This window comes from Pleurodeles waltl, chromosome 1_2, assembly GCF_031143425.1.
Source record: "Pleurodeles waltl isolate 20211129_DDA chromosome 1_2, aPleWal1.hap1.20221129, whole genome shotgun sequence".
In the NCBI taxonomy this organism is placed as follows: Eukaryota; Metazoa; Chordata; class Amphibia; order Caudata; family Salamandridae; genus Pleurodeles; species Pleurodeles waltl.
This window is the reverse complement of record NC_090437.1, coordinates 1024368309-1024656666: the sequence shown is the minus strand read 5'-3', so window position 1 is coordinate 1024656666 and position 288358 is coordinate 1024368309. Positions and strand designations below refer to the sequence as shown.

The 288358-nt window shown below is 45.0% G+C and overlaps 1 protein-coding gene across 1 annotated transcript; it reads left to right on the top strand.

Annotated features, from left to right (window-relative positions):
* The first annotated feature begins 120698 nt into the window (after positions 1-120698).
* Positions 120699-277090, top strand: KLB (klotho beta). The gene is made up of 5 exons (XM_069202051.1): positions 120699-122457; positions 201638-202151; positions 205069-205337; positions 210597-211740; positions 270863-277090. The coding sequence occupies exons 1-5, from the start codon at positions 121771-121773 to the stop codon at positions 271243-271245; spliced, it is 2997 nt and encodes a 998-aa protein (XP_069058152.1). The 5' UTR covers positions 120699-121770; the 3' UTR covers positions 271246-277090.
* The last annotated feature ends 11268 nt before the right edge of the window (positions 277091-288358 follow it).

Below are 288358 nucleotides of genomic sequence, written 5' to 3'. Positions count from 1 at the left end.
AAGAGTATATGGTCTGGGAGTTTGTTAAACACGAACTCCACAGTTCCATAATGGCTACACTGAAATATGGGACGTTTGGTATCACACTTCTCAGCACAAAAAACCCACTGATGCCAGTGTGGAATTTATTGTAAAATGGATCCAGAGGGCATCTTAGAGATGCCCCCTGAATACCAGTCTGACTCCTAGTGCTAGGCTGACCAGTTTCTGCCAGCCTGCCACAACCAGACGAGTTTCTGGCCACATGAGGAGAGTGCCTTTGTCACTCTGTGGCCAGGAACAAAGCCTGTACTGGGTGGAGGTGCTTCAACCCGTCCCCTGCAGGAACTGTACCTCCTGGCAGTGAACCTCAAAGGATCATGCCTTTTGTTACAGCACCCCAGGGCATCCCAGCTAGTGGAGATGCCTGCCCTTCCGGCCATTGCCCCCACTTTTGGCGGCAAGGCTGGAGGAAATAATGAGAAAAACAAGGAGGAGTCACCGACCAGTCAGGACAGTCCCTAAGGTGTCCTGAGCTGAGGTGACCCCCTGCCTTTAGAAATCCTCCATCTTGAGTTTGGAGGATTCCCCCAATAGGATTAGGAATGTGCCCCCCTGCCCACAGGGAGGAGGCACAAAGAGGGTGTAGCCACCCTCCAGGACAGTAGCCATTTGCTACTGCCCTCCTGACCTAAACACCCCCCTAAATCTAGTATTTAGGGGTGACCCAGAACCCAGGAAATCAGATTCCTGCAACCTACACAAAGAAGGACTGCTGACCTGAAAGCCCTGCAGAGAGACGACAACTGATTTGGCCCCAGCCCTACCGGCCTGTCTCCAGAATCAAAGAACCTGCACAGCGACTCATCCGACAGGGACAATCGACCTCTGAAGCCTCGGAGGACTGCCCTGAACTGAAGGACTAAGAAACACCCGAGAACAGCGGCACTGTTCAAAAACAGCAACAACTTCGCAACTTTTTTGCAACTTTCAAAGACCTCACTCTTCCCGCCGGAAGCGTGAGACTTCCCACTCTGCACCCAACGCCCCCGGCTTGAGCTCCAGAGAACTAACACCACAGAGAGGACTCCCAGGCGACTGCAACTCCGTGATCAACCCGAGACGACCCCCATCTGCACTCCTACAGCGACGCATGCCGAGAGGATCCAGAGGCTCCCCCTGACTGCGACTGCCTGGAACAAAGAACCCGACACCTGGACCAAGCACTGCATCCGCAGCCGCCAGGATCAAAAGGAACCGAACTCCAGTGCAAGAGTGACCATCAAGCGACCCTCTGCCTAGCCCAGTCGGTGGCTGGCCCGAGAAACCCCCCTGTGCCCTGCCTGCACCGCTAGATTGACCCCCGGGTCCCTCGATTGACTTCCATTGAAAACCCGACGCCTGATAAGCTCACTGAACCTGGCTGCCCCTGTGCTGCTGAGGGTGCGTTTTGTGTCCCTCCCAGTGCTCTACAAAACCCCCCTGGTCTGCCCTCCAAAGACGCAGGTACTTACCCTGCTGGCAGACTGGAACCGGAGCACCCCTGTTCTCCATAGGCGCCTATGTGTTTTAAGCCCTCCTTTGACCTCTGTGCCTGACCGGCCCTGTGTTGCTGGTGCAGTGACTTTGGGGTTGCCTTCAACCCCCAACGGTGGGTGGCCTATGCCCAGGAAACTGAACTTGTAAGTGCCTTACTTACCTGAAAAACAAACCACTACTTACCTCCCCCAAGAACTGTTGATTTTTGCAGTGTCCACTTTTAAAATAGCTTATTGCCATTTTAACTAAAACTGTGTATGTTACTGCTCTAATTCAAAGTTCCTTACTTACCTGTGTGGAGTACCTTGCATTTTATGTATTTACTTCAAATCTTGAATCTTGTGGTTCTAAAATAAAGAAAATATATTTTTCTATATAAAAACTATTGGCCTGGAGTTAAGTCTTTGAGTGTGTGTTCCTCATTTATTGCCTGTGTGTGTACAACAAATGCTTAACACCACCCTCTGATAAGCCTACTGCTCGACCACACTACCACAAAATAGAGCATTCGAATTATCTAATTTTGCCACTATCAACCTCTAAGGGGAACCCTTGGACTCTGTGCACACTATCTCTCACTTTGAGATAGTATATACAGAGCCAACTTCCTACAAGGTGCATCTTCCTGGCTCAACAGATGCCATATCAATGTCACTCCCTGATATCTGTCCCAGCTGCGAAGAAACCTCCCTTAATTTTACCTATCTTACAAATCTTTGCCCCCAGTGTGGTCACCAACATTACATGGAAAATGATGGTACATCAGTTATGAAAGGAAGGAAAGGAGGTGGGGGGGGGGTTGAAGGGCACCCCACATGACATCTAATTTTGGCTCCTTGGGCATTAGTTTCCAGGTTCAAGAAAGTCCAAAACCACTTCCATCCATAGACCTGCTAGTAGTGTTTGCCGCATATCCTGGTGTTCTTCAGCAAGCAATGGGGCTCTCTCAGCTAACACATCCTTTTCAATCTCTTTTTTTCACCTACAACAAGTTGGTCCATTGGGGGATTGCCAATGCATAGCAATGTCTCTGTGGAATTTTTTACCAGCTTTCCTATCCTATTTTCTGATGTACACACCCAACAAGCGTTTTTCTGCTGTGAACAGCACCCTCCTATCCAATGTGCATTCTAGGTCTCTGGTGATCTGGACCCAAAATGAAGCCAGTACTGAGCAGTTCCACACCATGTGAATGAATACTATATCCACTCTATAGCAGCGAGGGCAACTCATGGTGTCAGTGTATAACATATTTGGGGGATGGGGGTTGAAAAATAGATGGAGTTTGTGGAGTTTTGATCCAAGCGGAGAGCAGAGTTCCAGCAAAACCTTTTCACACGCGGCTCGCCAAGATAAGGTTGGCGAGTTTGAGCGAGAATTTGCTCTCAGCAAGATTTCTAAATGCGAGCAGTTGGGACAAGTCGTGACTGTTCAATTTGAGAAAGCTGCCGCTCGAGTAGAAAATCAGTAAGAATAACACAATGTGTCCAAATTCCACCCACTCGCAGAGTTTTTATGCAACTTTGGAGTTCCACAGAGTGACACTCCCCGAGTTCCTCACAAGCCTCCATTATATTTAGTCTGTGAGGTGCGAGGTACATCTTGTGCAAGTAATTAAACTGTATATTTGTAGTGGGTGTTCCTTGAAACTGTGTGAACGTGTTCTAGTGCCCGTTTCTACATTTCCTACTTGTATTTGATAATTTCAGATATTTTGGCCTCATTATCACTAAATGAAAGTCCAAACACTAGTTTAGGCAGGGCACTAGTCAACAAATGATCCCAATTAGGGTTGATTGCGATGCTGGGGAACTCTTTTGGGGATTGAGAAACCTAGACCCTATTAAATAAATAAAGACTCAGTTGGCTCAACAAAAGGGTCAATGATCTGGTTTAATTCCAAATTAACAACACACTAGAATGTATTAAAGTAATGACTGACAAAGAATTAAGTGTGCACTTATATAGAGTATGGCGTGAGCTTCTAACATGTCTGTTTCATTCAAATGTCAGAGCTCAAAATACAACAAATAATTTCTTCTCAAAGGGATGAAAAACCATGCTTCAATTTTGTAGAATGTGTTCTAAAAGAAGCATTGGCAAAGCCACAAGGCCTTGTCTCCGTGAGAACTATTGGCTTTGCCAAAGCCTTTTAGTCACTCTGCACAGCAGCATGGCTGTTGTTCAGCATTGCTAAAAGTTAGTGTCATGGCGTAGAGCAGAGTGGCATAGAGGAGAGTGACAGAGTGGAACGGCATAGAGTGGAACAGTGTAGGTTAGAGTGGAGTGTCATGCAGTAGAGTAGCATTCAGTAGCGAGGCGTAGAGTAGAGCAGCATAGAGTAGAGTTACATAGTGTGGAGTAGAGTGGAATGGCAGAGTGGAATAGAGTAGAGTGGTGCGGCATAGAGTGAAGTGGCATAGAGTGGAGCAGATTGACATGGTGAAGGGTGCATTAGGGTGGCATAGAGTGATGTAGAAAGGAATGGAGTAGCGTAGAGTGTCCTGGCTTACAGTGGACAGGCTTAGAGTAGAGCAGCATGAAGAAGAGTGGCATAGAGTGACGTAGAGTGGCATTGTGCTGAGTGGAGTGGTGTACAGTGGCATAGATTGAAGTGGAGTGTCATGGATTAGATTGGTATAGAGTGGTGTAGTGAAGGTGTAAAAGTAGAGTGGCATAAAATGGAGTGACATGGAGTGGAGTAGAGTGGCGTAGAGTGCATGGAGTGGTGTAGAGTAGAATGACATGGCGTGGCGTAGAGTAGAAAGGTGTAGAGTGGAGTGGTGTAGAGGGGCACAGAGTAGAATAGCATAGAGTAGTGTAGAGTGCTAGAGTGGCACTGTGTGGAGTGACGTGGAGTGGCATGGCGCAGAGTGGCGTGGAATAGAGTGGTGTGAAGTAGAGTGGCAAGGACTGGCGTAGAGTAGAGTGGCAGGGTGGTGTTGAGTGATAGAGTAGAGTGGTGTAGAATGGAGTGACGTAGAGTAAAGTGGTGTAGAGCAGAGTAGAATGGTGTAATGTGGAGCAGTGTAGGGTGCTGCAGAGTAGCATTGTGTGTAGTTGAGTGGCTTGGAATGGCGTAGAGTGGCATAGATTAGAAATGCATAGAGTGGTGTGGAGTGGAGTAGAATGGAATAGAGTAGCGTAGAGTGCAGTGGCATAGAATAGAGTGGTATGGAGTAGAGTGGTAAGGAATAGAGTGGCGTAGAGTGGAGAATAAAGTGGAGTGGAATGAAGAAGAGTGGCATGGAGTGTAGTGGTGTAGAGTGGAGTGGAGTAGCATAGAGTGGAGTAGAGTAGAGTGGAGTGGCACAGAATATAGTGGAGTGGTGGAAAGTGGGGTAGAGTGAAGTTGCATTGAGTAGTACATTTGCTAGTGTAAATGAATAAAGCTTCTATAAAGACAGCAGATAGGGTGAAAGCAACTTAAATAAGTAGCCGTATGTCTGTGTAAAAAGTAGGAAAGCACTTTGCACAGCCAGGATTAATACTGAAATACCTATTGTTGGAAATTGCCTTTTTTGCAGGGTTATCCCCAAACTTTTTGCCTTCTTCCTCCTATTTTGTTTGGGTCTGTTTTTGCTGGTTTATTGTCGCTGCGCATTTTACCACTGCTAATCAGTGCTAAAGTGCAAGTGCTCCCTATAAAGTGTACAGTTGATTGGTTTATCCATGATTGGCATATTTGATTTACTGGTAAGTCCCGAGTAAAGTGCACTAGAGGTGCCCAGGGCATGTAAACCAAATGCTACTAGTGGGCCTGCAGCACTGGTCGTGCCACCCACATTAGTAGCCCTGTAAACACGGCTCAGACTTGCCACTGCAGTGTCCGTGTGTGCAGTTTTAAACTGCCAATTCGACTTGGCAAGTGTACCCACTTGCCAGGCCTAAACCTTCCCTTCTACTACATGTCGGGCACCCCTAAGGTATGCCCTAGGTAGCCCCAGGGGCGGGGTGCAGTGTATGGTTAAGGTAGGACATATGCTATTGTTTTTTTTATGTGTCCTAACAGTGAAATACTGCCAAATTCGGTTTTCACTGTTCAAGGCCTATCTCTCTCATAGGTTAACATGGGGGCTACCTTTAAACATCCTTAAAGCGCAGATAAAAATGTGAAGTTTAGGGTCTCTGAACCCAATAATTTAAAAATACATCTTTTAGTGAAGTTGTTTTTTAAATTGTCTGTTTGAAAATGCCACTTTTAGAAAGTAGGCATTTTCTTGCTTATACCATTCTGTGACTCAGCCTGTTTGTGGATTGTCTGTCTGGATCAGTTTGACAGTTAGGCTGTTTTGCACCACTCTAGACAGTGACACAAAAGGGGCGGGGTGTAGCCTGCATATCCTGATGAGCCATCTGAGCTAGGAAGGAGGAAGGAGTGGTTGTTCACACCTAAAAGGACTGTGCCTGCCCTCCCACAATGCAGTCTCCGCCCCCCTTGTGGGTGTCTGGGACCTGGCCTGGCCAAGGAAGGATCTAGCAAACACTTGAGACTTTGCTTTGAAGTTTGCCAACTTCAAAGGCAAAACTGGGTATAAGAAGAAGACCCAAAACCCCAGACTTCTAGAATCTTTCTGGAATGAAGAGGAACCTCTGCCCAGGAGAAGAGCTGAAGAGTGGAAGGAGGAGTACTGTCCCTTTGCTGTGTTGCTTTGCTGGACTGGCCTGCAGTTGTTGCTTCTGCCTGAAAAGAGTGCTAAGGGTGAACTTTGCTGTGTGTCCGGCTTGAGAAAATTCTCCAAGGGCTTGGAGTAGAGCTTGCCTCCTGTTGGAAGTCTCAGGGACACCAAAGACTTCAGTTTCCTCGACCTGCAGCACTGGGAACTGTGTGTTTTGTGCTGTTCAAGAGGAGAAACCACAGCGACGCCGCTGGCCTGCACCGTGACCTGCTGACGCCACACGGAGTCGCATTGCTCCGCTTCGCACCGTGACCTGTGGGCCCCGCACTCCGGCATTCCCTACTCACACCGCAGCCTGGGCATCAGACGACGATGCTCCTGCTGACACCGCTGCCTACACCGTGGCCTGTGGACACCGCTCGTGAGGTACACTCCTGTGTCGTCACCAGGCATCCTGCCTGCACCGTGGCCTGTGGACTTGAGGGTCACAAAGCACCGTCCCGTCCCGCACCGCTGGCTTGGGCCTACCGATGATAGCTTCGGCAATGATGACGCTGCTGCATGCACCGTGACCTGTGGACACCTCACGTTGCACCGCCCCGCTTCACCCCGACACCGCTGGATGCTGTCACCGAGCCGATGACTGCACCGTGACCTGTGGGCACCGCATGTCGCATCGTCCTGCTTCGCATCACAGCTCCGATGTCATCCACGCTGGCACACCTGACTTCATCAGCCTGGAGTTCGATCTGCAATGCATGTGACCTAAAGGGCCCAACGACTCCTGCACCAACTCCGGAACTAACACCGCGACCTCAGTGACGCCGCTCTCCAGAGCTCACCGTGAGGATCACGACGCCCTGCAAATCCAAGGTACTGTTTGCGGGTCTTCCCAACACTGTAGCTGGCCCGCAATGCCGCGGCTGGCCTGAACTGTTGGTTTTGTTGGTCACGACGCCGTGATTAGCTCCAGGTGGAGCTATCGACTTCAAGGAACTGTAGTTTTGAGTAAATCTTGCAGAATTCATATTTTTCTTATTGTATGTTGGATTTTTATTGTATTTGGTCTTGTTTTATATAGATAAATATTGGCTATTTTTCTAAAACTGGTGTGGTGTCCTTTTGTAGTGTTTGCACTTCTTACTGTGTGTTATGTGCTTCTGAGATAAGCCTGACTGCTCGTGCCATGCTACCAAGGGGGTGAGCAGGGGTTATCTGAGCTGGTATCTCCCTTATCCTGACTAGAGTGAGGGTCTCTACTTGGACAGGGTGCAAACCGACTGCCAACTAGAGACCCCATTTCTAACACTTATAAAATAAAAAAAATAGTGTGATGCAATTAGACGAGGAAAAACAAAGTAGAGGGAAAAACACATGTACTTAGTCCACCCTCCAGGATCGAGCTAATCCAAAAAATTGAGGTAAGCCTACTTGAGCTAAGCAATTGAAAGAACACAAATGTGAGTGACAACGAAAACAACTAATGGTGTGCTGTGGGTGGATTACAAGCCCACTAAATTGTAAACTATATGTCTTGTAGAACAGCGGATGTGCTGTGTAGGCAAGACCTAAAAAGAATAAAATTGGAAAAATTGAGGCGAGAATGTAAGAGATAGCACGAGGAAAAACAACAAGAGTGAAAGACTGAGAAGAGAAAGAAAGAATTGGGATGGAAATGTGAAGGACTGTATTTGAACATGACATAATCAGAGGGGAAAAGAAAGAGAAAAATAGAGGCAGAAATAAAGGCAGACCGAAACATATAACGAAAAGCGAGGAAAAGAATAGGAAAAAGGGGCAAAGAGAGGCAAAGACCAAGAGAAATGAAGATAAATGCAGAGAGGCTGGAAGATACTGAAAGAAACAGAGAGACAGAGACACAGAAACAGAGACACAGACACAGGCAAAGATGGAGACATAAATAAAGGGAAATATGGAGGCAGAAAGAGATTGAGAAGGCGAGATAAGGCTATGAGAGAAATAAAGTGAAAGAGACAAATAGAGACACAGAAGAAGATTGAAGCAGAGACAAACCACCGCATTTGAATGGAGGAGGAGAGTGGCTGAGAAGAGGAAAAAAGACTAAAAGAAGGAAACACAAGGAAAAAGAAACAAATAGAGGCAGAGAAGGATAGACAGAAATAGAAGAAAGAAGAAGACAGAAAGAAATAAAGATGCAAGAAGAGACAGACAGTGAGCGATAGAAATAGGGAAAGTGAGAGCGAAAGAGGCAAGTAAAGAGACAGAAAGTATGCGATGCCCACACGAAAGATGCTGGTGGACACAAGCCTGTGATGGAGTCACAATGAGTGAAGAGACCGGACTATTGTACTCTTTAATGCCAGTTTTTGCTAATGATCAGTTACTTTTCACATGTGCGGTGACCCTCTGACTTGTTGCCCCGTGGGCGCCCCTTCATGACACGCTGTTGTGCCGGACATGAAGAATAGATCGCAAGCATCAGGCCTCACCCCACCCACATAAATCATGTCTCTTGTTACAATACCTCTGGTGACCCGATCTCCATCGATCGCCCTGGCATCCCCTCTGCTTCTGGGCTGGATTGTGTGGCTCTCACTTCATTATCTACACAGATTGCAGGCAGGTATCTGGTGAACATTAGTGTGTTTCCCTCCTCTCTGCACTTTTTTCGATATTTTGAGTCCTTACTACACCACTCCCTTTAAACTCTGCGCGGACTGGCACCGCCTGCCATCTCGTACTCGTGAGAGATCCATGGCACTGCTCCACACTGCACTGCCTCTGCAGGGCCGGTGGTGGGGGCAGAGCTTACCTCGGCTGTGCCCAGCTGCCTGGGCATGCTCCATCATGTCTCAAAGCGTGTACGAGCCCCAGACTGAAATCCTGTCAGTTTTGCTCTCACTCAGTCTTTCATTTCGTTTTATTACATAATTACCAAGACAAAGTCTCACAGAAATAAAGTAAATATACATTTTAAAAAAACATAAAAATAAAGATGACTATTGCAGGCATCATTCCGTAGAGTTCTCTTTCTTTACGGCCTTTGAATAAAGTTTGGCCCTAGAACCATAATATCGTGTTCGGTATCACAAAATAAACCGTATAATAAAATACACCTGAACACGGAATGATAGTCTACAACAACTTTTTGAGCAGACTTCACAATGTAAACAATTTTAACAAGTAATCAGCCGTTGGTGATTTTTTTTTGCATCGTCTTTAAGTAATGTGCTATTACTGTTCCAACAGCAAAAGATTTAATTTTCAAAGAACGATTTCACACACCCTCCTTTTAAGATATTTGTCTCCTCTCTCCAAAATAGCAAACGGTACAAAAGGATATGCGCAACATCATATTTTAACCCTTAGTGCACATTTCACTCAATTATCCACATCAGTTCTTTGACTTTCCACGCTGGATTAATACCAATCAATACCAAGAGTGTCAGCTCATCATGGGTGGCTTGCATAATTGTGCCCTCGCTAACTGATCCTGGGTGGGCATGTTGGGCCACATAATGCAAGTATTTCTCAACAATGGGCAATTTCATGGTTGATGCAGCCAATGGAAACTGGAGAACGCGATCACCTGGTTTATGAACCTTGCTTGGTTTATATAAATATCTGCGGCAGCAGACTCCTAGGCGAGGACTTCCTCTTGCGTTTTTTTTGCTTTGCGATTGCCAAATATTGGTCAGCTCTGATGAGTCTAGAGAAGGTCAAGTTACTTTTTCAGTCCATTCCCTCAGAGGCGCACTCATTGAGGCCAGTTCATTGATGTACCTGGCATTGTAACTAGCCATGCCCAGAATCAAATTGTTAAAATAAAACACAAGATGTTTAGGAAGCTAAAAGTCTAATATGCGTTGAATGCAAAAATACCGAGCAGCATAGCAAATAATAAACACACTGACTAGAGCTTTTGCTCAAAGCGGCCAGTTGGAGCATGTAATGGTACATTGCATGAACATTTAAACGGCTTACATACATTTTTCCTCAGTGCAAATCTATGGAGCACAAGCATGTAACAGAAACTAGTTGCTTATCTAATGAGCAGGTTTCAGGATATTATTGAAAATGAGATACAACATATGAAGACACTGCTCACTTCATTAATTTCCCAAAATCACACTTATGGTTGCCACTATTAAAAGTGAGCTTATGCTTTACTACGTGATGCAGGAAATGTGTAAATGCTGGAGCAGCACAATTTAGACTCCATCCTTCACTCGTTATCACCTCTGACAAACTGAAAGCTTTATTAACATGCACACTAATGTTCATATTAGATGCCTAAATGCATTAATTATGCAGGTTTCACATTTATACTGTAAGTTGCATATGATAAAGTAACGTGTTTTTTTATTCATGTTTGCATTTATTATAAACATTTGTATGTGTGAATGTATAACCTTATATTCAAGTATGCATTAGTCATGCTAATTTTAAATTACTAAAGGCTTTAATTTTGAAATGCATTTTTGTTTGGTTAGTGTGTTCTTTCTTTTAAGGTGCGTTTCAAGGCTTCAGTAGCAAGAAAAGGAGTATAGTTCTATGTATTAGTTTTGCTGATAGTAAGGTCTGAGAAGAGAAATCTTGGCAAGACGTGAAGATTTAAGGAGCAGCTGAAGTCTTGTATTCAGCGCGTACCAGCAAAGTCAGATTGTTAGCAATCGGGAGACCTAAAAAGGGCCTTCTCTCTCTCTGGGTCTTGGGGGGTGCCCAAGCCAGAATGGTGTCAATCTTGGCTTGTAGGGGCACCACCTGGCCGTTCTGTACCTGGTGTTCCAAGTAGATCACACACCCTTACCCTATCTGGAACTTACTAGCCTTGATAGTGACGCCTGCTCTCTGCAGGGCCCTCAACACTTCCTGAAGGTGGTACAAGTGGTCCTCCCAGCTAGAGCTGAAGACAGCAATGTTATCTAGGTAGGCAGCGCTGAAGTTCTCCAACCTAGCCAGGACTTGGTTGGCCAGCCTCTGGGGTGTGACATGGGCGTTCCTCAACCCATAGGGTATAACACAGACCTGATTTTGCCCCCCTGGCATTGAGAATGCCAACCCCTCCTCGGCCCCTTCGGTCAAGGCAATCTGCCAGTACCTAGGCATTAGATCAAACGTGCTGAGGAACTTGGCATCTCTCAACCGGTCAATTAGCTCATCAGCTCAGAGGATGGGGTGCGTGTCAGTCTTGATGACCGCATTAAACCACTGGTAGTCAACACAGAGCCTCAGTTCAGGTGTGACACCAGGTTAAGCAGCCTTGGGGACCAGAACCACTGGGATGGACCAAGGACTTTTGGAGTGCTCAATCACCCCTAACTCAGGCCTCTTAGAGACTTCCTCTTTGATGCTGTTCCTCACTCTGTCAGTCAACCTGTAAGACTTGTGCTTAACAGGCAGGCTGTCCCCAGTGTCAATATCATGGGTACACCATTAGGTGACTCCAGGGATGAGTGAGAACATAGAGGCGAACTGCCCAGTAACTGCAAACAGTCCCTCTAATATTCTAAGGTCAGAGGCGGGGAGAGGTTCACACCCTCCACTGACCCATCCTGCTCTTTGGAAGACAGGTCGGGGAGAGGTTCGCTGTCCTCATCCACCCAATCATCCGTGACTAAGAGCATGATCAACTCAGACATCTCAAAGTGCACCCTGAGGTGGTTCAAGTATAAGGACCTCTAAGGGTTCCCAGGGGTCTGCATGTCGACCAGATAGGTGACATTACTCTTGTGCTCTTTCACCTCAAATGGCCCGACCACTGGTTTTCGAGAGCACGGGGCTCTACGGAGGCCATCACCCACACTTTCTGGCTAGGCTGAAACTCAACCAGGGTGGTATCCTGGTCATACCAAGATTTCATGTCCTCCTGGCTTGCTTATTGATTCTCCTGGGCGAGTTTCTGGAAATGGTCTTTTTGGTTCCTGAAGATCAGCATGTAACCGAATACATCCTGGGGTGGCTTCTTAGGAGCTTGCTCCCAGCCCTTCTTAACCAAACTGAGAGGCCCTCTCATAGGGTGCCCATACAGAAGCTCATAAGGGCTGAAGCCAACCCCCTTCTGCAGTATCTCCCTGTAGGCAAACTACAGGCATGGTAACAGGATGTCCCACTTATGCCTCATGGGTTCTGAGAGACCCATTATAATGCCCGTCAGGATACAGTTGAACCTTTCAACCAATCTATTGCTTTGGGGGTGGTAAGGCATGCTGAACTTGTTGTTAACAGCACATGCCTTTCATGTACAATGACATGAAATTGGTACCCTGGACAGAAACTACCTCCTTGGGGAAACCCACACTGGTGAAGATCCCCATAAGTGCCCTGCCTATAGTGAGTGCAGTCACTGTCCTCAGAAGAATAGCTTCCGGGCACCAGGTGGCAAGGTCCACCAAGTCCAGGATAAACCTGTTGCCAGTGGCTGTCTTGGGATCCAGAGGCCCTATAATGTCAATGCCCACCTGTTCAAAAGGGGTACTTACGACAGGAAATGGTTGAAGAGGAGTCTTGCATCTCTTTCCAGACTTGTCACTTGCCTTGCAGGTTTAACGGGTCCTGCAGAACGTATCTGAGGTTTTCCTCATTTGGGGACAATAAAAGTGGGTGACAAGCCTGCCAAAGGTCTTGTCCTGGCCCAAATGACCTGCCAGTGGCACATCATGAGCCAGACCGAGTAGGGAGGCCCTGAAACACTGGGGTACCATCAGCACACTGGCTGCCCCAAGCTCAGCAACCTTAGGCCCGCTATACAGAAAATCATTCTCCCAGTAAATCAGGTGAGATCCAGAGGCTTCACCAGCTGCCTGGGACCCAGCCTGTTTCTGAAGACCCTTAAGAATGGGGTACTCTTTCTGCACAGAACGTCTCCCTGGTTGGGCCTCCTTCCTGCTGCCAATGGATCAGCTCAGGTAGGTCCCCCAGTTCAGCCACTTGTTCCCTGTAGGTTCCAGGGCGTCCCCTCAAGTTCAGCCTCTTCCTGGACCGCGGGAATCTCAGTAGCAGGTTTCCCATGCCCCTTGCTCCTCCTCCTGGCAGGCACCCGGGCCACTGTTTCAGCTTCCATGTCCTTCTGATCACCCTCTCTGGTGGCCATGGACTGTGTGGCCATGCACGCCCACTCTGGCAATCCTAACATTTGCAAGTGTGACCGGCGCTCCACCGCCTTCCAGGAAATATGCTCCAGGTCGTTCCCTAGTGGACAGTCAACAGGCATGGATGGACTCACAGCCACCCTGAAGGAACTTGAGACCCCCCATTCAAAGGTAACCTGAGCTACCAAGCTGTTGTCTACTGCTACAACCTGGTGGACCACATTAGGGATTACCTGCTACTTAGACACCAGATGACAGCAAACGGTTGTCATGCTGGCTCCTGTGTCTCTCAGAGCCTCCACCTGCCTCCCATTGATGGTCACCCACTGCCTGTACTTCTTAGTGATGTCAGGCATGAGGGTTCTCTGGACCACCTCACCCTCACTGAGGGAGACTATGGTCAACTCAACTGGCTCCCCATCACTAACTGGGGCCAACTCCTCCCCAAGCACTGCACTGGTCACCCCTAATGACTGACCACCGGTGGGGGGCTGTGTCTGCTTGGGACACTTGGGACTCACTGAAAATCCCTTCCTGATTACAAGTGAAACACTTGAGGGGTCTCTTCCCTGCAAGCTTACCTGAAGGGAACCAACTTTTCTCTTCAACAGGGGGTTGGGAGTCCTTACCCTAGGAACTAGTCTGTGGTCCTTTAGAGAACTGCATACTTTTATCCTTGTCCCCCCCACTTCTTCTGCTGGGGACCCCGCTCACCCTTGACTGAGTCTCTGACATACTTCTTTTGGAACCTGGTGCTGAGTCAGTGGTCCACCTCCTTGGCAAGCTTCCTGGGGTCATTAAGCTTGCTGTCAATCAAGAGCTGGCGTAGCTCTGGAAAACAACTAAATAAGTGGTCCCATGCAATCAAACTGTACAGCCCCTGATAGCCTGTTACCTGGCTGCTCTTCATTCAACCATCCAGTGCTCTGCAGAAGTAATCAACATACTCCACCCAAGTTTGAGAACCAAGTTTAGTACTCTCCTTAAAAACTTTACCCTGTAACTTTCTGGGGTGAGAACATGTCTCCTGGTTTTGGGCTTCTTTCATGGTGGGGTACCTCATCTGATCTTCTTCTAAAGCCAACAAGGTGTCTCTCCCCTCTACTGAAAAGTACTTCCAAAGGCTTGCTCCCCAATCTCTCTCAGGGACCCTGTTCATTCTCAAAGCCACTTCATAACCCCTAAACCCCTGCTCTATGTCATCCCCCACAACAAATTCCTTCACCACATCCTTGGGTATGTGTACTTTTCCTTCAAAGTGCACTGTGGATCTGCTGCCACCATCTGTGCTGGACCTGCTCTAAGTCTAGCTCATTCAAGCTCAGCTCTTGAGCTAAAATCATCTTTTTCTCCTCCATGGCAAGTTTTTTCTTCTCAGCCTCCCTTTTGAGCCCAGCTAGTTCCAATTGAAACTTTCATGCTCCATCTTGAGCTTTTCAAGTTCCATTTGGTACTTCCTAGCTTCCCGCCTGTCCTGTAGCTCATCTGGGGACAGACCTCTTGAAGAAACACTGCTGCTAGCCCTGGAAGGTGCCTTCCTCTCAGGCAGATCCTGATTATCCACAGCATCACCCCAAACAATTTGTTTCTCTTTCTCCACAATAGCATTCTCCTCCTCTGTGTGCTCGTCAGCCTCCTTTGCTGCCAACCAGGAAAATGTCACCTTTTGCAGCTCCTCCTTCCTAGTGAGGCCTTTAATAGGACATTTGAGCTCCTTGCTGAACTATTTGAGCTGAGGTACCGAATAGGTCTCCAACCTCTCCTGCTCAAACATGAAATGTGCGGCTCCCATTGATGGCTCAGACTGAGAGTTGATTGTGAATCAAACTCAAAAGTTGCAAAGGAAGGAAAAACAAACCAGTATATTGCGTTGAAATGGTCAGCGATACAGAAGTAGTGTACAAGAATCACTGTATGTAAAGTACAAATAAGAGTGCTACCCTCACCGCTGATCCCCAATGTTAGAAATGTGGTCTCTAGTTGGCAGTGGTTTGCACCCTGTTCAAGTAGGGACCCTCTCTCTAGTCAGGGTAAGGGGGTCACACAGCTAAGATAACCCCTGCTCACGCCCTTGGTAGCTCGGCTTAAGCAGTCAGGCTCATCCCAGAGGCAATGTGTAAAGTATTTGTACATACACAAACATATTAACACCATAAATGTACTCTACATCAGTTTACAAAAAAAGACAATATTTATTGGACCAAAAATGACAAAAATCCAACATTCACAAGTAAAGATACCAAATTTTAAAGATTAAAAATGTAGTATAGCACTTAGAAACACAGTCGCTCTAACTGGAGCTATCACAATGTCTTGATGGAGTCGTCTCCAACAGTTCGGCGCCACCCCTGAGGGAGTGTAACCAGCCACGGAGTCAAGTAAACCCTGGTTACAGTACTGTGGAAAACAATGAGGAAACAAAGAAGTTGCAGGGAGTCAGGAGGTGAGGCATCTATGGAGCCGGTGCAGCGTCAGTGCCTTACTGCCATCAGGGAGGTGAGGCGTCAGTTCCTTACTGCTAGGAAGGGGAGGTGAGGTGTTGGTTCCTTATGGTTGCAAGAGAGGTAATGCAGAGTTGGCAGCGAGGCTTTGGTTTCTTTCAACAAGGCGGGGGTTGATAGATCTAGCCGGTCAAGACGTGAGGCATCGGCTTTGCGGTGTCGCAATCACACCATGGGGCCACAGGTGCAGAGACAGTACTGGAGTCGGGTGGCACAGGCGTCGGTGACATGGCACTCAGGATTCATGCTGTGGCTGGACTTTGGAGGCGCTGTGGCGGAGTTGGGCCTTTGGTGGAGGTCATTGCACTCAGCAGGGAACACAGTTCTGGTGCAGGCAGCGGCACGGAGTCAGAGAGGCACAAGTCTTGAAGTGGTTCTGGATGTTGATGAACAAGTTTCTTCCTTGTGCACCAGAACTCACTCCAAAGGGCCCAGGAACTGAATTTGGCACCACTTGGCAAATCAGGACTCTCAGCAAGAGAGCCCATGTGATGGCAGGTGAAGTCCTTGATGTCCCTGACTTCTTAATAGAAGGGAAGCTCAGTCCAAGCCCTTGGAGAACCTTTGGAAGCAGGATGTAGAAAGCCAAGTCCAGTCCTTTTACTCCCATGACAGAAGCAGCAAGCAGCAGACCAGCACAATAAAGCAACAGGCAGGGTGGCAGTCCCTCCTACAGCATCCAGGTCTTTTTGCTGGCAGAATTTCCTCAGTCCAAAAGGATTATAACTATGTGGAGTCAGAAGCCCAGTACTTATACCCATTTCTGTCTTTGAAGTGGGGAAACTTCAACAGGGAGTTTTGTAGTACACAAGACCCTGGCTTTCCCTTGTCTGGCCCCAGACACACTGGAGGGGGTTTGAGTCTGCTTTGTGTGAGGACAGGCATATCCCTATTCAAGGGCAAGTGTCAGCTCCGCTTATCACCCTAGCTCAGGAAGAGCCATCAGCCTGGTGATAGGCTATCAAGATATGCGGGGCACACGTCAGCTCCCTTTGTGTGACTGTCTAGAGTGAATGCATCAACAGTCCAACTGTCATCCTGACCTAGATGTTAATTCATAAGACAGACAGAGGCCCAGAATGGTCAAGCAAGAAAATGCCCACTTTCTAAAAGTGGCATTTTCAAACCTACAATTAAAAAAACAACTTCACTAAAAGATGTATTTTTAAATTGTGAGTTCAGAGATTCTAAACTCCATATCTCTATCTGCTCCCAATGGGAAATTACACTTAAAAGATATTTCAAGGCAATCCCCATGTTACCCTATAGGAGGGATAGGCCTTGCAATAGTGAAAATCAAATTTAGCAGTATTTCACTATCAGGACAGGTAAAACACACCAGTACATGTCCTACCTTTTAAATACACTGCACCCTACTCATGGGGCTGCCTTGGGCCTACTTTAGGAGTAAATTACATGTAGTAAAAGGGAAGGTGTGGGCCTGGCAAGTGGGCAAGTGGTTCCAATGATTTATTTTGCTACTCAGCTAAACTGATTTTGGGGAGGGTGCCTTTTTGCACAAGATCAAGCTGGAGCGGAACTGCCTGAGATAACGTTTTTATGGTAATCTGAATTTTGGCGTGTCCTAAATATTTGGGTATGGGTTTTGCTGCCAAAGCAGTTAAGGGACACAACAGAGTGACACTGTAGCCAGTAAATCTTCTTGTCTTTGGTTGATGTAGACATCTGCAATAAAACCTGTATCATATGTTTTACCATGGCTTGGTGTCTTCACTACTGATATGATTTCTATGGAATGCCTTCCATACATAATAGCCCCAGTCCACCTTTTACCAGTGGTATTCTCAGATTCGCTCTCAGTGTATGTTGTGATAGTTCAGCCAGTAATTTCATTTAAGATAAGACCAGTGGCGGTCTATGTTGGGCAGTACCCGCAAAATATGTTGCACCTGTTCATGGAAGATATATGAGCAGAACAATGGTTCCTTTGGCATCATTTGTGAAATACAGATTTTCAAGGTCAGAATCAACGGCATCTAGATGAGGAGCAAGAATCAAATAAAACAAAAAGTAAGGGCCCAAGAAGAGCAAACTCAAGACATTAAATTTATTGTTGCATTAAAAACAGTCCACAAAAAGGTGTTACATGTGGGGGAGGGGGAGCGGGGAACTGGTGACAAAGAGGTGCTCAGGTGTGTCAAACGTGAAGAAGTGAATAGGTGTTGATACAGCACTGAAAACAAGTGACAACTATGCCAACAATTTTTATCTAGGAATTACAGGAAAAATTGGTATTAGGTCCCATATAAGCCCATTAAGGGAGTCCAAAGACAGCCCAGTTGCAGTAGTTGTTGATGTTCCAACCCGGAGAACCGTTTAGAGCAGATCTTCATCAGGATGGTGTTAGCAGACAAATACGTAGTAGCAACCCTTGACGGGAATTGTTTATAAACGAGACAGAATCCTACAACACGGGGAATTGCTTTAAATGCATGTTGCAGATTGCGAGTACACAAATTTCAGCAAGAACAACTAGGAGACGCAGCGGGGATTATCACTGTCTGCGAAAGCAGGGCATGCATGACAGGGCCGTTCCCAAAGGTGAGGCAGCCGTGATACTTGAAGCATGCAAAACTCTGCTGAAGCTGAGCTCAGGAAGCAGGGGCCTGCACATTGGTTTTAGTTTCTATTTTTCCTTTGAAAACATGACGTTTACTGCAAATTAATCACGTAAGTGGTGGGAGTAGTTGGGTAGCGCTATGTTGAAGTCCCCAAACCGCATGTAGACCGATTGTTCCAGGTTCCAAAGTATTTTTGCACACCCTTTTGCTTGTAGATGAGTGTTCATGTGAAGCAGTGGAAAGCATCTTTAAAGGCCATATCTGCCATCTCTCTCACTGGACTCTTAAACCCTTGATTGTCCATAAGATAAAAGGACAAAGAACACCACAAACTGAATTTCATTTTGCTTTTTACAAGGCAACCACGTGGCTCTATGAAATGTGATACCATCTGGGCAGTCCTGGCTTTTCAACTAACAGCAGGTTAGATGCCAGCGCGTGTAGGTTTTCTTTTAACACTATTACCAACACTGGAGTCCTTCTGGAGAGTAGGAAGCATTTATCAAAGGTTATGTGCCATACTTATACATTGCTCCTATGGATATGGGAAAAGAAAAAATGTTTTTCTTATATACAACCCTTACCCACTCTGATAGTGGCATGCTTCATCATCAGGTTCACCTGGACTTCTAAAGGCCATGGTGGGTGCAAACATATTCCAGGGAGCCCTTTGAAGCCAATTAATGAGGGGGGGTCACTTTAAGAAAAAAAATCTTCATCCAAACCCATGATTTCCCTTTATTAGTAGGATGGATGGAAAATATTAAAATTATAATACATTTGGGGTTTTAAGACTTAATTGTCCTATGACTCTTAGTTCACCAACTGCACCAAGATGTTTAAGCCCTACACTATTGGCCTGTGTATGTCCTGGGCTTTCGTCAGGGTGGGTTGTATTTTTCGCCCCTCCTCCCCCGTACGTGTTTTACGTGATCTTATGCAGCATGCAAACATGCTAAGCATGCAAGGGCAGTTTAATACTTGCCACTCTGGGTTATATCGGCAAACACAAATTATATGGCGTAAAATACTGTGCCACCTTGTGGCTTCTCAAGACGTGACACATACACCTCCCCATCCTGTGTGCCAAATCACACGCTACATATTGTGAGCGCATACTGTCACTCATTGGTATCATTTCACTCCAAAACAGGCATCTCAAAGTGTGTTTAACGCAGACTTCGTGCGAGTCACACCTATATGGTACACCTCTTGTGTCTCCTCATACAGGTGTCAGAATGGAGACCAATAACGGCTCGGACTGAGGTGTCCACAATACACACAGACCGTCATTAATGGGTCTCCACGTCGGGGTTTGGGCTAAATCACATCCACAAATCCGTGACCATATTCTGTAATTAATGCACATCTCCACTCACCCAGTCTGTGGGAAACCCTGAGGGGAGTTGGCCCTGTAGTCAAGCTCAGAAGCTACAATTAAACATATTGTCAAGGCTTTAGATCTAGTAGTTAATAAATGAATGTAATAGTTAACATTGAATGAACACTCACTTCATCAACGGTCCCTACCCTTTAAGTCACCCACTTAGCTCCGCTCTCCCCTGCTTGTGACAATTTGATGCCTGAGGGCATGGGCTTTTTAACTCCAAGGCTCCGGCCAGTTCAGACTGGCCTCGAGAGCTGAAAAACAATTGGAGTTAGGCTCGGTAAACTCACTTCAGATGTGTTGTTGCAGATGCTGCATCGTTACGCACTTGAGTGTGATGTGCCCAAAGGGATGCTGTGCACTCATGGCGCTGCACGCCTGTGTGCTGACAAGTGGGGCCAGCGCGTAGGTTCCTGCGCATCTGACCATTAAATCATGGGAGTTGTAGTCTCCCTTGGCCCGCACTATACCGGAGGGACAGGGAATCATGGGAGATCAAGATTCTCTCTCGCTTTAACAGTATGTCGGTGTTACATATAACGCTGCCCATTTTGGAACGTAGACTTGTCCTGTCATTACCATTTAACAGTGCAGTGAGTAAATATTCAGACATTTTTTCTTAGTCAGTATGTGAACTATTGGAAAATGTCACCGATTGCAGAATGACTATGTGAACACACACGAAAAGTGAAAATAAAGGTGAAAAAATAAAGGTGAAACTAAACCTGCCCACATCTCCCGGCGGCCCAATATACTACTGGACTATACTGTAGTGTTAACGTGCTTTTTATTTTCAGACCTGACTCGGGGAGAACAACTCTTAAATACCCTGGAGTACTGGTGTCTCCCCACAACACCAAGGCAAAAGCGTCCCAAGTAGGGGAGACCATTGGGCAATATCCTTACCTAGTTAGAACTGTTAGAGTATACCCCTAAGCTGCATGTCTTAGTTCATTTTAGTTAGAATGGAACTAATGGAGGCTCAGCTGATTCCATGGAATTTCATCCTTCAGACCCTTTTTTATTTGTGGCCAATTTGTAGACTCATCTTTGCTCCTTCCCTAGGAGTCTAACCCAAGCGTTGAGCTTTGCAATAGCTGACCATCTCATACCTTTATCCCCTCGACTTCTTTCAAGAAAATGTGTTGTCAATCTTGTTTATGCTTTTTTGCACCTGATTGTGCTCCTGTGCTCACTTATATGGATTTTGATTTTCCTCGTCGTTATTCCAGTGTAGCAGAGGACACATGCACAGGTGATGATGTGTATTACAATGCTACTGTTGCAATTAGTATGTGCCCTCTGCTCCCACGGTCTGAGGAGGCCAAGATCTATTGTTTTGTTTTGTATGGTTAAAGGGCATACTGAACAACTGACAAAGGTAAAACATTCTGTGGCAGGAGGAAGGTCCCACAAAGCGGTTTGTCGTTCTGAAATTTCCTTCCATGTATTACTGTGCACCAATCTCTCCCTTACACGTCTGTTTCTCCTGAATGAAAAAAGTGGTTTGTTGAAAGACAATTGCTTGGAAGTGAGGTTGCCACAATGTTTATTCACAATCATTTTAATTATATTGGATGAAGAATTTTAAGTGCTCACAAAAATGAGGGAATTATTGTCCTGTTTGGTGTTGATCTCAAGGTGGCCATCTCCAGGGAGGTTTGTCCCCTCTTCTGTGCTTTAGCAGTGATCCTCTCTTGATATTCTTTCTCCTTCAACTTCTTGGTGAGTGTTATTGCTTTGTTTTTTGAAGCCTCAAATGACTGAACAGTTTCTTATAATCTTTAGAAACTGCCCCACCGGCAAGTTCTCTCTGAGAGCGCGGGGATGAGCCCTGTTAAAGTGCAGCATGCTGTTCCGATCCATAGGCTTAGTAAACAAAGTGCTGGTAAGCCTCCCATCTTTTGCCGTAATGCCTACATCAAGAAAAGAAACACAGGTTCTAGTTGTTGTCAAAGTGAAGCTTAGAAATGGGTACCATCCATTCAGCCAGACTTTAAATGGTTCAGTGGTGGTTTCATCTCTATGCCAGATGACAAGAATGGCGTTGATGTAGCCATATTCAGCCATCAAATGGGTTGTTAGTCCATATGTTCTCTTCTTTGAACCAGCTCATGTATAGGCAGGCTATACTCAACGCAAAGGTACTTCCTATAGAAATCCAATGGAACTGTAAAAAGATTTGATGTTCAAAAGTGAAGATATTCTCAGTCAATGCTAGTTCTGTAGGTTTCATTATCCTTTGGATTGGAGCATCCTATGACCACTCTTGAGGTAGGAGAAGGTTGGTAATCACCAGCAAGCTCATGCCTTGCGGGATAGTGGTATAGAGTGCCTATACACTGAGGCACAGTAGAGTTTCTGTTGCAGGATGATATTCTACTTCTTTCAGTAGATTTAGCAAATGCTTGGTGTCCTTAATGTAGGACTTTGTATGTGTTAATAGGGGTCATAAGAACCAGTCTGTATATTGTGACAATGACTCTAAAACTGAACTGATGCCTGATACTATAGGTCTCCCAGGGCGGGGGGCATTCTACCCTTGTGAATCTTAGGTTTGGTATAAAACGGAGGCATCCTGCGATTGGTAGTAATGACAAATTTGTGTTCTTTCTTAGTGATCCATTTGTTGTCAATGGCTTCATCCACTAACTCGTTAATAGTGTTCTGTAGGTGGCTGGTGGGATCAGTCTGAAAGACTACATAGTTCCTTTCATCTCATAAGAGGGGGAGGCATGCCTTTCTGTACTCTTCTTTACCTTGTATAACTATGGCCCCCCCTTTGTCCACAGGATTGATGATCAGTCGGTTCTTTTTGCTGAGTGTGTCTAAGGCCATTCTTTCCTTTGTTGTCAAATTTTGAAAAATGTCTCTCCTAGTATTTAATTCTTCAACCTCTTTTATCAACGCCTCTTTGAAAATCCATAATATGGGGTATCGTGGATGGTGGAGGATTGCATTTCGACATTTCGACTTTCTCAGAGTAGTGTGCCCATTGTCTGTCTCTATAATTGGATTGTTCTGAAAAAAACTTTCACTTGTATTTTTCTGAAGAACAGTTTGCATCTCATCAAAAATTTGTCAATGTGCATTGTGGGAAGAAAGCTGAGTCTTTTGTTGTGTACAGATAACTCATCTGGTGAAAGACTTTGGGCCTCATTATGAGTTCGGCGGATGGGATAACCCTACTACCAAACTTCCAACTGGGAGGTTGTCACCATAATGGCTACCTCCCCGCTGGGCAAATTACAGCATTCCCATTGGGCTGATGGGCAGAAATGAGCCAGTCCCTTGAACCTCGCCAGGCGACGAGGGACCACTCTTTCCGTAACAGTAGGTCTTCTAGAAAAATCCTCAGTTAATTTGTTACTAGAAGACCTGTGGGGGCTGCATTGCCTTGCAGATATTCCGTCATTATTCCGCATGAAGTAAGGTCTTCATTTGGTCTCTTTTCAGTTCTTGAAGTTTGTCCTAATTCTGTGACTGGGCTAGGTTCTGTGTGATGTTAGTAACTGGCAGAAATTAGGGGGGTGATAGAATAAGGGATGCCATCTCATCGGTGTATGCGAGTCCCAGTTGTTCTGTACTGTTTAATGATGGTCACCGAGTGTGTATCTGGATGTTAAGACAGGTTCGTCTCATAAAACACCCTACAGCTGTGCACTGTTCTAACTACATAAACAAAGGTCCAGAGGATTAGAAGAACCTTTCTAACCTGAAGGGTAAAGGGATACATCTCCCTGCACAAAATTATTTCTAACACTGGGGTATCCCTTGAGAGTAGGAAACATCGAAGGGGAAAGGTCACGTTCCACACTTATACACCACTCGTATGGAGGTGGGAAAAGGAAAAAATATTTTTTCTTATATATAACCCTTGCCCACTCTAATAGTGGCATGCGTGTTCATCAGGTTCACCCTGACTCCTAAAGGTCAGGATGGGCTCAACTATATTCCGAGAAGCTCTTTGAAGAAAATTAACATGGGGGTGTTCTTTAAACACTGACATTGTGGGCTCAAATGCGAGGGCAGGAGTTATAGTTACCGTAGGCCGAGAGTTATAGTTACTTGAAATAATTCTAAATATAACTGCTGCATTCCTCTGGTTTTGGAGAGTAAATTCGGACTCTAACTATAACATACCTGTATACTTTGTTTTTTAAGTGAATTTCTACGTTTTTAAAATTATATTTCCTAACCCTAACATCCCTGTAACCTTGGTTTTTTTCAGTTAATTTCTATGTTTTTTTTAATGTAATGTAATTTTCATTACTATACGTTATTCCAACCACTGCTGCGCATGGCCTTTAGCTATGCGTGGTAGGGGTTGATCACAGGGCCTGCCCTTTGGCCAGTCCCTGCAGCCAATTCCCACCGCCTTTGGCTGTCTGGGTGTGAGTGTGGGTGTGAGAGAGGCTATGTGGGTGTGAGAGTGTTGTATTGCGCTCCAATCAATGAAAGATACATTCACCTCCAAGAAGGATTTCAGATTGTTTTTCAATATGGAATCGCTGAGTAAGCACACTTGCTTTCCCTTCGCCAAACCCAGGAGTTAGGATCATTTGTCCTGTCCAGAAGCAGAGCATCAACTGGGGCACCTGCTACATTTATATTTGTAAGTCCTTCCTGTTTCCGTTTCATTTCTGTAAAATGAGCATCATGGCCAGAAGGGAAGTTCACCTGCTCATTTATCCAACAAGAGTCCACAGTTTGCTCAAAATGTCTATCTATCTGAAGCACTTCCTACTGGGTAGTTAGTAAGTGCTACCTCATGGGGTGAATTTCCAGTGTGGGGGAGGGAAGCTGCACAGCCCCCCACCCCTGGCCGATTTCAGCCCCAGGGACCCCATCCTTTTGGGCCCACTACAATTCCATGGAAGGGTCATACAGCCCCCCTTCCCGGGCTTCACTGGCCAATCTCTGCACCAGGGGCCTCCTCCCCTGGGTCCCAGCCATCTGTCCTTGATGCCCCGCAGGGCACCCAGTGTGCAATGGGATGGCAGGAGGAGCCTGAAAGCCCCCACATTCCCACTCGGCTCCCCTCCTCCTGTGGGAGCGGGCATAGCTGTCACAGACAGAGAGCTCCTAAACATGTAACTCCCTTTCTGTGAGAGCAATTGTTTCTTCTATTTGACAACTCTCACTTGCTGGAACTGGAGTGTTTGCTGTGACTTGGCAGGAGCTGTCAAAGCTCCCACCAGGTCAGAGCAAACAGCTATGTTCCAGGGGAGGGCACCCCAGGACATAACAGGAGCCGGCCCTGTGGGGTGGCTGTCCCAAGGGCCATTATCAGCTCCTCGAGGGGGCCCCTCCGACACTTGAAATTTGCCCTAGGGAGGTAGTGGCCCCTAGGAGTCCACCGCAATGGACTCCCTTCTTTATCTTTTTCAGGCCCAGGGAGGTGGCGTTCCCTGGGAGTGTGGGGGGTCATGTGGCCCCCCTTGATGTGAAGTAAATTGACCCAGGGAGGTGGCGGTCCTCGGGGCTGAAGAGGGCCACGTAGTTCCCACATGCCCCGTGTTAATCTATTCTTTTGCCCCTGGGAGGTGGCACTCCCCGTGGCTGCGGGGGGGCCACATGGGCCCCCCATGTTAATTTAATCTTAGCCCCGGGAGGTGGCGGTCCCCAGGGCTCTGAAGGATATCATACAGACCTCCTCCATACCAATTATTGTTTTGCCCTAGGGAGGTGGGGGTCCCCAGGGCTAATACAAACCCTAGGAGGGGGGCCGTGGGCCCACCTCCTCTTTTAATCCCCCAGTGTCCCTGGGACCTGGCCCACCCAGGGGAAAAAATAAAAAGGGGCGGAAGACCGCCCTTTTTTTTTAAATGTCAGTAAAATCCACAGATCTGGATCTATGGATTTTCCCAACATTTAAAAGAAAATGTTTAGCCCTGGGGGCTCCGTGAGGGACCCCTAGACCAAGGCTGGGGCTCAGGGTGACCCTATCCTGGCCCCCTTTTCTTAAACTTTTTTGTAGTACTTGGCTGAAGACACCCAAGATGGCTGCTAACACTTCCTTGTTGAGGTGTTGGCAGCCAATCAGATATCAGCAAGGGGACAGATGGATCCACAGAAGGTTCAAGTCCCAAGACAGCTTTATTTTTTAATCTCTAATTACTCCAAAACTACTAAATGGATTTACACCAAATCAAAAAAGCATGCTGTCTGGACCAAGAGCTAGGTTTCTGCCAAATTTGGTGTAATTCTTTTCAGTGATTCGGGCTGCAGTTGTGTTAAAAAATGTGAAAAATACCATTGACATAGAATGGGAAAAACGTATTTGGGACCCCCTTTTTTCCCAGTCCCTGCTTGACGGAAAACCCTAAAACTTTCAACACAGCAGCTGAACCAACTAAAGTATAAGTTATAAAAAAACTTGTCAAGATTCGTCAAACGACGCCAAGGTTATTGGCGAAACAAAAAATGCTCTGTCTATGGATTGCTAATGTTACAAATAGAGAGTTTAAGTTATTGCATGTGTATTGGAGGGTGAAGCACTGGTAGATTAGAAGGTATATTGGGTCGCTATATCATGTTGGAGATTATTTAATATTTTAGATGAACAATTTTTGATAAAATCCACAGTGTGTCATTTCTTAATATCAATATTTGATTAATGATAACATGGTCTGGAAGAAATAACAGAGATTTTCGAGGAGTATGTTACTGCATCTAGGTTATGATTACATATAAGTTTTGAAATACATTTTTGATTAAGCAAACAAATTGTGTATTAACACAATATATCCGATATCGGATATAACACATTGCTTAATATACAAGTTTGTAACATTTCAAAATGGCCGCCACCTTTACGTACGTTTGAGTGTGGTCTGGGAAGAAAACCACTGGACTATAAAAACGGCACAAGTAAACTCGACAATATTTTCACGGTTTGTCGCCAGATGGGATGTTGGCATAATGGACATCAGAAACTTTGATTTTAAGGTATGAGTCCGTGCAGGATAAAATATGAATAGGGAGTTTAATTTAATTTAACTGCCCGTTGTGGAGGGTGAGGCGACAGTATAGTTAAAGTGATATTGGGTCATAATATCATGTTTGGAGATTAAACTAGAATTTACTAATTTTGGTTAAATTATCGGTAGGTTAGTTTATAACATTGATATATAAGTAAACAAGCTCTGCATTTAAACAACATCGGCAATAACATACTATTTAGTATACCCTATTACTATACTTCAAAATAGCTGCTTTATTTATATCTGTTTGTCTGCGGTCCGGATAAGGGTTATTTATCACTTAGGGTTTAAAAAATGACAACACTAAATTAAATAAATGTAATAATACCTCTAGAGGTATGTTGCCAGATGAAATTTGCATGATCACATTGTGCCCATGTATTTGAGGAAATGTGGAATGCCAATCACGATATCAGATGATGTTTCGAATAGGAAAATGATAATGTATAGATTTTAAAGTATATGGTTGAATAAGTAAAGCCGTTGTGTTGTGTGACTACACAACGTTGGATGCAACATAATATTTAACACGTACCATTGCTATATTTTAAAATGGCTGCCATATTTACGTTTGCCCTGTTGCAGTCTAGACGGATGTTATCCCTCCCTTTCGATTATAAGAACAATGATAAATAAACACAGTAACATCTCCATGATTTGTTGCTAGATGAAATTCATATGATTAGTTTGCCCATATATTCGAGCAATTGTGGAATGTTAATCACAATATCATAAGATGTGTTTGAACAGGTAATTGAATTAAATCCCTAGACTGTCTTCGGTTCTAAGGATCCTTGCGATACATAATAACATAGCAAATGGGATATGATAGACAAAAATATATGTCCCCCTTTAGAGGTTGATAATAAATGTGGGTGCAAGAAAAGTACTTTCCATCATAAGGTGCATTGTTAGAAGATAATGGCGACACTAGAATATTGTAAATAGAAGGATTAATAAGATTTTAGATTTAAATGTCTTGTAAAATATATTTATATATGTATGTATTCACGTTATATATGTTTTTTGTATGGTTCCAGCCCTGAAGAAGTCCGTAAAGACGAAACACGTTGGCTATGGCTAGTTTGGTCATCACATGAATATATGTATGAACTATGAGCGTCATGAATAAAGATTTTTCCATGAAGATTTGACTGGTGGAATATTATAACATATGGCATCTCACAAGGATACGTGATATACAAGAAAATTCTCTCTCGTAAAATTGAATACATATGAGTGCTGAGTACTTCGTCAATTTTGTCTTACCAGGATTTTCCTGGTGTTTTGAGGATTAGGGGGTTAGTCCTCAAGACTCGTGCACCATGCATATTGATCAACTTTTCACGTAACTGAGTGTAAAGGTGCGGCAGTGATCGCCTCGGCCATCTTCTCATTTATATATATATATATATGTATATATATATATATAGTCTGTTACATACCTATTCACCTCGTTGTGCGATATAACTTGTGCCCTAAGGTAACTATAACTCGCGCACTTGCCATAGACAGGTTTTTTGTCAAATTTTTTACTACAAGTATTACATTGATATTATCAATGATGTTATCAAAGATGTCCTGAGTACTATAATTTGTGGGATAATTAGCAGTGCAGGGCAGGGCATGAGTTATAGTTACCTTAGGGCACGAGTTAGAGTTACTTGAGATAACTCTAACTATAACTATAACATGGTTTGGTACATTTAAAATGTGTGCCTAACTATGACGTCCCTTTAACCTTTGGTTTTTGAAGTGAATTTCTATGTTTTTAAAATTCTATTTCCTAACTATAATATCCCTGTAACCATTGTTTTTTTCAGTGAATTTCTAACTTTGTAGCTTAAATAATTTTCGTTACTCTGGGGGTCATTATGACCCCAGCGGCAGGTGATAATGTAGCTGTAGTCCCGCCAATAGGCTAGCGGTACATACCGCTGCATTATGACATTGATGGGTTGGCTGCTGCCAACTCCCCAATTTACCATTCGTACCGCCATGGCGGTAGCAGCCACCGGGCCGGAGATTACAATCTCCAGCCCGGCAGCTGCTATTGTACCGCCAGTGGCATTTTGAGCCTTCCTACCGCCATGGTTTTACGCCACGAAAACCATGGCGATAGGCTCTACCAGTGACAGGGAATTTCTTCCCTGTCACTGGTAGGAGGCTCACCCACCTCCCCAAACGCTCCCCAGATGCCCACTAAATCCTCCCTCCATCCATGCTCCCCTCCTTCCGATCCCCCATACACACACACACTCGCAGACACGCACCACGCATACACACACTCACTCACACTGACATACATGCATTCATTCATGCATGCATCCATTAATTCTCACACACATCCGTACACACATTCACACTGACACGCAGACACGCATTCACATGTCCATTTGTACACATATTCTCACACATGCACACACCAACACAAACAATACTACACACACAGTCACATTCACGCACACACTCACACATTCATGCACACTACTCCACACACAACAGCCCCCACCCCTCTCCCCTGTCAGAAGCCCAACTTACCTGCATCCAGGGAGTCTTCCGGCACCGAACGGGACGGTAGCAGCGCCCACCAGCAGAACACTGCCAGGCCGTATCATGTGCCACCTTACCACCATCCGCCAGTATGGCAACAGGCGGATTTCCGCCCTTATTGTGGCGGAAATCCGGCTGTGGTCATAATTTGGCAAATGGATGGTAGCCGCAGCGACGGTCTTTTGGCAGCCGTCGCTGTGGCGGTAGGCAGCTTATACCGCCATTGTCATAATTAGAGCCTATATGTTAATCCAAAAACCACCCTGCACAGCCTCCAGCCGTGCGTGTCAGCGGTTGCCCGCAGAGCCTGGCCTGTGACCAGGCCCTGCGGCTAACCCCTTTAACAACCCAACTCCCTGCTGCACACAGCCTTTTGTCTGTGAGTGGATTCATGAGGGTCTGAGTGGTCTGTGAGTGAGTCTGTGGGTTTGTGCATCCGTGTCTGACTGGGTCTGAGAGTGGGTGCGTCAGTGTCTGAGTGGATCTGTGAATGGGTGTATAAGTGTCTGAGTGGGTCTGACAGTGGCTGTGTCAGTGTCTGAGTGGGCCTGTGAATGAGTGCATAATTCTCTGAGAGGGTCTGTGAGTGGGTAAGTGAGTCTCTGAGTGGGTCTGTGAGTGTATGAGTGGGTCTGTGAGTGGGAGCATGAGGGTGTGAGTGGGTGTGTGAGTGGGTGCACGACTGGTTGAGTGCATATGTGGATGTGTTGAAGAGTGTGTGAGTGGGTGCATCAGTGTCTGAGAGTGGCTGTGTCAGTGTCTGAGTGGGTCTGTGAGTGAGTGCATAATTCTCTGAGAGGGTCTGTGAGTGGGTGCGTGAGTCTCTGGGTTGGCTTGTGAGTGTATGAGTGGGTCTGCAAGTGGAAGCATGAGGGTATGAGAGGTTATGTGAGTATTGAGTGACTGTGAGAGCATATGTTGATGTGTTGAAGAGTGTGTGAGTGGGTCTCTGAGTGGGTTCATCAGTGTATGAGTGGGTGTATAAGTGTATTTCTAGGTCTGTGAGAGGGTGAGTGACAGTCTGAATGTGTCTGTGAGTGATGTGCATTAGTGTGTGAGGGAGTGTGTGAATGTATATTTTTTCCTCTCTTGGCCGGAGTTGCGACTCTGTTGCAGCTTTACACAGACAGGCCACTTTGAACTCCACGATTGTGGCAAAAAAAGGATTTTAATCTTATTTAACCTAATAAGTGGTCCCTCAGACACCCTTTAGTAGCCTCCATGGGTTCAGAGTACCTCTACTCTGACCCCTTCTATTTTTCACAGCCTCTATTTCCATCCCCCAGGACCGTGCTCAGGTTCATAAAATGGCAACTGCAATGGTCTGAACAGGTTGCCAATCACAGTATTCCTTGTTACACATTGGTTAGGGATGCCCTGCATAGGGGCTGCAACAGATCCACATCCCTAAATATGCAAATTTGGATTTTCTATAATTTCTCAGAAATTACTGAACGAATTTACCCTAAACAACTTTCTGCCAAGTTTGGTGCTACTCCGTCCAGTGGTTTGGGTGCTATCGGTGTTCAAAATCCCCAACAGAATTAACATGGGCTCCTTTTTTGACCCTCCATTTTTCTCTGCCCCCACTTGACAGATCACCCCGAAACTTTCCAGACAGCATCAGACATGACTGTTGATTTTTTTGGGAAAATGTTGTAAAGATTTATCAAGCGGCGCAAAATATATAGGCAATTAAAAATCTGCTTTTTCTATAGAAACTAGGTCCTAACTATAACTACCTAGTTGTGACCACCACTAGGTAATATATATATCTACACACTACACACACAGACACACACACACACACATATTTACCTTAACTATACTTGCTATGCATGGTAAAGGCAAATGTGTGGCAAAAATGTGCGTGGTAAAAGCATTGTGTGGTAATGCCTGCGTTGCTTGTAAAGGCTGTATTCCATACATTACACACAGATCTCTGGAGCAGGTACTAATTTCAAAGAGATGGTTGCATAGGTGGTTGGGTGGTGAATATGTGAGTGCTGCCCCCACATCTCTCACTCAGGTGACATTTTAAGTGAATCAATTTTCTTTTATTCTCTTGCATGTCTCTTGCATTCACTCACAACTGGCAGTGATCTTTCTGTCATATTGTAAAAGTCCTGCTGTAATCACTCTGAGCCCAGACATCACTGCTGCTACTCCTATTATTTATATGGAATATGTAATGGGGAAACAATGTGTTTCTCAGAACCTGGGTAAATAATGAGTACAACTATACATGGTTATGTCAGAATTCTTTTAACACCGTCTCTCAAATATTTTCACAAAGAGGCTGAATACTAATGCCTTATTACACAGAAAAAACGTCTTCATCAATGAACAACACTGGGCTCATGCTTTGTTCATAAGATGTATATGATACATATAGAGGGGGTGATTACGAGTTTGGCGGATCCTGGACCGCCATGTTGGTGGCGATGGTTGTATCGCCGACAGCCCAGCAGTTAACACTCCCAAATTATGACCATGGCTGGGTTCCCAACAGAACACAGCCAAACTACTGCCAGTACCGCCAGTGCGGTCAGGCCGCCGCAGACAGTGGTAGGCACCTTCAGACCGGCGGGGACCATGTTTCCACCAGACACATTACGAGGCTGCACACTGCCAATGTTTCTGCCGTGGTCGCACCTCCACGAAAATCTTGGCGGAAACCAATGCTACAAAAGGAAACACTCACCTTTAGGAACACCTACCTGTCCGGGGCCGCAATAGAACCAGAAATGGAAGTCTTCCCACTGCTACAGCTCGCACAACAACTCTGGAACCAGCAACGGGGATGAAGACAAAAAACGTAAGTACACACACTGGCTGAACACTGGAGGGAAAGGCATCAATACCCACGCACACACAACATACACATCCGGGACGACTTGCGACGGCCACACACACATCACCACACACCCCTACGAACACACACACACTCCTACATACACACGTACACACCCATATCACACATCTGTACTACGCACACCATGGTTAACACACACATGCCGGAACACACACGAAACCACACACATAGCGTCGGCACTGTCTAACACAATTATTCACAACACCAGCGAGTAACCGGGACGGCTTGCGACGGCCACACACACATCACCACACACCCCTACGAACACACACACACTCCTACATACACACCCATATCACACATCTGTACTACGCACACCATGGTTAACACACACATGCCGGAACACACACGAAACCACACACATAGCGTCGGCACTGTCTAACACAATTATTCACAACACCAGCGAGTAACACAGCAACACCACAACTGCAACTACACAAACGCTAGGCAAAGCAATCTCATTGCACACTTCCACATGACAACACATACTTACACCAACACGTAACAACACCACACAACCAATTAACACAATCATACTGCCATACAACATAGCAGATGTCACACTACACACACACCACACACAATGCATATGACATAGCCATCACCACACACATGGCCGCACACACAACAACCACACAAGGGCACACAGCACCATTATTACACATCTCTACACAAACAAAACATAATTCACATACATACGTGCATGTAACAAACGCTAACATATCCTACACACAATACATAGCAATGACAGCGGGACAAATGGCAGAGGCACACACGCAACATGCAGGCCAGGCTAAACAGCTAGCACAACCCTCACACACAAACCAAAGCCCACAAGCACCAAACAGCCGTGTAGAAAGAAAGGCAGGACAAGTATTTTACCATCAAACCCAACACCAGGTTAGTACAAATGTATTGCTAACGATAAATAGTAAGATAAATATGGAACTATGTACAATAATGTGACCACTGACAAGTCCAAAGTGACTGCAAAATGACTTCCACAGATTAGGGGCATCATGGGGACACCTCAGGGATGGGGGAGGTTGGGCTTTGGGGGGATTCTTGGGCTTGGGCTTGGGAGGGGGATCCTTGGGCTTAGGTCTGGGCTTGGGTGGCGAGTCCTTGGGTTTGGGTCTGGGCTTGGGAGGGGGGTCCTTGGCCTTGGGCATGGGAGGGACAGACTTCTTGGCAGGGGGTTTGGGCATGGGCACTTCCGGGGGGCAGGGGAGGACTTGGAGGTAGAAGGGCTGGACTTGGGGAGGGACAAAGAGCGCTTGGGGGTTTCACGGGGTGGGAGAGGAGTAGGGAACAGGGAAAACTCTGAGAGGAAATGTTTCTTAGACACACAGGTGCAGTCATGGCAAAAGGGTTTGGGAGTGGAGGGAGAGGAGTGGTTGTGAGATGCATCTTGGTGGACATCTTGGGTGCAGTTGCGTGCATGGAATGCTTGTGGGTGCTGGGTGTCTGTTGGGTGGGTGAGTGCAGATGTTTAGGTGTCTTGGGAGAAGGTGCAGGGAGATGCCATTGTGGATGGGTGACTGTTGGGTTGGTGTATGCAGGTATGGTACATGTGCTACATGTGGGGGTGTCGGTGGAAGTGGTGGGTGCAGATGTGGTGACTGGGGTGGATGTCTGCGAGTCTGATATTGTGCTGACTGCGGGTAAGATAGGAATGGTGGCTGGATCCGTGAATGATGGTGTGGTGACTGCAGGTGTGTCTGGTGTAGTGTCTGTGAAGGAAGGGGTGGCGGGGGAGTCAGTGCAGGGAGTGGATGTTGGTATGTCTGCAGATGGGTGTTGCTTGTATGCATGCTGATGGTGGGTCTTGTGGTGCTTGTGCTTGTCTGAGCTACCCTTGTCTGTTGAGGTGGATGCATGCTTGTGTGTGTGTACATGTGCTTTGGATGGGTATGGGAAGGGGGGTTTGGGATTGGGTAGAGGTAGTTGCAGGGGGGATGAAAGGGTGGCTGCCATCAGAGCAGAGGCCAAAGCCTGAAAGGATCTCTGTAGGCCACCCATGGTACTGTGAATGCCCTCCAGGAATGCATTGCTCTGTTGGACTTGAGCTGCCAGTCCCTTGATGACATTCACAATGGTCGACTGACCCACAGTGATGGACCTCAGGAGGTTCCTCACTGAGGGCAGCAGGGCTGACTGGGGATGGGGCAGAGGTGGCTGCGGCAAAGGAGACGCCCACCCCCTAGTTGAGCAGGCATGGGCAACTGGGTGGGGAGCAACTGGGAGACCCACTACTATATAACGCAGCCTGAGGAGACTGAATTCAAATATTGAATCACATCAACACGCCATGAGTCAAGCAAACCCAAAACACTCATTATCTGCCACTACCTATTGCCCAAGTCAAGCTGTACTAGTCACAGGCCATCAGATGTACCCACAAAATTCCATCTTGTCATGATGTAGGCATTTACTCAGCATTGCAGAATAGGAATTGCTAGGGCTTTGTCATACATGCCATGTACACACTATGCTGACAAATTAGGGATCTCCTGAGGCACTTACCATCTCTAGTACCGTCCCATAGGTTTGAAGGCCACATCCCCCCAAGTATAGCTCCTAGGAATGCATGATCTGTGCAATAAGACTACATATTTTCTACATGTTGCAGTATTTAAATTTGGCTACCTACACATACCCTACAGTCAGCAGATCACTCATATATGCCTAATCAGCTATGAGGCCTATACTCCTGTCCCATGAAGGCCATTTCTGTGGTGGGACTGTATTGGCAGCCCCACAACCTTTCAATACCAGATACAGTACATGATGTACCTAGTCCCAGTGATAAAAGGAGTTGCATATACAGGTTGGCAAGACAGATGGGAGTGGCCTGACACCTCAATGCCACTAATGCAGATGGATGGAGCTGGCCATACACAATGCTTAGTGTGATCCAAACACTCACATCCATTGTATGGCTATGATGGAGTCAGACATGTGCATATGTCATCAGTGCATATCCACATTACCGACATGGATAGGAATGGAAATGTGAGATGTACAGCCACTGACAGTACAGCATGGCATCACATCTACTAAAGATACTCTGCCAGGTTGCCTAATAACCATTACCAATAGACGATGAACATGTTGCATAAACGTCAATGCCAACTTGCCTGCAGTGAGGCACCCAATCCCATTTAAGGCCAGCCAAGACCCCAGGATACAGTCAGTATTCACCCCCTTGTGGCTGCTGTGCTGTCCTGAAATGCCCATCCCCCTTAGGGTAGGCCACTGTCAAAATGCGGGCAATTAGGGGGGTCAAGATCTGACGTGCACCCCTCCCTCATTGGGAGGACATCCCCAGCTGGGCCTCTCAGGTTCTCCCACCACTTGTGACAATGGGTGCTCCGCTGAGCATGGACCCCCAGGGTCCGCACTTGCTTGGCAATGGCACGCCAGATCCCTTTTTTCTGATGGGCGTTTACCTGCATGGGTGACACAGGCAGAAGGAGAAAGTCATGTAGACTGGCACCATACCAACAGCAGTGGACTACAAACAGCAGACTCACCAATTGCCCACACATACCCATCATGGTTTGCAACTCAATGCACCCTGCATGCATGTACTCCCTGACCACCACACTTACGCCATTTACCCTCACACACACCCCTATCACACATGACTATGACATTGGGCTCACCTGCTCTTCTGGTGCCCCATACAGTTGTCCATACAGGGACGGGACCCCTTCCACCAGCTTCTCAAGCTCTTCTTGGATGAAGGCTGGGGCCCTATCACCTGAAGGACATGGCATGATGGCTCCCAGAGACAGTACACAGCAGCTCATGTCATGAAGGTCTTGCTTGCAAGAGTTTCAGGAGCCAAGTGAACAAGGCTGCAGAAAATGGCAGTCACTGCCACTGCGTACAGGACCGTCACAGCCGGTGGTGATCGCCATTGGCCACAGTTCGCCATAGGCAGCAATGTTAATCAATGAGAAGTTGCATGGCAGTTGTGACCGCCTACCGCCATGATGACATATACTGGCAGACTTAGGTCACTTCCAACTTTCCTGTGCAGCAGGACAGGCAGCTCCCATTTTATGCACATATCATGCCTTGCTGCACCAATATAAGTGCGCCATACACGTTTTTTTTACCAGAATGCAGAGCAGGCCAATGTTGTGCCATCACGCTTAGGCTGATACATGTCGCATGAATGAAACAGTGACGTCATATGGCCGGTTGTCAGATGACATGCATGTCCAGATACTCGAAGTCTCATTAGCGGTGTGACCATATAGATCTATAGCATGACTCAGTGCAGGACAGCTCAGTGTATCAGATATGGAACATTACACATGTGATGTGTGTCACAAACTATTGATCCAGGGCAGCAATGTGCAGCAAGGATGGTGACCATGCCGCTTCAGCATCCCCAATGTAGTGTGTGTCAGCAGTGTGAGGCATGTCTACAGTTTTAGGTGTGTGTGATGAGGACATGTTCACCTGACATGCGTGGAGTGCTTATTACTTTGTACATTCTCTCCTCTCTATCCTACATGCCCTGTCAGGAGGAGATTGAGACATGCACCAGTGTGCATCCGCTAGTCGACCTTGCAACCCTGGAAGACAGGCATAATATCCTGGCCTCTCATCTGAATCATCAGACCATCAAGAATCTTTGTACCTAGTGGAGCCAGATCTATTGCCTTCCATACGTAATCCCTATGCCATCCCTCCCCACAGTTCAGTCAGTGCTACTCTTTCTTGCCGCAGGCTCTTTTCAGAATACAGTGGGCTTGGCAACAGGGATGTCACAGCCCATGTTCACTCTTGTGTTGAAGGATGTAATGTGTGTTTTCTTGAAACACCTGGACAGCTACATCAGGTTCCTCCAATGTGCGGATTTGGCATGTGAAGGCAGACTTCTATGAGATGGGAAACATCCCTCATGTGATAGGGGCCATAGATGGCACCCATATAGCTTTGGTCCCTCTCAGTACCAATGAACAAGTATATAGAAACAGGAAAAACTACCACACCATCAATGTTCAGGTAGAGTGCATGGCAGACCTGTACATCTCCCAAGTGACAGCTAGGTTTCCAGGATCTGTGCATGACTCCTACATTCTGAGGAACAGCAATGTCCCCCACATGATGTCACGTCTATAGAGAGAGGGGGCTAGGCTCATTGGTATGTATGCATTTGGATGTGTGTTTGTGTTATGGCACCTGTCATCACATTCTTCCCTGTGTCTGTATCGGTATTGTAACAGGTCCCACCTCTGTGCACACAAGTGATTCTGGCTATCCTAACCTTCCCTGACTGTTGACACCAGTGAGGTACCCCACCATGGAAGGGGAACTCCGTTTCAATGAGGCCCACAGCAGGACAAGGCGTGTAACTGAAAGGACATTTGGCCTTCTGAAGGCCAGATTCAGATGCCTGGAAGTCTCTCGAGGTGGCCTCCTCTACACTGCCCAAAAGGCATACCAGATCATAGTTGCCTGCTGCATGCTCCACAATCTAGCCCTGAGACATCAAATACCATTACTAGCTTATGACGAGGAGGCAGCTGGACCAGTGGTTGGTGATGCAGACATGGAAAGTGATGAGGAGGCAGATGAAGATGGAGCAGCTGATTCTAGAACAGAGCTCATCAGTACTTCCAGTAACATACAAGTATGTTGTGTGTGTACTTGCAAGTGTTATATTTCCACATTGATTGATGTAAATGGTACTCCTGATTTGAATCATCAGTGGTGTTGTAATGTGTTCCCATCCCTATGTGTGTGTTGTGTGAGCTGACTGATTGCATGTAAGGTGTGAGTGAAAATGTCTCATCTCTAACATGAGTACTCTATGCAGGTTGGAAGTATGACATTTCCTATGGACAGGCTTGTATTGTGCTGTGTGTCCAGCATTCTCCTGTTCTCATGTCATTAAAGCAAGTAACTGTATACTGTGTATCTTTGTCTCTCCTACATATTGCTTAAGGTATTTGTGTTCATTGGTGTAGGAAAGTGCCACTGTTGGCATGGTTACCCCCATTTCTTGCCTAGTGTTGATGGCAACTTTGATTGAAAGTTTGCTGGGACCCTGCTAACCAGGCCCCAGCACTAGTGTTATTTCCCAAAAGCAGTACCTTTGTCTCCACAATTGGCACAGCCCTGGCACACAGTTAAGTCCCTTGTAAAAGATACCCATGGTACCAAGAACCCTGTGGCCAGGGAAGGTCTCTAAGGGCTGCAGCATGTATTATGCCCCCTAGGGAACCCCTCACTCAGCACACACCCACGGCCTTGCAGCTTGTGTGTGCTGGTGTGGAGAAAAAGACAAAGTTGGCATGGCACCCCCCCTCAGGGGGGTGGCATCGGTAAGTCACCCCTCTAGCAGGCCTTACAGCCCTAAGGCACGGTGCACTATACCACAGGTGAGGGCATAACTGCATGAGAAATATGCCCCTCCAGTGTCTAAGTCCATTCTGAAACATTGTAAGTGCAGTGTTGCCATATTGAGTATATGGTCTGGAAGTTTGTCATTACGAACTCCACAGCTCCATAATGGCTTCACTGAATATTGGGAAGTTTGGTATCAAATGTCTCAGCATAATAAACCCACACTGATGCCAGTGTAGGATGTATTGAAAAATGCATACAGAGGGCATGTAAGAGATGACCCCTGTATGTTAGCCAAACTGCTAGTGTAAGACTGACTGTTCTGTGCCAGTCTGCCACTTTCAGACAAGTTTCTGACCTCATGGGGTGAGTGCCTCTGTGCATTCTGTGGTCAGAAACAAAGCCTGTCCTGGGTGGCTGTGCTTCACACCTCCCCCCTGCAGGAACTGTGACACTTGGCTGTGAGACTCAAAGGCTCAGGCCTTGGGTTGCAGTGCCCTAGGGAACTCCAGCTAGTGGAGATGCCCACCCCCCGGACAAAGCCCCACTTTTGGCCGCAAGTGCGGCAGGATAATTAGAAAAAACAGGGCGGAGTGACCACTTCAGCTAGGGCCACCCCTAAGGTGTCCAGAGCTGAGGTGACCCCCCTCTCTGCAGAATCTTCCATCTTGGTTTGGAGGACAGGGACCAGTAGGGATAGGAATGTGCCCTCTGACCCCTAAAACATCCCTAAATCTAGGATTTAAGGGCCTCCCTGAACCCAGCTCACCAGATTCCTGGTGACCTACAAGAAGAGGAAAAACTGCTAAGCTGAAACCCCCAGCAGAGAAGAAGGAAGACGACAACTGCTTTGGCCCCAGCCCTACTGGCCTGTCTCCTGCTTCAAAGAACCTACAAAAAGACCAGCGACGCGTCCAGAAGGCCCAGCAACTTCTGCCAACTCTAGGGGACTGCCCTGCACCCAAAAGGACCAAGAACTCCTGAGGACTGCAGCTCTGTCTGAGGAAACCTACAACCAAAGACGCCCACCTCACTCCAGATGCGTGAGCCTTGACCCCTGTGCACCCGACACCCAGGGCCCGTGTCCAGGTGGTCCACCCAGCAAGGAAGGGTCCCCAGGTGATTGTGAGCAAGTGCCCCCCTTCCCCAATATCTAATTTTCTGAGTTTGATAGGTTTTCCTTGGTGGCCGTCCAGCACGGGCTTAAATACTGCTGTTATCTCCATTGCCACATTACGTCATTTTTTTATAGGAAAGTTGATGTCATGGAACGCACCTTTCACCGTCGGTTGTTTCACCTCTTCCTGATATCCTCCCTTGTACGTGGATGGTTGCCCACTGATTTAACCCTGCCGACTATTCTCCTCCATAACTTCATTTTCCTGGCAATGGATGTTTGCTGTACCTGTGCTCCAAACAGTTGTGGCTCTACCCTGACGATTTCATCGACCATGACCCTCAACTCATCGCCTGTGAAGTGTGGGTGCTTTTGACGGGAAATGTTGGTTGTGTTGTGGGTGGTGGTGGGTGTTGTGTGTGTAAAGGTGCAGTGTAGGGTGCTTGGTGGGGTGGGGGTGTTTGGGTATGTATGCTGGTTGGTTGTGTTGATTGTGTGCAGCAGTGATGTGTGTATGGTGTTGATCGTGCAGTGGTGTGGTGTGTGCTGAGTGTGAAGTGTATCTGTGCCTGTGGTGTATATGTGTGAAGTAATGAGTTTGTGGCCACTCGCAGTCTCTGTATGTGGTTTGTGTCGCAAAGGATTGTGGGTTGTGTGGGGGTGTGGTATATAGTGCAATGAGTAGGTGTGTCTGGTGTGTTTATGTGTGTCAGGTGTGGGGTATTCAAACTGTCCAATGTAGTGTTGTGTTCTGTCTGAGGTGAGTTTTTGAGTGCGGCGGTTCGGACCCCCAACGGTTTTCCGCTATGGAAGAACAGCTGTGGTAATTTGTGGGTCGTAATCTGGTGGGTGGAAGGTTGCGGACTGGCGGTGCTGGTGGTGGAACCGCCTGTTTCCTGCTCTCCAGTGTCCCAGTGGTGTAGGATTTGTGGCTGTTTTTTGGCAGTCTTCAGTATAGATTACTGCCACCATCACAGTCTTTTGGCGGCCGCCACCACAGCAGTCTTGTGAAAACACTGCCAAAGTGGTAATGAGACCTATAGTTTTGTATTGCTCAATGCAATAAATAATTCTTAGCTGTGAAAACAAATGAGTTAGGACAGGATGTTCTTGTGTAAATAAATGTGACAAATAAGGAGTGCTCAAGCAGTGTATGAAAAGTGTTTAGAAAGTCCGTTATCAGATATTAGTATAGTTTGGCTATGTTTCATTTGCTTCCATCCTATGTTTGCTGGTTTGCTGTCATTCAAGATCTCAAACTGGGTGCTGGTAAGACAAGCTGTATCTTCATAAAGCATCGACGTTTTGACCTCACTAGCACTTATGTGTAATTTCATACATCCAAAATGGGCCTTGCTCAGGACAAACCACAATATAGGTCATCCATGTAATTCCAATACAAACATGCCCCCAAGGCCGCAAAGTGTCTTAGAGAATTATTCCTTGAAACATAAGGTGCTATTTGAAGAATAGGCAGAAACCAGAGCAGCTTTCAGTGATTAAGCTAGAGAAATACCACCATGAGTTAGCTTAAGATCCGTGACAGTTTGGAATTTGAACACACAGGAAGTTTTATCTGGCTGATTAAGAGGGTTCCAGGTTGATTTAATTGGCAACAAATATGAATAAGGACGCTAACTGTTGATTGTCAATTGGGCTCATCTACTAACAGCCTGTTTTGTGACAATTCTTCAGCTAGCACCTTACGTTTTAAGAAAACTGATATTGTCCACATTTATCAGTGAACCTAGGATCTCAAAGTCTAAAGCCATGCTATACTTCCAGAGACCTTCAGCACCCATTGTGCAAAAGGGCAGGAAAAAGAGGCAGGTGCTTAAGAGGGCCATTTAAAGACAAAGGACCTGATTATAAGTGTAGTGGTCTTCAGACCGTCACATTACGGGGTTGGCAGGCTGCCCCGCCAACCAACCACCGTCTCCGCCGAGATTCTCGATCCCGATAGGCTGACGGTGGCAGAGGTCAAAATCAGCCAGGGCGGCGCTGGAGTTAACACTGCTGTGCTGGTCGGACTGTTCATGGTGGTTTCACTGCCTTGAAAAGTCTGGCAGAGAGCAGGTGCAGGGGGCCACAGGGGGGGATCCTACACTGCCACGTGCACTTGGCATGGGCAGTGCAGGGGTCCCCATGCCCAGCTCCCTCGCTATGCTCACTGTCTGCTGTGCAGACAGTGAGCGTTGCGAGGGTGCTGGTGCCCCGATTACGAGCAAGCGACACTGCTGCCACCACTTCCCCGCCCGTCAGCCCAGCGGTAAAGTCGTAATAGGGCTGGTGGGGAGGTCGTCTGTAAGACGGCAACCTCCCCACCGGAAGTTCGGCAGATGGGTCTACCCGTCCGTCGAACTTGTAATGAGACCCTCAGTGTACATTAATGTCATATATTACAAAATTATTTAAGCTATACTACTTTAAACTGTATATAATAATACATTTGTATATTTTTGTATGTTTTTGGATGAGATTATCAACCTTTTTGCAACATTTTTGTGCTTACCATAATAAGTTTATTAACACAATATTGTGGTAAACAATGTGTTTGACACAATTTTTTGTCAACAATATTTTATACCATAATATTATATCAGTAATCCTTATGATTATGCACTGGTCCAATGGGCTACTGTATACACCCAAAACGTGTTTTCTAAACATTCACGAAGGGGAAGGGGCCTCTTGTGGACCACTTACTGTTTGCAAATGTCTAACCCATACCTTTCAGTAGTCCATAACATATTACAGTTTTGCGACTAGATTTCGGTCCCATAACAATAATACATCCCATTGCAAACCCCTATTTTATAAGGGATGCCCTAAACATGCTGCTTCCAAATAGTGATTCCGTATGCACTCGCAAACCCAAATTATGATTCTAATTTCCTCTTGTGTAACTTTCAATTGTCTTTTGTCACCATCAACTTCTTCACATGCTTCCTTCTCACATGCTTCCTTCTCACCTGCCTCTTTCTTGCAACATGATTTTTTTACACACTCTGTCCCGCTCATTTTTTTCCATCTCTCGTCCCCTTTTCTCTTACCTAACTCTTCCTTTACTTCCTCCAGTCTGTTACTACTTTCTCCCTCCCCACCAACTCGGGCCACAGGATAGTTGTTTGCCACCCAAGGCAAAGGCACATCATTCTGTACCATACTCTCTAGAAAGTGTGCCACATTTGTTGCTTGTATTGTTAATACTGGCATTCCATGCTGGTGACAGTTTAAGCATCCACCTAGTATTCTTTTCCCCCCAAAATGCTCCACTCTTGCTCACAGATCATCCCAACCACCTCTCTTGGTCTCTTTTTCATCATTCACTATCCATTTGTAGAATCAGTACAGCAGAGCAGCAACAGCCCTCTGCTGTAATCTCACATAGGTATGACAAATTCAAAGTCCAAATCAATTGCACAAAAATCTGTGACATCGGTGCAGAACAGTCCCCTGAATGTTGCTCATAAATTTGGCGTATTCTGGAAAGTCAGTTTAGTGATTAAAACATATGGGACTGCCAGCCTAGTGGGGAGGAGCAACGCAGACTCAAGGGATGTGTGGGCCTTACAATGGTCAAGTTAAGAAGTATTCACGAACAAGCCCATGCAGCTCAGCTGCAACCAACATGACACACTACTGTGAATGCAACAGCATGTGAGCACCGAGAGGTCGCTACTGAACTAAACTGTTGAATGCCGAGAAAATCAGTCGGAGGTCTCAAGTTCTTCCACAGACTCTGTGTACATGCGTATCTCCAATGAATCTCATATACAAAGTATGGAAACAGCCCAGTCAATCTTTGGAACAATAAAACATCAGCAACTATAAGTAACATGGCAGCTTCAAAACAAGAGCAAAGACTATAAAAAATGTTCTAGTTTAGGAGGCAAGGATTATGCTTCTCACTCTTTACTGTGTAAAACAACAAGAGCCAATTACAACAATACAAAGGAAAAAACGACATGACCCATGATCCTCTAGTCTACCATTAATTTCATGGTCCAATCAGTATCAACTTCTTTCTATAAACACCATCATCTCCATTTTAACATCCTCTTTCTTTGCAAAAGAGCTGAAGTTATAAGGAACATCAAACTTTTGGTAATAAAACCATGTTCTACTGAAGACAAAAGTCTCTTCTTCCATCTGAACATAACAAAACCACTGCCATATCCCATGAAGAATGGTGCACCGTCACTTGAAGGCGAAACCATGAACCACGAACATCTCGTCTGCATCATAACCCTGCTGGGTATCAGATTATCTCAAGTACGTTTCTGATCGTTTCATGTGACAATAGAGATAAGCAATCATAGTAACATACAGGGCGGGATTTCAATATATAGTAATACAGAATAAATATTCAAGAATGTACTTATACCTTACGTAGATATATGGAGATCATCATCCAATCCGGGTGGGATAATTATTGACTTCGTGCCCTTAATAGAATTGAAAATTCTTATTGTGTAAGCTAGAATTTTTTTATTCTATGTAAGGTCCAGAGGCTCAGATTGCACTTGTTTAAAGCTGTGCTACCACCACTGACGCCACCACATCCGAAATAGGTTTATAGTAAAAAACCTTAAAAGTGTATTCCGATTACCAGTCTGCAGCTTTCAAAATATCCCCTAGGCGAAAGCCCAGGGTAAAAGATTTGGAGGCTATTGATCCTCTGACTGAATGTGCACCAAAAATGGAAATTTCAATACCCGCTTCAGCTAGCAACCAACGCATCCATCTGGCAAGCGCAGCTGCAGCTACAGGTCTATAAAGTTTCTGTAAAGCGATTAGTTCCTGACCACCCAGGTCAGTCCGAAATTCGCTGGTAGCTACCTCATAAGATTTTAGGCATTGCACCACACACAATTTTGCATTATTAGGAAATGCTGGTTAAGACACCATCCTGGTATTACCAAACAACAAACAAACAAACAAAAAAAATGTATAGAGCGTGCTACTCACCCGCAAGGGTCTCAAGGCGCTGGGGGGGGGGATGAAAAGGAGGGGGAGAGGGGCAGGGAGGGTCACTGTTCGATCAGCCATGTCTTGAGGCCCTTTCTGAAGAGCAGGAGGTCTTTGGTTTTGCGAAGGTTGGTGGGGAGGGAGTTCCAGGTTTTGGGGGCGAGGTAGGAGAAGGACTTGCCTCCTGTGGTGGTGCGTTGGATGTGGGGGACTGTGGCTAGGGCGAGGTCGGCTGATTGGAGGTTGTGTGTGGGAGTGTGGAAGTTCACTCTTTCGTTGAGGTAGGTTGGACCGGTGTTGTGGAGGGATTTGTGTGCGTGGATGAGGATCTTGAATGTGATTCTCTTGTCTATGGGGAGCCAGTGAAGGGATCTGAGGTGTGGTGAGATATGTTCGTGGCAGGGGAGGCCAAGGACGAGGCACGCAGCTGTGTTCTGGATTCTCTGGAGTTTGCGTTTGAGTTTGAGTGTGGTGCCGGCGTAGAGGGCGTTACCATAGTCAAGTCTGCTGCTGATGAGTGCATGGGTGACTGTCTTTCTGGTCTCTGGGGGAATCCATTTGAAGGATTTTTTTTAGAGTGCGGCGTGTGTAGAAGCAGGAGGAGGTTAGGGCATTGATTTGCTGTGTCATGGAGAGGGAGGGGTCTAGGATGATGCTGAGGTTGCGTGCGTGGTTTGCGGAGGTGGGTTCGGGGCCTAGGGCGGTGGGCCACAAGGAGTCATCCCATGTGGTTTTGTTGGGGCTGAAACCAGTCCTCCTGGAGATGATAAAGGAAACAATGTTCGGGGAGAAGACTTTGCCGGATACATCCAAGGCCAACACATCATATACTCTCTTACATAAGATCGGGCAAAGTAACATGGTTAGTTTGGCTGACAATTGTTTACAGGAAAAATATTTATTTTAAGGACAATTGCTAAGAAATTTTACGACAACATCTCACAAAGAGGAGTATTTGAGTAAAGGAGGATTGCACATGCAAATACCCCTCATTAACTTGCATAACATAGGATGTTCACCAACAGGTTTACCTTCTAAAGTCGGATGAAGAGAAGAAATGACAGATCGATAATTAATAATGGATCTATAGGCCAGACCTGAATCTGCCAGAGAAGAAAGGAAATGAATCACCAGACTGACATCTGTTCCATTGGGATCTGAATCCCGTTCGTTACACCAATGTACCCATCGTTTCCAAGCTAACACTTAGAGTTTGTGGGTACCTGAAGCCCAGACTTGATTGATGTAGGCTGAAGCCTGCTGAGAAATGCCTGGCACCTGTTATGTATTCCAGAAACCATCCATGTTACCAGTCTGAGCTATTCTGAAGGGATTAGCGGATGAGGTAGTTCTACTGGGTCCAGCAACAGGTTCCTGCGAGATGGGATCAGAAGAGGAATGTTGCAAGGCAAGACAATTCCAGAGCCAAGGGGGACCAAGGCTGAGCTCTCCAGAGTGGGTTCACAAGGATAACCTCTGCTTTCTGTCACTGGACTTGCGACAGTATGCTGGGGATCATGCGGAAAGTAGGGAAGGCATATCCCAGCTGTTCAGACCACTCCTGTAAGAAGGCATCCGTTGCTGTTGCCTTCAGGTCCGGACACCAACTGAAAAACTGAGGGATCTGATGACTGAGTTGAGAGGTGAATAGATCTATTGAGGCAGGGCCCCACTTGCGATAGAGGCTGAAGAATATCTTCGGATGAAGCCTCCAGTAGCTGTAATCACATAGATATCAGGAGTTCCAGTCTGCCACTGAATTGATCTCTCCTGGGAGATATTCCGCTACGAATGAAATGCGATTCTGGAGACAGAAGTGCCAAAAATCCTTGCCAATTTCCACCAACAGCGGAGATTTCATTCCCCCTAACTTGTTGACATATCGAACAACTGAGATGCTGTCCATCCTTGACAATGTACAACTGTCCGTTCAGTCTGGGGATAGACTCTTGATATCAAAGGAGCCCACTAGAATCTCCAGAATATTAATATGGAGCTGGAGTTCAGATTCCGACCAACTATCACCCATGGTAAGGGGCTCCCCAGCCCCACCTTTTAGCATCTGATTCCAGAATGATGTCCGGGGAACTGCCAAAAAATGCTTTGCCATTCCAGGCATCCATGAGCTTGACCCACCAAGTTATCTTTCTCCTGACTTCCTCTGAGAGGTGAACTTGGTCTGAGTATGAAAGATCTTTCTGTAGATGTTGGATTTTATGTCTATGCAAAGCCCTGTAATGAAGAGGGCTCGAAAATGGCCTGGATCAAAGAATCCACAATCTGAGACACATTTATTAGGAGGGGGTCAGAAGTTATTTCAGTAGGGTTATGACAAAGCCCAGGTCCTGCGGGATTTGCATCTTCCAAGAAAGGGGACGTGTCACCAACTGCGTGTCTTGTGCTAAAAGGATCAGGTTGTCAAGATAAATGATTAGTCCTACTCCTCTGGCTTACAGGTTTTCCACTATGTGCCTCATTACCTTGGTAAAGCGCCAAGGAGCTGATGATAGACCAAAGCAACAACCCAGCCAAACAAATTGGAGGAACCGTCATTGAGGAGGCAAAAAGGGGATTGTCAAATAAGTGTCTTTCAGGTCCAGCCAGACCAACATATTGCCCTTCTGAAGAATGTCCTGAAGGAGGTGTATACCCTCCATCTTGAAATGTCTGTACATGATCAAGGTACTGAAATCTCTTAGGTTCAAAACTAGTTGAGACCCGCCCTCTTTCTTGCCAACCAAGAAGATTTTGTTTAGAAAACCCATTGGGTGAGGAGAAGAAGGGCAAATGGTGTGTTTTTGTAAGAGCATCTGCATTTCTGTTGATACAAGCTCTTGAAGGGAAACAAATAGCTCTGGGGAGGACCTGGCTGATAGGGAGTGCAGTAGAACTCTAGTTTGCAACACTGGATGGATTTGAGTACCCAAGGGTGTTGAGTCAAGATTTGCCAGTTGTGAAGAAATAAATGTGTCCTGCCCCCCCAAAGTTATCTCGGACAGAGGTATAATTCTCATCTGTGTATTCAGGATCCTGGGATGTCCCTTATTGACCTTTGTGGTATCCTCTGTGGAATTGTGATTGGCTCCCACGCGGGAGTGTGGGGTAGAAGGTACTGTGTGATGGCTGTTCCTGCTAGTACCCCCAGCAGCAGAATGAGGAATCTCTTTGGGGACCTTGGGAATAACCTCAGCCTGATGAACGGCACCTGTATCGACTGGCCCTGCCAATAAGGTTACTGTGGAAGACTGTTTTTAATGAAAGCTGAGTGAAGTAATTTGGATGCAGGAAACCAGGAAACAGTAATCCGTATTTATTGAAGAATAATTCTCAACTCAGAAAAGGAAACTCCAGCCACTCCTGCTCTGCTCCTTCTCCAACTGTCCTGACCAACATTCTAAACAGTCCCATTGATGGAGCAGGGGCGGCCGGAAGAAACCAAGTAACATGTTACAAATAAACAAAGAGTAAAACAATGAACTACAATTACACAAGTAATATGATACATTTTAAATACATGAAAGTTATTTTTTCCTTACTTATTCTTAACACAATACCACACCACCTTCCTCTTCCAGAAAAGTAAAAATATATCCATCTACATTACTTGACTTTGACAATTCTATTGAGATTCCACACACGACCATCATCTAATATAACAGCACCACTGTAAACTTCAACAACCTTAAAAACTCTACTAAAGAGATTGCCCTCCTGTAATTTTCCCAGGTAACTTGACCTTTACAAAATCACCCACCTCAAAATGTAACTCTTTTACAGATTTCCTCAAATCATACACTTGTTTTCTTTTCTCCTGACACGACAAATGTTTGCTCCTTGCTGAATCTCTCCTACCTTCATAATTGAGTTGCTCCTTAGTATAAACTTTAACCCACGGAGGATACACCATAGTATGTGGTATACGTTTCTTGAACATGACAAAAGGGGATTGGCCAGTGCTAGTGTGTGGAGTGAACCTATATTCCTCCACCTTCTTCTTAATCATGAATTCCCAATCACACCCTAATTGATTTGCCAATTGAATGGTCTCCTTTAATGTCCTGTTGAAACGTTCCACCATCCCATTTGTCTCAGGATGGTACAAGGCACTCTTTCTATGCAAAATCCCTCTTTTACTCAAAAACTCACGCATAAGTTTAGATGTGAATTGAACCCCATTATCAGTCAAAATGGACCTGGGATTACCTTCTTTACTAAAAACATCTGTGAGAAATTCTACCACAGTCAAAGAGGACACTTCTGAAGAGATCATGATCTCTGGCCACCTAGAAAGCTCATCCATAAGAACTACAACAAATTTTGAATGTGATTTATAGTTCAATGGTCCTAAGATATCAATAGATACTGAGTCCCACACTTCGTTAGGAGCTTTCTTGAGTATCATAGGTTGAGTTCTAACTTTCAACGACTTATCTGCAACATTACACTCCACACAATCACGTACTTTTCTTTCAATATTTACGTCCATACCCGGCCACCAGTATACTCCTCTCAGTCTTTCTTTAGTTTTACAAATCCCATGATGACCACTATGGGCAAAATCCATGATGCGCTCACGCAAGTTACACGGAGGAATTAACCTTTCTCCTCTCAATACTATCCCATTCTGAATGGACAATTCATGCCAAATTTTACTATAATTCTCACTCATATTCTCATTTTTTTTTAAGGCCCGTCCATCCAAAAGTAAATCTCTGACACGGGAAAGATTTACATCATCCTTCATTCCTTGTAACCATTCATCCTCTGTAACACACCCGTCAGTGACAGCACATACCTTAACATCCTCGTCAACCCACCAGGAATCATCAGAGTCATAACCATCCCAATCAACATTCTTCATTCTAGATAAACAGTCCGCTGCTTTGTTTTCACACCCCGGAACATACCTCACCTCAAAATGGTAATCCTGTAATCCAACAATCCACTTACAAATTCGACCCGAAACATTATCCAACCCCTTTTTCTCAAAGATCTCACGTAGAGGTTTGTGATCAGTGCATACTTCAAACTTGACTTCCCACAGAAATTGTTTAAATTTTCTTACAGCCCAGAAAATTGCTAATGCCTCTTTTTCGATAGTCGAATATTTACACTCCGCACCACGTAAACTACGAGACGCAAATGCAATTGTATTAACTTTGTCCTCATTAAACTGTCTTAAAACACATCCTAATCCTTTCTCAGATGCATCCGTGGTAATTGAGCAAGGTAGACCTGGTTGAAAACTATTAAGAAATTGAGCTGAAGACAAACCCATCTTTAAATCTTCAAATTCCCTCTGACACTCAGAATCCCAGTTAAATTCAGATCGGTTCTTAAGTAAACTCCTAATAGCACAAGTTCTTTTAGCCAAATCAGGAATGAACTTAGCATAAAATTCCACCATACCCAAAAAGGACTGTACATCAGATTTACTTTCAGGTGCTGCTAGCTTTATAATGGTATGAACTAACTCCTCTTTAGGCTTTACTCCTTCCGCAGAAATTATGTGACCAAGATAGGAGATTTCTGTTCTAAAAAAACTTACACTTCTCTTTTTTTAAAGTTATCCCCTTGTCTCGGAAAATGTTAAGCACACTCCTGACAGATGTTCTATGCTGTTCAAAAGTATCTGAAAAAACAAGAACATCGTCCTGAAAAAATTTCACAAAAGGCAAATCACCTAATAACCCATTCATCAGTCTTTGAAAGACGGATGCCGCCGAACATAACCCAAAGGGCATCCTGTTGAATTTAAAAACACCAAAAGGAGTGATAAATGAAGTCAACAATTTAGATTCTTCGCACAGTGAAACCTGATGATAAGCTGAGCTGAGATCCAAAGTAGTGAAGAAACGGGCATTGCCCAAAGAACTTATCATTTCTGTAATGTTAGGTAAGGGAAATCTGTCTTCAACTATTTCTTTATTCAAATTTCGCAAGTCTATGCAAAGCCTAATATCTCCGTTGGCTTTAGAAGCAACTACAATTGGGGCAACCCATTCTGCAGCTTCCACCTTCTCAATAATATTTTCCAATTCTAGTCTCTGAAGTTCCACCTTAACTTTGTCTCTTAAACTAAAAGGTATGTTCCTAACCTTACATGCTATAGGAATAGCTTCTTTTTTCAACACAATGCGGTGCTTGTATCCTTTTACACACCCAATCTTACCGGAAAAAACTTCAGGAAATTCATTCATAAGATCATCACTACCAGAGCAGACCTTTTGAACCTGAACTTGTGGAACTGCATTAGGGTTCAATACAATATTAAGTAATTTCTGATGGGGCCAACCCAAAATGGTATTTCCTACTATGGGAACATAAATCTTCCCTTCAATGGTATTCCCTTTGAACATGATCTTAGCTTCAAAATATCCTCTCAACTCAATAGGTTTTCCCCCATAACTAAAAGGCAAAACATCTGGAGGTTGAAGAGTAATCTTGTTCTCAAAATGTTTTAAAAAGTCTGACTGTGAAATCAGAGTCAATTTTGCACCTGAATCCATCATCATGGAAACCTTGACCCCATTAACATCAACCACATCAATAGGATATTCACATCGTACCTTAGCAATACAGTTTACATCATTTACAACTTGTAAAATGAATGATCTTTCTTCATCATTATCATCACTGCCCCCATCACCAACTTCATTCAACTTCACCACCCCTTTATCTCCAGACTTACAACACCTAGCAAAGTGCCCTTTTTTACCACATTTTTTACATAACACCTTAAAGGCTGGGCAATCTTTGCTATTGGCTAAGTGTGATGATGAATTACATCTATAACATAACAGTTTAGTTTTCGACGGACCAGGGTGTTTTTTAGTTGGCAACCTTGTCTCAACAATCTGAACAGACTTTAACGTATTCTTGGATTTTCTTAAATCTTCCACGCAGAGTTCTGAATGTTCAATTTGTTTTGCGACCATTAAAACCTCTTCCAAATTTGGATCACCTTTGGACCACAAGGCCTCTCTTATCTTGTCGCTTCTGCACTCCAACATAAATTGGTCTCTAATACGTTCCTCTACAGTGTCACCAAACTTACACTGGGCCGCCAATTTGCGAAGATTTGTTACGAAATCTTCTACTGTCTCAGTTTCACCCTGTTTACATTTTCCAAAGTAAAATCTCTGTAATATAATTGACACTTTTGGTAAAAAGTGCCTATCTAATCTGAGTAATGTTGACTCAAACTCATTCAAGTTTGTGTCCCCTTCTCCACCATCTGACGAATTGATAACAGGTAAATTCTCCAAAATCTCCTGTCCTTCTGCCCCAAGACAGTGTTGAAGAACAGAAGTCTTCCGGTCTGCAGACAAATTGCTTCCACAAACACGAATGTATGTTAGAAAGACCTTCTTCCACTTACACCACGGTATAGATGGTTCACCAGGCAAAGGCAAAAAAAATGGAGGTGGTGCAATGTTCTGCATGCTTTCTTCTTCAAACAATAATATAATTTATTTTTTAAAAACTCCAATCCCTTCAAACATGTATGCCTCTTTACCAATAATTCTCCCAAAAAAAAAGAAAAATAGAACAAAAAGGAATATATATATTTTGTAGCAGAGCCAGGTAAAATAAAAAACCTTTCTTCAAAATGTTTAAAATGCTTAAATAAACAATTAAGCAAAAGAAACTGCAGATTGTATATAAAAATCAATCCTTAAAAAATATGCTCTTAGCTAAGCCTTGGCAAGCAGCCAAACAAAATACACACAGCAATCCTTTCTGTGCCGGAGAATCCTTGGCAAGCAGCCAAATAAAATGTGTCGGAGAAACTTTGGCAAGCAGCCAGTAGAGACACGAAGTGTTGCCTAGCAACCTTAGTGTCGAACTGAGAGGAAACGTTGGCAGACAGCCAAAGCAGTCCTTCCTTGCGCAAGTAATTGACACACACGGAGCCGAATAAAATCAATAATGTTCAGTGCTGGAGTTTCCATGTACCGGTGAAATAAAATCTGACACTGGAACATTGGCAGGCAGCCAAAACCAGTCTCTAATAGCTCTCTACTTACAATGGCAGCTGTTGTGGAATAAAATCTGACACGTGGTCCTCCAGACTGAAAGTCTTAACCCTCGTCGCCAAAATTGAAGTAATTTGGATGCAGGAAACCAGGAAACAGTAATCCGTATTTATTGAAGAATAATTCTCAACTCAGAAAAGGAAACTCCAGCCACTCCTGCTCTGCTCCTTCTCCAACTGTCCTGACCAACATTCTAAACAGTCCCATTGATGGAGCAGGGGCGGCCGGAAGAAACCAAGTAACATGTTACAAATAAACAAAGAGTAAAACAATGAACTACAATTACACAAGTAATATGATACATTTTAAATACATGAAAGTTATTTTTTCCTTACTTATTCTTAACACAATACCACACTGAGCTTTGTCCAGCATGTTATATGTTGCAGCAAACTTGACTAAGTCCTTCACAAAAGGGCCCCCAAAAAGTAGGCTTGAGCCACTGTTCCCACCTTCGAAGAGGCTAAGTCGTTCAGTTTGGGGTCTGTGCGCTAGAGAATGGACTACCATCTCTTTGTGGAGATGGCCATGTTAGGGTTTCCCAGTTGGCATATTGTGTTGCTCCCATTCCACTTGAATATCGGGATCTATTGGTTCACCTGACTTCTTAGCCAGAAAGGCCATCTCTAGTTTTGCCAGGGTCTGGAGATGTCCAGGAGTATATCCTGGCAGTTACACCAGGCCCAGTCTATGCCCCTCTTGGGGTCTTTTGTCAATTTCTTCATAAAATTTACCATAGTGTGGGGACCACTTTGGAGGTCCCTGTTACTTTACCTACCAGGTCAGGTCTAGGGCTTTCCACGTGTAGTCTGGCACAGACATCCTTGTCAAAGGCTTGTCTAATATTGTATTAGACATATTCTGCCACCTTTTGAAGAGTAGGGGCCAAACTGGATGCATATGGGTGGATAATTTCCCTCGGTTTGTATGTTAACACTTTAGAGACTTTGGAATGGCTGTAAGTTTGGCGTTCTGTGTGCCTTCTTTTACTGGGCCATAAAGCCTCACCCTGGTCACTATCCTGTACCCCCTGGAGTTAGAATCAAAGTCAGAAAGATTGGTGGGCTTAGGCAGTTCTTCAGGAATAGTGTACAGAGGTTGAGAAATGCTGTAACTATGCTTCTCTCCGATTGTCTTAGACAGTCTTTCAAACACTTTTGTGTGGGCCGTGAAAATATTGGGTGAGGGGCCCCCTAGGGCTTTAACTAAAGCTTTGTTCATAGATAATTGCACACTATTATCCAGTGCTTCAACCAGATCCTCCTCTAGGGAGATTTGTTCATTATTGCCATAATGTTCCAAGCCATCTTCATAGTGGTTTGACTAGACCATCACTCACTGAGTTTGGGGCTACTAAAAGCAGGCTAGGCTGCAATTGAGTTAGTAGAGGTCACTACTGATAAAAGGGGAGTGCCCACCCCAGCAGGCAAAGAGTTTTCTTAGTGCATGGAGGGAACCGCCTGCTCAGCACTCTAAGCAGAGCCTGTGGTGCATGTTACAACCCTGGGCACACTCCAGTGCACCAGGGCATAATGGGAGCAAGGGGGCTAAGCCCCAGGGCACAAACGTGTGGAAATTAAGTGAATTATTTCACTAGCGGGGAGAGCACGACTAGACGCTTATGAATATTTCAGCCGCCATGTTCAAAAGAAGCGCAGCGGCTTCATGGATGCTCACATTTGCCCAGTCCTAAGGGACTAGACATAGGACCACAGCAGTCTGGTCCAACGACAGTGTCTCACTCCCACTCCATAGACTGAGCCCATGGACAGGACTGCTGGGCTGGGAGCAGCAAAGAAAGAGGATGTTAAAATAGAGATGGTCTTTTTATAAGGGGGTTGGTACTGATTAGGCCATGTGATTAATGATGGACTAGAGGTTCATAGGTCATGTAGTTTTTTCCTGTGTATTGTTGTAATTGGCTGCTGTTGTTTTACACAGTAAAGAGAGAGAAGCATAATCTGACCCTCCGGTCCTGAGATGGAATTAGCAGCACAGTCTCTAATCAAAGAGGGTAACACAAAGGGGTGTGATTGGCCACGGAATAAGATGGCCACTAGAGGTTAAATGCTGGAGCAGCACCGGCGAATCCCCGCACACACTGTGGTCTCAAACACTTAGAGATGAAGCTTGGGCCGGACAATGATAAGGTCATCCCGACTGAGGACCTCGTTGGTGTGCTGCTCCACTACTGAGTCTCAGGCAGTCCTACAATGCACTGAGCCATGACCGGGTACTGACATGGCCAATATGGTGCTCCGTGGGAGTCACACTGAGGATAAACTGCCTGCCTGCTGATAGGCAGCGGCAGCACCCACTGCAGTGCTCCCACAGGTTGCCACAGGGACAGCAAGAACAACTATGGGAAGCCGCTCATAGGATCCTCAACAGTGGGAGCCTGTAGGTGGGAAAAAAAGCCCTGGGGAAACCAGCACCTGCCGAACTGCAGAGAGGGAACAAAGGCGCCTGTTCTGGCAGCTCAGGCCTGGAAAGAGGGTTGGTGGCCCCCTGGAATATTGACAAATACTGGCGCTTATTGCAGTGCTGCCCCAGCGAGATAAAGAGGCAGAGAGTGTGCAGTGAGCCTGGCCAGGGAGAGTGGCTGAGAAAGTCCCAGAAGGAAGAAGTAGCAGTGGGAGGCTGGGAGAGGGGAAGGAGACCTCAAAAGCACTGAGTGCCGGCGGACTGTACAAAAGGGAGGATACACCCTGACCTAACATAAGAACAGCACAGGACTTCCGTACAGGGATGGCCAACTGGGTCTGTGCGAACCATGGCATCTGCATGACACGGGAGGAGGAAGAATTTTTTTCTGGTTGTCCATGTATGACCTGCATGTATGCCTTGATAAAATGCTATGCTCAGCAGATTTGGCAGGGCAAATAGTACATATGGAGTGTCTGGGATGCACATAGTCTGATCATAATCTGCTGAAGATGTGGGCAGAAGGGGGCAGAAGTGTGTCACCAATCCACACCTGGCAGTTATCTTTGTCACACTTTGATGAACCCACATTCAGGGACCCACTGGCAGTTAGGATACAGGACTATTTTCAATACAATATTCATGCGTTTCAAGTGGTAATATAGGGCCACTGCCTTGGTCTTTCTGTTTGAGTGAAAAGGATGCTGACCGACGACATATTGTCAGTTGAGAACACGATTCATAAGTTGGAGGCCCTTGGGAGTTCAACAGGAAAAGACAGGTTGAGGGAAGAAAAGACACAGCATGAAAGTTATATAGAAAGGATGAGCAGATTTACAAAACGTGAATAGCTCCTCCCAGTACAAACAGAGGGTGGAAAATTGGGCCAACCCTTCTCGTGGCTCCTATCGTCAGTTGACAAAATGCACCCCGTCATGTATATAAGATGCCCAGAGGTTAGAATGATGCACACCCAACTGAACATACATGCAGTGTACATTCAGCACTATCAGTTCCTGTACACAGCACATGCTTAACCCCTGGAGGATGCAGTGGTGGCGTTCCTTGCCAGGGCGTCTGTAGGAAACTGGCCCTTGTTGCAGTTACCCCCCCACACTTTTTGCCCGATATTGCTGACTTGACTGAGAGTGTGCTGGGATCCTGCTAACCAGGCCCCAGCACCAGTGTTCTTTCCCTAAAAATGTACCATTGTTTCCACAATGGCACACCTCTGGTACACAGATAAGTCCCTTGTAAAAGGCACTAGTGGTACCAAGGTCCCTGTGACCAGGGAGAGTCCCTAAGGGCTGCAGCATGTGTTGTGCCACTCTAAGGGACCCCTCACCTAACACATGCACACTGCCGTTGCAGATTGTGTATGTTGGTGGGGAGAAAAAGGCAAAGTCGACAGGTCATCCCTCCCATGGTAGAGAAAACTACTATGAGAGCTACTCAAATAGCCATGAAGATACTATCATCTTCACATACCAACACTATGGATCAGGAACATCGATTTCTTCAAACCAACCTAAAGAAGGTTGGTTCAAATTATTGGAATTAAAGAAAAAAACTAAACGCACAGAACTACACGCAGATTACATCCTAGAATATCTTAGAGCCGGGATCGTTCCCGCAGGACTAAGAGTGAGAAATATCCCAGGCCTCTTTGTAGAGATTAGACAATTCCTAGAAAAATGGTCCTTGATCTCCAATCGTTGTTCCCGAGATTGGATGATCCTCATAATAGAGACGGCTAGAGAACTGATGGAAACCTTGATGAAAGAAATTCAGTCACTAGAAGAAGAATTGAAAACACATGACTCCGTACAGGAAGCGAAGAAACAGACAGAGACCATTGATCAAGAACTTGAATCCTTTAACCTATATTTAGTCAAGAGAAAGACAGATAAGCTTAGAAAGGATATTAGATGGTTCACTAAAGAACGAGCATACCCGTATTTATCGGATGGATATTATGCGAACCAACAACGAAATGCATTAGAACAAGACCAACAGTTTTGGACGACTAAGAAAATTGTTACCTTCTCTGATACCTCAGAATCTGAAGGAGAAGGAACTTCCAACCAATCCGAACAATACAATGTAAGGGTAGGCCCCAATGAAGGCCCGAGTCGCTCGAACCATTTTTTATCCAGAGGAGGGAGACCTCGAATGAGATACAGAAACTATCAGAGGGGCAGGTTTCAGAATGTGGACAATCTACCACATACCCTGCAAACCAGGAGACAACAATATGGGAGGGATTAAAGGCAGTACCAGTCTTCAATCTAAGTACTTCACCTATGGATACAGATACTGAGTCATTATTGAAGAAAGGGTTGTCATTTATCCCCACTACTCCCATTAACAAATTCGGTCTCCTCTCTGACCTACATGCCTTCTTTTGGAGAATCAGGCTTTCTAGGTATTTCGAAGGCAAAACAGACTTTAGGGAATCTAACCTATCTGGATTAAAACCCATCTCCACTTTCACTCCCCACCTTGATATGGTGGGACCTGAAGTCAAAATCTTTGAGAATATTGGGGGTCATTCTGACCCTGGCGGTCATGGACCGCCAGGGCCAACGACCGCGGGAGCACCGCCAACAGGCTGGCGGGGCTCCCATGGGCATTCTGACCGCGGCGGTACAGCCGCGGTCAGAAACGGGAAACCGGCGGTGTCCCGCCGGTTTTCCGCTGCCCAAGGGAATCCTCCATGGCGGTGCTGCAAGCAGCGCCACCATGGGGATTCCGACCCCCTTACCGCCAGCCTGGCTCTGGCGGTTTTGACCGCCAGAACCTGGCTGGCGGTAACGGGTGTCGTGGGGCCCCTGGGGGCCCCACCAAGATTTTCAGTGTCTGCCAAGCAGACACTGAAAATCGCGACGGGTGCAACTGCACCCGTCGCACCCCTTCCACTCCGCCGGCTCCATTCGGGAGCCGGCATCCTCATGGAAGGGGGTTTCTCGCTGGGCTGGCGGGCGGCCTTCTGGTGGTCGCCCGCCAGCCCAGCGGGAAACTCAGAATAACCGCGGCGGTCTTTTGACCGCGCAGCGGTATTCTGACGGTTCGCACTTGGCGGGCGGCTCCCGCCACCCGCCAAGCTCAGAATGACCCCCATAGTGTTGAACAAGATTCAATCTCTGTTGAAATTCGTTCCAAGACCATATTTTAATTTAAATCAAGGAGAACATCAAGCCCTACAAAGACTACAAAAAGATAAACATATTACAGTTAAACCGTGTGACAAAGGAGGGGGTATAGTATTGTTGGAAACTGAAACCTATAAATCTAAGATTCAAACTCTGCTAAACCAACCAGATTATTACCAAAAAACAGGAAACAATTGGTATGAACGAGTCAAGAGAGAGATAACTAGCATAAGTGCTGAAGCCTTAGAAAATGGAATCATTTGCCAACAAGAATTCCAATACCTTAATCCAGCTAAAACTAGGACCCCTGTGTTTTATGGGGTCCCGAAAATACATAAAAACAAGATAGACCCCCCCATGAGACCCATAGGGGGTCATTCTGACCCCGGCAGTCTTAGACCGCCGGGGCCAGGGTCGGCGGGAGCACCGCCGACAGACCGGCGGTGCCCCGCAGGGCATTCTGACCGCGGCGGTAAAGCCGCGGTCAGACCGGCAACACTGGCGGTCTCCCGCCAGTGTACCGCCGCCCCTTTGAATCCTCCAAGGCGGCGCAGCTCGCTGCGCCGCCGAGGGGATTCCGACCCCCCCTACCGCCATCCAGTTCCCGGCGGTCCGCCCGCTGGGAACCGGATGGCGGTAGGGGGGGTCGCGGGGCCCCTGGGGGCCCCTGCAGTGCCCATGCCACTGGCATGGGCACTGCAGGGGCCCCCGTAAGAGGGCCCCTACGAGTATTTCACTGTCTGCTTGGCAGACAGTGAAATACGCGACGGGTGCAACAGCACCCGTCGCACCTTCCCACTCCGCCGGCTCGATTACGAGCCGGCTTCATCGTGGGAAGGACGGTTTCCCCTGGGCTGGCGGGCGGCCTTTTGGAGGCCACCCGCCAGCCCAGGGGAAACCTCAAAATACCCACCGCGGTCTTCCGACCGTGGTACGGTATTTTGGCGGCTCCCGCCGGGCGCGCAGTGACCGCGCCCGGCGGGAGTCAGAATGACCCCCATAGTCTCCACCGTAGGGGCACTGACAGAACCTCTATCTAAATACGTTGACATTTTTTTGAACCCGCGAGTAGTCTCTCTTCCAGCATTTATCCAAGATACTAGCCACATTATTGCCAAACTAGAAGGCCTTCCGTTCAACTCGATCACACAACTATTAGTAACAATGGACATTGAAGCACTGTATACCAACATCCCGCAGAAAGAAGCGTGGTTAGCTGTTGCACGCCTCTTTGAAAAAGAAGGTAATACGGAACATTCTTCCTTCATTTTACAGTGTCTCAATATCGTCCTACAAGAAAACTTTTTTGAATTCGATGGCCAGACATATCAGCAGAAGAAAGGGGTCAGTATGGGAGCTGCCTGCGCTCCAAGTGTAGCCAACATTTATGTTGGCTCATTTGAAGAAACCCATATCTACAATGAGATGGCACCATTTTATGAAAACGTTCACTTCTGGTCACGTTTCATAGATTATATTTTTTTCATATGGACAGGAGAAGAAGATTCACTAACAGAATTTAGTCAGTGGATTAACGCATGTGATCCAAACCTCAAGTTTACCATTCACACCAGTAGAAATAAAGTTGAATTCTTGGACATTTGGATTGGCCATAATAACTCTCAACTTGAGATGTCATTGTTCACCAAACCAACAGCTAGGAATACTATATTACACTACGACAGTTTTCACCCCACCAGTCAGAAACAAGGGATACCCTTTAGCCAATTCCTACGGGTCCGTAGAAATTGCTCTAGCATGAGTGACTATGAACACCATGCTAACATTCTACAGCAGAAATTCCTTCTACGAGGATATCCCAGAAAAGTTATCAGAGACTCATACAAAAGAGCTAAATACTATAATAGAGTAAGTATATTTGAGAAACAAAATACAAAATCCACACCTTCCATACCTTGTGTAATTCAACATTCTAATCTCAATGAAAAAATCAGGAAAATAATTTTTACCAATTGGCACATTCTAAATAGTGACTCCAATCAAGCACTATTAGAGCGTCCTCTCCTGTCCTTTAGGAGAAACCAAAATATTTCGAACAAACTAGTCAGAGCTATTTTACCCAAAAATGAGACCTTCTGTCAGAAGTCGATATATGGCAACCGACCCATCACAGGCAACCACAAATGTGGTAATTGTAAAGCTTGCCCAAGAGCTATCGTGGGTAATGTATTTTCGTGGAAACGTACCAACTTCCAACTATCGGATATGACTAATTGTAAAACAGCCAACTGTATCTATCTTATCAGATGCCCTTGCCCTCTCCCATATGTAGGAGAAACTGGAAGAGAAGTTAAAATCAGAATATTGGAACATGTTTCCAATATTCGAAATGGCAAAGAAAGTGCTCCGTTGGTTACACACTGGATACAGCATGGACATAAAATCGAGGACCTCTCTTGGACTGTCCTAGAAAAGATTAAGAACTCTGGACAGATAGAGGATCATAAAATCCGGAAAAAGAGGGAAGTCTTCTGGATATTTACACTAGACAGCTGTGAAAAGGGATTGAACGAATATATTCCATGGGAAAATGCCATTATATAAGTCTACTCTTTAATTTTATTAGAGTATGACTTCAGTATAAATTATTTCCCACAATAAGATAGAGATTCTTTCCAGTAGTTACTCTGCTAGTTTCCATCTTCTATATTTTTCCACCTTGGAATATACTCCATAGAACCACTTGAGTTAACAAAGGTTTTTGAGTCTTGAATTACATCTCGAGAGCTAGTTGTCAATTGAACCCATAGCTGGTTTTATCTAAAGCCTACTCTACTGACAAACGAATTGCATATATGTATATGTAGGTCCTTGACAACATCCACTTTAAGATAGTATATCTGTCTATTAGAGGTATTGAATAGTATACATCTATTATCCTGTTTTTACCTTTCCGGCGTCCCCGGAATACCCCCAACATGGCGGCCGCACTATACTGCCCTATTTTTTCTACATCTTCGCGGCCCAGTAGCATTGGGAATTCTACCGCACGGCCGCATAAAAACGTCCATGATCAGCGGCAGCTGACTCTAGCCAGCAGACGCGGGAAGAGCGAACACCGAGATCGGTATTTATTTCACTTTGAGTCCGTAGTTTTCTTTTCGCTGTACTTGCGCTATATTCATCTTATCATTGCTACTAAGTACAGAGTGAGTTTCATACAGTAAACAGTTCAATTATTTCGGCCCTTCTTCTTTTTTTGTTATTCGCAATAGTTTAAATCATTCCATCCAGGCATCCATACTCCGGACTTACTTTGTTTGCCGGCGAGATCTTGAGGATCAATATATATAAACAACGGACTATATGGACCTAAATTCAGCAGTTGATACCAGCCAATGTTTAGGTGAATTTTAGCCCATATAAATAATAGCAACAATATATATTTATTACTTTGTCAACATATCATAATTATTTACCTATTTACTTATCTATTATGTGGCTCTTGTTATTTATTTAGTTCATCCTTCTGCACAATAGTGGGTAACATCATGTTATGCAGTGAAGCAGAAACGGCCGGTAAAACTATTGCCCTACAAAAACGTTAGACAAGACTCTTCAAGCAAGGTCTGTCTTTACCAAAATTGATCACCTTTATTATTCTACACGTACTAAGCTGCATGTACTCACCAAAAGGGAACTAAGGCATGCATACTAACCATCGGAGTCCTTAGTTGCACTTGGCATGTACCACAGCAATCAATGTTATATGTGTTACCACTATGCCTTTCAATTAATTGACTTCAGTTTTTAATTTTCCATATTTCATATTTTATTACTAACAATATTATTCAAAGTCCACTTTGATCCCTTGGGCACGTATTCTTGATAAGATAACATGTCACCTTCGGTAGAGATATATATATGTCAAATATAGATAGGTGACTGCTAGTCAACTAGCACGATGACTTATACAAATTGCTATACAATTTTTCTATTAGATTCTTTGACTACATCATCAAAAAGAACACTACAAACTTATAATCTATCTGGCCAGAAGATTTGGCTGCTAAGACTAGAGCATCACACAATAGTACCACTGGGAACGGCCCTGAGGAAGGTTGTCCACAATATCCTAAAATACCGAAACGCGCGTAGGCCTTCGGTCCCTACGGTACCATTTGGATAGAACTATGTCAGCATTGTTTCCTTTTTTGTGCATCAGACCATTAATGTGAATATATTAGAACCATTTATATTTTCATATTCGTATTATTCTAAATTGTTTTAGCTCTATTATGTTATTCGGATTAGGTTTTTGATATGTTGTTTCACCTGTAAATAAGATTCGTTTATGCATTTGTATAGCTCAGTGTGCTTGTGGTATGCTTGATTTAGTTGCTTCGTATGTCTTTCCTATTTCTTTGAGTTAATGAATATTCTTTTTGATTGTATCATTATTGAACAATAAAGTATTTGTATTTATAACAATAAGTTCATATTAATTATGCAATAGGACTACTTTATTCGTGATTGAGTACCTAAGTACAGTAGCCTGATATCATGAGCATGTAACTGGTCAGTAATACATTGTTAATATCATTCCAAACCATAGTGTTGGTATGTGAAGATGATAGTATCTTCATGGCTATTTGAGTAGCTCTCATAGTAGTTTTCTCTACATTGGTTATTTCCCTGCTTGAGCTACGCTTATTAGTTCAGGGAATCCCCTTATAATTATTGTCCCATCCCTCCCATGGTGCCATGCCCCACAAAACACTGCCTGTGGCATAGGTAGGTCACCCTCTAGCAGACCTTACAACCCTAAGGCAGGGTGCACTATACCACATGAGCAATATGCCTCTACAATGTCTAAGTCCATTCTCAGACATTGTAAGTGCAGTGTGGCAATATTAAGTATAAGTTCTGGGAGTTTGTCATTACGAACTCCACAGCTCCATAGTAGCTTCACTGAATACTGGGAAGATTGGTATCAAACTTTTCAGCACAATAAACCCACACTGATAACAGTGTTGGATTTATTCTAAAAAGCACACAGAGGGCATCTTAGAGATGCCCCTGTATTTTACCCAATCCTCTAGTGTAGGACAGTGACCAGGCTGGTCCGGAAAGATCACTCAGAACTCGCTTGTTCTATGTACAAGTGTTTTATTAAGTCGTTTGGTAACTGGTAAGAGTAAGTGTAGGTAAGTTTTTTTATCTTGTTTCCACATATGGTGGGTGGGATGGCTGTATCCTCTCGTGTTCCGTTCTTCTCTCTTTTCTCCCTTTTGTCTCCTTGTCTCACAGACATCCCCGGGAAGCACATGTGGAGAGAACAAAATACATAAGGTAAGTGGTCTGGGTTTCTCTTGGTGTAGTCTTACTATAACTCTCTTCCTGTCTCTTCTCCTTTCTTTTCTCTCAAAGTTCGGTATCTGTCCCTTCTCTGTTTTTCGTTTTGTCTAGGCGCGGTCCTCTCGTACTTCGTTTGGCCTTGGGCTATTGCTTCGGGCCTCTCTCCCTTCTGTTACCCTTAGTGATCGTGTGCGCGGTGCCTTTGATGTGACATACACTCAATATAGTGCATTCTTGTGATTAATGGTGGTTTTCTCGTTTTCTCCCTCCCCCTCCTCTCTTGGTGCCCGTGCCCTTCTCTCAACCCTCTCTCTCTCTCACTTTCTCACTCGTACTTCACAGGCCCGTGGTCCCACGCACCTGGAATAGCCACGCTTCTCCGGAAGCGCGGCGGGCTAGATCGTTCTGTCCTCCCGGTTGCCTGCCTTTGTTGGATTCGCCTGGCGCCTTCGGAAGTCTTCTCGCGTGGAAGACTGGATTCGCTGTCTCCGCTTCCTTCCTCCTGTGGCCGTTCGTCTTCCTCCTCCTGTGTTCGTTCGTCTTCCTCCTCCGGTGCTCGTTCGTCTTCCTCCTCCTGTGTTTGTTCGTCTTCTTCCTCCTTTGGTCGTTTGTCCACCGCTTCTAAACCTCCGACCCCTGCATGTTCTGTCTGTGGCAGTTTTAACCTCCCGGCGGCCCGCCGCCATCGATCGTCCCACCAATCACGGGGCGAGAGTTTGGCAAGGTCGAGGCCGCCAGAGGCAGAGTCAGCACAAGCCCGGGCCATGTGCGGCCGATCAGGATCCAGCCCGTCACATACACTCCCCCTAGAAAGCGGCCAGTCGGGACGCCCAGACGCCGGATACCGGGAGAGAAAATCCGCAGTCACCATTTGTTTCCCCGGGAGATGGTGAATCTGAAATGAAAAAGGCTGTAAGGAAAGGAACCAGCGGAGAACCCGGGAGTTAGTATCTTTACTGCGGGCGAGCCAGGTGAGAGGAGCGTGATCAGTAACCAGGGTGAAGGTTCTGCCAGACAAATAGTATCTGAGGGATTCGATGGCCCACTTAATTGCCAAACATTCTTTCTCTATAGCAGGATAATGTTTTTCCCATGGCAAAAGCTTCCGGCTGATATACAAGAGGGGGTGTAAGGTACCATCCACCTGTGGTTTGACAGTACCACCCCAGGCCCCACCGCAGAGGCGTCAGTCAGTAACACAAAGGGTTTTTGGAAGTCAGGGCAACACAACACAGACGCAGGAGTGAGAGCGGTCTTTAGACTGTCAAAACTGCGTAACTCAGATACTGACGGGGTACCAAGGGTATTGGGACACGCCTTTTGTAGCAAGTTAGTCAGGGGTTCTGCCATCGTGGAAAAATGGGGAATAAAGCGTCTATAGTAGCCAACTAAACCCAAGAAAGCCCTGATGGCTTTCTTCCTCTTCGGGAATGGCATGTGTAAAATGGCTTCCAGATTTTCAACTTGGGGACTAATCCGACCTCCCCCTACAATGTATCTAGGTATTTAATACTAGATAGCCCCAGTCAACATTTCTCTGGATTGGCGGTTAATTGAGCCTTCCTCAGGGCATGTAAAACATCATCTAGGTGCGCCATATGTTCCACCCATGTGTTGCTATATATAACAATGTCATCAAGATAGGCTGCCGCATACTGCCTGTATGGTCGTAGGATCTCATCCATGAGTCTTTGGAAGGTGACAGGGGCTCCATGGAGCCCAAAAGGAAGGACGGTGAAGTGGTACAATAATGAAGAGGTGGCAAAGGCTGTTTTTTCTTTATCCTCCCCTCTTAAAGGTATTTGCCAATAGCCCTTCGTGAGATCCAGCGTGGATAGGTATTCAGCTTGGCCTAATCTCTCAACCAGCTCGTCAATTCTAGGCATGGGATAAGCATCAAAGTAGGTCAGGTTATTGACTCGTCTATAGTCTACACAAAACCTGGTACTGCCGTCTGGTTTAGGAACTAATCCAACTGGCGAGCACCATGGACTCGTCGAGGGTCCTATGATACCGGTCTCTAACATGGCCTGGACTTCTTTTTCTATAATCTTTTGTTTGGCTTTGGGGATGCGGTATGGCCTCTGTCGGGAAACAGTGTTCACTTTGAGTCGAATGGGATGTGGGACTAACGTGGTTCTTCCTGGGTATTTGGAAAATACGTCCAGGTTCAGGTCTACCAAGTGATTTAACTGGCGAAGATGTAACCCGGTAAGAGCGGGGTTGATCCACGGTTTTGCCGGGTCAGGCAACTTCTGGTTTGGGAGAAAAGGATAAGGGATGTCTTCATTTACTTCGGAGTTAATATAGTTGATGGATTGCCCTCCAGAGGGGCCCAACCATTTTTTTAGAAGGTTGATATGGTATATCTGTTCCCTTCTGCTGCTTTGGGGTATGGCCAGCTTATAAGTGGTTGGGTTAATCTGGGCAATCACATCAAATGGACCCTGCCATTGAGCCAACAATTTGTTTTCAGTGCTAGGGAGTAAGACCAGTCCTTTATCCCCTACAGCTAACGACCTAACAGCGCTTCCTGTGTCATATATTTGCTTCTGCCTATTCTGTGCTTCCCTTAAAGCAGTGTGTGCTTCCTCATACCGTATGAAGATTTTCCCTTAAATCTCGGGTATACGTTAACAAATCTTTAATCTCTTCTTCCGTGTCTTCCCACTGTTCTGCTAACATGTCCAGCAATGTACGAGGTTGTCGGCCAAACAACATCTCAAAGGGGCTATGACCTAAAGAGGCCTGTACGTGAGTGCGGATAGTGTATAGAACCAAAGGGAGTTTCTTTTCCCAATCCTTTCCCGCCTCAGATATGCTTTTTCTTAGAAGAGATTTGATGGTTTTATTATATCTTTCCACTAGCCCATCTGTTTGGGGGTGATAGACTGAGGTACAGATTTGTTTTACCCCCAATAATCGACATACTTCAGTCATCAATCTGGACATGAAAGGAGTCCCTTGGTCAGTCAATATTTCTTTCGGGAAGCCCACCCTTGAAAAAAACTCTATCATGGCTTGGGAAATGGCTTTAGTATGCATACTAGGGAGGGCAATGGCTTCCGGGTATCGGGTGACATAATCCACCAATACTAAGACATATTGGGGGTCATTCTAACCCTGGCGGTAAAAACCGCCAGGGCGAACGACCGCGGTAGCACCGCCAACAGGCTGGCGGTGCACCGCTGGGCATTCTGACCACGGCGGTTCAGCCGCGGCCAGAAACGGAAAGTCGGCGGTGTCCCGCCGACTTTCCGCTGCCCTTGAGAATCCTCCATGGCGGCGGAGCGCGCTCCGCCGCCATGGGGATTCTGACACCCCCTACCGCCATCCTGTTCCTGGCGGTTCTCCCGCCGGGAACAGGATGGCGGTAGGGGGTGCCGCGGGGCCCCTGGGGGCCCCTGCAGTGCCCATGCCAATGGCATGGGCACTGCAGGGGCCCCCGTAAGAGGGCCCCAAAAAGAATTTCAGTGTCTGCCTAGCAGACACTGAAATTCGCGACGGGTGCAACTGCACCCGTCGCACCTTCCCACTCCGCCGGCTCAATTCTGAGCCGGCGTCCTCGTGGGAAGGGTGTTTCCCGCTGGGCTGGCGGGCGGACTTTCGGCGGTCGCCCGCCAGCCCAGTGGGAAACCCAGAATGACCGCCGCGGTCTTTTGACCGCGGTACGGTCTTCTGGCGGTTCCCGCTTGGCGGGCGGCTACCGCCGCCCGCCAAGCGCAGAATCACCCCCATTGTCTACCCCGAGTGGAAGGGGTGAGAGGACCAATGATATCCATCCCAACTCTGGAGAAGGGAATTTCGATGACCGGAAGGGGTTGGAGGGGTACAGGTTTTTGTGGGGAGGGGTTATAGAGTTGGCATTTGGGACACTCGGAACAATGTTTATGAATCTCTCCATAAACCCCAGGCCAGTAGAAACGTCTAAGCACTGCTTCCTCAGTTTTCTCCCTCCCTAAGTGTCCTTCCCCGTTATCCCCGTGGGCTAACTGTAACACCTGTGGGCGGTGACTTCTAGGCACAACTAATTGTAATTCATTTCCCTTTGTGGTGGTGGGTTTCTGGTACAGTAAATTATTACGTATCAAGAATCTGGGACCTACCCCTGGTACTGCCCCGGATACTGCCTGTTGCCAAGCGTGTTTCAATGAGGGATCCTCATTCTGATTCCGTCGGAAATCACCTGTGACTGTGTAAACCTTCCCGGTGACTTTAGGTTCGTCTAGGGGGAAGTGTGTACAGAGCATAAGAACGCCGTTGCTCCTTTTTTTGTCTCCTACTGAGAGTAGTCCGTACTGGTTTGTGTTCCTCTAGAACCGCCCCACTGGGTGCCTCCTTCCACCAGTCCCTCAATAGGTGCTCTTGCCCGGCTTTCTCTAGTAAAGAGGAGAAACCCTCATAATCTGTCCCTAGGATAATGTCCTCATCTAATTTTTCGAGTACCCCGACCTGTAGACTCTCAGTTTGGTCTCTCCACTTCAATCTTATAGTGGCAAGGGGGTAATATCTTTGATCACCATGGACACAGGCTATGAGGACTTGTGTTTCTGGATCTTCCTGACCTGGTAACACTAGATACCCCCTGATCACGCTCTGGCTACAACCTGAGTCAATTAGGGCTATTCACTCTATGTCATTGATGAGAATGGGGAGTATATATTTTGGTTTTTCCACTCCAGTCCAGAACACTTTCCCTCTTGTCAGCCCTATCTCCATAGGTTCTTCGGCGTCTTTCTTTTGTGGGCAATACCTGGCTATATGCCCCCACTCTGAGCAGTTATAGCACTGTGGTCCGGTGCCTGGGTGTCCGGGCGCCCCTGGGCCTGTGGCTTGGGTGCGGTCAGGGCCATGGATCCCTACTGGCCGATGAGTGACATTCCGAGGTATGACCTGTCGGACAGGAGGTGGTGGTGCTCGCCTTGCTATAGCACTGAAGTCCAGACCTCTATGATACGCACAGGCTAGGTCCACAGCCGTTTCATTAGTTAGACCGGGATGTTGCCGTACCCAGTTGCGGGTGGTATAGGCATCCAGGTATTGCTCTAAGACAATGACATCAAACATTTCCTCTCTGGACTTTTCCGAAGGATGCAACCATCGCCCAGCGGCGTATTGGACTCTGTAATATAAGGTGCGGGGGTTCTCCTGGTGTTGCCATTTCATTTGTCGAAATCTGGAGCGATAGCTTTCGCTGTCTAAACCCACTCGTTCTAAAATGGTTTTCTTAATTTCTCGGTACGGAAGGGTTCCGCTTTGGATTGATGGCTTGATACGTTGACTGCAGGTGACCCGTGAGAAGAGGGGCGATATACTGGCCCCATTTGTCCTCCGGCCAATTAGCTGTACTTGCTACCCTTTCAAAGTTTGTGAAAAATGAGTCAGGATCTTCCTGCTCCTGATAACGTTGCAACACACTACTCGGTACATTGGGGTGTACTTTGGTATGAGCTATGGTATCGGTTAGTTTTCCCAATGCTGTTTCATGCACCAACTGGTTGTTGGCCATAATTGTTGCTTGTCTCTTAAGTGCAGTTTGCAATGCCTCACGTTCTTCTTTTGCTTCTTTCATTTGTTGCTCCCATATCACTTGGAGATGCCTTTGTCCTTCAGCCAATTGGGCTATTACGTCGGCCATGGTCGCCTTCTCTTCCATAGTGGCGGCTGTCCTTTTCAAAATCCCACCACTGCCACCACTTGTGACCGGGCTGGTCCGGAAAAATCACTCAGAACTTGCTTGTTCTATGTACAAGTGTTTTATTAAGTCATTTGGTAACTGGTAAGAGTAAGTGTAGGTAAGTTTTTAATCTTGTTTCCACATACGGTGGATGGGATGGCTGTATCCTCTCGTGTTCCGTTCTTCTCTCTATTCTCCCTTTTGTCTCCTTGTCTCACAGGCATCCCCGGGAAGCACATGTGGAGAGAACAAAATACATAAGGTAAGTGGTCTGGGTTTCTCTTGGTGTAGTCTTACTATAACTCTCTTCCTGTCTCTTCTCCTTTCTTTTCTCTTAAAGTTCGGTATCTGTCCCTTCTCTGTTTTTCGTTTTGTCTAGGCGTGGTCCTCTCGTACTTCGTTTGGCCTTGGGCTATTGCTTCGGGCCTCTCTCCCTTCTGTTACCCTTAGTGATCGTGTGCGCGGTGCCTTTGATGTGACATACACTCAATATAGTGCATTCTTGTGATTAATGGTGGTTTTCTCGTTTTCTCCCTCCCCCTCCTCTCTTGGTGCCCGTGCCCTTCTCTCAACCCTCTCTCTCTCTCACTTTCTCACTCGTACTTCACAGGCCCGTGGTCCCACGCACCTGGAATAGCCACGCTTCTCCGGAAGCGCGGCGGGCTAGATCGTTCTGTCCTCCCGGTTGCCTGCCTTTGTTGGATTCGCCTGGCGCCTTCGGAAGTCTTCTCGCTTGGAAGACTGGATTTGCTGTCTCCGCTTCCTTCCTCCTGTGGCCGTTCGTCTTCCTCCTCCTGTGTTCGTTCGTCTTCCTCCTCCGGTGCTCGTTCGTCTTCCTCCTCCTGTGGTTGTTCGTCTTCTTCCTCCTTTGGTCGTTTGTCCACCGCTTCTAAACCTCCGACCCCTGCATGTTCTGTCTGTGGCAGTTTTAACCTCCCGGCGGCCCACGGCCATCGATCGTCCCACCAATCACGGGGCGAGAGTTTGGCAAGGTCGAGGCCGCCAGAGGCAGAGTCAGCACAAGCCCGGGCCATGTGCGGCCGATCAGGACCCAGCCCGTCACATACACTCCCCCTAGAAAGCGGCCAGTCGGGACGCCCAGACGCCGGATACCGGGAGAGAAAATCCGCAGTCACCATTTGTTTCCCCGGGAGATGGTGAATCTGAAATGAAAAAGGCTGTAAGGAAAGGAACCAGCGGAGAACCCGGGACTTAGTGTCTTTACTGCGGGCGAGCCAGGTGAGAGGAGCGTGATCAGTAACCAGGGTGAAGGTTCTGCCAGACAAATAGTATCTGAGGGATTCGATGGCCCACTTAATTGCCAAACATTCTTTCTCTATAGCAGGATAATGTTTTTCCCATGGCAAAAGCTTCCGGCTGATATACAAGAGGGGGTGTAAGGTACCATCCACCTGTGGTTTGACAGTACCACCCCAGGCCCCACCGCAGAGGCGTCAGTCAGTAACACAAAGGGTTTTTGGAAGTCAGGGCAACACAACACAGACGCAGGAGTGAGAGCGGTCTTTAGACTGTCAAAACTGCGTAACTCAGATACTGACGGGGTACCAAGGGTATTGGGACACGCCTTTTGTAGCAAGTTAGTCAGGGGTTCTGCCATCGTGGAAAAATGGGGAATAAAGCGTCTATAGTAGCCAACTAAACCCAAGAAAGCCCTGATGGCTTTCTTCCTCTTCGGGAATGGCATGTGTGAAATGGCTTCCAGATTTTCAACTTGGGGACTAATCCGACCTCCCCCTACAATGTATCTAGGTATTTAATACTAGATAGCCCCAGTCAACATTTCTCTGGATTGGCGGTTAATTGAGCCTTCCTCAGGGCATGTAAAACATCATCTAGGTGCGCCATATGTTCCACCCATGTGTTGCTATATATAACAATGTCATCAAGATAGGCTGCCGCATACTGCCTGTATGGTCGTAGGATCTCATCCATGAGTCTTTGGAAGGTGGCAGGGGCACCATGGAGCCCAAAAGGAAGGACGGTGAAGTGGTACAATAATGAAGAGGTGGCAAAGGCTGTTTTTTCTTTATCCTCCCTTCTTAAAGGTATTTGCCAATAGCCCTTCGTGAGATCCAGCGTGGATAGGTATTCAGCTTGGCCTAATCTCTCAACCAGCTCGTCAATTCTAGGCATGGGATAAGCATCAAAGTAGGATCCAGCCCGTCACAAGGACTGACTGGTCTGTGCCAGCCTGCCACTAACAGACACATTTCTGACCCCTGGGGTGAGGGCATTTGTGTTCTCTGGGGCCAGAAACAAAGCCTGCTCCGGGTGGAGGTGCTTCACACCTCCCCCCTGCAGGAACTGTAACACCTGGTGGTGAGCCTCAAAGGCTCAGGCCTGGGGTTACAGTGCCCCAGGGCACTCCAGCTAGTGGAGTTGCCCGCCCCCTGGACAAAGCCCCACTTCTGGCGGCAAGTTCAGCGGGAAACGTAGGAAAAACTAGGATAGTGACCACTTCAGCTAGGGCCACCCCTAAGGTGTCCAGAGCTGAGGTGACCCCCTCCCTGCAGAATCCTCCATCTTGGTTTGGAGGACAAGGAACAATAGGGTTAGGTTTGTGTCTCCCTCCCCAAAGGGAGTGGACACAGGAAGTGTGCAGCCACTCTCAGGGACAGTAGCTATTGGCTACAGCCCTCTGACCCCTGAAATTCCCCTAAATCCAGAATTTAAGGGCCTCCCTGAACCCAGCTCACCAGATTCCTGGCGACCTAATAAGAAAGAATAAGGACTGCTAAGCTGATCCCCCGCAGAGAAGGAGGAAGACGATAATTGCTTTGGCCACAGCCCTACCAGCCTGTCTCCTGCTTTAAAAAATCTGCACAAGACTAGTGAAACATCCAGCGGGACCAGCGACCTCTGCCAAGCTCCAGAGGACTGCCCTGCACCCAAAAGGATGAAGAACTCCTGTGGACGGTGGCCCTGTCCAAGAAGAAACAACAACCAAGGACTCCAGCCTCACTCCGAATACGTGAGTCCTGACCTCTCTGCACCTGACACCCACAGCCCATGTCCAGTTGGCCCAGCCAACGAGAGAGGATCCCCAGGAGATTCTGAGCAAGTGCCCACCTTTGGTTGACCTCTCCACGACGACATCCGCGAAGGGAATCCCAAGGACCCCCCTGACCGCAAAGGCTTTGGACAAAGACATCTGATGCCTAAAGACACACTGCACTCGCAGCCCCCAGGCGTTGGACAACCCGACCTCTGGTGCAGCTACGTTCAGCAGACAGCCCTCCTCCCTGTCCAGCCTGTGGTTTGCTCCAGTCAACCCTTCGGACTTCGCCTGCAACATCTGAATGACCCCTGGGTGCCCGATGCTCTGTTTGCACCATGCACCCAGCCACCACTGTGCCGATGAGGGTGTGTGTTTGGTGCCTCCAAGGCCCCTCCCCCCCGGTGCTCCTATAAACCCCCCAGGCCTGCCCTCCAAGGACGCAGGTATCTTACCTGTCAGCAGATCTGAAACCGAGTGCCCCCAGTCTCCATAGGATCCGATGTTAATCTTGCCTACACTTTGACCTCTGCACCCAGCCGGCCCGTGTTCCTGGTGGTGGGTGTTTGGGGTTAACTTGAACCCTGACCTGTGGACATCCTAACCTCTGGAGATTGGAACTTTAAGTCAAGTACTTACCTGTAAATCATATTAACTTTTTTTCCCCCAGGAACTGTTTCTGAAAAGTGCAGTGTCAACTTTTAAAACAGATAATTGCCAATATTTCAATAACTGTATAACTCATCGATTTCAAACAAAGTCTTATTGATATATGTGTGAAATACAAATCCATTGAAGTACTTACCTGCAACTTGAATCTTGTGGTTCTAGAAATAAACTAAGAAAATATATTTTTGCTGTATAAAAACCCTTGGTCTGGAGTTGTCATTGAGTGTGTGCTTCTTCTATTATCTGTGTGTGTACAACAAATGCTTTACACTACCCTCTTATAAGCTTAACTGCTCGACCACACTACCACAAAAGAGAGCATTAGTATTATCTACTTTAGCTTTTGTTAAGCCTCTGGGGAACCCCTGGACTCTGTGCACACTATGGGGGTTATTCTAACTTTGGAGGAGGTGTTAATCCGTCCCAAAAGTGACGGAAAAGTGACGGATTTACCACTAGCCGTATTACGAGTCCATTATATCCTATGGAACTCGTAATACGGCTGGTGGTATATCCGTCACTTTACCGTCACTTTTGGGACGGATTAACACTCCTCCAAAGTTAGAATAACCCCCTATATCTCATTTTTATATAGTTTATACAGAATCAGCTTCCTACAGCGTCCTTGCTGTATTTGACAGCAGATGACAGAGAGGCCTTGGATGGATCCAGCATCAAAACAAAGATTAGGGGTGCTCTGAAAAAGCTGGCCTATGGTAAAACTCCTGATACAGATGGGTTGCCAGTGGAGTTTTATCAGACCTATGCTGCAACACTGGTGTCCAAGCTTGCGGAAATGTATCCATGTTGGCGGTAATCCATTATACTCTGAAGTCTGTCAGAAAACAGCCACAAATCTGATACTGCCAGGACACAGGAGGGCGGGAAAGTGGTGGTTCCACCATCAGCACCACCAGGCCGACAAAATTCCACCCACCAGATTACAAACCACAAATCAGCACAGTGGTTCTTCGATGACAGAAAAACATTGGGGGTGTGAACCACCGCGGTCAGAATCCACTACTGTCAGAACGCAACACATTGGACAGTGTGAATACTCCACACCTGGCACACATACACACACCAGATACACCTACACACACCACTATATAACACACCCCCACACAACCCAAACTCCATTCACAGACACTGAGAGCAGGCAAATACACTAATATAGAACCTTTATACTATAGGCACATACACATCTCACTCAGCACACACCACAAAACTGCACAACCAACACAAAACACACATAATGAACACACACAAACACCATAAGCGTCCATCACTCACAACGCACCACCCACACCGCATCAGTCACCCTACACTGCACCCTTACTTACACAACACATCCCCCCTCAACACAACCACTACCATGTCCCCACAAAAGCACCCACAGTTCACAGACGACGAGTTGAGGGTCATGGTGGATGAAATCGTCAGGGTGGAGTCCCAACTGTTTGGAGCCCAGGTCCAGCAAATGTCGATTGCCAGGAAAATGGAGTTGTGGCAGAAAATAGTCAACAGGGTCAACTTAGTAGGCAACCATCCACACGCAAGAGAGGACATCAGGAAGAGGTGGAATGACCTACGGGGGAAGGTGCGTTCCATGGCATCACAACACCAGATCGTCGTGCACAAGACTGGCGGTGGGCCCCCAACTCCTCCCTCACAGTTCACATGTTGGGAGGAGAAGGTCTTGGACATTCTACATCATGTGGGCCTGGCTGGAATATCTGGCAGACTGGACTCTGGTAAGTACCCACAACTACCATGGCACACAAGTGCCATGTCCTGCATCTTGCCTTACCACCCAAGTACTCACCAATTCACTGTATGTCTCACTACAACTGCCACCTATTCACCTAATGCCCCTCTCCTGCATGCCACATGCCCACCCAGCCCAACTGCAAACACAGTCATTGTCAAAGGCACGGATAGCATTGGATAATACTATCACTACGACTCCCACAATGCACTAGCTCATCTCCGTTAACACCTGCAATGTGCACATCACATCACATCTCTTGCATGTCTGACTACTGTAGTAGCTATACTAACTAAATGGTATGACTGAGGACCACTACATGGTAATGACAGCAATGCAATGGCACAACACAATGACAAACAAGGCTAAACACAGCTACAGCTCTGTGACTAATCCAAATGGCCATAAATCCGGATCCACAACCCAAAAATGTTAATGAATGTAAGATGGCAGATACCATGGTCATTCATAATATGAACAGACAGGACACCTAACCTTGCTCTCTCACATACCCTCCTCCCACTGGGACACCATGCTGCATTGTCCAGCCATTTCGTGTCACATCCAGCAAGCTTCATTAGTCACTGAGTAACAGTGCAGAACAATCATGTAAACTATCAGGAAGTACCAGAACCTATCCACAGAGCAACATTTACCAAACTTGAATGACACCAACCAAAATGGAGTATGGTATACATGTCACAGATCACTAACTACCACCAATGGTTTGCTGTGCATCATCTGTCATTGTCATTGCTGGGAATCATGTTAAGCCACTGTATGCATCTGATAAAGAAGTATACAAACACACATTCAATATTTAACTCTGTGTTGACAGGTATCCCTGCCAGTGCCGCCATGGAGAGGACCAGCCTGCCTCAGGATGAAGGCTCCAGTGAGGACAACACACCTGGATGTCTGGACACTGACGACTTACCTCGCCCATCTGGGACACCTGGTCAGTCTACGACTCCCTGCCTCACCCTGCCCACATCAATCCCCCCCACCCTGTGGCATCAACATCACAGCCAACCCTTCGTCCCCAAACCTGTGTTCCAAGCATTGTTCAAACTATTGTGTGCCCCACAGTACAGGGACCTGAGCCACCCTCTCACACCCCAGACAATGAAGCATGAGAGTGGGCATGCATTGCCAGGGGCACAGGCACCTGGGGGGAGGGGGCATGAGGGGGAAGCTGTGGGCCAGAAGAGGGGCCCCCAAGGGACTCCATTGACCAGGAAACCATCTCTCAAGTCCTGGGAGCATACCAAAGTTCCCAGGACAGGATGGGCCAGATAATCACCATGTTGGGGAAAACCGAAGGCTGCAGAGGAAATACCACCAGGAGGTAATGCAGCAATGGCAGGCACACTATGCCACCATGGCCACCATTCCAGGGGTGCTGAGGGACATCAACACCACACTGCCTGCTTCGCCCACCCACCAGCAGGCCCCTTCCACAAGCAATCTAACATCTGAGCCGTCAGCATCAACGGCAGCTAATGGAATGGAGGCACTGCCAAGGGAACCCCAGGTTTCAGACACCCCTACCTCTGTAGCTGAAGAACCCCCCCGCAAATGTGGACGTCCACCCAGACATCTGGCTGGAGCAGATGCCAAGAACAAACCCTCTGCTAGGAAGTGCACCTCTCCTGATTCGTCTACCTTGTGTGCCACTGAGACAACTTGTTGACTGTTCAATATAATAACTCCATTTTCCAAAAGCAGAATGACCTGTGCAACCAAATGCTGTACCACCTACTCTGATGATTCCATCTAACATGACCTCACTCATCACCTGTTGGGTAATGCATGCACCTTTGTTTTGCCTCACAATTGCATTATGTGCACAATTAACACCATGGAACACAGCTATTGTGTACATGTCTTTATTAAAGCATCAACAAATGTCATAATTGCTATTTGTTTTCTGGTAATGCCCCCTAAATCCAACAGGCAGTGTAATCAACAGCAGAGGGAGGTATCCTCATCAGGGGACACAGTACAACAGATATGTCCCAGGACAGATGTCAGATAGTCAGTAATCCAGGGCCACACATGGGCGTAGTCAGTATTCTAACCTGCAAAAATACCATGACAGAGAGTACCATCAGGACGGACGGCATGATGCCACACAAACAACATATACAGCTCACAGATGTCATGCCCACCCCAGGATACTTCCTAAGCAGAGACGCCCAGATATTACCTATACATCATCAGTCACAGATTATAAATACTGTCTTTACCTGCCAAATGTTGTGTTCAATAACATTTTCAGCTATCATTTACCAATTGCTAATGACTATGAATGCCTCAAGCCATAGGTAGCGGAGGAGGCACTGAGTAAGATACCACAATCACTGGGTGGAATGACATGAGCACAGGAGTATGCAGCAAACATAGGTCAGCACTGGTCTGGCCATTTGAGATGTGAATGTAGGAAACTGCAGTGGGAACACTTGTTAGAGCTTTCTGTGCACCTTACATTCTATCAGTCCACTCCCACAACTCACACATTGGGATAAGACCACATTACACACCCACTGAGTATTCAAGTCAGGAGGACTATTGTCCCCAAGGATTGTGGACATACAAGACTTGCAAACCACACTCTGCATACCTGTATGTCACGGGAAGTACTGATTGATGAGCTGTCCTAGAGTCGGCTGCACCTTCCTCCTCTGCCTTCTCATCATTTTCCATTTCATCATTACCAGCCACTGGTCCAGCCACCTCAATCTCATCATCTAGCAATGGTATCTGATGTCTCAGGGCTAGATTGTGGAGCATGTACCAAGCAACTATTATCTGGCATACCTTTTGGAGCAAGTAGAGGAGGCAAGTAGAGGAGGGACCTCCAGGCACCTGAATCTGGCATTCAGGAGGATCAAACGTTCTTTCAGTTACACGCCTCGTCCTCCCGGGGGCCTCATTGAAACGGAGTTCACCTTCTGTGGCAAGGTTCCTCACTGGTATCAACAGCCAAGGAAGGTTAGCATAGCCAGAGTCACCTGTGTGCACAGATGTAGGACCAGTGAAATAACAGGTACAGCAACAGGGAAGATTGTGATGACAGGTGCCATAACAGTGATACACCATCATATGCATACATACAAAGAAGCCAGGCCCTCTCTGTGTGTAGTCATGCCATCATGTGTGGGACATTGCTGTTCCTCAAAATGAAGGAGTCATACACAGAGTCAGGAAACTTGGCAGTGACTTGTGAGATGTACAGGTCTGCCAGACACACCAGCTGAACATTTATGGAGTGGTAGTTCTTCCTGTTCCTATACACCTGTTCAGTGGCACTGGAAGGACCTGGGCTATATGGGTGCCATCAATGGCCTCTACCACATGAGGAATGTGTCCCATATCATAAAAGTCTGCCTTCACATAGGTCAAGTCGGCACATTGGGGGAACCTGTTGTAGGTGTCCAGGTGCTTTAACAAAGCACACAGTACATCCTTCTTCACCAGGCTGAACATGGGCTGAGACATCCCTGCTGTCAAGGCCACTGTATTCTGAAAGGATCCTGTGGCAAGAAAGTGTAGCACTGACAGGACTTGTACTGTGGTAGGGATGCAATAGGGATTTCGTATGGCTGGCAAAAGATCTGGATCCAACTGTGTCATAGATCCATGATGGTCTGGCGATTCAGATGATAGGTCTGGATGACATGTTGTCCTCCATGGTTGCAAGGTCAACTAGTGGACGGTACACTGGACGTTGTCCCATTCTCCTCATGGCAGGATATCTAGGTTGAGAGGAGAGAATGTGCATTCAGTAGGCTCCGGCCTTCACCCCAGAAGAGCTGGAAAAGCTTGTGGAGGAGGTCCACCCCAGTATGAACAGCTATATGGAGTGCCAGAGGAGCAGTTAAGTCCAATTCCATAGTCATGTGTGATAGGTGCTGCGTGTGATGGTGACTCGTGCAAGTGTACCAGTGAGGGAGTATATGCAGACAGAAAGTGAAGGCGTGTGAGGAGAGAGGGTGGGTATGTGTGGGCACTTGGCGATTCAGATGTGTATTGGCCACTGCTGTTGGTATGGTGCCAGTGTACATGACTTTCTCCTTCTGTCTGTGTCATCCATGCAGGTGAACGCCCATCAGAAAAAAGGGATCTGGCATTCCATCACCAAGCAAGTGTGGACCCTGGGTGTCCAAAGCTGGCGGAGCACCCATTGTCGCAAATGTTGGAAGGACCTGAGACACTGGGTCCAGAAGACCGCAGAGGCCCAGCTGGGGATGTCCTCCCAATGATGGAGGGGTGCCCGTTGGAGCCTGACCCCGCCTAATGGTCCACATTTTGGCAGTGACCTACCCTGAGGTGGATGGGTGTTTGAGGGCAGCACAGCAGCCACAAGGGGGTGAGTACTGACTGTATCCTGGGACTTGACTTTGGTTGTATAGTATTAGCTGCCTCACAGTAGCTTATGCGACAATGTAGTCAGTGCAACATGTATGTAGACTAGTGGTCATGGGTAATATCCACCCAGCCTGAGTATTAATTGTTGATGTGTTTTCATGCTTTGCTGTCAGTGGATGTACATCTCCGATATCAAGAAATCTCCATGTCTGCATGTGGAAATAGTCAAATGACAATGGCACATGTGTGACACCATCCTGACTTTTACATGGATGTGATCCTGTATTTTACCCTACCTATTACGTATTATCTGGTCCATTCATCTGCATTTGAGCACTAGTGGCTCTAAGGTGTCAGTCCACTCTCATCTGTATTGCACCTGTATTAGCAACTGACACTCATTTTTTCACAGGGACTATAGACATCAAGTATTGGTATTGACTCCATGTGTGGCAGCCATGACATTTCCACCACTGATATGGGCTGTATAGGACTTGATTTGTGGCTTGGTAGTTGTATCCCCATATGATGTTTATCTTCTATCAATGGGGTATGTGACGGTTGCAACAATAGGATAAATTGAATTGGGTGTTTGATTTGGTATGATTGCAGTCATCATGCATTTCAAAGTGCTAGACTTGTGGGGATGTGACCTTGGACCCAATGGGATAGTGCTAGAGGTGGTAAGTGCCTAGGCAGACCTCACCATTGACAATTTGTAATGTAAATGCCATGTATGCCAATGCCCTAGCAATTACATAGCTTACTTGCAGCCTACATCATGTCTCAATGGTTACTTAGGGGCACATCTTATGGAGTGGAACAATGACTGATACCCTTGGCCTAGCTGAAGTGGGTGAATTGGACAAGATTCGGTATTGTATGACTTATGAGATGTAGATGTGAAATATGTGTAGTTTCTTCTTTCATCAAGCAGCCCTATGAAGTTGTGGGATCTATTGCCAGTGCTATGGCAGTTGTGTTGGTCCATGTGTGCATAAAGCTTACGTGTCTTTTCCATCTGACATGTGTGTTGTCAGGACTTAGGCACAGGTATTCACATGTCAGGAATGCTGTGAGTGATAGTGCTATCATCATGTTGTGAAGTCCAACTAGTGATACTGCATGTCAGGTGGAATTGCATATGGACTATGATGTCATATGTGTGTTCCTGAAGTTCATCAGTTGTGACACTGTGTAATGTGTGCAATCCAGGCCACTGTCGATGCACTTAGTTGTGTGAATAGTGGTTGTATAAATGGGTGTGGTGTCTGCAGATCTTCCTCTGTGATTGGCTCTGACCTATCACATGCATGTGCCCCAGACTTGTATTCTACACATCAGATGTCACCTGTATGGATGTCCAACTTGTAGTGGCTACATTAGTTATCAGTTCACTATTGAAATCTCTGTACATGTCAGCCATGTTATGTGACAGGCATGTGCTGTGTGGTGTGTGAGTGGAGTAGTCTTCACTATCATGGAACTTGACAAATGTCATGGACTGATCAGGTGTAGTAACTGTACAGGCCTGGTGTGTTTTGTTCTGTCACATGCACTTCCAGTAGGTGCTAGGAGTATGTAGAGGTATGCTGATGATTCAGGTAGTCATTTGTACTTCAGCCAGGGCATGCTGTGCATGCAAACATGGCTTTGGTAGTGATGACTCCAGTCGTGTTGACTTACTTGGATTTAGATGTGGGTGTGAGGGTTGGCATACAGGGGTGGATAATAGTGACATGTTGTGACATGATGTAGAATATGTGTATTGGCACCAGATAGCCTAGCTAGGATGTGTATTTGTGTATTTCTACAGATGTGCATATCTAAATGTGTGTATGTGAAGTATATGTTGACCCTCTCTCTCCCTCTCACTCCTTCTCCCTCTCCCTCCCTCTCTCTATTTGTGTGCATCAGCAAGTGAAGGAGAATGGGCACAGGCGAGTAGGGATGCTGCAGGCCATGGGACCCAGGAGGCTGCTACCAGCGACTGCAAGGGATTCAGTGGCACAGAGGGCGAGGGGACTGCCACGGGGAGACTGGATCATCAACATCTTAATTGGAATCCTCCTCCAATAGACACTCCCTGGCGGTGACGGACCCTTCTGGGACCACCCCAGTACCATCTCTTACTAGCACTACCCTCCCTGTAGCTCCCCACCCAGTTGTCCGTGCCCACTCACCCAAAAAGGTGGGCATCTCCTTTGCCGCAGGCACCTTTGCCCCTGTCCCAGTCAGTCCTGCTGCCCTCAGTGGGTAGGATTGACCTCCTAAGGTCGATCTCTGTGGGTCAGTCAGCCATCTTGAATGCCATCCAGGGACTGGCAGCTCAAGTCCAAAAGAGCAATGCATTCCTGGAGGGCATTCACAGTGCAGTGGGTGGCCTACAGAGATCCTTTCAGACTCTGGCCTCCACATTGACGGCAGCCAGTCACCCTTTGTCTACCGTCCCCCCTCCACCTACCTCTTCTCAATCCCAAACCCCTCTCCCCAAACCCTGCCAAGGCACACGGACAGACAAGCATGCACCCACCTCAACATCCAATGCAACAGCTGACAAACACAAGCACCACAAGACCCACCATCGGCATGCACACAGACAACACCCTCCTGCAGACACACCAACATCCACTACCTGCACAGACTCCCCCACCACCCCCGCCTTCACCCACACCAGACCTTCCACCTCCAAGTCCTACCCTACCCCCCTGCTAGTACCCATGCCCCTCCCCTGCCAAGAAATCAACCCCTCCCAAGTGTTCCCAGCCCTCCCCTAAAGCTCACCCTAAGCCCCTCCACAAGCCCAAGCCCAAAGATCTGCCTCCCAAACCGAAACCCAAACCCCGCCACCAAATCCCTGAAGTGCCTGCCTGCCCCCTTGATGCCCCTACCCTGTGGAGGTCATATAGCAGTCAGGAGTCATGTAGGGGCACACAGATGTGCCATCTGTGCATTTTGCACGTGGCAAATTGGGTTGGCCTATGGCCTTTTATCCTGTACATAGTTGTTTTTATTATGACATATTTATATATTTAATATATCTGGGCCAACCAGTTGTTGGTTCAAGGTAATTTATTTTTCCTACCTTTCTTTCCACATGGCAGTTTTGGTCTTGCCTGCTTTGGTTTGTGTGTGAGTGACGTGTGTGTTGGCTGTGCTAGTTGATGTGTCTGAGCAGCATGTGTGGGTGTGGCCCTGGCATTTGTTCTACTGTGATGGCTGTGTATTATGTGTTGGACTTATTTATGTTTGGAACATGCATGTATGTTGATGTTTTGTGTATTGTTTGTGTCTACATGTGTAATGGTGGTGTTGTGTGCCCTTGTGTGGTTGTTGTGTGTGCGTGCATGTGTGTGATGATGGGTATGTCCGAACCACTGTGTGGTGTGTTTTCATGGTATGGTGTATTCTTTGTTGTATGGCTGTGTGATTGTGTGTATTGGTTGTCAGGTGTTGTTATGTTTGTTGTATGTATGTAGTGTCAGGTGGAGCTGTGTATTGTCTGTTTGAGGCGGCCCTTATGTAGTTGCAGTTGTGGGGTTGTTGTGTTATTGGATGGTGTTGTGTGTTATTGTGTTCGACTGTGCCTGTGCTATGTGTACGCGGGTTGATGTGTGTCTTCTACATGTGTGCTGGCCGTGGTGTGTGTAGTATGTGTGTGTATGAGGCTGTGTGTGAATGTACCGTTGGGTGTGAAGTTACGTGTGTGCCTTACCATTGCAACCCATCCGGGATGTGTCTGTTGTGTGTGCGTGGGTACTTTGGGTTTTCCCTACAGTGTCAGGTAGGTGTGTGTACTCACGGTTGTTGTCGTCTTTGCAGTCGCTGGTTTCATAGTCATTGTGAGAGCACGAGCAGTGGGAGTATGTGCAGTTCAGGTTCCATGGCAGTTCCAGTCAGGTACGTGTTCCAGAAGATGAGTGTCTCCTTTTATACAGTTGGATTCTGCCAGGGTTTGGGTTGGTGATGTGCAGCCTCATAATCTCTCCGGCAGGAACATGGTGCCCGCCGGCCTGAAGGTGCATACTGCCCTCCGTGGCAGCCTGACCGCACTGGCAGTGCCGGCGGTTGATTGGGTGTATTGTGTTGGGAAGACCACCATGGTCATAATTTGGCAGTCTTCTCCGCTGGCTTTTTGGCGGTACGACCGCTGCTGCCAACATGGAGGTCCTAGGTCCGCCAAAGTTGTGATGACCCCGTAGAGGCGTTGCAAACACTAAAGTCATTAAATAAACAACCAATAACTGATAGAGATGTGCAAAGTGAATCTGAAGTTTGCATTCACTGCCTTAATGCAACAGAGTCTTGTAACTTGAAGAGAAAATCTAAGTCCTTACCACTGTCATCTTAAGAGTTTTGGGGGTCCAGGCAAAACATATTTTGAGGGCCCCTGTATGGAACAAATTTGAATTTTATTACCCAGTTCAGGCAAACATGGTGCTAAACATTACCAAATTATGGCCCTCATTACAACCCTGGCGGTCTTGGACCACCAGGGTTGTTGTGGCGGATTTCACCACCAGCAGGCTGGCGGTGAAATCCCTAGTATTACGACCGCAGCAAAAGCGCTGTGGTCGCATCGGCGGGACCAGCGGTTTACCGCCACTTCAGTCCTGGCGGTTTACCGCCACTTCAGTCCCGGCGGTTTTAATCTGCCAGGGCAGCGATGCTTGCAGCGCTGCCCAGGGGATTACGAGTCCCCTTACCTCCAGCCTTTTCCTGGCGGTTTGAACCGCCAGGAAAAGGCTGGCGGTATGGGGAGTTGCGGGGCCCCTGGGGGCCCCTGCCCTGCCAATGCCACTGGCATGGGCAGTGCAGGGGCCCCCTGACACAGCCCATGCCGCTTTTCACTGTCTGCTATGCAGACAGTGAAAAGCACGACGGGTGCAATTGCACCCGTCGCACAGCCGCAACACCGCCGGCTCCATTAGGAGCCGGCTCCTGTGTTGCGGCCGTGATCCCCGTTGGTCCGGCGGGCGGAAACCAGGTTTCCGCCCGCCGGCCCAGCAGGGATCTCAAACTGACTGCGGTGGGAGTGCGGCTGCATTGGCGGCCGCCCGGCGGTCAGATCTTGGCGGGCGGCTTCAGCCTTAGTAAAAGAAATGATCCTTCAACCCAAACAGGCCATCAAAAATATAAACTGTGGGGGTCATTCTGACCACGGCGGGCGGCAGGAGCCGCCCGCCTGGAGGGAACCGCCGAATGACCGCACCGCGGTCAAAAGACCGCGGCGGCCATTCTGGCTTTCCCGCTGGGCCGGCGGGCGACCGCCAGAAGGCCGCCCGCCGGCCCAGCAGGAAACCCCCCTCAACAATGAAGCCGGCTCCGAATGGAGCCGGCGGAGTTGTAGGTGTGCGACGGGTGCAGTGGCACCCGTCGCGATTTTCAGTGTCTGCAAAGCCCTGTTAGGAGGCCCCTGCACTGCCCATGCCAGTGGCATGGGCAGTGCAGTGGCCCCCAGGGGCCCCACGACACCCGTTCCCGCCATCCTGTTCCTGGCGGTAAAAACCGCCAGGAACAGGATGGCGGGTAGGAGATCGGAATCCCCATGGCGGAGCTGCAAGCAGCGCCGCCATGGAGGATTCCCTGGGCCAGGGGTAAACCGGCGGGAAACCGCCGGTTGCCCTTTTCTGACCGCGGCTTTACCGTCGCGGTCAGAATGGCCCAGGAAGCACTGCCAGCCTGTTGGCGGTGCTTCCGCGGTCATTGGCCCTGGCGGTCGGTGACCGCCAGGGTCAGAATGACCCCCTGTATGTATCGGTGGCTAGATATTGCCACCAAGAACTTGAAGGAAATGCTGATCATTTAAGATGTTTTGGATTGACACTGTTTGGAAAGACATCGGAGGTGGAAATTAGAATCTGGGTATATTACTGCACTTAAAAACAAGGTACTATCAGGACTAATACTATGACGAAGAACTCTGTGTACACCTTGAGATAAACTAGAGGCTGGTACATGATTTATTAATGTCACCATGGTGCCTATGATTCAAGACAGATTTGCACACGTAATGAGGGTCCGAACAGCATCGGATGTGTGAGAGATTACTTATGTTTAACATCAGATTATGTGTAGACATTTATATTATTAGTATTATAAATTTACAATGCAGTCTATCTTTCCTCGGATGCTTTTTAATGTGATTTTAATCATAGTACATTAGATTTGTGTTATTCCATTTATGATAGCTACTTGAAATTCAAAGATTACTTAGATTTGTCAGCATACAGGTTTATAATATTCAACAGATTAATTTGGGCAACAGCTGAATAGACCCACTGGTAGAATAGAACAGACTCTAGGGATTTAGGGCATCTGATTATACACTGGAATAACCAAAAGTGACAAAAGCCCAGTAAGTGAATTCCTATTTGCACATAATTCGAAGTACAGATGCCACTTTGATGGGATAGAGAGTCCTATACTTTTAATTGATTGTAATTTAAGATATGTAAATGAAATTTCTCCTTTACCAACAAACACGTGGCAGACAATTGGATGTGACATTACCTATAATATATGTCCCTCTCAGAAATAATACCACATTATAATTAAGCATATAAGGTAGCACCTTAGTGTAAAAAGCTTATGGAACATTTATATGTGTAAATGTTGACAGAGAGAGGAATTAGGAAACAATAGTTCTTTAATTTGGTTCATGATACACTGACCTATTATACGTCCAGCTCTGTTTTGCAACGATTATTGACACCCAATCACAACATAAATGTCGTTTGGCTCGAGTTCATTGTGCATTGTGATAGACTTTGAAATAATATTGGAGGCTCTAGTTTACAATATGGGGCAATGTTTTGAATCCACAACTTTAGGACTATCGGAGCGAAGTTTATTTTCACTTGCACTAAGTTTGCACTTTGCACTTGTGTACTCTTTCTGTTTCTTTGGCGAAGTGTAATTACAGATTGGTCCGATTAAGATTTGTTTACGGACCAAAACACATTACCAGCTGCCTGTCACAACGAATTGAACTAAATAAATAACATTAGTACACAATAGATTCCCCCAAGTGCTGCTCCTAAAATTGCTGTGGCGTGGGGAGCCAGTTTTGTTAATATTACTTTTATTAAACGCATATTCCTCACACCATTTGTTTCTCCTCCACCTCCCTTTCTAAACTTCACATTCCTTCCCCTTCCATCCTCTTATCTCACACTTCTCATTATTGTGCCTCATCTCTCCCCATCTTCAGACACCCATCTCTCTCTCCCTCCCTCTCACCTCTTGATAGTTCAGCTCACACATGCACCCTACTGACTTCCTGATCGTCATCTCACTGTTGTCTCATACTTTTCTAATACGTTCCTTCTACATATTTTCCAGTCTTGCCTTTTTCTGAAACTCTTCTCTCTAAGGTCCTCCTATGTGTTCCCCACACTACTCTTGCCTCCCACTATCATGCTTTCGCAATGTCTTTTTCTTATTCGCACATGCACACACACAGCCTTCCATTGGTCAAATTGTCCTCTCTCTCATCTCAAAGAGACATACACAGCAAGGGTGGTTGTATTTCTCTGCTCTCTGTCACCATTGCATATTCTGAATCATCATTATAAGAAACTGGATTATTATTTGGGAATGGGCAGCTGCTCACCTCAAGGAGCAATGGGGCAACTTGTCAAGGCAAATCCTACAGTCATTAGAATAACCTGAGCATAACTGGCTCTGGGGGTAGCTCTTTTTCCACTTCATTTTGGTGCTGTTGGACTAGAGGAGCAAAGGCTGGTCCTCTCCAGTTGTCACTTGAAATGTACAGGTGAAACTGTAGGCTCCTTTGAAGTTAAGGTTCCTGGGACCACCCCAACTGGTCTTCATGCCAAGGGATGAAAGACATCTCGTCAGGACCAGGCAATTATCCCTGCTCTGGGAGACTTTTTCACACCTCATTAAGCTCAAGCACTTGGCTGGAAAGCCAATGTAAATTAGCTGACAGGAGCTTTAAATGAAGAAATGTTAACTTTCTAAAAGGTACTTTTGCTAGCTATGTATTAAAAGTTTGACATCACCATTGAATTGGACTTTTAATAAATTTAAAAATAGACTCTGAATGTCTTTTTTAGCTGGATCCTGTCGAGATTTACAGATTAAAATATATAGGCGGTCATTCCTACCTTGGCGGGAACCGCCAGAAGACCGTACCGCGGTCAAAAGACCCGGCGGTCATTCTGACTTTCCCGCTGGGCTGGCGGGCGACCGCCAAAAGGCCGCCCGCCCGCCCAGCGGGAAAGCACCAGCAACGAGGAAGCCGGCTCCGAATGGAGCCGGCGGAGTTGCTGGTGTGCGACGGGTGCAGTTGCACCCATCGCGATTTTCAGTGTCTGCCCAGCAGACACTGAAAATCAATGTGGGGCCCTGTTAGGGGGCCCCTGCAGTGCCCCGCGACACCCGTTCCCGCCAGCCAGGTTCTGGTGGTGAAAACCGCCAGAACCAGGCTGGCGGGAAGGGGGTCGGAATCCCCATGGCGGCGCTGCTTGCAGCGCCGCCGTGGAGGATTCACAGGGGCAGCGGGAAGCCGGCGGGAAACCGCCGGCTTCCCTTTTCTGACCGCGGCTTTACCGCTGCGGTCAGAATAGCCCCAGAAGCACCGCCAGCCTGTTGGTGGTGCTTCCTCCGTCCCCTACCCTGGTGGTCTCGGACCGCCAGGGTAGGAATGACCCCCATAATCTGCATTTTGACCTAGTCACTGGAGGAACATGTCAATTTGAATTTCATGCATGTTCCACTTGATAAATATCAGGCACCCTAATTTATGGGCAACAAGGTATACTTAGGTATGACATTATTATTTAAAAGCAAAACTTCCGGCCTGCCATTTGGGTTATTTTGACAGGTTTGACAGCAGGTTCTATGCTGCTGCATTCAGGTTACACATGGTAGGTCTGACACCATGGTTTAAAGGCTCCCTATGTGGATGGAATAAAAGGCACAGCAGTCCTCAGGTGGCATTGTAGTTTTCAGGACCTGGGTACATTTTCTATACCATACACTAGGGAAGTATAGGCAAGTTAAATATGCCAGTTAGGAGTAAATCAATTTATCCAAGTTTAAAGTGGGAGGGCAGTCACTGTTTAGCAGCGGTAAAGTGCATAGAATTCTAAATCTAGCAAAACAGACAGGGCAAAATTGGAGGGAAACCTGTAATGTTTGGTCACAATGAAGGCTGATATGGCTGTGCAAACATGTGGAAGTGAGACGTGAGTGTCAGAAGCTGATTCCCCACACCACAGGAATCCTGCAAACACCTGAAAGGTAAGGTAACTCCAGGCAAGAGCAGTACTCCTGGCAAAGGAAAGGTGAAGAAAACAAAACATGACATCCTCGGGATCCCTCAAGACGACTGCATTAGTCTTCCTTGCTGCAGATTCCTTCAGTGTTCACGGTGTACCTGATAGACATACAGTACATGTTTTAATACTGGTACTACTAAGCAATAGATCGATATATGTATAGGTTAGAATATAAATGAGTTGGAATGTTAAGTAAGCACTCTCACCTAATACCTCCCACTGTCCCCGTATTATCTATCAGCTGGAACCTTGCACATGCGAAGTGCTTCTAAGGGAAGTGAATGCAGAATGTAGATAAAAGACACAAACTAACTGGGACTTGTAGTGGAACATAGACCTGGGGCTTCCCATGCTGATGGCCTTTCCAGGGTCCTTCCACTTAGAAAATGAAGACTCTGTTGGGAAAGGTTAAACTCATCCTCTTTCGTTTGGGGGAAGGAGGAGGTTGTGTAAGGAAATGACTCCTTGGCATGGTTACCCCCTAACTTTTTGCCTTTGCTGATGCTAAGTTATGATTTGAAAGTGTGCTGGGACCCTGCTAACCAGTGTTTTTTCCCTAAACTGTACCTTTGTCTCCACAATTGGCACAACCCTGGCACTCAGGTAAGTCCCTTGTAACTGGTGCCCCTGGTACTAAGGGCCCTGGTGCCAGGGAAGGTCTCTAAGGGCTCCAGCATGTCTTATGCCACCCTGGGGACACCTCACTCAGCACATGCACACTGCTTCACAGCTTGTGTGTGCTAGAGGGGAGAAAAAGACTTAGTCGACATGGCACTCCCCTCAGAGTGCCATGCCAACCTCACACTGCCTGTGGCATAGGTAAGTCACCCCTCTAGCAGGCCTTACAGCCCTAAGGCAGGGTGCACTATACCACAGGTGAGGGCATATGTGCATGAGTACTATGCCCCTACAGTGTCTAAGCAAAATCCCAGACATTGTAAGTGCAGGGTAGCCATAAGGGTATATGGTCTGGGGGTTTGTCAAACACGAACTCCGCAGTTCCATAATGGCTACACTGAAAACTGGGAAGTTTGGTATCCAACTTCTCAGCACAATAAATGCTCACTGATGCCAGTGTGCAATTTATTGTAACATACACCCAGAGGGCATCTTAGAGATGCCCCTTGAATACCAACCCGACTTCTAGTGTAGGCTGACCAGTTTCTGCCAGCCTGCCACACACCAGACATGTTGCTGGCCACATGGGGAGAGTGCCTTTGTCACTCTGTGTCCAGAAACAAAGCCTGTACTGGGTGGAGGTGCTTCTCACCTCCCCTTGCAGTAACTGTAACACCTGGCGGTGAGCCTCAAAGGCTCACCCCTTTTGTTAAAGCGCCCCAGAGCATCCCAGCAAGTGGAGATGCCCGCCCCTCCGGCCACTGCCCCCACTTTTGGCTGCAAGGCTGGAGGAGATAATGAGAAAAACAAGGAGGAGTCACCCACCAGTCAGGACAGCCCCTAAGGTGTCCTGAGCTGAGGTGACCCCTGCCTTGAGAAATCCTCCATCTTGAGTTTGGAAGATTCCCCCAATAGGATTAGGGATGTACCCCACTCCCCACAGGGAGGAGGCACAAAGAGGGTGTAGCCATTGGCTACTGTCCTCCCTGACCTAAACACACCCCTAAATTCAGTATTTAGGGGCTCCCCAGATCCCAGGAAATCAGATTCCTGCAACCTGAAGCAACAAGAAGGACTGATGACCTACAAGCCTGCAGAGAAGGAGGAAGACGACAACTGCTTTGGCCCCAGCCCTACTGGCCTGTCTCCAACTTCGAAAACCTGCTCCAGCGACGCATCCGACAGGGACCAGTGACCTCTGAAGCCTCAGAGGACTGCCCTGGACTAAAGGACTAAAAAAAATCCTGTGAACAGTGGCCCTGTTCAAAACCCAGCTACTTCTTTGCAACAAAGAAGCAACTTCCAAAGAATTCACGTTTCCCACCGGAAGCGTGAGACTTCCCACTCTGCACCCGACGCCCCCAGCTCGAGATCCAGAGAACAAACACCTCAGGGAGGACTCCCCGGCGACTGCAAGCCCATGAGTAACCAGAGACGATCCCTTGACCTCCCACAGCGACGCCTGCAGAGAGAATCCAGAGGCTCCCCCTGACCGCGACTGCCTGTAACAAGGGACCCGAGCCTGGAACCAACACTGCACCTGCAGCCCCCAGGACCTGAAGGAACCGAACCTCAGCGCAGGAGTGACCCCAAGGCGACCCTCTGCCTTGCTTGCACCGCTAGAGTGATCCCCGGGTCCCTCCATTGATTCCTACCTGAAACCCGATGCCTGCTTTGCACACTGCATCCGGCCGCCCCTGTGCCGCTGAGGGTGTGTTTTGTGTGCCTTCTTGCCCCCCCCCCAGTGCTCTACAAAACCCCCCTGGTCTGCCCCCCGAGGACGCAGGTACTTACCTGCTGGCAGACAGGAACCGGAGCACCCCTGTTCCCCATAGGCGCCTAAGTGTTTTCGGCACCTCTTTGACCTCTGTACCTGACCGGCCCTGAGCTGCTGGTGTGGTAACTTTGGGGTTGTCTTGAACCCCCAACGGTTGGCTGCCCATGCCCCAGAACTGAGACTTGTAAGTGTTTTACTTACCTCCTAATCTAACCTTTACTTACCTCCCCCAGGAACTGTTGATTTTTGCAGTGTGTTCACTTTGAAAATATCTTATTGCCATTTTTCCAAAGACTGTATATGATATTGCTTTTATTCAAAGTTCCTAAAGTATCTAAGTGAAGTACCTTACATTTAAAGTGTTTAATGTAAATCTTGAACCTGTGGTTCTTAAAAATAAACTAAGAAAATATATTTTTCAATATAAAAACCTATTGGCCTGGAGTAAGTCTTTGAGTGTGTGTTCCTCATTTATTGCCTGTGTGTGTACAACAAATGCTTAACACTACCCTCTGATAAGCCTACTGCTCGACCACACTACCACAAAATAGGGCATTAGAGTTATCTACTTTTGCCACTATCTTACCTCTAAGGGGAACCCTTGGACTCTGTGCACACTATTTCTTACTTTAAAATAGTATATACAGATCCAGCATCCTACACTAACCAAGTATTTACTAAGACATTAAGAAAGTACTGATAATTACCTCATAAATAAAAAGGAAGGTTCAGAACTGACCTAGAAAATGCAGTGGAATTACATTATTCCCTACTACACATAGAAAAATTAAAATATATATCTATACAAATAGTAGTGTCACAAGGTTTGCGAAAATAGTATAAATAACAGTCTTTTCTTTTCCATTGCTTTATTGGAGGAACATAGTATAACAGTCTTTTCTGTCTTTTGCACAGAAAATAGTCACCAGCTGCATGATTCACAAAGTCATCGCACTGGGCGGTAAAGTAGAAATATACAACAATATGGGAGTTATTACAACTTTGGAGGAGGTGTTAATCCGTCCCAAATGTGACGGATATACCACCAGCCGTATTACGAGTTCCATAGGATATAATGGACTCGTAATACGGCTGGTGGTATATCCGTCACTTTACCGTCACTTTTGGGATGGATTAACACCTCCTCCAAAGTTGTAATAACCCCCTATGTAGTAACATGCATCATACCAACATAGAAGAACAGTCAGCTGTTGGTAAATCCTTCTGTACTCCCTTTGTCTTTGCAAGTTCCAAGGGAGAAGGAAGCCAAAACCAGAAGCACGTCAAAAGGCCAGCAACACATTAAGCAGAACTGAGAGAATGCAGAAGATTCACTACAGCAGCCACCAGGAAGCAACAGAAATGAGTCAGTTAGGAAAAACTAGGTAAGTTTCATTTATCCCCTTCGCTGCCGGGCCTTTTCCCCCTCCTGTGCCGAGCCTTTTTTTGGCTATTTGGGGCAGTTCGCGCTTAGACTCTCATAACTTTTTGTTCACATAAGCTACCCACGACAAATTTGTGTCCTTTTTTTCCAAAATCCTAGGGATTCTAGAGGTACCCAAACTTTGTGGGTTCCCCAGAAGGAGGCCAGGAAATTAGCCAAAATACAGTGAAAATTTCGTTTTTTTCAATAAAATGGGAAAAAGGGGCTGCAGAAGAAGGCTTGTGTTTTTTCCCCTGAAAATGGCATCAACAAAGGGTTTGCGATGCTACAATCACCAGCTTCCCAGCTTTCAGGAACAGGCAGACTTGAATCATAAAACCCAATTTTTCAACCCAATTTTGCATTTTACTGGCACATACCCCATTTTAACGATTTTTTGTGCTTTCAGCCTCCTTCTAGTCAGTGACAGAAATGGGTGTGAAACCAATGCTGGATCCCAGAAACCAAAACATTTCTGAAAAGTAGACAAAATTCTGAATTCAGCAAGGGCTAATTTGTGTAGATCCTACAAGGGTTTCCTACAGAAAATAACAACTGAAAAGAAAAATATTGAAATTGAGGTGAAAAAAACTGCAATTTTCCTCTACGTTTTACTCTGTAACTTTTTCATGCAATGTCAGATTTTTTAAAGCAATATACCGTTACATCTGCTGGACGATTCTGGTTGCGGGGATATATAGGACTTGTAGGTTCATCAAGAACTCTAGGTACCCAGAGCCAATAAATGAGCTGCACCCTGCAGTGGGTTTTCATTCTATACCGGGTATACAGCAATTCATTTGCTGAAATATAAAGAGTAAAAAATAGCTATCAAGAAAACCTTTGTATTTCCAAAATGGGCACAAGATAAGGTGTTGAGGAGCAGTTGTTATTTGCACATCTCTGAATTCTGGGGTGCCCATACTAGCATGTGTATTACAGGGCATTTCTCAAATAGACGTCTTTTTTACACACTCTCTTATATTTGGAGGGAAAAAATGTAGAGAAAGACAAGGGGCAATAACACTTGTTTTGCTATTCTATGTTCCCCCAAGTCTCCCGATAAAAATGGTACCTCACTTGTGTGGGTAGGCCTAGCGCCCGCAACAGGAAATGCCCCAAAACACAACGTGGACACATCCCATTTTTTCACAGAAAACAGAGGTGTTTTTTGCAAAGTGCCTACCTGTAGATTTTGGCCTCTAGCTCAGCCGGCACCTAGGGAAACCTACCAAACCTGAGCATTTTTTTAAACTAGAGACCTAGGGGAATCCAAGATGGGGTGACTTGTGGAGCTCTGACCAGGTTCTGTTACCCAGAATCCTTTGCAAACCTCAAAATTTGGCTAAAAAAACAACTTTTCCTCACATTTCGGTGACAGAAAGTTCTGGAATCTGAGAGGAGCCACAATTTTCCTTCCACCCAGCATTCCCCCAAGTCTCCCAATAAAAATGATACCTCACTTGTGTGGGTAGGCCTAGCGCCCGCGACAGGAAATGCCCCAAAACACAATGTGGACACATCCCATTTTTTCACAGAAAACTGAGGTGTTTTTTGCAAAGTGACTACCTGCAGATTTTGGCCTCTAGCTCAGCCGGCACCTAGGGAAACCTACCAAACCTGTGCATTTTTGAAAACTAGAGACCTAAGGAAATCCAAGATGGGGTGACTTGTGGGGCTCTGACCAGGTTCTGTTACCCAGAATCCTTTGCAAACATCAAAATTTGGCTAAAAAAACACATTTTCCTCAAATTTCGGTGACAGAAAGTTCTGGAATCTGAGAGGAGCCACAAATTTCCTCCCACCCAGCGTTCCCCCAAGTCTCCCGATAAAATTGATACCTCACTTGTGTGGGTAGGCCAAGCACCCGCGACAGGAAATGCCCCAAAACACAACGTGGACACAACCCATTTTTTCACAGAAAACAGAGGTGTTTTTTGCAAAGTGCCTACCTGTAGATTTTGGCCTCTAGCTCAGCCGGCACCTAGGGAAACCTACCAAACCTGTGCATTTTTTAAAACTAGAGACCTAGGGGAATCCAAGATGGGTTGACTTGTGGGGCTCTGACCAGGTTCTGTTACCCAGAATCCTTTGCAAACCTCAAACTTTGGCTAAAAAAACAAATTTTCCTCACGTTTCGGTGACAGAAAGTTCTGGAATCTGAGAGGAGCCACAAATTCCCTTCCACCCAGCAGTCCCCCAAGACTCCCGGTAAAAATGATACCTCACTTGTGTGGGTGGGCCAGGTGCCTGCAACCGAATAAGGTCAAAAACATGTAGAGATAGAGGGGATAGCACAGCGAGTTGATAAGGACATATTCTTCTTTTATACATCTTTAGGCTGACTCTGCTTTGGGGATCCACACAAGTGAGGTGTCATTTTACTTGGGAGACTGAGGGGAACGCTGGGGAGTAGGAATTTTGTGCTGGAGCGGTGATCGTACAAACGAAAGTCAGGAAAATATGCTTTTTTAAGCAAATTTTGAGGTTTGCAGAGGAGTCTGGGTAAGAAAATGTTGGGGGATCCACGCAAGCCACACCTCCCTGGACTCCTTGGGGTGTCTAGTTTTAAAAAATGTCTGGGTTTGGTAGGTTTCCCTAGATGAAGGCCGCACCCAGGACCAAAAACATAGGTGCCCCTTCCCCCCCAAACACAGGTAGTTTTGTAATATATCATTTTGATGTGTCCACATACGTCTGTGATGTGCCAAACATTAAAATTGTGAAAAGAAACGCACTTAGGTTATGTGAAAAAGACCCCTCACCCACCAATCAAGTTGGTGGCATGCTTCATCATCGGGGTCCCACCCGAGGCACCTAGCGTGTCACAGGTGTGCTGCGACGCCTGATTACAGCGGAGCAGGTTTTGTCATTTTTACCACACATACTGGTTGGATTTGGCACGAGTGATGGTTCAGTGGATCAAATTTTATTAACAAGAGATTTCACAAAAATGAAATGCACTGTTAATAACTGAAAGGCAAAAAACTGAACCAATGACTCACAGCTCGTGAGCTGTAAAGCCGCAACAAGGCACCAACCGCTTTACAGGCCATTCACACACCTTTCATACATGACACGCACAAGACCATTCACACCGCCAGCCACGGGCCCAGCACATTACAACACTCACATCGACAGACAGCGCCACTCAAGGGCCCATCACTTACATACGCCCACATGCCTGATGGCAGTGTGTGGACTGGTGTTTGGCTGGCAGTGTGTTGCAGTAGCCAACAGCAAGTCAATATGTACACTATGTACACCCTCTTCCAAGCCCCACTCCACACACAATGGCATCCTTTTTTTTTTTTTTTAAACAAAGAAACCCCTAACTAATTACAAATCATTACAAAACTACAAACACAAAAGCTCTAACTAAGTACATGACAAAAATGCTAACCATGAAACTGAACACATGAAAATACAAAACAGACATGAGTTTACACTCATGGTTGTTCCCAGTAATTCTTCTGGGTGTGGTAATTCTTAAAACAACCACCCACACACAGCCCAGGCTTTGAAGGTCAATCTGGGCAGTACATTCGAGTCTCCCTCCGGATACCTCTTCGAAAACACACTCTACATTTCTTAGCTGGAAAGTCTTTCTTGGGTGTGGGAGGAATGTGCTCAGCAAAGTGGAGATCTTTCAATCTAGCCACATCCTCCACCCCTGCTTCTCTAGGAACTCTGGCCTGTCCCACCACAATAAGGCTCTCTATCACTGACTCCTGAAATTTTACAAATGTCATCTTTGACCCTGGAGACCTATCCTTAAACACAATAAAAGCATTTAAAGTTGCTAAGTGGAAGAGGTGAATTGCTAACTTCTTATACCAAATGTAAGACTTACGAATAGCAGTATAAGGTTCCAACCTCTGATCAACTCTATCTACACCTCCGATGTGCTTATTATAATCTAAAATGCACACAGGTTTGCGCACTTCAGCAACCTGGCCCCAGTCACGAGGGAAGTACTCTCATCATGGATGGTACTTAGCATGTAGACATCCCTCCTGTCTGAAAACTTCAGAGCTAGCAGCTCATCATTCCGCAAGGCACTGCACTGTCCCCTCTCAGGTTTTTTACAGACAAGCTCCCTTGGATAGCCTTTCCGGTTACAACGAATTGTGCCACAAGCAACAGTGTCCACTCTAAACAATTCCTTGAACAACTGCACTCCAGTGTAAAAGTTATCTACATACAAATGGTGACCTTTGTTGAACAGTCGTCTACCAAGTTCCCACACAATTTTCTCAGTAACTCCAAAAGTGGGAGGACAGCCAGGGGGGTCAATACTGGAATCCCTACCGGTGTAGACACGGAAATTATACACATATCCTGTATTACTTTCAGACAGCATATACAATTTAATTCCACATCGTGCCCTCTTGCTAGGAATGTACTGCCTAAAAACCAAACGACCCTTGAAGAGGACCAAAGACCCGTCCACAGCTATTTCTTTGCCTGGAACATAGACCTCTGAAAACCGATCTACAAAATGATCAAGGACAGGCCTAATCTTAAAAAGATGGTCAGAATCAGGGTGATCTCGTGGCAAGGCTAGTGCATTGTCAATAAAATGCAGCATCCTAAGAAGAAGCAAATACCGATTACGACTCATTGATGCAGGAAATATAGCTGTTGCCATCAAGGGACTAGTAGACCAATAAGAAGCCAGTGACGGCTCCTTATCAACCCCATCAAAAGAGTCAAACCTAAAAACCTTTTCAGGCCCCCACATAAATAAACATATATTTTTTTTAAACTGGCGTTCTAGTGGTTTCTGACCCCCTTGAGGGCAGATCAGCCTAAAAATAATAGGCTGATCTGTCCCTAAAGGGGGCAGAAATGGCCTTGGTACATGTGCCCCCAAAGGGGGGGCCACCCTTGCCCGAGGGGTTGCCCCCCCTCCACTAACACACACACACACTATCCCTGGTGTCTAAGTGGCTTCTTCCCCCTTGGGGGCAGATCAGCCTAAAAATAATAGGCCGATCTGCTCCCAAGGGGGGCAGAAATGGCCACAATAAAGATGCCCCCAAAAGGGAGGGACCCTTGCTCAAGGGGCCGCTCCTAAATACAAGCATTTCAAAATAGTTGTAAAAAAAATAATCCCTGGTGTCTAGTGGATTCTGCCCCCCTTGGAGGCAAATCGGCCTAAAATAATAGGCCGATCTGCCCCCAAGGGGGGCAGAAATGGCCACAATACAAGATGCCCCCAAAAGGGAGCGACCCTTGCCCAAGGGGCTGCTCCCCGAGTCCAAAGTTTAGAAATATATTTAAAAAAAAAAATCCCTGGGGTCTAATCAGCCTAAAATAATAGGCCGATCTGCCCCCAAGGGGGAGAGAAATGGCCACAATATAAGATGCCCCCAAAAGGGAGCGACCCTTGCCCAAGGGGCCGCTCCCTGAGTCCAAAGTTTAGAAATATAAAAAATAAAAAAAAACACTGGTGTCTAGTGGATTCTGCCCCCCTTGGGGGCAGATTGGTCTAAAATAATAGGCCGATCTGCCCCCAAGGGGGACAGAAATGGCCACAATACAAGATGCCCCCAAAAGGGAGCGACCCTTGCCCAAGGGGCCGCTCCCCGAGTCCAAAGTTTAGAAATATAAAAAATAAAAATAAAAATCCCTGGTGTCTAGTGGATTCTGCCCCCCTTGGAGGCAGATCGGCCTAAAATAATAAGCCGATCTGCCCCCAAGGGGGGCAGAAATGGCCACAATACAAGATGCCCCCAAAAGGGAGCGACCCTTGCCCAAGGGGCCGCTCCCCGAGTCCAAACATTAGAAATATAAAAATAAAAAAAATCCCTGGCGTCTAGTGGGCATTCCTGCTGCCCGATCGCAATATGATCGGGCAGCAGGAATGCTCAAAGAGACACCGGGGGAAAAGAAAAGCCTTTCCTTTCCCCCGGTGCCTCTTTGGCCCAAACCCCTCACCCGCCGGAGGAGAAACTCACCTGTTTCTCCCTGAATAGCACTGGAAGCAAATGGCTTCCAGTGCGGCTGGCGCGGGGTAATGAGGTCAGCGGGCGATCACGCGCTGATGTCATTACAGGGGGAGTGAGGGGGGAAGGTCTTCCCCTTCCATCCCCGCCTTGGGGGGGTGGGGGAGAACCCCACGGAGGGAGCGCTAGCGCTCCCTCCGGGCTCCATGCCGAGGACGTAATGGTTACGTCCGATGCACATAAGGGGTTAAAACAACACTTACTGGCTCCCAGTGCAGCTTTTATGCTGCCACACCTGGCTCAGGAGTTTACTCATGGCTAAAGTGGACTTCTGGGAGTGGAGTTGATGCGGAGGAATGCGAAAACACTACACCACATCCCCTGTCTCCCCCTTTACTTCTGGGTTATTGGCCATGCCGTGGGCCCCGTGCAGGAAAGAGTGACAAAACCACACAGAAAAGGGTTATTTTCTACACTCATGTTTCGAGCTTACACTGGTGAAAACTGTTGGACCTGGCTTTTTGACAGGGTCATCCCCAAACTTTTTACCTCCTTCCTCCTATTTTTTCTGACCTGTTGTTGTTGGCTTTTGAACTCTGGGCACTTTACCACTGCTAACCAGTGCTACAGTGCATATGCTCTCTGTGTAAATTGTACTATTGATTGGTTTATCCATGATTGGCTATTTGATTTACTTGTAAGACCCTAGTAGAGTGCACTATTGTGCCTAGGGCCTGTAGATTAAATGCTACTAGTGGGCCTGCAACACTGGTTGTGCCACCCACTTAAGTAGCCACTTCACCTTGTCTCAGGCCTGCCATTGCAAGGCCTGTGTGTGCAGTTTCACTGCCACTTCGACTTGGCATTTAAAAGTACTTACCAAGCCTAAAACTCCCCTTTTTCTACATATAAGTCACCCCTAATGTGTGCCCTAGGTAAGCCCTAGAGCAGGGTGCTGTGTGGGTAAAAGGCAGGACATGTACCTGTGTATTTTATATGTCCTGGTAGTGTAAAACTCCTAAATTCGTTTTTACACTACTGTGAGGCCTGCTCCCTTCATAGGCTAACATTGAGGCTGCCCTCATACATTGTTGAAGTGGCAGCTGCTGATCTGAAAGGAGCAGGAAGGTCATATTTAGTATGGCCAGAATGGTAATACAAAATCCTGCTGACTGGTGAAGTCGGATGTAATATTACTATTCTAGAAATGGCACTTTTAAAAAGTGAGCATTTCTTTGCACTTAAATCTTTCTGTGCCTTACAATCCACGTCTGGCTAGGTTTAGTTGACAGCTCCTTGTGCATTCACTCAGACACACCCCAAACACAGGGTACTCAGCCTCACTTGCATACATTTGCATTTTTAATGGGTCTTCCTGGGCTGGGAGGGTGGAGGGCCTGCCCTCACATAAAGGACTGCCACACCCCCTACTGGGACCCGGGCAGACAGGATTTAACTGAAAGGGGACCTGGTGCACTTCTTAGCCACTCTTTGAAGTCACCCCCACTTCAAAGGCACAATTTAGTATAAAACAGGGCCTCTGCCCTACCTCATCAGACACTTGCTGGAGAAGAAACCTGAACCAGAACCTGCATCCAGCCAAGAAGAACTGCCTGGCTGCCTAAAGGACTCACCTGACTGTTTCTACAAAGGACTGCTGCCTTGCTGTTGCCCTGCTGCCTTGCTGAACTCTTGCCTTGCTGCTGAAGTGCTCTCCAAGGGCTTGGATAGAGCTTGCCTCCTGTTCCCTGAAGTCTCAGGACCAAAAAGACTTCTCTTTTTCATTTGGATGCCTTGTGCGCCGAAAAAATTGACGCACAGATTGCTCCGCGGTGAAACATTCACCGCACGCCGATCCAGAAAGATGTCGCTCGACGCGACGCCTGCGGTGCGACCAGGACTTCGACGCACGGCCTCACCTGGACAACGCCGCCCGACTCCAGAAAGGAAATCAACGCAACACCTGCAGTGGCGGAGAAGATTCCACGCACAGCCCACCGGAACGACGCGCAGCCGGAAAACAAGCCTAGGATTCCACGCACAGACCCCAGGACATCTGGTAATCCCGCGAACCACAGAAAGAGACTGTCCGTGCCAGAAAACAACGCACGACTTCCCCGCGTGAAAAATAATGATGCAAGTCCGTGTGTGCAGGGGAGAAATCGACGCACACACCATTTTTCCACGTATCTCTTCTTCTGCTGCCCTTTGAGGAGATTCTCCACTTTAAACCAGGTGCTTTGTGCTTGAAAGAGACTTTGTTTGCTTTTTAAAGACTTAAGACACTTTATATCACTTTTCAGTGATATCTCTACAATTTCACATTGCATCTTTATTAGTTTTGACCTGCAATTATCCAGATAAATATTATATATTTTTCTAAACACTGTGTGGTGTATTTTTGTGGTGCTATAATGGGTTATTGTATGATTTATTGCACAAATAATTTACACATTGCCTTCTAAGTTAAGCCTGACTGCTCAGTGCCAAGCTACCAGAGGGTGGGCACAGGATAATTTGGATTGTGTGTGACTTACCCTGACTAGAGTGAGGGTTCTTGCTTGGACAGAGGGTAACCTGACTGCCAACCAAAAACCCAATTTCTAACAAAAACCAAGCTGTCTCTCCCAGTTAGGCAAAATCAACACAGGTCCTACTGATGAAGTCTACAAAAGACAATTGTAAGCAATGATATAGACTTAAACCAATGCAGTGATGATTTCAAGATTAGAGTGGACATTCAGTTGTGAAAAGAAACAGAACAAATGTTTAGGCCAGTTAGAAACTGCTGGGCTTTGTGTTGCTTCTTTGGTTCCCTATGTATTGAACAAATGAATGAATAATTTCTACAGAACACAGCTTACCTTTGGGACATCTTACCACTACAACTTACACCTCCAACAGAGAGAACAGTAGGATTGGAAACTGAATTGAAAATTGTTTTGATCTTTTTCTTGAATATGTTGTGAGCAGTGATGCATCGGAAAGAAAGAGGAAGATAATTTGGTATTTGGGCACAAGATAAGGAAAAACTCTGCTGTCTTCTCTACTCTGTTTAAATCTATGAATGTTTATTAAATAAACAGAGGCTAATTGAACGGTGTTGAAAATGGGTTACTGGTTGAGGGGGGTGAAACCCTACTTAAGCAACAACCGCAATTGTTACACCGCAGCGCTCGCTGCGGCCGCGGGCTCAGGTTGCCGCGGCGCGGCACGTTAATTTTGCCGCGGCCGACGCCCGGGCCGCGGTAGACGCCGAGGCAGACACCCAGGTCGCGGGGGTCGCCGCGGCTCCGGCGAGGGCCATAAAGGCTCCAGGGAGCCGGTCTGGGGGTCACGGCGCTCGCCGCTCCCCCTTTTTCAAGTTCTGCCTTAAAGGCAGACGCGGCAGAGCCTAAAACCCCGAGGGGTTTCAGGCATGGCCGCACACAGCGCATTATGCGCTTAACATTTATTTTCTCTTGCATGTATTCACCTGCCCACCACCACTTACCGATGTTCCTAGGACAAACCGAACCCTTACACTGGGGGTTCTTTATACTTGCCTTTTTTCTCTTCCCAGCATGCTTACCACTTCCTCTCTACCCAGCATGCATTGTCTAACACACATACCTAATTCATTACTGTTTTCTTTTCCCCAATCCAAGATGGCGGTGTTCTACTTCCTGTTTCCTGTTTCCTGTCCAGGGGTATTTAAGGGGATTCCAACTGCCTGTTCATTGCGTTGCAACACTCCTTGGTGATAGTCACGCTCCTATTTGATATCCTTCTGCGAATCCTGTCTGTTCCTGATTTGCTTTGTTTTCCTGCCTTCCTGAACTGCGGTCCTAATACCCTGGTGTCCTCCTTTCGTTTCAGGGAGTTCCTGTGGAGGTTTTTTACCCTACTGGGGTTTTTCCTCTGGGACTCCTTCTGGAGGGCACGGACTGTAGTGGTTTGCTCATACCAAACAGCACCGTGGCTACCGGAAGGGGTCGCCCCTACCTCGGCCAGAGCAGAACCCGTCGGAACAAGGACCGTTCCCCTACGCCTCTCCGCTGCGAGGGTAAGACCGTTGAGAACCGCGACAGCAATTTCTGAAGCAAGCAAACCCCAAATTAACCTGTGCTTAACCCTCTGGTAGCTTGGCACAAGCAGTCAGGTTTAAATTAGATGGAATCAGTAAAGTATTTATGCAACACTTTAAACAGAAATAAAGTGACAACAGTGCACAAGAAAAATCCTGCACCAATTTAGACAAATAGAGCAAAATGTAATCATTAATTTGAAACCAAAATGACAAAAATCAAATCAGTAAAACCAGAGATGTGCAATTTTCAAGATTTAAGTGAAAATAGGGTCTAAAAGCACAAAGTGCCAACTGTGGGTATCTGGTTGTGCCAGACCTGGACAAAATCACAAGCTCAGGCTGACCACGAGGAGTGCAGCAGTCGTTCCAAGGAGACCGTGGGCTGCGATGTGAGGTCTTGCGTCTGAAATGCATTGTGCTGCAACAGTTCCAAAGGAGCTGCAAGGAGACACATCATGCTGCATCTGTTCTGCTTCAAATGACCACAGTTAAGGTTGCAGAGCACCTTCAGGCCCACTTCCAAGGGTCCAGGGCTGGGGTGGCACCACCTGTGGGGGCAACACTCAAAGCAGTCTGAGTCCAGGTGCTGAGTTCATGATGGAGTCTTTTCTGTCCCGGAGGCTCTGATCAACAGACCAGCCATTTAGTCCTTGAAGTCACTCTGGTGGTCCTTGTTTCAAGTTGAGAGTCTAGTCTGCTCACTTAGGTAGCAGGGCAGCAGTAGGGCAACAGAGTAGCAGTGCTCCTTGTAGAGAAGCAAAGCAGTCCTGAGTTTTCCACAGGTCCAGAGGTGTCCCGAAGAGTTGGGTCTGAGGGTCCAATATTAATAGCTGGTGCTCACTTTGAAGTAGGAGAAGGTTCTGGAGGTTTCCACCCCTACAGGTATTTGGAATTTTCTGCCTCCCTGCCCTGACTCTAGCTTCTCTCAGGTCACAAAAAAACAAGTGTCAAACCTTTTGTGAGTGTGCCCAGGAAGAGCCTTTGTGATGTGCAAGTGTGGTATATGACAGTTCCTCCCCCTCATCAAGTCAGAGATGGTCCATCTTGCCAATACCTATCTTCTCGGTGTCTCACTGTCTGGGAGCAATACACAAAGACCAACTGCCAGCTACACCTAGTCATATGACCCAGGATACTGGCAGCAGACCCCAAATGCTTGGGACAAGAAGATGCCAACTTTCTAAAAGTGTAATTTTCAGAAGTGTGACTTACAATCTGACTTTACCAATAATAAGGACTTTAAATTATAGATCTTTAGACACCATACTCGATATTCACATGTGCTCCTAATTGAAAGTTATCACTTATTAAATGTAATGAGTTAACCCGCTATTATCTTATGGGAGAGGCAGGCCTTGCAGTAGTGAAAAACTAGTTTAAGAGTTTCTCACTACCAGAGTATGTAAAACTTCAAAGTAGATGTCTGCCTTTTTAAATACACTGCACCATGCCCTCTGGGCTGCTTATGGCCTAACCTAGGGATGACTCATATGTATTAACAAAGGAGGTTTAGGTCTGGAAAAAGATTTATTTTGCCAGCTCGAAATGGCACTTTAAACTGCACACACAGGCTGCAATGACAGGCCTTAGACATGTTTAAAAGGCTACTTAAGTGGGTGGCACAATTGGTGCTGCAGGCCAACTACTAGCATCTAATTTACAGGCCCTGGGTACCTGTAGTACCATTTTGCTAGGGACTTACAAGAGAAATAAATATGCCAATCGGGTATAAGCCAATGTTATCATGTTGAAAGGAGAGAGCACACACACATTAGCACTGGTTAGCAGTAAAGTGCACAGAGTCCTAAGGCCAACAAAAAAAGGTTAGCAAAAATGGAGGACTAAGGTAAAACATTAGGGGGGAAGACCACCTTACGACTGACAGGTCTAACACAGGGGTACAAAAGGATAATTTCTGTCTCAAATAACCAGGTCCTTAGGGGCAGGACCTTGTGCTTATGGAATAGAAATTGGAAATAAAGTGTACACACACAGCAGGCCAGTGTTAGGAGGCGAGAAATTGTCTGTTAGATAACTCCTTTGTATTATATTTTCCCTCCCACTTTCTGTGGGTGATGACCTTAACCACCTTTCTTGTGCTCAACCCTGCTCACCACCCAAATACCTTTTGGACACTCCGGTGATGAGCCAGAGATCTGCTTCCTTCCCAAGCTCCCTAAGAAGAGTGAGCGTGGAATCAATCAGATGCCGACGTAACTCTGTAAAGCAATTTCTCAAGATGTCATCCTGCATAATCAAATTTTGCAGTCCATAATAATAATTTATCTTGTTGCTCTTCACCCAACCATCCATTGTCTTATCTGACAAGTCTACAAAAATTGTTAGGTCTTGAGAATGTCCTGAATGAGTCTGGCAGCTGCATTCTGGACTATTTGTAAATGTTTCAAAATGTAAAGAGGGGTACCCATATATACGGAGTTTGCATAATCTAATCTTGATGCGATAAGGGCCTGTAAAAAGTTTTATGCACACAAAAATGCCGACGCATGGGGCAAAACTGTTCTTGGGTTCCTTGTATTCTGGTTCAGGGAGGGCCTGGCCTGGCAATTTGGGCTGGACTGTTCCTACTGGAGCAGGGTTAAAACTGATTTGCATATGACTGGGCCCAAACTGCTACTGACAGTGGTTAGACAAATTGCAAGCATTGCTCCCATCACTATTTATGTGTTCGATATACACCCAAAGTGGCAATGGTATGCCCAGATGTGGATCTCATGTGCCACTGGAGCCATCCTATACCCGACTGATGAGCCCTAATCAGGGCGAAACCAGTCTTAGGTTGCTTGTGTTTCAGTTCAGGGAGTACCTAGCTTAGACGTTTGGCCTGGACTGTGCCTATTAGAGCAGGGTAAAAACGGATTTGCATACAGCTGGGTCTAATCTGAGGTGGCATGGTGAGCAAAAGAACAATGGCTTGGGATGGTAAGCAAGCGATTGTCAGTGGTTAGACACATTCCTCCATCATCTTGTATGTGTATGAAGAGAGGGCATGGCCTTATGCGCAGTACTACCTTTTGTCTGAGTTCGAGGGTGGATTTGTTTTATTAGTTTCACAGGGCCACTATTCAGGCGATCAGGTCCAGGACAGATATCCAAAAAACAAAATACCTCAGTTTTATGTCCATTCAGCTTGTGGTCATCCATCGTGTCACAGTTGCCATGCAGTTTTGAAAACTCATGTGTGTTGTTGGATATGGACACTGCGATCTGGGTATCTTCTGCACACGAAATGATGTTAAAATTAACAGATCTAACCCTAGCTGCCAAAGGAGACATATAGATGATACTAAAAATCGTGTTCAAAGAAGAGCCTTGAAATACTTAACAAAATGCTTTGAAGTATGCCACATAGTAAGGAGAACTTGTTACTACTGTCAGGCACGCATGTGCCCGCTCTTCAGAAATGTTACTATTTTTAGGTCAAGCGTAAGCGTACGACCTCTTGTATACTTTTAAGTACACTTCTGTGGGCTTCCAGCAATTTCATTTGTTTGTTTCAGTGTAATTTAAAACTCCTTGCTTGCTAAGTCATTGCTCTTTGTCCCTCCTTCTTCTGTATGGGAGCAGGGACCAACTACTGTATAATTACGCTTTGTCCTGTTTATCTGGTTTGTAAGGGACATTTTTTACTTTGTTTCCTGCTCCTGTCCAGGGAAGCTTCCCCTTTCATTTGCTAAGCATTCTTCCTCTGAGCAAAGCTGTAAACAGGGCTATAAATCAGGCTGTTATTTTGGTCACATTTGGTCTTTGTAGGCTATCTGCACCCTCTCTCGGCTGCCACGTACCTGCCCTTCCTTGGCTTGGATTTTCTTTACCAAGTGTGCCTGTCTGTGTGCTGAGAGAAAGGGCAGAGGATCACTTGTAATTGCTTATAGCCTAGGCACCCAGCTCTACCAGGGATCTGCAATCCTTAGAGACAGTACCCACTTCTGCTCCATACTGGGATCCCACTAACAGCTCCATCAGTGTACCTCAGTTCACACACTCCAAGCCCTCAGCTGTGCCAGTACCAAGAACCCCACACATGCTGTCTTGCACTCAGTACACTCTGCTGCTCCAGTACTGGGACCTCTGGCTCAGCTCCATCAGTGCACTGCAGTTCACACACTCCAAGTCCTCAGTCAGTACACTCTGCTGCTGCAGAACTGGGACCTCGGGCACAGCTCCATCAGTGCACCTCAGCTCACACACTTCAGACCCTCAGCCATGCCAGTGCCAGGAACCCCACTCACGCTGTCTGCCAGAGCACCTCAGTTCTTGCAGTCAGTACACTCTGCTGCTCCAGTACTGGGACCTCGGGCGCAGCACCATCAGTGTACCTCAGCTCACACACTCTAGGCCCTCAGCGGTGCCAGTGCCAGGAACCCCACACATGCTGTCTGCCAGAGAACCTCAGTTCTTGTAGTCAGTACACTCTGCCGCTTCAGTACTGGGACCTCGGGTGCAGCTCCATCTGTGCACGACAGTTCACACACTCCAGGCCCTCACCCATGCCAGGAACCCCACACACGCTCTCTGCCAAAGCACCTCAGTTCTTGCAGTCAGTACACTCTGCTGCTCCAGTACTGGTTCCTCGGGTGCAGCTCCATCCGTGCTCGGCCGTTCACACACTCCAGGCCCTGTGCTGCTCCAGTGCCAGGAACCCCACTCACGCTGTCTGCCAGAGCACCTCAGTTCTTGCAGTCAGTACACTCTGATGCTCCAGTACTGGGACCTCGAGCGCAGCTCCACCAGTGCATGACAGTTCACAGACTCCGGGCCCTCAGCCGTACCAGTGCCAGGATCCCCATAAATGCTGTCTGCCAGAGCACCTCTGTTCTTGCACTCAGTACACCCTGCTGCTCCAATACTAGGACCTCAGGCGCAGCTCCATGAGTGCACAGCAGTGCACTCTCCAAGCCTCAGCTGTGCCAGTGCCAGGAACCCCACTGTGAGAAAGTAGCCTCTTTCTAGCCTTGTTACCCCCACTTTTGGCCTGTTTGTGAGTGTATGTCAGGGTGTTTTCACTGTCTCACTGGGATCCTGCTAGCCAGGGCCCAGTGCTCATAGTGAAAACCCTATGTTTTCAGTATGTTTGTTATGTGTCACTGGGACCCTGCTAGTCAGGACCCCAGTGCTCATAAGTTTGTGACCTATAGGTATGTGTTCCCTGTGTGATGCCTAACTGTCTCACTGAAGCTCTGCTTATCAGAACCTCAGTGGTTATGCTCTCTCATTTCTTTCAAATTGTCACTAACAGGCTAGTGACCAATTTTACCAATTTACATTGGCTTACTGGAACACCCTTATAATTCCCTAGTATATGGTACTGAGGTACCCAGGGTATTGGGGTTCCAGGAGATCCCTATGGGCTGCAGCATTTCTTTTGCCACCCATAGGGAGCTCTGACAATTCTTACACAGGCCTGCCACTGCAGCCTGAGTGAAATAACGTCCACGTTATTTCACAGCCATTTTACACTGCACTTAAGTAACTTATAAGTCACCTATATGTCTAACCTTTACCTGGTAAAGGTTGGGTGCTAAGTTACTTAGTGTGAGGGCACCCTGGCACTAGCCAAGGTGCCCCCACATTGTTCAGGGCCAATTCCCCGGACTTTGTGAGTGCGGGGACACCATTACACGCGTGCACTACATATAGGTCACTACCTATATGTAGCTTCACAATGGTAACTCCGAATATGGCCATGTAATATGTCTATGATCATGGAATTGCCCCCTCTATACCATCCTGGCATAGTTGGCACAATCCCATTATCCCAGTGGTCTGTAGCACAGACCCTGGTGCTGCCAAACTGCCTTTCCCGGGGTTTCACTGCAGCTGCTGCCAACCCCTCAGACAGGCATCTGCCCTCCTGGGGTCCAGTCAGGCCTGGCCCAGGATGGCAGAACAAAGGACTTCCTCTGAGAGAGGGTGTTACACCCTCTCCCTTTGGAAAATGGTGTGAAGGCAGGGGAGGAGTAGCCTCCCCCAGCCTCTGGAAATGCTTTCATGGGCACATTTGGTGCCCATTTCTGCATAAGCCAGTCTACACCAGTTCAGGGACCCCTTAGCCCTGCTCTGGCGCGAAACTGGACAAAGGAAAGGGGAGTGACCCCTCCCCTGACCTGTACCTCCCCTGGGAGGTGCCCAGAGCTCCTCCAGTGTGCTCCAGACCTCTGCCCTCTTGGAAACAGAGGTGCTGCTGGCACACTGGACTGCTCTGAGTGGCCAGTGCCATCAGGTGACGCCAGAGACTCCTCCTGATAGGCTCCTTCAGGTGTTGCTAGCCTATCCTCTCTCCTAGGTAGCCAAACCCTCTTTTCTGGCTATTTAGGGTCTCTGTCTCTTGGGATTCCTTAGATAACGAATGCAAGAGCTCATCCGAGTTCCTCTGCATCTCTCTCTTCACCTTCTGCCAAGGAATCGACTGCTGACCGCGCTGGAAGCATGCAAAACTGCAACATAGTAGCAAAGACGACTACTGCAACTCTGTAACGCTGATCCTGCTGCCTTCTCGACTGTTTTCCTGGTGGTGCATGCTGTGGGGGTAGTCTGCCTCCTCTCTGCACTAGAAGCTCCGAAGAAATCTCCTGTGGGTCGACGGAATCGTCCCCCTGCAACCGCAGGCACCAAAGAACTGCATCACCGGTACCTTGGGTCTCCTCTCAGCACGACGAGCGAGGTCCCTTGATTCCAGCAACTCTGTCCAAGTGACTCCCACAGTCCAGTGACTCTTCAGTCCAAGTTTGGTGGAGGTAAGTCCTTGCCTCCCCACGCCAGACTGCATTGTTGGAAACCGCGACTTTTGCAGCTACTCCGGCCTCCGTGCACTTCCGGTGGAAATCCTTTGTGCACAGACCAGCCTGGGTCCACGGCACTCTAACCTGCATTGCACGACCTCCTAAGTTGTTCTCCGGCGACGTGGGACTCCTTTGTGCAACTTCGGGTGAGCACTGTTTCACGCATCCTCGTAGTGCCTGTTTCTGGCACTTCTCTGGGTGCTACCTGCTGCTGAGAGGGCTCTTTGTCTTGCTCGACATCCCCTCTGTCTCCTGACGCACTTTGCGATATCCTGGTCCTTCCTGGGCCACAGCAGCGTCCAAAAACCCTTACTGCACGATTTGCAGCTAGCAAGGCTTGTTGGCGGTCTTTCGGCGGAAAAACACTTCTGCAAAACTCTCCACGGCGTGAGGGGTCCGTCCTCCAAAGGGGAAGTCTCTAGCCCTTGTCGTTCTTGCAGAAACCTACGCTTCTACTGTCCAGTAGCAGCATCTTTGCACCCACAGCTGGCATTTCCTGGGCATTTGCCCATCTCCGACTTGCTTGTGACTTTTGGACTTGGTCCCCTTGTTCCACAGGTACCCTCGACTGGAAATCCATCGTTGTTGCATTGTTGGTTTGTGTCTTTCCTGCAGAATTCCCCTATCACGACTTCTATGTCCTTTGGGGAACTTTAGTGCACTTTGCACTCACTTTTCAGGGTCTTGGGGTGGGCTATTTTTCTAACCCTTACTATTTTCTAATAGTCCCAGCGACCCTCTACAAGGTCACATAGGTTTGGGGTCCATTCGTGGTTCGCATTCCATTTTTGGATTATATGGTTTGTGTTGCCCCTATCCCTATGTGTCTCCATTGCATCCTATTGTAACTATACATTGTTCGCACTGTTTTCTAATACTATTACTGCATATTTTGGTATTGTGTACATATATCTTGTGTATATTTGCTATCCTCATACTGAGGGTACTCACTGAGATACTTTTGGCATATTGTCATAAAAATAAAGTACCTTTATTTTTAGTATATCTGTGTATTGTGTTTTCTTATGATATTATGCATATGACACTAAGTGGTACTGTAGGAGCTTCACTCGTCTCCTAGTTCAGCCTAAGCTGCTCTGCTAAGCTACCATTATCTATCAGCCTATGCTGCTAGATACCCTATACACTAATAAGGGATAACTGGGCCCGGTGCAAGGTGCAAGTACCCCTAGGTACTCACTACAAGCCAGTCCAGCCTCCTACATTGGTTGTGCAGCGGTGGGATAAGTGCTTTGAGACTACTTACCCCTTTTGTCATTGTACTTTTCATAAGAGAAAAATATACAAAACAAGTTCAGTGTGTGTACACATAACTAAAAAGTTTTGCATTTCCTCTTTTCACTCTTTTCTAAAGTGCTGAAAAGTACTTCTAAACTTTCAAAAAGTTCTAAAAAGTTTTTTTTTAAAAATTTCTCTGTCTTTCTAAAAGCTCTGACAAACTTTTTTCTCTTTTTCTATCACTTTAACTCTCTCTAAAAATGTCTCGCACAGGCCAAAATGTTGATCTGTCCAAACTTGCATATGATCACCTTAGGCTGGAAAGGAGCAAGGAGTCTCTGCATAGAGAGAGGTTTGAGTGTAGGGAAGAATCCTTCCTTGGAATTGTTACTTAACATGCTTAGAGAACAAGATAAGGCTAAAAGTGCCCCATCTGTTGAAAAAGTAGCTAATGGTTCCCAATCTGATCTAGGGACTCCCCCAGGAAAAGATTCAGGAAAGAAACTTCTTAGCCTGCCCATTACTAGACAGTCTAGCATAGTTGGTACTGAGGTGGAGTCACATCATACAGATGGTGTGCTCTCACATTACACTGTCAGCCAAGCTGTTAGGGTGCCCTCTGTAAGGGACAGGTCTCCTTCTGTTCATTCTCATCATACTTCTGTGTCTAGGAATGTCCCTCCCACCCACCCTGATGACAGATTGTTAGAAAGGGAGCTCAATAGATTGAGAGTGGAACAAACCAGACTGAAGCTCAAGAAGCAACAGCTGGATTTGGATAGACAGTCCTTAGAAGTAGAGAAGGAGAGACAGAAACTGGGTTTAGAAACCCATGGTGGCAGCAGCAGTATTCCCAATAGTCATCCTGCAAAAGAGCATGATTCTAGGAATCTGCACAAGATAGTTCCCCCTTATAAGGAGGGGGATGACATTAACAAGTGGTTTGCTGCACTTGAGAGGGCCTGTGTTGTACAGGGTGTCCCTCAAAGGCAGTGGGCTGCTATCCTATGGCTATCATTTAGTGGAAAGGGTAGGGATAGGCTCCTTACTGTGAAAGAAAGTGATGCCAATAATTTTACAGTTCTTAAGAATGCACTCCTGGATGGTTATGGCTTAACCACTGAACAATACAGGATAAAGTTCAGAGAGACCAAAAAGGAGTCTTCACAAGACTGGGTTGATTTCATTGACCATTCAGTGAAGGCCTTGGAGGGGTGGTTACATGGCAGTAAAGTTACTGATTATGAAAGCCTGTATAACACAATCCTGAGAGAGCATATACTTAATAATTGTGTGTCTGATTTGTTGCACCAGTACCTGGTAGACTCTGATCTGACCTCTCCCCAAGAATTGGGAAAGAAGGCAGACAAATGGGTCAGAACAAGGGTGAACAGAAAAGTTCATACAGGGGGTGACAAAGATGGCAAGAAGAAAGATGGTGAAAAATCTCAAGATAAGCATGGGGATAAGGGTAAAACCAAAGATCCCACTTCAAATCTTAAACACTCTTCAGAGGGTGGGGATAAAACAAATTCTTCCTCTTCTTCTCAACCCACACACATTAAAAAGCCTTGGTGCTTTGTGTGTAAAAACAGAGGCCATAGGCCAGGGGATAAGTCCTGTCCAGGTAAACCCCCTGAGCCTACCACCACTAATACATCAAGCTCTAGTGCTCCTAGCAGTAGTGGTACTAGTGGTGGGACTGCTGGCAACAGTCAAGTTAAGGGTGTAGTTGGGTTCACTTATGGGTCCATAATAGAAACAGGGGTAGTCAGTCCCAAGACAGTTTCTGTCACACCTAGTGGCATTGGCCTTGCCACACTGGCTGCTTGTCCCCTTACAATGGATAAGTACAGGCAGACAGTTTCAATAAATGGTGTTGAGGCCTTGGCCTACAGGGACACAGGTGCCAGTATCACTTTGGTGACTGAAAACCTAGTGCATCCTGAACAACACATCATTGGACAACAGTATAAGATTATTGATGTCCATAACTCCACTAAGTTTCTTCCCTTAGCTATAATTCAGTTTAGTTGGGGTGGAGTTACTGGCCCTAAGCAGGTGGTGGTATCACCTAGCTTACCTGTAGACTGTCTCTTAGGTAATGACCTAGAGGCCTCAGGTTGGGCTGATGTAGAGTTTTATGCCCATGCAGCCATGCTGGGCCTCCCAGAGGAATTGTTCCCTCTCATTTCTACAGAAATGAAAAAGCAAAGGAGAGAAGGCCTGAAAACTCAGGATCCCTCTCCATCAACAGGTAAAAAGGGTATCACAGTATCCCATAACCACCCTGCCATTCAGGATACCATTCCTGTGGTGGGAGAAACCTCTCCTGGGGTGGCACCTGTTCCAAGGGAAGCATCAGCTGGCAAAGCTATACTCCCTGAGGTAGAAGTACCTCTCTGTGGGATAACTAACATTGGTGACAAAAAGAGCACCATTTTAGTTAACATGGAGCATCCCTCCAACCCTCCCAGAGAAACTTTAGTGCAGAAACTCTGCACTGCCTCACAACACTTAGGACAGCATCCCTGCCCTAGTGTGGAGCTCATAGGACAGCATCCCTGCCCTGCTCCAACCCAAGAGAAACAGCATCCCTGTCCTCTCTTCCAGCCATATGGACAACGTTTTTGCCCAGCTATGGCTTTTCTGAGACAGCATCCCTGTCTGGCATTTCCATCACTACAAATAGGTTCAGTGGACAATTCCCACTGCTCTAAACTAAAACTTACTGATAGAAACTCTGAAAATACATCTTCACATTGTTGCTTAGCTAAAAAACTTCAAACACGGTGGTTTACATCCCCACAGGGAAGTAACCATATAGTGGATGATAAAGGGAGTAACCAGTCTATTGCAGAGCTACTCTCTACTTATCACCACTTAGACAATAAAGTCTCAACTGGCCAAGGTTAGCCTTATTGTCCTTCGTTTGGGGGGGGGGGGTTGTGTGAGAAAGTAGCCTCTTTCTAGCCTTGTTACCCCCACTTTTGGCCTGTTTGTGAGTGTATGTCAGGGTGTTTTCACTGTCTCACTGGGATCCTGATAGCCAGGGCCCAGTGCTCATAGTGAAAACCCTATGTTTTCAGTATGTTTGTTATGTGTCACTGGGACCCTGCTAGTCAGGACCCCAGTGCTCATAAGTTTGTGACCTATAGGTATGTGTTCCCTGTGTGATGCCTAACTGTCTCACTGAGGCTCTGCTAATCAGAACCTCAGTGGTTATGCTCTCTCATTTCTTTCAAATTGTCACTAACAGGCTAGTGACCAATTTTACCAATTTACATTGGCTTACTGGAACACCCTTATAATTCCCTAGTATATGGTACTGAGGTACCCAGGGTATTGGGGTTCCAGGAGATCCCTATGGGCTGCAGCATTTCTTTTGCCACCCATAGGGAGCTCTGACAATTCTTACACAGGCCTGCCACTGCAGCCTGAGTGAAATAACGTCCACGTTATTTCACAGCCATTTTACACTGCACTTAAGTAACTTATAAGTCACCTATATGTCTAACCTTTACCTGGTAAAGGTTGGGTGCTAAGTTACTTAGTGTGAGGGCACCCTGGCACTAGCCAAGGTGTCCCCACATTGTTCAGGGCCGATTCCCCGGACTTTGTGAGTGCGGGGACACCATTACACGCGTGCACTACATATAGGTCACTACCTATATGTAGCTTCACAATGGTAACTCCGAATATGGCCATGTAATATGTCTATGATCATGGAATTGCCCCCTCTATACCATCCTGGCATAGTTGGCACAATCCCATGATCCCAGTGGTCTGTAGCACAGACCCTGGTACTGCCTAACTGCCTTTCCCGGGGTTTCACTGCAGCTGCTGCCAACCCCTCAGACAGGCATCTGCCCTCCTGGGGTCCAACCAGGCCTGGCCCAGGATGGCAGAACAAAGGACTTCCTCTGAGAGAGGGTGTTACACCCTCTCCCTTTGGAAAATGGTGTGAAGGCAGGGGAGGAGTAGCCTCCCCCAGCCTCTGGAAATGCTTTCATGGGCACATTTGGTGCCCATTTCTGCATAAGCCAGTCTACACCGGTTCAGGGACCCCTTAGCCCTGCTCTGGCGCGAAACTGGACAAAGGAAAGGGGAGTGACCACTCCCCTGACCTGTACCTCCCCTGGGAGGAGCCCAGAGCTCCTCCAGTGTGCTCCCGACCTCTGCCATCTTGGAAACAGAGGTTCTGCTGGCACACTGGACTGCTCTGAGTGGCCAGTGCCATCAGGTGACGTCAGAGACTCCTCCTGATAGGCTCCTTCAGGTGTTGCTAGCCTATCCTCTCTCCTAGGTAGCCAAACCCTCTTTTCTGGCTATTTAGGGTCTCTGTCTCTTGGGATTCCTTAGATAACGAATGCAAGAGCTCATCCAAGTTCCTCTGCATCTCTCTCTTCACCTTCTGCCAAGGAATCGACTGCTGACCGCGCTGGAAGCCTGCAAAACTGCAACATAGTAACAAAGACGACTACTGCAACTCTGTAACGCTGATCCTGCCGCCTTCTCGACTGTTTTCCTGGTGGTGCATGCTGTGGGGGTAGTCTGCCTCCTCTCTGCACTAGAAGCTCCGAAGAAATCTCCCGTGGGTCGACGGAATCGTCCCCCTGCAACCGCAGGCACCAAAGAACTGCATCACCGGTACCTTGGGTCTCCTCTCAGCATGACGAGCGAGGTCCCTTGATTCCAGCAACTCTGTCCAAGTGACTCCCACAGTCCAGTGACTCTTCAGTCCAAGTTTGGTGGAGGTAAGTCCTTGCCTCCCCACGCCAGACTGCATTGTTGGAAACTGCGACTTTTGCAGCTACTCCGGCCTCCGTGCACTTCCGGCGTAAATCCTTTGTGCACAGACCAGCCTGGGTCCACGGCACTCTAACCTGCATTGCACGACCTCCTAAGTTGTTCTCCGGCGACTCCTTTGTGCAACTTCGGGTGAGCACCGTTTCACGCATCCTTGTAGTGCCTGTTTCTGGCACTTCTCCAGGTGCTACCTGCTGCTGAGAGGGCTCCTTGTCTTGCTCAACATCCCCTCTGTCCCCTGACGCAATTTGCGACATCCTGGTCCCTCCTGGGCTACAGCAGCGTCCAAAAACCCTTACCGCATGATTTGCAGCTAGCAAGGCTTGTTGGCGGTCTTTCGGCGAGAAAACACTTCTGCACAACTCAGCACGGCGTGAGGGGTCCGTCCTCCAAAGGGGAAGTCTCTAGCCCTTGTCGTTCTTGCAGAAACCTACGCTTCTACTGTCCAGTAGCAGCATCTTTGCACCCACAGCTGGCATTTCCTGGGTATTTGCCCATCTCCGACTTGCTTGTGACTTTTGGACTTGGTCCCCTTGTTCCACAGGTACCCTCGACTGGAAATCCATCGTTGTTGCATTGTTGGTTTGTATCTTTCCTGCAGAATTCCCCTATCACGACTTCTATGTCCTTTGGGGAACTTTAGTGCACTTTGCACTCACTTTTCAGGGTCTTGGGGTGGGCTATTTTTCTAACCCTTACTATTTTCTAATAGTCCCAGCGACCCTCTACAAGGTCACATAGGTTTGGGGTCCATTCGTGGTTCGCATTCCACTTTTGGAGTATATGGTTTGTGTTGCCCCTATCCCTATGTGTCTCCATTGCATCCTATTGTAACTATACATTGTTTGCACTGTTTTCTAATACTATTACTGCATATTTTGGTATTGTGTACATATATCTTGTTTATATTTGCTATCCTCATACTGAGGGTACTCACTGAGATACTTTTGGCATATTGTCATAAAAATAAAGTACCTTTATTTTTAGTATATCTGTGTATTGTGTTTTCTTATGATATTGTGCATATGACACTAAGTGGTACTGTAGGAGCTTCACTCGTCTCCTAGTTCAGCCTAAGCTGCTCTACTAAGCTACCATTATCTATCAGCCTATGCTGCTAGACACCCTATACACTAATAAGGGATAACTGGGCCTGGTGCAAGGTGCAAGTACCCCTAGGTACTCACTACAAGCCAGTCCAGCCTCCTACACCCACACACACTGTCTGCCAGAGCACCTCAGTTCTTGCAGTCAGTACACTCTGCTGCTCCAGTACTGGGACTTTGGGCGCAGCTCCATCAGTGCATGACAGTTAACAGACTCCAGGCCCTCAGCCGTGCCAGTGCTAGGATCCCCATACATGCTGTCTGCCAGAGTACCTCTGTTCTTGCACTCAGTACACCCTGCTGCTTCAATACTAGGACCTCAGGCACAGCTCATGAGTGCACAGCAGTGCACACTCTCCAAGCCTCAGCTGTGCCAGTGCCAGGAACCCCAAACACACTGTCTGCCAGAGCACCTCAGTTCTTGCAGTCAGTACACTTTGCTGCTCCAGTAATGGGACCTCGGGTGCAGCTTCATCAGTGCTCGGCCATTCACACACTCCAGGCCCTCTGCTGCTCCAGTGCCAGGAACCCCACTCACGCTGTCTGCCAGAGCACCTCAGTTCTTGCAGTCAGTACACTCTGCTGCTCCAGTACTGGGACCTCGGGCGCAGCTCCATCAGTGCATGACAGTTCACAGACTCCAGGCCCTCAGCCGTGCCAGTGCCAGGATCCCCATACACACTGTCTGCCAGAGCACCTCAGTTCTTGCAGTCAGTACACTTTGCTGCTCCAGTACTGGGACCTGGGGCCAGCTCCATCAGTGCACGGCAGTTCACACACTCCAAGCCCTCCAGTGTGCCAGTACTAGGAACCCCACACACGTGCTAGAGCACTTCAGTTTTTGCAGTCAGTACACTCTGCTGCTCCAGTACTGGGATCTCAGGCGCAGCTCCATGAGTGCACTGAAGTTCATACACTTCAAGCCCTCAGCCGCACCAGTGCCTGGAAACTCACACATGCTGTCTGCCAGAACACCTCATTTCTTGCAGTCAGTACACTTTGCTGCTCCAGTACTGTGACCTCAGGCGCAGCTCCATCAGTGCACCTCAGCTCACATACTTCACGCACTCAGCCATGCCAGCGCCAGGAACCCTACACATGCTGTCTGCCAGAGAACCTCAGTTCTTGCAGTCAGTACAATCTGCTGCTCCAGTACTGGGACCTTGGGTGCAGCTCCATCGGTGTACAGCAGTTCACACACTCCAATTCCTCAGCCGCCCCAGTGCCCGGAACCCCACACACGCTGTCTGCCTGAGCACCTAATTTCTGCCTTTCTGTTATTCTAGCACGGGGACGGGACACAGCTCTGTCTATACTCACAATCCTATTCTGAAGTGCCCCAATATTGCTGTATTGGGGTTCACATACAACTCTGCTAATGCACTGCCTCCTGTTCTGCAGTGCCCCTTGCTGTTCCACACTCTACCTTCTGTTTGAGGATGTGGGGAGCCAATTAAATCTATTCTTAGATGCCATCTTTATTTTGGAGGGTCTGTTTCACCTATCTCTATCTTTACTCTGTTTACTCTCAATGTTTTCTTTCTCTCCCACTTATCTCTTTCCAGCTCTTAAAATCTACATGTTAACAGTTTTGCTCTTCCTTTAAACTGTTTAGTCCTACTCCTCTCTCTTTTGTTTATTTCCCTCTTCCTCTTGCTACCTCCTCTTTCAAACTCGCAAAAATGTAGTTGTTTCTTTCCTTGTTTCTCCTCTTTTTTCTTTATTGGCATTCATTATTTCACTATTTTCCTCTCTTTATTCTTTTTTTGTCTTTTTTATTTGCTCTTTTCTTTGACTCAGTATGCGTCCTTTAACTTTTTTTTTTTTAGCTCTTTCTTCCTTACTTTATCTGGTGTTTTTCTTGTCTTTATCTGTCAATTCACGTTTCACTATAAATCCCTCTTTTTCTCATCTGGAAGTGGAAGCCACAAGTTACTTGTTGGTAATGTGTTAGTACATACATACCCTGGTTCTTTCCCTGCTTGTTTCTCTCACCATCTCTATTTTTTCTAATGTTCATTTTTCTCTTTCTTTTCACACTTTTCATTATTTTGTCCTCTTTATCTTTCGTTCGCCAGCTTCCTTCCCTTCTTTTTTTCTCAAATGTTTACTCTATTTCTTCTCTTAGCTGTGATGTCATTTTCTCTTTCTTTTTCTTTGCGACCCCTTCTCTTTCTTCCTTTGTCTGTTGTATTCCTTTTGCTTTTCTTTTTCTGCCCCATCCGCTTTCTCTTCTGAGGCCTAGTTATCAATGGAGCAACAGGTGCTGTGGCACCAGGGACCTTACTCAACTCTAATAACTGCTGTCAACCATTTTCCTTTCTTACTCTAGGGCCCATTACACCGTTACTACGCCACTTGTCCTCTCCATCTTTACTCCTGACTCCCTCTTTCCTTTCACCCTTCAACCCATCCCAAATTATATTTAGGTTATGGTGTTTTGAGCATTACACGCTAACGCCAAAAAGTTTATTTCTGATTAAGGTTTATATGACAACTGTATATGTTTTAAGATAGAGGAAGAAGGTAAATGGAAATGCTTTAGTTAAATGCTGGGCCACTGGAATTATATGGCAGGAAAAGACGAAATTATGAGGCAGGGTTGACCAATTTATGTGGCAAGAAAAGTCCAGTTATGAATTTACAAAGCCAATTGCTCTAAATCAAGAAAATGCGAGACCCGTTGCATTCCAAATGCTTGTTAATTGCTGAAGGGGCGCCGTCGTTTAACACTGCTCCCGGTGTGGTAAAGGCCATAACGTAGCAGTAAATGTGTTTTTTCTGTTAAACGGACCTCCCTTCCTGTACATCACTCACCCATACGCGCTGCGCACACAAGGTTAACACGGCCGAGTTTGATTTTACAGGAAGTCACAGCCGCACGCGTTCACCGCCTTTTTCTAAAGGCTGACGTCATAGCCGTTGCCTTAACGAATTAACGCACGTCGGACATTACCCGTTGAGCCGTTACAGCCCTGCGCATGATTATCATATTTCTTCCGAATTTTTCGAGGATGCGCTCGAAACGCAGGTCAAAGTTTTTAAGTGTTCATCCGCATGTTCTGCTACATTTTTTCTTACCCCTCACAGAAGGAGATGGCGATACGAGTTTCAATGTGTATAGTAATTTAATAAAATTGTAATAAAAAGTACAGTTATAAACATCAGTCAGATAAACTACAACAATAAAACCATATTAATTAATCATATCAGTAGTAAACATAATAACCTCTTAATTTACTACTTGCCGTCACATAATATGTTGCTTCATAGCACAGCTAATAGAAATTAATCTTCATAAAATGTATTGTTATCTTGCGTAGCTAATTTCGGAAGTGCAATAACATCAACCTTCCACTGAGTGATACCTATTTACCCATAGGAATGACAATATTTTACAAATCTAAATTATATGAAACTAAAATGAGTCTACTAATTAACGAATTGGAGTGGATAGTGCGTATGAATAAACAGACGTATTACTAACGACACTCAGCGATGGGGTTAAAGTTACCAACGGTTCAGCCGGCCTCGCGGCGCGGCCTGCAGGTCACCCCCGGACCCCCACAGGCTGTCCGGGCACAACGCGCTCCGTGGTCATTAATATCGGCGCTGTCAGCGATCCCCGCACAGCGACGGCCCGGCGGGCGCTGCGCACAGCCTCGCGCAGGAGGCCACCCCGGGGCCAGGCCCATCCCGGGGCTCACAGGTCAGGCTAATCATTGACAGCCTTTTACAGCCTCCGCGCTGCTCGGCACTGCGCAGATAAGGCGGAGGAGCACCGGGGCTGTGGAGGGGCTGCCCTGGGCACAGAAGGAGCACTGGGACAGCAGAGGAGCACCGACGACAGCTCAGGAGCTGCAGTGGTGACGGGAAGAGCACTGTGACAGCAGAGGAGCTCTGGGACAGGAGAGAAGCTGCACTGGTGACAGAGAGAGCATTGGTGACAGAGAGCATTGGTGACAGAGAGCATTGGTGACAGCAGAGGAGCTGCACTAGACACAGGGAGAGCACTTGTGACCCAGAGCAGCACCGACGACAGCTGGGGAGCCCTGAGTACAAAAGAGCACTGGTGACACCAGAGGAGCACTGGGACAGGAGAGGAGCAGCCCTGGGCACAGGAGGGCACTGGTGACACCAGAGGAGCACTGGGACAGGACTAATACTGGGCACAGGGACAGCACTGGGCACCACTGGAAAAGCAGAAGACGAGCACTACTGGGCAGAAGGGAGTACTGGTGCCACCGGAGGAGTCGGAGCCCAGCCCAGCAATGGCACCATCAGAGGAGCACTGAACACAAGGGAGGGACAGTGTGACAGCAGCAGAGCACTAGTGACAGGAACGGAGCAGCACTGGGCACAGGGATAAATAGGTAACGCCAGAGGGGCACTACTGACAGGACAGGGGCACTGGCGACAGGAGAGGCGCAGCTCCCGTCTCAGGGTTAGGGACAGTGATGGCACCTGAGGAGCAGTAGGGGGGGCGCGGTGAAACGACAGCAGCATTGGGCAAAGGTGAGAAGTGACGACACAAGAGGAGCACTGGTCAGAGGAGCACTGGGGTCAGCAGAGGGGCACCGGGGGGGGGGGGGGGCGAAGTGGCCGCCAGAGTCACTGGACAGCAGGAGCTGATGGGAAGCAGGAATCTGGGAACCGTAGAGGAGCAGTGGGCGCAGGAGAGCAGCGCTATGGACGCATGAGTGGGACTGGCAAAGGTGGATAGGTGAGAAGAGCACAGCGGGGGGTACGCGAGGAAGACTGTCATAGGACAGCACTGACCACAGGAGCACGGGCACGGGTGAAGTGTGAGGGTAAGAGGAACACTGGCCACAAGAGACGAGCACAGTGGGTGTCTGAGGAGCACTGGCACTGGAGAGAAGCACGGTGGGTGACTGAGTAGCTTTGGCGCAGGGGAGAAGCACAGATGAACATTGGCACGGGAGAGGAACAGAGCACAGAGGGTACCTGAGGAGCACTGGCCCTGGAGAAGTGGGGAGGTGAGAGGAACATTGGCACACGAGAACATCACAGTGGGTGCCTGAGGAGCACTGGCACTGGAGAGAAGCACAGTGGGTGACTGAGTAGCATTGGCACAGGAGAGGAGCGCATTGGGTGCCTGTGGAGCATTGACGCAGGAGAGAAGCACTGAGGAACATTGGCACATGAGAACATCACAGTGGGTGCCCAAGGAGCACTGGCCCTGGAGAGGAGCACTGAGGAACATTGGCACATGAGAACATCACAGTGGGTGCCTAAGGAGCACTGGCCCAGGAGAGGAGCGCAGAGGAACATTGACAGAGGAGAGGAGCGCATTGGGTGGCTGTGGAATATTGACGCAGGAGAGGAGCACTGAGGAACATTGGCATAGGAGAACAGCACAGTGGGTGCCTGAGGAGCATTAGCACCGGATAGGACCACTGAGGAACACTGGCACATTAGAACATCACAGTGGGTGCCCAAGGAGCACTGGCCCAGGAGAGGAGCACTGAGTTGCATTGACGCAGGAGAGGAGCGCTGAGGAGCACTGACGCAGGAGAGGAGCGCTGAGGAACATTGACGCAGGAGAGGAGCGCATTGGGCGCCTGTGGAACATTGGCTCAGGAAAGGTGAATAAGTGAGAGGAGCGCCGGGAACAGGACCGTTTCCCCCAGCGAGAAAAGCCTCATAAATCCGGGGGCGGCATGAAAGTCCTGCAGGTGGCTCTCTTGGTCCTACTTCTTGTGGGGGCAGCCCAGGGGTCCCCGGGGAACGGGAGCGCCGCGTGGACCCGCAGCCCACACGTGAACCAGAGCCAGCTGTTCGCGCACGGCACCTTCCCGCCAGGCTTCATGTGGGGAGCCGGCAGCGCGGCCCTGCAGGTAGAGGACGGGGCCCCCTGGCGAGGATTCTCCATCTGGGACGGGTTCGTCCAGGAGGAGAGGGCCAGCGACAGCTACCACTTGTGGCACCGGGACCTGTGGGCTCTGGAGCAGTTGGGGGTCTCCTACTACCAGTTCTCACTGGCCTGGCCACGGCTTTTCCCGAACGGCACCGCCCTCTTCTTGAACCCCTCGGGGGTGCAGTACTATAACCGGCTGATCGATTCTCTGCTGCAGAAGGGGCTGCAGCCCGTCGTCACCCTCTACCACTGGGACCTGCCCCGGATCCTGCAAGAGCGCCTCGGGGGCTGGACGTCCGAGGCGCTACCCGGGCTCTTCCAGGAGTACGCCAGCTTCTGCTTCAGAGAGTTCGGGGACCGAGTCAAGTACTGGATCACAATGCACAACCCCTACATGATAGCCTGGCACGGGTACGGCACCGGGCTCCATGCCCCAGGAGAGAAGGGCGAGCCGGGCACCATGCTCAGAGTGGCGCACAACCTCATCAAGGTAAGCAGCGGCGCGCACCCTCGTGAGAAAAATGTCATGGTACTGGCCTTCAGGTGAATGTACACTGCAGTAGTGACACACAGCACCATGGCCTGGACGGCACGACACATGACCCCCGTGCCACATCAACGCATCATCCTATGTACAGAACTCTAGCGTGGCACGCAACATCATCAGAAAAATGTCAGTGTGCGCACCTCCAGCAGGTCAATGCACCTGAAGAATGTACACTGCAGTAGTGGAAAACACACAACACCAAGTTCAGGATGGCACGACCCACACACCAAGTTCAGGATGGCACGACACACCACATGAGCGCATCGACCTATGGCACAGAACACAGCACGTCCCACACATCATCCGAATAATGTAATTGTGCCCACCTTCAGCAGATGAATGCACACTGCAGTAGTGGCACACACAGTATCAAGTCAGAATAGCACGACACAAAACCGTATTTGTATATATAACCGCGTATCATATGAGCGCGTCGCCCTGTGGCACAGAACGCATAGCATGGCAGACAGCATCACAGATGACAATGGCAGGATGCATAACATAATCTTTGGAAATAACCTTTATGCCACGTGACCACACCTTGGCACGGCACAGAACTCCATCTGGGTAAAGCACGGCTTGGCACAGAACAACATATAGGTAAATGACCACAGTCACACGCCACAATATGACGCGGCACAGATCTCCATGTAAGGAAAGCGTGGCATGGCACCTAACATATTCTATGTAAATAGCACCATGCCACACGACAACATCATGCCATGGCATAGTACTCCATAAAGATAAAGTGTGGCATGGCACATAATTTATGTAAATGGCAGCATGGCACACGACAACATCACGGCATGGCACAGAACTCCAACTAGGTAAAGCGTAACATGGCACATAGCATTGTGTATGTAAATCGCACTATGCCACACGACAACTTCACGGCATGGCACAGCACTCCAACTAGTTAAACTCTGGCATAGCAGCTAACATGATCTATGTAAATAATACCATGCCACACGACAACATCACGGCATGGCACAGACCTCCAACTAGGTAAACGAGGGCATGGCACATAGCATATTCTATGTAAATAACACCATGCCTCACGACAACATCACGGAATGGCACAGAACTCCAACTAGGTAAACGAGGGCATGGCAGCTAACATGATCCATGTAAATAGCACCATGCCACACGACAACATCATGGCACAGAATTCCATCTAAGTGAATGATGGCAGGTTGCAAAGCATCGTGGCAGAGCGCACACCATTTTAGGTAATTAATGACAAGAAACACAACATACTTTTCATAAATTACACAAGCCGCACTCCCACATCGTAGCACGACACTCAGCATCACGTAGGTGAAGCACTGCAAGACACACACCAAGTAGGTAAACACTTCTATGCCCATCGGCCACAAGATAACGTGGCACAGAACATCACCCATGTGAATATTGACCTGCCTCACTGATTGTAGTATGGCGCATAAGTCACCAACGTACATCTTCACATGGCGCACACAGCCTAAACTAGACAAACAACCCAAACTCACACGACGACATCACTGCAGGTGCAATGTTCCTTCAAGAGGAATAATGCCACATAGCAGCGCCAAGGTACCGGCATGGCACCAAGGCACATCAGGGTAAAGCATCGCATGGCACACATGGGACAACGGCGCACTTTGTACACAGAATAAAACGCACCACGTACATAAGAGCTTGGCAGGTACTCTCATCTGGTAAACAGTGGCACAACACGCGTCATGTCTAAAGGCAGGGCCCATCCTTCCTCAATGTATATATTGGCATGGCACACCTTGATGTAATGGCATTCCACGACCTTCACCTCGGTATATAAGGCATGGCACGCATGATATACGAAGCACAGTCTTCATCAACATGAAGGAATGTATGTCACACAGGATATCAAATGGCATGGCCCTCGTGATATACAATGGAATGGTAAAATCTCTATCAAGAGAAATACATGTATGGCACACTTGAAATGCATTGTTATGGCACAGCCTTCATCAGGGTATCTAAGGCTTGGCACACGTCATATGTGACTTTTATCAAGGTATATCAAGGCATGCCTTTTTACAACTGATATACAGGGCCGTGTCACGCATAGCAATGTATTGGTATGCATCATGTATAACGGCATAACACAACATTTAACAGGGTATGTAAATGTACACCACATATAACATACAATGTCTTGGCACATGGGACATAAAATGTCATGGCACTTGGATCATCAAGGCATGAAATGGCATAAGGAACGTGTAATAATCGGATGGCACATCAAGCCACATAATGGCACTCACACGTGGTATGCACTGACACGGCCCAGCCTTCATCAAGGTTAATATGCATGGCACATAAAATATAAAATGACATGGCACAACCGTCATCGATGTATGCACATCCATGGCACACATGACAAACACTGGCGTGGCACACGTGATAGAAAATGGCATGGTACATCCTTCACCAATGTATATGACACATTGTGTAAAAGACTTGACGTATGTGATATAATGTATGGCACAATCTTCGATCATGATCAGCAAAAGCATGGCCTACACGATAAATATTGACATGGTACGGGTGACGTAAATCGCATGACTCATCTTTCAGCTTCATAAACAAATTCATGGCACGCGTGATAAACAATGACGTGGCAAAGCTGGTATAATGGCGTGCCTCGCCTTCTTCAAGGTATATAAACGCATATCCCACACGATAAACAGGGACATGTCACGGGGTGTACAGCCAAGTATGTAAACGCATATCACACACGATAAACGGGGACATGTCACGGGGTGTACAGCCAAGTATGTAAACGCATATCACACAAGATAAAAGGGGACATGTCACGGGGTGCACAGCCAGGTATATAAACGCATATCCCACACGATAAACGGGGACATGTCACGAGGTGCACAGCCAGGCATATAAACGCATATCCCACACGATAACACAGGGACATGTCACGGGGTGCACAGCCAGGTATATAAACGCATATCCCACACGATAAACGGGGACATGTCACGGGGTGTACTGCCAAGTATGTAAAGGCATATCACACACGATAAACGGGGACATGTCACGGGGTGCACAGCCAGGTATATAAACGCATATCCCACACGATAAACAGGGACATGTCACGGGGTGTTCAGCCAGGTATGTAAACACATATCACACACGACAAACAGTGATGTGGCACGGCGTGTACAGCCTTCGCCACGGTATATAAACGCATATCACACACGATGACGTGACATGGCACGGGTGACATAAAGCGGCCACTAAACATTGAACGGCAGGGCTCAGTTCCACTCGCCGCTGACTCCAAGCCACGGGAGCTCTCCCAGGGCAGTGCCAAGTCCTAGCCACGGTGACTGAACAAGTGCTCTGCCCACAGGGGGCAAGGGAAGGAGCTTCCACCGTTGTTATGGTGCTCGCTGCACGGTTCCCGCGGGACAAGGGCACCGCCGGCTTAGAACAATCAAAGTCCAAATCTTGAAAGGTATGTTAATCCCACACAAATCCCGCGAACAGCAGCTGCCGGGAAGCGCATACCTCGCTCAGCTATCCCGCCCTGCACGGTTCTAGGGCTCACATGAAGTAACGGGAGAGGGTTGGGGAGATCCTGCCAGAGTCACCGCTGGCACCGAGTAGGTCTGAAAGGTGTCAGTCCTGCAACACACTGTACGGTGAAAACTCACATCTTACTCCAAACATCATAGTCTGGGGTGAATCCAACAACACAGCTGCAAATACTGTACCATTGCAGGTACTCTCATCCATGTGCACCACTCTGCACCCAGGAGACACTTCGCTGTAACCCCAAGCCAGCAAAATGGCTGAGTGAGCTGAAGGTCGACGCTGTCACAAGGCAATTTATCCTAGGTCATGAGTTCGAACCCCAGGGAGGCAGAATCAGCTTACCCCCGTGACATTAATTAGGAAGCGATAACATTTGCTGTTTACAGTGCCTAGAATGGTCAAAACTTTGGTATTTAGCACTACTTTAAAAATAAGGTGCTATTAACATGCGTTATGGAAGAGCGCCGGGGCCTAACCCTCGCACTAGTTGTGCGCAGGCTGGCCGAGGCTTCCGCTCCCTCGCCTCGCGAGACGTGGGAGCGGAAACTCCTAATTTTGTAACGTTGGGGCAACGTACGGGCAGAACCGGTCTGGGCCGCCGCAAGCCAGTGGGGGGCCCCACGGAAGGCTCGGCCTTCTTTCCTGTTGGCGCGGCTGCCCGGACCTTCTGACACCGTCTTGACCCACCCACCCTCTCCTTAGATTAGGCGGAAGAAGAGAGACTAAAGTAACCTGAAGCAACAGAGGGGACCCCAAGGGTGGGGCCCCGGGATAACAACAGAGATAGGATCCTGAAGTCCTGGGCTCAACCTGCGGATGGACACACCAGATTGGGGGTAGGGAGCCCAGATTACTGGGGTGGTCACGGGGCTCATGCCCTGGGCCGCCCCGGTACACCCCTTGGCTGATTGGTGTTTGGAGAGGGGGCGGAACCCTGATCATGGGGGCAAGGAACAGAGGAAGCAGGGGTACCGCCCCCCCTAGGGATACAGGTGACAACCAGTCCCTGTGTGGTCCAAAGGAGGTTCAGGACAGGAAGGGATCCTGTCAAAAATTGTAGGGTTACAAAAATGAAAAATATATACGTATCTGTGTAGATTTAGGATGTGCAGTGAAAACGATTAATAGACTAATTTGCATAAGATGTTTGCATGATTGTAAAGTTGATTTAATGATATTATGATCTTAAACAAAAGTATTTAAATAAATACTTCTTCCAACGAATTAATTGTCTTGTCGGTGGTGTATGACCTGTGTTGGGGAAAGGGCCTGCTGGCGCCTTCCGAGTCCTATGGAGCATGGTATCCAGGGCTCCTGTCACCATCTTGCATTTTACTCCTTGGTGTCCCATTGTTGGCACATGTTTCGCACAGTGATCTTTGAACCTGAAAGCACCCGGTGCAGGTCCTTGGCTGTACAGCACAGGGTTGGGGAGGGCCACCGACTTGAACTAATATGAGCCTCTGGTAATCACTGGGTGTGCACGACACTAAACATATAATTGCATCGAACTGCTTGGCGATGTCACCACTGGACGGGAAAAATACAATTACCTGTACCAAGATCACTTTGTATGAGGCGGATGTATGTAGGTCTATTTCCCAGGTTTCGAAATAGAAACATCACCAAAAGCACTTTGCAGCTCTTCTCACTGTTAAGTTCTCAATGACACACGCATTAGACCACAGTGACATAACCTGTCCCAAAATGGATATTCTTCAGTTCTTCTGTAACTATGTCGTAACTATTCATTTCATATCACTTACAAAATCTCCAAATATGTACGTTTCTAATGACAATTCATTATACACCCATATTATCAAAAGTACTTGCATATCAAAATATTCTTTATATTTTCTCAAAACACATCCCGCCAATACACACCTACTTACACTGATATCATTCATCCCAAACACAAATTAAAAAAAAACATGAGAACATCACAACACCCAACATTTTAAATGTATGCAATGCCGCCTGTCGGTGGAAATATTTCTTTAAAACACCTTCATTAGGTCACTCACTGATGTCTTCAAATAGGAAGAGGACTATTGCTGATTTCGAGTAGGTAGATCTGTTAATAAAATGTATCTTGTGATCCATCTGTCAAGGACAGTACCGGAACTTCAGATACTTAAATGAATCCACTTGATTCTATGACTCTCCACCATTGCTTCCTAAAGAGCTCGAGCTTGGCTTTTATTCCTTAAAGGGGTTCCAAGATGTCAATAAAAAGACAAGTCATTGGTCGTGGGCTCCGTCCACTTTATCATTTCATGAAACATGTTGGTAATGTAGTTTCACCAATTTCACCGATCTGTGTTGGGATCACTTGTAATGGTGGACTTCCGTATAAAAGTCGTGAAGTATTCCCTTTAAAACCCCTCTGTGGCTCGTGCTGTATGATATAAAGAGCGTCCCAAATCTATGGGAGTTGGGCGCCCTCGATTTAGTACCATTTTACCTCCTTGCTCTCGCCTTATTTACTCCTCCAACTTAACCATCCGTGTAGCAGGAAGCTGTGGTAGGGTGACCAGAATTTTAAAGCCAAAAATCGGGACAATTAACAAAAACTATAAGAAGAACAACAATTTTACTTCAACCGAGCGCACAGAATGACAGCGCTGGCACTAAGAACATAAATAAACTGTAATTTTTAAAGCCAGTAAAATGCCTGCTAATTAAATTGCTTTCTGATAACACTTACTTACTGTCTCTTCTTTGGAAAACCAAAAAAAAAAACACTTTTTAACGTTTTCAGGCGACCCTCTCTAAAAAACGAGACATGAGCTAAATTTCCTGAAATCTGCAGGGACAACTGGCGAAAACCGGGACTGTCCCGACAAATTCGGGACCCCTAGTCACCCTAAGCTGTGGGTCTCCCAGCGACCCCACAGGTCCTTCAGCCTTGCTGGGCCTCGTCAGCAGGTGCAGCTTGAGTTCTGTAGCACAGTCATTGGCATACCCCAAAACTCCAGAGCATCAAAAAACACACTGAAGGCGATTTACACTTAGTTGCATTTTGACCCCACTGACACATTTGTCAAAGCACTGAATACTTCTAGAGGCGGGGGTGGGGAACAGGGGTTGGTGGGGTGGTGGTTGTAACACCTGAACCGTGAGCGCTGGACTCTTGTAGGGTTCCTCTGCATTAAACGCTTGATTATTATATAGTGGTATTAAAGATATATTCCTTAGCACACAAATACCCCTGGCTGCATGTCATTTTTTATAACTTGTGGTAACTCGCATTAACACCACTTGACCAGTGCAAAAATGAAATTTTGCACCGACTTACAGGACGAAACAGCATTTGCCCTGCCCCTCTGGATAATTGATTGACACTGGCGCAGTTGACATAGTCTGGCCCCATAGGGTCCAGTTGATAAAAAAGTCATAAATATTTACCTGCAGGGATGCACCCTCCTTTATCTGCAAATGTATGATTTTTACAATTCACAACCTTTTCAAGAAGTACACCTGGAAGGCTGCCCGAGTGGCAGGTTTCACTTCCCGCTTTCTTTTTACAACTGAGAACTGGCAGCTCCACCACAGGAATTATACAGGTGCAATTACACCCTCGAAATACTCTCACTTTTGTGCATAGCACCTTTTTTTCTTCGAGAGAGAAACTCCTTTTCTTACACCCTTTCTATGTTTACAATGTTTCCCTTCCATTCCCACCATGGAACGGGATCCTCTCCTGGTGGTGGAAACGGGCTGTAATCTAGGGCTGCGCGGTCTAGGGGCAGTTTTTCTATATATTTATACTTGATATCCGGTTTTGTATGGGAGAAAGAATGTTTTTAAAAATACATAGGGCCTCTTTTAGGAGGCCGCAGAGCAGCAAGTGGCAGGCTCGTAAATCAGGGAATGCATCAGATTCCTTCGGGTTCCTTGGGTGCATGGGAACACCCACAGCATCACCCATGGAACGCCCCTTTCATGCAGTGTTATACGTGGAAGCGTTCCGTATTTGCAAGGCCATGAACTCAAGGCGACTCTTCCTGACCTTGTAAATGCAGACTGGCACACTGAAAAAATGAGGTACCAGTGGCGTAGTGTGCCGCTAGGGCCTCGAAAATGAGGCCCAAATTATTTTTACTCTGAGAGTGCCATCCGAGTGAATTATCTCTGTGCACTGGTGCAGGTGTCACTTCTTACTATGTTAATGCTGTTACTCATCTTATTAAACTCTGTGCTCTGCACCCCAGCATAACACAAAGCACTGGTACAGGTGCAGACTTGGACAGTGAAAGATGGATCAGCTGCTTCAAGCTTGTGGTCCGTCTGTCTCTAAAAGGGAATCAGCCTGACTTTGAAGAGGGGGCCATGACCCCCCGGGTGGGAAGTGTTCATCAACTACAGATAAATGCCCTGTGATGCTTCACCCGCCCACGGGGAGTACCTAGGCGCTCTGCGGACTCCCTTGCTCCCTCTCAACAGTTGCTGTGGAGGGGCATAGCACCCACTCAGTGCCAGTACCTCCGTGGCACACTTTAATGCCAGCTTGTGCATCCCCGGGGCACTCGTGTAACCGGGCACCTGGTGTTCAAAGCAGCCACATTCAAGGGTAAATATATCTCTGCAGAAGGTGCACTATCCCATCAAGCTACCAAGCTGGATACTATAGAGGCCGGGCACTTGATACCAGCAGCCAATCAGCTGCGTCTTTTGTGTGTGACCCCTGGCTGTAAATATGTGGAAGGTATTAATGACTCTCCGGAAGAGCATTTTCTCTATTAAAAGAGACGTTAAAGGAAATTATTTTCATTTTAGATACTTGTTTCCACGACACAGCACCGTAAACTGTAAACTTCGTACTTGTATAGCACACTACTCACCCGTTAGGGTCTCAAGGCGCTGTACGCATACCGCTGTGGAACCCCTCCTGGCTTTTCGCTGTGAGGTGCCCACTCCTGGGCAATGTCCAAGGTGAAGCCAGGCATCCCAGCGCTGTTGGGGCCGTTGTGGAGATTAAGCAAGCTATTGCCCAGAGTTACAGAGTGGGACCCATGAATTAGATTAGGCACCGATGCGAGAATTATCAGGTCTGAGGAAATTAAGCCCAAGACCCGCCGAGGCGGGAATTGAACCCTGATCCCGGGCCAGATTTCTACATCAGGGTCTGCCGCTCTAACCATTGAGCCACACTTCTCCACTAGCAAGCACCTGATGTTCCCACTGTGTCACTCACGTCAATATTTATTCATGAACGAATTATCTGATAATGAACTGGTACTCAGAGGTAGGGTTTTAGCTCACCATTTATCAGCGCTGTTAATTTCCATCTCATGGCTGTGCTGCTCCACTCATCACTGTACATGTGCCTCTCCCCCACCACCCCTTGTGGGCCCGCCCTGCTTCTCTTCCGAAACCCTCCTGATGCTTGACCATAAACCCTCCAGTGCTTTATCGGTAGGTTGGCGCTGTATAAGTCACACCAATGTATGTACATGCATTGAATGAATGCAGGCTGCTGCTGCGCTGTGATTTACTGGAAACTGATTATGTATGCCTGTCGGCCCCTTTCAAGCAACTCTCTTCGGGGGCGATGTATAAAAGCACTCAAAAGAGTACGTAAAATAGTGCTTCTGAGGTACTCTTTTACCTACTCATACATGTCTTTTTAAGTAGCCACCACGACATCTAAAATGGCGAAAAAATGGGAATATGCATATAAAACTGGTACAAAGTAAAAGTGTCTTCGCACTTTTACTAAATAGTTGGACCTTTTGGGGCCTATTCACAAAGGCATTCCAGAGTAACTAAAAGAGTACCCCTGTAGCAAAAGTTCCCCCACTGACAAGAGCTCTTGTGATTTGGCCCCTCAATGTTTTTTGCTCAAGCCTTGCAGCTCTGCACCTACATGTTCAAAGGGCAGATGTATATACACTGCCGGGGCTGCTAATTTGCACCAATGGTTCAATTTACTCTCATATTAAATGGTGTGTGGGGGTGGGTTAGAAGACGTAAGGGTGGCTGTTTAGCACAATTTCAATTTCCTACTGCTGCCTACATTTCTATTTTACAGCAGCAAAAAATATCCGATTTTATCTACAAAAGCAAAATACTATTCAAACTTTTATTCTACAACCACAAAACATCACCGACCCCATAAATACACGCAATGGCAAAGCCAATAGGTTTGGTCTTGGCAAGATGACGTTATGGTTATTTTTTAAATTGCAATGCAAGAATGCACCACAAAATTAAAGAGAAAAAAACATACCTCCGCTTAAACATGGCAGCCATATGCCTCCCAACAAAATAAAAAAAAAGAACTATCTTGTTTTAATAGGAAGGTTCGAGTGCCTCCAGCAGGTAGGCATACTTAGAACAGGCATAGAAAACCTTTATAGTTCTAAAGCACATCACAGAAAATGATGATTCTTATTTTTACAAAGAAACACTACTATCGGCTTTGAGATATTGCAAACTGAAGACATAGTTTAAAGAAAGAAATAAAAAAGGACACAGGATGGTAAGAATTAACACATTAGCAAGGCAAAAAATACCGACTCACCTGACCCATCAGTGAAGCGCTCTTCTTTTTAGTCCAACAAAATGGCATCATTCAAGAAAGCCAGTGGCTAAAATGAGGAGACTCACTACCCCCACGCTGGGTGATGTGGTGGCCATAAAAATATGTGAATTACAGTTGACCAGACCTAGTGATAGAACTGAAAGCCCCTCTGTGTATTTATATGTGCATGTTTTTTATTAATTCATTGTATTTGATTCTTGGTGCTGGCTAGACAGCTATTGCTGTCCTTGGGGTTAAAATGGGCCTACTTATCCACCTATACATGACTGGATATTCTCTTAAATAGTGCCAATGTATAAATGAACAGTACACAGCAGGTTATGGATTCCAAGCCTGATTTACCTTTCCGGAGTTTGTCCTTGAGCTTCTGTATGTAAGTCTATCTGCCTGTTCCCACCACCCTACTATGAACTCCTACTCTATAGCGGTAATGTGAACAGGAATGAAGGGATGGGGTGGGTGGGTGAAATGGAAGGAGATTGCTTCAGGAATAATGGCACATCTCTCTAAATTCTGTCATTGTGGTCTGTTAACAGGGTGACCAGACGTCCTGGATTAACCTCAGAGGGTCCTGTTTTTCAGAGGACTGTCCCGGTGTCCCTACGCTTTCCATAATTTTAAATACATGTCCAGGTTTTTGGGACAAAGGTCAAGTTATCATGCAAAGAAGAATTTAGAGGCATAGTTTTATTAAATAATGTATCTGTTTCCAGAAGCGGCTCGCGGGTTGTGAAAGGGGCGGGGCAGTGCACAGGCGAGGAATGGGGGGGTAATAAACTTTAAAATAAATGAAATTAAAAAAAACCCACCACTTACCTTTTGCCCTGCGGCCAATCCTGATGCTGCTCAAAGCAGCGTCAGGATTGACTGGGAGCGCCCAGCCAGGGCACTCCCAGGCAGACTGGGACCCTGTGCAAGCTCTCTGCAGCCCGGCAACTGTTTCAGGCAGGGCAGGTTGACGTCGGCTGCATGGATGCTGCAGCAGAAGAGCAGATGGGCGACAAAGGGCAGAGGAGGGCTGGGGCTTAGGGTAGAGAATATAAATCTCTCTCTCTCCTATATATATAAGATATAAGGTTTTTGTCCTACTTTTATGTCTGACCTGCCTGGTTTTTGCTTCTTAAAATCTGGTCACCCTATCTGTTTATTACCTGAAACTTTAGCTTTGATCTTGTAATACCCTATGAGTGAAGAGGTGTCAGAAAACACAAGCCCAACAGTTCTAACCTGAAGTTTCTTAGAATATCCATCCATCTATCTGTCCGTCCCTCCGTCCATTCATCTTCTCCTTCCCTCACTTCTATTCTCCTGCCCATGAACCCTATTCCAGCCACTTGCCACCACTCCTGTCAGCTTTGCAAAGATGCTCACGTCCACCAGACAATCTGGTGACTTAGGGCCTGATTTAGATTTTGGCAGAGGGGTTACTCTGTCACAAACTTGGCGGATATCCCGTCCGCCATATTACAAGTTCCATAGGCTATAATGAGATTGTAACACAGCGGACAGAATATACCTCACGTAACCCCCTCCGCCAAACTCTAAATCAGGCCATCAGTTTGGAGACCACAAATTTCTCGGCATTCGCCACGCAAGTTCCAAAGGAGTGACAGATAACCTAAATTAACTACAGCTAAGCCCTAAAGTCAGCAGCCATGGTCCCCACCAGCACTAGCCACCAAACCATGTGGAAAGTGGCCTGCCTTTGGGCGCTGCAAGGCCATGTCATTGGCAGAATGCACATTACACACATGCTCATAATATAACAATGTATGAGGGAGTTCAGAAGTTTTATGAATGGGAACATCAGCAGTGGTCTCGACAATTGTGTCCAAACTGGATAAGAAGTACTTTTTTCTCAGCTTTATTCTAGACTAAAAACTTTGTGAGGTCGAAACATTTTAGGTAAGGTTTTGAGCAAATAGATTAGCAGAGGAGTTGTTAAGTTACAGGCTACGTCTCTACAAACAAACTATTCTGCACATCTGCAAGAACATTGATAAGTCAGCGAGTTCCGTGCTAACTTTCAGGGACTTACAAAACGGGAGAGCTCTGTACACCATTGGTAAAGGGAACATGGCGGGAATCAGATGGAGCCGATATGTTATGTACCTCAGGACGGCTGAGGCTGGTAAGGAAGCACTGTCCTGAACATGGGACTACCGGGTGTCTCTTTGTTTATGGAGAGAGCTGGTATGTGACGAGAATTGCCAGGGAAACCCAGATAGAACTGGCGCCTTCCGGTTACTATGGGGGTTATTCTAACTTTGGAGGAGGTGTTAATCCGTCCCAAAAGTGACGGAAAAGTGACGGATTTACCACCAGCTGTATTACGAGTCCATTATATCCTATGGAACTCGTAATACGGCTGGTGGTATATCCGTCACTTTACCGTCACTTTTGGGACGGATTAACACTCCTCCAAAGTTAGAATAACCCCCTATGTTCGTGGCTAACAATGGAACACAGTTAGCAGTCTTTGCTGTATTGCAAACGGAGCACTGGTGTTTTAGTCTTCATCAACGCATATATAACTGGGCCACGTCAAAGTAAAGATGACACACGTCATGCTTTTATTCATTTCCATTTGTTTAAAATAATTATTGTATTTTATTATTGGAATTATGATATTATTATTATTGACATTATTTTGTTACCGTTTACTTACAATTATTTATTTAAGTATTTTACTGCACATTCTAATCTAGATGGTACAACCATGGAGTGAGCTATGCAAATCTGTAAAAAGAATTTAATCTTCAAGTCGTTTTTTTTTAATTCAGAAGCGGTGTGTAACATAATATGCATACCCAATGACAAAACATGCTGATAGACAGAAATAACAATATTAACAGTATTAAAGTGAGGACGTGCCTAATCAGATAATCATCTGGATGGAGCATAGACAGGCATCTGCAATGACAGAAACGATCCATGTCCAATGCCAAGGACACTGTTACTTTGGTACATCTGATAACAGCATGATGCAAAAGGGCAAAGATGCCCAAGTACAATGCATGGAAACATGGAAGTTCTTTGTATTGATCGGGAGATAGCAGTCTTAAAGTGACTGAGTGCATGGTGCAAAGCTTTGTCTACCTAAGGAAAGAGTGCAAAAATACATGATAAGCGCCTGACCTCCAACAGCCTACATGGCAATCTTAAAGTGATGAAGTGCATCAAAGTCTATGGGCCTGATTACAACTTTGGCGGAGGGGGGTTAATCCATCCCAAATGTGACGGATATCCCACCCACCGTATTACGAGTTCCATAGGATATAATGGACTCGTAATACGACGGGCGGTATATCCGTCACAATTGGGACGGATTAACCCCCTCTGCCAAAGTTGTAATCAGGCCCTATATGCGATAACAAAAAATGCAATAGCAGAGTGGCGTGAATATTGAAAACACCATTTAAGCCCTACAGGAAGCTTAATCATCACCATGTTATAACAGCAATGCACGTATTAAAGCGACTGAAGTGTCAAAGAGAGTATCATTAGCAGCATAAGTGCAAAACATAAAAAGTCTCTGCATTTCATCGGAAGATAGCAGTCTTAAAGTGACTGAGTGCATCGTGCAAAGCTTTGTCCAGCTAAGGAAAGTGTGCAAAAACACATGACAAACAGCTGACCAGCAACCTAGCTGACAATCTTAAAGTGAGGAAGTGCATCGCGAAAAACGATGGCCCTCATTACAACCCTGGCGGTCAGTGGAGAAGTGGCGGTAATACCGCAAACAGGCTGGCGGTAAAAAAAATGAAATTACAAGCATGCCAAACTGCCACTTCTCCACTCCAATGGCCAGGGTGGTAACGACCACTGGGCTGGAGACATCGGTCTCCAGCCCGGCCGCCGTCACTACACCGCCGGCGGTATCATGACCCTGTTGTCGGCGGTGTTCTGATGATGTGGCGGTGGAGCAGCCTCCACTTCACTGCCGACCGCCAGTATGGCTGCTGGCGGCCCTCCATCCGGAAAAGGGCGGAGGGCTACCAGTAGTCATAATACACTCTGCGGAAAACCGCCTGTACTGGCACTGAAAAAAGACCTCCGAGGTCCAAATGAAGCCCTATATCCTGTAGCTTAATGACCATTGAATTGTGGCAACAATACAGACTAAGGGGACCAAAGAGTCCAGGGAAGTATAATTCGTACCAAAATATATATGAACAATTTGGAGAATAACAAAACTGCAAAAGAGCAAGATGTATGAAAATATCTCGAAGTCTTACAAAGTGACTCGTTATTGTCTTGTGAAAGGTGATCTAAGAGGAGGAGAGTCTGTTACTTTCCAGTGAGGTGTCCTTAGGTTTAAGAGTTGGGGCACTCATGCATACAACAGAGTCTGTTGAATATACAGTAATCATGCATTGTAGGCACTGTCCGCCAGGTATTGTATAAATCTGATCCATGTGATATCGGGGGTGGTAGGAAATGTAAAAACGCAACAAGGACTTCCATGCTTCAGAAAATTCAGACAACAAGGACTTTCATGTCATAGAAAGATCCACTATAAAGGACCTCCACGTCATAGGAAGGTTCACACAACAAGGACTTCCATGCTATAGAAAGATCCACTATAAAGGACCTCCATGTCATAGGAAAGTTCACACAACAAGGACTTCCATGCTATAGAAAGATCCATTATAAAGGACCTCCATGTCATATGAAGGTTCACACAACAAAGACTTCCATTCTATAGAAAGATCCACTATAAAGGACCTCCATGTCATAGGAAGGTTCACACAGCAAGGACTTCCGTGTCCAAGGAAGTCACAGAGCAAGGACTTCTATGACATAGAAAGATTTACTAACAAGGACTTCCATGCCATAGGAAGATTCACTAACAAGGACTTCCATGTCATAGGAAGTCACACAGCAAGGACTTTTATGACATAGGAAGATTCACTAACAAGGACTTCCATGCCATAGGAAGATTCACTAACATGGACTTGCGTGTCATAGGAACTCACACAGCAAGGACTTTTTATGACATAGGAAGTTTCGAAAGGCTTGTGTGGAAACCATCTTTAAATTCTGATTTTATTCCCAGCTGTCACTGGGGCATGGGAGTGAAGCATAGTAAACATCAAAAGAATGAACCTTATGGTGAAAAACCAAGAACAAAGTACTCTCCTCTTCACTAGTAGGTACACCTTTCAGTTCGAAAACTCGTGCACTTTTCTGATTGCAAAAATAGTTCATGACTTCATGAGTACCCCCTGCTCTGCGCTACAGGCCAGCAAGCAGACAGTTTGCCAAGGAAAAATAAACTATCTTCTGGTAGGCTGGTGAGCAGGGTACCATTGGTAAAAAGACTGATAGATTTTACTTGATGGTTTACAGTTGTTTGTAATGATAAAGATGGTTTTGTGATGATTCAATGTGGATTTATCTGTGGGTCCATACATGCTATTTGTTGCAACTTAATTCCTCATTAAATATGACTAGTAGTCATCAAAGTTCAAAGGGGGACTCATGCATTTCGAGAGGCTAGCTTTTCTTCAAGAGGCTAGGTTTGCAAGAAGTTCAAAATTGTCATCAGCTCATTTCAAAGATAGGTTCGGCATGTACCTTCATAATATATATCTTCATGGCACGTACAGGTGGAGTTAAACAGTAAATCTATACTTACCTTTACAATATTCTGGATGTTGTTTGTCGTTACCTTTGCCACAATGTTTTGGCAGGTGGATATTGTTGTCCTCAATATTCTGGCATACAACCGAAGCAAAGAGAGTAGAAGTGGTTTCACACTGGAGGCTTCCTCAGTTCGTTATCTGTGTTTCTGTGTCACGTCCTTCCCCGTGGTAGCTCGATCCTGTGTTTGATACAGAACAATGATCTTGAACTTCTGCATAAATTCCATTAAATCTACATCAATGCTTTTTTAAATAAGACCTGCCAGATTCCATAATTCGGGAAATGTGGAATGCTGGTGCAGTGCTGATCCTTTAAGTATATGGTATTCTTTGGTCTGCTGTCTTTTCCTGTGCAGTTCATTATTACAGAGGTATTTCTCATTTGAAGATGCGATCTGGGTTCCTTCCTGATCTATTTGTTTGATCAATTTCATTCAATTATATAATTTAAATATTTTTTTCAACCAGCACCTCTTCTTCAAAATTTGTAAGAAAACTTAATCTTGTAGTTCACGATTCTGGCCTTTTGCAGTGATTTTCAGGAATAGCTCATAATAGAGACTAGCTTAGCGGAGAATTACTCGCTACACATGGACTAATAACGATAGCCATTGACACCATTTGTTTATTGCCACTAAAGCCATTGGGAGATAAATTATTGGGCAAAAAGATAAAGTTTGAGTTAGAGGTCCGGGGTTGTCACTAGTGTAGTAGTTAGAGTTAGGATTAGGGTTTTGTAATGCATAGGATTACATCAACAGATTTGAGACAAGGTTTAGGGCAAAGTTGTGCATTGGAGAAATGGGGAACGTAAAGGTATGGTTATAGTTAATGAATAGGAACAGGGATACGAAAAGATTAATAACGGATCTAGTATGGAAAGGTACAAGGGTAAGTTTTATGGAACGTGATAAGTACTGGTTTAGTTTAAGAGGGTTCAGGGTAAGATTTGGTTAGGGAAAGGGTTGGCAATGGTTAAGGTGGGACAATTGAAGAAAAACCAAACGTTGTGGAACATATCACTGTAGGTTATTTGTGTACCATGTCATTACGCTTAGCATAAAACATCATTGTGATGGGTTTGAGATTAAGAATTCTCTGTTATGCTATTTGTTTATGACACAAATCTGTCTGTCGGTTTGTTTACTAGGCATTCAGTTATTTATACAATTACACACAAAATTTGAGAACACTTATTAGGACCGTACCAAAACAAAATAAACAAAGGAAAAAGAAGTTGGTGATATATTGACAACAAAGTGCCCAAAAATATAGAAAGTGAAAAGTGTGTAAGTAGGAGATTTAAAACTGTGATGATGACGTTCGTCCATCGTTGTCGTTGAAGACCTCGACATCTCATTGATTGGTTGGCCAGGTCTGTGCGTCCACAGATGACTGAGTAGTCAAATGTGGGCGTGGTACTTCCTGTCACACTTTGGGCAGACATGCACTGACTTCATCAGTGATACGTAGGTAGCTCTGGACTTGCGTAGCTCACACTTTCTTGGAGCCTCGCCTTGGAGGTTTTGCAACCTTTGTGAGAATTATGAAGAGACACTAAACAGATGAGAGCCTCTCCACTGCAGCTTTTACTTCCCAAGGTGGTCGAAGGGTGCACTGGCCAGCGATGCAAAGATTCGTGACACTTCTGTCACCCAGTGAAGTCTGAAGAGCAGTCATTGGCTGGTGCTCCACGTTGTAACCGCATGCTCACCTTAAATAAGAGAGATAAAAGTTTTAGAAGTGGTCAAACCCTCCACCACCTTGTGCAGTAGAACATTTATACTTTGGGTATTTCTGTCCATGGTAAAGACGTCTTTCCAGTCTTTTATTCTCTCAACCCTTTTCTTTATTATTACATACTAACCCGAAGGACAGAGAGCACCCAGTGCTGCTGGTGTAGAGCATTTAAAAAAGAAGAGATGGGAACAGAAAGAACGACAACACAGTTAGAGGATGGTTGTCTTGCATTCGTTGATCTTTTCTGAGTTAGAAGTCAGGTTAGAGCAGTAAGCTTCTGCTGGTCTGTTTTGTTTGTGTTCATGCTCAGTCCTTCAAGCGTTGATCCTTGGCAGCAAGTTTTGCAATTCAAATTTTGTGCATTGACTTTAAAAAGTCACAACGTACACCTATGATCTAATTTTTCTAACAATCACTAGTTGCCAGGTTTATCATAGGTAACTGCGCAGGCCACTTACAACCTCATTAGACTGTACACAAATGCTCAGAAGATAACGAAAATAAGAGGATTTGTTTTCCCATTTTCCCTTGACCTCAATGATGGTGTATCTGAATGTGGAACATGGGGAAAAATGCGAAAGATGTATGTGGAATTTATAGTAAAATGGAGGACTCCCTCCCAGAACACCGCAGCTAAATGGCACTCTACAGCTATACTACTTAAATGTCTCCTATGGTAAAGTTAAGCGTTTAGAAATTGAATACCAATGTGCCATCTGCACATTCACCACAGTTTGCAAAATGTGAAGCATGTTGCAAAGATGCCTATTTGCCCTCTCTGAAAGCCATCAAATGGGGTGAAAAATGTAAAATATCACTGGGTGATCTACATTGTGTGCTTTACATCAGTGAGACTACTGAGATCATCTTTTAAACTGTCATAAAGAAGGCTGGACACCTTACAGCAGACTAGAGCTCCTAAACACACTAGAGCATGCTCACTTCCTGCCTCTTGACCCCCTTCCTCCACTCTACACGCTTAGCAGCATGCCAACAGCAGTGATTATCATACATTGCAACATAGGTTTTGGCCATTGAAACTAATTTGCCAGCAACAGAAAGCATGCCTATTTCATAATATCAAGTAAACATATTGGGGCCTATTAGCAAACAGCATTTTGTAGTACGTGAGTTAGTTCTACAGTAATGTTACTCACATACTTCAAAATGCTAGTCACTAACCTGCGTGGGTAGTCCTCTGCCTTGGTCACATCTATCTTTTCTCACAGAGATCTCGACTACATTGCAGAGATTTCCACACATGTAGGTCTACATTTTTCTAATAAATATGGTAGGGACAGGGAAGAGTGGCTTGGCGGTAGGGATTTAGGGAGAGTTCTAGGGAGGGACATGTAAATACAAACATCCATCCACATACGGTAAGCCCATTGCTGTTCACAAACTACACTTCTATCATTACTGCAGCCAAAGAGATCCCAAAACAACAATAAATGTACCCCAGACCAACCTGGAAGTAAGTTCAGCATTAAGTATGGCCAATCACAGTTACTGCAACACACTCCCATAGAAAACAATGGAACCAGAGAATAAAACTAACATCCCATAGGAGCTAAAGTTAAAAAAATAAAATAATTGTGACTTTTAAAATAAATTTATATAAGTTGATAATTATTGTATTATTCTGAAATGTAATAAAATGTATTGTAATATTGATATTACATTTCACTTTTGGTTAAAACACTACAAATAATATAAATTAATTCTGTACATAACTTTTAATACATTTCAACACATATTATATAAGTCTAAAAAATAACTGTAGGTGGGAATTTCTTTAAAATTATTCTTTAAGAAATACTATTTAAAAATTAAATCAATATATGCTAATTCATTATTTAATATGCATTAAAGTTAATGTGCTGTGACTTTATTTTATTAGTTCTAGGTTTAACCTAAACATTTACATTTATTTGCGTTAATATTTTATTAAAATACTTTACATTATGCATATTTTACCACAGGGAGATCTCTGTCACAGTTTCAGCCTTCTCCACCTATGTGTATAAAGATACTCATTGTACTTTTGCACTCATAAATCTTCGTATAGAAGGATACACTAGGGAGTGGATATATTTAAGTCTGCACCTAGGAGTAACTTTACACTCATAAGTGGTGAATAGCATAAAAGGGTAAAGTTCCTAGGTACAGTAGTTTACACATGATTAGTTTTTTTTTTTTTTTACTAGGCCCCAATAATTGTATAAGTGGTTAATACAAGGAAAAAATATAGAACTGATCCTGGGGTCTAAATGAGGTTGTTGTTGTTATGCCAACCCGGATCACATGTTGCCCCATTGAATATTCTGATATCTGCAAGGTTGGTATTAAAACAAGCACTTCTGAGCAGCTGTGTTTGATGTCACCAGATGCAAAGTACCAGATTTCTTCAAGAAACTTTAAATAAAGCCCACTTTCCTAAAGAGAGGGGTGACAGAGGCAGGTTCGTTGTGAGCACTACCCTCCAAAGCCCACCTTCTGGCAGCACTAAGTGTGTATTGGATATCCAGATGTTCGGAGTGGCTGAACGAGCAGAAGGGTGTGGGAAGGATACTGCAGGGAGGGAGATCTGGAACAAGACATGGAACAATGGTAAATTTTGAAACTGGACACATTTCACCTTTCAGTTAGCAAGTCTAGAATGTATTGTTATAGCGTTAACACCTTATCTTATCTCTGGAACAAAGGTGCAGGGACTTGAAGGATACTTGAACAATGAATTCAACTATGGATTGGATGTAGGTAGTCTCTTAGATCGGGGGTATCTTCTAGAGGCTCTCTGAACATAGAATTGCTTAAGGATTTGTATTGTTCTTTGGAGTTGAAACCAAGGCCTTAGAGGATATGAACCAGTTTGCAGTTGTACTGTATTAGTAACCAATGGCCCTTTTCAATATCACAATTTCACAATTCAGAGCTTTTCATGTTTTGCTTCAACATGTGATTCTAATTAATAATCACAGGTTCTTGATTCAGAATTTTCCAGGCGTCACTTCAGCACTTGGAAACTTTTGATTTGTGCTGCACTTTGCAATATCTAGTAATCAGCAGTTGACTTAAAAGCACAGTTATCAGATTCGTAAATAATTGCAACAAATGAACAATACCCAATTGTTAAAGTCTATTCTGTTGTCCAGCATCAAGATATACAGTTTAGTTTCAGCCACGGACTTCATGGTATGAGCAAACACTTGTTTGTTCCAGCACAGGTGTTGCATCAACAAATCACAGCCAATGCTTACCTGAAAGCAGCGCTGGTCTCAGGAAGATCTCCGAACCTTCTGCAGCCGGGAGCGTTGATTACAAGCAGCTGTACCGGGCGCAGCTTTATTTATAGAGTCCCAGACGGTGCCCGAGGTCGGTTTTCTACAGAACCTCGTCATACAGGTTTGGTACAGAAATACAGCCGCACGGTGGCGACGAGTGTAGCTTCTGTGAAAGGAACACACTGTTAGTTATGAACAAGGTACTTCTAGCATTGCGTTCACACCAAGTCTCTGGTCGTTGTAATGACGGCTTCTCAATTTTCTCACAATGCGTCCTTATTCACAAAGTAGTCTTTACACAAGTGTCTGCGCATTAATGATGGCTCCCTTTATTGGTATGGCATATGATGGGTGAGCTTACAGAAAAGACCTAATCAAACCAGAGGTGTACCCATACAGTGTGAAGAACCTGTCAAGGACTTGTCTGAGACTGAGGAGATGGCCTGAAATAAGAGTCATATCAATAGGTCCCCTCAAGGCCGACTCCGAGAGTGTAGAGGAGGAACTGGGTGCGCAGCATGAAACTTGCGCAGGAGTCGAGGTGCATGAATAGCCTTGAGAGGCTCCCCGGAATATTCCTCAGAGCCGTAGCCTTTCCATGCCACTAGATACCACAACTTACCTCGTTGTCCATGGACTCCCTTGATTGCTTGTACCTCGTATCCCAATTGGTCTTTTATTAACAAAGGAGATGGACGAGAACGAGAAAAAGAACCTGCTGGTTTAACAGTGAGGCATGAAAGACTGGGTGGATGTTCATGGAAAGAGGAAGCAATAGTCTAAAGGTCACTGTATTGATAATGTCTGTTATTTCAAAAGGTCCAATGCAACAGGGGTGGAAGTTATTTTGACTCTTAAAATGGAGATTCTTGGTTGATAACCACACACGATCTCCAGACTTGTGAGCAGGCGCTGGTTGTCTTTTACGTTTGGCAAACTGCTTGTAATTGACTTTGGCCTTAAGGACATTGGCACGGAGTTGTACAGCTAATTTTGATACTTCTTGTACAAGTTGTGATAAGGTGAGTAATTTTTTAATTTTTTTATTAATGTCAATAGTAATAGGAAATGAGGATTAAAACCATAATTTGCAAAAAATGGTGACATTTTAATTCAGGTATGTTGGACATTATTGTAGGCAAACTCGGTTTCCCATAGTAAATCCAACCAGGAAGCTGGTGCATGTGATAGATAATATTGAAGATATTGTTTGAGAGCTTGGTTCACCCTCTCCATCTGTCCATCGATGTCTGGATGGATCTGGTAGCTAAATAGCTGTTTATTTGGAGAGCAGAGCACCAAGACTTCCAAAATTGTGAAGTGAATTGAGTACCTCAGTCCGAGGTAACTAAGAAGGGTAAACCATGAAGGCGTACAATATTTTGCAACAGGAGGTGTACTACCTCGGCAGACGTGGGGAGTCCAGAGCAAGCTATAAAATGCGCCATTTTAGATAACAGATCCACTACTACAAGTTTGGTATCCTTACTTCTGTCTTTTGCTAGAGGGGTGATAAAATCAAGTGAGATGTCTTCCCAGACTCGATAAGGAGTTGGCCAGGGCAACAAGTAACCTTGTTTTTTAATCTGGAGACCTCTTGATCTCTTACACGTATCACAGTTCGTGACATATTGCACGACATCTTTACGCCAACTTGGCCACCAAAAGTTTCTATTTACCAGCTCCCTAGTTCTCGCATGACCAGGATCGCCCGATAATGTTTTGTCATGGAACCATTGTAACACTTGTTGTTTCAGAGTCTTTGTAGGAACATAGAGATTAAGGCCCTGGAAGGGTAATCCATCCAGTATGGAATGTTTTTTGTCTCTGGTTTGCCAATCAGTCACAGTGTGGATGGGCATTGCTTTCATTACTCTATCAAATAATGGGACAGTTACAATTGCACCTATCACCTGTTCTCGAGAAACCATTGTTGGTGGGTTCAGTACCTTTTTGTTATTGTTGAAGTCTTGATGTGACAAGGCATCTGCATTACTGTTGCAAGTGCCAGGACAGAATGTTATCAGAAAATCAAACTCTTCAAAAAATAACATCCATCAGAGTTGTCATGGGGGTCAAAGCTTGTGCACAGTGAAGGAACTGTTAATTATGGTGGTCGTTAAATACAGTGATTGGGTGTCTATCTCCAAGCAAGTAATGATGCCATTCTTTAAAGGCTGATTGTATGGCTAATAGATCTTTTTCAGCTACACTGTAGTTACATTCTGCTGGAAGCATGTTTTGGATACACAGGCCACTGGATGTAGCTGGCCAGTATTACAGTTTCTTTGAGATAAAATTACTTCTATGGCATTATCTGAAGCATCAGCCTCTACTATGAATGGTTGTGATGTGTCTGGATGCTTGAAAAGTGCTGAGATGAATGCCTTCTTAAATGCTTGAAAAACTTGTTCTGTCTCTGGGGCCCATTGAAAAGTTTTCTCCTTTTTGTAGCAGTTTGGTTAGAGGAGTAACCTTTGATGAAAAATGGTCAATGAACCACCAATAAAAATTGGCGAAGGCTAGAAATTATTGAATGTCTTCAACAGATTGATGTGTAAGCCACTCTTGAATAGCTTGGACTTTTCGATCAGCCTTAGTAATGCCCTGTTCGGTAACGATGAAGCCCAGGAATTCAACCTGTGCAGTTTGGAATTTGCACTTTGACAGCTTTCAATAGAGACCATGGCCTCTTAGGGTGGAGAGGATAGTCTTGACATTCACTACATGTTCTTCCATGATATAAAAATATTGTCTATGTAAGCTATTACAAAATGATTCAAGAACGCATGGAGTGCGTCATTTACATAGAATTGAAATGCTGCGGTGGCACTGCATAAACCGAAGTGCATCACACAATATTCAAATAATCAATAACAAGTACAGAAATCTGTTTTCCACTCATCACCAAACTGAATGCGCACTAGGTGGTAAGTGCCTCGAGATCTAACCTTGTATAAATATTTGCAGATTTTATTTGATACAGGGGACCGGAATGAGTGGTAATGGGTATTGATTCTTGTTTGTTATATTGTTTAATGCCTGATAATCTATAGATGGGCGTAATTCTCTGTTGCTCTTCGGAATGAAGAACAATTGTGAGGAAGCTGGGGACTAGGATGGTCTGATAAACCCCACCTGTAAGTATTTGTCCAAATATTTCTGCAAGTGCTGGTTTTCTTGTTCAGTCAGGGCATAGATTCTATTGAATGTAATTTTGGCCTCTGGCACTATTGGACGGTGGGGTTTCTGCCATAATTACACTGAAGACATCAGTGTAAGATTTGTATTCTGCAGGTAGCTCTGTATCTTGTTCTGCTGCTGTGGCAATATACTAACTCTGGTCACATCTTAATTGGAGACTATCAGCTGACTTTGTTTGGGTGTTTTTCCTGATGAGTCTTGGTTTACAAAACATTAATATCTGCACCACTCAGAAGTAATTGTCAAGGTATGTGTTGCCCAATTGATACTGTGGTTATGCAAGGTTACCCGTGGCAAGCATACAATAAGACCAAACTGCGGGGCAGCTATGACATCAAAGTGTATAGTTTCTCTGTGTGTAAGTGAGCCACTTGAAGCAATGAGAGTACCGTCAATGGCCAGCACAGTCTCTGGTTTTTCCTTTTTGCAAACAGGGAGTTTGACCCTTGCACAAAGTATAGCGTCAATAAAATTCCATGTGGCCCTGGAATCTACAATCAAAACCACAGCCTTTAAAATATCCCCAACAGAAATCTGAGCATTTATTGGTAAATGAGGAGCAGCTAGTTGTAACGTGTTACCTGGATGGTGATAGGAATGGACAGGAGGTAGATTGTTCAAGCTTGAGAGACCTCCCCTGTCTAATTCTCCAGCTTCTTAGTTTCCCTGTTCCTTGTTGGGAGATTTTGGGCCAGGTGTCTTTGGACGAGATGTACATTCTCTAAAAAAATTCCTTTTTTGCTACAGTACAAGTATAGCCCACTCTTTCTGAGGAAGTCTTTTTCTTCTTGGGTTAGGGGTTTACAAGCCCCTCCAATTTCCATAGGTTCACTAGAATTGTGGGGGTTGGAATGATTCTTATCCTTTGGACGCACATATGTGCGGAATTCTGGTCTTTTTCGGTCTCCTTTGTATTCTGAGGGACAGTGATCCATCCGTAATGTTAGGGCAATCAAATCTTTGCAAGCCTGCAGTTGTGGATCTATCTGTGCTATTAAGTCTTTCAACGTATCCTTTACGCCTTGATGGCAGAAGGCTGCTCTTTTCTTCTCAGGCCAATTGGTCTCAGAGACAAGATGGTTGAACTGAGTCAAAAACACCAAAAGGTCCTTATTCCCTTGTTTTAGTTCTAATTTTTCTCTGTCTGATGAACCAGTTACACTCCACTGATCAAAGAGTTTCTCAAACTCAGCCTTAAAGTTTCTCCAATTATAAAGCAAGGTATTGTCTGTGGTCACAAATGGAACTGCCCACATAGCTGCACCACCCCCTAAATATGAGAGAAGAAAGGCTACGCGTGATTGTGCATCAGGGAAGTCTGACCATAAAATGCAACTGAATTTGGGTTAAAAATGTTAGAACCTTGAACGGGTCTCCATAAAAGTGTTCAGAAGGGACTAAAGGAACTGGTGTTGGGACCGTGACCAATACTACTGGTTGTGGTGGCAGAGAAATAGAGGTAACTAGGCAGCCATCCAGGGACAAGCTGAGTGTATGCAAAGTTGCAGCATTGCCAGTATGTGTACATCAGTGTGGAAGTGCCCCATTGCATGTCCAGAATGTGCAGAATTGTGTCACAGTTTTTGTTTGTAACCAGCAGAATTGTTCCTTTGCCACTAAAACATAAGGAATACAATGTTAATTTTCTGTACAACTAGTGGTTCCCCCTTCCCTTCTATCCACGTATACCTGTCTATCTCAGATCTCCTGACACAGGGTATCTAAGCTGTTACTTAATCCTCCCCTACGAGACCCATTTCCCTTCGTATCATTGAGGTGGACGACCCTGTACTAAAACTCTATGGCTGGTGTCCACTTGTTGTTAACGAAGACTGCCCCAGATACGCTCAGGACCACCCTGGGACCACATATGGAAGTGGGAGTGGATGTGTTTGTGCACTGGTTAGGTGGTATTGCTACCTCCAAGAATCCCCTCCCTGGAAAATCTTGGGCCAAACAGTATTCTCCCCTATAGTGCCCTTTCTGTGCATCCTGTACAGGCTTGGATTGGTTGGAACATGAGTGGTCCTAGTAGTGACATGGCCCTGTAACTGGGATACCTGACTAGCTAACGCAGCTGTTTCCAGCTGTTCAGCAGTTAATTCTTTCTGCATGGCCATCATCATTTTACATATGTCATCTAAAGAAGACATTGCAAAGGCACTGCTTAAGAGGAATGAAATACCGTTGGGCTCATGATCCTGACAGAGGCAGGTTTCTCTGGAGCAGTACCCTACAATGCCCACCTTCTGGCAGCACTGACTTTGTATTGAATACCCAGAGTTTCGGAGTGGCAGGACGAGGGGAAGGGTGTGGGGAGGGTACTGCGGGGAGGGAGATCTGGAACAATGGCAGGTTTTCAAACTGGACACAATTCACCTTTCAGTTACCAAGTCTAAAATATATTGTTATACTGCGAACACCTAATCTTTCTTACCTGTGGAATTCAGGACCAGGAACTTGAACGAGACTTGAGGTATGAATTCAATTATGGATTGGATGTAGGTAGTCTCTTTGATCTGGGGTATCTTGTAGAGGCTCTCAGAATATATAATTACTTAATGATTTGTATTGGTCTTTGGAGTTGAAAACCAAGGCCTTAGAGGAAATGAACCAGTTTGCAGTTGCACTGTATTGGTTACCAAGGGCACTTTTCAACATCGCAGTTTCACAATTCAGAGCTTTTCATGTTTTGCTTCAACACGTGACTCTTAATAATAATCCCAGGTTCTTGATTCAGAACTTTCAAGGCGTCACTTCAGCAGGTGGAAACTTTGATTTGTGCTGTGCTTTGCAATATCAGTTATCTGGGACTTCAATTCAATGCCTAGTAATCTGCAGTTTGACTTTAAAGCACAGTTATCAGGCTCGTTAATAGCCATAAACAAATGAATAACAATCCCAGAAATCAGCAGTTGGACTTAAAAGCACAGTTATCAGGTTTGTAAATAATTGTAACAAAAGAACAATATCCAATTGTTAAAGTCTAATATGTTGTCTAGCATCAAGATTTACACACCTCTTACCCTAACCATACAATTAAACCTGACCCTAAGTCTTATCCTTATCTCAACATCAAGGCTAAACCTATGCTGGCCGCAACCTAACTATAAACCTTACCTTGTGTCTTACCGTAGCCTAAGCCCTACCCTTAAGATTGACTCTTACCAGAACCCTTCACTAACTCTAAATCTAAATTTATTCTTAAACCTGAGATTAATCCTTGCCCTAATCCAAAATCTAAACCTCAGCCTACATCTAGATCTAACCGTATTCCAAAACTTGACTTTGTCATACCCTTAATGTATTCCTACCCCAACTCTAAATTTACTGCAATCTAAATGCAACATCTCACTTTACCCCAACACTTTTTCTTACCATAACCATAACATAACCTTACTGTAACTAATGTCCTTGAATTTGTGTTAGTGTTATAGTGTAGGTTGTAGCGGTACATCTATGTAGTGGATTCAAGGTAGTGCTGGTGCACCATTTAGGCCCTTATTGTGAGTGGGCCAGAATTCTGAGCTGTGTGTTTTTTTAGCATACCTGTAATTAGAGGATGTATTACATACTTGTCCAGATTTTAACAAAGGAAATACAGTATTGCAGATTTTAGTGTTGTGAGCACAAAAATTAGAAATGTATTCCCAAAAAACTTTGAATATGTACTATATATTGCACCTGATAAATTCCAAACCCCAGGAATTGGATTTTATCGAGGGCAATAAGTACCACCTACTCCTCTGTCACACTCATTTTCAGCACCAAATTAACAACCTATCACAGGACTCTGTGCTTCAATAAATCAATCAATTAAGCTTTATTGTGAGTGTTATAGACACACATAAAAGTACATAATAGGAGAAAATAAAGCACATATATCAACAGTTAATACAACATTGAATTATGACCACAGGTGGTTGATTTAAAAAAAAAAACAACTGAAAAACATACAAAGTCATAAGAAAGTATTTGTAAAAAGCACAAGGCAACACAACACTTTGTAACTTTTTTTCTCAATAATGGTAACAAGAATTCAATATTGTGAACAAAAATAAAGGATATATCCTGGAAGAATGGACTTGCAAGTACTTGCTTGAGAAAACTTTCAATCAATAAATCAGGAGTAATTAAGCGCAGCTAATCACCCAATAGGGTATCCAGGCACTTGCAGGTCCTGGAGCCTTACTCGAACAGCCAGGTCTTGAGGGCCATTCGGATTTCTGGAAGTGAGGGGATGATTCTGAGGTGCGTGGGCAGGCAGTTGCAGGTTTTTGATACGATATGGGAGAAGGAGCCTCCTCCACTCCTGCTTCAGTAGATGGGGGGAGTATGGGCATGTGAAATGGAAGCAGAGTGTAGTCTTCTTGACGGTTGGTGGAAGTTCATGCAGTGGTAAATGTACACTTGTCCTTGGTTGCAAAGAGCCTTTTGTGCGTACGTCAGCAGCTTGAATTGGCACCTCTTCTGTATGGGGAGCCAGTGGAGTTGTGTGAGGTGGGGTGTGATGTGGGTTCCTCGGGGAAGACAGAGGATGAGTCTGGCAGTGGCGTTCTGTATGGTCTGAAGTCTCTGTAGGAGGTGTGAGGCAATTCCTACGTAGAGGGCATTGCCATAGTCCAGTAGGCTGGTGATGAGGGCCTGTGTCACAGTGCGTTTTGTGTGTAGGGGTAGTCACTTGAAGATCCTACATAGCATGTTCAAAGTGTGGAAGCAGGCAGAGTAGACGTCGTTGATCTGTGATTTCATGGTGAGCTTGTTGTCAATGATGATTCTGAGGTTTATGGTGTAGTTGGAGGGAGTGGGTGTGTGTCCTAAGTCTGATGGCCACAAGGAGTTGTTCCATGTGTTACTGCTGTTGCCAAAGATCAGCACTTCAGTCTTGTCTGTGTTCAGCTGCAGGAAGTTGTTCTTCATCTAGTCAGCGACGCTTGTCATGCACCTATGGAAGTTGTTTCTGGTGGTGGAGGGGTTGTCGGTGAGTGAGAGGATGATTTGGGTGGGCAATTATGATGAGACTGTGGGATCTGACGATGTTGGCCAGGAGGGTCATATAAGCGTTGAAGAGCGTGGGGTTGAGGGATGAGCTCTGGGATACTCTGCAGGTGATCTCCTTGGGTTCAGAGGTGAAAATTGGGAGATGGATCCTCTGGGTTCTTCTGGTGAGGAAGGAGGTGATTCAACTGATTACATCCCCTTGGATGCTGATGTGGTGGAGTCTTTTGATCAGCATGTGCTGGGATACAGTTTTAAAGGCTGTTTATTCTCGATCGAAGAGGGTTTGGATGTCGTCGGTGGCTGCGATCAGGGCAGTTTTGGTGCTCTGATTGCTGGGAAGCTGGATTTGGAGGTGTTGAGTGCTTGGTTCTGCTTGTTGATGATCTTTTCCAGTACCTTCACTGCGAATGGGAGCAGAGAGATCGGCTGGTAGTTTTTGGGTTCACTTGGGTCGGCAGAGGGTTTTTTGAGCAGTGGTCTCACTTTGTCAGGTTTCCAGGCATAAGGAAATGTTGCAGTGGTGATAGAGGTGTTGAGCAGGGTGGTGAGTTCCTGGCTGTTCCTTTGGTTTCCAAGGTTGAAGATGTGGTGCAGGAATGTTCTGTGGAAGCTCCTGAGTAGAAGGATTTCATCGTGGAGGTGAAGTCCTGGGTGGAGAAGATATTCCAGCAGGTAAGTGTGTGGTTTGTGTAGGTTACGGAGGTGGTGTACATGTTTAGGAAGTCCATAGTTTCTGTATATGGTTGCAATCTTGTTGTGGAAGAAGTGGGTGACGTTGTCGCACAGCTCCTGTGAGGGAGTGATGTTTTTTTTGCTGGCAGATGGGTTGGAGAATTCCTTAACGATGTTGAAAAGTAACTGGTGTTGTTGGCGCTGGTTTTAATACATGTGGCAAGGGCTGTCTTCTTTGTTAGCCTCAGCAGGCGGTGGTAGAGGTTGAGGGAAGTCTTGAAGGCTGCTCTGTGATCAAGAGTTTTCATTTGACATAACAAGAGGTTTTGATATCAGCTTTCCAGAATAACTCAACTCTCTTCAATCATTCTCATACATAAGTCCAAATTGCACATATGTCACACAATTCTTTCTAATCGTTGAGAGGAACAAAAATACACAATACTCCAATGTTATTTTTTTACAGTTCCTTTATTGGTCATTCACTTTATGGTAAAACTTGGTTGTGGCCAACATGTTTCTTTCAACTAGGACTTCTTCAGGGCTACAAATGGACATTTATAAAAATAACACATCACCTATATCTTCACCATTACAAATATTTCTATACACCATTAAAACAATACACACATTTATTCTAGTTCATCCAATACTTGGACAGCTCTTCTTTGCCCAAGAAAAAAGTGAACAATATAATGTAACCAAAATAAGCCAATGTTCGTATTACACTATATTCACTGCAATGTTTATAATAAACTATCATATTTAGTCACAGCGTTATGTCACCATCCCAAGGAAGGACAATAACAATGTCACTCCTGGTAAAATTTACGTGTTTGAACCAGTGTAAAGACACAATATTTCCATCATCTGATTTAATATCCTAGATGTAGAGATGTGATTCTTTCATAACCATTGGAACCAGTAAAGTCTATCATTGATAAGTAAAGACATTTCTTGTAAAGCTGATGGAACTCAGTTTCTGATAAGGGGCCATATTACACAAAGTACTTCAAATAAAATTAAGGTTCATATTTACATAACACTTTGACCACACAAGCCTAGCTATAATACCAGATCACTGCACTGCACTGCACTGCACTTACACCAGTGTACACTCTGTGAGGCGTGCACTGCAATGGAGGCACAATTCGGCTGGGCAGATACTAAGATTTCTGCCCAGTGGTGAAAGCATCTCCGCTCAAAAAAGTAACAAAAAGAAGTAGTCTCACTTCTTATTACATACACAGATTAAATTAATAGCAACCACCATTTTGTAGGAATACGTGCTCCTTTTAGGGTCGAGCACGCGAAGTGCTCTGGACCATGTTGTAATTTCTACGTGGGCTTCTAACCGCATCTACATCACACCCGTCACTTTCATTAGTTTGTGGGCTTGCCTTTTAAAAATCGATTGATTCCATTTGTGAAAGGCATGCCTTTTCCGGTGTTTAGCCCTCCTCGAGTGCACCACTAAACTATTGAAAACATATGAGGCTCCGTGTTTTCAGCTGGTTTCTGGACTACTTATCTTTTCATTTCCTGCGCAGCGCAATCTCGAGGGGCAGAAGTCGAGCGCTCTGCATGACATCGACCCTGTCACATGGATAATTGCACTTTTGCCGGTAACATGGTTAATTGCACTTTTGCCGATAAGTCTCACTGCGAGTGAACTTCTGTTTCCTTTTCTGTGTCTCCTTCATGCTCATGGCGACCATCGGCTCGCATATGTGAAACTGTTTAACTTTTCATTATTCACTTATGTGGCAAGAAAAGTCAGTTTAGGAGTTTACAACGCTAATAGCTCTAACGCGAGCAAAAGCGAGACCCGTGGCATTGCAAATGCTTGTTTTCCACTATGACCAGGTGCAACTGTTTGTCTCTGTTATGACCAGGATAAGTCACTGTGGTTAATTGCATTACCACTAAGTTAAATAACTTAGTGGTACAGCAAGGGGCTAAGAAACTGCCACTCTCAAGCTGTTAGGAATTAATGACAGTATTCATCACTGTCACGAATCATAGCGCTTCAGAGACAAGCTCTTACAAATTATTAACAATTGGTGCCTAGAGAAGAAAGAGTAATTGTTTCCTAATGTGTGTGGGTCTGAAGTACAATCCGATGTTCCTTACTGTGTCCATACAGACTATTAGCGGATTGCATCACGTTTTAATTCAGTGCAAAATTCAATGTTTGCTTTGAGTTGCAGTTAAATGGCATAACAGTCCGTGAATGGCACATGCGCCTTCAGAACAAATGAACTATTGATTTCCATTCTCTGGTGCTAACCTTGATCAGAATCCACATCAAACATGAGCTTCACTAGATTAATAATACAAGATGACTCATCTGAGGGACCTGTTTTGACTATAGAGGTGCGCTTTGCTTTAAGACATTACTTTTTTTTAAACCTTCCCATAGTACAAAATGTCTTCTTTTCGTATATTGTGCTGTTTTCTATTTATTTACTGTACTTGAATTATGACTTGCACTGTAGAATTCCTCTCTAGAGAGTGACAAATAATATATACCCTCTACTTTTATAGGGGGGAACGGGTTTGCTCGATTTTTTTATAGATCTACTGCCAGATTTGAATTCTCATCTGTTCATTTAAAACGATTTGTAAGAAAAACAAATACTTTGAATTATTTTAGTATATTCTGATAATTTATTTTCTTTGATAGCCTCATTTTACTTCCCTTGTAATTGATTTTGCCTGGCACCAGCTTACTTCCCTGATTTTAATTAGCAAACATTTATACCACTATATTATGATTTTCTTGTGATTATGGGTTGATCTTTTAAAATATTTTATTTAACTTGATATTTTACCGATTTGTGCTCAAAGTCCGTTTTTTCCTCCATTTGCACCCATTCCGCTTTCTTCCAGGCCCATCACAGCAGTGACTCGGTGACAAGCCAAGGGGATTTGCTCGCACTACATTCATCCCCTCCCCATCATGGCGCACGGCTGTACTTCACAGCTGCTTGTACACTGGAACGGCAAGCCCACTCACTGAATTCCTTGGGCAGGCCCATTTGGTCCTGATTGGTACCAGTATCCCCCCTGGCCCCTGCAGTCCCCACCTCGAGCCCGCCCTAATGGAGGCTAGCAAATTTACCCCTCTGTTCTTTTAATAGTATCACTGTTTTCCTCCTTTTCCAATTCACACGTGAAGCATTTAGGTATTGTGTCCGCTGAGCCTTGTAGCTGAAGATCCTTTTTCTAATGCTAAAGCTACCCATTACTTGTAGACTTCCTGTTGGACACCATTATTCAAGACTGACCATCCAAATAGGAAAAGTACTATAGGGGTACTAAAGGGGCGCACGTGTAGATCACAGACTTGCCAACTAAAACAAAAATGTCACTGTGTGAGGAGGGGGCCGAGGCCTTGGATGGGGCAGGCCGCTGTGCCAAGAAGTACCTCAGAGGCACGTTTGCTCCTACTCCCATACACCTTCCTCCTCCAAAAAAAAGAGCTTGCTGAAGCTGGTGCTGCTGTCCTGAGGAGTTTTCACGCCCCCTAATGGATGTCAGCGGTTGAAAGCATCCTAAAATGAGGTGGAAATCCACTGTTTACAGGGGTTTTCAGCTTGTATTTCCTGCCACAGTGTGGTATCAGTTCCTCACCAAGTGACCGTGTGAAGGGAGCCGATATCGTCTGTCATCCGGTGGCTCCTTGTGAGTTGGCAAGTCTGAGCTCACCTTTTGAGTTGCCTTGAATTCTGCTTTTACTCCAAACCGACAGTTCCGTTCATTATTTTCAGAGTGCAGGCAGTGGATAGAATCTTGTTTTCGTTAGCCTCCCACCAATTACCTTTTTTCCCCTTCCTTCAAATCTCACCTCCAGTTTAGCAAATGGACAGGTGACTAAGGTGAGGCGACAAGGGGCAAATGTGTAGTAGGATAGTCACTGCTCTGAGATGTACAGCTGGGATTTTTCCAGTGAGCAATAAAATCCCCCCACCAACAGAATAACCCAATGGGGGGGGGGGAGGAGATAGGGAAAGGATGTGGAGGAGGAAAAGGAGGCGTGGCAAATTTAATCTCGCCTGGAGCACTGTTTTAGGAAAGGCCGGCCCTGGGAGACGCATATCTTTGATAACTTCCAATGGCATGGAGGAGGCAGTTCCAAGTACCTCCGTTTGTAAGATGCACTGTACCTTTGTAATTTCAGGAGGAGGACAGGACCAGAATTGTGAAAAAGGCGACCCTCCATGCATGCTCAAGGGACTAGTTTTAGATTCCATATGGGTCAATGAGGCAATCGAGACCTGCTCAAATTGTCATGGCATTAAATTTGTTGCAGTTAGTCTCTATCACTTTTATAAAGTAAGAATTTAGTAATCCGATTTGTCCATGTTCTGCAGAGTTTGTGCTGTTTGCATCAACCTTTCCATGGAGGACATTTCAGCTTCAGTAAGGGGTGTCTTGGCCCCAAAAAATCATTTCCACTATCCCCTCTGTGTATCCCAGCCTCAGTTCAAAGAAATTCATTTTACCATTCACTTCCCTCATCTTTTTTTCTTTTGCAGAGATAGCCACAATTTTTCAATAAATAATTGAAACACAGATTTCAATAATCTAGAGCGTGCCCTCCCTTATTTAGGAAGAGCCCCCTTAGGCAACTCCCTGGTGTGTTTAGTCACGGTCTGGATTTTAATGTCTCTAGGAGATTCAATGCGCCTCACCAGTATTGCAGAAGGGTTGACAAATTCAGCCCAGCTCCATCTTGTACACATTTCTGGCAACTGGAAGGGATATTAATGGACATTTTATGCAGTTTCTTGGGACCAGGGGGTGGGGGCAGTATGGTATGTCCTAAGCAAATAATTAATCTGCGTATACTTAAACTGTGAATTTCTCATAATTTTCTGAGTATTTCATGGAATATGTGCCCATTCTGAGTCATCAATATCTTTACCTCGGTCCAGTTCACATTTTGTGTCTGGTAGTTTAGGGGTAAATTGGTCATTGATATTAACACTTCATAAAACCACATGACTAGTCTCCTCCTAGGGCCCAAAGTGTAAATCAATTGAAGCATTTTATGTATTACGTTTCAGTTTCTGCTCTGTCCCAAGTTTCTTGGAATGTCTTTCGAAGTGCACCAAATTGCAGGTTTTGCCCTGGGGGTAGTCACTCAAGTTTGATTAGCTCTTGCACCACTGTCATAGCAGTCTCCTGTCAATAGAGTCCCTATTTCTTTCTATTCCGGCAACTGAGCTGTAGTAAAGCATCATTTATCTCTAGCAAGCCCAAATAGGGGGATGATTTGGGCATAGATCTTAAACAAGTAGGTCTTTGCAAGACGCCTTCAGCATTTCAGTGCTTTTCACGATATTTTAAGATGACTTTTGTTGGAAAAGAAGTCTACTAATTAAATTATGAATTAGTTGTGTGTCTCCAGTGCTTGGTTTTTGGGTCATGCCTAGTTTCTCTTGCATTTGCTCTTAACACATGTAGCTATCTATAGCTGCTGGGCTGCCAGATCATATAGCTAGAAATCTGGGGCTAGCAGACCTCCATCATCTCTTGTTGGTTTCAGTTCAGTTTGTCAGTGCTGCTCTGTGATGCAGATAAGCTTTAATTAGATCTCGTCAATTTAGCTAAAGAATGTTCCGTGGATCCAGATTGGGGAGTTCATTGAAGTTGTAAAGTAGGCATGGGATCATAGTCATTTTGGCCAGGGTAGTTCAGCACATGACTGAAATTGGAAGGGATTTCGAGAATTGCATGCTATTTCTGATTGAAAAAAAGAGCCTTCACCAGATTGCCTTCCTTCATGCATGTTTCTGTATGCTTAGCTTCGACCCCTGAGTATCTAAATGACGTGGATTTCCACTTGATGACCCAGGATGCTAATGAGGAAGTTGAGAAATTCTGATGTGTCTGTTGCCTTCATAGGGATGACACATGTTTTGGCCCAGTCCACCTTGAAATTAAATATCATTCCAAAGTCTTCCATCATTTGTGCTGTATTACCCACCTCATGCCCTTAATTCTACATGAAGAATAACAGATCATCAGCATATAGCAAGATCTCATGTGCACGCTTCCTGGTGTGTATGGCATTTAATGTCCTGTTTTTCCGAACCCTTTCTGCCAGTGGCTCTATTTCCAATGCAAATATAATTCATGACCTAGTTTGGATATTGCTTATCCAGTATATACCCTGGTGGTGGGGTGGTCTAGGGTAGTTGTACCCATGGCATCAACTAATCACCCATGCTCAATTTGCCCAGAACAGAGAGGAGATATTGGCACAATTCTAAGGAGCTTTGTGTATAATTCTGATTAGGCGTTTGATATTTAAGGCCCTGTTATGTCCCGAAAAAAGTTGCTCTGGTCTGGAGGTGACTAAGAGTTACATCAATTCTTATAAACATTTTGTTAATACAAAGGTTTTTATAATCTGAGTTTACAATGGATAAGGGCCTGTAAGGTGCATTATCTGGGGGTCAATCCAGGTTTGTGGTTGGAAATTATGAAGGCCTCTCAGGTTGATAGGAGTAGCTGTTTACTGGTTAAGGTGGTTGTATACGTGTGTAGAAGTTTAGGGGTCAGTAGGTCAGCAATGGTTTGATAAAATGCAGGCTATCCTGTTTTAGGTGTAAATCTATACTAAATTATAAAACCCCACCAAAAGGGAAACAACCCTCACCAGTGTAAACATATAAACACTGATAAACACCTGCACAACTACTAACTAAAAAGACATTCAAAGGAGAAAGTGAGAGATAATGAGTCATTGTTTTTCTTTCTGAAGGGGCCATCTCAATTCAATTTTGTCATACAAAGTACCAGGAAGAAATACTAGTCTAAAATTATCCTGCTCGAGTGTTGTTGTTTAGGGATGACACTAACATATTATTGCTTCTTCCTTTTGGTTCCTCCAGGTTTGTTTGCTTAGACAAAAGGTGCAGGGTTTAGAAGCATGATTTATGTCTGATCTAATTATTTTATGCATTGTAGAGAATCTGGGAATATTAAAGTGATATTTGATCTCTTTTTTGCAGTGTTTAAGTCTTTCACTGATTGATGAGATTGCTGAATCTTGGTCAATATGTACTATCACATATACAAAGAATGGGTAAAACCCTTTGATACATCAGCTCCATTTTCTAACAAGTGTATTGATAGCAGATTACCTGCTAAATAACCCAAGCCTTAAATATTCAATGCAAGGGTTAGTGACTATTGCCTGTTTAAAGAGTGCTGCCAAGTTGCACATTGGATAGTGGTGAAAAAATGACAAGGTTTTCCACATACAAACAAAATTCAGAGTGTCACTTCATTATGTGTGATACCATCAGATAATCCTATCTTTTTACCCAACTGTAATTTATGGCTTGGGGTTTTGAGCCCATAGTTACAATGCTAACAGCAAAACATCAAGTCCCAGAATACAATGCAATATCTGTTAAAAGGTCAAGATTGACTTAATTTGAGATATTTGCCATAGGGACACTTGGCAGCTATGAATGACCACACAAAAGCAGCACCACTTTAATGTAGTTAGGCAAGGAGTGCAGGAAAACAGTGGCAAGTATGCTTACGACATCAAGTTTCAGGTGCTTGATAATGCAGGGCTACACATTAATTTGGTATAATTAAAAATGTCAAAGGTTTCACATATTACTATGCTGTTGGCAGGATTGGCCACCCCTACAATGTCATAATATTCAGTAAGGAGTAGGTGAATGACCCCTAACTGTTTCCAGGAATGTAAATACAATACTCTTACTTTTTAAATCCATTAATAGCCCTGCAAACCAAACAGAGTCCTGACAGAGTGAATGTAAGAGGTAATGAGATGAGAGAGAGGTCAAGGAGATGTGAATGTGAGTGACAGTGCAATACACAGACTTTCTATGCTTTAAACACTGTAACATAAGTCCTTGGACACTCTGCTAATGGCAAGGCACTACATACCCTCCATTACTTGCATTTTAAATTAAATATGTGCTTTATAACAATCTCTGAAAAAAACAACATGCTTTGTAATTCTGGAAAAACACTGTTTTTGTTGATTTGGGGGTTTAGGAAGGCGAATAAACAACGATAAGCTCTGATTTTAAATGGTTTGGAAAACACTGAGAAAACACCACTGAAATCCACAAAAAATAAACACTGAAAACAGGACAGCCTAATAATATTCTGTGATCCATGCCAGTGGTCTTCATGTGCAGTGTGTTCCAAATGGCTTCCTTTGATTCATTTTCAGCTATATGCGTATTTTGGGCACCTGGTTGCTTTGCTTGCAGTCCAGCTTGGTTTACAATCTGTAAATATTCATTTATGTCTGCTGGGCTAGCTATCTTGATGAGTCACGTAGCATAGTACAGTATATTATCAATATGTTGTTTACTCCTCCTTGTGTTTATCTTGAAAGCACAGTATTATATATTAATTTGCCTATGGGAGAGCCTCATAACTCAGGTCTGGACATTTGGGCTAACAAGCATTCAAATCTGTCCCCTTCTGAGTTAATTTGCTCAAGATATTCCCTATACTTTAAACACCTCTGTCCATCCAACATCAGTACATATGTCTCTTCTTTGGATAATACTTGTTCTAATTCTTGTAGCAATGATCTCTAATTACAATTTTTCTTTGGCTTTTAGTGAAACTTCAAACATATACAGTCATCAGGTACAACTCTTAAATAAGCGATTGAGTCATTGAAAGCACAATTGCAACAATCTTATGTCAGGAATGCAACATGGGTACATAACGTTATGATTGCGGGTTACAGCATGACAGGAATGTCAATGACCATGATGTTTGGCGTAATGTTTCAAGTCTATGTACAGCACAAGGGGCCACTGCCGGTGCTGTATGTCACATCAGAGTGTTGGGGATGTGGTCCTCCGCTGAGGTGCCAGGCCACCTCACCTCACTTTGCTGTCAGTCGGATTGCATCACCATATAGAGTTTAAATAGAACCCATATATCATTAGGTCTGCATGCAGCTGGCACCAGGAACCAACATTCCGTCAGCTGTTCCTGGCAGGGTGCAATATCAGTGATCCAGCAGTAAATTTGGGGCATAGCCCTACATCCCCAGTGTATGCCTACACAGTGTTTCACCAACAATTGTATCAAAGTGACATGTTTGTGCACAGCAGGTGAAATATCCTTCATGTATCCCAGCAAGGAGGACAGTGGTGACTCTGGCATTGTTAAGTAGTTTATTTTTTCTATTTTAGTAAAGACACAGCTCTAGTAATCAGCTATCTTTGGACACTGCTTAGCTAGATGCAAGAAATTGGTGCCCACCACCCAACACCGTGCACAACAGGCACATTGGACAGTTGTAGGATGTGATGTGTATGAGGCGAAACCTGTAGTTTGGAGAGAGTGCACCAGTATGGGTGCAACCGGTATGGGTGCAACAATACCTCCACTACTCATCTAGAATAACAATGCTTAGGTCACACTGCCACTCCTCGTGCACTATGGATGTAATAACAAGTGCCATGGTCTGCATAGTGGTGTAGAGTCTTGTGATCAGTCTCCTAGGGGAAGGCAAATTACAACTTTAAATGTGTCCCAGTCTACTAAACTGTCTTATGTTATACCCTAATTTTCTCCAAAGTAAATTTTGATCTCTTATCTGAGATTTTTCCTGAAGACCTTGTCCCTTAGCATATTTGTTTAAAACGTCCGTGCTGGAATAATGGTGCCCTGCATGCCCCAAGTCACTGTCTGGATCAAGGGATTGTGATCTAAATTAGTTTTCGCAGAGTATTCTGTTCCTATGACCCTAATGTTTATGCGTGAAGTGTTCTAAAAATTCTGTCTAGCTGAACATAAATGATATGAATTGTAGAATAACACAAACATTTTCATGTTATTGGATGAGGTCATCTTCAAGTTTCTTCTAAGTTTGTTTGTGCTGCCAGCTGAGGAAGGACTCATGATGCCCTCTTTGCTGATATGCTTGGGAGAGGTGGACATGAGCGTTTGGGGAGAATATTTAGCGCACTCTTAAAGGCCTCCCCAAAAATGCAGGGTTGGTAAGCATGGAGAAGAGTTCTGTTTAGTTGAGTAGGTGGCGGTCAGTGTTTGGGGCATATATACTGCCTAGAAACACAATCCCATCCAGAAAACTTCTTGCCAGGTTATATGTACCTTCTTCGTTCATACATGTTTCATACACTTTGAAAGGAATGCTATGCCTGACTCAAATCAATTCCCATCTAGCCTATGATGAATAGCCGGTGGCAATAATTTGGCTGCTCCATCTTTGTTGGAGTTTGGATCTTTCATGTTTTGTAATGAGAGATTCCTAGAGGAATGTAATTTTAGTGTCTCTATGTTTCAGAAACAAATGTACTTTAAACCATTTGGTGTGCTACAATCCAACCCCTTATATTCTATAAGAGTAATGTAAATTTGTTGAGATGAGACATCTATGTTTTGTAAGAGCTAAGGTCTCTCCGTCCTTCTGCGACTTTGCAAATGTTCTCTTGGGGCACACCACAACTTTTACTTATGTAATGTAGTCTGCCCATCTGTTTTAGCCTCTTAGAGATGTGCTTTATGGTCAATCAAGTTGAACTGTGTCCCAACTCCCATTCCCAAAGGCAGCAGAATTCAACCCAGTCCAGTCATTAAAAACATCTTTACCAAACAAGCATTGGGATAGCCAAAAGGTCTCACCTTAAAAATCTGAGTGCCAAGCTGTTGGCTTTGCCAATATTTGTCTGTAAAGTATTGCTTAAAAAAAGTAAAAGACAAAAACATTGCAAAATATGGGAGAAAAAGTAAATACATATCTTATGCTATCTCAAAACTGTATATTAAGTTCAATGTCTTCAATCTTTATAAATGCCATGTTTTTTTTTTCAAATACCTTTCACTTAGGAAACTCTGGAAAGAGCTTAAAATGATTGAGGAAGTGTCCAAATGTAAAGGGATATGCTTTAAAGTGCCTAATTTACTTTCCACAGGATTCACCTATCTTCACAGGGAGCAGATTTATGGGCCTCCATGAGAGGTGTCATGCTAAGTACTCCTTCTGTCTCAGCACCAGCTCAATGAGTGCCGTGGTTGGCCCTTCCCCCAGGACGTGAAAGCTTTTTGGTGCCAAAGCTTGTGCTCTCGGGCAATATGTGGAACGCAGAAAATGAAACATAAACAATCAATAAAGTCTGGTCTTCAGCCCTTCCCTAGTAAAATATCCCATTTTGCTGTGCTTTTACAGACAAGCTTGGAAGGCTGAGGAGCAACAGCACGTGAGGCTATTTGAGGGGTGAAGCAGCATACAAGAAAGACAGCTAGAAAACACATACACTCGAATGGAGTGCTGAGTGAAAAAGAAAAATGAGTTCCCTTTATTTGAGCAATGGAAGGAAGCAAGGCAGCCAATCAAAAGAATCCTAATCAGGCTATGCTCCATGGGATGGACAAACACAAGAAGATCAAGGCAAACCATTGAATAAGAAGCAAGCAGATGAGAGTGGCAATAAAGCCAATCAGTAGTATTCAATGGGTGGGCTGTAAGCTCACAATAGGCCTTTCACAACCAGCGAAAGTCAGGAGAAGGGTGGCTACCAACAACCACATCCACTCCCCAGCTGCATAGTCCCAATCATTATAGTATATTGCTGAAAATAGACACTGTAAGTCAGTTACCACAGCTAATCATGTTGGGGTTGGAAGACCAAAAGTCCCAGTCTGCATCTATTTGTGGTTGTGAAAAATGTTCTTTTGCATAGTGAGGGGAGTTTCATTGAGCTATCGCCATTGATATGTCACCAGCCAACCAGGATATTAATGACAGTAGGTCATCCTCTTCCCCCTCATGTTGTGATTCGCTGGTTTCTTCCCGGATGAAGTCAAATGACAGCTTTTCTGCACTTCTGCCAATTGAGTCTGGTATAGGGCATTTCACTGTGCCCAGTGCTGCATCTCTTTCAGCCTGATTTTGTTCTTGAGGGACTTGTGAAGTCTGTTTTCTTCTCCTTCCATTTGGAACAAAACTTAGCATGTGTCAGGGTTTGTTGTCCACTGATTCCAGTTATAGGCCTTGATCATGCTGCCAGTCGGAGTCCTTGGATGGATCAGTGAGGAACAGCACTTTATGTTCCTTACTAATCTTTAGCTTGGCTGGAAACACTATATCAGTCAGTATGGCAGGACTTTGGACAGTACTTGCTTTTTAGGTGACTGCTGGCTGTTTCTGTTTTAGTAAAGGTGTTACATTGGGGCTGATTCACACAGCAGCATGCGTGTTCCATTTTTACCTAAAGTTAGTTTTGGAAGTGGACTGTGGCACAGAAGTTCTCCTCTATACGCTGCAGTCCTGCTAGTGTGTCCTGAAAACGCCCATGTGTGGCTGTGCTGGTGCGTGTCAACATGGCTATGATGAAGCCGTGGTGGTGGAGCATGATATTGTAGTTCACAGCAATCTTCTGTCATGGCTACTACTGAGCCACATCTACAGCGGACAGCGAATAAAGTGTTAGCTACACCTCTAAGCGCCTGGCACCTCACCACCATGAAGGTATACATTTCCCTCAGAAGGTCATATATGATCTTCTTCATGGATCACTCCCTCCTCATCCTGCTCTCTCAACTTTCTGTACCATGTCGATCCACATCCTGAGCCACCGAGAAGCACCTACCTCTCACCACAGCCCTCAGTGCGGCCAGTTTGGATAAGTCAGTGTACCTGGGGTGTCTTCAAAAGTTGTTAAGTTTATTAATATCAACTGTGAAAGAAGCACACTTTTTGCCAATACAAATCTAGATCTTATGCATTTCACTCTTGCACTTCTTAATACATTGTAGGAGTAGCTCTGAAGTATAGCCTGATTACTGCTGATAGGGCAACTATATCCTTTTAGGTAATGACTAAAGAGAGCTTTAGCAGTCTAGCCAGCCTCATGTTTTAAAAAAAATACATATTAAAAATACACTGCAGGCCTTTCGTCGGCCCCCCCATAGCCATTGACCTGTCCAAGTGTAATTCACATTTTGCTTCTCTACACCAAAGCATGCAGCATGTCAGCCCACTTCAACTAGTGGTTCTCTTCACTGTAAACAATGGAATTTTTCTTGTGCACGTGTGCTCATACACTTAAAAAGCAGTCCACTTCAATGCCTGGAAGGCCAAGTCTGGGTTTTCTGCATTCATTTCATATTTTTTTTAATTTACATTTAAGATGTCATATTGTTTAATTTTGTAAACATATGCATGCTGACGTAAGGCAGAATTGTTCTCACTTTTTATTGCGTTGTCAATGCTTGCTTGTACATATCATTTGTAAACGCTTATTTGCATTCCCTATCTTTACACTGTGAAACTATGCTAAGCAGCAGCCCATTTTATGATTTGTTCCACTGTCCTCTCTCAGCGCCATGCTATCACCTATAGCCTGGTTTACTTCTGCATAACCCTTGCGCTTTGTAAACACAGCATGAGCAAATGCAATGCGTGTGCACATCTTGTTCGGGCTTCTGACCACGTGACGTTTTACGCAGAAGTTGAGCTTTCCATTACAGGAAGTCCACACCTCCCTCCGTGGCTGGTGATGGTGGAATGACAGTCATTAGTGATTTAGAACCTGGTTAATGTACTCACATGGTTTACAAGGCAATTGCATAACCTATAGTTACGAAGATATGCTTATGACACAATCATGCCTCGGTGAATTAAGATGTTTTGCGTCATTTGCAAAGTCCATTGGTCTGTCGGACCAATGGACTTTTGGCCGGTCCTTACTTCCTGCTCCACTTCTGTGCACCAAGCATTCACATACTGCTCCTCAATAGGTAGACGGACTATACATTACAGCAATCCATTCATGACCTGCAATTATATGATGGACTTGTTTAAATTGGTCTGCTCAGGAGACAGCCTGTATCATGTTATGTTCTAACATGTTATCTTTGCTTTAGTCAAAGATAATGTGATTTATTGTCCTGCAAATATTGGTTCTGGATTTCTGGAGATCAAGTGAATATGCCAATCACCAAGCAAAAAAACAAACCTATTAGGATTATGGTGGGCCTATGTAATCTTCACTTCTCATACTGCTGTCGTTATAAAACAATCACTTTCAGTATCTAACGTGTTATTGATTCTCTCGAATATATTCTGCCAGTTACAATATGAATGCCGCAGAGTTTTATATCGCATAATTATTTGCATCCGGGATGGCAAAAGACTGGAACAGCTACTCTAGTAACACGCATTAGCAAAACCAATAGATGTTGCTTTTATAATGCAAGTGCTGAGCTGTTGGCTTTGCCAGTGCTTCTTTTGGCATTGCCAAAAAGGAAAAGAAAAGGTTACGTTGGTACCTCAACACATACTATGTACAGGCTGCAATCGTGCAATCTTTCCAAGATGGAGGCTATTACATCAGGGTGCATGCCCGTGCACAGGAAGCCCTCCTCAGCCTATTTTTCTCATTAAAAACACCAGTTTGGTTCTGGAGAGAACTAGAGGGGAAAGTGAGTGAGGAAAGCCATATGCTACCACTGACTGATAAAAGACAAATGAAAAAATAGTTCTCCGATGTCACTAGTGTAAGGATACTACTCACCTAATTAAAATGACGGTAAAGAAGCTGCCCTCCAGCGTCAGGACAAAAAACACAAGAATAGACAGGAAAGCCAGGAAATCAGAAGCATCCAATTGAAATAGATAATAAAACCATCCGGTCATGAACAAGGGGCTGACCCAAAACTTGCTAGATGTATTATGATACTGTAAGTAATATGTCTTCAACCATCGACAGCTAACGCAGTAGGTGAGGCCCAAAAAGTAATTAGTACACATCACCACCAATTTGCAATTGAATTGATCATGGAATGGGGATTCTTGAATATGATACAGCTCATTACTGTACAATGCTTTGTACCAATAATGGCATGCGGGGGCCCACAGCACTCATTTATGAAGATCTGGTATTATTCTTTATCATAAGCCATTGTCTCAGAGCAACAAAGCAAAAGGCAAAGAACGTAGAAGTAAGGAGGAAAAAGCAGATAATAAAACGTGAACATTTGTTCTAATTGCTTTGTGATTTTTATCAATGCATTGCTAGCTATAGAAAAAATGCCACTTTTTTCAAAGCAGGGATCTCCCCTTGCCATTATAATGGGGCCCTTCCTCTGATTCACTTAAGCATTTCTTTTCCAATGTATTCACAATCTCAACCCCCTCCCACATTTGTGACATAATCTTCCATCTTCCTAAGAAACGCCTAGCCACACCTCAATTCAGAGCTTCTCTTTGATGCCCAACACATCTTAACCACTTCTGACAAAGCTGTTATTGTAAAGAATCTGAATATCCTAGCACAAGATTCATCTGGTGTTAACAGCCAACACATTATTGAAGGCTTGATTGCCTCACATTCACACACTTAACAATCCCACTCACGGGAAAGGCCATAGTTAGGAACTGAAGCTCTCCTTGGTCACTGAGCTCCATATCTGATGGACCCGCTAGCCCCCCTAAACCGATCATTACCTAATTACATTTTACATTGAAAGTGAGTTGGATAGCCAATCACTGACTCCTCAAGTCATTGAAGTTCCCACCTCGCCAAGAAACTTGAGCAAAATACAGCATGAGGCTTTTACTCAACTACTTCTTGAAATGCCCGACCCCCACCCTCAGATTTCCTTGTGATATTCTTTACCATCTGGAATCCAACGTAACCAAGTCCGTGGATACTGCGGCTCCCATCTCCATCCAGAAATGATGCCCCAGTTTAAGACCAATGAAAAGTACACTGATGCAATTGAAAAAGTTAAGACAGTATGCTGGAGGGAAATTGGCCTAAAACTAAATTACTTTCTCACTTCAGTGCCTGCCTTTCATACTACAGTGGCTATGAATCAGATCAAAGAAGGATTACTTTAAATCTGGCACAGATAATGTAAAACAACTACACCAAAGAATCGATCCACTTCTTTAAGGAGATGGTATCTCCCACCTCCTCATCCAGCATGCCAGACCCTTCTACTAATCCCAGCGATAATCACCTGTCACCCTTCATCTACAAATGTGATACCTTGTGGGCTTGCATTGCATCAACTACTCCATTGTCAGTGGAATATGGCCAGCACACTCCAATGCCAGCCTGTGCTACCCTACTCTCTAAGTGAGGAAAAAGTATCTGAAATAGATATTACAAATATCCTGCTTTCCTTCGAGAACTCTGCTCCTCCCTGGAATATCTGCAATGCCAAAATTCTCAACCTGGACCTCACACCTTTGACACTGATCGCCACCAGCCAAATGATTTTTTCCCCCACTCCAGTGGAGTCATTCACACTTGTCACTCCAAACCCTAAGGTAACCCGCAACGGAGCCAGATAAACATTCCAGCCATAGGCCTATCTCTGAATAGTATTTGGCACCTGACAGTTGACTTCCCACCTGAAGGCAAATGATCTTCTGGATGGCTTCTAGTCAGGCTTCAGACCCACGGAACCCACTCTTTTAAACACCAGCGAATAACTACTGAATGCCCCTGACCTGGGCTACCTCTGTGCACTAATTTATTATCATCTTATCAACTATAGACCATCAAGTGCTAAATTAAACACTGTCCATCTCTGCTTACATCAGTCAAACTGTGCTACCATGGTGTATGTCACTCTTAGAAAACCGCAAAACCGCTGCAGCTTGGATTTTTAATTACTGTATAAAACCTACATGTCTTCTTCACTGGGTAAAAGTGTTCCTGCTAGCAAATTAAAATGTCACTTTTCTGCTGTGGACAGCATTCTACACGAGTCCACGGTGTGCCATTTCACAACCGCCATCTTGCTTTTGATACATTCAGGGGCGGTTCCACTGCTGTGGAGGAGGAGTGTTGCCCCCCTGCCAGCAGCAGAAGCTGCAAACCTTTAAAAATAAAACGATAATAAACAACGTTAAATATCGTTTTACTTTTAAAGTGGCAGGGCCATGGGGGGCACGACAGCCATGGAGGGGAGTGCACAGAGCACTCCCCTTAGTGTGCATGTATGTTTGGCTGGCCGCCTCGGGCCGGCCAAACACACATGCGCACAGGGCTCTCTTCAACCCGGCACTGTGTTGCCAGGTTGGAGAGAGCAAGCCCATACTCCTACTCTGCCTTGGAGCACCCAGCCAGGGCGCTTCAGCCAATCATAACGCTGCCCTGAGCAGCGTCATGATTGGCCACAGGGCAGGCTGGGAGCCTGTACCTGCGGTGTGGCGGAGAGCGGCGGTGCGCTTAAGTAATTTTTTTTAAATATTATTATTTTCTTTTTGTTTGTTCTCCCCACCCCTTTGCCCAGTTTCCAGCCGCAACTGGATACATTTGTTTTTTTTTAGTTATGTGCAGGGCTGCAGTGGGGCACAAAAACACACTTCTTCCAAGGCAGTTTCTCCCTGTGCTTGGCATGCCAACCCTAGGCTCATTCTTAGGAGCTTAATGCTATGGCATGTAATGTCAGATCTTCATTTAAACTCAGACTACAGATCGCAGGTCTGACACCCACGCTCTGTATTACGGAAACACAGCTTGAAACACATTCAGGCCATCTGTGAGGTGAAGTAGTACAGAATAATCACTCACAGAAACCAAAGCTGGAGAGGAAGCAGCAGTGATAGCTCATTGCTCCTTGGAGACAAATATTCATTAAAAATTAACTATTGCTATCTGTGAGACCCTTGCTTTTTCTTCTAGAACGAACAATGTCCCACTTTTCTTTTTGATTATGTACTGCTCTTCAAGCTTCTCCCAGAAGTCTTTCCTCATTAGTTGACACCATTAATCTAAGGTAACCATGCCATTGGATACTGTGCCTCTCATCTTCATCCAGCCAACTGTTGCTTCCATCTCCATCCAGCCAAGAGATCTTCCTTTTAAAATGTCATAATCGATTTGCCTCGCGGTTCCCTCTTCTTCTAATTTTAAACCACAAAAAGAATTTGAAGTGTTTAATCTACAACTATACAGTACAAATGTTACCCAAAAGGCAGGATATCCCCTTAACACGATTTAGACTGCTGTAGACAACATCACTCTAAAATATCTTACTCCGTTTCCTCGGAATGGCCACTTCGGGGTCCCCTTTTCTTTCACAAAATGGTGTCAGGGCCAAGTATTCCAAACTCCGGAAGGCAAATGGATTTTTTTTAACCTTCCTCTATCAGTCCCGCCATAAAGATAGCCCATTCTGTAGCCAATGGCCCCACAAACTCAGACGACCCCACTTCTTTTCTTAATCACTTTAACAACTGCATTTCATTTTTGTCATAATACTTTCAACATCAGTAAACAAGGAATCGCTGATCAACAACTCTTCCCCCGACCACTGATTTCCCCCCAATATAAAAATTTGAAATTACAAACTCACCAGGCAGAAAGGTAATGGAGGTCACACTACCACATAGAACCTAAAAAGTACTGTCTCACACAGCAGGCTGCAAATAAAACTAAAATCCTCTACTATTCTCTCCAACATGGAACCTTGTGACAAACTCTTCCTTTTTTGAGGATCAGAGTACTATCATCAAAAATTCTACAGCGAAAGAGACCATTTCTCCCCCTTGCAATAGTAACGTGGTACAATCCCTTACAGAGTCGCATATTAAACTCATAGTTTTTGTTCCCATTACTGAATCACAGTTAACTGATACCATCTTGCAAAGGTGCCCTTCTGGCCCACCAGGAACCTATGTCCAGCTAATTTGATGAAACTTCTCTACCCTTTCTTGCAGGAAGGCCTATGAAGATTTTTAACAATTCAATTTCTCAAGTCCTAGTTTTTGATGAATGGAAGCAGGCAATGGTTGTACCACTCTGTGCTGAAAAACCAATCCCTCAAGATGGAGGACCCTTGCAAAATTTGTTCCATTACCCTATCTAGTGAAAATACTGGAAACAATTGTATTTTGCTAGCTCCAAATATTTTCCTGAAGAAATTAGGTTGTTTGGCTCCTTTCGGACAGGTTTCAGGCCTGGCAATGGCACCGAGTTAGTGGTGCTTTTAGTAACAGACAATCTTCGAAGGCTGTTGGATTCTTGTGGTGTACATGTCATCATACCTTTAGATCTATTGCTGTGGTTCAACACTGTTCACCTTGTCATTCTAATTAAGACCTTAAAAATGACTTAAAGTCTTAAAAAAGCTCCTCCCATTTTGGCTGCATACTTCCCTATGCCTGCAATACATGCTGTGATCCAGCCAAGACTTGATTATGTCAATTCAGTTTACTTGGCTTCTCCAAACAAACTGGTCCGACGTGTCGAGTTTGTGCAAAATGTAGAAGCTCGCCTCCTTTCTGGTCACGACAGATGGGACTATGTCACGTTCATTTTAAGATCCCTTTAGGGATTGCCTAATGATTTTTAACAATTGTGCAAAAGCCCATTTATAAAAGAACTCCAGACTTCCTTGTTCCCAAATTTTCAAGGCATGATGCTGGAAGAGACATATTCAGTAAACTTGTTTTCACTTTTTGTCACCAGTTCCAAAATAGCCTCCTGTGTTGATAACATTTTCCCACATCTACCTCAAAAACGTCATCAGACACCTTTTGATTTTAGAAAATGTTTGAAAAAGCAGGATTTTAATTAATAAATGTAACTCATTTTTGTTGTTGTTATTGGATTGTGGTAATTCTATTGTGCCACGAGGTTCATGCTTATGCAATTTATACTCATAACACAACATAACATAACTAAAATCAAACTGGGGTAATTCCTCTCTGAAACTGTTAACATGAAATATGGCCTCGCCTACCTACCAAAAGCCTCAGGTATGCTAACACATCTCTTGACTACTTGTCCAACAAGAAAAAAACAGATCTTAGTTGAATGTTCCATGCCCCTGGCTTTTCCCTCTAAGACTTCTTACCACTTCATCTGAGGCTTTATTATCACTGGCATTGGGATAATCTAAACATTTTCAAGACATTGCTCCTCAATTGGTCCTTAAAGTCTTGGCTGATTAGACTTCTAAAACCAGCAGGCCCTTTTCAGCCTTGACTTTAAGGACTAGTGTGTGTTCTTTACAGCTCTGCCATCTTTTGGGCTCTTATGTGATGGTGGTGGTCCTCGAAATGTCCCACGTTCATCCCATGCACTATTGCAGTGGTTCCCAACCTGTGGTCCGGGGACCCCTGGGGGTCCGCGAAGCCTTCTCAGGGGGTCCGCGAGAGCCTAGAAAATTAAAACATATTAACAAATATTGACAAATTAGGTCCCCAGCTTCCAGTAATGACTAAGGCGGGGGTCCACAGATTCTAAATATGATTCAGTGGGGGTCCCTGGGTTCCATTAATGTTAAAGTGGGGGTCCACAGAAATCAAAAGGTTGGGAACCACTGCACTATTGGATTCTACATCAACAGGTTTTGCAGAGCATAAGCCTGCTAATCTGTGTATTTATCTACACCCATATGCGCCTACAGCAACCCAAGGGTGATCAACATTATTTTATGATAAATGTAATTCTGCAACCCCTGTGTAAGCAGCAGTCTCTAATTTCTTTAAAATCGGCAACTTGCCATGCACCCAGTCGCTGATTATAAGGAAAATACATCAGAAGTAAGCTATTATAAGTTATTACAGTCGATTTCTGACATCAGGATGCAGCAGCCAGCAGCGGAGGTGAAAGGCAGGGCACTGAGTATAATTGAAGCAGCTGTTTAAAGGAATGAAAACAGAATGGTGCTTTTCTGTCTTCTGGCCTATTTCAATAGCTTGCAATGACAAGCAGAAAGAAAATGTTTATTTTTTGCACTCCTTAGATAGAGAAAAGCTGGAATCTCTCTGCATGTTTCTACACATTCCAAGCTACTGCAGATTTTTTCTTTAAGAAACTGACTTGTATTGAATTGTTTCTAATATCTATTTTCAACAAATATCTAACAGGTTTTTGATGTGTTTAATTTTGCTCTAAAAGTTTTATTTTTATTCTTCATTTTTGCAAACATGCTTGCTCTTTCATGCGAAAGAGCTATGCACCAAGGTTTTAAGTGGTCTGTGGGAAAGGTGATATGTGACCATGTATTATATAGGATAAAGTACCCCCTGGCATACACGATAAGTATATTGCAAGTACCTCAGAGTTCTATAACCTTATATAGGATCTTGACCTTTGTTATAAATGGGGTTTCTGGTTGGCTAGGGTATGCACCTAAGTCAGGCAGAACCCACCCACTCTAGTCAGGGCAAGGGAGTTACACTTCCAAGATAACCCCTGCTCACCCCTTAGTAGCTTGGAACGAGCAGTCAGGCCTATCCCAGAGGCAATGTGTAAAGCGTGTGCACAACACACACAACACATGTGACACACTATCCTCACCACAAAGGAGACACAACAAATGACATGAAAATAAACTGTATTGTACACAACGCAATTATTAGAACAAAACACAACATGTCAGTAATATTCTGCTAGCCAAGCAGTTGTCAGAACGTTACACAGTAGTTACTCTGCATAACCAGCAGTAGTCACACATAACACACAGGGTACTTATTATTCTGCAACATAAGCAGTAGTCAGGAATCACATTATTAGAGAAATGCACTTGTCATTAAAGTATCATCACTGCCTATACCAAGAGCATTATAAAACATATGTCAAGTCATAAGAATACATCAGCATAGGAATACATAAATAGGCACTGACAACACGCATTCCTTGAACTCAAATTTCCACACAGGATCTAAATATTAACTGGACTTCATATTACATACATTCAGCCTTCCTTTAACCTTTCTTTCACCTGTCCTGCTACACATGTCTGCTTGCAAGCTGTCTAACTACATCTGTGCTGTGAGTAGCTGTATTCATATCTGTTTACTGTGTCTAGCAATACCTGTGTGAGGGTTTGTACAAAGCTGTCCCGGCTCTCCCAGACATCATTCTAACTATCCCATTTCTAACTCTTCATCAAACTAAATTGCTCACACTGTTTCACTCGTAGCCCTCATCATTGTTAGCAAATGCAGCACTGAAGCTTGGATTTCTCAGCACCTGGTGTGTGCACATTCAATTTTTTTTCAAAGAGCTTGCCAGGAGAGTAGCTTAGTCAGTCCATTTCAGGGGAGCTTAGTCAGATTTAGGGAGTGTGAATCTCAAATTTCCAAATTAAAGTAGCATTGGGTGGGAGGCTGGAGGGGTGAGACGACCAAGGTTCGGGATGGACTGTTTCCATGAGGAACCTTACTAGTAATGATTTGCATTAGGTGGGCCTCTGTCAAGATTTGCACAGATTGCGAAAAACAGTGGTTTGGAATGCTACCCTGAGTTATGGCCACTGGTTAGACTATTTATAAAGCTTCATCCCATCATCTTTTATGTGAGTGTTTGCCAGTCGTATGTCAGAAAACTTGAGACTGGCACAGCTTTCCAAGACTACTACTCCCAGCGTTTGTGATTTCTAAAAAGTAGTAATTTTGCACTCATTCAAGAAGTGCTTATATGGGTGCAGATTTACCACTTTTATTGTAAACTAGTCACTGTATGTACATTTAAGATCCTGATCCAAAAAATGAACAAGTTAAAACCTGTTAGTGTAATGAGCATGATGAGAAAAGCCAACACAGACATAGCAGAACTGACTCAGAGCCCTCAGACCAGCTGCCAAGCCAAGAACATATTTGAGGGGTATCACAAGAAACACCTCTGCTGAAGCTAAGCCCCTGACCTGACCTGGGCCTCTTAGTTCTTCCTCAGAGCTCATGAGTACATCATGTACAACTCAACTGCCTGAAGTCCAATCACTTATTTAAATGTAATTTCACTGCACCCACTCTTCTTTGTCTCTGCTACAAGAAATCTTGATATTAGAGTTGCCAAATCTATATATGTTGACAGGGCTTTATGTTTTTAGTCCTCGCTTTTTACAAAAGAAAAATTCAAGTCACTGACAGCCCACATATTATGTCTTGGTCGCAAATAGAGGAGGATGAGCCAGCAAATGAATAGGGCAAACTGAGCCACAGTTGACCCATTAGTCTGGCCTGGCTCTAAGAGTCTGTGCACGAGCCGAGCCAAGAAAATGTCTGTCATATCGTGCAACAAACATAATGTTAAAATGTGATACAATCTTTTCAAGATTACAAAAAAGTGTTATTTCTTTAACATGGGTAAGAGTTTTACTTTAGTACATCAGATTATATCACTGCATAGAAAGAAATTTATTAAAAGTATTTTTAGAGAAACATTTGTGGGTTGTCCCTCAATGACAATGCAATTGGTGAACAACAGTCACGCCACTAGTCATATAAACTATAAAAGTGGCCTAGATTCTTAATAAAGATGGAGCAACATTATAGTCCATTAAATCAGACCTAAGAGATGCTTGCACAACATGCATCCTGAACTCAACTATTTAAAAGTGTGCCCTTATGTGATAATAAAGAAAATGGAGGCTCTGTGAAATAAAATGTGTGCCTAAGTTCATACAATTTGGACGAGCAGAGCATCCAGTATTGTTTCCATGTTTTCTGGTTTCACATTTTGAAAATGACTAACTAGATGGATATCTCTATCTCCCTCTCCCTATCTCTTTCTCTCTCTCCCTATCTCTCCTATTTGCATCAAAGGTCACAGTTTTGTCTTTAATTTGTGACTCACAATGGGAAAAGTGACAGAAATAGCAGATCCACTCAGGGCACCCAGACCCAACTACCAAGCCTAGAATGCACTTATTTGGTGGTGTCACACCCCAAACACCCCCTGAAGCTACACCCTTGGAGGTTGCCACTTGTGTGCCTGTTTATAGAGCATAGTTACTTAGGCTCTCGCTGTGGCTGGGCTGCTTCAAATAACAACGACCTACAATTTAATTGCTACTTCTCAATATGTAGAAAACTTGGGACTTCCGGGATGTTGAAGTGAAGTATCCTCTAATTGAGAATTACAAATTTCCTAGCTATCATAATGGAAAGTTTCAATTCCATTAAGGACACAGAGGTGAGGATTATGCTTATCTTTCTCTACTTTAATGAATAGCAGCCAAGAAAGATTAACAATAACAAACTACTGATCCCATGAGCACTAGGGATCAGGAAGTAAAAACAGGCGTATCCAATAACGTGGAGCAGAATAGCAACAGCCAATCAGCATAAATGAGTCCAGATGTAGTCCGTCGACAGTGTCTGCAGCTCATCTGAGAAGTGTGTTAAAATATCTTGTTTAACCATGTCTGATCCTTAGAAAATAGTAGTACAATGAACATTAGAATTGTCAATGAGTAGTAATAAAAAACCTCCTGAAAGTGGAACCATCAGATTAAACTGGTACAATATACTCTGTTACTGGCATCAAATGAAAATAATAGTATGATGTTACTAACTAGCAATGGGGAAGGGAACATGTATACAGCTGGGTGGGATAATCTTCGCCTTTGTGTACTTAATAGAATTTAAACTTTCCGTTACAATAGTAAGGAGATTTTTCATTCTGTCAGGACCGGAGGCGAGGATTATGCTTGTTCAAAACTTATCCAGTACATGTCAAGAACTGGTTTAAAATAAAACCTTTTAAAAGTAAAGTCCGAAGACCAGTCAGCAGGATTCATGATATCCTCCAAGCGAGCACCTAAAGTGAATGCTTTGGAGGCCATGGCTCTGTGAGTGGAATGTGCTCCGAAAATAGAGAGAGAGATCAATTCCAGCCTCTTGCATGACCCATCAAACCCAACGTGCAATGGTAGTGGATGAAACAGCTTTGTGTGGTTTTCTGAGAGCAATAATAAGTTGAAGTTCCCCAGGGGAACGGAATTCCGAGGACATATCTTTATATGCTTTGAGGCATTGAACAACACAAAGTTTAGGAGAATCTGGGAAAGCAGGATAGGAAATTACTCTTGTGTTACATTTAGTTCTTCTACTTACCGTGAAAGTAACACCCAAAGGAGAAAAAGGTCTGGCAGAAATATCCAAAGCTCAGACATCTGAGACCCTTCTACAGGGTACTAAACAGAGGAGCATCGCCAGCTTCACTGTGAGCTCTTTCATGGATAAGTAATAGTTATGATTCCAGGACAAAAATAGATTCAAAACATGATTGCCATCCCAAAGGGAAGAATAGCGTGGTTCAAGAAGATGGGAAAGTCTGATACCACGAAGGAGACAACACACAAGATGGTGTTCTCCCAATGGGGACCCATTCAATGGAGAGTGCCCAGCCAAGATGGCAGATCTGAAAGTATTTATAGAGTGGTAAGCTAAGCCCTCCATAGCTTAACTAACTAAAAAATTGATTATATGTACTACATCAGTGTACACGGGATCGAGATTCCGTCGCAAACACCAACGAGACCAGCGACAGCAAGCCGATTTGTATTGTTTGGAAGTGCTCGGGCCCAGGCTTTGAATAAGAGTTCCTGGGCTTGGCCCAAAAGGCCCAGGATCGACCATCATCCCCTGAAACTCGCCACACCATCAGAGACAGAGAGCCTTGTAGATCCAATTGGTAGGGCATATGATCCGGATTGAGGAGAATCAAAGGAAATAGGGGGAGTTGGATTGGAAAATCCCAAGAAAGTTCCAAACAAACTGGAAACCATACTTGAGATCTCCAAATGGGAGAGATCAGGACTACGTTGGCCTGCTGGCGACAAATCTGAGTGGAAGTGCGAGTGATCATCGCGAAAGGAGGAAAAGTGTAGCCGTTCTCTTAAGTCCAGTTCTCGAGAAAAGATTCTGTGGCAGCCGCTAAAGGGTCTGGAAGCAAAAAGATCCACCAAAAAGGGATCCCAACGGTTGTTGAGATTGGAAAAGACACCTGGATGGAGCATCCAGAGACTGGAGTCTCGAAGGTGTCTGGATTGAAAATCTGCTACCTGGTTGAAGTGGCCCGGGAGTTACTCCGCTGCCACGGAGATTTGACGGTCTAGGCAATATTGCAAAAAACTGGTTGTGAGATCTGACAGGGTTTTGGATCACGTGCCACCCAGATGATAGGTATAACGGACTGCAGAAATATTGTCCATCGTCAGGAGGATACATGCCTGAATAGAGTCTTTGGTCCAGCACTTGACTGTAAACGAGCCAGCTAAGAGTTCCAGACAATTTATGTGTACATTCTGTTTCTCCGAAGTCCAGAATCCGCCTGTGGAAAAATCTCCACAACTAGCGCCCCAGTCTGATCTGCTGGCATCAGATTCTATGATTAGATCTGGTGCTGACCCAAAAATCGCCCTGCCGTTTTAGGCCTCCATATGGGAGAGCCCCCAACTAATTTCCTCCTGAACTTCTTCTGAAAGGGAAATCATGTGAGTGAAAGAAAACCCCCTGCGTAAATGCCCAGCTTTGAGACGTTGGAGAGCTCGATAATGGAGGGGGCCAGGGAAAATCGCCTGGATGGAGGAAGAGAGAAGGCCTACCAAATGGGCAATTTGGCGCAGAGAAATTCGCTGTCTGGTTAAGGATCGTCGTAGCTTGTGGTGAATTTTTGTAATCTTCCGGTATGGAAGACTCATAGTGGCTGAGACTGAATCTATTACGAAGCCTAGGAAAACAGCTTTTTGAGAAGGAATCAGAAGAGATTTGGATTTGTTTATGACGAAACCTAGTTGCTGTAAAAGATCGATAGTGATTTTCAAATGAAGAGTCAACTTTCGGGGCCAAAAGAAGAATGTCATCAAAGTAAACAATTAGGCGTATAATCTGAGCTCTGAGGTGTTCCACCACTGGTTTGAGAACCTTAGTAAAACACCAAGGATCTGAGGAAAGGTTGAACGGAAGGGTGGTAAATTCGTAAGTTCGTTGACGCCAAACGAACTGGAGAAAACGCCTATGAGGAGGGAAAACTGGAATGGTCAGGTAAGCATCTTTTAAATCTAAGCGTGTTAACCAGTCCAGAGGGTGCAGAACATTGGGAAGGAGGTGAATTCCTTCCTTTTTGAAGTGTCGGTACACAAGCCAATTGTTGAAGTAGCGAAGGCTTATGACAGGCTGTTGGCCTCCATTTGCCACTTGTCGACCAGGAAAAGGTTGCTTATGAAGCCACAAAGATGAGGAAGTGTTGGACAGATAGCTCCTTTTTCCAGCAGAGCTGCAACCTGTGCGTCTACCAAAGCAAGATCTTGAGAGGAAAATTGAATAGGTCGAGGAGAAACAACCTGTGTGGAGTTCCCATTAAATTCTATGTGAAAGCCTCTGACTGTAAGACCCATGCATCTGCTGTGACTGACTCCCAAACATGGATAAAATTTGCCAGACAGCCCCCTACTTTTAGAAGAGAAGAAGGGAGAACTCTTACCTGAATAAGTGGGAATGGATGATCCTCTGTTTCCTCGGTTTCTGACATGCCGTTCTCTGGTCGGATAGAAATTTGCAAATCGTGTTTGGTCTTGAGGTTGTCCTGACCGGTGCCCTTGTCCTCTGAAGGAGTTTTGAGAATATGGGCGACCGCATGAGCGGCCACTGTCTCGACCGGCCCCGTAAAAAACACAGGAAGGAAAGACTTTTTTAATTGAAGACTCAGCCTTGTCTAAGGATGTGAAGGTGTTCACAAATTTTCCAAGTTATTTGATAAATGGCTCAACAAACAGACCACCCTGGGCTACAGGTCCTGCCTCAGAATCTGCCAGATCCCCTAACTTAGGGGCCATCTTAATTAAAACAGACCGGCGGCGCTCAGTTGAAAGAGCACAGTTAGCGTTACCCAGGGAAAATCACAGCACGCTGTGCCTACCCAGAGAGAGCTTCTAAGGAAATACCAGACCCTGAAGCCTTTGCGTCCTCAGCCATATCTAAAATCTTTGTTAATGGACCGAGGATATCCACACGTTTCTTCTGGCATGCACGCCAGGACCTGTCACAACCTTTTTTAGGATCATTGATGAATTTTTGCAAAAAATAGACATTCTGGGGTCTAATTCAGGGGTTTGGGCAACCTTATCAAACAAAGAAGGGCGAAGACATTCTGCTCGGAGGCAATTGCGTGACTCTTTTTCCAACAGTTTCCGAATGCGACCCACTACATACGTGGCAACTTTGTCAGACGGGGCCCGAAGATCGAGGATGAAGAATGTCATTGGGGACTAACATGTCAGAAGGCTCAGGGATGGAATCAGGGGGAGCCTGAGAAGAAGGAAGCCAGGGTCAGGAAGGGCCAAGTTCTTCATCAGGATCAAAATAATTATCAGACTACTGATCATAAGTAAGGGATGAGGAGGTATCCATAGCTGGGTCATTATCATCAGACATGAAAGCTTGTTTAATTCTCTGAAACATATCTTGATTGACCCCTGCTGCGCGACGGCGCTTCGCAGGGGTAGGGCTCTCAGGGAGGTTCTGCAGAAGAGGGGCTGAAGGGAGAGGTGAAGAAGTAAATATCTTGGCACACTCTCTCGAAATTTGTAGGGACAAACGTTCCTCCAAAGGAGCAATGGCCTCAGATATTGCACGTAAATAGAAGCATCTACCAAATTAAAAGAAGTGGCAGAAATCTCATATTTATATATATATATATATATATATGAAGAATAGAAGAAATAAAAAGGGGCATCACTGCAGGCAACAAACAGACTCAGTGCTCGAATGGCTCAGATCTGACGGAAGCATTCTATGCTGAGCGCCTGAGCTCGAGCGCATCAGCTGATAAAACGCCCCCCCTGGAGAGCCGACGCACAACAGAGAGTCGCACTAAAATAGAAGCAGTCATGAAGGAGCAGAGAGAAACGCTCCCGCGACTGCAAAAGGAAATTAAGTTCTAAAGACAGATACGAGGCAATAAATATATATAAACAGTGCAAATATATGGCGAAAACTGGTGAAATACAAGCGCATGTAAAAACATGACTCTTATCTCGGCCGCAAGCAGCGAATAAAGAGGAGTTGCAGACACTGTTGATGGACTATATTGGGACTCATTTATGCTGATTGGCTGTTGCTATTCTGCTCCATGTTATTAAATATGCCTGTTTTCACTTCCTGATCCCTAGTGTTCATGGGATCAGTAGTTTATTATTAATCTTTCTTGGCTGCTATTCATTAAAGTGAAGAAAGATAAGCATAATCCTCGCCTCTGGTCCTGACATAGAATGGTGTTTGAACTTGCATAATCACTATTCATCCATCGATATATTTCCCTTTTTGAGTTGAGCACCTGCCCCAGAGTTCTGCCTCAAATCTGCATGTCAATCATGCCTTAACTGCATGTTTTGTGACCAATTAAAACTTGTACTTGTCTGCCCTTCTGATTCTGTTCTGCTGGGAATGGAGGATTGCACTTGTTACCTCCTGTAAGAGTGGGAAGCTTGCTTTTCTACTATTAGTATGTACCAATTCTGTGAGGAAGAAAAACTTGCACTGCTGCTGCCTGATTTTTATGTGTCGTGTGATGGGGAAATCATCGACTGCTGCATCACCAACTAAATTTTATTTTCTACAAGGAGGAGGGTGCACAATATCTGCACAAGGTGTACCTGTTCTATGAAAAAAGGATATTTCCACTACTGAAGCTGCTTATGAAGACAAAAGGATATCTAGAATGCCCTTGCTAAGTGAGCCGTATTAACAGGGATCTTTCTACAATATTGATGTGAGATTCAACATTCGAGAGCTAAAACATGTAGATGGAAAAGAAAAACAAATTCCATTGCTTTACCCTCTGTTTTAATAATGTGGCAAGGAGACACCAGTGAAAAATATTTTAACTCACACACACACACACACACAATTTTAATATGGTCTGAGAGTTTAACAAAGAGAGGACATAAAGGTTGACATGAGGATACACCCTTACCTAAACTAGAGAATCCATAACTAGGATACTATACAACCAGTGAACAGTAGTACTCTTAGATTTTTACAGTGCTAGTTATGGAACCCACAGAAGAACCACATCACAATACATAGGCCAGTTTCATCATCCTATATGAATAAATGAATATGTTCTAATTCTATTAGAGGTTTGTCTCTTTCTTCCAGGTGTCTTGAGCTTCTTGTATGTTTATGTATGTTTACTGAGTGTGTACAATAGTCCTTTAACACCTCTCGCTCCCTCTTAAGTGCATTAGCTACCTGTGTTGTAGGTGTTCTGTATAAGTGAGATAATCATGTGATGTTCCCCGAGCACTACCAAGTGCCCTTTTCTTATTATCTGCATTAGGGAAGTCTGTGCTGCCACTGTCCATGCTGTACCTATGTTTTGTTGCATGGTGTGAATGAAAGAGTGAATCCTGATAAAAAATGTACTTTTGGCTTTGTGCGTAAAACAAGCAGATTTTGAAATGGACTAAATGGCTTTGCAACATTTTAAAATATACCGGACAAGTGGTACCATGTCATGTGTAACCCATTCCGCCAGTTCTAGCAGTTTCACCAACGCCACTTTACATTCTTGGGGTTTGAACCCATAAAGTGTTAAATCAAAAATACAAGCCCCATGATGAATATTCTGTTGGCTAAAAATCAAGGAATGGCTGTTAAGTCATAGTGCACTTGACAGACTTATGAAATGCAAAAAAAGTTGTTCCTGACATTTTGCCTTTTTTCAGGGTTAAACGGCCCATTGGGTGAGAGGGCAGACATTGCCTTTCAAAGGTAAATAGTATTACTGCTAATGGGCTAACATTAACACTCCCTGGGGAAGAATGGCATGCTAAAATATTTTTCCCCGGAGTAATGCCAGCAGCAGAGACACTAGAAAGGAAAAACTGTGTGCTACCATCCCTCATACCAAGCCCCTGCCTGTAACCCTGCCTTGAAATGGTGCAGCATGTGCTGCAGGTGCTGCCCTGAAGGGCGACCAAAACACTGGGTTACCAGCCTTTTTTTATACCTCCTTCCCTGGGCGTACCTTCAGAGGAGATTGGGGTGTGTGGAACACCCCTGAATATTTCTTAGTTGGGTCATGGACTGGCAGTGCTAGTCAGGTTTTGATGTCTGTCATAACGAGTACAGAAGGCCCCTTCCTGTCACCCACTCCACTCCTGCGTGCTATTTGGGATGACGGCTTGATTCACGCACCTTGTAGGAGTTTTGAGCATCTGTCAGGCCTTGGGTCAGTTGCCTGGGCACACGGGCACAATGCTCCAGCAGTTAAAGCTGGGTCTTCAGTTCTATGCACTGTGCTGCCTTATGCCGAGTATCGCAGTACAAACATGTATAGGTGCTCAAGGTTCCCTAGCATGATGATTAGTTCTTATAGCACCTAAGTACTGTAAATAAAGAGTGTTCATAACTGGTCACTTAGTTAATACACTTGTTGAAGTCACAGTTGTGTGTATGTGAGCTTAGTATTGTATTGTGCATGTAAACCACGCCCCCTTTATTTTCAGTGCCACTGCATGTTGTACCTCATTCTGAGATGGCTCGAGTCTTGGAATGTGCATGTCACCCCTTTTCTCTTCAGTGCCATTGCATATCATATCTCATTGAGAGATGGCCCACTTCTAAGAATGTGTATGTCAACCCTCTATTTTCAGTGCCACCACATGTTATACCTCATTCCGAGATGGCTCACTTCTTGGAATGTGCATGTCAACACCTTTATTTTCAAAGCAGCCGCTGCATGTAATGCCTCATTCTGAGATGACTCACTACTGGGAATATGCATGTCTTCCCCTTTATTTTCAGTGCTACATCACATTATACCTCATTCCGAGATGGCTCACTTCTTGGAACGTGCTTGTTAGCCCTTTATGTTCAATGCTACCTCATGTAATACTTCATTCTGAAATAGCTCACTTTTTGGAGTGTGAATGTCATCCCTTTATTTTCAGCGCCACTGCATGTTATACTTTATTCCAAGATGTCTCACTCCTTGGAACGTGCATGGCACCCCTTTATTTTTAGTGCTACCACATGTCATACCTTATTCCGAGATGGCTCACGTCTTGGAGAGTGCATGTCACCCCTTGATTATGGCATTCTGTACCTACTATATGAGGTGTGGAAACTTGCAACTGCCCTTTCATGCCATGGTGTACTCGCCTGATGGTGCCCAAGATGTCTAGCTGGGTAGGGGTTCCAAGCAGGTGACTTTGACTATGAGCACACAGCGCATGTCCCTATTTTCTTTGAAGATCGCCAGAACTGGACACATGGGCTACTACTAGGCCAGCTCTCGCTGCCCTAGCCAAGCCTGGTCTGCTCATGTTGGGTCTGTGCTGATGCAAAGACTGCTCTCCTTCACCTCACTCACTTAGATTGCTGTATGAAGTACCTGTACTGGAGCAGACCAAGAAATCCAGACTATCTCACTGTGGCCCTGTGCCTGCTAAGCCTACTTTTATAAACAACTAAAAACTAACGTTCCTAACCCTGTCCATTAACCAAGCCAGCCGCTCCAGCCCAACCTTTTTTAATTGGATACACCACATTGCTTGCTGGGAAATCTCAGACTTGCACCCCCTTAAAATTATTGACTGAACCACGCCCTTGCTCCTACTTTCTTCTCTACAATTGTACTGAGGAGGGCATTCCTTTCACAAGGATCCTTCTCCTTCCTTCTCTCCTGTTCACTCCTGTTCATTCTCCTGTTCAACTGCGAAGTTTGTCTGCAAGTGTAAGTGAGTGAGTGGCTGTGAGTATGTTGGTCTGTGTATGCATGGACGTATTTATATGTTGTTCGTTCTGCACATTTGTAAATGTGCATCATCTCTATCAATGTGTACACGTATTTTATGTGTCTGGGTTAGGGTGATCACCTGTCCCTAATTTTCACGGACTGCTTGTAATTTCGCCTGTCCGTCCATTATCCATGATAAAAGGCTTAACAGACAGCATTTGTCTGTGATTTTAGCTTTTCACCTAAAGGACAAACTAATTAGGACAGATCAGTTTTCCAAGCTGAACTGAAAGGCAGGTAGTCTCCTGTGCTCTGAGGGAGGGAGGGGCAGACAGATAAGAAACAGGCCTGCTTGCCAGCATGTCTCTTTCCCTAAAGAAATGCAAATGTGCGCAACTCGTAAATCTGCAAATACAAAGGGGCATGGAAACATGCATTTACTTTAATCAAAGGAGTCACTTGAAGCTTTCTGATGACATCTGAAGATATTTTCTTTTAGAGATGTACTGTAATGGTATTCCAAGATGAGCTGTGGAGTGTGTGGTTTTAATGGTCTGTTATAAAAAATGTCAGTACGAGGTATAAACTGCATATTATTCAAATCTGTATTTTAGAAGGGCTTTTGTTATTATTTAACCAAAATGTATTTGCGCATTTTGTAGCAGCCTATATTATGATGTGTGTAATGTATGTTTAAAATAAGGACTTACACATTCACAGTTCTTTCAGGGACCTCAGTACCTCATAGTACTAACAAACATTGACAAAGCCAATAGGTCTCATCTACACAAGAGTTATTGGCTTTGCCAATGTGTTTTAGCCATGTTATACACCAGAGTGGCTGCTGTTCAGAATGGCTAAAAGTTAGTGGCATAGTGGTGTAGAGTGGAGTATAGTGGCATAGGAGCAATGGTGTAGAGCACAGTGGTGCAGAGTAGAGTGCAGTGAGGTACAGTGCAGTTGTTTGAAGTGCATTGGCGTAGAGTGAAGTGGCATGGAGTGGCGTGGAGCAGAGTAGAGTGGCAGAGAGTGCAGTGGAGTAGAGTGGCATACAATAGCGTGGCAGAGAATGCAGTAGTGTAGAGTGGTATAGAGTGCAGAGTAGACACGCGTGGCAGAATGCAGTGGTGTAAAGTGCTGCAGAGTGGAATAGTGGAGAGTAGTGCAGTGGAGAGTAGAGTATAGTGCTGTAGAGTGCAGTGGCATAAAGTGGAGTGATGTAGAGTGGCATAGACTGCAGTGCCATAAAGTGCAGTGGTGTAGAATGCTATAGTACACTGTAGAGTGGTGTAGAGTACAGTGGCGGAGAGTGCAATGTTGCAGAGTAAAGTGTCAGTGCAGTGGTGCAGTGCAGTGGCATGGAGCGCAGAGTAGACTTGCGTGGCATAGAGTGCGGTGGCATAGAGTGGTGCATATTAGAGTACTATAGAGAGGTGCAGTGCAGAGCAGAGTATAGGGCTGTAGAGCGCAGTGGCATGAAGTGGAGTGATGCAGATTAGACTGGCATAGAGTGGAGTAGAATGCAGCAGTACAGAGCAGATTGGTGTAGAGTACGGTGGCGGTGAGTGCAATGTTGCATAGTAGAGTGTCAGTGCAGTTGTGTAGAGTGGAGTAGAGTGGTACAGAGTGCAGTGGTGTAGAGTACAGTGGTGCAGAGTAAAGAGCAGTGGAGTAAAAGGGAGCTGTTTAGAGTGCATTGGCATAGAGTGCAGTGGCACAGAGTGGCGTGGGGCAGAGTAGAGTGGCATAGAGTGCAACGGAATAGAGTGGCATACAATAGAGTGTCAGAGAGTGCAGTAGTGTAGAGTGGTGCAGTGGCATAGAGTGCAGAGTAGACTTGTGTGGCATAGAGTGCAGTGGCGTAGAGTGGTGCAGATTGGAGTAGTGTAGAGAGGTGCAGAGCAGATTATAGTGCTGTAAAGTGCAGAGGCATAGAGTGGAGTTATGCAGAGTAGAGTGGTATAGAATACAATGGAATAGAGTGTATTGGTGCAGAATGCAGTAGTATAGAGTAGAGGGTGTAGAGTATAGTGGAGGCCAGTGCAGGTTGCAGAGTAGAATGTCAGAGTACAGTGGTGTACAGTGCAGTTGTTTAGAGTGCATTGGCGTAGAGTTCAGTGGTTTAGAGTTCAGTGGGGCAGAGTGGCGTATAGTGCAGTGGCATAGAATAGATTGTTTCAGATTAGAGTGCTGTGGCATAGAGTGGAGAGGTGCAGGGTAGGGTGCAGTGGCATAGAATGCAGTGGTGCAGAGTGCAGTGGCGTAAAGTGGATTGTTTCACAGTAGAATTAAGTGGCATAGAGTGGAGAGGTGCAGCAAAGAGTGGAGTTGTGTAGAGTGGCATAGAGTAAAGTGGTGTAGAGTGCCGTGGCATAGAGTGCAGTGGTGCAGAGTAGATTAGAGTGACGTACAGTGTATTGATGTAGAGTGCAGTGGCAGAAAGTTGAGTGTAACAGTAAAGTGCACTAGTATAGAGTGTATAAGCATAGAGCTCAGTGGCATACAGTGCAGTGTTGCACAGTGGCACTGTGGAGTTGTGCAGACTAGATTGGTATCGCTTAGACTGAAGTGATATAGCATGCAGAGGCGCAGAGCGCAGTGGTGTAGAGAGGCATAAAGTGCATTGGTATGGAGTAGAGTGGTACAGAGTAGAGTAGAGCGGTGTAGTGTGAAGTAACAGAGTGAAGTGGCATTGACTGGAGTAGAAAAGAGTGCAGTGTCCCACAGTGCAGTGGCATGGAGTGGTGTAAAGTGGAGTGATGCAGAGCAGGGTGCAGTGGTGTGGAGTGGTGCAGAGCAGAGTGGAGTGGTGTACGTATTGTGTGGTAACACACTGCCATTACAGTCAACATGTTTTGAATTGAAATAACCATTACATTTCACAGACATACAGTTTTTTTTCAAATAATACTATACAGTGCACAGACGATGATGTGTGAAAATTGCATCACCTAATGCAATGATTTGTTTAACCATATAAAGGTATTTGTTTCCAGCACAGTTCAGAATTAACAAAAATGTGCTTCATTTGTATTCCTAATTCTGATATATTCTGAAGCGCATTTAAATGTTGTCATGTGATAGATAAATATCTTTCCTAACCTCAGTATTCAGCAAGATTGTTGCATAAATCCTCTCACTTTGAAGTCAGAGAAAGAAAAGTAAACACTAAGTTCCCACCGAAGACAGAGCCTGACATTTGACCTTGTTCTTTGAATGCACAGAAAATGTGATGAGATAAGAACAAGATTTACAGGCCTGTTTTCAGAAAGGGAGCACTCGGAATGATACTGTGAATGAGGTTTGGGCAAGGGAAGGGACGAGCTCAAGCTGCATAGCCTAAAACAAATAAAGCCAGCAAACTGAAAGCAACTAAATGTGAGTTACAAACCAGAAAGCCAATGGCAAGCAACAGGTGGAATGCATTCCCAAGGAAGCTTTATGAATGTACTTAAAGTGACAGCTGTGAGATACTTTGTGGGGAAAATCCAGAATTTTAGTCCAGTCCGTATCTTGCAGTGGTTTGGCCACATAAATCATCCAAGTAGTATGATGAGAAGACCTGGAGTGGTCTCCATGTTGCAGGAAAGGTCACCCATTCTATCAGTTTGCCATCAGTTCCTATGGTATAGAGCTTCTGGCACACCTCATGTAGGGTTAGTGCTAGGTGGCAGACATGAAAGGGGGCATTTAATGATTGTTTAAGGTTTAAGGTGTAAGTAAGGAGTTGACCGGGGTGAAAATGGTAGTCTGCCACAAAGGTTTGGAAATTTAGTAGCTTGCCATCCAGAAACAAATCCCCCAATTTCAAGACATCTGCAGCATTCCACTGATGGAGTTGCTCTGAGCACAGCCATCCTGTGTGAGTGGGAAGGCTTAAGCTAGTGCAGGAGCACAGGGTTTCTTCTTGTCAGTGAGTTTACAGGTTCTAGCAAGGCAAGAGAAAGCTGTGCATGATAACGCCGGATGGTGATTCGTAGAATGGTTAGTAAGAAACAATGAGCAGTGCGGTAAGTCCTCCTTAAAAGTCTTTACGGATAAAACCCATCTAATGCAGGGGAGTGGGCAGGAAGCCGGCAAGCCACCCATTGGACCTATGCAGCTGAATAATAGGGTTCTAAGCCCAAAAGGCCTAATCCACCCGCAGTCACAGGTAGTTTTAGAGTGGAAAGAGCTACTCGACTGCACCCCAGCGACCAAATCAGATGTGTGGCATGTCTGAAGAAGGGATGAAGGACGAGCAGGGGAATGTTTGCAAAATAATACTATCATTGGGGTAGCCCACCATCTTCACTAGTGCCACATGGTCCACTACAGCAAGCAGAAGAGAGCACCAGAAAACAAACTGGGCTTGGTGGGACCATGCCGCTCTGCCGAGATTTCCATCCTGCAAATCAGTGGGAAAATGGTAGATATTAATCACTAGGTATTGAAAGGTAACTGCTTCCAAGTTCAATCTGAGGTCTAATTGTATATAAAGGGGAAAAACAGTGCCATATGTTAAAGAAACACTAATTAAATTTTAAAATGTTTACATTTTGTTTGTGCAATTTACATCCCAAATATTTTGAAGATTCTATGTGTACTTAACCCAGATCACTAGTTTGGCTTTTGCTCAATTTCAAAACCATTTTAAGACATGGACAAAGTGGGCAATTGCCTTGCACAACCTTGCAACAGGTCTGGTCCTGCTTGCCCTTCACAAGCACAAACAGCGGACCATTGCACCATAAGAGTTTGCCAAGGTGGGTGGGTGCAGCTTGTTTAACCACTTGACTGTGCCTCTTCTGTTTCTCTCCTGTCTGCAGAGACAACTTCCCAGGTACCCAATACCTTCTGATAGTCTTGGAGGACCCATCTTGTCTGATTCTAGGAATTGTCCCTCCTTGTTCTTCTCTTCCTTATTTATCCAGTTCTTATCAGCAACCCTTTGAATCAGTTGCCGTGGATCTCCCATTTGATCTCAATTTTATCCTCCTCTTTTATTATCTTTGATAGCTAGACCTGGTTCCCAGTTCTGAGATAAATGTAGTCTCCCAGGCATACACTCTAGTGCTGTGAGACTACAGACAAGTTGTGGGTACTTCATATCCTGAAATTAGGTGTGAGACTGTCGCCCTCACCACCTTCTCCGCCTCATTAATTTTTTTAGGTTTAAAGTCCATGGGCGGTTGGGGTGAGCCAGATGTTTGTGTTCAATTTGCTTAAACTAGCATATGGTTAATTACCTTAATATTTCCCAAACTGTTTGCCAGGGGTTTTAAAATGTTCAGAAACATTATCAAAATGTTGCTGCTACTTTCTCTGCAAGAAAGATTGGGTAGATTTGGATAGGGTGATGGCCTTGACATAGTGCTGAAGGGCATTAATTTACTACTGAACAAGAACGTAATGTGACACCTGAATGTAGCATACCAGGAGGTAATCACAAAAAGACCACAGTGAATAAATAGTGCTATGTTAAAAAAGAGTCAATAAATGCATTGATAACATAGTGAGGCACGGCCTCTCTTGGGTGTGTCTGTAAAACTGAAATTTGTTCTTGAATTTTTGTCCTGAATTTTGACTCTTCGTCCTGAATTTTTGTCCTGAATCTTGACCCTTTGTCCTGAATTTTTTACAGGCCTGTCCGGAATTTACCTCAATGGCAGGTGGTCACCCTAGTCTGGACGTGTGCATGCCGTCTACACAATTCAAAACTATTGGATTTGTCAATGCTTGTTATTTTTACTTTTCACACACATTTTAGTTACCATAAGAAAATTATACTTTAATGATTCTTAAGCAATATATGATAATAGGAAGCAGGCAAGTCAGGAAAAATGTAAAGCTGTCAACAAATTGTCCATTTTAAATAGTAGTGGTGAACTGTTAATGTGTAACTGTAATTTGATTATTAAATGTGGTGTTGCTTTTATATAAATTGAAGCGCCAGTAGAGGTGGGTCGGAGAGCAGAGGAGGATCCTGTTTGAAATGTTGAAATATTTGTATGTGCTGTGTATGGGCTGTTTGTGTATTTCAGATGGTTGGTGTTAGGATTGTGGGCATATAGCAGTAGAATATCAAATAAACTTGAATGTAATCTTCTCACTCACACAGCTTAAGCAAAAACGCAAAGAAACTAGGATCTATTCTATAGGATGGTAAGAGGGAGGGTCACCGCTGACAAGATGGTATCTTGCCTCGCGGTTGGGTCTGGCAGACCAAATAGTAACTTGGCAGAGAGCGCCCTCTAGCAATTGAAAAGAGGGACCGCAGTTCCCTTGCTGCACTAAATCTTCTCCTTTTGGCCTAGCCTATTTGTACCTGTTCAGTGAAGAAGGTTCGTCCTATACCATGCGTGTGATTTTGGTTGTGCAACAGCTTACATTGGCATGAAGCACCAGGGACCCAACATATGCGCGTGTTCTTTGTGGATGATTTGCACTCAGGGCTTTGTGTGGGATAAAATATGTAAGTTGGAGGGTGGGTATATTAGACAGGAATGCCCTTTCGCTTTCCAGATCTCCGCCATCTGTATGCCTTCCACCAACCTCTTCCACCGCGCCCTCTTTTCACTCTCTGTCACTTCACCACCCCATACGGGCAACGCGCCCACTCACATTTTCTTTTCCTTTCGCCTTGTCATTATTTTGATAATTGTGTACTTCCTTCACACCCATTTGCACAAAATGACAATTGCAAATGGAACATGTGACTTGTGGGGAGGAAGCCGCGGGCCCACTGCCTGGCTGTGTGTCTCTTGGCAAGCAACAGACCTCGTGCCACCAGTCCTCTCACTGTTTTAGGTTTTCATTGACAACGCTCAGCGAGGCTTCAGCGGTCCTTCTGTAAGCGTCTCCCCAGTAATGGCTTCAAGCGCGGCAAACACCTCCAATCCGAGTGCACTCGGGGCAGCACCAGGCCAAGTGCGCAAACCCCGCACTGCCTACTCCACAGCGTCTGCGCTGCCCATTATCCCATAGCCATAGCGACAAATGCGCTCCGGAGTGCAGTATACTCTATCTATGTATTTAAAGTGTAGGAGTCTGTGTCTACTGTTTAATTATATTTTCTTGGTCATTCCGCAGCAGTATTGCCATTGTCCATCAGTTATTAAAAGCCTGGGATCACTCTGCCACTCCAGACTAGCTTGTTGCACTCTCGATCTTCGAGCATCCTGCACATAAGCATAAAGCCAAGCCACTATGGGCCATATTTATGAAGGCCCTAGCGCCACCTTGCACACATTTAGCGTACTTTTTTTGATGCTAATGTGGTAGGTTGGCAAAAAAGCTGTTCCATGTTTATAAAGTGGCACAATGCATACATTGCGCTACTTTGTAAATCCTTGCGCCACGTTATTCCTGTGCCAGGCATAATGTATGCGAGGGGGCGTTCCGGCATTAGGAAGCCGAAAAAAATAACGCAGTGGAATCTACCAGATTCCACTGCGCCATTTTTAGTATCATTTTTAGGCAGGCATTAAAATGAGGCTTATTGTTTTCATTGGGCCTCCTTTCACTTTGCAGGACTAGAATCAACATATTTGGCGCTAATCCTGCAAAGCAGGAAAATAGTGTCAAAATATCTGACGCTAGTTCCCTAACGTGCGCCATGGTGACTGTATCATAAATACGGCGCACACATGGTGTTTTTAGGTGCCGGTAGGGGGCGCACAAAAAGTGGTGCATCGGCTCTGATGCGCTACATTTTCATAACTATACCCCTAAGTGTTTGAGAGATGCTGTCTGCAACAGGGAGGTCAAGGAAGGCATCTCCAGAGGTTTCTGTACTTCCTTCCTCAGTAGGTCTCGCAGAGCAACTCGCGCTCTATGATATTGGAAGTGCATTAATGAAGTCGGCCAGGTGACCCAGAGCCATGCTCGATTAGATCCCCCATTAAGCACTGTCTAGCTCTCCCAGCATTCGCAGCACACCCTGATCCTGCCCCAGTGGGAACCACATACACCATGGTACCGGTACTAAAGGGGAATACAACCGAGACCCTGCTTGCTGCTCCAGGAGTCTCTGCCATGCACCTACAGTTGTATTCAATGAGTCAAATACATTGTACCGTTGGACCTGTTAATGGAGTGATTGCAACAGCCTTTATCAGCCATTTCAGGGAAGCTGTGAAGCACTGAGAAGAAAAGGGAGCCCATCTTAATGCTGGTGAAACTAGGTGCACAGTGAACACAGTGGAATTTTACTGTGGTTTCACAGTAAGGTACACTGCAGATATAACATGTATTATATCATGATACAACTTTTCCAACTCTAGGGAAAATAATTATATGTGATTTGTTCGTATTTTCATTGCTCTGCCACCCTGCATTGATAAAAACAGCACTTCGCCATAGTGCCTGACAACTCCTGGTGGACACAGAGAAAGGGAGAAGGCATTGTATAGTAACATGAACTTATGATGTTTGTCATTTGAAGGGTTTAGCAGACTGAAGTTAAAATACGAAGCCCAAAATATCAAGAACTCTAAGGGTAAAACATCACAAGTGCAGGTCTCTTGACACGCTTGTGCAAGCTGGACAACAAAGGTTCGAGTCCCTAAAACACCAGCAGATTGTAAAGTTAATGCGCTTAATCGTGGAGCCATTGGTGTCCAATCACCTGGGTTGCAGCTTATCTCCTTCTGCTGGCATCACTTTGATCTTCACTCTCACGGTTATGCTCATTTCCCACAATGCTCTGGTACCCCCCTGACTTGCCACTGTGTATGCTCCGTATGACTGCCATGAGTGGAGACTTGAACTCCCTGAAGTTCCAAGTGGGGCAGTCCTGCATTTCTTAACACTCCCTTTGGGAGACTGATAATTGAACTTCTTGTGTGCTCACTGTTGACCATCCCTTAGAGGCATATTTATGTCGGTTCTGTGTCGTCCTTACACAAAACCTAAGTTGGATTTATCAAACCATGCAAGGCCACCTTGCATGTCTCTGCATGACGTGATAAATCCAGAGTAATGCAATGCAGCTCAAATCACTGTGTTACGTTACCCTGCCCCTGGAAGGCATTCGATGGGTGGACCATGGGTGTTCCCACACATCCATCCATGGATTTTTGCGCATTATTACATTTACCATTAATGGTAGACATGGGATTGCATGAAAATGTGACACCTCCCCAGGGAAGGCAATGCGAGGATAAATATGTTAATTCCTCTGTGTGCTGCATTCTGCAGCTGACATAAAAAAAGGAAAAAGCCTCAGAGGGTTGTTTTTGTGCAGGAAGGTGCCCCTTCCTGCACAAAAACAATCCTGTCTGCAAAGCAGGGACCCTAACACCCTGGTGCAAGGGTGCCTGCATTGGTGCTCGGAAGCATTTTCTGCACCAGTACAGAGAAAATACAGGAATGTTCCATATAATGTACCACCCTTTCCCTATGACGCAGCGCAGCAAGGTGGCTTGCTGCACTGCATGATTTCTTGATAAATGTGGACCTTAGCGCGCCGAAAGGCTGTGATCACCATATATTCCTATTTTGTTCTGCAGCGGTCTTGTTCTACTTTCTGCCTGGGAGAAGTATTAAGTAACTGGGGGAGGAGACACTACAGTTCTGTGTGCTCGCTGAGTGCCATTTTGGGGTGGTAGAATGCTTTAACCTAAATTCTTAATGTACATTATAAACCAGCGGGTGGTCACAGAAATGAAAAGACAGTATTTCCCAACAATACCTCAGCTAACCTGGTAATACTGAGAGTCAGCTGGCCTTACCCCCTGCAGTTTGCTACTTTGGAAACTCTGCAGCTGCTGCTGAGACTCTAGAAATTACACCTGCTGAAGCTATTTTGCTTCAGCAGGGCATAAACTGCAATGTGCCTGGCAACAGGAACAAAAGCATTGTGAGACTTGTAAATGATTTAAACTGGGACTGAAAAACAGGGAATTTATATAACAGGAAAACATCTTATGCTGGGAACCTCAGATAAAATTCTCTGGACAGACCATCACCATGGAAAGAACAATATATTATACTTGCCTACATCCACTTCCCGAAACTCAAAGCTTTGTCCTAACACATAAAGAGGTATCTGCTGCACAGTGATAATTTTGTGCTGACAGCCTTTCTGGTTGACCATGAATGTGGAAAAGGCAGTGATATCTAGGGAGTGAGGAAGCTTAGCCAGGTGTCGAGCATGGAGTTTAGAAATGTACTGCCTCCGCAAGGGACACACTGTCTTCTGAATACTTGAAGTCTCTGGTAAGCTACTGGCACAGATGTAACACTCTGCTGTCAAGAGGACAATGGCCTGGCCGTTGGCCATAGGAAGGCAGGGATATTAGATTTAATGCTTCTGTGAACTTTTACAGTAACGCAAAGAGGAAGTGTTACAAATAGGGGATAGGCATAGGGTGAGAAACAGACAGGACTGGGTGGGGGGGGTGAAGAAATTCTCCAAATATTGGCTAGTTAACAAGATAAGAATGACACCTCACTCGCTACATTCTCAGAGCAGTCATAGACCTTCAAAGACAACACTGGAAGAAATAAGATCCTGCTGGAACAAAAGGAAAGACTCATGGCTCCTTCTGGCAGCCAGGAACTGGAACAGTTCTCCTATGGTGAGGTGGCTGACCTCTTTATTTCCTGTCCCAGGGGCAAAAAAGTAGAACTCCTGACTCAAAGAGGGCCCACCTGACTGCAGAGAACTGAATCCTGCAGAAGCCATAACTGAAGAGAGGCCTGGTGCTCAGAGCCTCTCCTAGCACCTGTTGCCTAAAGGAGGGACCAGAGAGGTATTTTCCAGCAACTGGAGAAAAGTGGGACTTCGTTTGTTTTTCCACCTCTGGAAGATTAGGACAAGGTTCTGAGGGTTGCACAGGGAGGTTTCACCCTAGATGGGCAAGAAAACCAGGTTTGTTCTGCTCAGAGTGTTGTGCAAAACTGAAAATGGTACACCGGGAGCTCATGGTTAAGGTATCTGTCTTCATGAAAAGATACCTGGCTACAGCTTCCAGCCTTGCCCTGCTGGAGGATTTTGAGAATGAGGCAAGGCAACAAGAATATCCCAGTGGCAAAGCAATCTCCAGGGATAGAATCCATCGTTATCTTGCTCAGAGCTTATGGCGCCAAACCAATAGCTTCAGGAGCATCTTAACAATAATGTAGCTGACTTCATGGAACCTTTGCCAGTTTCAGCCTTAGATATTGCCTTGTGGGAGGATTTTGACTTCCAAAAAGTAGACTAAGTCAGAAGGCAAATACTTTGAATATGGTGGAACAAAGCTCTGCTCCATCACTGTCAGCCTGAAATCCCACTTAGATCCCAGTCATTTGTAAACTAAGACATTTACAGTGTTGCTTTAGTTTTTATAGGCGTTTGCTGAATTAACTTTTCAAAATACCTCATATCCCTAGTTCCCCTCATCCAATTTTATTAGTTTTACTGTATTTTGCCTATTGATGTTCTCTCTACTTTTCTAAATTGGTTTGGGACCTTTAGTTTGTTATTTTCTTAACTTTAAAATTGTTGGTACTGCTTGAATGTAACACTCAGTTATCTAGGAAATTGTCAGCTGCTTGTGTCTTGGCTACTTGTGGTTGCGTAGAGTTTCACTGATTCTTGTGTTGAGCCCCAACCAGGGCATGTTTATTATGCTGGCAAGAGTTCTCCCTTCCAAACCTAATACCCTACAACTTAGCAGAGGTCCAGCTCTAACAACATTCACATGGTGGGCATCCCAGAATCTGCAACGCAGAGTTCCTGATTTTACATTTTTGATGCAGATGTGAATTGCATGCCTCGACTCAGCCACTTTAAACACAATCATGCGTGTGTAACAGGAACCTATGTATATCATGATGTTCATATCTGAACTATGAAACATTATCAAGGGCAAAATACATTTCTTCCCAACCTTTTAATGTGATACTCACTTTCTTTTTGATAATGGTTTAAGATATTGGAAGCTGTCTGTACAGAGAAAGTGGCAGAGGGGCCAGGGGCTTGCCAGAAGGGAACAGTTACTAACTATAACTACATTACAATACCTCAGTATTGCGCCAATGACAATCTTATCACACAAAGCAATCTTGATAGGAAACGGGGTAGATGGTCAGGGATACGCGTGATGTTGACATGTAGTAGGCTTTGTGTTTATCACATTTAAAGAAGCTGAGAATTGACAGTGCAGTTGAATGTAAGAGAAGCCTTATAAGTTTAAAAAGCAGGATGGTACTGAAATTATGGTACATCATTAAGCAGATAACACTGATTAGATATAGATTGTCAGGGGACCCTAATTCGTTTGGTGCTTAATCATAATAACCGCCATTATCATGATAAAAGTTTGCAAGAAATCATCCATAAATGTATCAAATACCAGCCAATTCCCCATAGATATTGGAAACCCAGTCATGACAATTAACAAGGAAATGCCCAATTCAAGAAATGAAGATTCAGTGTCACTGCTAGGTTTTGGCAACTATGCTCAAATAATGCGTTGATTCCATATTTGTTTATGTATCATTTTTAAAAAGCACCACTTATCCGGGAAAATGTCAGCACACTGCACCATAGGGCAAACACTTCGATAGAACCCAGTAAATACTTTGACAATAGAATGTACACACTTTGGGTGTTGATGGTTCAGCCTCACTATAGGCAGAGAATACGTGGAAATGATATAAGCTAAGAGCTATGAAAGGGAGGAAGAATTAGCAGAAGAGTGCTAGAGGTGCGATCACCCACCAGCAAGGGATACACTCACAGTTTCTCCCACTCGCAAGGGTTTCCTGGCAAGGAGGTGTATATGGCTAGTCCACCTATGATAGTTAATTGAAAAGCCAGGTCTGATTTGGGGAGGGAAGTACGTCCATGCTTTAGGAGTGATGTAAGAGTTTATTACTCTTCTCCATCTTGTTCTGTGAATGCTTGTGATGTTGGTGATGAGGGGTTCTGCAGAGTGGAGGTGTCAGGATGGTTGGTGGAAGGAGATGCACCTTTTCAGTTAGGTGGGGCCTGAGTTGTGGAGTGTTTTGAATTTGTGTGTGAGGAGTTTGAAATGAGTGCATTTGTGTTTTGGAAACCAGTGTAGTTCCCAGAGGTGTGGTGTAATGTGAGATCTGTGTAGGAGGTTGGGGATTAGTCAGGCTACCAAGTTCCTGATGGTCTGTAGTTTCCTAGTGAGTTTCCTGGTGACCCCGCATAGAGGGTTCTGGTGGCTAGGGTGTGATTGACAGTATTTTTGTGTTGCTTTTGAGCCATTTGAAGATGTTCTTCAGCATCTCCAGGGTGTGAAAGCAGGATGCAGTAACATCATTGACTTGTGCAACCATGTTAAATTTGCTGTTGATGATTATTCCAAAGTTCCTGTCCTGAGTTCTGGGTGTGGGTCCGAGTTTGGCCAGCCACCATTTGGAGTCTCGTGGTAACGTGGTCTTGTCGAAGATCACTATTTCTGTCTTGTCCGTGTTGAACTTGAGACAGTTGGCTTACATTCAGTTGGCGACATCGGTCATGCAACCATTGAACGTGTTTCTTATGTTGGGGTTTTGTCTGAGAGGGAGAGTATGAGTTGTGTGTCATCTGCATTGGAGAGGATGTTGATGTTGTGCCAATGGATGACATTGGCCAGAGGGATCAGGTATGCATTGTAGAGGGTGGGGCCTAGTGATGGACCTTGAGAGACTCTGCAGGTGAGTTTGTGGGCTTTTGAAGAGTGAGGTGCCAGGCTGACAGCTTGTATTCTATTCATTAAGGAGCAGATCCAGTGGGGAATGGGTTCATGGATGCCAATTTTGTGCAGGTTCCTGATGAGAATGAGGTGTGAGACAATGTCAAATGTTGCTGTGAGGTCCAGGAGAGTGGGGTCTGCCGTCTCTCCTCTGTCAAGGATCACATGGATGTTGTCTGTGGAAACAATGAGTGCTGCTTCTGTACTATGGTTGGGCCTGAATCCGGACTGCATGGCATCAAGGAACTGGTGGTTCCTGAGGTGGTCAGAGAGACATCAGTTGATTAGTTTCTCTGAGACCTTTGCCGGCTATGGTAGGAGCGAGATGGGTCTGTAGTTGGAAAGGATAGCTGGATTAGCAGACTTTTTTTTTTACCAGGGGCATGGTGTTGGCATGTTTCCAGGTGACCTGGAATGTGGCTCAGTCAAAGGAGGCATTGAGGATGGTGTGTTAGTGCTTCACTAATTGGTAGAAGCCCTTTGGTAAAGGCATAGTGGGGGCACGGGTCGGATGGAGCCCCTGAATGGATGGTCTTCATGGTAGCAGGGTCACAGTAGCAGGGTCACAGAGTCAAGTTTCGTTCATTGGCCATGATGGGAAGTTGAGTTACAATGGCAACGGGGTCCTGGTTGTGGGTCAGGAGATGATTTTGTTACAGAAGAATTCCGAAAGCTTGTTGAAAAGGTCTTGTGAGGGGGTGATGTTGCTGGAGGCAGCAGGAGGCATGGTGAAATATTTGGTGATAGCAGAGGTTTCCTTGCTGCTGTTAGTGCTTGCATCAGTGCAATTTACAAACGCTGCATGCTTGGTTGTAGCCTCTTACCACTGATTTGAAAATATCTTTAACTGAGGTGCCTTGACTTGTTCTCCATTTGTGCTCCAGTTGCTTGCAGTGGCATTTCGTCAGCCTGAGTTCCTCTGTGTCCTGTGGTCGGGCTCTTGCTTTGGGGTGCGCTTGAGGAGAGCCAAGATGCCAGCACATGTGGTGATCCAGCTGTTGAGGTTTTTGATGCCTTTCAGCAAGCTCAGGTGGATTGTGGGGTGGGTGGGTGGGAGCCCACTCCATTTCTGAGGTGCTTTTCTAGCTCCGACACATTTCAACAATTTATATATGTTATGAAATGTCATGAGCCACCACCATTTGTATAACGTATATGTCTATCATCCTGCAGCACTTATGGTACTTCTCCTCTCTTCAATCTTAGCATTCAACAAGCGTTTCCCTATGTGGTCCAAAAGCAGGTGTTACTCGGTCTAAGGATCTTTCTTTTGTATCAATTTATTTGCATAATGAGCTTTTAGTGGATAAAATATTTGGTTTGTTTTTCACATTGTCTTCTACACATTCAACCTAAAGTACTTTGGGTGCCTTGTTGTGGTACTCTGTGAGGAACTAATGGAAAGGCCCTGTATGCATCTGACACACCAGTGCATCACGTGAAACGTAATCATACTCCTTTGTACACGAAGAAACACTTTGCAAGTGGTTGCAGCTCAAAAAGTGGCTCGGCCAGTATAAAGTGTACCACCAGTCATTTTGATGCAGGGATTTAAATTAAGACCGGAGAGGGCTGTAGTAGGCAGCGGTTCGGTAAACTTACATGAAAGGCCCAATGGAGATATTTCTCATGTAGATGTCCATTAGTTAGCCCATAGTGGATGAATGACATGTGTCTACAGGGAAAGGATGTGCAACTGAGCTCACCACTTGTAGAGCAAGTACAGTAGTTGCATTATGAGTAGTGACTGCCTACATGTGAAGACAGATTGGAATATCACGAGTGCTTCTAAGTAACTCAGTTTTGAACCTGTAGGGGAAGGGAGAATGATGGAGCTGTGGGAGCCTAATTGAGTTGCAAGAAAACCGACGATGAAGTGGAATCCAGAGGACAATATTCAGTGAGTGATAACCAAAGGGTTCCTATCTGTGGTGCTCAGGGAAAGGACAACCACTCACCTGGTTCAAAGACAGAGTGCTGCCCTACTAAACATCCGAAAGTAAATGAGCGACTGGCTCCAGAGGAGGGGTGCTACAGGTCAGACCCAACATAATATGGAACTTTGGAGCAACGTGGGAGTCCATCTTCAGACAAGTGGTTGACTGTGCCTGTGGTTGGATATTGGTGAGGGAATAAAGAAGCAAATAATTCCCTTGAAACGGGTTAAGCTGTCTGCACACCAAAGTAGGTGAAACCAAATAAAGGCAAAGACGGTCCAAGTAAATTCAGTAATCACTGATATCGAGAATGGTGAGTTCCATATAACAACTTCTATGGGATGGGTGCACTGCTGTTATCATTCCCTGAAATAAGACATTTGTTTATATGAGATAATTCAGTGGAGCAGGTCTAAAGTAACAAGCTAGGCGAGTAATCTCCATTGACATGGGTGACATCAACAGGATCATGTGACAACTTTACATTTGTCTACCTGATGCAACATGAAGCAAGAAAACGATTATTTTTTATAGAGGTAGGGATTGAATTATTGAGAATGCACCCACGGTATCCTATTGGTTTAATTTCTTGCCAGGGTTTTGAATTTTTTCCCTTTTATTTATCTGCTGTGGCAAGGAGCAATTAGTCAATAGGAGGTATTATGAATGATGGATCCTTTAACTTGATTCCCACACAAAAATATGGCACTGATTATAAAAGGGCAAATATTTATTGAATAAAGGAGGATAAAGATCACTGGTAATTTCATGTCAGATGGACACATTATATAATATGTAGCATTTTAGATGGGAAGATAATTTATTCCACCAGACTATTTAGTACTTGTGACATATTACCTTCAACAATTAACTTTGTGATATCTTAGTATGTTTACATTTTTATTAAGGTTAAAAATGCATTGAGTATCTGAATATCTAAGTGTTCACATATTACTTTTTTGGTTTTAATGTTCATCAGAAGGTATTATTAGAAACGTTGCAGTGATGAAGAAGTGAGATAACAAATTCATAGTTCGGGTTCTGCTGAGCCCAGACATAGTAGATGGCCAAGTAGTAGGGCTAGGAGCAGTGGAATAGTAAACGTACCCAGCCTCTTCTACACCTTATTGCATGGTCTAAGGCGATGAAGTGCTTAGTCTGCTGTCATAAAATAGGTCACATTGCCAGACCACCACCATCCCTCATAAAGTATTGTCAGAAAATGTAATGTACATTGACCTCTCATTTGAGGTATGACAGTGATGTGTACATACTAAACAAATAGACTGATTTCTCATATTATATATTTCATCACACTTGCAAGACTAACTTCTTTCTTTGTTCCAAATCAGGCTCATGCTCGAGTTTGGCACGACTACGACATGAACTTCCGCCCATCTCAGAAGGGTTTTGTGTCCGTGGCCTTGGGATCACACTGGATTGAACCAGATAAGGCGAAAGCTACCCCTGAAAATATCTACATGTGTCAGACGTCCATCGACAAGGTGCTGGGGTGGTTTGCAAGGCCTATCTTTGGAGACGGGGATTATCCTGAGGTCTTAAGGAAAAAATACCACTCTCTCTTGCCCAATTTTACGAAAGCTGAAAAGAACTATATTAGAGGAAGTGCAGACTTTTTTGCATTTTCATTTGGTCCCAATAATTTCAACCCTTCATACAGTGTACCTACAATGGGTCAGGATGTATCACTTAACTTGAGAGAAGCATTGAAGTGGATCAAGCTGGAATATGACAACCCCAGAATTTTGATCGCAGAGAATGGCTGGTTTACAAAGAGTATTGTAAAAACAGAAGACACCACAGCAATGTATCTAATGAAAAAGTTCATCAATGAGGTCCTACAAGGTATGTAAACCCTTTTTGCAAAACTAGATGAGCAATAGGAAATGATATGTTGTGTTTTACAAATAAAGATGACATATTCAAGGCCAGTTACTTGGAATCCAAGCTGGTGGTGACCCTGGACCAAGGTGGATGACTGCAGCAGTTTGGAGTTGTGAGTGAAGGGAGCAGATTGCTGCAACTACTGACACAGTTCCACACACACCATCAGGTGAGGTGAAGGCAACAAATGTGAATCAAGGAGGTTGTGCTCAAATTATACCCATGTGGTGGTTGTTCCACATCGTGGAGTCACAATCCATGTTTGAATGTGTAAATATATGACTTGCGTTGTTGTTTCAAGATGGAAGCCATCTACTCAATGAGGCATCTGGTGTCTACTCTCGCAAAGGGTGACGCTGGTACTGTAGGTGGGCAGCAGCAGCAGTCAGTTGCACCCTCTCCGAGAAATTCGGGACAACAGCACTTAATTTTTTTACAAACTAAGAGGGTGATTTATTGTTCGGGTAGAACTGTAAAGTTGTCATTCTGACAATACTCCATCAATTAAATTTAGAGATGACCGCCGACCTATTAGTCACCTCTGTATCTTGAAAGGAACCGATGTCACTGCAACTCCATTCAAGGTACAAAAGGTTTGGTGGCTGACCTCTGTTGGTTTTAACTGCCTGTCACAAAACTTTTAGCATTTTTATTCAGAAATCAACTGCCAAAGCAGGAGTTTGTTTCTGAAAAAATCCTATTGACCCTCAGTTTTCTCCCAGGGTGTAGGGGGGTTCATTCTTTTTTTCTGTCTCTTTCAGCCAGGCTTTTCCTGGTAGAGATGGACAGAAAAGAAACAATGGCAATGTTTGCTCTAAATAGAGTGGGCCCTACTCTGTCAGGCCTCTAGAGTAAGCTTTCCATTGACGAAGCCAACAGGAGCTCCTCTGTCAGAAAGCATTAGTATCTACCTGCTTCTTCATGTGGCCGGCGGACTAAGAGTTAATGAACAGCAGTGCTTAATTTGAGCCAGCAGTTTCCGGTTCGGGTCACCGGCACCTGTTTTATAAGGCCTGCACTTAGTTTTCTGCATCAAGCTGTTTACTGCTAGCAAAAGACACTCATGAGACAGGCGGAGGAAGACGAAAATGAAAAAACATCACAAATGGAGACAGCAGAAAGCTGCAATAGTGAGTTGAAGGGGCAGGGAGTGACTGTAAATGGATTAAAGAGGTCCGAGAAGGCTTTAGGATTACGCTTGCACATTTAAATTCAGCAGCTGCATGCTTCAAGGGAGAGCTTTGGGCACTGGCACATTTTTATTTACAAATTAAGCACTGGTGAACAGGGTATTTAGTTGCATATATGACAGAGGACGCTGTTCCCCAATCTCTAAATCAGGTCCTTAGTATTAAATATGAACCAGATGAGATAGCTACATTCCTGTGTACACAGCTCTAGAAAGGCATCAGCAAAGGACCAAGTATGTGTCTACATCACGGTTTACGTCCACAACACACCACTTACTCAATTCTAATTGTTTCCTGGTAGCCAGATTAACAGAAATACGTTCAAATATGAGCTGGGGATGCATAATGGGTGCTAGCATTTGAAAAGTGCTCAGGAACAAAGATAAATCGTTTTAAAATTCTCAACAACTGGAAAAAATACCAAGCAGAAGAGGATACTGTATGTTCCAAATCACAGATCCAAGTAACAAGTTGTGGAGCCGAAATGGGTCCATGTCTAGGAAAGTGATGAACATTGCACTGGCTCTCATGGTTGGACCTTGCATCTCGAAACATGAGGCAAGCCAGCAAACAACTAAGATTATGGAACCGTGTTTACCTAGGGTAGTTCTAAAGCGACCATGGAAAAAGTCGCATTTCTTTTGACGAACAAGTGTAGTAGCATTAACGCAGGCCAGTTATAATGAGCTCTTTCAACCGCCCTCGACAGGAATCTTAAAATGAAAATCAGTGGGATTATCTTCTGAAATTACCTATGTTAATGAGAGATTACAGCCATTTCGTTTATGCAAACATGGCTTCTTGAAGAATGAAGTAGTCTGGTCTGTGAAAAAAATGCAGGATGTGTAGCAGAAATTATAATGAATACCTTAATTTTTGCATATAACACCACATAACACACGCCTCTCGTTTATAAACCCTACAAATAACAGATGTTAACATAAGGCAATTTCATGGCATCCAACCTACTGACATCAGAAAGTTGGAAGGCTGCGACTGAATTTCAGATCATTGAGAAAAGGTGGTAACTCAATGGACCATTTTGCCAGCATTTTCAGAGGGAAGACTGCTTTTATGGTCATTTCCCTAGAGATGTGCAAGGGCACCATGGGAGTTCCACTATGGATAAGGTACCTTCACCAGATGAAGCAAAGACTGCTATGTGCATAGTGTACACCAACCGCAGACTTCACCTGTACTGCAGCTTCCCAAAATAGAAAAACAAGTCATCTTTAAAATTTTAATTCATAATATAGCAGGGAAAGAGCTGATAGATAAGGCCTACTTTCCTTTGAGAAACACTGCATTTATGTAGATGTGTGTATGTCTGTTTTATGCCTTATACAACCAAAAGTAAAGATGCCAAGATTCTTGGTCTCTGCCACCACAAAGTGTCTCTAGGCATACGACCAGCAAGGAATGAGTAAATTCGTGCACAGAATAAATCTTTTTTAGCCACCATGTTTAATTATGCAAGAATTTTCATTCGGTTCTACTCTATCACCATGATCCAGTTTTATTTTTAATGTGTTAGATCATTGTGCATCTGTCCGATTTACTATTCGTTCATTGTAGTAAAAAAAAAGTTCCCTTTCTGATGTTCATCCTGTTTGCAGCTAATAAATACGACGACGTAAAGGCGTTTGGTTATACCGCGCGGTCACTTCTGCTGTTCAATGTCTTTGCAGCTATTAAATACGACGACGTCAGCGTGTTCGGTTACACCGCCTGGTCCCTCCTGGATGGATTTGAGTGGCAATTTGGGCACAAAATTCGACGCGGCTTATATTACATCGACTTCAACAGCAAGGAGAAAGACAGGGTGCCCAAATCCACTGCTCTGTTTTACAAACAGATTGTGCGGCACAACGGCTTTCCTTCGAAAGATTCCTCGGAGACTTTACGAGGTCGCTTTCCCTGTGACTTCTCTTGGGGCGTCACGGATTCTTTTCTCAAGGTAAGAGCTCGAGCTAGCAATGAGCATATTCACGAGAAGTAAACAGCAAGCTGTGATGATATTGTTTTTTGTGTGGCATGATAGGCATATGTAAAAGTAATGATTGTATTCTCTAAATGAAGCTCAGAAGTCAGGCGAGTGGAAAGTTAAGGTTCGGCCACATGTACGATTGCAACATTTTGCGAGTTCCTAATTGCGACTTGCAATTAGGAACTCGCAAAATGCAATGTGCAACAGTGTCTCAGACATTGTTTGCGATTCCCAAATGTGCCCCAAAGGACCTTCCTTATCAAAATTCATGAGGTAGGTCACAATTGGCGACTCACTGGGAATGGCCTGCACTCACAGGGAAGTTGGCCTGCTGGGCTCAGGAGACCACTATGTCTGTGATTGCTTTTTAAATAAAGCAATTTCTTTTTAAAAAATGCAGCCCGTTTTCCTTAAAGGAAAAATGAATGCATTGCAAAATTAAAAATGATAAAAGTTCTTTTCATTGCCTGCTCTTACATTTTTTTGGGGCCCACAATCACAAAGGGGGAGGGGCCTTGTGAATGGGATACCACCTCCTTCGGTAAAGTATGAATGTTTTGTGACTGCATACCGGTCGCACAATTCATGCATCCCCCTGCAACCTACTATTAGGAAGGGATGCCTGTAACACACCCATTCCTAATACCGAATTGCAAACCCTATTTTGTACCAGGTTACTGACTTGTAAAATAGGGTTAGGACATGTAAAAAGGCTTTTTAGCAGTCGCAAACAACCCAATTTGCCTATTGCGTTGACTAAAACTTTTCAGACGTGTGGCCCAAAGTTCCTTGTTTCTGAAGACATCATATAATGCACCATTATTGTTACTGTTGATGACACAGACACGCCTCCTGGAGAATTAGTGTGCTTTAAGATGTCATATGTGGAGCTATGTGCACATGTATAATGTCATCAAAATCAAACATGGTATTTCATTGGTTCCTTTAATGAGTTTCAGCCATTATATTGTTTTTTCTGCATCAGTGAAAGAAAGTCACAGTGGCAGACATTTAAAATGTGTGCTGTAAGTAATGTGATTTTGATGACCAAAGGATTTTGATGGGCATACCCTACATATATATTCTGTGGGATTGGAGAACGGTCAAGAGAATACAAATATGTGGGAGAGTCTTACATGCACATCTAGGGGAGGGGCCAGTATGAAAACCCTGACTGCATGCAAGTTGAATTACATGCAGATAAAACTAAGAGGGTGTTTAAGGGGCTCTGGGCAAGCCCAAAATGGTAGAATGACAAATAAAGGCGCCCAGCACACATCAGACTGGAGATGAAGAAGTGTAAAAAAGATAAAAAGGTAACTAGCCTTCTGCATCTATGCACCCAGAATCTGACAATATGGGGGTGATTATGACCTTGGCGGACGGCGGAGGCCGTCCGCCAAGGTACCGCCGCCAAATGACCGCACCGCGGTCAAAAGACCGCGGCGGCCATTCAAACATTTCCTCTGGGCCGGCGGGCGCTCTCCAAAAGAGCGCCCACCGGCCCAGAGGAAATGCCCCTGCAACGAGGACGCCGGCTCAGAATTGAGCCGGCGTAGTTGCAGGGGTGCGACGGGTGCAGTTTGCACCCGTCGCGTATTTCAGTGTCTGCATTGCAGACACTGAAATACACAGTGGGGCCCTCTTACGGGGGCCCCTGCAGTGCCCATGCCATGGGCATGGGCACTGCAGGGGCCCCCAGGGGCCCCGCGGCACCCCCTACCGCCATCCTGTTCCTGGCGGGAGACCCGCCAGGAACAGGATGGCGGTAGGGGGTGTCAGAATCCCCATGGCGGCGGAGCGCGCTCCGCCGCCATGGAGGATTCCCCCGAGCAGCGGGAAGTCGGCGGGAGACCGCCGACTTTCCGCTTCTAGCCGCGGTCAGAATGCTCGTGGGAGCACCGCCAGCCTGTCGGCGGTGCTCCCGTGGTCGGTGGCGGTGGCCGCCAGGGTCAGAATGACCCCCTATGTCTTTATCTATGAGGACTTCTCAAACTGCGGAAAAAGCTGAAGGCTCCCCTCTTTAAATAACACTGCATCATGGTGCAGAAACCGTTCATTACCTCACCTTTCCACATCACCCTGGATAGTTTACAGAGCTAGCAGGTCGGGCAAAAGGGCCATGCCGAGGTCATGGCAGAGTGGGGTAAATGCCATGTTAATGTGAATACTTTGCTGGTGTGAAGGCTATGACTGAAGAGGCTTTTGATATGTTGGAGTTGCACCTTTTAAAAGAGATGAATAGAAGTAGAATGGAAATGAGGCAAAAGGTAGAAATAGATTCATATCTGAGCATTTACTTTTCAGCTCACTGGTACTCTCAAGAGCTTCTAGTTCGTTTCCTTCAACAGTGCCAATAATTCTACTGTCTTCAATATGATTCTTTTCCACTATGTGCATTCTAAAAGAACCTTTTAATTCTCATCCAAACCATGTAAATCCTAATATTACCTTGTTTGTGAGTTAGACCAGAGTTTTGTTCCATCGGGCGTGCCATGGCTAGACACCAGAGCCATAACTTTGTGTAAAGTACTTCAGGTTTTGACAGCATCTGTAGAGTTGCATAGGACGTCCTTCCTTCCATCTTGGATTAATGGCTACCTAGTATCAAGTGAGATTAAGCCGGTGTATATGTTTTTACAAGCGGTAAACTGTGGGCCCAGTTATAACTCAGGAGGTAATCCCATTTCAGGTGTAATCTCCTGTTTGAGTCCAAAACTGGATGACATTTCCGGTGCAAATTATGCTTCCCAGTGGTGTTTGCCTTCCTGTTTTTTCACCTCGTGCAAATTAAAAAGACGAATAGCGAAAAATGTCGGTTTGCACATGTTGGATTATGAAAAACATACTCAATTTGCACATACAACTCGTGATTGGGTGTAAATAGAGCACACACGAATTCTGCACAGCCAATTGATATTGAGTTGTTAAGCTTAAGCACCCAAATCAAGACAATAAACCCTGACCATTGAAACTAACAGCTTTGGAAAGAAGTTGTTAATATACTATACTATATACTTCAAAACCAGTAAAAGCATTTTATATTGTCAGTTATTAGCTGATGCGCAGTTTGTACCTGCATTTGCACCCAGAGGTAGTTGGACCCTGTTTATCCTAACCTGCCCGGGCTTCTGTCGTCTTTCAGAGGAATGCCAGAGGGACCACTACTGTTTCCTTTGCTTTTCTTGGGCATATTTACACTTGTTTGGCCTTGCAACACTCTCTACCTCTATTTTCTGATCTGCTTGTCTTTATTGCGGAAGGGTCAATAATCTATGAAGGCCACATGCCGATCAGGTTAGTTCATGGACAACTGATGCAAGAGGGTCATGGCCTGAAATCTCTTAGGCAAAACAAAACAGCCTCACTTACCACACATAGCACTAATGTCCTATAGCCAAGTAACCAAACCGATCTCATTAATACAAGTGTAGGAAAAAGTATATAGCACATACAGACAAAATAAAGGTCAGAACATCATTTTTGTTGAAAGAAAATGATGGTACAGGTTTGTTAAAACAAAGGAATGGGTTAACGCACGGGCAATCCAAAAGCAGCCAGTGATGATGCAACCTAGGCTGGCTGACAGCCTGATTAACTATTAAATATCAGGGCGACATACAACTGATGTAGCACTTCACACAACTTAGAATGGGTGTAACCCTAAATCTTTAACCCATAGTCCAGGAGATTGAAACTGACACCGAGGATGGCACTATCCCAGGCCAGCCCCTGAGCTTCTTAGTCTTAGAACCGTCCCAGTGAATACTGGGACACTGTACCTTTCACCAAGGCTCCTATAAATCATTGCAGAATTGTATTGCCATAAAGCTTTCTCTTCTGGACACACTTGTTGTTGATTTTGAGTGCCAAACCATTGGATCGCCCTGTAGTTCCACATGTAGCGCAAAACTTTACCCTCAACAGTAACATCAAGATTCACGAAGAGCATTCACATTTAAACTATTCAAATATAGGTAAACTGCTTGGTGGGTTTCGCTACAGAATTCCCCATCCAGAAATGACCGAACTAGAAGGAGGGGTTGGAGGGCCAATTGGCATAAATACCCATTTGCTGTAGCCTTCTGCTTGCCCCACCCTGGAGGAGCGAGCCTGGATGTGAAACCAGAGCAGGTTAAACCATGTCTGACTATGTGAGATGCGGCAGCCACATAAAACTATATCCTAAGGCCAAACAACCAACCTAATCTTATTGGCATATGTGCATGAATACATATAATACACATAAGATATGCCAACCAAACAAAATAAGATGCAGGATACCATTTTTATTGTGTGAAAATTATGCTGCCGGTTTAGTAAAACAAGGTAATGGGTGAACATATGGGTATTCTAGAAACAGCCAGTGATGATACCACCTAAACTGGCTGCCAGACTAATTAACCAATAAGCATCAGAGCTACATATGCACTGCTTCATATTGGTTTACCCCACATCTGGAGACCATAGCCTAGGAGAATGTAGTTTCCATCAAACGTGGGGCTATCACAGATTTGCAACTGGCCCAGAGCATACAGGAGTGCTGTTGCTTTCATCAGGACCATGCTGAGTAATTGCAAAGGCATTGGCTCAAAGCCACCTCTTGTGGGCTCAGATCTTTGTTGATTTTGAGTATCAAAATCATTGGATCACCCTGTAACCCCACCAAGCCTATGGGGACGGCAGCTGCCGGCCCCAACCACATTACAGCATTTTGTTAATGAGAATCAACCAATTCCAAAACCTCCAAGATATGTATTATAATCCAAATCATCAGCAGAGTAATTTATATCTAAAGGTATTGAACTACCTGTGGCTAGCTCAGACCCAGCTATGTGCCAATGCTTTTGGGGTATGATTTTCCACTGTATTCTTTCACAGGAAGCAAATCATTTGCTGAGCTAGATAAAGGGATGCCTCATAGCCTAAAGCAGAGGTTTCCTTCCTACCATAGAGAGGTTGTGGTGAGGCCTGTCATTAGGGTACTTAATTTGTTCACTAAACCTGGGATGAGAGGATCAGTTGGTGCAATTCCACAATTGCTGCTCTCCCTCTCACCCGGTCCTGAGGAGGAGGGTTGGTGGTGAGTTTGTTGGCCCAGTTATCCAGGGCTAAGTTGGGACTCTCCAGCTGTCTCCCTGCATGAGATGCCAGCAGCCATATTTTTACATCAGGTAAAATAAGGATCTTTAAAGACTAAAAGCTAATTTATGTCTATGTTTTCCACAGGCAGAGCATATTCCTTCATCCCCTCAGTTCATCGATCCTCACCTGTATATCTGGAACGTCACTGGCGATGGCTTGTTGCACACGATTGAAGGGGTGAAATTAAAAACCAGAGCAGCTCAATGCACCGACTTTGTCAGCATTAAAAAACAACTGGCTTTACTGGAACAAATGAAGGTCACTCACTACAGGTTTGCGCTCAACTGGTCTTTGATTCTACCGAATGGAGATCTTTCAGTCATCAACACTGAAGTCCTCAGGTTTTACAAATGCCTGATAAGTGAAGCACTGAAACTCAACATCCAATCCATGGTTACTCTTTACTACCCAACCATGAATTATTTGGGTCTACCCCCTCCTCTGATGCATTTGGGAGGATGGCTCAATAAATCTACCACCAAAGCTTTCCAAGACTATGCAAATTTATGTTTTGAGCAGTTGGGCAGCTTGGTCAAGTTCTGGATTACAATGAATGAGCCAAATAGGGTGAGTCATGCCTACAACAAAAGCAGCAGTGACACTTACCATGCGGCCCACAACTTACTAATAGCCCATGCAATGGCTTGGCAGATGTATGATAGACAATATCGTTCTCACCAGCACGGCAAAGTATCATTCGCCATACAATCAGACTGGGCAGAGGCGGCCAATCCCTATTTTGATTCTCACACTGTAGCTGCTGAAAGATTCCTTCAGTTTGAAATTGCCTGGTTTGCTGACCCAGTTTTCAAAACGGGTGACTACCCAGAGAGCCTGAAAGACTACATTGCCTCCAAAAACAGAAGAGGTCTTTCCAATTCAGTTCTTCCCCAGTTTACAGATGATGAAAAACAACTGGTGAAAGGGACAGCTGATTTTTTTGCTCTGAACCATTTCACCACCAGGTTTATCATTCATGAGCCCAAGAATGGGAGCCGATACGAATATGATCGGGACAGCCATTTACTATCTGACATCACGTTTCTAAACTCTCCAGCTGGACTAGCAGTGGTACCATGGGGGATGCGCAAAGTACTAAACTGGATCAAAAAGCGATATGGAAATATAGATATTTATATCACAGCAAATGGGATAGATGACAAGTCATCCACTGAGGATGATCTCCGGAAATATTACCTAAGAAAATATACTCATGAAGTTCTCAAGGGTAAGTAAATGGGTTGGCACTCTAGAAATAGAGCTCTGTGTGTAAACAAGGCAATGTATGGTATTTCACCATTACATAGACTCCAAAATATTTCATGTTTTTTCATTGCCAGCTTCTAATTAATGTGGAAGTTTCCTTAAAGTTGATGATAAACTGTGTATTTAATTTTCAGGCTATTATGTTGTTAACTTTTTTCTATATATTTATATATCTATATCTATATCTATATCTATCTATCTATATATATATATATATATATATATATATATATATATATATATATATAATATTTTCTGCTATTTACTGATTTCTACGGCCTAGGGGGTCGGTGCTCGGCAGCGGGCACAGGACCCGCTAATATCCATAAATGCCTTCCGCGAATTCTCGAAAAACTGAAAAGCCGGCACTCCAGACTTGCTTTTGAAAATGGTTTATTTTACATCCATCATCGGCTTTATTGTACCGACCAACGCGTTTCAACCGTTGTGGTCTTACTCTTTTAGCCCAGCCGGTACAATACAGCCAATGGTGGATGTAAAATAAACCATTTTGAAAAGAAAGTCTGGAGTGCTGGCTTTTCCTTTTTTCGAGAATTTGTGGAAGGCGTTTATGGATATATATATATATAACTATATAACTATATATATATATATATATATATATATATATATATATATGCATCTCCCCAGAGGTGGGCTTTGGCTTTGCCAGATGAATATTTCTCTTTTGTGACATGCTAGTGGCTGTGTAGTGTAGTCTTCCACCTACCACTGAGTGCTTGCATTGCATGGATGAAGGGCTGTTTTGCATATCAAAAGTACACCGAATCATCACACAACAAAACCTTTATCTCGGACAAGCATAGATTGGAGAACATCATTTTTTTGCTTTTTTTTCCACTGTAGCAGGATATTTTAAGGTTTTAAGTAGGACTCAAAATGCAAACCAGGCCTATGGGCTTTGCCAATACTTGTTTCTACCTGTCTGTCCGTGTGCCCTTGTTACTCAGGTGCCACTTTCTTGGCATGGTCTCCTTTTCTATTCACGTTCATACATATCAGTACAGTTAAACTGTTACTGAATCATGCCACTGCTTCACCATGGGCACAGGGGTGTCCGACACAGGCGGGGGCTGGTGCCGAAAACAAAAGTTGGGGAGGCCATACAAGGGAGTGGATGGCACAGGTAGACGAGAAGGAAAAAGAAAGGTGCTTTGGCTGCTATGTAAAAATGTAGGAGGCTGGCCTGGCTTGCAGTGGGTACCAGAGGTACTTACACCTTGTGCCAGGTCCAGTTATCCCTTATTAGTGTAGAAGAGGTGTTTCTAGCAGCTAAGGCTGATAGAAGGTAGCTATGGCAAAGCAGCTTAGGCTGAACTAGGAGACATGTAAAGCTCCCACTATACCACTGGTGCCATATGCACAATATCATAAGAAAACACAATACAGTATATCTATACTAAAAATAAAGGTACTTTATTTTTATGACAATATGCCAAAAGTATCTCAGTGAGTACCCTCAGTATGAGGATAAGTTATGTACACAAGATATATGTACACAAACCAAAATTATGCAGGATATAGCAAAAGGGTGTAATGCAAGCAATGTAAAGTTACAGTAGATTGCAATAGGAGCACATAGGTATAGGGGCAACACAAACCATATACTCCAAAAGTGGAATGCGAACCACGAATGGACCCCAAACCTATGTGAGCTTGTAGAGGGTCGCTGGGACTGTAAGAAAACAGTGAGGGTTAGAAAAATAGCCCACCCAAGACCCTGAAAGGTAGGTGTAAAGTGCACCTACAACCCCCAGAGAGCACAGAAGTCGTGATAGGGGGATTCTGCAGGAAGAACAAACACCAGCAATGTAACAACAGTGGATTTCCGGACCTGAGTACCTGTAAGACAAGGGGACCAAGTCCAATAGTTGCAACAGTGTCGAGAGTGGGCAGGAGCCCAGGAAATGCCAGCTGAGGGTGGAAGGAAGCTGCCACTGAATGGAAGAAGCTTGGTGTTTTGCAAGAACGAAGAGGACTAGGAACTTCCCCTTTGGAGGATTGATGTCCCACGCCGTGAAGAAGCTTGCAGAGGTGTTCCCATGCAGAAAGACCGCAAACAAGCCTTGCTATCTGCAAGGGTCGCGGTTAGGGTTTTTGGATGCTGCTGTGGCCCAGGAGGGACCAGGATGTCGCCACTTGGACGAGGAGACAGAGGGGGTGCCCAGCAAGTCAGGGAGCCCTCACAGAAGCAGGCAGCACCCGCAGAAGTACCTAAACAGGCACTGAAGAAGAGTGAACCGTAGTCCACGTGAAGTCACAAAAGGGTGTCCCACGATGCCGGAGGACAACTCAGAAGGTTGTGCACTGCAGGTTAGAGTGTCAGGGACCCAGGTTTGGCTGTGCACCAAGGAAATCCTGGAAGAGTGCACAGGAGCCGGAGCAGCTGCAAATCACGCGGTACCCAGCAATGCAGTCTAGCGTGGGGAGGCAAGCTCTTACCTCCACCAAACTTGGACTGAAGAGTTACTGGACTGTGGGAGTCACTTGGACAGAGTTGCTGAGTTCCAGGGACCACGCTCGTCGTGCTGAGAGGGGACCCAGAGGACCGGTGATGCAGTCTTTTGTTGCCTGCGGTTGCAGGGGAAAGATTCCGTCGACCCACGGGAGATTTCTTCAGAGCTCCTGGTGCAGAGAGGAGGCAGGCTACCCCCAGAGCATGCACCACCTGGAAACAGTCGAGAAAGCCGGCAGGATGAAGCGATACAAGGTTGCTAGTAGTCGTCTTGCTACTTTGTTGCGGTTTTGCAGGCGTCCTGAGCAGTCAGCAGTCGATCCTTTGGCAGAAGGTGAAGAGGGAGATGCAGAGGAACTCTGGTGAGTTCTTGCATTTGTTATCTGAAGAATTCACCAAAGCAGAGACCCTAAATAGCCAGAAAAGGAGGTTTGGCTACCAAGGAAGGAGGATTGGCCACCAAGAGAGGTAAGAGCCTATCAGAAGGAGCCTCTGACGTCACCTGCTGGCACTGGCCACTTAGAGCAGTCCAGTGTGCCACACACACCTCTGTTTCCAAGATGGCAGAGGTCTGGGACACACTGGAGGAGCTCTGGGCACCTCCCCTGGGAGGTGCAGGTCAGGGGAGTGGTCACTCCCCTTTCCTTTGTCCAGTTTTGCACCAGAGCAGGGCTGGGGGATCCCTGAACCGGTGTAGACTGGCTTATGCAGAGATGGGCACCATCTGTGCCCAGCAAAGCATTTCCAGAGGCTGGGGGAGGCTACTCCTCCCCAGCCTTCACACCTATTTCCAAAGGGAGAGGGTGTTACACCCTCTCTCAGAGGAAGTCCTTTGTTCTGCCTTCCTGGGCCAGGGCTGCCTGGACCCCAGGGGGGCAGAAACCTGTCTGAGGGGTTGGCAGCAGCAGCAGCTGCAGTGCAAACCCTGAGAAGGCAGTTTGGCAGTACCCAGGTTCTGTGCTAGAGATCAGGGGGATCATGGAATTGTCCCCCCAATGCCAGAATGGCATTGGGGTGACAATTCCACGATCTTAGACATGTTACATGGCCATGTTCAGAGTTACCATTGTGACGCTGTACATAGTACAGTGCACGCGTGTAATGGTGTCCCCGCACTCACAGAGTCCGGGGAATTTGCCCTGAACGATGTGGGGGCACCTTGGCTAGTGCCAGGGTGCCCACACACTAAGTAACGTTGCACCCAACCTTCACCAGGTGAAGGTTAGACATATAGGTGACTTATAAGTTACTTAAGTGCAGTGGTAAATGGCTGTGAAATAATGTGGACGTTATTTCACGCAGGCTGCAGTGGCAGGCCTGTATAAGAATTGTCAGGGCTCCCTATGGGTGGCAAAAGAAATGCTACAGCCCATAGGGATCTCCTGGAACCCCAATACCCTGGGTACCTCAGTTCCATATACTAGGGACTTATATGGGTGTACCAGTATGCCAATGTGAATTGGTAAATTTAGTCACTAGCCTGTTCGTGACAAATTTGGAAAGCAGAGAGAGCATAACCACTGAGGTTCTGGTTAGCAGAGGCTCAGTGATACAGTTACGCACCACGCAGGGAACACATATAGGCCACAAACTTATGAGCACTGGGGTCCTGGCTAGCAGGGTCCCAGTGACACATAACAAACATACTGACAACATAGGGTTTTCACTATGAGCACTGGGCCCTGGCTAGCAGGATCACAGTGAGACAGTGAAAACACCCTGACATATACTCACAAACAGGCAGAAAGTGGGGGTAACAAGGCTAGAACGAGGCTACTTTCTCACAAAAAGGGTAAAAAGCATAAGAAGAAACTGTAGTAAGCATAACGTTATTATCTTGGTTAGTGTAATGTTTTTAAACACTTTTTATTAGTTTTTCCATTTTGCATCAGTAAATAAAAACTAAACAATGTCGAGTAGCACCGTAGAGTCAGTCTCATAATCAAAGAGTTTCCACGCTGGAAGAGCCAAACAGTCACATACTCACCACAAAAAAACCTATATGCACAGTGCCTCAGCTGTAAGCCATTCACCAATCCAATACCCCCAATCCATTTCACTCCCAAAACTGATTATGACCACATCCATCGAGTGACGGTTAACAGCACCAAAAACACTCAGCAAACACTGTGGTAATACATTCATGGTCCCCACACTTCATTGAATTTCTTGGGACAGAACAGGCTCATTTATACAGCCTTCTCCGCCAGCGTACAGCAATCAACATTAGCTACTGTGCACTAACACTCTGAGACTTGGCCGAACTATGTCCAGGCAATACCATGGCGGGCCACTGCTACCTCTGCATACCCTGTGCGTGTGGTATTTCCCCAGATTCCCAGTGGGGCTTCTGTATGGTAATGCCTATATCTCCGCCCAGCACAGCCGACAGGCAGGCTATCAACCCCATCCAAAAAATTATCCAATCTGCGGGTAGTCCCATAAGGTTTGCTTAAAGGAGCCCTGTGGGCCATATCTTCTCAAGCATGCCATCACCTATCATCCCAAACCTACAAAGTTGTAGTACACGCGGTATAAAACGTGTTCCAATCCAAACCCAGATCAGACGGCAACTTCTTTAGAATCCATTGCTGCCTCGTTCCAGCCAGCCTCCCCCAGGTTGCCATCACCTTTCTCCCACCCTATCCTATCTTTAGTTGGGCAGGTTTCTTTTAATCAAATCTTTCAATGCCCGTGAAACTGCATGTTTCTTCAGCGGGGCTGACAGTACCTTGTACTCCAATGGTGATTCAACACGTTAGGTATTTCACTATACTACAGAAGATTATATCTGAGCCTCAGGCAGTTGAATCATTGAGACTCGAATGGAGAAAACAGATCTCTCAGTGTTTGAAATGTCTTAATCTTATGACTCCCCCACGTGTCTCCTACTGGCGAGATCCTAGTCATATCCCACTTTTGGAATTCGACCACACACATTAGATCATGAAAAAAACTCAGTGCCACAAAATTTTTGACAAAGATAAACCCCCCTCTCTGGCCCAGGGTATGAGTGTTGGATTCCAAAGCAAATATCTCTGAAATATCCTCCCACAGCCATCACAGGCCAATTGGCCATGAAGATGGGCGCCTGCTGTGAGGCATAGTCCCAGTCATTGAGTACACCAACTGGGACACCCATTAATACTTGCTTATATGATGGCGGTGTAATGCTTATATCCTGGAGAATGCATTACCATCATAGGTCACCTTGCTCACGGTTTGAAGAGACAGTGTGTACTCTCATCCCAGAGTAGTTAGTAAAATATTGATTTTATCAATATTGTAAAAATAGCACAGCAGTTCAAATAAGTGAATAGTTTCCATCAAAAAGAACATGCAATCAAAACCACTTCTACTATATGAAATCTTCTAAAATACAAGGGACTAGCTCATCTAACATAAATTATAAAGTTCCAGTCATCTGTCTCAGGTTGCCAAAAATATTATTTTGACAGGTTTTCCTGCAGAATTAAAAGCAGCAACAGTCGGGCTACACATGTACACCTGAATTCATAGTTTCCATGTCAGCTTAGGGGATGACACAGTATGTGCTGCAGTATAGTGCTTAAGTTGAGCAGAGGCTGCAGGTGGGGCCCACTTGCACTCTTTTTTTTGGACCAGAAATTACTATTTCCATCATTAGTCTCTGACCCAGAAGAAGAGAAAGGCAGATCATGGGAAAGAAAGGAAGAGGATGATTGAAATACATTTGCAAAAGGAGAAAACAGAAGTTTAAAAAGTCTTGTAAGAGTGAGATAAAGGGTCAGAGTGTGTGGGGTGGTGGATGAAAGAGGCATAAAGTGTAATCAAGAACAGACAGCATTATTTAGCAGTGTTTGCATTGGGCTTCTCAGACCAGCACTTATTATCTTACAGATTAAGCACTGCTGCAGTCTATAGGTCACATTTACCTTCCTTGCTATTGGTGTATATCCTGCACTATATACTCTGGCCTTACTGGAAAGTTGGGTATTCCAGTTGGGGATTATGTGATTGTGCCATGTTTTATCAATCAGAGTGCACACAATAGGGATAATTTGCAGTCCTGTGGCGTGCAGTTAAAAACTTGCAATACCAACCACTGGACAAATGGGGGAACCATGAAGAAGGGAGGTTTTCTCACAGGTACGAAAAGTGCTGATACAGGTGACAAACTGTGTTGGTATAATTCAAATTATCTTTATTATTGCTTAATATCTGGTCAGAGAATGTAGGAAAATGCCTCTTTCTGACATGGTCACCCCCCACACTTTTTGCCACTGGTACTGAGGTTTTTCAATTGAAGTGCACTGGGTTCCTGCTAAACAGGCCCTAGTGCCAGTGCTCTGTTCCCAAAAACAGGTGACAAGGTGTACCATTGGCACACTCCTCCACATGTGTAAGTCCCTAGTAAGTTGTATCCCTGTTACCTAGGGCCTGGTTTGAGAAGAGGGTCCATAAGACCTGCAGAACAGATTGTGGCACCCTCAGGGACCCTCTTAAAAGTGAGAAGCACACCGCTGCCATAGCAGTCTGCGTGCCCTGGTGCAAGCCAGGAGAAAATACGATATGGCACACCCCTGGTGTGCCATGCCCCCATCACTGGACCTAAGTGTATGTAAGTCACCTTAAGGCAGGCCTAAGAGCCCTAAGGCAGTGTGCAGTACACTTACTACATGGCCATATCTGCATTAGCGGATATGGCCCTGTGATGCTCAGCACCATTGCTGGGCATTGCAAGTAAACAGGGAAACCATTTTTTAAGGTATGTGCTGGACACTTGTCAACACAAGTCACATAATGGCTTCACCAAACCCTATGGTGTTTGGTATCAAACACCTCATTTTAATAAATCCAGGTTGATGGTAGCCTTGGATTTATTTGGACGTCAGTCCTATCTCCCCACCAAGTGAGGCGAACCAAGGATCCACCGGAGCTGAGCTGCACTAACCCCTGGGGTACTGGACCCCTTGCACCAACCAAGGCTTGTTGAAGTCCATCCCAGATTCCAACAGCAGAACTGAAGACCTGCCAGTAAGGGACATCAGCAAAACAGAGGACAGCCTTCTCAGTTGTACAGCTGCTGTGTTCTGTTTCTCCTTCTGCATGTCCCCCAAGGAACCATGTGTGCTTTGACAGAGGAGCACCGCCGCTAAGATCCACTGCACCAGATCGCCCCAGCCAGGGTCCTCAATTTCCAATGGTGTCCCCCTGCTCTCCGGACGCCCACTGACTGAGTCCCTCTGTTGGGAGCTCCCGGACTTGTCCCCAAGCCCCCCCTTGCATTAGTTTTCCAGGTGAGCCCAAAACACCCCCCCACTGACAAGTATTTCCTGATCAGGTAATCCTGAACTGCTGGTCTTGTGATTAACTTAGCACCTCACTACCTTCAGAGGACCCTCGAGAACTGAGTGTAAAAACTCCCATGAAGCCATAGTACTTTGGAACTCGTGCCACATAAAAACACATTCATCCACAAAAAGTTTTACTTAATTGCAAATCGTTCTAAGAATCGCTACAGTATTTGTTCTTCAGCAAATGTTCTGATGTTTCTAAATAATACAACAAAGTATCTATTATATATATCTAACCATTTGGTCTCCAGTTGTTTCTTGATTGTGTGTTTCATTTATTGACTCTCTCCGTTTTCAACAAATGCTTAGTACTGCCCTCTGATAAGCCTAACTGTTCACCCACATACCACAAAAGAGAGCTTTTGGGACTTTCATTTTTACCCCCATAAACCAATAAGGGTCACTCTGGACTATCTGCATAGTGCCCTCCCTACATTGGGGCACTGCATAGATAGACAGCTTCCTACAGCGAATACAATAGAATGTAAAAGAAACCGCTGAGCACAACAGAACGCTCTACTCTCCATTCAAGTTCTGGGGCCGGTCCTCCTGTTCCCGCCCCTCCATCTCCTGTGCTAACTTAGTGTGAGAATCCGAAGTGACAACAATGCAAAAAAGTATGTTTGAAATGGGGAGGGTAGGACAATAAAACGGCAAATGAGTGGGGGAAATGAAGTGTAAAGGAGGACAAAAGGGGAACGTGGAGGAATGAGTGAAAGTGACAGTATTGGTGTAGGGCAAAGACAAAACCAAGCCAAGTGTTGGATGGTGAAAGGAGAGGCAGCAGTGTGCCAGAGAAATAATTTGCAGTGGTAGAAGCAGAAGACCACCAACGTAGGAGGAAAAGACAACCTAAACAGCCAGGGCGGAATAGCTTGGTTAAGGGAGAAGAAGGGAAAGAGATGTTGACAGATTTGTGGACTTTCCTTTCTTAAAAAAACACAAAACTAAACAAACTCAATAACAATTTTAAATTTGCCAGATTTATTCAAGGTTGATGCACTCTTGAAGCTATGAATGCTAATTGATATTCCTCAAGGTCAACACACTCAGAACGATAACCTAGATCCCTGTTCTTCCAATAAAGCCAATTCTTCTGTGCATCTCTAGCAGACATCCTCGGGGTTCCAGACCTCTTTTCTGTGTAAACAGCATGAGATAAAGATTGCCAGAGGGAGGCTACGGAGAACATTAATGTTCTTTGTACAAGGTAGAAATTCCATCAGGATGAAGAGACTGTAAGATTAATAATATAAAATACGGATCTAACGCGTAGGCAAGGTTAGATAGGCCTAGGGATCCGTCATGGTTGTCAATATCTATATATCAATGAAAATAATTTATGCACAGTTTATGGAAAACAATGCATTCATTTGTTTATTGGTCATTTCGTAGCCACCAGCTGTGTCAGAGATATGCATCCATTACATCTTTCACATGACGTAAAACTGTCCTTCAAGTAATTGAAATTTGAAACAAGAAAGAAAACAGGATTCCAGCTCATTCCAAGAAGAAACGCACCTGCAAAAAAGATTACCGAAGCTCATGGACGGGAGGCTGGGTGTTACAAGAAATCAAAGCAGTTACAGCATTACACATAATTTTGATATTGCCTCTTTAGACGCCCTGTCTGCACTGCGACGAGCCCCCGAGGGTAGGAGAAACTCGTGGGCGCGTATTAATGCTCTAATGAAAGGCATCTGTTATCAAATTTCCAAAGTGGATTGCCCACGGCGCACCTCAGAAACGGAACTAGGGAAATTAAGGGAGAAAAATCGCGTTGATAATATGGGTGCCCTTAAAATAATGCAATAAAAATGTATGTTTATTAAAAATAAAGCATCAATACAAATTATTTTTTCCTGACATGAATTTGGAGCAGCACCAATACATTCTCTCTCCAACTTTGACAGTCGTCCGTGAGCCTGAGTATGACTAATAAGGCGCTCGCCGCCTTTTTTAGTTTCTATGAAACGCCGGCTAGCAAATGTTTGACTGTTGTGACACGAGCCTTTATCTAAGGACAGTATTTGGGCTGGCTCACAGGTATTTCTATGAACATGTGCTCGTTGTGAAAGGCACGCTGCCCAGTGCTTAATTTGTAAATAAAAAGGTGCCGGTGCCCAAAGCCCTCCTCTTAAACACGCGGCTGCTGCTATTAAATGTGGGAACACGGAATACTGAGGCGGCGTCAGCCTGAAGCCATCTCGGGCCTCTTCAATCCATTTAAAGCCACTCCCTGCCCCTTCAAAATGAGTGTGGCAAGAAACTTCTAAATGCGTGAAGGGATGGAAAAATAAAATTGACACTGTTTGCAAGCATGCATTTCCATTGGGGTGTAGAAATACCGTGAAAGAACAGTGTATATAAAATGAAATTTGATATTTTTTTAAAGCACGTATCTTCAAAAGGATGTAGAAACATCGTGAAAGAACGAGTATATACAATTATAACATTGTTAACTGTGGAAAGCTTATTGTAACTTTAAATCCCACCGGATGGGAAAGAAAAGGAGTGCGGCAAGATACTTTCTAAATGTGTTAATGGATGAAAAATGAAATTGACACTGTTTGCAAGCAGGCATTTCCACTGGGGTTTAGAAATATGGTGAAAGAACAATATATATATTTTCAGACTAATTGGCATGAAATGTCCGTGCTGAAGGAAATATAAATGCTATCAGGTGTGTGATATACGTGAACTCATAATCCCAGAATGCCCAGCACCAATTTAGCAGACGCAAACCACCTGGAAGAAGACTTTGTAGTCGAAATGCGTCGTGGAGTCTGTTTGGAAGTCTTCATTGTTGTGATTAAAGGACAGATTTTAGCCTCCGGGAGTGCAGTGGTGTTTTCTTGATGAATATATATATATATATATATCTGTTGATTTATTTATTACCTACTGGAGGTCGCCAGTAGGTAGTTCTAGTTAGGACCTAGTTTCCATAGAAAAAGTGCTTTTTGGCTTGCCTTTTTCTTTGGCGTCACTTGACAAATCTTCACAAAACTTTCCAAAAAAATGGGTTCCTGGGTCTTGTTGTGCATGGAAAGTTTTGAGGTGATCTGCCAAGCTGGGGCCGAGAAAAAGGAAGGGGGTGGTTTGGGGGGGTGTAAAATAAAGCAAGTTTTCATGTTTATTCCCATAGACTCTTTAGACATGCCTGCAGCCCGAACCATTGGACGGAATGACATAAAATTTGGCAGAAAGGTAGCTTTTGGCCCGCAGATTACATTTTCTTTATTTGGTGTAAATCCATTCAGTAGTTTAAGAGCAACTAAAAGAAATCAAAATTTGTATATACAGAGGCCCGAACACTTCGCAAATCCTCCCGATCTCATGCAGAGATCTGCCTGGCTGCCAACACTTCAACCAGGAAGTGTTTGCAGTCATTTTGAGACTCCGGTGCAGCTGAGTCTCAAAATCAAACAAAAAGAGGGGGCAGGGTATGTTTATCCTAACCTTCTAGTCTTGGTACAGGGTTCCCTGGCACCCCACAAAGGAAAAAAGCATTTTTTTAAAAATAATTCACAGCAGAATTTTGTAGTGAATTTTGCCATACTTAAAAAAAAAAAAAAGCAAGCGCGGTTTTCTGCGCTTGCTTTTCATTTTTCGCCCGGTTGATCAGGTCCCAGGGGCAGTCTCAAAATAAAGGAGGGGAGCACAAGGGCCCCTCTCATAGGGATTGTTAAAGTCCCAGGAACCACCACCTCCCCAGGGCTAAATAATATAGTATTGGGGGCTGTGCGGACCCCCGGGCCCTGGGGACTACCAGCTCCCCAGGGCAAGAAATAGAAAATGAATAGGAGGGGTCCAGTGGAACCCCCAAGGCCCCAGGTACCTCCACCTCCCTGGGGCTACAATAATATAATATGCAGGGGAGCGTGGACCACCCCGGGCCCTGGAGACTGCCCCCTTCTTGGGCCCAAATAGAAATAATAAAGCAAAGAGGGACATCACAAGGCCCCCCTCCTGGAGCCATATATGGCCCTGGGGATCGCCACCATCTAGGGCCGACCCCCTCTACCTTCCGAGATGCCCACCCTCAGGAGGTAGTTATTTGCCTTTGCTTGGCAGGAGCTGTGACAGCTCCTGCTTACCAAATGCAACACTCCTTTTTCAGCAGCGGGAGCTTTAAAAATGCTTCTGCTTGCTGAAATCAGAGATTTCATCTCTTTCCCTGCCCGCAGACATGCAGGCAGGAAAAAAGATTAAAGTATTGCTCCGGCACGAATGGAGCTGCATTTACAGCAGCTCCCTGCACGAAGGAGCAATGCCGGCTCCTGCAGAAGGTGGGGAACTGGCTGGGACTGCAGGGCCTTCAGGCTCCCACCAAAGTCCCTTACATTGAAAAGAAAAACAGAAGCAATTGCTTCTGTAATGTATAATTAATCCAAGTGTTTTTTCTATGCAGTTCCACCCTGCAAAGTTATTTGATGAAGACACTTGAGGAACAATCACACTGGCAAAGTTACATACACAACATCACTAAAGACATTACCCTTTAAGCAGTTGTTGTGCAGGAGATGTACTATACATATACCCAATGAGGTAGCACTTAGCCAGTAGAAAGTACTGTAGTTGGATATAGATTCTACAGAAAACGGTGGCCTCTTCTTGGGTAAATACGCAGGGCAGGATTCATTCTGGAACAATGCTCATTTCACAGAAATAAAACCTCAATGGGAAGCATTTACAGATATAAACAAAGCAGGTGCGCAAGTTGAAGCTCCAACTTCTGTAAAGTACGAATCATCCATTCACTTGCGCATGATGAAGGCAAAGCAGGTGTTTATTTCTCTGCATTTTGACCTTGAAAAGTTATTTGCAAATCTTGACGGAGGTGTTTGCATTCTCGCTGCACATGGCCAAAGGCCATGCGTGGCGTGGGGTTGGATGGTTATAGGGTTTAGCCGCGAGGCATGGCCACAGGCCAGACCCTGTGGCCAACCCTCACGCACATGGCCAAAGGCCATGCGTGGCGCAGGGTTGGATGGTTGTAGGGGGTTGGGTGTAGGGCCTGACCACAGGCTGGGTCCTGCAGTCAACCTCCGCTGTGCACGGCGAAAGGACATGTCCAGCAGTGGTTGGATTAACGCATAGTAATTAAAATTTCTTTACATTGAAAAAACATGAAAATTCATTGAAAAAAACAAATGTTACAGGGATGTTATAAATAGGAAATAGAATTTAAAAAAACATAGAAATTCACTTAAAAAACTAAGGTTACAGGGACGTTATAGTTGGGCTCACATTCTAAATGTACAAAGCCATAGAAATTCAGCTGTTATACTTAGAGTTATTTCATGTAACTATAACTTGTGCCGTGAGGTAACTATAACTCGCGCCATCACCATGCACTGCTGTTTACCCCACATAGTACAGTACTTGCAACATCTTTGATAACATTATTGATAATATCAATATAATATTTGCAGTAAAAATTTTGAGGGAAAAACAGTGCATGGTGGGTGCACGAGTTATACAAATGAAACTACACCAAATTTGGCAGAAAGGTTGATCTCTGTCCAGAAAGATCTCTTTTTGTTATTTGGTATAAGTCCGTTCAGTAGTTTTTGAGATATTTAAAGGAAAAAATATAGATATCTAGGAACATGGACCCTCCACGGATCTGATACTCCCAAGCAGATTTCTGATTAGCTGACAACACTTCAACTAGTAAGTGTTGGCAGCCATTTTGGGATTTGGACTCCCAATAAAAAGTAAAAAAAAAAAAGAAAAAAAAGAGAAGGGTCAGGGTAGGAATACCCTGACACCCACTGGGTCTGGTGGTAGGGTCCGCAGGTAGGAACACCCTGACCCTCTAGGCCTGGTGGTGGGGTCGTGAATCTCAGGAAAAAAACGAATGCAGTCTCCCTTGTTTCTAGTTGAGCCCTCAGGTGGGCCAGGTCCAGGGAACATATGTAAGTATTATTCAGAGGAGGGAGACGCATGTGGCCCCCCCTCCCTATGGCTGATATTAGCCCTGGGGACCACCACATCCCCAGAGCCAGGCCAAAAAGAAATCAAAAGGAGTTGGGCCAAGCGGCTCCCCCTCCATAGGGCCCAGGGGCCACCACCTCCCCGTGGCGACACCATAACAATATAAGGGAGGGTCCACACAGACCCTCCAGGGCCGGCTTTAGGACTGGTGGCGCCCTATACGACAGTTTATTTTGGCGTACCCAACCCCATTACCTCCTCCTCGGTTTCACTCACTACCACCCGGCAAATGTGCCCCCATCTCTCCATCGCTCCCCTTTCACATACATTCATGTGTTTTAATGCACTTGTAAAGGCTGACTTTACTAATCTATATAATCACTAAAGGTGTGGGGTAGTAGGAACTGAGGGTAGGACTAGGTCAGTCTTCCTTCAGTGACCGGTATTAGTTAAGTCGCTTTAGATCCTGAAGCGGGGAAATCATAGTTGGAAAATGTCCAAGCAAGGGGGTGCTGTGTTGTCCTACAGGGGGAGGGGGGATTTCCCTTACGGACTAGGTGGTCTCACACACATAATAGTGTCTTGCTTCATCATTTGACCACCTAGCCCCACCCAAGTAAGATGATACTACTTGGGCGGACTCAACCTCTTGGTTAAAAGAACCAGAGGGAGTGCTGAAATTAAACTGACTGGATAATTACAGAGATCCAGAAAGGGTGAAAAATAAAATTACCAAACATGTCACCAGTGGCTACTGCTAGTTTTAATGGGGGTGCATGCTGGTAAGGCTAAGAACAGGGGGGGAGAGGCTCGTTAGAGAATAATGTCTCTTGGAGTCTAAAACGAAATACGTATGACCAACATGTTTCTGCCCTCACAAAGTGCTGGTAGGTCAGGGGCCTTCGTCAGGGCCAGAGCACACGCAGTAAGTGAGGTGCTCAAAGTGAATAATGTATGGCCTACCTGAACAAGTAGTTCACGGTGGGGTAGGTCTATAATAGCCCGGGGTTGGGGCGATTTGCCTCTGGTCTGGCTAGTGCCGGGGGGGTTTTCCCTTGTAGTCACGCTCACTCCAAAGGGAATACCATGGGGGGTACCTACATGCCGGAGCCAGGCCGCTCTGGTGACTTTACTAATCCACTCAGCTATCCACATAAAATATAGGGGCATGTTTAAGAGCCCCTAGCGCCATTCTATCGCTACATTAGCGTGTTTTTTACACTAATGTGGCGTTAGAAGGCCAAAAATGCCGTGCCATATTTACAAATTAGCGCAATGCATGCATTGCACCACTTTGTAACCCTTTGCGCTACATTATGCCTGTGCCAGGCATAATATATGCAAAGGTGGTATTCCCCTCGTTAGGGGGGGCCAAAAAAATGGCGCAAAGAAATCTGGGTCATTTTTTTCTGGCACTTTTAACGCTTGCTCAGAGCAGGCATTAAAAGGAGGCTTCCATTGGTTACAATGGGCCTCTGGGTGCTTTGCAGGATTTGTGTCAACATTTTTTACACTAATCCTGCAAAGCACCGGATTAGCGTACAAAATTCTGACGCTAGTTCCCTAACTACCTCTATGGTGCGTCATATTTTAAATATGACGCACACATGGTGGCGTTAGGGAGGCGCTAAGGGGTTTAAGAAAAGTGGCGCTGCACTATGTGCAGTGTCACTTTTCTTAAATATGGGCCATAGTTCTGTTTTTTGCAGTAGGCATATTAACCCTCTATGCTACTTTATGTTGAGTCAAAGCTGCCGCTCGGCAAAACTCCCATCTCTCTCCCTAGCAGGAACATTAATCACAAGAGGTATCTTGACATTTTAACTGTTTCCTGAAGGCTGGACGCACAAGGAACTTTTCAGCAGGTGCTTTTAAATCGCAAGTTTCAGAAGTTATTGCTAAATACAGCCCCCCGAGGTCAGCGCCCGGTGCGGCCACACCACTCGCACCACCCAAAAGCTGGCTCTGAACCCCCACCCCACCCCTCCTGGGACCACCACCTCCCTTGGGTCAGCCAAAATTACAAAAAGGGGAGGAGGTCCATGCAGGCCCCTCTCCTTGGCCCTTTTTGGATCTAGGGACCACCACCTCCCTAGGGCATGGACCCCTCCTGGGACATTTTAGGCCCTGGGGCCACCACCTCCCCAGGGCAGGCCCTGCTATAGGAAAGGAGGGGGAGCCATTAATGGCCCTGGGGACTATCACCCCCCAGGGCCGGCTCCCTATGTCCCGAGATGCCCACCCTCGGGACATAGTTGTCTGCTGTCGCTTGGTGGAAGCTTTGACAGCTCCCGCCATGCAAGGGCAACAGTAAGTCTGCTCCCAGTGGGCAGGAGCAGGAAAACTGCTCCTGTCCGCTGGGAGCAGACTTTTCATCTGTTTTTCTGCTTTCTGTGAAGCAGCCAGGAAACAGATGAAAGTATTGGTCCCGCACTCAGGGATCAGCAATTTTTGCTGCTCCCTGTCTGTGTAGCAATGCCTACTCCTGCTGGACCATGGAGGATTGAGGCTCCTCACTGCAGTCCCCAACACTGCACAGTGGGTGCCCTGGGTGGGGATAGGGCACCCATGAACAAGTGCCAGGCCGGTGGGGATGGGGTCCCCAGGATGGGGTCCTTGGGCCAGAATTGGCCCGGGGAGGGGACACACATGGCCCCCTCCCCTTTCACTAACTGGCAGGGCCCTGGGGATGGGTTTTCTGGGGCCAAAATCAGTCTGAGGAGGGGGACTGCACGATGCTCCTCCCCGTTTAGATGGGATGGGGTCCCCGGGGCTGTAATTGGCCCGGGGAGGGAGGCTGCATGCCCCCACCCTGGGTTGCCGACTTATGAGGATGGGCAACAGGGCCTGGCATCCGCTTGCCAAGCACAGTTGTAGGCATGGGGGAGGGTGTCTTCTGGGGGTTGGCTTCAGAACCAATTGCCATGAGTGGAGTGAGGTTGGGTGCCTACGGAGGGGTTGGCTGCAGGGCTGAAGGCCATGCCTGGCAGGGGTTGGATTAACGTAAAGTAATTAAATAATAATTAACGTTAAAAAACATCGAAATTCACTGAAGAAACCAAAGGTTACAGGGACGTTATAGTTAGGCATAAATTTTAAACGCACAAAACCATAGAAATTCAACAGTTATATTTACACATATCTCAGGAAACTATAACTCATGCCCTAAGGTAACTATGACTCGCGCCCTCTCCATGCACTGCTTTGCTTCTTACCCCACACACTACATAAGTTATGACATTTTATATGACATCATTCATAATACAACTTTAACATTTCCAATCAAATTAGTGATTACAAAAGTGTGCATGGCAAGGGTGCAAATTATAGTTACCTTAGGACACGAGTTATAGTTTCCTTAGACAAGTATAACTATAACTGTTGAATTTCTATGGTTTTGTGCTTTTAAAATCTGAACCTAACTATAACGCCCTGTAACTTTTTTTATTCAGTAAACATATATATATATATATATATATAAACACTGCAGGTTGTGGTTGCCGGTGTGCACCAGATCACTGGTGGTGCAGAGTGAGGCACTTCACCCACGCCTTTACTTTTTACATAAACACTTTTTCTTCGTAGTGTAAACTGGCAATCCAGCATGAGAATCACAGAATGTATTCAGTCCAGCAGCCTCTCACTCAGAACGCGTTTCAACTGTTATCCAGCCTTTTTCAACTATGGAGCGTACGCCGTATATCAGGCAGTTTAAATACTCAGCACCTGTGACATCAACCAAAATGGTAAAAATACTTCCTGAATAGTTCTGAAGGGTCACAGTGCACTTCAGACAAATAAATCGAACTGGCATTGCTTGGTTTCATTTTCACAGTCCTTCAAAATTAAATTCCCCAGTGGGATACAGATATTCACTTCGTAGTGCCAATTTATCATTTTCTTTCCCAGATTGTAAACTTTGTAAAAATCAAGCGCTGCTGCAACATAGACATGTCCCACGCTTCATAATTTGGCACTTTGCCCACATGATGCCCAGCTCCGAAAGTCAAATTTTGTGATTCTCATGCTGGAGTGCCGGGATTCTTTACACTACAAGGAAAAAGTGTTTATATATAAATATATTTACTGAAAAACACAAAGGTTACAGAGACATTATAGTTAGGTTCTGAATTTACTCATACAAGACCGGAGAAATTCTGCAGCCATAGTTAGAGCTCTTTTAAGTAACTATACCTTGCGCCCTAAGGTAACTATAACTCATGCCCCTGCCATGCATAGTTTTCTTATCAATAATTTTATTGCAAATGTTGCAGTGATAATATTAAAGGTGCCATACAAGATCTCATCAATGATATAATATGTGGAGTAATTAGCTGTGCATGGCGAAGGCGCAAGTTATAGTTACCTTAGGGTGCGAGTTAAAGTTACATAAAAGAACTTTAACTCTAACTGCTGAATTTCTGTGGTTTTGTATGGGTAAATACAGAACCTAACCATAACGTCCCTGTAACCTGTTTTTTCAGTGAATTTCTATGTTTTTTTTCATAAAATGCAGTTTTAATTACTAAACGTTATTCCAACCCCCGCTGTAGGAGGCTGGCCCTCTAAGTGGTGTGCAAAGCTAGGCACACTGTGCAGGGGGTCTAGACAACCACACGTTGGTTTCCAGAGGTAAAAATCAGATCACCTAATGCTCCAATTTTCCAGATAACTGGTCGAGCAGTTAGGCTAATCCAAGAGATGTGCTAAGCATTTGATGTACTCACAGTGTTAATCATGCACCACACAAACTGAATGAATAACTCGAGACCAGAATTTATAAAAATACTTCAGATTTTTATATAATTTTAAAGACCAAAATGGTTAAGATACATTAAGTACTTTTCGAGGTATGATTTTTCAAAGTTTTAATTAGTCTTTCTGTGCGTTGTTACACACCATAGGAATTAATGGAAGGCCACCTGTGAAAATGCATATAAAATCACACATTTGAGTTACCAGTCCCTTCTTTTGCAGGATGGTCAATGAGGTTGTTGGGCACACTGTGCCAGCTGGAGAGTCTCCGGCGGGTCCTGGTTCCAGCAGGAACAGATCTGGAAAGTCTCTTGGCACAGGCACAGGGACACTTGGAGGGGCCACCTGGAAAAGGAGCTGGTTTGCAGAATTAAAGGTGGTGCTTTATAGTCCCCTTGGGTTGTTGAGGTCACATGGGGTTAGGGACCCATGGCACATAGCCAGTTCCACAATCCAGGGATCAGGGCAGCCAGATGCAGGGCGAGTTGGAGGTCTTGGAGGCTGTGCTCAATGGAACCCTTTGGGGCTGGAGGTAAGTTGTTTTCCGGGGGCCTTGCAGGACAACGAGGGCACTTTGGTGGGAGGTCTAGGATGTTCCTGAAGTCCCTCGACTGGGGCTTCCTACTGGTCCAGTTGCAGCTCTGGGGGAGCTGTTTTTGCTGTAGTCCGATGGGCACTGACCAGGACTTGGGGTATTGACACAACTCAGCCATGGAAGGGCACAGTGCCACCAAAGTTGGCACACTTGTAGGTTTCATCTGAGCTGTTGTTGGTGTGTTGTCAGGTCTGGCTGTGACTTCTGGTTGCGAAGCTATTGGCCGGTCGGTGAAGTGATCCTCACTGGTTTGCTGGTTCTTTGCAGGTTTCTTGTGGTTCTTGAGTAGCGCCTCTACTCAGGAGGAAGTTCTCAGGCTATTTGCAAAGCCTGGAGGTCCTCTGTGCCTTTTGAGGTTGGTCTAGTGGTCAGCTCCTCAGCAGCGGTGATTAGCGGGACTCTGGTGCTGCAAGCAGGTGTCTTGGAGTGTCTTCTGGTGCAGCTCTGTTCTCATGCTGTCGGGGTCTTTGGTGCTGTCGTCTTTTCTTCCTGATGAATCTGATTTCCTGGTCTAAGGGAGCCCACTAAATATTGAATTTAGTGGGCGTTTTAGGGGGAACCTGGTAGTGTCCAGTGGGAGACACTTACCCTTTGATGGCTGCACCTACTATAGTAACCACTTCTTGAGGGAAGGGTCACTACCCTAAACCTCATTGGCTACTTTCCTGCGATCCAACATGGAGGAAAATGAAATGGAGGGTCCACTTCGCCTGCAAGCACCTAGGGGTGGTGCAAGCTCAGTGAGACCCCTCCTCCTACCCTTTGTGAAGTTTCCTGCATTTTGCCCCTTCCAAAAGTGGGGGTTTGCAAAGGGGAAAGTCATCTGCTGCAAGCAGCAGGCCTGGGGATTGAGTTTCAAGGGCAGTAGCCCTTTGAAGCTCACTGTCAGGGCAGTGCACATTTCTGAGGGAAGGGGTGTTAGATCCTCCCCCCCCCCAGGAAGGGCACTGTTTTACAAACCAGAGAGACATGGCTCTCCCCCAAGGTTTCTGTATTAGGTGTCTGGATGTGGCAGGCCTGGCTGGAGCCCGTCAGTAACCATGCCAGGATAGTCAGTTTTCAGGGGGCACCTCTAAGGTGACCCCGTGGGTACATTTTATAATAAATCCAGTACTGGTACCAGTTTGGATTTATCATTCTGAGTTGTTTGATCCCAAACAACCCAGGGTTCAGAGTAGCCATTATGTAGCTGGGAAGCTCGTGTTGACCAGTGTCCAGCACATATATTAAAATGTCTGCTCTGTTCACTCACTATGTCCCAGGTTTGGCGGGGACACAGTGGGGGCATATTGCTCATGCAGCTATTCCCTCACATATACTATGGAGCAGGGTGCCTTAGGACTGTAAGGCCTGCTAGAGGAGTGTCTTACCCATAGTAAATGCAGTGTATGGTGGACAGGGCACATAGGTAGTGTGCCAAGTCAAGTTTGTGTGTTAGGTTTGCAACAGAACACTCAGCCTGCTATAGCAGTGCTGGGTGCATCTGGATGCACGCCCTAGAGGGTGGCACAATCAGTGCTGCTGCCCTCTGGGGCTTACCCATAGTACTCCAAGCCCTGGATACCTAAGTACCTTTTACTAGGGATTTATAGTGGTAGTTAAATTGTATCCAATTACCTTTACAATGTTTTAGGGAAAGAACACTGGCACATGGGAACCTGGTTAGCAGGATCCCAGTGCACGCCAGGCCAAGTTGCATTCCGAAACCTGGCAAAAAGTGGGGGGGTACTGCAACAAGGTGCCGTGCGCAGCAGCAGTTGGTCGCAAGGCTTGGCCTGCAGACAGGCATTGTAGCCAAGCTCCTATAACCACCCAATCTCATGCCACACATGTCCTTTGGCCATGGGCAGCGCAGGTTGGCCCCAGGGCCTGTCTCTGTCAGTGGGTCTGTGAGTGGGTGCATGAGTGTTTGAGTGGGTCTGAAAGTGTGTGTGTGAGTCTGGGTGAGTGGGTGCATGAGTGTCTGAGTGGGTGAGTGTCCGTGGGTGCATGAGTGCATGTATGAGTGAATGAATTAGTGTATGAATTAATCTGTGGTTTTCCTTCAAAATGTTCCATATTTGCAAATAATTTGTGAAAATTAGCTAATTTTCACAAATATTGCACATGGTGACGCAAAATTATTTTAAACCCATAATATTCCCTGAAACACACCTATATCACACCCCTGGGGTCAAGGTACCTTCACCCTGACCTCTTATGCCACTTTCAATTTGGATTTTCAACCCCGGGTGGCTACAACTTTCTAGTCATGTTGCCCATCAGCGAATTGCAAAGCTTCTTTTTGCACACGTATTTGTGAAAAATAAGCAAAGTGATCGAGACCATAGATATCCAAATTTATTTTCCCTTTAATATCTCAAAAAAGAATGAACGGATTTACACCAAACAAGCGAAATCGTGATCTGTGTACCGAAAGCTAGCTTTCTGCCAAATTTGGTGTAAGTCCGTCCAGCGGTTCGGGCTGTAGACATGTCTAAAGGTCCTATGGGAATTAACATGGGAAATGCAACTTTTTTCATCCCCCCCCCCCCTTTTTTCTCTGCCCTCACTTGACGGATCACCCAAAACTTTATATGGGGGGGAAATTTCATGAGGATTCAACAATGGAATATTGGTCCTAACTATAACTGCCTATTGGAGACCCCGCCACTAGAGAATATATATATATATATATATATATATATATATATATATATATATATATATATATATATATATATATATATAAATATACACATATTAAAAGATACATACATTGAAAATGTATACTTTCTTACCTGTGCAGGTTTGATTTTTTTGCTGGTATTCTTCACATCCGGACTCAAAGCACAAAAGCATGGCAAATTGGCAGTTCAATTGGCAACTGAAGGGTTCATGGAGTGACGTTTTCTGTTACTCCTTAAAAATCAATTCAAAGATAACCTCCCACTGAGCCTTTCTCGGAAATAAAGTGGATGCTGCCAGTGGGAAGGAGTCTTAAAAACATCTTGAGGCCAGGTTACATGCAGTGTTTATAAATGCAAGCAGCTGCAGTGCTGGGACAAAAAGTGACACCTTTCAGCCTCCTTCAGCCTCAGGTAAGCGAACAGAGCCCCCTCTCTAAAAATAGGGGCCGGGTAGTCCGTACACTCACACCCACTCCTGCCTTGTAACCTGAGAAAATGGCTTGAAAATGTTGTGCTCTATTTCTTGGCTTGTACATGTGTAATGCACATGCATGTCAAAATACACTTTTGCTGTTTACATAGACACACGATATAGGGATTACCCAGCTTTGCTGCTTTTTGTTGATTGTTTCTGTTGATTTGTATAGAACTAATAAAATGAGTTTGTATTTTCGTTTTCTAAACATGATAATACAGCATTTTATATCTTCATTTGAGGTGCTTTTAGAAATGAAATTATATGAAATGATATTGCACAATAAAAGCCCAAAGGCATCAAGGCGCTGATCGCTAACCCAGAGAGAAAACTCAGCACTTGAAGAGATCAGATAATACAGGATTTAGGGCCTGATTAGGGGTTCGGCGCACAGTTCAAACTCCACCGAACTTCCGACGGCGAAGTTGCCGCCACTCTGGCTACCTCCCCGCCAGAGCCATTAAAAGTTTCCTGCTGGGCTGGTGGGCGGAAACTGAGGTTTCCGCCCACCAGCCTAGCAGGAAACAGGCAGCAGCATTGTCGCTGGCTGGCAATCGAGCAGGCGGTAATGCTACCGCCGCAGGGTGCACCACCACCCTCGCAATGTTCACTGTCTGCACCTGTTCTCCACCAGCCTTTTCATGGTGGTAAAACTACCACGAATAGTCGTAATCAGCAGGGCAGCACTGCATGCAGGGCCACCCTGGCTGATTGTGATCTCTACCCACCGTCAACCTGTCGGAATCACCGATCCCTGCGGAGATGGCGGAACCCTGTCGATCTGACCACTATGGTTTTGATATGGTGGTCTGACCGTCACCGCGAAGCTGGTGGTCTCAAGACCACCAGCCTCGTAATGAAGCCCTTAGTCTCCTTACAGGGAGAAGAGCCAGGTTTTTAAGGCCTTCTTGAAAGGAGTATGCAGCTTCATGCAGACCAGGTGTCAGGGGAGGAAATTCTAGAGCTTAGCAGCTGCGATCCAAAAGGCTCTGTCTCCCTATCTCTTCCTACGAAATCTGGGAATAACAACTAGATTGTGGGCTACCGAGTGAAGCTGTCTAATATGGGAGTACCACTGAAGCATGATTTTGATTTCACTGGGGATGGCATTGTACAGAGCTTTGTGAACGATGCAGAGGGCTTTAAAAGTAATAGCTTCTGTACAGATAGACTATGAAGTTCAAGCAATCCCCTTGAGACTGGCTGATGTTTGAGGATGTTTGAGGCCAGCCTAGCCACTGCATTGTGTACCATTTGCAACCTGAGGTGAATTGTCTTAATGATATCAAGATATATTGCATTGCAATAGTCAATCCCAGATGATAGTTTGCTAAGGCTACCTGTTTCTGTGTAGTAAAAGGAAAAAAATGGACAGATCTTCCGCAAGGTTTTCATAAACAGGTTGCCACAGTATGATTGACCAGGGGGTCCAGAGACAGGTCACTACCCAAGGATTACTCCTAGTTTTTTCACGGAGTTCATTGGGGTGTGTAGTATCCCCAGGCTGTCTGGCGACCAGTTCTGGTTCCATACAGATGGTTGATTCCCAAACATCAACACCTCCGTCTTCACTTCGTTCAGCTTTAGGCAGTTCTTGCCCATCCACATGGCCACTGCCTTATTTCAATTATTAAAGTTGGCCCCCGTGACACCCATGTCTTTTGAAGTAGACACAATGATCTGTGTGTCATCGGCATACGACAAGGCCTGCAGCCCAAAAGAGCATATTAGTTTGGCAGGTGGGGAGACGTACAAGTTAAGCAGAGTAGGGCTCAGGGAAGATCCCTGAGGAACCCCACAGGGAAAGGAGAAAGAGTCAGATTTAAATTCATTTACAATCAATCTGGGATATGTCCGCAAGAAATGAAGTAAGAAGTGTCAGAGCAATATCTCCTAAATTCAAATCCTGTAGGCGTTCAGTGAATAGGGTGGTGTCAAAGGCCATGAATAGATCCAAAAGGATCAGAGCTGTGGCCTGCCCTGCATCAACTAGATGCCTAATGCTGTCTGACGCTGATACCAGGGCAGTTTCTGTTCCATGTTTGCTTCTGAAACCAAACTGTGAGTTGTCCAACAATCCCTATTTCTCCAAATGTGCCATCAGATGCTGATTAAGATGTTTTTCCAGGATTTTGGCCAGGATTGGAAGCAAGGAGACAGGGCGATAGTTCTTCAGGTGGATTGGTTTTCTTGAGAAGTGCCTGACTGCTGCCTCTTTCCGCAGCCGTAGATAGCACCCAGAACTAATCACTTTGTTCATAATGGCGGTTAGAGGTTGAGCTATTGTGCTAACTGCCAGTTGAAGGATCTTAGGGGGACAAGGTTCCAAAGGTGATCCCAATTTTAAGTTGAAGAGTTGTGTCTCTGTTTGAACAAGGGTCAAAGGAGGGAAGCGGGAGAAAGTTGCTGAATGTAACTCCTCTGCCTCATTGGTTTCTAAAAGCTCTGCTGCGATGGGGCGGAAAGGCAAGAGTCTGAATGCGCTACTTGTTTAGAAGACGCAAATTCTTAATAGATGTTTGCAACTTTGGAGTGGAAGAATACTGCCAGCTTATGCCAGAACAATTGTGAGCCATCAATGTCTCAGGAAACTGAGGGAGACGTACCTATCGTCAAAATATTACAAATTCATAATTTGTGAACTAATAGCCTGTTTGCATTTTAAGTATCTGTGCACTGAGGTGCCTAAACAGTGATTGGAATCTTTAAAGCCTAAATAAGAAAGCTGTATTGCATGGGACCCGTCAGTTGGGAAACTTAAACACAGGCTAATCAAATGCTTTTCAGCACAGCACAGTGAAAGAAACACAAAAGATCCCTTTACGTTGTTGCCACACATATTTATTGTTCTAAAAGTTGCAAAATAATAATGTTAAATTATTAGACCAGATGACTGTTTTTCTTTTCCTAACTAACTGTCTATATGTCCAGTTGCAAGCAGGCCTGTTAAATACCTGGTGCAGGCAGGGTACAAAGGTATGAATGCCCCTCACCAAACATATATTTCACTCAAAATCTACAATCAGACCTGGCATGCTTTCAAAGCATCATTGCACTAAGGAAATCTCAGTGGTTTCTGAAAAGCATTCTTACTTTACTAATGCATCCAATATGAACAGCGTTGATGAAATCACTAGTGATAGATGCAGTATTTTAAGCATCAAGCAGTTCTCAGAACCCACACCACCTACACTCCATGTTTCAGACATGAGTTATCCTTCCCCAGGGTATTACAGGGCACCAATTTCTGTCAATTTAACAAAGAGTACTTTCATTCTGGTATTTGTGGGTTTGCTTTTAGCTTTACGAGTGATGTTTTAAACTACCAGCATGCAAAATGCTTTTGCTAAAAGAAGACAGGACTGCTTGGAAGTGACCCACATGATGTGCCAGCTATGCAGCTGTATATTGGTGCCTGTGGATGAAGTGTGTGCGTTTGTCTTTATGCCCATGTATGCTCTCTGTCTGCATGGCTGCCTGTGTATGTTGGCTCTGTGAATGAGTGCCTTAAATGTGTTGCCTCCATGCATGCATGAAAATATCTGTGTTTTGTCTGTGTGCATGGAAGTCCGTAGCTGTTAATTCTTTTCACGTGTTCATGTGTACATGTGCTTCTGTATGTTGTGTGCCTGTGTGTTTACACGGAATATAAACGTTAAAAGTATTTACTTTGTCAACACTTGTTACATTGTGAGGAAACATCTGTTTCTAAAAATACCACAGGGTCAATTTACTAAACAAACATGGGCACAAGGCACTTTATGGCACATCCCACAGAGGGGCGCACATAGAGTCCATGCCAGCGTATCTTTGATTCACAGCAGATCAAGCATATGCTTGCGCTCAAAGTAGCGTCAGAAATAAGACTAATTTTTTTACAAACTGGAGGAACATAATTTTGTCTATGGCTACTTATCACCTCGATGGCACTATGTCATTCAGTTGCTTTACTGAGCCCTTGTGTAGAAAAGCACCCTTTTTGGCCTGATTAGCCCCCACTTTTTGCCTAGTATCTGATGTAATTTAGACTGAAAGTGCACTATGTTCTGCTAACCAGGTCCCCAGGGCCAGATCTCTTTCTCTAAAACTGCACAGGCATTTCCCTAATTAACTAAACATTTAGCACCCTCTATAAGCTCCTAGTAAATGGTACCTCTGGTACCTAGGGCCTGGGGTACTAAAGAGGGTCCCTAAGTGCTGGAGCACGAATTGTGCACCCCAAATTTACACCTCACCAAGCACATGACAGGCTGCCATTGCAGGCTGTGTGTCTTGGTGCAGACTAAAGTGAAAGCACGACGTAGCACACAGCCTGTGTGCCATGTCCCCTACACTGCATGAAATATATGTAAGTCACCCCTCTAGCAGGCCTTACAGCCCTAGGAACGGGTGCATTATATTACATGTAGGGGCATATCTGCACACGCAGGTATGTCCCTGGTATGTCTTTGTCGATCTGCAAACATAGTAAGAAACCAGGGAAGCCCTTTTGAATGCATGTGCTGGGCACTGGTCACTACGAGTTCCCCAGCTCCAGGATAGCTTCACTGAAGATAGGGATGTTTGCTATCAAACATCTCGTTTTGGTGAACCCTTGCTGATACCAAGGTTGGATTCACCAAAACATGCACCCAGAAGGCACCTTGGAGGTGTCCCCTGAAAACCTACCAGCTTCTAGAGTGTCGACTGACTGGTCCTGATTAATTCAGCCACCATAACCACGTTTCTGACCACCTAAGGTGAGAGCCAGCGCTCTCTGGGTCCAGAGACAAAAGCCTGCACTGGGTGGGGGTGTTGTCACCTCCTCCAGGCAGGATGGACATTCCAGGGCAGGAAGCTTCAAAGGTCTTGCTGCCTTTGTAATGTGACCCAGGTCTCTCCAAATAGCAGAGATGACCAACAGCCCTGTCCTGACCCCACTTTTGGCAGCAAGACAGGCAGTAAAATTGGTCAGAATAGGAGATGTGCTCACTTCATGCAAGTCCCAACCCTCGTGTGGATGAGCTGCAGTGACACCGCTTTTTGAATTCTTCCATCTCGTTTTGGATGGAACTAGACCTCTAGGGTCAGGGTTATGCCCACTTCCCATCCAAAGTGGTCATAAGAAGGGTGTAGTCACTCTAAAAGTTGTTGCCGCCTGGTACTCCCTGTAACACCCCTTATTTAGGGGCACCCCTAAATCCAAGAGCTCAGATCCTGATGGCCTAAGAAGAAAAGGACAAAGAAGAGACACACCTGCAGAAGAGGAGAAGACGAAGCAGCTGACCTGGTACCAACCCCACTTGTTTGCCTACTCTCCTCAACGAACTCTGCACCAGAAGACAGCCCATCCTGCAGCTGAACCTCCAGAAACCTGACAAGACTGCCTGCCTTTAAAAAAGACTCAAGTCTCCTGTAAGCAGTGGACCTGCTCCCCAACCAACTCTAAAGAAAGGACTCTGCAGCCTCCAGAACCACAAAGACCCGACGTCTGAAGTCACCACTGTACCCGCCGTCACCGACCCGAGTGGGACTTGACCTCCGGTGCCAACAAGGTTCCCAAGCTGTCCAGAGTCTGAGTCCATCAAGGTTTCACCCCTCCTGGACTCCCTGAAGTTGCATGCACCCTTTGCATGCAGGCCCTCTCTCTTGCAGCTACTGTGGTGAGAGAAACCCAACACCTCAAGCAACCACCGCACCCAACCCCACTGGCCTGAGTTGAAGTGGACACCTTGTGTCAAGCTCTCCTGAGCTCGAGTCCACTGTGGACTCTCCGATGATGCCTGCAGCGCCAGACCACAGTGCCCCTCAACCACGAGTACTGCTGGACAAGAAAACCCAACGCCAAAGGACACCCCTGCATCTGTCACCCCTGGCCCTCTTGAAGAGTACCAAAGATGCACCTGCGTCCCCGAGCACCCCACATTTGCAATTTACCGGTTGGTTGTCCCTGACTGGCCCCCAAGCCAGAGCCTGCAGCCTAAAACCCATGGAGACCAATCCCCATTGAAATACGTTGGGCACCCGATGCCATACTACACCTCTGCACCCGGCTGCCCCATTGCTACCTGGGGTGACCTGCTGGTGTAGTCCTGACCCTTGCCCAGTACTCACCCTAAGTCTCCAAGATAGGTCCTGTTTGTATCTGGGGGAGAGGAAGTGAAGGCGCCATGGGAAATGGAGGCCTGGACCACCAATGCATACGATGCACCCTCCTCCGTAGCCAAAGTAGGATGTGAGAGCATGCGAGAATCTGGAGAGGTGTCCAGTCCACTGGCCTCTCCTAGCTCCTCATATCAGTCCAAAGGTTCTAATTGGGACTGTACAGGGTCCTGAGACTCCACCCATATTTCACATGTGCCTGGCTGTAGAAATGCTCAGACAATGATCTGGCACCTGTGGACGATGTTGGTGCCGGAATAGGCGTTGTGCAATGAAGTTCCCGAATGTTGTTAGTAAGCATGGGCCTTATGTCACTGTTGGGAGCGTCAACGTCGGGAGCGACGCTAGAGGAGGTCAACTGTGTGGACCCAACGTCGATCCAGATCCGATATCGGATCCAAGAGACACCATCACTGCCAAGACTGAAGCTGCCGGCGTGGAACGGGGCCTCTGCCGACCCTGTGGGGCCTGAAGGAGCTCTGGCAGGCCCAGCAAGCTCAAGTGCTAGACGCATGGCCTCTTAAAACTCTTTAAGTTGAACGGGGGTCGCTCCAGCTTCTGGGAAAGGAGGAAGGCATGGAGTCAGCCCTAGCAACGATTCTGCGGAACCGTGCCAGGAACATCGACATTCCTGACTCGCCTCGTCGGCCGACGGGTGAGTTGAACTCGAAGTCCGCTTGGACTTCTTCTTTTTTTTGTGCCTCTTCCCCGAGTGCTCGGAAGACCTCGAGTGGGATGAAGAGGGCTTGGGGCTCCTGGAGTGGTCCTGCGATCTCCTCCTCGACCAGGACTGTGACCTCTGAGGAGTTGCGCTTGCTGATGTCAACTTCCGGGCCGCCATTACCTTCAGGGACCGCTCCTTCCAAGCTTTTGGAGCCATAGCCCAGCTGTCCAAATATGACTTCAAGTCATGGTCTATGCACCGGAGACATACCTGGCGGGGGTCCGTCACTGACATAGTGTGGTGGCAGGCGTCACATGGCTTGAACCCCGTCTTCCTCGAAACCACCCTACACGGTCAGAAAAGATCTCAACAAAAAGGTCAAAAAAGCCTGTCAAAAAAGACAGCAGGAAGCTCTGTTCCGGGTCTGCACTTTAACTGTCGCGAAGGAAAAGAACTGACGTAGGCGTGCCTGGGTGGTGCCTTTATAGGCGACCGTGATGTAACAGACAGCTCCAACGAAACCACACGGATCTGAATGATGGCACCCGATGGCGCATACAGGGGTATTGCTCTACAAAAGTTCCGGATTCCAAGCTGACACCAGGAAATTCTAAAGGTAAGGAATCTGCAGCTAGCAGTCTCTTATCAGATATTCAGCTTGTTTCTGACTTTCCTTCACGTGGCGGTATTCCCACAGCACCAGGAAAAGGTGAAGTATACTATACCAGGTAAATACTGACACTGCGGACTGTGGTATTTACCCAGTGCAATAAACCCCCCTACTGCAAGCTTTCTGTTGAATATGAGGAATTGCATCTGGAATTGATGTGCTGTGCACCGAATTATGAATCTATCAGAATTTACTGCATGTTTGTTCACTGGTAAATTTCAGCAAATGTGGCCTGCAGAAATGTCCTGGGTAAAAGTTGGGGGAGTGCAGTGTTTACTGCAATTCTCAGAATTCCGATCTCTGTGCAAAAATATGTTTGTGCCGGAGCTGCAGGAGCAGTGTTAGTTGTGGGTGGGCTACTTTCATGGATGGTTTTTATGAGTGCGAGGAAGCGTGGAATCAGAAAGTTGTTCATGTAAAATGTTCTTTTACTTCAATGCTTAGTCATGGCCTTGGGCTGTATATTGGGGATGTGGGCGGGGTAGTGATTTTTTATGTGACAGTGCAATGAATTGCACATACGTCCAATATATTGTCCAATATCCGCCATAATTAACCATCTTAAAATGAGTTTGGATGTTAGGTGTACTAATAACCACATAAAGGCAAGAAAGTGATGCTACCAATAATGCTCTGCTGCTGGCGCCCAGTCAGAAATGGGAATGCTGATTTAGAAAGATATTGGCAATATCATTGCTACTTCTCTTCATTGCTTCTTAGTTAGGGACATGTTCACTTTTAAATCTAAGAGGATTAAATATTGTGTGGGTAAGGTGATTACAGACCTAAACATGAGGTTTGTTATTGTGCACAATTCTTTAGTACAGGTTACTGTTACTCGATTTATGTTGCATTGGTGTCCCAAACATAGTTAAAAATGAATCCTATGAACAGACTTTAAAGAATATTATAAACTTATCGTACCTCCCACTATTTACGCATATGACTTTAGCCCTAGAAATTAGCCACATCTAGGCGAAGCAGGTGTGTGCTATCTAATTCGCTCATTTGGTCAACAAACTACTGGAATTATAAGGCCTTGAAGGGTCTTGGCACAACTTCAATGATCGGTCTCTTAACACATTAATACACTTTCTTCTGTACACGATGCCTCATGCAGAATAGGTTCTAGAGTGATATTTTCACACCTGGTACACTGCGTGATGATGTCCAGATTTTCGCAGGAGCATGTTAGTCCACTGACCTGTATTAAACTTGTAGGTAGCAGTTAATGGCTTTCCTGGCACATTGTATAGCAATATTTTGAAGACAAATAACAGATTTTAGCATAATGTAGGTTTTAAGTTCTATGTAAGAAGTGCTGGCATCTCTCATGAAGGCGAGGAGACTTAAGCTCTCGCCAGAGCTATAAATGGATTACTTAATTGGAAGAGAAGTACTTCAGCTCTGTGAATGAGAAACCCCTATGGTAAACTAGGCAGGAATTATATGATTATATGGGAGCGGAAATTAGGGAAGTCAGATTCATGGATCATAAGATCTGTGTCAGGCAGTATGACGGGTGAGAGAAGCCTTGTAGAATGCAATCCTGGTGTGGTCAGTAAGGGAACTCAGGGATAAACCTGGTCTCAGAGTTATTGGCAGTTCATTAATTGCTATCAACTTTCAATAAACCATTTATAAAGTTATAGTCCTTAATCTGCAAATTACATGCTCAGTCAAGTAGTTTGAAAAAAACACATACCTAGCAGGCATTTTTGTTAGCATAAGTCAGACCTTCAACATATGGATCACTCGCTGGGAAATTAATGTGGAAGTCAATACCTATTGCCCATATAAGAACCCAGGGATGAAGGAAATAAAAACAACGCTTTATGTAGATTTCTGCATGTATATTTACATAATTCTGATGATAAATACATTTGAGGGAGGGCATTCTGATGTATCTATGCTGACAAAAGCACTTCCTTGCAATTTTCTGAACAAAGGACATTTATTGGGTTGAAAAACCTACCCATATAAATGCATTTTGTTTTTGTTTAAATCCCACATAACGGGGAGAATAAACCATATACACCGCAATCAATGGGAAACATTCGCTGAATCAGCTGCCACCCTGATCTCTCACACAATATTTACATTTCGACAGGACCATCTTCTGGTTCAGAAGTAGACGTGATGTGGATGTTAGATGCGTGCAATATTTTCGACATCGTCATATGGAGACCTCCCGCAATTTGTAATAGCTTAACATGGTTGGTGAAGGGGCGCCAAGTGGCATCGAATTCGGCCACCCTATTACGGATGATAGCAGTCCATTTTCCCATGACATAAATGGACCAGACCTTCCCCCACCACATATATATAGAAGGAGAGACTGGCTGTTTCCATATCTGTGTCACTCAAAGTCACACTGCCACGGATAGATGTGATAAAAGGCAACCCTGAGGAGTCATCGTGAGAAAAATTTTATCAGTCTCCAGATCGCCCCGAAGAATTGTTTGGGGTACGAGTGGGAGGTAGATGTTGGTAATGGTCCGCACTATGCCCTGGATCTAAACCCAAAAAGTCTGACTCACCGGGGCATGAGCACCATGTAGGTAAAAAGGTGCCCCTCTCGCCACATCCCCTCCAACATAAATCAGAACCCTTAAACGCCTTAGCCAACCGAACAAGTGTGAGGTACCAGTGGGTCAGTGTTTTGTAGGCATTCTCTTTATAATGGATGCAGATCGGCGATCAAGCCCCTTTTTGCCAAATGGCCCCCCAAGTGTCATGAGATATTTCTGTGGCCAAATCCCTTTCCCACTGTAACACATATGCATGTTTTTTGGAAGGAGTCAGCTGTAGGAGATATTGTTAGAGCCACGAGATGCCTTTGAGGCACATATTATTCAAATAAAGGAGCTTTATAGGTGCAGTGTTGCGTTGGCATGCCAGATGTGCTTGGGGGTCTGTCTGCTCAGTAAAGTGTCTGGGTCAGTTTGAAGCTGTGTTGTCAGGTCAGGGAAAATGTGGCAATCAAGTCATCCCTCAACTACAAATCACCATTGTCAAAGAAATCCTCCTGAGTGGGGAAGCACCCCTGGATCCAGCCAAAGAAACCAGGATGAGTCGCGTCCGGGATGAAGTCAGGATTGGGCGCCACAGGGGCCAGTCAGAATGGGTAAGGCAGGAATGCCCTATGTTGGCGTACCTCCCTCCAGTAGGACAAGAGCAACAATGTAAAAGGCAACAATGGGGGGATCGTGCTGTAAAGGACATCAGAAGCCAAAACAGCCCGACTAAGGGGAGGAGGGAAAAGCCTTCTCCACCTGAATCCAGGATTTCTTATCGAGGTCATGATTCGAGTTTGAAAAGGGGTGAAGTTGTGCTGCCATAACGTAAGTGGAAATATCGAGAAATCCCAATCCTTCTTCCGAAACCGGCTTGCTCAGTGTAACACCTGCCACTATCGGGGACCTACATCCCCATAAAAAGCCAGCATTTTCACCCAAATATGCTTACGGTTTGAAGGGGAGAGGGTGAGGAGGATAGACTGGCAAACATATAACAGTCTGGGCATAAAATTAATGTTCAAGCAAGTTGTTAAGTCTGCCCAATCACAGCATTTTGAGTTTCCCCCATTGAGACAAGTCCTTGAGATGTGAAGAGGGGGGTATATTGAAAGTGCATAAGTCCTTCATTAGGGGTGGCAAATGGATCCCTAGATAGGGGATGGCCGACATCTCCCACTGAAAGACTTCGCATCTAATGGGGCCCTCCAGACTGTTTTAGGGATCAGCGACTCCCATGCCTCATGACTTAGTGAAGTTAACTTTGAAGCTCAACACCTGAGAGAAGGCATTCAACTCCTCCATTAGGGCCGGAACTGTAATACTGGGATTCATAATAAAGCAGAATATATCATTGGCGAATAAGGCAAGCTTATGTTTGAATCTGTCAGCCACCATATCCGTGATCTGAGGGTTGGCTTGTATCCTTGCTACTAATGTTTCCATCATGAGAGCAAATATAGAAAGGGAAAGCAAGCATCACTGGCGGGTGCCTAACAGAAGCAAAATTGGTTTGGAGAAGGAGCCGTTGATTTTGAGTTTAGTGGTAGGTTTCTGAAAGTTATCAAGGATAAACGTTTTCATTTTGGGATCTAGGTGGATTTTGTCCAGGACTTTGGTGTGATAACTCCAATCTACTCTATCAAACGCCTTCTCAGCATTGAGAGAGAGAAGGGGTATAGGTTGGTGTTGTCGCTCCGCTACATCCATACGGGCTACCGCCAGCCATGAACTGTCATTTGGTTGTCTATTGCGGATGAAGGTCGACTGTTGGGGCAATTAAAGTCGGCCAGACATAGCACAGATGAGCAATATGAATGCATTTCTACATTGCTCCTCTGTGCCTTGCCCTCCTTACCTTCTTTGCACCTTCATCTTCTCTTTTGCACCATCAATCTCAGGCTGTGGTAAAAATAGAAAGAAGACTACAGCAACCCTATTTTTCTTCTTTTAAAATCTATTCTCTGATTCTCTTTTATCTATCTTTATTTTTTGCTAATTTAACATTCAGTTACTTTAACTAAATAAATTGAAGTTACGTTCTCCGAGCTGTTTTGATTATATTTTCCCGCAGAATTGGGATTCAAGACTTCGTATGGTTTTTTTTTCCCCCCGTTCGTCATTTTTATAATAGCAAATTGACACTGTGAATTTTTTTATTTTTTTATCTTGGCATTTCATCAAGTCACATTGGTCCATCAATTTTTTTAACATAATTTTCTTCAAATGTATATGGTCTCATTGCATTTATTAGCAATATATGACAACATTGTGTTGATAGGCGTATTACCAAAATCAATGATGACAGCATTGATTGCTAGTGACTATTTTTTATGTCTTGCACACAGTGATGACTGCATTTCACATCAGATTCTATCACTAACAACTGTTTGACAACAGAAATACTAGCCAAAGTACTAGCTGATAGATTACTGACCCTTATTTCTGACCTAGAGCCTAATTTAGAGTTCAGTGGATGGGCTACTCTGACACAAACATGACAGATATCCCGACTGCCCTATTAGAAGTGCCACTGGATATAATGCACATGTAATACAGTGGATGGGATATCCGTCACGTTTGAAAAAAATGAGTGTGTGTGTGCTTCCCGCCCGCCCCCATCCTTCCTAAAGTTGACATCCGCCTCTGGAAGTGGACTGTTGATGTGCAGTAGGCCCATCTGCAACACCAACCGAATGGCATTCTGGACGAGAAGGCTGATGGGTAAGAAGTATTGGAGCTTTACAAATCCTTCGTATTTCACCCCTCTTTCCGTCCTTTGCACTCTTCCTTCTCCATACGTTTTCTATTTTTTCTCACTGACCTGTCTCTTCTCCCTTTCCTGGCGGTATCCGCTGTCCCTCCTCTTCTGTAGCAGCAGCAGTTATAAATTGGTCATTTGGCACACATTTATCAGCATTCTAAATTCTTCCTGCCTGACCAATGCTTCTGAAAAGTGGCCATTTATCGAGCACGTACATTCTGGGTCTGGAAAGCAAGTAGCCTAATTAGATCATACGTGCTGGATAAATGGCCACTTTTCAGAAACATCACACTTTGTTGCTTCTCAGTCTGTCACAATTTAGAATGCTGTCTGCTACTGTCACCACTGCCCTGTGCTGAGACTGAGAGGCCAAGGATTGGATGACTTTACACTGTCCGTGTACTATCTTTGTGCATGAATGGTTCACCCCACTTTCAGTCAATTTATTGAATATGTTCTCTTGAAGACCTCACTGCAGCAATCTACCCTACTTTGACTCAAAGAAGCCACTATCAACAAGGGGTTAGGGTCCACTTTGCACTCATAATGGGGCCAACAAAGCTTTGGAACATACCCACAACTAGGAAGCACCTCTATTAACATTGCTTCCTTGTCTCTCAAAGTTTAGGGCAAGGTTCAAAACACAGACACACACACACAAACACATCCATATATAAATAGATGCAAATGTGGCTGTTTCTTCTGTGGTAGGCTTGAGGGCGAGGAAGCACTGCATGTCTGGTTCCACTGTTGTGGAGCAATACCTCCTCACACTAGCTCAGTCACCTTTTAGTCACCACCATTCAAGGTGTTACAAAAACCCTCAACCTGCTAAGATGTTCTTTTCTCACATCTGTTCTTGGTGTTACTTCATGTCATGCTTCTTCACAGCAGTATGCAACTGGGGTGAGGACCAAGAGCACAACTCTATTAATAATAACGTGAGAGTAAGTTAGAAAGAAGCTGAAATCCAGCTATACAGTTGTCTCAGCATTGCAAAATAGTCCACGGTGGTCACTTCTATAAAACTGCTGGCATCCATAATCATAACTGGCAACTGAGAAAGAAGCTGAAAAACAGCTATGTAATTGTCTCAGCATTACAAAATATGCCAAAGTGGTCACTTGCATAAAGCTTAGGTAACCTCTAGGCTGCTACATGGCAAGAGGGAAAGGAGGGGAAATGTGACCCACACAAGTATTTGCCTCTCCTGACTCAAAGGCCCTGCCCACACTCAACAATATGAGTAAATGGAATATCATAGCTGCTTCCCTATTGTAAAGAAGTGACCCACCTAACTCACACAGGCTTCGTTTGCTGGTTTCCAGCTCTGTCAGTTGTCATAGTCCAGCAGGCCCCAAGTGCAAAGGCAGTCCAATCTGGGTCAGGAAGGGTCAGTTACAAAACTGGGGGCCTATTCACAAACTCCATTTTGTAGTACTACTGCTAGTCATACTACAGTAGAACTACTCACAAAAGCCAAAGTGCTATTTATAAACTTTCATGCTGAGACCTCCCCCTCCGCATCTCCTAACTTTTATGTATAGATATCTCCGCCTCAGCTGCGAAGATCTCTGCACATGTGTGCCTACATTTTCATGGTAAATATAGACGGGATAGGGGAGTGACTGGAGAATCTGGAATACTTACTACTAATTGAGAGGGGGTTAGTGGCTGTAGGAAACAGGCTCTTTATGTAGTGGATGAAAATGAGGTACACTGTGCAGAGTCCAAGCAATCCCCAGAGGTATTACAGAGGCACAAATGACATCCTAAATGCTCTCTTTTTGGATAGTGTGGTCGAGCAGTTAGGCATAGCCGAGGGTAGTGCTAAGTTTGTAAAACACACACTCATGCAGTAAATGAGACACACACTCAATAAAGAAATCTGACACCAATTTATAAAAAATAACACATACTTTTATATAAATGTAGATATCAAGAACATTGGAATCAGGTGAGTACTTTCTGAGTTATGAATTTTTATAGTTTTCAAGAGTAGACAGTGCTTGTTCTCAGTCCGGGATATCCTGGTTCAGAGGCGGTTTGGACTTTTGGGTTTACCATCACCAGAGGCAGTCGCGGTACAGGGGGCCCACAGAACCAGGCTGCAGCCATGAACTGGGGGGACTAGTCTGGCCAAACCAACAAGTGGACCTGGGTCTCAGGAGCCTGGGGGCATAGGGACACCAGTGGTCCTCTTTCTCCTCACTCCGGGTGCAGAGGTGGTCTGGACCGTCCGGTGTATCATCACTGCAAAATCATGCTGCACACACTGTCAGGTACTCCGCAGAGGGAAAGCTCGGATGGGCTTCAAATCTGGAGGGACTTGGGACCACACTGACACCATTAGCCCACTTCAGCTTGGGCTAGGTAGCTCAGGTAGGCAGCTCAGGTTGGCAGCTCAGGTGCAGTGGTGATATTCGTGTCAGTTTTTTGGTAATTCCGGTTCTCACAGTTCTTTCTTGGGTGCCTGCGGATGCAGGAGAGCAGCTCCGCCACTCCAAGGGAGTTCTTCTTGGTGATCTGCGGAGCACTGGCAGCTCTCCCAGTTTCTTGGAGGATGCAGCAGCAGGACAGGTCAGTTGCTCATTGAGGGTCAGGTGCAGGGTTGGCGCCATGTCCATTGTGATTTTCAGTGTTCAGGTTCATTAGGCTTCTCATCCACTTCTCCTTTTGTGTCCAGCGAAGATCTGAGTATCTGGTATCAAGGGGTCCCCTAAATACTCATGTTAAGGGGAGTGAAGGGTAGTAGCGAATGGGCTACTTATCCTTGGGGTCACTACCCCCCTAAATGAACACTTCCTGTGGGGAGTGAGCATCACCCTTTCCAGAGTTCCTAAAATCCACCACACACAAGATGGCAGGTTTCCCTAATGTGTGTCCACTTCAGGCTGGCCACCTTAGGGGTGTTCCCAGTCTGGAAGTGTGACACACCTCCTGCATAGCTAATTTTCCCAACTGCCCGGGTGCCAGATGGGCCTGGAGGCAGGGGGTTTGGCATCTTCATCTCAGGAAGGCCAGATCTGCATACCAAAGGTGGTGAGCTTCTTTGAATTTCCTGCCTTGGAATGCAGGTTGTCCTGTGGGGAGGGTTAGATAACACCCCAGCCTGGACAGGCTTTTGTTCCTGACCTCTCCAAAGCCGAAGCTCTCCCCCTGAGGTTCTCCCCCTGGGAGATCAGATTCCTGTCTGTTGGTGGCAGGCTGACCAGAACCGGTCAGTGAGCTCACCAGCAGTTGGGAAGTTTTTCAGGGGGCACCTCTAAGGTGCCCTTTGGGTACGTGTATTAATAAATCCATCACTGGAATCCTGGTTAGGAGGAACCCAGTGCACTTCAGTCGAAGTTGTATCTTAAAAACAGGCAAAACGTGGTGGGAGGGGGCACTGCAACCGGAACACAGCTCCCTACAGTGAGTAGTAAGTGAGATTTAAGGGAAGGGTACATACAGATTTATGGAGGGACCTGCAATACCCACAAAAAAGTAAGCATATTCCTATTCACAAATTGCACTTCTAAAGTTACTACAGCCAAGAAGGATTCAAAAGAGTCATGAATGTACTCCAGCTCAGACCTAGAGTAAGCCTAGCACCACACATGGACAACCAATAGTAATTGAATACTCTATTAAAGTTAATAATGTAGGGAGGGACTTAAAATAGAACCTCATAGGAACTAATTTTAAATAAATTAATTTATTTAGCCTTTTTTTAAATACATACACATTTAATATAATGGTAAATATAACTTTAATTAAAATAATTTAGTTAAGTTAACTTAATTCTATACTTAAATTGTAGTAATTTTTAATACATAAATAAATATAAACATTTAATCATAAAAGAAACAATGTGAAATATTTACATTGACTAAATATTCAATGAAGATATTAGCACTTACTTTTCTTCATACTTTATCATAGAGCTTGCTGCCTACGAGTGAAACGTTACTCGAAGTAACTTTATACTTGCAAATTATGTTCTGCCCCCTGAATTCAGGGGATGAAGACATATAAGTATACACTTTGCAGTAAAATTACACTGGTCAATTGTGACTAGCCAAATGTAGTAAATGTATTACAAAGTGTAAGAGTAAATTAGCACGTGTAGATTTACTTATGTGTACATTTACCTTCGTGAATAACCCCCAATCTATGTAAATGTATTCTGAGTAGCCGCCCTGAAAATTCACCATGGATTCGACCTTCCTGGAACTACATTAAACATCCCTGCTGTGCGCGATCCTCTGCTAATGGTGATTCATGTAACCTGATAACCACAGATATTGAACAGTTACCATGGTGACATAATTCACTACATCCATAATGAAAAATATTGATTTGTTTGTAGGGTTTGGCTTCAGCACCACAAGAGTTTTTATTGCCTGCCTTGCACCCTTTCTACGGAATAACTTGCCTTGCTTGTTCTTCTCCTTGCCCATCTGGGGACCATCACTTAAGGTAGCCACAGGCAAGCATTCCTTCAAACACCTTCGAGTTTTGCATTGCAGCTGCAGGTAAACAACACCACCACCATGGTACCATTGCATGTTCTCCATCTGCTCTCCACGGGGCCTGACTAATCTGCCTAGGATACTTATTTTACCCAAGGATGCAACAAACACCACTCTCTATAACACAGAGGTGCTGCACTATAAAACAATCCCCTGTGAAGCATATTAATGTCTCATTTATTTAACAGTCGTGCCCAACCTAACCTTTCTTTACTTGAATTTCTGTAAATTGCATTTATTTATATCACTGGTCCTGTCAAGGTGATCAGGTGTCCTCCAAAACCTGGACTGACCAGAAGAACAGGAAACTTTCCCAAATAGGGCTAGTTATTTGAAGGTTCTTTCAAAGTCTCTGATTTCGATTGAGTGTAGTCTTAATTCAGAAAGTCCAGTAATGCGAGTGAGCAACCTTTTCGGAATTACACGTTTCACCTGAGGACTCCACTTGCTAAAAGCAGTTCAAACCTCTAGGTGACACTCTTCAGAAGAATGAGAAATTACCAGCAAAATCAGACCCGGAAGTGCCTGTTTCACCGATAATTTCTCCTTTCTCGTTGGAACCGTAGGGACCCACTTGTAATTTCCAGTAACTCCGCACCCCAGAAATACTGGTGACCCCAGCATTAGTAATTCTGGTAGAGTGAAGTTACCTTTCACGAGCCTAAGGCACTCATAGTGAGGTAGTAAGTAATGTCTCCTAGTCAGTTACTCACTTTGCATTATCTTTCCCTTCACTCTCGACTGCATCTCGTAATTCCCTTTTCAAGACAAGGTTGCAATTCAGACTTGGGTCTGGTTTAGAGGAGGTGGCTATGAAAGAATCTGCCCTTCCACACTCCATGCAGGACACCATCCTATTTTGTGTACTCTATGTGGTGCACATACCTCCAGCCGAGGCACATAGGTGTCTACCTCATCTGCTCTGCACATGTTGACTTACCTGCCTTGAAGGTGAATCAGCCAACCTGTCTAGGGGATTCGCCCACGACCATGTCTGGCAGAGTAGTAACTCCATAATAAACCGCCATGCAAGTGGTGGTGTACTTTCAGCGATAGGGAAGGGCAATGTCCATAACATGCTTGAATATGCCCCCCCAGCATGATAGGGAGGTTAGTATGTGGGCACTGACGTTATGGTCACTTTGAGGAACACTGTACATTTCCTGGCAAAAGTTTCACCAGTATCGGCCGGCTTGTGGATCTTTCACAAAATTGCTGCTCCCATGACAGGCAGAGCCACTTTCGTAGAGAAACGTACACTGTGCAACTCAACAATACTAAACATAAAGGTTTCAATATAGCACCAGGGTTGATGTGATTGTTGCTGCACCTTCGTCCATTGTTACATCCATGGTTAGATACACTATTGGTGCTCAGGTCTTGAGGACCAACCCCATAGGCCTCAAATAACCATTGGTTTTGAACATTTACGAAAAAGACCCGGCACACCAAAGTGTTTGCTAGTGTTGAAAACCTTTTTGACTCATCTCTTCACGTTTCGTTCAAAATCACACAGTCCCATTCTCCAATTTGATGGACTCAAAGTTGTTTTATTCATCCAGGATTGTGCCGGCCAAATACAGATGCACACTTTGGATTTCTCCCCCTAGCTGTATTCCACAGCAAGGAGGAGAAAGTGCACAGGCCTTCACTCCCTCTGTGAGCGCAGAAGCACGCCACTCACACCAATTGCGACGCTGATGTCATGCTGGTGACCGCAGCTTCATGATTAGCTGAGGGTAGGAGCCTGTGTGCTTCCCGGACGACGAGGACGGAGGAGACAAATCCGGAGGAAACAGGTAAGTGTTTTTTGTTTGTTTGTTTTTAATCCATCCTAACCCCCGCCCAGCCACCCCCATTCAGTGGTAGCCGCCACTGGGTTGTATGCCTGCAAAAATGGCGGATAGAGTCCGCCAACCAAACTCTAACTTAGGATATTGTTGGGGCTTGCCTTCTGCCACCGAAAAGCAAAGGCTCAGCTTTATCTCCAAGCTTAAAATGATTATCAAAGCTACTTCGTTACACTGACGAGTCTCACTTGGTGCAAAAAGGATGCGTTATTAGTAATTATAAAGAGATGTGCACCTTTGTCTAACATAATCGCGTGTGGAACGCCACCACCTTAAGACTGTGAAATTATTTTGATCACTGACACTCTTTTCCAGCGGCAATCATCACAAACACTGTGAGCCTCTTTTCTTTGCCAAATAATTGCCTTGCTGTGCTTTCTCCCAACTCAATTGAAATTCACCTGTGCTCTATTTACAACTGTTCCCTACTGCCATCTAGTGTTTATTTCTAAGAACTCCACAAAATTCCCTTTTCAAAGTACTATTTCCTAAGCCAGGTGGTGCCATCTCTAAAGCAAATATACAAAATGCAAGGGCATGACACAGAGCTATAAATGATTGACTATGCGTTTCTAAATGGAAAGCTTACATGAGTGTTGTGATATGATCCGAGCACACTGAAAACACGAATACAGCACAGTACAGTCTGCTGGTTAGCGTCCACAACTACTCTTACACTTGCCGACCTCAGTGTTCCCTTTATATTTTTTGCTGTGTGCTGAATACATGTCAAATCAAATCTGTGGTGTTTTGTGTTTATCACTCTAAAGTTTCGTTTGAAAATCATCGCAAAATGGTGCACTTCAATTCACTTTAGCTGCATGTAGAAGTAAGTTTGAGACAGTTGTTCTAATGTAAATGCACCATAAACTGCAGTGGTCATACGAGCACATCGAAGACCGCATGCATCATTTACTTCAATAACATACACACCCCACATATACAAAAATGACTGAACTCATAAATGTGTATGTATTTGAAAACCTACTTTGAGTAGTGTGTTGTCGATGGTGACCTTGCCAGAAGAGGCAGAAAAGAAAGTCAAATTTGCGCTCCCATGTCAAAAAACACAAGCATTTTAAAAGGTGTCACATGACCTATAAAAAGTGTCTAGGCCTTGATCATGACCTGAAGGATGTGATGTTCAGATAGGGCTTATCGATGCCAAATTATCAAAATATCCACAAAAGATAACGTTACATACACTGACACAAAAGTATTTTATGTTATGATTGATTTTCTTGAAAATCTGGAATAGGCCTGTCTCTTTAAGGCGTATATTCAGGGCCACTGTAATGATGCAACTATGCAGCTGAGGAGGTTTTTGCATGATTACAGATTTACAGCATTTGCCGCACTATCCCTCACTGCTGCATAATCTGCAGATTTTACCAAAAGAAATTTTGTTTCTATCGCAAACAGTTCAAAAGTTACTAAAAAAGACAGCTGAGGGTGTTGACGGGCAGTGAAAGGCACTTTGCTAAGTTTAACTGTTCATCATTCCATTGGTTATTTCTATATTCGGGTATTAAATGAGGTGCAACCAATGCCCAGACAGTGTTTACAAGTGTGAAAATGACAAAATAATGAAGTAATAATATAACTAAATGTGCACGCATTATGCCTCATAATGTCCTTTTTCTTTCTGCATAATTTTCTCAACCTGCCGCATGATTTAGCCCTTCCCTGCTGCATAAATTAAGTGGCCCTCTGTATATTGGACCACAGCTGATCACAATCCCACAATCCTCCAGACAATTACTCTGTTGAAGCTCATGATGTATATATGAACCTTATCCCAGGAGCATTGCTGTCAACTGGCACACCATGTGTTAGGAACTAAGGCCTGGAATCATGTCCCCACCCAACTAAGATTTTTAGATTCAGAAACCACCTTTAGGAAACAGTTAAAAACTTGGATTTTTGGTGTAGACCATTCACTTTGCTACTCCTTTATTCTCTAAGCCTCTAATCATGCCTGCTCTCGGGACCTCACACTTGTTGCTATAGCGCCAGGACGCTCCTTTTAGAGTGACAGTTTGCGCTTTCTAAATGCTCAATTACACTTACAATTGTCACAAATGTAATTTTCAGGCCAGTGTCAAACTTTCTGCCAACAATCCTGAGCATGGTGAGACTGCTAGTGCAACTTCCCTCTAAAGTAGAGTGCACATGGCTCACCATGCTTTGCATGAAAGACTAAACTTGCTGAAATTCACCCCCTCACATGAGGCCTGTTGAAAGATATGCATGAGGTCACTGATGAGGTACGTCACGCTGATGCACCACACAGTAGGTTCAGTGATCCCAACTAAAACATATCTTTCTATTATGGAATGATTGAGATGCCACTTCAAATTCTCAGCAGTGAAAATGTGAGATTAAAACACATACATAAAATATCTGAGTATTTGTTCATCTGGACTGGGATATCACCTCACTCACAGGTTCCATGCATCCGTTACATCACTGAGGCTTTGTCATTCAATCTTCTAATTCAATATCAATATGAAAAAGATTTCGAATTGCATGGCAGCCTACCATTTCATATGGCTTTACTCAATGTTAAATATGGGGGGAACACAATGTGCATGCACACAGAGGCAGTTGGGATCCCCGAACTCAAGGCCGTCTTCCTATTCATGTGGATTTTGTAATTGTAACTCTACCTACAGTGGTATTATTGCATTACAGTTCCTTCAATCGCATTATAACTACCTCAGATATACAAAACTGACTCATTCCGGTGTCAGTTTTGTATAAGGTGCCAAGATCAAAAGAGCAAGAAGCAGTGGCCGGTCCTTCACCTTCCTGGCTCCCAGACTCTGGAACACCCTCCCCGTCTCCATCAGAAATCAGCAGTATGAACCTGTTTGTAGAAACTTCTTAAAACACCTCTGTTTGAATCCCGAGTTTGTTTGGAGTCCATACTGGCAGTTTGGAGTGGTTGTCAACAAGGGATGGAAGGCCTGGTAGGTTAACCATGCGCTATAGAAAACCAGTTTGAATTGAAAAGAATTGAATTTCCAAACCTGTGTTGCTGAGTCATGGCTTGAAGTCAAACCTACAAACGCATTTTCTTCTCACATCTGCTCTTCACATCACTTCATGTCATGCTTCTTCACAGCAGTGCTGCGCCCCGGGAAGCGGCCAGCAGCACACCTCTATTATGTTAACTGGACACCGAGAAGGAAGCTGAAAACCAGTTATATAGTTCTCTCATCATTACATAATATGCCATGGTGGTCCCTTGCACAAACAAAGCTTTTGCAACCCTGGGATTGGTTCATTGCAAGAGAGAAATTAAGGGCAATGTGACCCACACAAGACTTTGCTTCTCATGGGTAATGCTTCCCCCCCACACACACAGCAATGGGAATAAATAGCATATTACATTCTGCACAACTGCGCACACAGTGTTTATGCCATGTCAATGAAAATAATTGTGGCCCGTTAACATAATATTAAGAGCAAAATAATAGTTATTGCTATTGTGAAATATTTGAATTCAATGGTATATGCACAGTACAGTGAAACTGACATGAGAAAAACACACAGACCCTGGGCCAGTGCTTAGTTTGTGCTTGGTGTGTCCGGTGTGGAGCACCAGCACTTACTTCTGAGGACTGGCGCTTAATTTTCTGTCTCAAGCATTTACTGCGAGCAAAAGACACTTGGGAAAGACAGAGGAAGAGAAAAACGAAAAAGCATCAGAAAGGGGAAAAGCAGGAAGCTGACAGAGTGAGCTGAAGGGAGTATATATATATATAAATGGACCGAAGATGCCCGAGGTGGCATCGTGATCAAGACCTTGGTGGTTGAAACGTGTTGGTGGTGGTTGGGTTACTCATCCCTGTTAGAAGAATACATTTTCAAACACAAGGATTCCTGTGTGTGCCGTTTTTTACCTTGTGTCATTTTTTGGAGATATATATATATATATCTCTCTCTCTATATATATATAGAGAGAGAGACAAAGAGAGAGAGAGAGAGAGAGAAAGAGAGAGCGAGAGGGAGGTTAAAGTGATGTGTGTGTGATGTTATAGTTAGGTGTTGAGACAAGAACTAACAGTAAAAAAACACAAATCACTGAATTATGCCAGTTATAATATAATCAATTAACTGTAACACTGTTATCACCTCACATATTACCTTGGGGACTGTGGTACTCACTAGTAATTTGAACAATATTTTTCAATAAATCTAACAAATCGCCAACAATGGTGTAATTAAATATGCGATGAGTGACGTAACATGCGAGGTCATAAGCAGTGCAAGTTGTAGTTAATTGATTAAACTATAACTGGTGTATTTTAGTAGTTCTTGTCTCATTTTAACACCTAACTACAATGTCACTCTAATCTTTGTTTTCTTAACTGAATTTCTTTTTTAATCATATGCTAAATGGGCCAAGTGCCCAACCCTCTGCAAATGCTCAACACCCAGTGCACAAATGTTGGCCGTGCACAGTTGGGGTAGGCCATAGCATCTGGGATCATGACAAGGCACTATGTTAAGCCCTCCTTTAGCACCCAACCCCGGCCTTTGTCTGTGTGCTGTGGGGATTGACCACTGGGCCTGCACTCAATACTTCGTGGACGTCCCTCTGCGGGGGTCCAAACATCACTGCCCACGAAGTGCATAGCAAGCGTTGCCCTCATTTTGTTTATTTTTAAAGGAAATTATTTCAGTTTTACAGCCTTAATTCCATCAAGATGGTATTCAGGCGTGACACACATTTATCATAAATACAGAATGTTAGTGCTCTAGCTGTGTTTTAGAACACTGTGGTGAGCTGCAGTAGAACAATGGGCAATTAACTGACAGGCTGCTGCTGATGTTGGAAGTACATGTTTCGCTCAGCATACAAGACTTTTTTCTGCCATTGATGAAGAAGATATTTGAGAATTTACAGGAAATGTATCCTCATAGTACCTAGAGCACTAACCATAATGTCTATGACAAAAAGAAACCTCCCATTTGGTTTATTTATTCTATAGGAAATGCTTTCAGTTTTACAGCATCAATTCCATCAAGATGGCATTGAAATGTGCCACACTTTTGTCATAAATATATAATGTTAGAGCTCTAGTTGTTCATTAAAACACGATAGTAAATGTGTAGTAGAACACTGGAGAACCAACGGGCAGACTTCTGCTGTTGTTAACAGTACTTGTTTTACTCAGAATATCAATCTAAGTTTTCATATGCCTGAGGAAGGCAGTGTGAACTTATAGAAAATGTGTTTTCATTTTAGCTTGGAGCACCTTTCATAACCTCTATTAGAAAATCATGAGAGAAAACAGGTTTCTCTCAAACATGGTTCATCAAATCCCACCAGAGGATCAGAATTCTTGTGAGGACGAAATCACCTTTCCTACAATTAGTATAATACTATTTGATTGTGACTAAAATCTGTTACCACCCTTGATATGTGTTCCTTTTTGTGAGGCTCACAAACAGACTTGCACTATAATGCATTTCAATTGAAACCATGTGCCTAAGTCCATCAATGGCTGCCACAATACGTTGCCCATGTTGGGGCCAGCCAACCAAGGGGGAGGGTCCCTCTGGGACCCCCCACATATCCCAGGGGGTTCACAGTGTGCTCATCCTCCTCACTTGTATGTTTTGTAATTCGTTTTCAGAGCACTGGGACCATATTCATGGGGCCTGTAATGGCTACCACAAAATAGCATTCATAATGTGGCCAACCAATCAGGACTGAGCAATCCCCTTTCAATGGGCCAATCAGAGGATATCTGGACACAAATAGTCCAGATATCACTAACAATTTCTAGTGGTTAACTCCTTCACCCCACTGAGCATCTTTTAAAATGCTAATTTCTCAAAAATTACTGAACAGGTTTACACCAAATAACAAAAGGCACGACTTCTGAGTAAAGTTCTAACTTGCTGCCAAATTTTGGGTAGTTCCATTCAGCTGTTTTTTCAGTATCAGATAGCAAACGTTGCTACGGGAATTACAATGAGAATTCAATGTTTAACGAAGGACCACCCTTGTCCCCTTTTTTCTTAGCCCCTGCTTGACTGCTCAGCTTGAAATTTTCCATAAAGGAGCCAAAATGGATACACTTTTTTTGTAAAGTTTCTCCATTAATTTGTTGTATAAATTACAATATAATTGCATTACTTTTAAATAACTCTATGCAGCACTTTTTATTATTATAACATAGCAAAAATATAATAACATGAGTAGAACCAACATATGGTGAAACAATTTAGGAGCACTGAGCATAGCATTTGCCCATGTGACTATAAGAAGCTTTCTGTGTAACAATATCAAAGTGCTGTAAAAGAGCATTTACAATAATAGGCATTCAAGACAAGGGGGGCATTGACAGGAAAAGATTTGCACAAGGTGCACTTCTTGAAATGAGAGAGGCACAACATTTTGGATCGCAGGTTTTGTAAGCCTCCAGACATGGATAACATTTAAAAAGGTAGCTTGTGTGGAAGTGTGTGACTCAGGAGTGAAACAAGCAGGTACCACAGTGCATCTAGCATCAATGGATACTCATTTAAGAAAAACAAGAGATTATTTTAATGTTTTTTGTGGTGGTAAGAAAGTTTGTTTTTGGGAGGTTGGTGAAGAGGGCCAAACCGTAATCCAGTCAAAAAGTTACCATAACTGCTACTACTAATTTCAAGGGTCATCAGAAAGTATGTGTTTGAAGTGTTTGAACCTTAACAGTTAAAATCTTGCCGATTTAGCCACGACTTGCTTATGTGCTTGACATGAAGATACAGTTGTTCATTTGAAAAAAAAATCTAAAAGTGTGGGTGTGAACCCTAGTACATACTCCAAGTTTAAATACCACAAAGTAAAACAGTTGTATAAAATAATAGCACTGTTGTCTTTATGGGCACCAAGATTATTATGTCTTTTGCTGGCTTCTTTTCCATCATTACTGAACATTAATTATTCTTCCCTTTTTGCAAGACCGAGCTGAACTGGAAACCAAAATTAGACCTGGCACAAATGTTCAACCCAGTCCCACCCTGCAGAAGTTCATAACTAGAATGGGGTAATGGGAGAATGGTTGGGTCACAGCTGCCCATCCTGCTCAGAAAGCAGCCTCTCTCGCATGCAGCCTACAAGAGAAATGCATTTTTCTTCCACCTACTACAGCATACAGCATGGTACGGTCAGCCCACTTCGGCCATTGACTAACTTTACTGCGGGTGATAAAATTTGGTTAATTACCTGTAACTATAGTTCTCCAGTATTGGTATCTTTCATAGATTCACATGCTTGAATCATCCCCATCGTTGAGGTGAGAGTCTCATGGTATCCTTAAATATACATAGCAGTAAGTGTATTACACTAGGCCTCAGTGGCCTATACAGGCACTGTTATAGCCTATCCATGTTCTTTTATAAAAAAAAAGAGCCAAATCTGAACTGCAACCAATCAGGAGACAGCACCCTCTAGAACACTCCCAACAGAGGCTGTTTCCCTCAGATTTTCTAGAACGAGTGTGAAGTACATAGTCTTACAATTAAGGGGAGCCTCTGCGGGGAGGAGGGTGGGTCGCATGTGAATCTATGACAGATACCAATACTGGAGAACTATAGTTGCAGGTAAGCAACCAATTTTCTTCTCCAACATTGGATCTTTCATAGATTCACATGCTTGAATTATAGTAGCGAGCAGTAATATAGTTTATTCTAGCCATAACATCCATAACAATAGGAATGATGCTACATTCAGCTAATATCAGAAAACAATAGAAATATGCATTGAGAATGATAATAATAATAACCATCAGAATAATAGCAGTAATAAGAATAATAGCAATAATAACAATGATAACATTAGGCAAGTATTTATCACATACCTATTAAGTGACAGGTGGGATAACCAGAGAGGCTCACCTTAATGGAATAGATGTCTTAGCACTGCTTGCCCAACGGCTTTATCCGTTTTGTTTGTCTCATCCAGGCAGTAAAGCTTTGTAAATGTATGCTGGCTGGACCATGTCGCTGCCCTGTAAATATGTTGCAGGGGTACTCCAGCGAAGAGAGCTGCTGATGTGGCTACCGCTCTGGTAGAGTGGGCTTTAACCTTACTGCGCAGCGGCTTCCCTGCCTGGGCATGACAAAATTGTATAGCTAATCTGATCCACCTGGCAGTGGTCTGCTTAGATATCGCAGAGCCTTTTCTTGTATCTCCATATGCTACGAATAGCTGGCCCGATCTTGGAATGCTATGTGTTTTTTGAAGAAAAAACTTGAAACATCTCCTTCTATATAGTGAATGCAGCGCTTTCTCTGCAGCCGTTTGTGGGTTAGGAAAAAAACGTTCTTAAAACCAATGGCTCATTTAGAAGGAAGTTTGATGGTACTTGTGGTATATACTTAGGGTTTGTTCGAAGTATAACACCAGCTGGAGTGAACTGAAGAAAAGGTTCCTTGACGGTGAAGGCTTGTATGTCACTCACCCTTTTTGCTGATCTGAGAGATAGTAAAAGCGATGTCTTCCAAGAGATGAATTTTAAATCTGACCTGTGGATTGGCTCAAAAGGAGGCTTCATGAGTTGTCCTAACACTATGTTCAATAACCAAAACGGTGGAGGTTTACGCACCGGTGGAAATACTCTAAGAAGGCCTTTGAGGAATTGTTTTACAATCCTGGCAGAATATAGCAAGGAGGTCTGCTGAGAGTGCTGGAATGTTGAAATTGCCGCCACATGTACCCTTATCGAGGAATAAGAAAGTCCAGATTTTGCTATATGTAATAAATAAGGAAGTATTTGTTACGGAGGTAACGTCATAGGATGGACTCCTTCAGTAACACACCACAAGCAGAAACGCTTCCATTTAAGCATATAGGTCTTATTGGTAGTATCCGTTCTGTCTTTGGCTAATATTTCTTTACATTCCGATTAAATGTTCAAGGGGGAGTACTCATTGAATTCAAGAGCCAGGCCGATAAATGTAGAGAGGAAGTATTTGGATGCTTGACCTGGCCCTGGTGCATGGTTAGTAGGGCTGATGTCTGAGTTGAACATGTGGTTGCTCTGGATACAGAAGGAGTTCTGTGAACCAGATCTGTCTGGGCAACTTGGGTGCCAGTAGGAAGAGATGACATCGCTCCGCTTTCATTTTGCTGATCACTCTGGAATTCAGCGGAATCAGGGGAAAAGCTCAGGCATAGATTCCTGACCATCTCATCAAAAAAGCATTTCCCCACGGCCCTTTTTGGAGATGCCAGCTTGCGTAAAATGGGTATTTCTTGTTCTCTTATGTGGCAAAAAGGTCCAGATTCGGCTTGCCTCACTTTTGGAACAGCTGGTTGAGGACCTTTTGGTTGAGTTCCCACTCGTGATACAGGATGATTGCCCTGCTCAAAGAGTCCGCCAGGAGGTTGGCTTGCCCTGGCACATGTTCTGCTTTCAGAGAAATGTGATTGTCTATGGCCGCCTTCATATGCTCTGAGCTTATCGTGAAAGCTGCAAGGACTTTGTGCCACCCTGTTTATTCAGGTAGAACATACTAGTGGTATTGTCCGTTCTGATGGGAATTTTTTTTAGAAATGAAAGGCCCTTGGATATCTTTGACTGCTTTTTCCACCAAGACGTGGCAGTTTTCATTCCTGATGTGATCTGAAGTTGATCGCCGAAGGAGCTATTTACTTGGAGCCCCTGAGTGTCTAGTTGCTCCTGTAGAGGTCGCATATGCAGTCGGCAATTTGGAATCATCCCATGAATGATTTGTAATTCCAAACTGAAACTAACTTTTTTGCTGATAGCTTTTAAGTCATTTTGGACATCTTTTGCTGTCTCTCTTGGGATGGAAAGGCCTTGCTTTGGATAGAATCCAGTATCGCTCCTAAGAAATTCAGCTGCTTTGTGGGATGGAAATGTGATTTGCGATAGTTGATGATAAGGCCTAGAGTTTTTAACAACTGGGGCCAAGTGGATGTGTGTTGTACCACTTGATTTCTTGTGGATGCCTTTATGAGCCAGTCAACCAAATATGGAAAGATTTGTCTTTCTAGTTGTCGTAAATGAGACGCTACTGGGGCCAGCACTTTGGTTAAAATTTTGGGGTCCAACTTTAATCTGAATGGGAGGACTCGAAACTGTAGATGCATACCAGCTACCCTGAACCTGAGCAATTTCCAATGGTTTTGATGTATTGGGATATGGAAATATGCATCTCGGAGGTCTAGAGATGTCATGTGATCCCCAGGCGTTTAAGAGGCGTACAATATCCTGAAGCGTTACCATACAAAAAGTTAGTTTTTTCAGGAACTTGTTTAAGACCCTCAAATCCAGTATGGGACACCAATCCCCCGAAGACTAGAAAAAAGCGGGAATAGAACCCCTGGTCCTTCTGCAGCGTTGGAACGACTTCTATTGCTCCTTTGCGTAACATTGAATGTATTTCCATGAGGAGCTGTTTTAAGCGTTGAGGCGGTGGTCCTGATGGAGAGGTATTTGGAGGCTTCTGGGTGAATTCTAGCGTATGTCCCTTGGATACTATATCTAGTACCCACTTGTCTGATGTTATACTTGACCACTGAAGGATGTGGTAAGTGATGCAGTATTTAATCTTTGAAATATAGATGGGGTTGGTAGCTGGTATGAAAGCGTGGTCATTGTTTTCTGGCTGTGTCTCTGCCCCGGGTTGCGGTTCTTCCTCTTGTGGGGTGCCTGTAGGAAGCTGTAGGTGGTAATCTGTATTGCTACTGTTGTTGTCTATACTGCTGACGAAAACCTGTTTGAGCAGTTTGATATTGTTGTCTGTATGATTGGAAACCACCATGAGTAACTTCCCCTGCTTCTAGCCCCTTGAAATGGCTGTCTTCTGTACTGCAGTGTACCTAGAGATCTGGCCGTGTCTGTATCCACCTTGATAGATTGTAACATTTCATCCACATGCTTGCCGAAGAGGCAGTCCCCATTATATGCCATATCAAGTATCTTGCTCTGTACCTCTGGCCCAAAAGAGCTAGATGTCAGCCAGCCCTATCTGCGCAATACTGCTGCCCCCCCAGTTGTCTAATTCCCGTCAGCGAGATGTTGATCACACGATCACTTCGGCTGCGATCTGTTCTCCCACTCGCAACACCTTTTTTGCCTCCAGTTTAGCATCCTTTGGCAAGAGGTCAATGTATGAGGATATGTCTGACCACATTTGTCGATCATATCTGCCAAGAATGGCTAACGAGTTGATAGCTTTGACTGTTATTGCTGCAACTGAAGAGAATTTTTTTCCTATGTTATCCAGGCGGCGTCCTTCTCTATCTGACAGGGAGGATTATTGGTCTTGAAGGGTTCTTTGAGCTGCGTTGCGCCGCCTGAGATACCACGGAATCCGTCTTCGGTTGCCCAATTAAACAAACTGGGGAATCTTCCAGGGCTTTATATTTTTTCTCTAAATGTGGAATTTGAGAAGATATTGTAGCTGGGCTTTTCTTTGCTTTCAATCATTCTTGCCATATAAAGTCAACAATAGGTATGTCTCTAACTGATTTTTTAGATGGTTCCTTAAAGTCATATAGGAAACAATCTGTTTCTCAAGAGAGAATGGGCAGCTCGAACTGTTTAGCCGCTCTGTCCATTAAATTATGGAACCACCCTATATTCTACAGGAGGGAATCCACTGGTCCTGCAAACAGTGGTGATGGTGTAGGAATAAGGTATTCGTCTCACTCACTAGGAGTGGTTTCAGGTATTTCTCCCTCTTCCCTTTCTTCATCTGTGGACTGAGGGTCATCCTGAGGTGGTTATCCAAAAGGGATTTTCGTATCCGGTCTTAGTGGTGTCCCTGGATGGCTAGGGATAGGGGTCTGCAGTCCTTCTTGCAGGTCATACTGCAGTGTGGTCGGAGTTGCTGGTACTGAAGTAGTAGTTGTAGGAAATTGGCTCTGTATATACTATTTCAAAGTAAGAAATAGTGTGCACAGAGTCCAAGGGTTCCCCTTAGAGGTTGATAGTGGCAAAATTAGATAATACTAGTGCTCTATTTTGTGGTAGTGTGTTCGAGCAGTAGGCTTATCAAAGGGTAGTGTTAAGCATTTGTTGTACACACACAGGCAATAAATGAGTAACACACACTCAAAGACTTAACTCCAGGCCAATAGGTTTTTATATAGAAAAATATATTTTCTTAATTTATTTTTAGAACCACAAGATTCAAATTTGAGGTAAGTACATAAAATGCAAGGTACTTCACGCAGGTAAGTATAGAACTTTGATTTAAAACAGTAGTACATACAGTTGGGTTAAAATGGCAAATAGCTATTTTAAAAGTGGACACTGCAAAAATCAACAGTTCCTGGGGAGGTAAGTATTGGTTAGTTTTTCGGGTGAGTAAAACACTTACACAGTCAGTCTCCTGGGCATAGGCAACCTACTACTGGGGGTTCAAGGCAACCCCAAAGCCACCGCACCAGCAACACAGGGCCGGTAAGGTGCAGAGGTCAAAGGAGGGCCCAAAACACATAGGCACCTACTGAGAACAGGGGTGCTCTGGTTCCAGTCTGCTAGCAGGTAAGTACCTGCGTCCTCGGGAAGCAGACCAGGGGGGTTTTGTAGAGCACAAGGGAGGACACACACAAGCACACAAAATACACCCTCAGCGGCACAGTGGCGGCCAGGTGCAGTGTGCAAAGTAGGTGTCGGGTTTGCTGTAAAAATCAATGGAGGGACCCAGGAGTCACTCTGGCGATGCAGGCAGGGCACAGGGGGGGCTTCTCGGGCTGGCCACCGACTGGGCTAGGATGAGGGGCACCTGCTGGTCACTCCTGTGGTTCCTCTCGTTCCTGGGGGCTGCGGGTGCAGTGCTTGGTCCAGGCATCAGGTTCCTTTGTTACCAGGCAGTCGCAGTCAGGGGGAGCCTCTGAATCCTCTATGCAGGCGTCGCTGTGGGGTGCAGGGAGGTCAAATCAGGGTGTCCATGTCGTTGGAGTCACCTGGGAGTCCTCTCTGCAGTGTTTGTTGTCCTGGACTCGAGCCAGGGGCGTCAGGTGCAGAGTGTGAAAGCTCACGCTTCTGGCGGGAAGTGAGAGTCTCTTTAACGTTGCTTCTTTGTTGCAATTTTGTTGCTGTTTCTGGACAGAGCTGCTGTCTTCGGGAGGTTCTTGGTCCTTTAGGTGCAGGTCAGTCCTCTTGGTCCTCAGAGGTCGCTGGTCCCGCTGGGTGCGTCACTGTGCAGGTTCTTTTGAGTCTAGAGACAGGCCGGTAGGGCTGGGGCCAAGTCAATTGTCGTCTCCGTCGTCTCTGCAGGGCATTCAGGTCAGCAGTCCTTATTCTTGCTGTAGGTTGCATGAATCTGATTTCCTGGGTTCAGGACCGCCCCTAAATACTAAATTTAGGGGTGTGTTTAGGTCAGGGGGGCAGTAGCCAATGGCTACTGTTCTTGAGGGTGGCTACACCCTCCTTGTGCCTCCTCCCTGAGGGGAGGGAGGCACATCCCTGTTCCTATAGGGGGGGAATTCTCCAAAGCCAAGATGGAGGATTTCTAAAGGCAGGGGTCACCTCTGCTCAGGGCACCTTAGGGGATGTCCTGACTGGTAGGTGACTCCTCCTTGTTTTTCTCATTATCTCCTCCGGACTTGCCGCCAAAAGTGGGGGCTGTGTTTGGAGGGGTGGGCATCTCCACTAGCTGGGATGCCTTGGGGGGGCTGTAACAACAGGCATGAACTTTTGAGGCTCACCGCCAGATGTTACAGTTCCTGCAGGGAATGGTGTGAAGCACCGCCAGCCAGTGCAGGCTTTATTCCTGGTCACAGAGTTACAAAAGGCACTCACCCCATGTGGCCCGAAACTCGTCGGGTTGTGGCAGGCTGGCAGAAACTGGTCAGCCTAGCACTAGGAGTCAGACTGGTATTCAGGGGGCATCTCTAAGATGCTCTCTGTGTGTATCTTGCAATAAATCCCACACTGGCATCAGTGTGCATTTATTGTGCTGAGATGTTTGGTACCAAACTTCCTATATTTCAGTGTAGCCTTTATGGAACAGTGGAGTTCATAATTGACAGACTCCCAGACCATATACTCTTTATGACCACCCTGCACTTATAATGTCTAAGGTTTGGCTTAGACACTGTAGGGGCATAGTGCTCATGCAACTATGCCCTCACTTGTGGTATAGTGCAACCTGCCTTAGGGCTGTAAGGCCTGCTAGAGGGGTGACTTACCTATGCCACAGGCAGTGGGTTGAGGGCATGGCACGCTAAGGGGAGGGCCATGTCCACTTAGTCATTTTCTCCCCACCAGTACACACAAGCTGAAAGGCAGTGTGTATGTGCTGAGTGAGGGGTCCCAAGGGTGGCATAATGCATGCTGCAGCGCTTTGAGACCTTCCCTGGCCACAGGGCCCTTGGTACCAGGGGTACCATCTACAAGGGACTTATCTGTGTGCCAGGGCTGTGCCAATTGGGGAACAAAGGTACAGTTTAGGGAAAGAACACTGGTGCTGGGGCCTGGTTAGCTGGGTCCCAGCACACTTTCAATCATAACTGGCATCAACAAAATGCAAAAGGTTAGGGGGTAATCATGCCAAGGGAGGCATTTCCCTACAGTAGTCATGCAACATGTTTTGGAGATCTCTCACCAATGACTTTTGCATAGGGAAAGAGGTGTCTCGGTCACCATCTGTGGAATACGACGGATCTGGTTGGACTTTTGCTGAGTAATAGGTATTTTGATATTGATCATCCTCATCGTCATCCAGGTCTTGACATTTGACGTTGAGGTGTTTCGGAATGTTGGCCACTCCAGACATTCCTTCGTCTTGAGAATATCTGTCATCGCCGTCATCCAATAGGTGTTGAGGAGGATACGGTAATACTTTACTTGGGGAGGTATGCATTGGTAGAATTGTAGATACTTTTTTCCTTACAGTTATCAATGATAGTGGGAGGAATTTTTATGTTCCTGTGGTGGCCGTCGTCGGGCCGGTTGTCAATGATTCTCTTGTCACTGTGTACATCTTGGACGATTGTGTCGTCGACGAGTCTGTCATTGATGGACATGTCATTGACGGTTGTGTCGTGGACGGTTGCATCGTCGACGGGTCCCTCGTCGACAGGTCTCTCGTCTGCAGGTCTCTCATCGACGGGTCAGTCGTCAATAGGTCCTTCTGAACTGTCTTTGATCTGTGTCTCATCGCGGGTCTAATGTCGATGCACTTTTAGTAGGCCTGTCCCTCATCAACGATTTTCTTGTCAACGCGTGCGTAGCTGCTGGGTTAATAGCCGTCAATGGTGTACGTTTGTAGATTTTAGCTGTTATGATCATTGCCAACGATAGTAGTGACGACGTGACTATCATAGGGGACACTGCTGTGATCGTCGTCATCATTATTGTAGATGTGGTCGTCGATAGTTTTGTCGTTGACTATCCTTTTTTGTCAGAGTCTGTAGGGTATTTTTTGAGTTTTTTCATCAGTGACAAAGACAGAGAAGCACTTTTTGGAGGAGATTTTTTTCCCCCAATGGTGTTGTAGGTTCTAAGTAAACCTTTTTTAAGGCTTTTACTGGGTTTCTGAAGATGAGGAGGCATAGCTTTCCAGGCATTTTTGTTATTCTAAAGAAAGGTGTTTAGATTTTTTTAAACTTTCTTTATTTATTTTAAGGCCTTTTAAGGGTTTGAGTAGCCTGTGAGGAGGCCTCACTTTCCTCAGAAGAAAGGCATTCCATAGCTTTCTGCTTTTATAGCCATAACAAAAGTCTACTCTCTCTGTCTTTTCAGGGTTTTATGACTAAAGGTGTGACAAATTTTGCAATCTCTCACCTTATGGTCTGGATGTAGGCAGTATATATACACTTCTTGTGGGGTTCATCAATATAAAGTCTTTGCTTAGTTTTGCTGGGACATCCTGTCCACTGGAAATCCAAGATATCAGAGAGAAATTTTCCTGTCATAGTAGCTGTACAGAACAGAAGCGGAGCAGTGCTCAGGGAGACTCCCTTCATGGACGTGCTGAGGGAAACAGCCTCTGTTGGGAGTGTTCTAGAGGCTGCTGTCTCCTGATTGGTTGTAGTTCAGATTTGTTTTTTTTTTATAAAAGAACATGGGTAGGCTATAACAGCGCCTGTACAGGCCATTGAGGCCTAGTGTAATACACTTACTGTTATGTATATTTAAGGATACCGTGAGACTCCAACCTCGACGACTGGGATGATTCAAGCATGTGAATCTATGAAAGATCTAATACTGGAGAAGCTGTCTTCTCTTTCATGTAGAACACATCCACATAGTTGCCTTCAGTACCAGGGACTGCTATGGGGTGCTTTCTGAGGCCAAAAGAATTATTCTGATTTTAGCCAAAGTTTATTTTTACATTGGGAGGGTCTGGCATCTCCTCAAAAATAAAGTTTTATAAAAAGCATTACAGAACAAGTATTGACAAAGCCAAGGGCTCACAGGCTAATACATACCTATTGATTTTACCAATGTTTATTTGTTACTAGCTTTTCTCTTCTGATATCCTTCAGCCACCACTTTGCTTGAGTTCTCATCAGGTAGAAGTGGTACTGGGTGTTAATCATGCTGTGTGAGAGTTAGTCTTTGTATTATTGGAATAATGCTGCTAGTTTTTGGTCTTAGATTAGGGACTTGCTGAAAGGGCTGCTTGAGACATGGCTTAGGATATTTCCTCAGTCAAGCAGACTCTATAGCCTGGCCATTTTAGGATTAAACCGTATAATTTTACACATGAAATCCCAACAACTGACCACTGAGAGTTAAATGAAGCTGTCAGGTGTCGTGAGCGTTATATATCCTAACAACAACATCGAGTTTGCATAGCCCATACAGCACCTGGTTGCAGCTTTGAAGTGCCATACAGAGCAGATATTTCAGTGTTGCTCATTTTGTCAACTACAGATGAATGAAAGACTAAGTTGGCCTCATCCAAACTAGAGCCTGCTACCTGAACTCAGAAAGCAGCAGCTTGCACTCTGGTCTGGTTCGTGAACACCTCCCTCCTCAGGTCTTGTGATGCCCACAGAAGACATGAGTATGAGAGGCGGGAGGGGGCACCTGCATGCATGAATGGTTGCTGTCAGTATATATTCCATTGGAAAACACAGGGAATCGAGCATGGGGCACCCACTCCAAGGGTGGGTTAGGCACTCAGAGAGTTCAGCAGCATAGCCAGTGTGTCTTGGGCCCACGTCAGGCAGGGAGATGGCATCCCTGACTGCTCTCTCAATTGTAAAATGCAGCAATTAATCTTCGCTATGTTTTAAAGGGATACCATAAGCTTGGCACACAGCAGGATCAGTCTCCTAATGTTTAAATGATGTGCACACTTGAAAGCGCATGTTTAAGATGCATTGTAGGTGGCGTATCTTCCTGCAGCTTACATTCTCAGTTTATCATCATTTGGTAAAGGTTTTGCAGTTGTCGCTGCTGGCTGGGGAGGGTGGGGGGGAGTTGGGCTACACTCCTCTGCCCTCATGTAGGAGCTTCCCCTGATTAATATAATCTATCACAAAGTAACTGGAGAAAACGCATGTCATTTGTTGTTGAGTGAACATGACTAATCACAATAATTAACAATAACCACTAACCTTAGGTTCTGGAGAAGCGTGCTACTCGCCATACATCACTTCAACACCTCGTATGGGGTAGTGAGCACTATATAAATACAATTACAACATCTGTATTTCCAGTTTGGCGTCAATTTGCCATCAACAAATACTCACGTCATGTCAATGTTATTTTCTCCACAGCACATCAAATTGATAAAATCAACATCAAAGGTTACTACGCGTTCAGATTGAAAGACACCTACAAGAAAGCGCCGTTTGGGTTTTTTAATGCTGAGCTGCAACCCAAGACCTCTGTAGAAGTTTACAAAACGTTAATCTACAACAACGGTTTCCCCTCGGAGGCCACGGAGGACCCGTGCAGACCCGCGGGCGAAGAGACTCCGTGCCGCATCTGCCTGTTCTTCCGACAGAAGACGCCCCTGGTATTCTTCGGTTTCTGCCTTTTTGTCGTGTTTGCCCTGCTCTTGACAGTTGTCGCTATTCGTAAGCACAGGCGGAAACGGAGAAAACTCTACCAAGAAAAACGTTTTTCGGCAAACTATATCTTCTTCAGAAAGTCCTAGTGCGCGCTGCTGAGATTGGCGCGGCACAGGGTTAAATTCTCTCAGTCGGGACTTCGAAAATGAGGACACTAAATTCACTCCAGGCGAGCACGCCGGCCGTTGGAAGACGCAGCATGCGTAAGCACGTGCGAAGGGACAGCCGTTGTGGTGTGGACAGTGCGCGAGTAATGTGCATTTTGATTTATTTATGTCAACATTTGTGACGTGAATCTACTCATGAACGGAACTATATTGGTTGAAAAATATTAACGTGTCTGAATAGTGAAGGGCGAGGAATTACTCCAATCACGAATCATAAAATGTTTTAAATTTAAATGGGATGATGAGATGTTCTGTCAGGTGGTTCTAAACAGGTAATTGCTCCAAGGACTAGTGTTTGGTGTCACAACCCTTAGTGTATGAAACCCTGCACTGCCTTTAAAAGTAAGGGTGGAAAGAATGAAGCCGGACAAATGTAATTGGGATCTAGTCAATAATAGAGGAGGACAACTTTTTCTATGAGAGATCTTCTCCAAGCTGCCTTGCTGCTCTAGGTTTTCTGAATTATTATTAGGAGTGCGCAAAGTATTTAATTTTGCAACCGTCGTGGAGTTCTATAGACATTTCTCAACTTTACTAGGATTGCAACACTTCCAACTTTGTATGGATGTGTGTGAAATCATGACTTTTGCAACAATTTACGTCTGTGCTTGTGCATAGAAATGTTCTACAAAAGGTAAACAAAAAAATTCTGTATGTGTTCTTCAAACTGGCTGAAATTTGATCAGAATGGAAGTTATCTTACAGTGTAGTGAAATGTATATTGCAAAGTGCAGAAAACCCATGCAACAGACAAAAATCAGAATTTCACAAAACATTGTCAGCAGAAAAAACTGCACGCACCTAAACAGATTTCACTTCGGAAGTTGAAGACTCACTTATTTAGTAAAGACTTACCTTTCACAGAATTGACGGAAAAGCATATTTTAAGTTGGGATTCAAAATCCCTCTCCATATTCCATTGTATACTTTGCCTATGGTGTTAAATGAAGGTTAGCAGGAGTGTCAGCAGCTAATTGCTATTAGTCCTATTGGTACCGCTGTATGGGGCTTTAAGTGGGCCAGGTCCCTCAGGGTTCTCAGACTTGGCAGTAATTATTACTGAACCTTGAAACTGGTCCCTGTCAGGCCCTATATTCATGTTCCTAGCTTTACAGAAAAAAGGTGACTTATTAACATGACTTTAACACCCATTGGGCCAGATGTACAAAGCTATTTTGCGGTCGGAAACTGCGAAATTTGCCTTTTGCGACCAAAAAATGGTGCATGTACTATCCCAACTTTGTGAGTCGGTATCCTATTACCGACTCACAAAATAGGGATTGCGGCTCCCAATTAGGAAGGGATGTCCCTTCCTAATTGCAACTCACACGCCCTTTAATGAGTGTTTTGCGACCGTGAAAGTGGTTGCAAAACAATCACAGTTACCACCAATTTCAAATTGGTGGTAACCCATTCCCAAACACAAAGGGATCTCGTTCCTTTTGTGAATGGGGGCGCCAACCGTTTTTCAGAGTAGGCAGTGGTCCGTTCGTAACTTATCATTTTTGCTTTTTAAATGCAGATCGTTTTCCTTTGAAGAAATCAAGCTGCATTTGAAAAAAAATACTTTATTGGCAAAGCAATCACAGACATGGTGGTCCACTGACCCTAGCAGGCCACCATCCCTGTGATTGTTGCCATTCACAAATGAGTATCAAATTGCAACCTGCCTCATGAATATTGATGAGGCATGTCCCTTGCAACCTATTTGTGAATCACAAACAATGTGGTTGACCCTGTTGTACATTTTGTTTTGGGTCATGCAATTTATGATTGACAAAAAATCGCAAAAATGTGAGTTGCAAAACAAAATTGTCATACATCTGGCCCATTGAGTTAATTTATGTCAGTGATTAAGTTTTTGTGCACATTTCACATATTTCACTTAATCTTTCATGCCATAAGAGTGTTTTTCCAGGATGTCCTGTGTCTCTATTCTTTTCACGCAACTTACTCTTGTAAAGTGCATAGTGTGAACTGAGTTCACTGTTGTGAGCTCGTGTTGTGGATACATGTTTATAATCATCCGTGACTGAGACATCAGCATTTGAGGATGAAGGTACTGCTATTTTTTAATAGTGCCTATCAGTGGGTCATAAAGGTGTTCAGAACACACACTCCTCCAGTCTTTGGCCTCTCTGCAGACCAAATAGAGCAGTAGCCTCTTGTGTCAATTGTAAGCATGATTCTGTGTAAAAGCATGCAAATCATGTACAACGCTGTAGACTGGGTGAAAGTAAAATGGTGAGGTGAAAGAGATGAAAGGAACTACATGCTAGAGAGGATGAAAAGAGGCTGCTGAAGTGGAAGGAGATGATGTGTGAGATATAGATATGTAGGATTTCAGAAAGATGTGGTGAGAAAAAAGTGTTTGAGTGAAACATTGCAGAGGAAAGTGGTGTGGAGGGAAAATGCAAGTGATTGAGACACTCCGAAGACCACCATCCCATCCACAGACTATTTGTCTCATATTTTCAGCATTGAAATATTTTCGATTCTAATTATTCACAACAAAATTATTGTTATTGCTCCTGCTAATAAACATTGGCAAAGCCAGGAGGGCTGCATTGTTTTAGGTGTATGTTTGGAGTGATATGTATGGATGCCTAAAGGGAAAGGTCACAGAAAGGCATCAAAGTACTTGTCAGGTGACATGCTATGGGACGTAAAGGATTTTAGTTTAACTTTTTTAAGTCACACCCTTAGTTATATAGGCCACACCTTCTGGAGAGGATTCCTAATTATGCTCCTCAGGCCATGTCCCTTTTAGAGACTCCCAACCCAATTGTTTTCATCCCACTTAAAGCTGTGCCTCTGACACTACTCCTGCTACTCTTAGCCTCTTAGCTTCAGGTGTCATGATGGCAGTGGCAGGAGAAGAAAGCAAGCAGGGCTTTTGAAGAGGTGTTTATTTTCTGGCATTTTCACTCCTTGCCCTTTTCTCAATGGCTCATAGGCAAATAAGAAGCTCATTGGAGGTTAAAGATAGGACAAGGGGTCAAACCTGTAATGTCACAGATGGTGAACTGGTGCGTGATATCACTTTCACTAACCCTGCCATTTTGGTGAATTGATGCCCATTTGTTACCACTATAATTGCACCAGTTTTACATCTCTGTAAACATCCAAGCTTTCTATAGGGCCTAGACAGCAGGCTGATTTATTTACCACCATTACAATCTAATTGCAGTTTATTCAAGGAATAGATAAGCTTCACCACTCAATACATTTTAGTACAAATACCTATCAAAAAAGCACTTATGGGGACCCTTGCAAAATGTGTTTAAAACGAGGGCAGGACCTGTGTATCTGGGGACAGCAAGAAATTAATATTATTTTAAGTATTGAGTTCCTAGAAGTCTAATTTAATTTCATATTGACGTGTCACATGTTTAATTTGCATATCTAGTTTTCAAGGCACTTTTATTATTTTACTTTTTTATCTTGAGTGTATCTTCGCATTTAGAAAAAAATGATGGAATTAATTTTGTGAAGGTTTTCAGGAACTGTGTAAGCTGATAGGAGCTTCTGATTATAATGAATAACTAGTGTTTTTATATATCCCTTGTTGCCACAATTTTTTCCTATCATAGTAATATAATTATTTTATTTCAACTGCCTCAGAAGGCTTAAATGCAGAGTCAACCTTGCCAGCGTTCAAACCTGTGAACTGCAGGTTACACTAACATCTTAGCAGTAAGCCTTTACTGAGCCTTCATTGAGAGGCATTGTCTGTACTACCTAAAAAAACACTCAATTCACAAATAAAGTTAGAAATGTTTTCCAGTAGAGTTACTCCTACATTTCTGATTTCCTTCTAAGTGGCGAGGAATTTCAGGAGCACTCCTGGGAAACTAGAACAGTTGTGTTTCCTAGGTGTACTTAGATATGTACACACTTACAATTTCAGAATATTAGTGATTGTGTATTTTCCAGTACATACATCTTAAGTATCAGTGCATTTGCACTTGCTAACTTTATTTGTTTCTCCACAGGAAAATATTTTGTCTGATCTATTTTTAGGTAATAATATCAGCAGAATAAATCTAACACCTTTAATTTCTTTTGCTCTTTTTTGCCTACGGGTCATGGTCTCCGAGTTTAACAATCAGCACAAAAGGAGACCCTTTTAGATTCTACAACTACTAAACTACCACATGACCACCTCTTTTGTTATGCTCTTGCTGTAGAACCTCAACCACAGCAAAGATCAACTAGTAACGGAGACCACCAAGCACAGCCAGATCTCAGTTGGTGATCCACAACTTAAATACTACAAATAAAGTAACGATAGACCCCATGGCTGCAGGGGAACTATTCGCCTGTCATTAATTTACTGTTATTTCCTGCACCTGCAAGCAGTATAATTACCCTTCCCCACAATTGTGGGTCGTAACCACTGGCAAAGGCTGACAAGGGTAGGGTAATTAATAACCTTCATTGCCCTATTCAACATAATGTTAATTAAGCAACGCTCCTTTGAATGCTGTAACAGCAGCTCTTTCAGCAGAAGCTTCTCACCTTTCTCTCTGTGCCAGTCCCTCCCCTTTCCTTGTCAGAGTGGAATTATAAACCCAAAAGCCAAGTACAGTACAAAACAATAAACAATTGTGTCCATTTGTTTACTTGCCCAACTTTTCTACGGTTGTCAGGGCTTGTATTTACCCCTTGACATGGAAGGGAAGAGGCCTGCACAGAAGACACCAGAACGGCTTCTATGAAGGAACTGTTCCAGGAGCCTTGACGGACATTTCAGTTGAGGTGAGTCGGGAATGGTGCGCTAAGCACTGGGTCATGGCAGCCCAAGGAGCCGGGAGCCAGCAGCCACAGAGTGCTCCCTTTGTGGGCCTGCACCGGCAGCAGAAGCTCACACGGGCAGCATTCTGGTTGACTTGCTACCTCTAAACATTTGAATCCAGGTGCTAATAGAACATGAACCTTCATTAATGAAGGGAGGTGCTGCAAAGATTTGAGGGGTCTGTATTGGCACATTCAAAGCACATTAAACACACCTTGTACAGCATAAGGCACTGACTTGTGATACAAAATCATATTAGTAAACTCATAAAACCAGTCTGGTGGCTTCAGGATAGCAGTTAGCTTTACAGAGTTACAGGGGTGCTCAAAGGCAGAGGAACCCTAGCCGAATGAGCCCCGAAAACTGAAATACCAATCCTTACACCCATTGGATCCATCTGAATCTAGTGAGCGAAGGTCAGAGGGACAGAGCAAACAGGCTTCTTAAAAGAAGTAAGAATTGGAGAGGTTTTAGAGGCTTTAGAGCGTCTGAGCATCGCATAACACTTGAGACCCTTATCAACACTATACAGAACATTTTGAAGAGTGGGCATGCGACATGGGAGAAGCAGACTTTGTAAAATGTAATACCCAAGTCAAGGTACCTGCAACATTGCAGCGAATCTACATCCACACCTAGAGACCTTTGGCAACTCCTCAAGCAATATCTGGTGGCAAGAGAGGATACGATTTTAACCCAGTGTGCATAGATGGGTGGTTTGTGCATGGATAACTTAATGCTTGGATGGCGGGGTAGAAAATTGTTGTTGTAAACATGTTGGTAGGATATGCTTCATGATTCTGTGGTAAACTTCCTCTATGTATAGTAATCTGGAAGGACTGCAGAGATCATTACCACAGTTATATGTGACCAGAGTAAAATAAAGCTTTAGACAGAACATTATGAGGGGAAACGTGTAGAAGAAAATATTTTAGTTGTATGATGTAATAAAAATTGAACCTCCTTCATGTGATAATACCCCACTGCCTACCTAAATCTTCTTCATCTCACATCTGACACTGAAAACAAATATTATACTTTTTTCAACATTTATTAGGCAACACTCCCGTTGCCCAAAGGCATATTGGTGCAGGTAGAGAGTTTGCCTGTTCTACAAGGGTGCTTCTTGCACAAAGAATGAACTTTTGAGCTTTCTTGAAAAGGGTACTAACAGTAGCAAGGATACAAAAGAGCAAACATTATGGATAGGACAATTCCTGCAAAATTGAAGGCAAGAGAGAGTGGGTCTGGTCCAATAGAGGCCCTTGTGGGTATCCCGCCACCTGGTTTAGGGCTGAAGCAAGATGCAATCGAGATCATTAAAAGGCAAGAAGGAGTCAGCAGAGCCAAATGAGAGTAGACATGTTACAGATCATAGATGATGCCCTCCTGACCACAGATGAAGATGACCCCGCCTCCTGAGATTGCTGTACCTTTCAGCTGCCTTCAAGACAGATGGCCATCCTACTCTTATAAGCTCCCTGGAGTTTCAAATGAGACTTTCCAGCAGTTTCTGCCACTGGTTCTCCTACCTTTCTAACCAACACCAGTTCATTCACATGGGCTCCTCCGGGTCCTCTTCCATCTCCCGCACGAGGGAAATTTATCAAGATTATGAGATTGGGACGGACAGGTCGTGACAGTGCTTGGGGATTGGTACAGAGATGGTATACTACAGGATTTCGTGGAACTTGTTGCAGAATATGACACAGCTGTCCACCACTTTCTGCATATGGGGCAGTGGCAGTGCACATACAGCAGATGTGGAGGGCAGATGGTCAGGAACCATTGGCATATAAAGGGCTGGAAATAATCTGTACTACCACTGGCCAATCCCATATGATTACCCTCCTGTACAGAGCACTGACAGCTCTGACTGAGTGCGCTCGCTAAGTAGCAGCACTGCTGGTCCCAGGACATGGCTCATGTCCCTACAGACAAGCATTGGCAAAACATAGTAATGTACATATCTTATGTATCCTGCAGTGCTCACTTAAGACTTATCCAAGTATACTACTGTATCCTGCAGTGCTCGCTTAAGACTTATCCAATTATACTACACCTAAATGCATCAATCTTATGTTCCCAGGAAAATTGACAGCATGCCCCCACTGCCATGTGCTTTGGGCAGACTTTTACCACATGGTATGGGACTGCATGATCCTCATCCTATACTGGGACTCAGTAATGTATATTAATGCTGCCAAAAGCCGCAACATAACCCGTTCACCAATGACTTGCTTACTGGGCCTCTACTCTAAAAGCAAGGCTAACGTGATTACGTCAAGATTCACCTACCTAGCCTTGGTGCTTGCACGCTTTAGATCACCTTGTTTTGGAAACCTCCTAGAGGACTTAAGATCCAGAGGTGGGGATAAGAAGTATCCAGATGGGCTACTTGGAAAAGCAGCCTCCTCAGAACAGAGCTCAGAAAGAGCAGTGCAGCCCTGACCACGCATTAGCCTGGGACATAAAACTCCAGGATTGGCTCTGTATGGATGACGTGGGTCTGGTGATCCTGGCATCAGAGGATGATCTGCTAGGTAGGACTAGCCGAGGATGTCGGGGTACTGTGATGCCGCGATCTCCAGCACCAGACACTGGGGAATCTTCCAGGCAGGAATACTATCTCCCCCATAGCCTCGCTGCTCTGCTACGTGCCACCATAACCGACACTGGACTCTCTGAAACAATCATCCACACCTAAGGACCTCACCCCACAGTTACCTTGTTCAGTTCCCTTCACCACTGGTTGATGATTACACTTCCTCTCAGCTCTTATCACAGTTTCCTAGCAGATATGACAGACCCAAAGGACATGTTTGATTATCCAACTTCATAAGAGCTCACATTTAGAGATTTTCATTGGATATATTTGCATACGGGTGTTTACCTGTCAGGATTATTATAATTGTTTAGAGTCCTGCATTGCAACCCTGATACCTTGAGTCTGCCTTGTTGTGATGTTAATAAAATGTTAAATGTTTTACAAAAAAAGGAATTAGTAATTCAAGCTAGCCACTGCGCATTGGAAAAGCAGCAGATGTCAAACTATTAGGCATGTATAGAGTCTTCTAACTTAGTGATGATTTTTCTATATGACCATTCTTCAGCAACATGTGTTTTATCAAACCAGTGCAAGGACTCTAGCCAAAATGAACCTTAATCCTATGACAGTTAAAGGAAACAATGCCTTCTTAAAATTCGCCCAGGTTAAATGTTGGAGGCGGGGTCCAAGACCAAGTTTCCACTGCAACCAAGTAATTGAACTTCATGATTTAAAACAAACTAAAACATAAATTATAAAACAACATGCTCAAAACTATTAAAATATCAAGATTAGATTAGCATAAAAACCTAAAAGTATGCCAATATGTATCATCCGACATTAAAGTAACAATCGCCAGCATTTGGTAATATTTGGCCTGACCATGCGCAATCTTATTCTAATGATAGATCTTGGCCCACATGACACCACGCCATGATTTCCATGTAAAATTACAAAGATGTCATCTGTGTATCACTTCCAAACTTTTATATGTTCGATAAAAGTGTTACTATTGGTATAGATATTCCTCCTCTTAAAATCATGCGCAGACATGAATGCCACACTTGGAACAAATGTGCTATCCATAGAAGTCCCATGCATTTGGAGGAAAGATTCTTCTTTAGACTCAAAGTAGGTGGCACCACATGGACACAATCCAGAACAAAATCACATGGAGATATAAATCCAACGGGATGTCAGAAAGAGGGGAGTCTACCACCTTAAGGGTTTCTTCCTGTTGGATGCTCGTATAGAGCACCTCAGTGTCCATAGTGATCAATAGTTCATTTGCTGGGTAAAAATGTTAAACATTTCTTTTGTATCTTTCAGATAAGATGGCATATGTTTAAGCAGTGATCTCATAAACCAGTCGGAAAAGCAAGACAGTGGTTTCCTCCACACGCATGGAACATTTATGGGAAGCACAGTTTTTAAAATTGAGAACGAATGCACAGATATTATTGATCTATGGGTCTCTGTTCTCTTTCTTCCCCCTTCTTTTCTTAAGATCACACATTCTTAATGGACTACATTTTCCTTGCTATGTTATGTTATCTGTGCTTTTAAAGCACTTGAATACCCATACGGTGTCTTGATGCTAGCTCCACTGCTCCATCAGTTTAGGTGAGCCAACTTATTTCATTTGTTAAAGGGCCAGGTTTTTAAAGCCTTGCGAAAAGCAAGAAGATTTGGTGCTGATTTAATACAGAAGGGTAGGGCGTTCCATGCTTTAGCGGCTCCTAAAGTAAAACTTCTGCCTCTCTTGAAGTTTTCTCAAGTCTGGGGATTGCAAGGTTTTTGTAAAGCACCTGAATGTAATGCCCTTGCTGGAATATGCCAAATGAGGAGGTTTTTTTCAGAAAGGTGGACCCTATGTTATGCACTGCTTTATATGTAGTGCATGAGGCTTTAAAATGATTCTGTGTTCAACAGGGAGCCAATGCAAAGACTTGAGGGCTTTAGAAGCAGACTGGTAGTTTGGAATTTTATATATCAATCTTGCCGCAGCATTCTGTATCATTTGTAACCTATTCACCAGTTGTTGTTGCATGTTCAGATATAGGCAATTACAATAATCAAGTTTGGTCAGTAATAGTGAGCTAACAACTTTTCTGAAGATCAGTAGGAATAAAAGGAAGAATTGTTTTAAATTTCTTCAACACAAAAAATGCAGAAGAATCCACAGCATTTATTTGATCTCTAAAATTTAATTTATTATCTGTTAGAACATCTAGGTTCCTTGTTTTGCTGACCGGGTTTGGGAGTGAGCCCAATTTTTGAGGTTTGGTTACCAAACAGGAGAACCCCTGAGTTTAACTTCAGGTAGTTTTTATTCATGCATTCACTGACCGCTGACATACAGTCATGAAATCTGGGCCCGATCTTAGTGTCATTATTGGTCACGGAGACTACACTTTGGGTATCATCAGTGTAGGATGTGAGAGAGAAGCCGAAAGATCTTATCAGATCAGCCAGGGAGGTCACATAGATATTGAACAGCGTTGGGCTCAGCGAAGAGCCCTGGGGAACTCAAGGCAGCAGAGAAAAGGAAGGTGAGGTAAATTCACCTAGGGCCACTGACTGTTCTCGATCCTTAAGAAAGGAGTTGAGGAGGTCCCAGGCTTGACCTTTAATCCCAATTTGGGATAAGCGAAGCAGTAACTAGTCAATGCATCCGTTACAGCGTGATGAAGTCCTATGTCACACAAGGTGTGATGAAACATAAACTCAGGGCACAAGGTGTGGTGAAACACGTACACTCAGGGCACTCCACATCAATGATACGGTGTGTAACACCATGCCTAACTACACTGAAATCCAGCATTATGGCATTAGGGGCCTAAAAGGTATGACAAGCGGATACTACCTCTTGACAAAGTATGTTATATGTTTGTTGAGTATGCTTAGAGATCATTTTAGAATGTGGCTAACAGAGACTATTTATGATGACTTCGACTCAGAAATAAAAAGTCAACCCAACCATAACTATTCAATGTGTGCGTGTGTGTGTGTGTGTGTACACATGATATATATTTTTAATTTTTTTAAAACAAGTTAAACTGAATTATAATTCTGTCTCAAACAGGCATAATCACTGAAATACACCGTTGTGGTTGACACATAGCACACACCACAACTGATCTCTCCTACCATTTGTTAGTATTGCAAGACTTAGTTGTGTCTAGTGCTGTTGGAAAATGGGTGTTTTGAGCATGAGAGTCGATATATGGTGCGAACATTAGAACCAAAAGTATAGCTCAGTTTTTAGCAGCGTTTTTCATTGAATTGGTATTTTTTTAATTATACACTTTATTCCCAACATCATTGTGCATGGCCTCCAACCCTCCACTGACGACCTACTGACACTGTGCATTTTGGGTGTATGCAGCAGAGGTTTCTTTCCTACAGTTTTCATTTACTTCTGAAAAATATTTTTATTTTTTTAAATGAAAATTGGGTAAACCAATTGTGATTTTAAGAAAATTACAATGTTGTTTTTTTAGGCATAAAGTGGCAGTTGTGAAATTGCAATTTTCTTAAACATAGCGATTTTACAATGGCCAGCATGTTATGTTTCTAGTTCTTTATTGAAATTTTTCATGCCTCTAAGTGCCCTTAAGCACTTCTTTGGAATTGAGCACCTCTCATAATGCACCCCAGGCCCCCAATTACTGTGTAAAAAGTGTTCTACATCACGAAAATCACAATTTTATCAGCAATTTTTTAAGATGCTTATTTCTCAGGAACTACTGAATGGATTTACATCAATCTAATAAGAGTATACTTTCTGAGTAAGATTCTGCTTTCATGCAAAGTTCAGCATAAATCCATTCAGACATTTTTGCTGTAGGCACAAGCAAAACTTCCTATAAATGTTAATAAGAGAAAACTTGTATTTTTTTCCCTGCATGGAATTGCAGGAAAATTGACATGCCGAATCTTAGAGGGCAATCTTTTTGATTTGCCAATTTTGGTGCACATCAACATAAGCCATAGCTATAGGCAAATTGAAAATGGCTTTTCAATGCAAAGTGTGACTGAACCACAGCTCCACAACAAATACCATCCCCATACTTCACGAGGGAACCTCATTCATTTAGAACCATCTGACATCAGGAATGTGAAGTCAGCTAGAAACCCTCCTCACAGACCCAACACCAACCTGCATCGATGAAAAAAATAGGCTTTCAGATGTCCTTGATAGAGTCAGTCAGTCAGAAGTAGGAAAAAAGAGAAAATAAGGGCATATAGCATTGAATTCTCATTGGGTACGCACTGGGCTAGCAGGCTCCTAGTGTGACTAGAGTGAGGAATCTTGGCTAGACCCTCCATCGTGGACGCTGGCAGTCTGAACCTATTGTTCTATCTCATCTAGGCCTGGTACGTTATGATCTGATTGACTCCTCTCTTTTTTTCTATGCTATTTGCACTTGAGCCTGGCTCCCTGAAAGCCAGTCTGAGGTCTAGGTGAAGACTGAGATATAGGTTTCAGTATAAGGACCTTCTTCTTTGCAACCCAGATCGAGGCTTCCTCAGTTATTTTAAAGAAAAATGACCATGGGTTAAAAGGTAATTTAAGTTTTGCAGAGAAAAGGAGCATGTATGAAATGTCCATTGCCCATAGTTTTTGTTAGATCCTCCGAAAGGACCATGATATGCACATTTTTAGTGCTTTTTTTGCTGTCTATGTAGTTACAATTTTGGTAATTAGTAGCCGTGGTGGGGCAACCAATTGAAACGAGGTTCACCACTTCACAGGCACCAGGGAAGTATGAAAAGTTTCAGGAACGTTTCAGTCTAAGTGCCTTCAGCTCCCGTAAAAAAACCTCTTGAAGTAGAGACTGTTGCTTCAGGCATGCCTGGATCTGCACATCCTTCACTCCCTCCTTCAAGATCCTCAACACTCACAAGAATTGCAAGACCTAAGATCTTTCAAAGAGTTTTCTAGCTGTTAAAGTTTGAATGGCTGGCAGCATAACAGCTGTTGAGGACAACTTACCTAGAATTGTCCTCTTGATCAGACTATGTTGTAGCTCCATTCACTGGCAAAGATATCCCAGAATTTGCCCTCAAGAATGTATACATCTTCCATGCTTATGAATGAGGGGGACTTTACTCTTCACCATCATGACTATTGGAGAGGACATCTCATTGTTGGCAACACTGCCATGCAAGCAGACAGTACACTGGAGGCATCACTTCTCCTGTCAGGAAGGGGTGGCAGAGGCAATCATCTCCAGCCCCAAGCAAAAAATGTCCAACATGCCCAGGCAAAACCTATACACGAGCCCCTGCATGGGCAAAATGCAAGTGATAGTCCAGACAGTTTGTTGTTGTTCATCATGAAGAGCAGGAGATGAACAGAGTCCCTGAAGTCACTTTAATGCACACGTAAAATGCAGGTATAAGTTGCAATAATCAATGCCAAGCAGACATCACTATCAGCAAACAGAGGTTTATATGCAGAATCCAAGTAAGCATCCTCTGAGGGAGAGAGGGTTAATCAGGGAAAAACAATCGATGCACAAAAACTAGACCCCTAAATTCCATCAGTGTCTCATTCACTCATTATCCAAACCAGAGCATCCCCTAGAGCTTGGGGCCCAACAGCATCTTCAATAATCCCCATATCTGCAGAGATGATGGCACCACAGTTTCTTAGGAATGGCTGTATGTAGACATCCACCCAGTATGATCTCAGAAGAGCAGGACATAGACAAACTCCCCCTGATGCAGCAGAGCACACTCTGCAATCTGACCCCTCCACTCCCACATCAACTGTGACTTTGTAGAACAGCAAGGAGCAATGGCAACCTAAAAATGACAACGTCCTGTGTCCAGAAAGCACAACTCCCAGCCCCTGGTTCAGCGAATTCTGTGCTGTCCTCATCTTGCAGAAGATAGTGAAAAGAAGAAGGGGTCGAACAATGATAACCTCCCACCACTTTCCCAGGCCAGTAAGGGACACAGCTGTTTCCTCTAAAAGATAGCACGGAGCACAAGGAGATCCACTTCTATGGCACTTAATATGGTGGGGTAAGCCTGACTCCCATGTTGCCCCATCCCATGGGGAAATTAAATCCCCTGGACTATGTTGAGCAGGAGGGGGCCCTTACTAATGCCTATAATGGGAGTTCTGACAGGACACACTTCAGCTCCTACTCACACTCCATTTGTTACCTCAATATCCCTAACTTCGTGCAGCATCTTTTCACCATAAGGACCACCAACTCACTACATTGCTGCCATTTTGGCACATATACTGCCCAGTCCAGGAGCCGGAAGCCACAGCTCAGCCTCTTGTCCCATACTACTACTCAGGACCTCCACTGAACAAACATGTTGGAAACGGACTGTTGGATGGTCCCCCATCTTCTTAAGTCAGCCAGGGCCATCCAACAACACCGCTGAATACCAGCCCACTCCCTTTATGCGGCTAAATGTCCGGACAGAGAACACAAGCAGCCAGTGCTGCTCTGATGAAGGCTATAAGAAAGCCAAAGTGAGCTGTCAGGATAATGGAGTGGGAGGGGGATGGGACATTTGAAGAAATACTCTGGCTGTGTTGGAGGATAATATAAAGATTCTCAGATGTAGGATCAAAGCCTGAGAGGCGCCTGTCTTCATCTTGACCAATTAGACCACACCATCCATAGGCTTTCATCAAAGTGCCAGCACACAATCACAAAGAAGCTGCGGTCTCTATTTGTCCCTGGTGACAAGAGCCACCGGATATTCTGTCACAAACATGATGGTTGTCTGCTGTATTAAAGTGCATTATTGTCTGTGGTACTTGTAATATGGCAGACGGGATGTTCGCCATATTTTGAAGTAGCATCACCAGAATCTAAAGGCTAAAGAGTGTGGGTAGGAGGTAAGTAGCAGTAGGAAGTTTGTCGGCAACACGTAGTTGACAGCTGGTGAAGCAAGATTAAGTGCTATTTCGCATGGCCAAGCTGGAATGACAGCATCATCAAGCTATAATACAAACAGTGATCTAACCTCTGATATGACAAGCACAGGTAAAAGAGTCCTGGTAGTATTCAGCAACACACCAGCATGAAATAAAGAAGAAATACGAAGACGAAAAAAACAAAATGGGACTCAAATTCTGAGAGGGAAGAGAGGGGAGATTAAGTGGTCTTCTCAGGTAATTTATTGACTGTGGCCGCAGTAACTAAAGAATCAATTACAGTCTGAATAGGACATTATGCTTTGATACAACTCGATGTACAGGTATTTCCAGCAAATATTGCAGAATCCAAAAATAATGCCACATAATTAGAAAGCGGCAACTCGCAATCCCTTTAATATTTATGTGTTTGTTCCAGAGCTTAATTTGTGCTTGTTGTTTCCGGTGCTGAGCACCGGCACTTATTTGTGAGGGCCGGTGCTTATTCTTCTGCCTCAGGCATTTTCTGCGAGAAAAAGACACAAATGGGAAAGACGAAGGAAGAGAAAAACGGAAAAGCGTCACAAAGGGAGAAAGTAGAAAGCTGCAGAAGTGAGCTGAAGGGGCAGGGAGTTGCTTTATATGGATTGAGAGGCCCGAGATGGCTTCATGATTACGCTGCCTCAGTATTCCGTGTTGCCACATTTAATTGCAGCCGCCGCATGTTTAAGAGGAGGGCTTTGGGCACCAGCATGTTTTTATTTACAAATTAAGCACTGGTTTGTTCCTTATGGCGCTAGAAACATTTCCTGAAATGTGCAGTAACCACAAATACGGTGTGACACCTCCCACCGTATTTGTGGCAAATCTAAATGTAAATCAAAGAACACTTCCATTGGGGTTCATATAAAGGTGTTAATTGTGTCCAATGCGGGTAGTGTCCAAGACAAAAGAGTGGTGCTTACTGACAACAATAAAACTGAGTGAAAAACAGTATATACTTAATGTGAATGCTTTACAACCTCAAAGATGCACTTGTTACCAAATAACCAATTAACAGTAAGGAATGAATGGATATATCACTGAACATTACAGATACTGGGTATAAAAAATTTAGTTTTGTTCATAATGGAACTCCTGGATTAGGTTTTCTACACATAAAAGTGACACTGCCTCTTCTTTCAGGGGAATAGTTACCAGCGGTGCAGCTGGTGCCATGCACCTGGCCCCTGCCCAGCGGCATATATTTTAAAAGCCACCTGATCCAAACTTCTTTTTTTTTTTAAACTTGCTTTCATTTTTAACTTTTTTCAGGCCTGCCTGAGTTCTCTCTCTTAACTGTTGGGAAGAGAGAGGGAGGGAATGGCAGGGTCGGATTGGGACAAAAAATAGGCCCATGCACCGAAATGAAAGGGGCTCCCATCAGGGAACCAGATAGCTAAAAAAAGTGGGCCACCTTTCCAAATCAGGGAGCTTTGAACTTGTAAAGACATGATGTATTGGTATTTTGCAATGGATAAGAGAGTGCATGCATTTGTGTTTGCTGCAGGCAATGTTTCTGGTAATGTTTGGGAAATCAACAGTAAAAGCAACACATTTAACCATAAAACAGGCTGGCAAACTGCTAAAAAAACAGCCCAAACATTGATCTATTAGGCCAGCCCATTAGACACTGCCTGATTGCTCTCTAGGTACGTCCTAGCCTGGGGAGTGGGGAGGATGGACAGAAAGGAAAGCAACAGAAGAGTCCCAAGAAGGCAACAGAGAAAGACACTGATTCCAGATGCACTGTATTCTACAGCAAAGCAGGCACTTGCTTGTCATTAAACAAAATTCTTTCTAGTTAAGATTTTCCTAGCCTTGGTGTCCGAAAGGCTAGATTTTATTATAGACACAGAGGCAAGTATTATGCTTTCTTTTCTTGCTTTAATAAACACAGCAACCAAGAAACAGCAACACCCAGAAACCCTGGGACCCTGGGAAAAAAAACTACAACATTACATCACAATAGGCAGGCCAATCACATGCTGAGCATGAGCAAAACTATCTTGACTGAGAGCAACAAGCCCTCTTTTCTTGCGAGAGTCAGTCAATATGATAAAAGGGAAGTAAAATCATGAAAAAACACAGTCAATAATGCAGGTAACACATCCTTGAGGGTGTCCATAAAGAAAAGAGTTGGTAAAAGCAGTCTTGGCAGAGCTGAACAGAACATCCGACAGGAGTAATCCGGCAGAGGAGATGAGGCTTGTGAGTTAACTGGATGCAGCTGAGGCAGATGAAGGCGTAGGGACTGCAGAAAAAAGAACAGGGTGGGTTATATGCCTGCAGTGGGATAATACTTGCCTCCGTGTTTTTAATAAAATCTAGCCTTTCAGACACCAAGGCTAGGAAAATCTAAATTTTATCACAAGACCAGAGGCTCATATTATGGTTGGATTCAGATGGATGATAACTGGTTTATAATAAGAAGTTCTAAACGTGTTAACGTTTGACCAATCTGCAGATCTGAAAATGTCCTGTAAATTAGCACCTGCCCAAAAGGCCCTAGAGCCCTTGGCTTCTCTAACTGAATGGGCCCCAAAAGAAGAGGTAGAAATGCCAGCTAGGGTCATCACCCATTTAACTCAACAGATTAAGGTAGGGGCAGACACTGGTCTGTGATGTTTCTGAAAGGAGATAAGAAGTTGGGAAGAGGAACAACTTCTGAGATCTGCAGTTCAAGAATGTAACATTTTAAGCTAGTGCCAATGCACAATTTAAAGTGAGAAGGGAGAAACAGGTAATGGACAGT

What these genes read in the sequence shown, in the direction of transcription:
- KLB (XM_069202051.1), top strand. Translation starts at nt 121,771, where the DNA reads ATGAAAGTCCTGCAGGTGGCTCTCTTGGTCCTACTTCTTGTGGGGGCA. An exon ending in TGGCGCACAACCTCATCAAG is followed by an intron (nt 122,458 to 201,637) that starts GTAAGCAGCGGC and finishes GTTCCAAATCAG; the next exon opens with GCTCATGCTCGAGTTTGGCA. An exon ending in TACTCATGAAGTTCTCAAGG is followed by an intron (nt 211,741 to 270,862) that starts GTAAGTAAATGG and finishes TTTTCTCCACAG; the next exon opens with CACATCAAATTGATAAAATC.